The following is a 288358-nucleotide window of genomic DNA, read 5'->3' on the forward strand; positions in this document are numbered from 1 at the left end:
CTTTCTGCATAATCTTTTAAAATCATTATGTACATGCTTTATTCTTGTCAGTCATCCTCAACCTTATTCTCTAGATGCAATTATACTGCAGCTACAGAATTTCCAGCCAGCAAAGGATTTTTAGCCAGAACATATTCAAGGTATACCAAGTGAGGGTTGGCTTGGCTGAAGCTATTCTTTCCCCACTACTGCTATAATTTCCAAGACAATTCTCTGTAGATTTAAAAAAAATGGCTACAAGATTAGACACATCCAAACTCTTAGAATGTAGCATTTCAGTGTATTTAATAAGATGATGAGAGAAATCTTGCACAAGTATAATGAGTTAATAATTTCCCATGCCAAAAATGGAGAACCACTAGATTTTCCTTTTGTTAAATTTTCCTAATAATTATTCTGCAAAATCCTATGCCAACCCATATGCATACTGCAGTTGAATAAAAACCTTCCTACCTGATCAAGCCAGAGAGGTCTATCTGGTCAAGCATCCCGTTTCTCCTAAAAGTCAGCTAGCTCAGTGTTTCTCAACCTCAACAACTTTAAGATGTATGAACTTCAATTTCCAGAATTCCCAAGTCTGCTCTGAGCTAGATAATTCCAGAAAAGTCAACTCCTATTGTTACCCAGCAACTGGTATACATAAAGGAAATTGCTTGAAATTGCTTGTTTTCATTGTCAGGGCTAGGAGCTGATTTCCTATAAGAACACAAGACTGAGTGCAGATACCACAATAGAGTCCCAAAACAACAGAGGGAGCACTAGTCATTCAACTGGTTAATTCCTCTTTTGTAATTACCCTTCTCTGTTAAGAAATTTCACTAGGGAAAGCTGCCCTCAATCTAATCCCAGTGTACTCCAAGTTGGAAAGCTTTGTTAATTACATCTGTTTCTGGAAAGGATCTTCCAGTTATAAAAAACTGACAAGAAATCTAATACATTGTGTTATATGAAAAATACATAGCTGGCTTATGGCCTCAGAACTATTTCACAAATCCCCATTCAGTTCTCATTTCAGGCGGCTTCTGCAGAAAACAATTTCTTAAGTAATTTCAGTGAAGATTGAGCTATAATGCGCTGGCTGGTACTGCAAAATTCTCTTTTGCTAAAAGTCTGGAACCAATGTCCTGGAACACTAGGGAGTGCGGTGGGAAGGATGTCTGCTGTTGGAAATGTTTATAACATTTCTTCTGTAGGGATTGTTCTGACTAAGTAAGCATGCTGATTTTAAATAGCTAGAGGAGATGTTTTCTAGACTTCCCCAGCACCAGCACTGCTGACATTATAAACTGCTCCTGTCAGAGTTAAGGAAATCTCAGAAGATGATATGGAGGTTGAAAAGACACAACAGGAACTACCCAAAAAGTGCCCTGTTATATTGTAGACAAAGGATTTTAAGCTAAGCATGTTTTTTTTCTTTACAGTATCATTGATCTGCTCTTGAACTATCTGGTCACACATCAAAGAATATATAAAATTTCTTCCCATGATATTAATGAATTCTTCTAAACAGTCACATTTAGCGTTTTAGAGTTTTTAGAGTCCCACTTTTTTTCTATATCCTTATAATAGTCCTTATAACAATTTTAAAATCATGGACTGATTTCCTTTATTTCTCATACCCAATCATAGCTTATTTGCCTTTGCAGTTTCAGTCCTTTTTGTCCAACTTAGATGGATTAGTCCAAATTATTTTGAATGACTTAAATGTCTTTGTAATAGTATAATACTGTATCTTAGCAAAAGTTGGGAAGACAACTGAACTATTGTGACAGGCCATGAAATTGTTATTTCTCTCTGCTGCAAGAAACTATATTGTGATCTAAGCATAAAATGACCACACATTCACTCACTTTGGCGCTGAAGCTGACAATAATATTCAGTAATTTTTATTTTCTTAACTTTTACTTATAAAAACATCAAACAAAAATATTGGAGGAAGCTTATTTTCACAAGCAGATCCATTAAGGTTTTTTTTAATCCAGGTTGTTGTGGAAATTAAATTTAAACACACAAAAAACCTAGTTTCCCTTTATCTTTATCCACATGATGAAGAAGCCCTAGAAACTTGCTGTTTGTCATACAAAGCCTAATAGAACAGACTCTCTGCTGTTCACACTATGCATATTGATTAGTTGCTGCAGCACATTTTTGTGAGACCACAGTGATGAACCCAGTACAAACACTCTGGGTAAAGCTCCATTTTCTGCATGTCCAATGTTTTTGCGGCAGATGTTTTTGCAAGCAGATAATTTTAAAAAGTTTTTTTATTTGTTGCAAAAGTCCAGAGTTTTCCAGAGAATTAGCAGACTGTTGTTAATCCCTAAATTTAAGATTTAGAGATATAAAGTCTCCCTCCCCATCCCAGTTATATTCAAATGCTTAGTTTTGATGAACTGTGAATATGAAGGGCATTTTCAAATACAGCAGAAAACCTTTCGACTGACTTGAGCTGCCAAATATTTGTATTTAAGAACTAGCATGTCTTTCAGGATGTAGATCATTACAGGTCCCTTGGTATTTGTGTTAAATACTGAAATAGATGGATAAGGTTATGTTTAAATCACGTTTTCCTTCTGTTATCACTCTAAATATCACTCACTGTCCTGTGGATGAAACATAGAAGCAGCAAGCTGAGCATATATAATAGGTTGCTTAATTAGGCAACCTCCTTAGGAAGAAGACCAAATCTTAGGACATGAAGCTTACATTGAGAACTGTGGGAAAGAATACAGGAAGTCCTTGATTCATGACCACAATTGGGAACAGAATTTCTGTTGCTTCGCAAGGTGGTTGTTAAGTAAATCACACCCAATTTTACCTTTTGTTATGGTTGTTAAGTGAACCATTGAATTATTAACTGAATCATATTGCATTATTAAATGAATTTAATTTCCCACATTGACTTTGCTTGTTGGAAGCCAGCTTGGAAGGTTGCAAATGGTGATCATATGATTTTGGAACATTGCAACTTTTTGCATTTGTATTTTAACTTTCGTAAATATATGCCACTAGCTAAGTGCATGAATTTGGATCATGGGACTATGGAGAACACTGCAAATGTTGCAGATGCAAGGACTAGTTGTTAAGTCACTGTTTTCTAACTTCGAATGGCTGCTAAATGAATAGCTCTATGTCAAGCACTACCTATATTGAGATACAGAACCAAAAGAAAGTTCGATACTTTCTTGTGCTGAAAACCATGTACTAGCTTTTCTCTATGATGCAGATTGCGCCCGATCTTTGAGAATCAGCTGTCAACCTTCATATTCAAATACTATCTACAAGTTAACTCAGTATCCAAGAGAACAGAAACAATAAGTCATAATGACAAACACAATTTGGTTTCCTTCAGACTCTCATTTTATAAAACTATTTAAAAACTTATAAAAGTGTTTTGAAAATAAAAGACATAGGTTTTTGGAGAGACAGTAAATGATAACTGGATGCTTTCAAAAAGAAAAAAATGTATGGCATTGTGATTTTAAAAAAATGTTTATATAAAGGCTTATAAAATCAGAGCTTGAAGTGAGAACAACTGAGCGCTTCTAGCCTTACAAGTTCTCGTTTGCTCAAAAATAAGAAAGCAAGCCAGACAAGTAAAGTTTCCTTCAAGTAAGCAAATAACTTCATGGACACATCCATGCAAGATTTGTTTTTGGTAATACTGTGGAAGTGCCACCTTTATGGGATTATTTCCCCCCCCCCCAATTTTCTCATCTAGTCTAAAGCCTTAGTATACTTTAATATTATCACACTCCTAAGTCCTGAGACTGCTTAGGTTTTCAGCTCAGACACGATCAGCCAAATGCTGCCATGTGTTGATGCAACGCAGAGTCTTAAATTCAACATCAGCACTCCCATAAATAGTAGATATTATCCAGTGAAAATTAGTTGCATCTAAATCTCCCTGACAATCAGTGGAGACGAATTACTTCATTAAATTTTAAGTTAGCCTCAATTGACCTAGGGCTTATAATGATCTAATGTTTATTGTATAGCAGTCACTATACAGCAATGGACAATATGTAATGCCAAATAATGAACAATCACTTTGAATAATAACTGTGCCGTATTAAATCAACATCCAAACAGAGGGGAAGAATATTTTCCATCATGAGCAGAACAACCACCAAATGAGAATTTAGAATTTGCATGGAATATGTTGGCCTCAGTTCATCATATTCTTTAAATTTATTAGAGTGATACACAGTCAGTCTTTCTCTAGGAAATGATTTTTTTTAACCACTTTGTGATAAGATCATTTACAGTTAGTTTTACAAGGGATTTAATTCTCTCTTTAACAAGGGCTGAGAAAATGTATGCACAGATTCACCAGTTGTTTTGATAGTGTAGAGTGTATGAGTGTGAATGTATGCATGCAAAACACCAGTGCCATGTAATCCAAACTTCAGTCCCCAATTCGTAGTCCAGGCTGTAATTTGTTTGCTGAATGTTTCTTATTCTCTATTTTTTAAATTTCCTTTTAGTTTGACTGCTGTTGGTTATATATTCTGCCTTTGTTTTAGCCATGATTTCAATCTGAAGTCAAGCAGGCTGGATCTGGGACCACGTCACTGTGTGGCAGGTTCACTGCCATTATGATGGTGACGTTCACCACTGAACATCTCATATAGACAAGGGAGGAAAACACTGATTCTTTGAAGCTCATTTGCCATTGCCGATGGAGAAGAGTGGTACAAAAGCTTTCTCTATGATGTCTAGATCTGCAGCTAGGAGATGAAATATGTGGTGATATTTGGCCTCAGATCTAGGGGACTTACACTTGTGCATTTTAAACTCTGAGCTCACTTTTTTATTATTTTTATTTTGTTTTATTAAGAACCCCATTGGTCTGGTAAGAAACAGTAAAAAGACCCTTTGTTTAAAGAAGCATTCTACTTTCTGTTTTACAGATTGTTTTAAATAAGTTTTTTTTTTTTAAATTCCATGTTCTTTTGTAATGGAAACACTAATATCTTGGGTTTTTTTTTTTTTTGTATAAAATTCTTTCAATGCTACCACTTCTCTATAATATGGCTCATGTAGTCCTCGGTAGGCAACCGTCCTTGTTCTTCTGTCTCTTCCCTGGGAAGTGCTTCATTTGATCGGTGAAGAAGCCTTTCTTCCCGATTCTTTATTCTCTGCTCCATCCTCTCCAGCTGCCTTTTGTACTGATAGCGCTGTTGGAAGAGGTCTTTTGCATAGTCGTACAGCTGCATGTCCAAGTCATTAAGTTCTTCAATTCTCCGTATGGTCTTGGTGTCCACCTCCACTCCACCTGCTCTTGTGCTATTATACTGCATGAATGGCCTGATAAATTTTAGATTGAAAGTTCTCTCAAACAAATACTGTGTTTTTCTCTGGAATTCTGTCAAGCCAAAAAAGGCCATGTCTCTGAGATTTTTCTTGGCACTTTCCAGCAGTATCTGTGCTCGTTTGTTTTCTGGTATGAAGGACATATTGTAGCAGCCTACCAAGCTTAGGTCAGCCAACATCCTCACTTGGCGATTGTTAGCTAAGTTATATGGGCAATCCATGAACTCCTGAAGAGTACAGCCTGACCAGTCTGTGCCTTCATAGCATGATGGCAGTTCTTCAGGGGTTGGTGTCCGGCCATCACACATATGTAAGGATGTTTTCCAGGTAGCTCCTCGTTGGACATGCCTCCATTCACTGAGATAACGGGACACAGGATCCCTTAGCAGAGTGATGTAATAAAATTTCCTGTAAGAGAGAAAAAATGCATGTAAGAATTACAGATTGTACACATAACTATTTTTATTTTTATTTTATTATTTATGTATTTATTTATTAAATTTATTGGCAGCCCATCTTATCACAGGGTAACTTATCCAGTGGCAGTTAATAATATTACTTGTTTCTTATTAATTTTTAAGGTTTACATTATCTGAATCATATACATTTCTTTTCCACTAGGCTCCGTAGTACTAGTTTCAAGGAGTGTCAGTATAATTCAATATAACTCAACTGATCTGTGATCATTCAACAGTTCTTTTGGCATTAAGAATCAACTGACATTTCATATTATTATACAATTAAATGTACATGGCAATAAGAAAGAAAGACAGGAAACAGAAAGATACAGAGGGAGAAACATACAATACTCTATTGTGGTGGTACTTCTCATCAAAAATCACTTGTCATGACAAGGAACACAGGATAAGCAACAGTGGGCTTCTAGCCAATAAATGACAGAATAATCATGATCAGAATTGCAGCCAAATCATTCAGTATAATAAAAATACAGATTTATGTACCTTAGGAGATAACTTAGACTGAGAACTAGAAGATTTTTATGGCACAGTACAAGAAGCCATTTCTTTAGTAAAGACTATGAATATCCCAACGGTTATGGGATAACTCAATGCAAGTATAACAAACCCCAAGGTAATAATAATGTTGGGGAAGAAAGACCCTCCCCAAATAAAAAAACATATATCAGTGTAACATGTTCCTTAAAAAGGCCAAAACTTTGTCTAATTAATCTACTTAATCAGGCAAATGGAAAAAAAAACTGATGAATTATCAACATAAATTGCATCAAAACATTTAAAGAACTAAATAATATTGTGACCTCAAGGGGAATGAATTTAAATTAAGAATGATCAAATGCTATGTTTAGTCACTTCTCTTTTATGACATCAAACATGGATGGTATCCTTCCAGGGTGAGAACAACCTTTGAAATGTGGCATTTAAGGAGAATATTGAAAATTCTTTGGAGTCATAAAAGGTAAAAAAACAACTTGAAATCCTAGAGAAACCTCATAAAGACCAATAAACAAAGAAAAATGTGATATTTGGTACATTTATTTAGTATTACACATATCCCCGGGGAAAGGATGTTCCAGAGAATGGGAATCCCTGCAGAGGAGACCTTCCATCTAACTGATTTTCCATGGAATTCGAATTGCAAATTCCCTCAAGATATTTGAACTGGATGGGTAAACTCAATTTGGCAAGGCAGGACCCGATACGGGGGTGAAATGTTTCACCTTACAGATTTTTAATCGCATCCTATTTGAAATGAGCTCAGAAGCCTATTGGTAATTACTGCAGGGAACCCAAAGTCTGTGTTATCCTGTATTGCCAGGATTGGTGTGCCAGTCATCTGGCTGCTGCATTTTGAGCTAATGGCCTGAATCCAATGTTTTATGTCTGGCATCATTATATATCGCTGCATTGTTTGTCTTGTATCATTGACTGAAATTTTCCAACTTTCTTTGCTCTCTGCCTGCTCTAATAGGTTTCCTTTCTGTGACATGCAATAATGGTGATGTAACTTTAAATGATTATGTTCAGGAGCTCATAATGAAAGCTCTCACAGCTGCTTACCCAAGGGTATTCCATATTCATGCTCCAATGGATCCACACATAAACTTGATTTCTTATTTATACTTAAGGAGAATAACAACCAGGATTTTGTTTAAAAAGCCTACCTTTATAAACATCTAAGAAGATCAAACAAACGACTAACTCCTATATAAGTCACAATTACTACTCTGTGCATAATTACTTTGAAGGAAACAAAGCAAAACAAAACAAAATAGGGGAACTATGTAATTGGACAGAAATATTATCATACTATTTGTGTAGATATTGACCCAATACCAATGATGTTATGAAATGATAACACATCAGGGCCTAGATCTACACAGGTTTGGAAAGTAAATATTTTGTTGAGAAGGATATCAAACTTTTAGGATTTCTGAAAAGTTTTATTAACTTGTATTCTTTCCTTGCATTTTTACAGATAAATGGCATGGAGTAGGAGGGAAAAATTAGAGAGAATTTGCCCAATCCAAAAATAAAAAGTAACATTTTGTTGTTTTCTCCCTACTTTTCTAAATAGTTTCCTCCCACTTCTATTTCTCTCCTATTTTTTGCAATGATCAGGAATTATAGTTAACAGGATGCTACAGATCTGCTGATCACATTTTTTCCCCTTGCTGTTTTTATACTTGTGATTCTTAAACTTGAATTTCATACTATTTTATGAATACATACAATGTATATAATTTCCTTCTGTTAGTGTATGATAATGACATTTAAACTTCAGCAAAAATTAATAATATATAAAACTGTCAAGTTGTATTGCATTATCACAAACTTTTCATTATGGAGATTTCATAGTCCACTTTGTCATATGAGATCAAATTATGTTTACATCCAGGATAACCAGTTTTAAAAACTAAACTTATTTGATTTAATTAATCTATATGAGCAGTTTGACTAATAAATATATAAAATTAAAAATAACAATGATTCATTTTTCCCAAGCAGGATACTGCTATGATTTAAATTATCAATGCTATGAAACACCAAACAGGGAGGGATAAAATATCAGTGGAATACATAAAGATTATAAATGATGTGAAATGTTTCATTGAGGAAGAGAGACAAACATTGATTCTGATCACTTAAAAGTTCTGACAAGTGGATATTTTTTTCAAACCAGAGGAATTCTCAACCTCAAACTTGTTTTTCAATCTCTCTTCTCAGAAGCCAATGTAAAAAAAATACTTAAAATATTAAAATATTCTATGCTATATACTAGATCTAATATATCCTGAAGTGTGCCAAGTCTGGGATGCACAATAATAATGCAAAATCCAAATATTCTGCCATTGTTATTGACATTGATACAAATACTGAAATTCTATATATTAGAATTTAATTTAATTACTTTGTTTCTGTTTTCTATATTGTGTTAAATCTTGTTTCTTAAATCCATCATCAATTCATTTCTAACCATGGGATTCAATCAGATCTGATTGGCAAGGATCTATGGTTTAGATGATGTAATGTTTGCCTACCAGTGTTATTTGTACAGACACTTGGGTGTATCTAACATTAAATATTTAGCAAGTTGTGCTAAAAATGTACAGAAGAAAAAAATGTTTTAGAATAGTAAGAGCCACTCAGAGCCATTTTCAGCAAGAAATTATGGCACTATTTTTATTTATTGGAAACACCTCCATTGAAACCATCAATAGGAGAATTCCTTGAAGTGCAAGTGGCAGTTTCAACTACTACTTTTTTATGTGGACGGATGGAAGAGAAAATTTAAACTCCTCTCCCCATCTTCCATAATCCTGAAGGTGCTCAGGGTTATTAAGTCTACTATTCACATAACAAGAAACCATCAAAATATAGGTGAAGCTTGACTTATGATCACGAGCATTCAAAGTTACAATGACACTGAGTGAATGGGACTTACAATGGGCCCTGGAGTTCTGGCTGTTCCAACATCCTTGCGGCCATGTAATTGTGATTTGGTGCTTGCAGTTATGTTTCAGTGAGCTGTGGTCACCTGATTGCAATTTATGATGTTCCCTGCCAACTTCCAACAAGTGAAGTGAACAGAGAAGCTAGCAGGAAGTCAGCAGCTGGAGCATGTGAGGTCCTTGCTTAAAAACCTGCTGAGGTCTTATTTAGTTATGGCAAGTGGGACTGCCGGAATTGCCATTGCTAAATGATGGGCTCACATGATGTTTATGACCATGTTGCTTAGAATTGGAATTCCTGGTCCCAACTGCTGTAGCAACCCAGGGGCTACCTGTAAATACAATAGTCTTAAGGTAATTAATATCATGTCTACTTTTACTAATTAGTGAGCAGATTGAGCACAGTAATGCCTGCATTCTTTCAAAAGAAAGTGTCTGTGGATATTCTCAGTCATCCAGGTCATGGCTGTCCCAAAGATGCTCCCTTAAGAAGACAACTGGACCTTCTCATTTCTCTTTGAAGACATTTAACTTTTCATACAACAAACTTCTTCAGCTCTGACTTACTTTCAGAAAAAAGCATTTGCATGTATAATGCTGAGGCAAGGGGAGGCAGGTTTCCTACTTGATATAACTTGCATGGATATACTTACACAAACACACACAAAAATGGGATTGACAAGGCCCTTGGCTCCTATGCGCACAGCACTGAAGCCTCCAACTGCTAAATTTCCACTGTTAACTTCCATATCACTATCAATTTCATTCCAGAAAAATGCCCTTTCTCTATGAGGTTATTCATAAAGAATAATGTGACTAACCCACATTTTGAAGTAGCTTAATGAAAGAATAGAGTTTGAAATTAAAGTCCTTTAGAATTAATGGGCTGATTCATTAATGAAATTAAAGTATATTGAGATGTAAATCGAAGGTAGGAGATTATGAAAGTGGGATAAAGAGAGGAAGAAAAACGAAGAGAAGTATTAATGAAATAATTCAAAACATTTTCTCTCAGCTAGGGATGTATGTATATATGTATATGTGTTTGTTTGTTTGTGTGTGTGTGTGTGTGTGTGTGTGTGTGTATGTATGTATGTATGTATACACACACACACATAAGACCAGAATAAATCAAATACATAATAAAACAAAACAGTTTATTGCTCTATTGTTCTCTAGATTTCTGCATTTGTTCTTTTATTCAAATTCCAGGAAATTTGGAATTGGAGTTGCTTATCTGGTTTTGTGCCAATCAGGAAAGAAATTCTCTACTCCTCCCTACGAGAGAAAAGGAACAGAAAGGAAAAATGGGAATTGCCTACCTGAGAGAAAGGGAAAAATCTTTCAATCCTGATTTTGATGACCGCCTTCCTTTATCTAATTTGACAGGTTGGGTTTGATTGACAGGTTAAATTGATGCTTTCTTTTAATTCTTTCATATATTTTTCTCTTGGGACAGGATTTCTTTGCATCCACTTTAGTACATCTCACCATAGTCATTAAAGAGAAGACTCTCGCCAGAGGCCAGTGGAGTCTTTTCAATTACAACTTCCATCTTCACAATTGAGTATGCTGTGTGAAGATGATGGGACTGTACTCCCAACATTCTCTGCATGTTTTGTAACAGTGAATTTGTAAGGCATTATATTCTCCAAATAACCTCATTTATCTGAAATAATGACAGTGAATTTAAGATAATCCACCAGAAGGAAAAAAAATGTGAACTAAAACAAAGATTCTTTTTAAAATGGACATATTTTAGCAGACTGCTATATTTATATATCAGGTGTGAGACTCCATTTAAATTGGTAGGCTGTCTGATATTTTTTCTTGCTAGATTAATTTCCTGTTACCATTCTTTATTAAATGATACTATGCCTAAAGTAGGATAAACTTGAAGAAATAATCAATCACAATGCACAATAATTTCCTTGCTTACAAGAAGAAATTCCTTTCCATGTTTCTTATTGCAGGACAAAAATCAACACAGGGAAACTTGCTCTGAGGTATATTCAGAATTTTGCAAAAAGTCTAGGCCAGGATTAGTGCTGCTGCTTATATTGTTAATCAGACACCATGAATTCCACAAATAAATATTGTAGTGTAAACAATTGCTCTGTAGATTGTGATATACACAGAATTTATTTAGTTATCTATAAATGTATTTATTTAATTTATATCCCACATTTACTATTTTGACTTCTATCAGGCATATATTATAAAATTCTACTAATACAGGTAGACCTTGATTTACAACCATTTGTTCAGTGACTGTTAGAAGTTACAACAAGGCTGAGTGAATATGGTTGCAACTGTTCTCCAAAGTTCCAACTGTCTCAATATCCCTGGATCATGTAATCATGATATGGGAACTTGGTGACTGGCTCACCCAACCTGTTGCAGCGCTCTATGATCATATGATTATTTGTGATCTTCCTTGCTGGCTTCCCCAGAAAAATAATGGGGAAGCCAGCAGGAAAGGTTGCAAATTGCTGAGGTAAGACTGTTCCACTCGCTCTCTCTCTCTCACACACACACCCTTGTCTCTTCTGTGCTTGCACTGAATTGGCTGCTCACATACTCCTGTACCTTGCACACCTCCATGCACTCCATACACCCTCCCAGACCTCTCATATCCTCTCACACTCCCGTGCACCCTTGGATCCATTCCGTGCCTTCCCCATGCACCCTCAGATATCCTCTCCAACTCTCCCCATGCCTCCCTCACATCCTATCACACCGCTTTGTGCCCTTCCCACCTAGGAGCAGCTACGTACTTGCCTGCTGGGTTGCATGCAAACTGCCTGGAACTTATAACTTCTTGCTAACTTTCTCACTGTCCTGTTTCACAATCACACATGCCTCAAATATGTGTTATTAGGAGCAGAACGGAAATGGAAACATTGGACCAGGTGCTTCTTTCAGTTTCACATATTGTACTAGAACATAATGCAATTTGTTTGCTTTTGGCTTAGTGTAATATGTGAACTCAGACATTATTGGTTGTAGATCATGGCTTACAGCTACATATTATTGAACCGAGCCAATTACAGCAAATCCTGATTAAGCCTAACAGTGTTTTAATACACATTAAACTCAGCTTAGTGATTCATCACAATGCCAAAAAAGTTCAATCAGAAAGAATGTGAGCATATTGCAACACAAAGGCTGCTATTTTGTAAACTATGATTTATAGTATAGCATTACAGGTAAAGCTAGCCAATTAGATGTGATAAGATGAGATAAACCATGGTTTATTGAAATATGGATACCAAGAAAGTGTAATGATTCTTATTAGGCAGAAAGCAGGTTTCTAGCTTCTCAAATTGTAGCATAGAAACCCTGCTGCATTTACATTGAGGTGAGTTGGTTGTGACACAAGTCACAGGTCGTGAAATGTATGAAATTCAATGCAGTTTCTCTGAAACTCCAAACGCCAGAGGCCTTCTGGTCTAAGTAAATTCCAGAGAGTCTCCCCTAAGCCATCTGGGATTTAAAAGCTCAGGTTAATGCTCATTTGACTTTATTGCGAGAGATCTTACAGTTATGTGGCTGCCAAGCAGCCTCTTCATGCTATCCCTTGGATGATTTCCAAATCTTTCTGGAAATGCCTTGTCTGGTTTCCTGGCTTGTCAATAACATATTTTCCTGCCATTGCTTAAAAAAACATGTATTGATTGATGCCTTCTTTATCAGAGGATGAAGTGAACAACTGAATGTCTAGTTCCAAGTTTCTACATTTGGAAAGATTTCCAGTGCTGAGCAAGATCCAGTGACTTGCCATGAGTCTTAGCGATTGAAATGCCATTCTTCTGCTAAGCTGTGGCAAAATCCACTTCCAGCCAAGTGTTCTGAATCCAAAATTTAGTAAAAGCTTTTCTCTTGCAGACTCTTTTCTCATCCATATTTTGATGGCTGTTGCAAATCCAGCAAAAGCTGCATTGTTAAGATATTTTCAAGTTTTCTGTTTTCATTTTTTTTAAAATCTGCATGCGTACTTAAATAAAAAGTGCTTTTGTAACTCTTATAATGATAGCTTATTGTAGTTAATCCAACCGGACCAGTACTATACCTGAAAAGAACTGGGATTTTGTTCCCCAAATAACTTATCTTTAAAATGGAAGGGTTAATTTAATTAATATTTTTGTATGCTTATATATTCCAAGATCATAGAGCCATATGTCATATTAAATCATACATGATGGCTAGGAAGAAACAAGAAATAACCAATTCCCAATAGATGGAAGATGGTGAGAAGACAAATTGCCATGAAGAAAATAACTAAAATGCCAGCTGATACCCTTAATTACCCTTATAACTTTATGCCAAAAAAAAAAGTCTGACCTGACACACATTACATATTAACAGGTATTACTTCATCAAGGAGATATTTTAGGTACATTCCATAGAGCAATGATGATCAGTAAAGATTATTTTGATAGAATACCCTGCCAAGAATATATATCTTGAAAAAAAAGTTATATTTGGAACTGTTTGCCACTGTTTTGTAAATGAGAAGAATTCTAAGTTCATTCAGGTCTCACATTATGTTATAAATACTCTAAATAAACAAAGGAGGTAATAATTCTCCACACATACACAAATACACTTGATAAATGTTAAATTTTCTAGAAGTCTCTTTTATCTTTTGAAATTAAAACATCCATTTTCCATTTTTTTCTCCACTCTCTCATCAACCACCTTTCCTATTTCAATATTACATACTTACCCACATACATAAATAAACAATTGGTAATAAATAAATGTGCTTCCTCTGAGAAGGTGCTCATTAAAATCTTGGTTTCTTGATTTTGCTATGCACAAAGTTAACAATCAAAGCCTTTTAACTACTGTCAGTAAAAATAACACATACATTTCCCTATATTTATATTTTTCTTGGATATTTACACAAAGCACAGGTTGGCATAGATTTTGAACCATATCCAGTTTCTTTAGGTCATGACAAAAAAATGCATTCAGCCTGCCTCCTATGCCTTTTTAACATTACCAGAAGTCACTGACTCCTGCATATTTAGTGACTAGTGCTTTAGTTGCTGCATTTTTCTGAAAGTCCATTTAAAAAAAGATAATAGGTGGTACACTTGGCAACATTAAAAATGATTTCTTATTATATGAAATGCCGAGAAGTTTCATGAATGGACTCTTCTAACGCAGATCATATCCTACCGAATACTGGCTGAAACTGTCATCGGCCACATTCTGATTCAGCAGATAACATTGGTCTAGTTGCACCTATAGCACCAGCTCAAAATATTAAAGTGGACAATAAGGACAGTATTTTTTATTTTAGAATAGTTTTATTAAAATTTGTTTTAGCAAAATAAAAACCATAAAAGAGAACAACTCTATACAGAATCTGGTTAACTAAAGTTCAACACTAAAATGGCAGCAAGATAAGGGTCAACGGAATTCAGGAGGGATTGGACTTGAACTGCTTGTGAAAATGCAATGACTCTGAGCTAATGATGCACTTAACCCTGTCCCCAGCTCTGCCTGCTCTTCTACAATTATAAACAAGTAGCTTCCAATCTTCTTGGTTGTATATATATTTATATTAATTAATATTTCTGATGATGAAGAATTGGAAATTTTGGCTGTGATCCAAAGAATAAATAAATAACACTGGTGAAAATAAGTTGCTTTCTTGGTCTTGTGGCTAAGACCAAGTGTAAATAAGCCAATCTACCAAAAGCTGAGAAGGAAGAATATTATTTCTTTTGGGACTAAAACGTGACTTTAGGTAACAGATATCAACTCCAACCCACCCACCCCAAAGTTTGGAAAGCATTATGATAGTTACTGAGAAAGAGTGCTCAATTTTCGATAAGGTATTCTACAGATAATGATGTAATCAGACCAAAGCTGCATGTCAGATCACTGACAATGTCAGCATTGAAAGATTTCCTTATTTGAAAGATACATTTGGAAAATGTGAGAAAAATGAACCGAGGAAAATGATACATTTTTTTCCATGTGACAAGTGTGAATTAAGGACTTAAAAAATAGCAAAGGGAATGTTTGGAGGTATCAGTGAATTTAAGTAGACCAGAAGAGATGATTTTAAATCAAATGTATATGATTCAGAACATGAGAACATATAAAGGAATACAGTAGCAATGACACTTAAAATCCAGATAACTTTGTTTCACTATAATCCGCATATAGACAACAAAAAAGTGCCTTCTTGGTGGTGATCTCCACTCTATGGAACATTATTCCCCTCCCTCAGGTATGGTGGCCCCATCCTGTTGCTTTTTTAAAAAGCTCTAAAAATGTGTTTTTGTTAATGGGCCTGGGAAATGTGAATGGAGATGGAATCAACCATGTAGTTAATTTGACCATGTAGTTAAGTTGCTGCTGTTATAGGGAGATGGTTTAATGGTTTTATGTTGCGATTTTTAATGTATAAACCACCCAGAGTCACCCATATGTGAGTTGGATGACTATGTAAATTTGTTTAATACACAAAGACACAAATTAATCCAAAAAAGATAAGATCTATTTGTTCTATAGGCATTCAAGGTTTCTGACCATAATTAAAGTATCAGTCAACTTTATTTATAGTCATAGACCAGATTTCTGTGTAAAAATAAAACAAATAAAGCTAATATATTAAAAGGAAAAATATGTAATAAATTATCTTCCAATAAATGTACTGTTTGATTGTTGGTTGCGAAATTAGTATACAGTGATTTGATGGCATATGTGGATACAAAGCCAGACTTTCTCCAACTTGGTCTTTTACATGCCCCATCTATGTGCTCTTTGCTACATGCATCTTGCATTTTGCTGAAGGTCATTGTCTTCTCTTTGTTTCCCCCTTTCCCAGCAGTATCCATTTCTCAAGGGAGCTGATAATTTGAGCATGATTATTTACACCTCTAGTGAGAAATCCAGATTGTTTGGTTTCTTTGATTATTGATAATATTCTTAACAACATTCTCCAACATCTAGTTCAAAAACATAGATACTGTGACAAATTGAGTAGCAAACTGCAAGAGATGTTTTGTTGTAAATTCAAGAAGGATGTAATATTAACAATGGTTGATCAGAATGCAAAAGTTGAAAAAATAGAATTTGGAATCATGGGAAGATTTAGCTTGATAAAGACAGTATAGAAGGTACTAGATTAACAGAGGTTTGCAAACAGAATTCTTTATTTCCAACACTTGTTTTAAGCAAGATCACTGTAGACTTTCCACATTAAAATCAATGTGGACAGAACTGGAATCAAATAGTGACCACAACAGGGATATAAGAAATTGTATTACAGACAACAGAACAGTTGACACATTAGTGGTACCAAATATAGATGATAAATTTGAATAATTATAAAGAATAGTTCTGTCAGTTAATGATGATTTAGAGAACATAGAATATAAGATCAATGTAAACAATAGACTCAGTGTGCTTAGATTATGCAATAGAGTACAAAGGAGCAATTGAAAGATATGAGAATTCATGAAAACTGAAATAGAAAAATATTTCCAAAATTTCAAAGAAGAAAGATCCAAGTAGCTTTCATAACAACCCATCATGATAGCTAGGAAAGATGAAAGATGAAAGCCTCGGGCAAAAATATAGATGAATGTGACTGAATACTGACTTTCAGTGTTAAGTATGAAAGGACAAGGAAAGATAGCTCAATCAATAATGTCAAAAAAGAGAAAAAATAATAAGTAAAAAAAATGAGACAGTTTAAAAGAAGATTAGAGAACGTGCAGGAAAATTTACAGCTAAGGTAGGATTACTCAAACGTAATCACGGACAAGATCTGACAGAAGCAAATGAGGTTAAAAGAAATTGGAAAGGCTATACTGAAACTCTGTAAAAAGGGGATTATAGAATGACAGGAACATTTGTTGGAAGAGTTTGGGAACTGAGTCCATTAGAAAGTGAGATACGACAAGCAATAGACCAACTGTCAAATACTCAACCACTTAAAGTTGCAAGAAAAAAACAGCTAGTGCTAAGTGCTAGGTATTCACAAATGCAAAGGAAAACTGTGACTTTGAGATTGGTACATTTATCTATTCCACAGAAGAGAGTTGCAAGTGAGCATGAACTACTAAGTGTTCATTAGTATACTAATGCTGCTCTAATTTCTCATGCAAACAAAGTTTTGCTTAAAATCTTATGAAGAAGGAGAGTCATATATGGAGAAAGAAATGCCAAATAAACAGAAAAGGCAGGATGTGAGATTAGATAGCTAAAATGACGGAAAGAGCAAAAGAGAACAAATAGGAAATTGACGTGTGTTTTATTGATACAAGAAAACCTTTGACAATGTAGATCATTCCAAAATGTAGAAATGAGTAAGAGCTATGTCAAAATTATCAGCAATACTTTGCTTATCTGATTCAAGCAAATGATGTTCCAGGAAAAAACAATGATTATGCTCACTAGATTAAGAGAAGTAGTAGGAGCAGAAAATGGATGGATGGGATCAAAGAAGTTGAATCCTACTGGTTTGTATATATGTTACCAGGAGACAAGCTTGCTTCAATAATACCTGGTCCATTTAAATGATAAAAATTTCACTATAGAAATAAACTGAGGCTTCCCAGTTCCTCACAACTGTTAAAAGTCTTCCAGTTTTAAACAATTCAATTTTCTGTTACATCCAAATCATTTCTTTATATTTTAGATTAATGAATAAATCAGAACCAGAAACACAAGAAATCTTGTGCCACAATAATTAGTATATAATGTACCATGTAAATATTATGCTATAGATGGCTATATCTACTCTGTGGATATAGCCATCTATAGAACTCTCTATGGAGTTCTAAACTCCTATCAGATTATACTGCTTCCACATTTAATAATTTGGTTCCAACACAAGTAAATACTGAATTAGGCAATGCTATAGATTGGATCTTCCCCTTGAACTATGCAGTAATGAGAAAAGAGTGGCTTATGAAAGAGGCACATGAGGTAGTAAGTATAATAGCCTTCTTCGATCTGAAGCCTTCCAAAGACACATAGCTCTTATTACCCTGACCACAGGCTGAATCTAATAGAAGCTACTGCCTAAAATACAGTATCCCACAGAAGAATTTTCAGAAAGGATAAGACTCTACTCAGTTAAGACCATGATAGGTGACCTTGGGTGAAACACCGATTAGATTCATACATCTCATTCAACCATAATGTAGTTTGTTTGCTTTTGTTTTTTTATGTTCATCAGGATAATGTACTGTTTATAAACTAACTTCTGGGACTTGGCATAACAGTGGCATATTGTGAGATCTACAACAGTTGTAATATATTCAGTTAGCTATGAATAAACAAACCATGGCTTAGCATGATTTAATATGAGAGTCAGGCCACTTTCTTTTAATCTTACCTTTCAGGGTATTGAGAGAACAAGGTGGAGAAAAATCTATGAAGGTGCCATGCAAGTTGCCCAAAATTCAAAGTATGAAAGGAAAAAAAATCAGAGAAAGAAATCAGTAATAAGGACAGTTTATACGTACTGTAGACAGACTTGGGCCATCTCTTGTTTTGCATGCCTTTTTAAAAGATCCTAGGTAACTATCTCAAAGTTTTATTTTCCTATCTTTTAAACCAAGTATTAATGAATGACTCCTCCTCTAGGGCAAGTATAAGTATAAGCCAGATGTAGATATTACAGAACACTTATTATTTACTTATTAGATTCCTGCAGAAATCCTAGTTGTCATAGTATCACTTTCTGTCAAATTAAAATATTCCATTCTGTAATAAAACAAAGAGGGAGTGGTGTGGATAAATTTGCCAGATGGTGCTGTAAATCAGATCTTTCCTCTAAGGCTAGGAAATATTCCTGAATGATTTATTATAAAGCAACAATAATCTGAAATACGCAGTAATGCACAACAGTTAAGACAGCTGTTGCAGTGGTTTAAGAAGGGACGACTGATTACCACAAGTGGACAATTTGTCTAAATAACATTGCTAAGGAATCTGCATGCAGACTAACTAAAATTGATAAAAAATAAACTGCATAGTTTAGTGAATTAAGATCCACATGAACTTTCTTTAAGTGGTTGATTGAACACACTAAGGCTTGGCAGAAACAGTATTATAACTCTCGAGAAGTGGTACTTATCTTTTGGTAAAAGCAAGATGCAGACAGTGTAACTAAAATGGATAAAAGCTAATCTGTAGAGTTTAGTGAATTAAGATCCACATGACCTTTTTAAAAAAGTGGCTGATATAAAACACACCAAGACTTGGTAGAAAAAGTATTGTAACTCTCAAGAAGTGGTACTTATCTTTTGTTAAAAGCAAGATGCAGACAGAGTACAGTTCACAGAGATACACTTTGCACTCTAGAAACCTGTCACTATGAATGATAACAATAGGAACAACCAATAGTCATATAATCTAAGCAAAAAGTACAGATGTGTTTTTTCAGTCAGCCAGTCAAAATAAAGGGACATATCTACAGAATGTTCAAAACAATGCTGGAACCATGCCTTAAAAATGTCATGGAAAAATATGGGACTCTTTCAGAAGGCAAATAGATATAAATAAATTGCGAACTGATCCTAGGAAAGGTACTGATTAGTAGAATAACAAAGACCGCTGCTTTCTGAATGTATACTTAGCACAGAGAGTATACTATAGTTTCCTCCTCCCCCTCCTTCCTCCTGTTCCTCTTCCTCCTCTTCCACAGAATAAAACTTCATTTGTTTGAAAATACCAATATATATTTTGTCTGGAAATTAAAGCTTACTTCTAGTTTTGAACAGAATATGTAATACCCAATTGCTTTATGCCAACTGGTATTTTGCAATCAAGGCATTTAAATAAATCAATGGTCAGATATATAAATTAGATAATATATATTGTCCAATTAAAGAATCATCACATCAAACTCTTCTGAAACATAGTGGCAAAATTGAGTAGCTAAAAGGTTGAAGTATAGAAGTAATTCATTCACATATTTGCCCTTTTAATTTTACATAGCTTTCAAATCACCTGTATGGAATATACTGTATATAATTTACTTGGATGCCAATTCTTTCTTCTGTAGACATTTTAAAGTGATACATGCAATTCCTTAACAGTTATTGTCCAAACAGAAAAGAGAATGATGTTTTTTGTTTAGTTGCATAAAAATATTTCATTAGGTTTGTTTCCTTGCCTTACTTGCAATTCATGTACTTATATAATTATTGAACAGATGCAGACCAGCTGGCTGATGCTGGTACAAACTTGCTGGAAAAGGGAAGGTTGAATGAATTGTGAAAAGGGAATGTGTAGTGAATTGTGAAGATGTTCCAGACACTGATATTCCTATCAATAACTAGATTACTTCCTTGTCTCACAAGTTCTAGAACAGGGCTGTCAAACTCCCAGCCTGGGGGCCAGATGCATCACTGCTGGCCACGCCCACACCCGGTTTAACTAAGGGGAAAAAGTCCTGATACATCACGTGATGCATATATATATAATCATACCATGCAAAATCTGCCCTGCAATATACGTAGGACAAACGAACAGGAGAATAAATGCACGCATCGCGGAACGCAAGAACGCAGTAAGAAAAAAGAAAAGAAAAAAACTTCCTCCCTTTTCCAGTACCTTAAAGCTACAGGACATGAAATTAATTTTGAAGGAACCAGGTTAATCTCCAAAACAGAACACTTCAACAAGAGAATAATTATGGAAGCTATCGAAATAGAGAAATACCCCCACAACATAAATAAACGTGATGATACCTCCCGCCTACCAGACATCTGGAAACCAGCCCTAGTCAACAAACGAGCCCCACTGACCACCCAGGCCATTAGAACACGAAACAACAACTGACACACAGCCAGCACCAATCCACCAATCATGATACAACCACACAACCAATCATTCCACTTACTGAAACAAAGCCAGCACTCCACACCCCCACCAAGATTTATAGAAAGACGGCAGCTCCGATCACACTTTAAGCCGAAAACACCAGCCTGAGGATGGTGAGTGAGACCTCGCCGAAACATTGCCAAGACAATCTCAATCTTAAATGGGACCTGAATACAACAAGACCAGCATACCTACACCAGTGAAAATCTACAAACAAACACACACACACATTATATAAATTAGATCATAGGTATTAAGCCCAAAATCTTATCATGGCTTCAGATAACATATTATTAATCACAGTCAGAAACAAAATTAAAATTTTGCATACAAATGCTTTAATACATTGTCTGGACAGGAATTGGACTGGTCTGACTACAACTTTATTATTAACTCTATCCAGAAATATCTCACTGGATTCAACAGAATGCACTCTGGAATAGGCTTTATAATTTTATTGTCTAAGTGTTTCTGGGACTTCACAAGGTCAATGTATTTAAGAATAGAATGATTAATAAAGATGTGGGAACTAAAATTCCCAGGTTTCACAAGTAATATTCCAGAGTCCATCTTTTGTTTTAAAGAAAGAGTGGAAAATAGATTACTTCAAAGAGAACAGGAAACCTTATTTTTTGTTTTACTACTTAAAACCCAATTGCTACTAATAAAGAATGAAATTGTAGAAGTAATCATAGAATCAATGATTTCATCCTGTTAAGAATCAATTACTTCTAGTATGTCTTCATGTAATGGCTGCCGGAATTTCCCATTCAGCTTAGAGAACTACAGGTTTGTAGAATGAGACTGCATTATGAATCGATCATATAACAATTAAGAGAAATAACTATGGGAATCTGAAAAGATAAATAATTTTGCAGCAACTTAATAGCAACAGAACGGAGCTAGTGACTGAGTTTTAATAAGTCATTTGTCATAAATTTATCCCATAGTAGCATGAAACATGTTCATGTAGATTCATCAGGGGAAAAAGGGCTAAATTGAGATTTGAATGATGATATTATCTTGTGTCAGTGGTAGCTACATGATACCTCAAAAGATAATTGAAAATACTGTCACTCAAGCAAACATCCGCTAGATGGCACTTTCGTTACTCTGATAATCGATGTGAAATTGCACTGTGGGAACATGCTCCAGTGCTTTTTCAAGAGTCAAAAGATTGCAGCATTTCATAGTAGCACAATGCATTTCTTTCAGTTCTCATGGGGCTGGTATGTGTCTTACATGGTAAGGTCACAAGCCGAAGTGAAAATAATTGGCTTGGGTGGGGGGCGGGAGAGAAGGTATAATCTGTTTCTATTTCCTGAACACGTTTCAGCTGTAGGAGAGTAAATGCCAGGGAGCTTGTGACAAGTACTGATGAGCAGAACCAACTGGTGTCAAGGCACGTCTGGATATCAACTGTGTGCTATGCCAGCAACACTGGGCATTCATGAAGCTAAAACAAGTAAATTTTCCCCAGGGGGACTTCTTGGCATGTTAAACTACCATAAGACCTGCCATTGGTATTCACATTATGTTAACACTTAAAGTTTTGTGCTACATTGCTATTGCTTGCTATCACAGGCTATGCAGAATTCCTCTGGAATGAGTGTGCAACAATAGCATTTAAATATGTTGAAAGAAAGCATATGATAGCGGGATTATAAGTGCAGAGTTTCAGCAGCAACAGCAGGGGCAGCAACAACTACCTCAGGTCTTTGGAGGCTTTTATACTTTAGGCTCCTGTGAGTATTAGCTATAAAAATACCTTCCCACTTTTTGTAAGTCAATTCCTTGCAGCTGCTAAATCTAGGTAGTGCCCCATTCCTGACAGTAGCTTTGTCTGCAATGCCAATACAATCATGCAGTTCATTCAGAACAACTTATATTTTGGGCAAACAGAAGACATTGTTCCTGGATATGACAGAAAAATCATCCTGTTTCTTCCAAGGAGTCCAGTAGGCTTTAACATTCAGGAACCAAGAATTCAGTGGCTTTCATTTTCAATTTAATTGTTGGATGTGGGTCTACGACAACTTGCCATGGCCAACTAGCCATGGGACAAGACTGCAGGATACACTAATATGGAAGAAATAGTGAAATAGAATAATTTAAGAAAGGATGTCAAAGGAGGGACAAAATGAAATATGAATGACTAAAATTAAAACATTTAAAAAAAATATTTTAAATAATTAAGTTGAAGTGTTAAATTGTCCTGCAGTGAGTGGCCATGTAGCCTGCCTCTTAAAATATATTTTGTCAACTCAATTAACGTCCCAGAGTGTAGCAGTATTGTAAATATACAGGATTTTCACTGAAAAATCTTTTTAGTACATGAATTGTTGCACTTTCAAACATGATATAAAGACCAATGATATGACCTGAAAAACATTTGATATAACAATGAGAGATTTGTGGTCACTGGGGCCACTGCCTACCATTGCTGGTTGCCATATTGCCTGGGGCTTCATTCAACTCACCCATATGGCAACTGTCTCTATGATTGTCTTTGTGCCCACCAGAGTATTAGGGGAGTATTATGACTCCCTTGGTCTATGATAACCAATGGAATAGAGAAAGAGGTCTTGAATCAGATGTCAGCAAAGTTGCATTAAATCTTTCAATAATTTTTTTTGACCTAAGATTGTAACTGTATGCAATGAAATTTCATTTTAATGTATACCAATTAGTGTGCACTCAGTGACAATAAAGTTAGTCTAAGTCTAATTGATCCTTCATACAATTTACTGTCCCAAGAAATAGCCATGAAAAGAAAAGAAAATTTGCTCTTAATGCCTCTTCTCAGACCTTTCTGAGAAGAAATTCATATGAATGACAAATTTTGATTTAACGTATAACACATGTCTTTTTCTATGAGTAAAGTTTAAGCCACTCACATGGAGCCAAATGTTTTGGAGTAAAAATAACCCATTTTTAAGGTTTCAAATTAAAGAAATATTTTTCTGGTCCTGATGATATACTACAACCATGAGTTGTTCCTCAGAGGTCTTACATTTTGCCAAGTTACTACATTGTTGTTATTATTTTGTAACATAATTTTGAAGTCAAAATACCCAGAAAGTTAAGAATGGAAATATTCAGATATTCCATTTATTGATTCCTACAATTCTACCTCAGGTCTAAACATTAATAGCGTGTGCAACAGAATTTGTTGAGAGACAGCTGGCTGGTTACAACTTTTTGGGGGGGGGGACTGAAAGAGTTCATACTGAAGGGAAGAACAAAATCCACAGGTTTTGGAGGAGGGAACAACTGCACTGCAGCTAACCCTGGGCCTCATATGGACAGGGAAATGTTCGAATGACATTGGGTCATTCTCTTCCTTCCCTTTGTCACTGGGAGCTTGGAGTTGTTGGTTCTCTATGCTTATTTAATTGTGCTATGTATTTTTCATTGACATTACTATGGCACCTCGGCAAAATAATCAATTTGTTCCAGAAAAAGCAGCCAAACTAGAGGCTTGGGAGATTGCTAGGCAGGAGAATAATGGCTTGGAAAATTGTATAGGGGTCAAAGCCTAATGTGTTTCCTCGATTTGATTAAATTAAAGGATATGTGCTTTCCCTACTGATTAAATTAGTTGCTCACATGGAACGGCAGATACACACAATGCCTCCCTGACTGCCAGAACATTGCCTAGCCAGCTAACCCATGAGTGTATCTGCACATCTGCCAATTTAGAACTGGAGTGGAAAAATTGCGCCTAACTATTCCACAACCCACAAGCCAGCCATCATTTGTGGTGCTTTGTGCTTTCTCTACTGCTATCCTCTTGCCTTTCCTAGCATGACTTTGTATTATTCTGTAAATTATCCATAATTTGATCAATTAGTTCAGAATCTCCCCCTGGATTCCTTTTATCCCTCTAGAAAATAGTATTTGCTTTGGTCTATTTTGAATTGTTTCAATGAAATTCATACATACATACATACATACATACCTTTGCATCTCATCTCAATTCATCTTCTAAACTGCCCCCAAAACAGAGATTTCTGAGCATTGCATAAATGAACGCTTCGAAAGAAACAGCTACAACGCAAGTGTCATACAAATGTTTTTATATTTACTCAAATCTTGAGTAATGGATCCTTTGGATTAAATCATATTTATTAGTGCTCAATTCCTTCGGCAGCAAAGATGCCATGTAAGGAATATAGTGATTATACATTGGGATTGGAGCTCTCTATGCTAATACTTATTTTGTTTGCTTGTTTTGACTCTGAGAAACTAAGCTCTGAAAAGAGGCAACATCCCTCATATTATTCAGTTGCAGACAAGTGCAGAGGCCAACATAAAAATATACAAGAGACAGAACTGAAAAGCACCAAGAATCTCCCCATTAGTTCCACCGTAAGCACAATCAGTCAAGGCAGTTAGGGCCTCAGATGAATAAATAAAAAGCAGAACTGAAATGAACAGGCTAGATACACTGAAGGGACATCTTATGATAATATGAATGTCATGAGTTAATTGCTGCAATAGCACAGCCTAAAAAAAATAGATTTAAAAATAAAACAACTAGAAACTGCAATTATAAGTTAATTTAAAAAATTACCAAAAACATTTGTGAAATTATTAAATCAGCCCATATGTGGAATCTTGGGAGGCCAGCTTTTTCCAAATACAGAAGAGCAACATACAAACTTTTTGTTACCTGTTTGATCTGAAACTTTTAAAAATGTCAATGACTTCATTATTAACCTCTCTTAAGTAACAATTAAACTCCAGGGGCACCAAATGTTGCTTAGAAAAGCCGAAAACAAAAGAAAGAAAAAGGAAAAAAAAATCAATTAAAGTAAGGTGAGGAAGAGTTTACCCTATCTATATTATGGAAAAGTGTGCCAATGGTACAACAGAAACTATTCAAAACATGAGTCCATTTTCGCAGAACTGGTTTGGCAGTTAGAAGCAGCATTCCTTTATCTGGGGTCCTCCAGATACTGTGGATTTCAACTTCCATTGTTCCCAGCCAACTGACTCAAGGACATCAAGTTAAAGAAGGCTGATGTAAACCATTTAAGTTATACAAAACTTACATTTCTTGCTTGATCAGCTCTAGATCAAATGACTAGTTATGCTTCTGCTCAGTAATCTGCAATTTGCTTTAGGCTCTGACAAACAAAATGACAGAGCTGAAATAATTCAAAGATATATTCATTAATTTCGGAGGGCAAAGGAGGCTTTAATTGAATTTTAAGGGCTTAGACACATGTTATGTCAAATGCACTGCTGACTGCTTTAAGGTCTCATATTTAATTATTTCTATATGAATTCCTTCCAAATTCCCAGCTTTTATCAGCATTACAACATGCAGTAATTTGAGATTTTAGCCTCTACTCATTTACCACAGTCCTGACCAAGAGGAAGTGCCGGCAGCCCTCAATGATGATGTTCATTGCCAGGTTAAACATTTTTTCCCCAGGCATTTTTACAATTAGTTTGGATTTAAATGCTTGTATTCTACTGAGGAGTGAGTGAGTGTGTGTGTGTGTGTGTGTGTGTGTGTGTGTGTGTAAAATATATTATACATAAAATGCCTAGTTATTTCACACCCAAAAAGTGTAACAAAGCACCACAAAAGCAAATGGAATATCAGTAAAAACATAAGGATGAATAAAATAGTAATAATACCCACTGGTATCCAATGCCAATGGTGGCATATTAAACATTAAATACTCTGTGGGGTAAGGTAGATTCCACAGTTTTCTTAATAGGTAACAGGTTGGAAGCAAGTGAATCCCTTGGGAGAAGAAGGGAAGGTGATGCAAAATATCACTTCCAGCCTCTTTGACATTTGAAGACAACAGTCCTAAGCCAAGCCATAAAGGATTTCAGAGGTTAAAACCATCATTTTCAATTCTTCCTAGAAATTGTCTTGAAGTCACTGCAATGCTCACAAAACTTGTTATATAATTCTTACCTGTAGGTAGGTGCGGCATCACATTTTGTACCAATAGTTTACAAGGGAAACCTACAGAAAGCTCATTATAGTAGTAGTCTAGTTTTAATCATCTCCGAGGCTTCCTACTCCAGGCAGAGCAAAAACTGACACAGCAGCCGAAGTTGAAAGTGGTTCCTCTATCATCTTGCCTTTTACAAATCTAGCCATAGTTTTAAGTTCAAAGGAACTCTCAAAATGAAATCCTACTTCTTGAAAAGCATAATCCTGTCTTGAATCAAACCTAGAGCTGGCCAGGAACCAGGTATGTTTGTGTCTATTTTTAAAATAAATAAATGTTTGTTTGTTACAGTTCATGCAAACTTATTCTGATTCAATGAAATATCCAAGCTAAACTTGATTAGGTCATGGTGAAATACCCAATGTGTGTCAATACTCTCTGTGGAACAATAAACAATTACTAAGTAAAGTTTCTTCTAATGCATGCACTGGGATTCTTAAACAGGCATCCCTTCCACCTTATACCACTTCTATTTTAATTTTTTTAGACAAAGCCTAGTTGTGTCTTGTCCCTGTAGCTGACTGATATTCAGCAAATATCTAATTATTGCTGGGTATCATATTTCATGATTCCTTGAAATAATCTCTTCCTTGCATTGCATAAAGGTACTTCCAATTAAATACTTGGTACCCTAATATGTTAGTACAATAATCTTGTTGGAGATTGCAAAAATCAATTTGTATCACACTAGTGACTAATGATGGCACTTGTGATCATGTTGGACATGATCTGATGCAAACACAGCTGAATTTAAGAAGGTTTCATGTAGAGTATTTTCTCCCACACATTTGCCTTTCGTGACTCTGAAGAATGATGTGAAGTTTTGTAAATCCCCCTTTTTGCCTTTTTCATACTGATTGCTCTGAACTGTTCTGTGAGGGTATTTTTTCGTGACCCGTCAAAACCGCGGAGGACAAAATCGCGCTCGACGAAAGCGCGCATTTGACGTCATCACAGCGTGACGAAAAAAATTAAAAATTAAATAAAAATAAAATTAAAGCAAGCCGATTCACATAAAGGTAAGGGTTAGGTTTAGGTTTAGGGTTAGGGTTAGGTTAAGGGTTTGGGTTAAGGTTTAGAGCGTTAGGGTTACATTTAGCGTTAGGTTAAGGGTTAGCATTAGGTTAAGGGTTAGCGTTAGGTTTAGCGTTAGGTTAAGGGTTAGGTTTAGGTTTGGGGGGGTTAGGGTAAGGTTTTTGCTTTATTTTTACATTTTTCGATCACAGCGCGATGTTTTCGTCGCGCTGTGATGACATCAAATGCGCGCTTTTGTCGAGCGTGATTTTGTCCTCCGCGATTTTGTGGTGGAACCTATTTTTTTTTGTAAACATGAAAATTTGAATTTTATTTTTTTCTCTTATGTTTCATGTATTTGACAATTAACAAATCATAAATGCTCACAGAATATAGGTTGCATATATCAGCCCTTGAATCGTGAATTTTATTCATCTCATCCTTACCCATCAGAAAATTTTAAGAAATAAAATCAGGCACTGGGCAGGTGTGAAGAATGAAAAACATAATCAGGTTATTATACTTTTTATATTTTATTATATTATATAGGACCAGAGATAACCCCCTTCAAAGAGGTATTAAAAGGGAAGGAATGTGGAAGACTTATGTGTAAAATTGGTTAATAAATTGATGTGCTTGCATTGCATAGTAATGCCCTAGCTTGTTTTGCATGGCTATTCATAAGGATGCTATTTGTTCATTTTGACATACATTTTCTCTGAATGACAGAAGAAACTGACAAATAGAGTCAAAAATAACTTCTGTAAGAAAGGAAAGTCTTTGTGTTTAACAGGTTCTGCTAGCATTTATCATTCTGTTATAGTGTAATATGAACATAGTGTTTTATTGATCGTTTGAACTTTTATCTTGCTCTTTCTTTGAAGAAGTAGAATACCCTACACAGAACCTGTCTATCCTGCCCTACAACCCCATAACCTGGTAAGGTAGCTTAGGCTGAGAGATGAAAGTTTTTGGTTTTAATTTCCCCTGTGTGGATTTTGCTTGGATCTAAATTGTTGCTAACAATCCAGTAACAGCAAGTATACAGATACTGACACCAACGTTCGCCACAATATGAGAAACAGTAACTTGGAGGCAATTTAAATAGAGAAAGGTTTTGAGAGAAGAGATTAAAAATTGCTTCTTCGCTTTTCCAATCAAATTTGGGAGCTCCCAAAGGCAGCTTTAGATAAAAACAACATTTAAGAAATCAATCACGGAACAACTTCCCCCTCCCCCTCCCCAGTCTATTTTGGCCTTTGAAACTTCAATTATTTCTGTGTTGTTCCAAGGATTGGTATGTAACAAAACTTGGAAATTTGGGCTACTGGATTCAGCATTAGTCATTGCTGCACCCTTTGCAATGAATTATTATTTGCCTCTAAATGTGTTTATGGATCAATATTGTTTATTGAAAATATATTTTAATTGTACCATATTTTAACTCTTTAGTCAAGGTGTATCCTGGGAAATTTATTTAATTTAGAAACTGTTGTGTTTTTGTTAACGTAATCTCCTATTCTCTTAATCTTGTCTAGACTTGATATTGGCCTGTGACTTGACTGTGAAAGACAGTTCTTGACATTCCTGATGCTCATAACATGTTCTGACTGGCCTTATAGTTTTTTGCATACTCATCCATACTCCTTTGCTCAAAATGTCTCTGCCATATTCATCCAACTGAAATTATTCATATAAAAGCTTGATGTCTATTGTAATTACAACTTCTGTCTCCTTCAGATACCACAAAGGATTGTCATTTAGAAAGAACAGGTAATTTCCCTCTCATCCATATTCTGGAAGAAACAGACAACGGTTCATTATGGAACTATTAGCCTGTTTTAGATTAGGTAAAGATGACAAATTGAGTTTCTGTACTTCAGCAATAATCGAAAGACAGTTGCCCCCTAGTCCGAACACATTTACTCCAAGACAAGCATGGAGTACAATGTCTGTTTTTATCAATGGACTAACATGCTGTCACAAGGAGAATTTTCAATGTTATTGTAAAAACATGATAAAAACTTTTGTTTTCCTTCCAAATGAAGTCAACAAGAGATTCATTCTCAACTGCAGCACAGATGATTCCAGAAGATAATATTTTCTTGAAATGAACCACTGGAATGGCATTATTTATTTTGTTTGAGAAAAAGATATCCAAGAACTCTAAGCCAGGAGGAAAAAAAGTTTAAATTAAAAAGAAACTAATTTGAAAACCTTTTTTTCTTTTTTACTGTGTGATTCTATTTTTACCCGGTAGTTGACAAGGACAAACACATCTGATTTTCCAGGTAGAATTTTGCAAACTCTGAGAAATGCACAACCTGGAAAGTTCATGGTTAAGCAGACAACTATTTAAATTCCTTTATGTAAGGAGGGATGGGCAACCTTCAACCTCTTCCCAGCACCCCAATTACAGTTAGTCAGGAAATTCTCAAAGTAGAATGTATGGTCCTCTCAGTACAATTTAATTTGAAACTAAATTAGTCTACAAAATGTTAAACCTCTCAAACTTAGATTAGGGACAAGGTGCCATAAAAACCAGTTCTTTAGATAAATGGAGAGTTGAGCCAAGATCTGGTATTATATCTAGCACATCAGAAATGGGTTACTACCGGTTCGGCCCGGTTCGGCTGAACAGGTAGCAACTTGGCGGCCTGGGTCGCTGGAGCTGGCAGTGACCCGGGCCTGGCATGCTCCCAGTTCTCTTGGTGGCAGCATAGGTGCCGCTATCTTGTTTTTGGCTTCTGTTCATATGCAGAAGCATTTTTAGTACTGTGCATGTGCTTGCAGCGCGCATCAAGCATATGCACGGCGCATCCCTGAGTTAACCGGCAGTAGCAGCAACCGGAATCCACCCCTGAAGTACATTACAGTGACTTTCACAACATACAGAACAATCAATTTCCTATCTTCTAGTCAAACTGATATGTTAGAACATAAGAGCCTAAAACCCAGAAAGATTTTTTTCAGAGTTTGGCCTTCACAGGGTGAAAGTTTAATTGACCAGTTCTCACTTGAAAATAATAATTTATCATGTCCCGTTTATCACTATAGAAATATTTCTGAATTTACAGTCATAGACGCATATACGTTGAACTGTAATGACAAGACAGTGCTTGGAATATTCACAAAATATTCAAGATGTGAACTTATTCAACATCAATATACTTTAAAAAATGTTTCCACTTTTTTTTAAAAAAAGAAGCATACATAAATGGGGAGTTGCACAGATCAGGGACTGCTGTATTTTCCATGAATGCTGTATTTGGCAAAATCATATTATTTTCTCATTTTAATCTCACAGAATCTAATTACAGCTAGTATTTACTGTGCATATAGGAACAGTGATACAATAGGCATGTCTCTCTCTGTGTTAAGATTTATCACTGCAGTACCTTGCACATGATTTTTTTATAACACCCCCCCCCCCAACACCACACACAAACACACTCACTTTTCTTGTTTGGTTAGTATAAATATCTCTTGTAGAAAATTCTACTCAGGAATAAAATTTATGCTGTTTTTCTTTTTCTTCCAAAACAATCTTTTAAATGCTAAACTTTCCTGAGGTTGTTAATTCATTGCTGTTGTAAGGTTGGATAACAGAAGGAATGACGACAAATGGCTTCCTTCTCATCATGCTTGGCATGATTTCTTTATCACTTCATTTTTCTTTTAAAAGGCACTTTATGAGCACATTGTCCCAAGTTGAACTATTATACTTCAGTGTGTTTCAGCAATTGTATCCTCCAGAAAAGTAGCACAGCTGCTTCCAAGGCTTACTAGCTGTGTGCATGGACCAACTACTCTTCTGCTGACAGTGAAGAAGCAATGCTGTGTGCACTCATGCAATATGATTCTGCCAAGGAATGCTTTAATGCCTGAAGGAAAGGCTTATGTCACAAGGCTTTCCAACAGTGGTAGGATTCATATTTTTTTACTACTGATTCTGTGGGCGTGGCTTGGTGGGTATGGTGTGGCTTGGTGGGTGTGGCAGGGAAAGGATACTGCAAAATCCCCATTTCCTCCTGATCAGCTGGGACTCGGAAGGCAGAGAATAGATGTGGGCGGGGCCAGTCAGAGGTGGTATTTATGGATTCTCTGAACTACTCAAAATTTCCACTACCGGTTCCCCAGAAATAGGCAGAACCTGCTGAATACCTCCTCTGCTTTCCAAGCTAGTCTTCCAAAAGCTTTGCTCAGTCTCTTTTGAGCATCATTTAGATGGCAAATAACAGTGAGAATAATTCTTTATTTCCTATTCTATCAAAAAATCATGCTTCCCTATTTCATTACCTTTTTCACTTTTTCTACAGCAGTATTAATATTCTACAGCAATATTAATTCAAAAAGACCCCCCCCCCTCCATCATTATGCCTTCAAAAAGCATTAATTTCTGAATTGGGATGTGGGATTTTTTTTTAATGCAACATATACAGTATGCATATAAACTCACACTGATATTAAGAGGAATTTCTTATTCTCCGCCACCTTGTATTTTAATAATGACCACCTTCTCCTGATATTGGTAGCACAGTTGATAAGTCTCCCTGATAGGGTATGTAGCACAAACCTCTAAGACCAATAACTTCTAATTCTTCTTTATTGCCTCTCAGTTATTATAATAACAATTTTGAGTGACTAACTAATCTAGAACATTAAGCTCTTGATTGAAGTATTTATTTATTTTATTTATTTAGTTTGTCACTTATTTAGTTTGTACAAGATAACAGGAATAAGAATACACATGAATAAGAACACAGGAAATGGGTACAAATTAATGGGGACAGTAGGATAGGGACGTTAGACACGCTGGTGTGCTCATGCACACTCCTACTGACCTCTTAGGAATGAGGTGAGGTCAACAGTAGATAATTTAAGGTTAAAGTTATGTGGTTTTGAGATGTAACAATAGAGTCAGGTAGTGTATTCCAGGCATTGACCACCTGTTGCTGTAGTCGTATTTTCTGCAATCGAGTTTGGAGCAGTTTACCTTGAGTTTGTTTCTATTGTCTGCTCGTGTATTATTGTGGTTGAAGCTGAAGAAGTCATTGACTACTTAAATCTAATTCTGAAATCAAACTATCTAGATTTTCATAGTAATTGGATTGGGAGGAAATTCAGGCTTGTTTGATCTTGAGGTGTGTAGAGACTATCCTATTGGAAAATAGTTATTTATAACTGATGCTCCAGGGATTCTCAGCTGAGTGGGTACTTGCAGATGTATCTAAAATAAGTTATTCTAAATCACATGATGTCACTTGCTCCATTTTCTTGCGTTTCAACTCTACCCCTTCCACAACCTCCTTCAGGGATCATTATACTGAGCATAGTAGAATACTGAAGGGAATAGCGCTAGCAATGGTACAAGAAAGGAAGTGGGCTTTTCAAACTCAAAATATGAAAAAGGCATAGAGTTGTTCCTGTCCTTATTTAGCAAGAGAAGCTGAATATTGCTCAGTACTCTTTGTCTGAACTCTCATCTGTCATCATAGAATTTCCTGGAATCTTGCCTGGATCATGGGGGTAGAACCTAAATTCTCTAAAATGAGGACTGCTACTTTTATATCACTAAATAATTCATCACTCCTCAGTGAGGCACACATTGCTTTCTTTGTATATCTGAGCTTCCAAAGAGTTGTATGAACATCTCTTCTTTTTCAGCTGGAATCCCTTAGGAATATAAAACTAACAAGGGCATCATGAGATGAAGAGGTGGCTTTATGACTATGATAAATTATTATCGTAATGGAGCAGAAGATTGCATAGTATCAGTAATAAAGTATGTAGGGTTCACCTCTAGAAGTTGAGTAGATGAAGTGAAAATGATATGCTTCTTACAGCTTTTAGCACATTAAATCTAGGTAGATATTGAGACACAATTTTCTCGCTGTAAAATAACAAGAAAGATCTTAATTCACAACAGTGAAAGTACCAAGTTGCACCCACAATTTACAGTATGTCTGAGAAAACTGTTGTGAATGCAGGATAATGTTCTTCTGGAGCACTTGTTTATATTAGAGTCAGATTGGCATTGACTGAAAGTAAGTATTAACTGTTAATTGCACTGTGCAACAGCAAGAAATTAAAAAAACAAAAACACCACTCAAATCCAAAACTACAAAACTCTACACTAACAAGATAGAACTAAAACTAATTAGTAAAGCACACTAAAGAAACGTGTACACAACTGACAAGCCTGTATTTTATTCAGTGGCAGACAAATCAAAGTCTCTGCAAAGCTGGTAGGAATTATGAGATATCAACAGAAGAGAATGATAGGTTTACAAGTACCAGTCAGTTTTAGACTTAGGTAAGCAAAAGACATCAAATCCATCCAATTTTATTTTTGTGCTACACATTTCCAGTCAGAAAATATATTTTCAACCACAGGACTTCTGAAATCCTGTTTGAAAATGAAATGGCTTTGTGACATGGCTTGTCCACAGAAGTCTCACTGCATAATCAGAAATACACTTTACCTGAAGGAATTGGCAGAGGGATAAATAAGTACAGGGCAGTCAATTCGGCTCAGATAAAAAAAAAACCTGTGATTCTTTTTATCTATTATTATTACTCTTGCTGCTTCCTATGATGGTCTGATGAACTGATGGACAAGCAAGTTGCCAATATACTGTAGTAAATTCTCTAAGGTTGATTAGCTGAGCCAGCATGTCTTTGTGCCTGTGAATGCTCTAACAACTCACTTAACAAAGTTGTTAGCAACAAAATGCTCACAGTCCAAATTCTGTGTGGGGAAGGACACCTACCTATTTATTTAGGATAGAAACCGCATACCATCCCTATGGAAGAAGCATCAGATGAGTTGCTTAAACCAATCAGAAGTCTCAGAAGATGCAGGTTCAAATGACTAAGGTAAATTCTGGAATCTGACAGAATAATAATTGGAAAAGAGACTTGATGAAAAGATCACTTGCTAAGGAGCCAAGTGGGAACATGTTTACAGGATTAAGCTTTCATATCACCTTTAAAGGTAGCAAAGACAAGAATATTTCATGTTCCAGTTAAGAGTGTTGAGTTTAAACTGCCCCCTCCATCTGCGTAACTTTACTCTTTCTTTCTTTCTTTCTTTCTTTCTTTCTTTCTTTCTTTCTTTCTTTCTTTCTTTCTTTCCTTCCTTCCTTCCTTCCTTCCTTCCTTCCTTCCTTCCTTCCTTCCTTCCTTCCTTCCTTCCTTCTTTCTTTCTTTCTTTCTTTCTTTCTTTCTTTCTTTCTTTCTTTCTTTCTAAGGGAGGGTTTCCTTCAAACCACTGTTAACTCCTGATAAGTGCCTGGACTAGTTCATGCAATTTTCTTGACAAGATTTAAGAAGTAGTTTCCTAATTCCTGCTTCCTAGGGGTGGGAGGGAATGATTGGTCCAAGGTGACCTGGCTGGCTGTGTGCTTAAGGGGGGATTAAAATTCACAGCCTCCTAGTTTCTAATCAAGTGCCTTAACCACTATAGCAATCTGGCTCTGTTTAGCTGAAATAGAGATATTTTAATAAACAAGCCAGGAAAATAATCCTTGAAATTAGTTCTTTTGTTACCTCTTTATTTTTATTTCTTCACATAACCAGCATCATTTACTACACACTTCTGCTAATGAAGGACAACTACTAAAACTACCACAAAGTAACTTCACATGTTGAACCTTCAAGGAGGCCTTGAGAATCTTTTCCAATACTTTGAGTCAAGAAGCCCAGAAAAATATTCCTTCAGTTTTGGGAAATGGTGGCAGGTGTATGGTGCCAAGTCGAGATTATATGGCAGATGGAGTAAAACAGTGAGATCCAACTTTGTAATTGATTCGTGGATGGCTCATAAATGTTGTCAAATTGCAGCAAATTTTCCTTCTTTTGCTACTGAACTCTATTAAATCATTGTTTCAAGTTCTGTGCACTGTAAAGTAGTGCTCTGAATTGGTACTGATCCAATGTTCAAGGTAATCAATAATACCAATAATAATACCTGAAAAACCTATAAGTGTAACCCTGAAGCCAGGGTTAAGATTTTTTTAACTGATGAAGCTTTGTGATGACATTCTGTGAACTGGTTCTTTGTTTCCGGGTCATATCAATGAGCCCATGTTTCACCAGATGTTATAATGTTATGAGAAAATCCCACACCTTCATTCTCATAGTGTGACAAATTCTTGAAGCTTTTGTTCCTGAAGATTTCAACTCTCTGCTTCCACCATGAGAGGAGCTCATCTTTCACAAGTCTTCCAATACAGAGGAAGGTCAATATCAAGCTTGATAGCAATTTCTTTTGAATGATCTACTGTTTGCCCTTATTCATCAAACTTTCTCTGTTGCTGTCACCAGTCATCTACTTTGTTCTTGATCACACAATCAATTCTTCCTAGTTACCTATCTTTATTTTTTTGGTCCAGTGACATACAGTACTCCTATCCACCACCATAAATAACCTGTATTTGGTGATGAATTTAAATTTCTATTAAAGGGAATACTTCATCAATAAAAAATTTAATCACAGTGCATTGCTTAAAGCCCACTGACAAGCATTCACTACAGGTTTCCCTTTCATGAAGGATAATAACAAAACTTTTTCTCATAGCAATTTCTCATCAAGTGAAAATGAAGTGAAAGAACATATTTAAGGAACATGTACTGTAAGAATTTCTGATGTCATGGTACCATCTGTTGACAGTATATAACGCTGGAATCACTACTTTTCATTCAAATCTCATAACTGGAGAATAAGAGAAAAAAGAAATGGAATGAGACAACTATTTTCCATATATTAATTTCACCTAATCAGCCAGTTTGTGTCTTCACTTAAAAGTAGTTTACTAAGAAGTTTACTGGCTCATAACAAGCATGTAATTGATTAGTATGAATGTTATCATTTCCATGACCCTTTTATGCTACATATTAGTCCCTAGCCTTCTTAATCTCACAAATGTAGGGAAACATGACATGTGTACACAACAGGAAAATCCACTTGGAGAAAATGATCCTTAAGAAATCTGCAAGTCAAAACAAGTCAAAATCATCACTATGAACCAGTCCTGGAAAACTATTGGCAAGCAATCTGCAACATAAATGTTATATGACAGTAGTGGGTCTCACCTAATAGTATTTTGTGCTGAGTACAGTTTCTAAAAACTCTTTAAAGGCAGATCTGTGTAAAATACACCTTAGTAGCACAGATTATCATCACCAAATGCAGGCATTTCTAGCTAAAAAGCTCAAGCAACAAAAAATGGAAAACACTTTTGCCCAAAATTCTGATATGCCAATGCTAAAACTATCATAGCCAGAGCCCCAACCCATATTAAAATTACCTCATTACAGTATTGCCATGATAACATCTGAAAACATCTAAGTCCAATTTAAACATCTGGCTGAATATGTAACTATCCATAATAATAATGACTTAGTTCATTCAAAACTCTAGAGTTATCCCAGCAGGAAATATACATTATAATAATAAGCTGATCGAAATGGTGGTGACTTCTCTAAATTGCTATGCTTATTCTCTAGATAAGTTTTAAGAAGTTAAATCCTTCAAAATATTGTTGCAAGCCATAGCACTTGACATGGTGACCTGGAACTAAAAGGATCTTGAACTCTGAACTGCTAAACACCAATGACATAGAACTGCCTCAGGCTCTCAAACATAAAGCAAGACTAGAGTTGTGCAAAGACAGAAGAATGTGTGCATCTCTCTTATTTCTGACATGCTACTTAGCTGAGTTGTGGAAAGGGAGGTGAAATGGTGCATGGTGAATACATTCAGCCTAGTTTAATTTACAGCCTTAACCAAAGTCACTCCAAGACTTCACTCACATTCTGTTAATAATTTATATTTCCCAGCAAACTACAATTAGTAGGGGAGCAAGCTAATGAGAAGTCCAAATGATGCGGGAAAATGTACATACCAAAGAATCTGCTAGAATAGATGGATGTATTATTAATATGGTTGGTCACACAATCAGCCAGATATTTAGACTGGATTTGTCATTTTTATCCACCTATTGAGTCTTTTCCAAGGACCTGGGCTAGATAGACAGTTGTTGTTGTTTGATGGTGACCAAAGTATTGTTGGATGTGTTAAAGGTATTGTTTGATGGCATTACAACTAGTCCTTGACTTATGATCATTCGCTTAACAAAGGTTTGAAATAACAACTGCCTCAAAAAGGGAGTTTTATAAACCATTTTTGACTGTAATGGCTTGTGTTAAAATCCCTTTTCATGCTTCTCTGACTGTGTTAATGATCAACTGTTACTCCATCCCATCCCATGACCTAAGAGCAATCCATCTATTTATGCTCCCTCAGGCTCCTCGTGCCCTTTGGAAACCTAAACATGAAAGAAAAGATCGTACAACAGCCTTTTCTTTAAAGAGATCAGTAGGATAAATAGCTTCCAAATCTGGAATCAGTTGAATGAACTTAAAAACTAAATAGGAAATGGGAATGCACTTTGGTTAACACAGTGGATCCCATTTGATTACTTTTGTTACCAGGAGGATATGGCTCATCCTTTCAATGGTCTGCTTCAGTTTACTAACCTTTCTGGCATTCCCTCTCCAGTATATTTAGGGCTGTCTCACCTTCATAACGTTTTGGATGCTAATAGGTCACACAAATGAGAATTTGACAACAATATTTATCCATGCATAACAGCACAGAGATATAAATCAAGCATGTGAGGTAGTACATCTCTTAATTAAATCTGAAGCTTCCACTAGCCCTTCTTAAAAGCTGTTTATCTATTGTATTACATTTATACTGATTTCCATTAAAAAGTTATACTATCTACTGAAACCTAAAGGGGAAAGTAGCATCAATTTATATATTATGTTTGTAATTTCAAAGCCATCACTGACAATGATGCTCAGAAACAATTTGGAAGAAGCTTGAAAACCTTTTATGGATGATCCATTGGTATAATTAATAATAAATCTCTTTCAGGTTGGACACATTTGCTATGAAATCTTTTGATTCTCATACAACTAATCTTCCTGTACATGAAGGTGAAACAGAACCAATTGGTCCAACATTAATACTTGGAGTAATTATAGGAAGACACCCATGTTAATCTAAGGAAGGTGGAAGAAATTTAGTAGTACTTTTTCAGGCTACCAAATATTATTTAAAAGGAACAGAAGAAAACAGAATGCTTACATGAGAATCAAACTCTGCAACAAACCCAGATGTTTATTTCCATTTTCATCAATAAAACCAATGCAGACCCCAACAACTACACACACAAGATTAGAGACATTTTCACAAACTCTTCTATCTTCTCCTATAATATGTATCATCACCTGTCAGCAATCCCCCAATCGACTTTATGTAGACCAAACAGACAAGTTTGATATCAGAATTCAAAATAAACACAATTAGAGCATTTCAATCTTCCATGTCGTTACTTTAAAGATCTTGGAAAAAAGAAATTTTGCCAACATGATTGATTGAGAAATTGAGTGGCATGGTGGTCTAGTGATGAAGATGTTTGTCTCCTACTCAGAAGGTTCAGAGTGCAATCCTAAGTAGCGGCAGATGTTTCTCTCTCAGGACATAAAGAGAAAATATCTGCTGTGAACTCCACATAGGTATCAGGAAGGGCATCCAGCCAGTAAACTTTCAACTTCATTCAGACATCCCGAGCCAGAGTTCGATCCTGACGACCTCAAGGTTGACTCAGCCTTACCTCCTTCCATGAAACAAAAACCCAAATTATTGGCGCAATATGCTGAAACTTTAAACTGCTCAGAGAGTGCTGTAAAGCACTATGGAGTGGTATATAAATCTAAGAAATATCTCTATTAATACTTCTAACCTCTCTCACATATAACCTGCAACTGCACAACTGTCTTATCTTGTTCTCCTTTCCAAACTCATTTCAATTTAAATCTTACATCAGTTTAGCCACTCTTAGTTTTGCTGATAAAGTGAGCTGTAATTCATACAAGCCTATGCCTTTTTATTGGTATTTAAAGTGCAACCAGGCTCCTTCTGACATTTGTAAGATGTGGGTTGGGTAATACTATTACAGATGGTGAAGGGATTATAGAAGTGCTAGTATACAACAGTACCTGAGGAAGATTGAGTGATATTTGCCATTTATTTGGCATTAAGAGATGGGTACGTGCTATAAGCTCATGGTCTAACATAATGATTTGTTTCTCCTTTCTAAATTATCCTATAGTAGAATCTGCTAGGATGTCTGAATCACACAGAAAAAAATAGTGCTAATTTCTAAATCTATCTCAAACTATAGTTTTAAATTGGAGGTGGGAACAAATCATAGTCTGCTTGGTTTGATATTACTAAGGAACTCCAGAAAAAATGTATAAGTTTGAGGAAAGAGAGGGCACATTTCTGATCCTTTAATTAATATTTTGAAATATTCTCTAAGCTGAGCCTGTGATGGTAATTATAACTTAACTCTAAATATCTTACAATGGTGTTATGTTTTTAGCTCTTTAAAAAAATCATTTCTGTATTTAGAGATCTTAGAAAGAGATTGGTCCACTATTTGGAATAATACCATGGTAAAACAATACCACTATCATACTTCCACCGTCTCCAACCATAAAAAGTTGGGGGAAGTGGGCCCTATCCAAGAAGATGGCTTTTGTAGTGGCAGAAAAATAGCCATATCTTAAAACTAACATAACTGAGCCTCTAACCTGACATATGTAATGGAAACATGCAACTTGTCAGGATAAACCTATATTGCTATCTGTAAGTACATATTGGCCTATAGCAGGGGTGAAATACTGCCGGATTTCTTTGGACTGGTACGCCTGAATCATTAGTAAAAAAATGCTACTGGTTCAGATGAACGGGTATTTCCGACGATCAGCTGTGACGCACGCTCTCTATTAGTTAGAAAGCAGGATTTCCTGCTTTCTAGCTAAACTAAATCGCGTGGCACAGAGGATTCCCCCTCCCCCCCCCCGTTGCTGTTCTACTTACATGTCAGGCGTGCTTGGTAGCAGCTCCACCCACCCATCCGGACATCATCACATCCAGGTCCTGCACATGCGTGGAGGTGACGCGTGTGCTCACATTTGGGAACCGGTAGCGAAGGTAAGTAGATTTCACCCCTAGCTTATAGGCTTATTTTCAAACCATACATGAGTGAAGCAAAAAAACCTGAAAGTTACAGCAAGATACAAAGGCACTGATGCCAAAGTTAAAATGCTCCAGGCTGCGGAATCTCTACTTAAAGCGCCCTCTAGCTGAATAAACATAAAAGTTAAGCAGGCAGCCTGTGCTTCAATAAGGCTGCCATTTCTACGTCTTTCCTATTGAAGTTTGCCCTAGTTGCAGAATGAAAAAAAATGAATCAAACTCACGCTTAAGACACCCCATAAAACAATCTAAGAAACAATAGGCCACATTTGGAAATCGACTTCTGTACAGAGAAGGTTTTCCTGATTCTCACAGAGTATGACCCCAGACATCTTTGTGTATCACAGAAATAAACGAGTACAGTTTATTATCTCACATTTAAAAAAAAGGCTTATAACCACGGGCATTCCTTTAGGGGATATTACTGGCGGGGAAGAGTCAACATTTTTAGATATCTTTTAAGGAGCCAGGGAAGGATTAGGGCAAAATAAATATACTGTGCTTGGTAGAAGCTTAAGATTTCCTGTCTCAAAAATCTATAGCCCTCCCATCCCAAGCCTGGTTAATTTTTCCTGTTTGAAAAAAAATCTCACCAACATTGTGCTCCCCCCCAAGCTGAAAGATGAGTTTTGAAAATGTGAATTAAAAAATAGACAAAAGAGAAATAGTCCTGATGAATTATCCCTTGAAATGGTACACATCCATACTAAAAAAAAATGTGTTGAAAATAGAAAATAATCCAGTAAGGCCACAAAGAAGTAGTAAATGTATTGTTTAATGAGTCTGAAAATGTTCATTTCAGCTGGATAATACTAATTTAATTGCCCCACTCCCATTTTTCCTGTAATGAAAAGGTAAAATTGGATTGTATTATGCAAAACTGAAAAAGAATATGCAAAGCTATTTTTTTTAAAAAGGTCTTATTTCAACAATTAAAATGCATGAATGACATTAAATACATAAAAAATGTTTTTGAGTTGTAATGAAGAATAAGCTATTTCTGCAAATATTGAGCAGAAATTAATATTGTGATGATCTTTGTGCTCGAATTCACTGTGGAGAATCTAGCATTTCTCTGGCAAATGGTGGTATCAACTAACCAACAATCAACATTCATTACAATTGATAGTGGAAGCTGATTAGGGAGATCATTGCTATAACTAACTGGAGGTTTTTTTAAAGTCAGAATTAGGGCTGCTGTGTGCACGCTGCTGCATCTTTGGAATATCAGTCTATTATGTGCAAAGCACATACCAACTTTAACTTCCAAAGAGGGTCCTCAGTTCCCTACTGATCTAGGGGAAAAATCCCTAATATTCTCTCTCCTTACAACAACACTGTAATTTCTTGGTGATAATTTCTTATAAAGTCAATTACATGCCTACTGCTAATTAATTAGTACAGTGACATTTTCACAAAATAATGAACAATTGGGATTGTTTAAAAACAACACTGTCTCACATCACCAAGTCTATTTTGACAACGTTTAACGAAGTTGTAGATTAGAATCAGAGCTAACCTTGGTAGCATGCAAATATGTCTCTAAATTCAAAATGGCAATGTTTTCAGAGATAGAGAATTACCATACTGGCATAGAACTTTGTTTGTATGCCCCCCCCCGCCTCTAAGCTGACTTCAAATGTTTAGACTCAGGAAACTTCCAAAAGGAGGATCTCAGAGGAAACAGGCCCTTCCTTCCTTCTTTCTCCCCTCCCCCTCAACAAAAAATGAACACAGTGGGAAAAAATAAAAGACAGTTACATACTGAAGATGAGATATTCCCTTATAAATCCTATAAATGAAGATCACATGGCAAGAAAATGACTTTTACCTTCTGTTTTTTTTCTTTCCATTGAAAATACTCCTGTAGAAGTTCTATTGTGTAGAAAGTGCCCATTAATTTGGATTAATATACCCAGAGTTTGCCCTGATGGCCTAAGTACTCCAGTTAACACTATCATTATGTGTCTAATAGCCAGCAACTGTTTCTTGTTTCTTCTGCCTCAACATTTTTTATTAAGTTCACCAACTAGATCTGACCAACACTAGCAGAAATAGAGGGAAATGCATTTCCTTTATATAAATTTCCTGAGTATCCTCAAGCATTTCAATAAAACCCACTTTTCCTCCTGCCTCCAGTAACCCCCAACTTGCAGGTTGGGCTGTTCTCTCCCCAATCACATAATAAAGACTATTCTTCTGCTTTTGCTTGGACTCTATTTCACTCTACCATGATGCTTATGACATGTGAAGTAGATAGATGCACACAGATTGCACATAGGAATCTGGTGTTTTATTTGTCTTTACTCTTACGACTATGGCTTGATAGATAGGAAATAAGAATTCTGATGAAAAATGAGTATTAGTACTGGAATGAGTCAAAAAGATTTTGCACGTAAATAGCTAAACTGAATTTCTGCTTTATTTCTTGGCAGTGGCCAAGCTCTACGCTGAGAGCCAAAACTGAATCTTGAGCAACATTGAAAGGTTCATCTAAAAGGCAAACTTTCAGAAAAAGATCAGTTTCCACTTGAGCATATGCTATTTGGAGTCAGCTTCATTGAGCCACGTCATAATTCACAATACTCAACTGCCCTGCAGGACATCAAGATGAAAACACTCTAAACTGTCAAAGGAAAATAAGATAGCTTGCTAAATGTAAGCAATATTTTCTTTACTCATTATAAAAGGATGTGGGGAAGAAAATAATAAAGACAATTGCTAAAAGAATGATATGAGACAAAATGTTTACAACATCTGAACAATGAAGTTTAATAATAATTTTTCAATATATTATTTTCTGTTGCGGCTTTCAAATACAGGTTTGCTTTATTCAAACAGTAGAATAATGAATAATTCAAGGCAGCTGCAGTCAAGAGTTAGCACACAGCCAATAGTATCTATGCGGTGATAAATCTACAAGCTGTCCAGCTTCAAAGTTCCTAAATTTTATTAATCATCATGCTTCTTGCATGTCTCTAATTTCACAGGCAACATTTAGTATACAGCACAGAGCAATTCTTGTTTGCTCAAATCTGTTCTGCCAACCCTCAAAGGGCACCCTGACCCTGTATAACATGGCATCATGGAAAAAGTATACGTTTTGTTCTCTCGGAGGTAGCATATGAAGCTGTCAATCACAGAGGCAGAGCGGCAGAAAAATATGCCTGTGGGAAATATGCCTAGTTATAACACAGATGAACAAAGAGGCAAATGTATTGTATTGATTTCCTTGGGCAAAATATATAGTATTGATTTTCTGAAAACCAAATTCCATGCTTTGTACGGAATCAAAAAATATATGGCTCATGTGAAGAAAGTGCAATTGGAGTTTAAGAAGGACCGAAAACAAGCCAGTCTTAAGCATATTAGCTTCTTTTTCTATACATTAATGCAAATACATCAGGAGCATATTCCTCAATAATGTATCCAACATCATGACCAGATAAAATAAATCATTTATGAAAATTTCTTGAAAAGAAGTGGATTTGCATATCATGCTTTACTATTACTAGGTCAGTGTTTCTCAACCTTGGCAACTTGAAGATGTCCGGACTTCAACTCCCAGAATTCCCCAGCCAGCATTCGCTGGCTGGGGAATTCTGGGAGTTGAAGTCCGGACATCTTCAAGTTGCTAAGGTTGAGAAACACTGTACTAGGTGTTTCAATTACTTTCTTTTAGTGAAGTCTGTAGGGCTATTTGTGTTTTCAAGCTGCAAAAAAAAAAAAAAAAAAAGTAGAAATCATACTGTTCAAAATACAAAGTACTGTTCTCATGTCCTCATAACTCTGCATTATAACAATGTCAAAATTGAACATATTAACATGAAAATAAACTCTTCTTTATGACACGACTTTTAAAACTGCTAATATTGTTAATTACATTCTGGGACTGATTTTATATGATACAAATATATTATTTTTTGTTTGGCTGATATTTTTTATAACCTATGCTTTTCATACCAACTAATACTAACAGTGCTAGTCTTTCTTTAGCTCCTAGTACCAATATAGAGCCCTGCTCTTTTTATAGCCACCTACCAATGCCATTCAACTGTCCTGTGTAGCAATAGTACACTGAAGGAATGTTGGTTGTCATCCAAAAGAAATGTATCCATTTATTTTTAAGAACTAGGAAGAATAATTATATGGGATATACTCGCTGGGGGCAGGATATTTATTAGAGCGTTCACTTCCCTCCCCCTATCATAAATCAATGTAATCTTTTTCTCATTTTTAAAAAAATATAGTCCATTGACTCAAATGATCCAGTTAATAAGAATATATCCAAAGAGTTAATTTGTTTAATATGGAATTAATTATTGGGACTGTATGTTTTAATTAAATGTAATATATTAATACAGCTGATACAGTATAGGTGATACACAGGTGCAGTATAGGTAGTACCTTGCTCAACAGTAGTAACTGTGAAAGGGATCTTGGAGTCCTAGTGGACAACCATTTAAATATGAGCCAGCAGCTGCCAAAAAAGCCAACACAGTTCTAGGCTACATAAATGGAGGGATAGAATCAAGATCACGTGAAGTGTTAATACCACTTTATAATGCCTTGGTAAGGCCACACTTGGAACACTGCATTCGGTTTTGGTCACCACAATGTAGAAAAGATGTGGAGACTCTAGAAAGAGTGCAGAGAAGAGCAACAAAGATGATTAGGGGACTGGAGAGTAAAACATATGAGGAATGGTTGCAGGAACTGGGTATGTCTAGTTTAATAGAAAGAAGGACTAGGGGAGACACGATAGCAGTGTTCCAATATGTCAGGGGTTGCCACAAAGAATAGCAATAGCAATAGCAGTTAGACTTATATACCGCTTCATAGGGCTTTCAGCCCGCTCTAAGCGGTTTACAGTGTCAGCATATTGCCCCCACAGTCTGGGTCCTCATTTCACCCACCTCGGAAGGATGGAAGGCTGAGTCAACCTTGAGCCGGTGAGATTTGAACCGCCGAACTGCAGATAGCAGTTCAGCTGAAGTGGCCTTCAGTACTGCACTCTAACTACTGCGCCACCTCGGCTCTAGAGAAGAAGAGGGAGTCAAACTATTTTCCAAAGCACCTGAGGGTAGAACAAGAAGCAATGGGTGGAAACTAATCAAGGAGAGAAGCAACTTAGTACTGAGGATAAATTTCCTGACAATTAGAACAATTAATCAGTGGAACAGCTTGCCTCCAGAAGTTGTGAATGCCCCAACACTGGAAGTCTTTAAGAAGATGTTGGATAGCCATCTGAAACGGTATAGGGTTTCCGGCAAGGCAGGGGTTGGACTAGAAGACCTCCAAGGTCCCTTCCAACTCTGCTACTGTATTGTATTGATACTTTCAAATATCAACCATGTTGGTACACGCTGTACTTTTGAGGATAATGTACCTTCTTTCAACACCAAATCCTTGTACATTTTTTTCTGCTATTGAACAGCTCTTGAAGAAATGCAAATATATGTCTAGCAGGAAGTGCAGAATTTATATCATTTTTTGCTTTGAAAAAACCACAAGAAAAGAAACCTATATTCATTTAATTTGTCTAGTGTTTCTGTGAGGCTCTTCTGCAGCTTCTAAGTTGAACTACAATTCACGGCATTCCTAGCTAAGAATTAATAGAGATGCAATCCAAGACATCTGGAGGATAACACATTGGGGAAGTCATTCAACAAGCTTGCCAGCAGCCGAAACCCAGCTCTACTGAATCCCCCCCAAAAAGATTCTGATTTATTTACATGGCTGAATGTTCTATTGCTTTTGAGACGGAAAGGAATCCCAAGAGACTGATAATATATTTTTGGTGTTTCACAGCCCTCTTCCTTGATGTATGCTATGGTGGGTTGCCAAGGATTACTGAGAGAAGCAGTGCGATAAAGAGCCTGGGAGAAGAAGCAGAGGGCACCTAACTTTAAGTACTTTTCTAACCAAAGCTAGATTTCCCCCCCAGAGATCTATCCTATTTTCTGGATAAATAGGAAGGTTTTCAAAATAGCAGCAGTTCCAATGCACCTGGAAAGTTGCATTAAAAGCAACAACAGGACTGGCTTGCAGGTTTCCTTTTTCTTTGCCTCAAAACCAAAAATATACGCAAACCAACCAACCAATAAAAAAAAACCTTTAAACATTCAAAAAAAGACATATACTTGCCTGCTTTTTTCCCCTTCCTGTCATAAGTGCTCCACATGTTACATTTAAGCAACTCCCTTTTACCATATACGCATGTATGTGTCTCACACAAATAAAGCATCTAAATCAGTAACGAAGGGTGGGGAAGGGAAGAAGCAACTCATCCGATTTACTCTGATTCACTCCACCAGTTAAAGCAGTGTTTCTCAACCTTGGCAACTTGAAGATGACTGGACTTCAACTCCCAGAATTCCCCAGCCAGCGGATGCTGGCTGGGGAATTCTAGGAGTTTAAGTCCAGTCATCTTCAAGTTGCCAAGGTTGAGAAACACTGAGTTAAAGGACGCCCTCTTGCCCTTTTGGGACCACTCCAACTATCCTTCAAACTGCAAAGAACCAACAATATCTTGCATATAAAAGACTCTGCCCAACATGAGCAACAGTTGTTCTTTAGAAGATTATTCATTTAATTGCTTCATAATCTCCCAAGAAATTGGATTCAGCTGTTCTACAATCTACAAGGGGAAAATAATGAATGGTGCTGAGTTGGGGAAATGAAATGGAGACCATTAAACCATTATGGAATTTGTCAAAACAATAACAATAACCACCCACGTTTCCCAATCTCTGAACTGGAGCTTCAAAATTTAGTCCGATATCCTTTTAACTCTCTTCTTTTCCTTAATTTATAAACAGAGCTGACTTTATCCAAAAGATCTGGTTTTAATTTTTTAATGTAGGCAGTAGAGAAAGAAGAAATAAAGTTACAATTAAAACTTAAAATACCTTAAAAGGGCCTAAAGACTATGACTTAAAATGTACCACCATCTTTTTAGGGATTAGCCTGGAAAATAGAAGGGTAGTATCCACATTTATTAGGGAAGCAGATTTTCTTCCTGATATTTTCAAAATTGAGAAATGAATTTTTTTTCTATATCCCAGCAACATGAAGCATGTCCAGTACTTGACCATCCTAGATTTGAAAATCTGCTGCCGACTTTAATTTGAGTATTACTTGTGATACTTAATTAGCTAATAGAATTATGAGATAAAGGTCTATTTTTGATTGTAGATGATCTATGAACCAACTGCTCAATCAATAGCAATAGCAACAGCACTTAAGACTTATATACTGCTTTACAGTACTCTCTAAGTGGTTTACAGAGTCAGCATATTTGGGTTATCATTTTACCCACCTTGAATGGCTGTGTCAACCTTGAGCCTGGTGAGATTCACACTGCCAAATTGCAGTCAGCAGCAGTCAGCAGAAATAGCCTGTAGTACTGCACTCTAACCACTGTGCCACTGCAGCTGTCATCCTAACCTCATCCTAAAATGTCTAAGTATGTCTCTACTGCTCCTGTGGATGGCAAGGAACTTCCACTGTTAAGACTTTGCTCTTTTGAAATTGATAAAACTCCATAAATTTGCCCTACCTAATGAGTTGACATAAGTTGGTCTTCTGATAAATAACTGGTCAATTTCAACTCTAAATCTCTACTAGGCCTAATCCAATAAGCAGTAATTGTATCTATTCACCACCCTTCATTGACCTCTATAATCAACTCAAGCTACCTTTGTCTGGGACAATATAGAGGCCAGAAAAGTTGCAGAGATGAAACTAAGGATTACATTTGTAGAAAGAATCTGCCAGGGACAATTTCAGAGGGTTTTTATACTGAAACACAAAGGATTGGTACTCAGAAAGGCTGTTTTTCTGGAAAGACTAAACAACAAACCCGGGTAGTCCTCAACTTACAACAGTTCATTTAGGAACCATTCAAAGTTACAACAGACTGAAAAAAAAGACATAACCATTTTCACACGTATGACGGTTACAGAATCCCCAAGGTCTTGCGATCAAAATTCAGAAGCTTGACAACTGACTCATATTTATGGCAGCTGCTGTGTCCCAGGGTCATTTTATTACCCTTTATGATCTTCTGACAAGCAAAGTCAATGGGGAAGCCAGATGCACTTAACAACCGTGCTTCTAACTTAACAATTACAATGCTTCACTTAACAACAGTGGCAAGAAAGGTTGTAAAACAGGGGAAAACCCACTTAACAAATGTTTCACTGACCAACTGAAATTTTGGGCTCAATTGTGGACATAATGAATACCTGTATATGACTTGAATATCTCATGCTTCCCTTTCTCTCTCCACCTCCATACCATTAAAAAAAATAGTTTTGGTTTATCTCCAAGTGTGACCTTATAATGCCTTGGTAAGGCCACACTTGGAATACCGCATTCAGTTTTGGTAACCATGATGTAGAAAAGATGTGGAGACTCTAGAAAGAGTGCAGAGAAGAGCAACAAAGATGATTAGGGGACTGGAGAGTAAAACATATGAGGAATGGTTGCAGGAACTGGGTATGTCTAGTTTAATGAAAAGAAAGACTAAGGGAGACATGATAGCAGTGTTCCAATATGTCAGGGGTTGCCACAAAGAATAGCAATAGCAATTAGACTTATATACCGCTTCATAGGGCTTTCAGCCCTCTCTAAGCGGTTTACAGTGTCAGCATATTGCCCCCACAGTCTGGGTCCTCATTTCACCCACCTTGGAAGGATGGAAGGCTGAGTCAACCTTGAGCCGGTGAGATTTGAACCGCCGAACTGCAGATAGCAGTTCAGTTGAAGTGGCCTTCAGTACTGCACTCTAACCACTGCGCCACCTCGGCTCTAGAGAAGAAGAGGGAGTCAAACTATTTTCCAAAGCACCTGAGGGTAGAACAAGACGCAATGGGTGGAAACTAATCAAGGAGAAAAGCAACTTAGAACTGAGGAGAAATTTCCTGACAGTTAGAACAATTAATCAGTGGAACAGCTTGCCTCCAGAAGTTGTGAATGCCCCAACACTGGAAGTCTTTAAGAAGATGTTGGATAGCCATTTGTCTGGAACGGTATAGGATTTCCTGCCTAGGCAGGGGGTTGGACTAGAAGACCTTCAAGGTCCCTTCCAACTCTGCTATTGTATTATTGTATTGTTGTATTATTGTATTATCTTGTTTATTGTACGATTCTGGAATATTCAAAAGTTCATGCTCTTTTCTGATCTTGAGTTGGTCTTGCTATAATATGGATTTTGTCAAGAAAAATGCACTGAAACTAAATGCTGCAGAGGTCACTCTAGTGACAGGGAAAGTTTTTGAATAGCACAAGCTATCTTCCACTGCCCACTTAGCCTTTAAATGCCCTTATTCTCTACAATAACTTTCACATATTATAAAGAATTGGGATGCTTCACAAATAAAATTATAAACATTTTAAAAGGAGCCTCCCTCCTATAGGCCGATACTGATTTAGCTCTAAACTATAGTACAAAGAATATAGAATTAATGAACCTTGATGACTGATTGTATGGCATCTGGATGTTCTGACACTAAACTGTTACAACCTATTCAGAGGAAGAAATCTTATCTATTCTGACAATTACAATAATTACCGCTATTACTACAGTACTTTGTTATAGTAATAACCAGGTTCTTAGTTAAAAGAAGAAAGAAAGAAAATTGTCAATTAACTCAAGTTGCAGCTTCAATATATTTGCAAAGTTCCAAACTGAGAAAGCTAATGTAGGTCCAGTCAGATCTTTTGGGATGACCAAACTGGCTGTTGATTCCAATTCACAGAAACTGTTTATTCAGTAGTTCTTCAAAGTACAAAAAATAGGTTACATTCCCTGCCCCGTCATCATATTATTCTTTTCTCCCAGAAAACTATGGAAGGTGTGTGTTTGTGTCATAAATACTAGTTGAAACTTTGAAGAGATATGACTACATTTCCTCTGAATTTCTCTCACAACCCACAAACCACTAGCTTTTTTCAGTTTATTTGTAACATTGCAAAATTATTTAGAAGTGGTGCAAAAAAGCAATGACTGCAGAAAGTCAGCTCTTGAGATTTGAGTAATGAACAATGGCAAATATAGAAGAAGGAAATCCATTTTGGTGATAATAAGATGATTACTCCGCTGACAAACCAACCATACCTAAAGAAAATGATTGTGGACAACCGATATTGCTTTACATTATTATACCATCCAACAGAAACCACTTGGATGAAAGAAGCCAGACAAAGTTTTGTGAAATCTTCAAAATAAGGCAAAATTATTTTAGGCAACTAAGATTTAAAAATCTTTTAACAGCAATTCATAGACCAACATCAGCTGCAATCATAGTTGCCCACGTTAACTGACAAAAGGGAAAGTATTACATTTACTTTGAAAGAAAAATAAAATAATTGGCTCCAGATATTTAAAAAAGCCTATTTACATTATATAATCCTATCTGTATATTACCTGTATAACTGTCTTATTCAACTTTATTCTGCCTTGGAAATTCTGTGGGCCATTCTGATGTTCCAGAAGTGACTGAACCTTGAAATAGGACTTTCCATTAAGTATGGAAGCTCCAAAAGTGATGTGACTTTAAAACAAGCTACTTCAGGATCAGAAGATCCCGTTACATTGATGGAACATTCACTGGATATGTTGCAGTATAGCTCTCATTGGTTAGTAATATCTAGAAAAGAGAAACTAAGGTTGCACTGAATACATAATGAAAATATAAACACCTTTAGTGTTAGGACCAGAGAGAGGGGGGTAAGGAAGGAAGGGAGAGGGGAGAGAGAGGGGGGGGGGAATGGAGGGAGGGAGGGATGGAGGGAGTGGGAATAATTTGCTGTAATTTGTTCTATAAGAGACACTTATGCATCCTTTCTGTAACAATAGAGTGCACTTGTTGTATTTTTAATTCTATGTAAATTCCGATAAATCTGTACAATGGATCCGGAAAAGTTGCAGGAAAGTACAATCAGATGATTATATGAAAACCTTGGGCTCTGTAACTCACCAGCAGGATCTCCTTTGACACATGCTAGCTTGTGCTGTACCTCATTTTAATTTTTTAAGGATTCTTTTATGGGAATGATTGGGAAGCTAATATGAAGAACCTTGCACACAATGCAAAATATTTTATACTTGGTCTTTTCCCCCAAGCCTGTTTAAGCAATCTTTGCAAGTATGTGGATAGTCAAGTTCTGTCATTCAGAGAAGGAGCTAGTAAGCAGTGTTATAGGATACAGTTGGGTGACATGGACCCTTGATTAATGAGGACATTTAATACTTCCGCTACAACAATGAATGAGACATTAGATACTTGTGAAGTGACTTTAAAGGTTGCCGGAACCTTTTCTATGGAAGATATGGGAGTTTGAAGATTATACTCACACCTACACCATGACTCAGAGGATAGGCAACAGCACAAAAATACTTTCATCCAAAAGATTTGGCCTTGGATTTATGTAGGCTAACTGAAATACCAACTGAAATTTGTTTACTATTATGGAAAAGAGGAAACTTAATCTAGCTCCCAGTTAAGTAGCACCTATTTGAAATCAAGAGGGTATGAGACATTAAAATTACTTAATTGGAAAAAAATGGTTGTCTGATATAAAGCAGGAGTTCAGTGGCAAAGGTTGATTTTTAGACTTTTGCACCTACATTCTTCAGCCATAATCAAAAACAGAACCTCAGCTTATTTTTCAAAGGGAGCCATTCCCATAAGATTATTTCTTTATGCATCTAGCAGAGTATATTATTTGCATGTTTTAAAGGACTCTATAAAGCATTAAAAAGGGAGCTTCCCAGGTATATTGAAATGAACAGAGCAACTCTTAGTGATGATTTAAAGCGGCTACCTTTCCACAAGGCTCAGCACTGTAATTTTTGATATTTTTCTCTGGCTGCCAATATGAACATCAGCATGCACAGTCGCTGGCAGTTCCAGCAAAAGTTCTTGTGGGAATACTCTAATTTTGAAGCAGCTATGTCAACTTTCATGAGGATATAGTTTGTTTAATGCTTCAAGGAAATTTGCTTGAGCAAAACACTTGAGCAAACTATCACGTTTCCATGTTTTAACTGGCCCTAATGTTTATAACAAAACTGAGACCACAGGCAATCAGGAAACTGTTAATGATCAAATAAACAAAGGCAGCAGCTTTGAAGTTAAATACTGAACAGGCTTGACATACTTTGGGATAGTAAATAGCGACATGTCATTTTAAAAAACCCAATATTTTGCATATATCTATCCAGAAGAAATGTATATTTGGAATAATGACTGCAATATCAATAGTAAACCTCCTTCAAATCAAGCTTGCTTTCTCATGAATTCATAGGCATCTATTTGTGTGTCTTGGCTGCAATATATAACTGGCTGATTACTGCTATTACTTTTTAAAAATATATCTAATAAACCCCTGGAAAGTTATATTTTATGATGTAAAGACTTTGCATCAAAATAACCTACAATATCATTTATTCTCTGGGAACTGGGAAACTAACAATGCATAAAATTCTACAAGAAACTTTGACACTATATATTTGGCACTATATACTGAACCCTGCAAGGTTATGCTAACCTATTACCAGAGTCTCTAATTGAACAGTGAGATATAACTTTAAAATATTGAACTGTTCTGGCCTTGTCTTGGGAAAGCTAAGAAACAACAACTAGTGCTCCTCAGGCACAAGCTGCCATTGACTTATACGCAAATAAATCTAACTTGTTTTGAGTAAAGTTGGTATTACAGCACACAGAAATGCTAAATCACTTGATTGGAAAAAAAGAAGACAAATTTAAAAAATGGAGAGACTCATCAAGTGAATTTTCAAAGTGGGTAAAGACGTAAGAGGATTTGAACAAAAACAGTTCCATTAAAAGATCATCTTTATTTCTTGAAGCCCTTCGGTCTGGAGGCCATTGGGTCACCGTTTGCTATTTGACCTCTTGGTGTCGGTGGCTTCTCTTGAAGTTATGGTATGTGAAAAGCAGCATTTTTTAAAAAGAAGTCTGTTAACTTCTATATTCTTCAAAGCTATGTTCCAATGAGACATATTTGGAATATTTGTCCACAGTTCTAGTCCACTGCCTAAAGAGGGAATTAACTCAAAGCTGGGGGGGGGGGGAAGAAAAAGAGCAAAAAATAAAATGGCAGAGAGCAAACAATTACGGCTGTAATCCAACTGTGCTTACGGGAAAGGAGAGAGAGGAAAGCCTGCTCTGATAAAGGGAAAAAATTTACAAATGTTTACAAATGTTAGTGGCTGCTTTTCCAAACATGCTAAGCCCTTTATTTTCCCTACAGTGGCTCATAGCTTTCTAACCATTCCCATAAGCTGGCTTTTAGATGGAATGCAAGTACAGTGGTTTATATCATCTTGTATTATCTTGCTATCAGCTTTTCTCTTAGAAATATGGATGCTACTAACTATACCTTTCTTTGAGATTTTATATCATTCTTCTGGTTCTTGTTGATGCTATTTTTAATGCATCCAATTTAGCAGTGGTGGGTTTCAATTTTTTTTTGAACCTACTCTGTGGGTGTGGCCTCCTTTGTGGGAGTGACTTGCCAGCCATGTGACCTGGTGGGAGTGGCTTGCCGGCCATGTGTTCTCTCTCTCTTTCCTTTTGTCTCTTTCATCTCTCTCTCTCTCTCTCTCTCTTTCCTTCCTTCCTTCCTTCCTTCCTTCCTTCCTTCCTTCCTTCCTTCTTTTTCTTTCTCTCTATATATCTATATAAGAGAAATGCACCCTCTTTCATCCCCCACTATGCTAACATTTTAGATAGCCAGATTCTGCTATTCCTCAATCAAATTTATCTATCGGTGCACATTTGCATTAGATGATTAAACTAGACAAATTTTCTCTTTTGGCATTTGGCTACTTAGGGAGAACTGTATCCAAAAACTCTTGGTCTGAACCAAGTATATAAAAATGATCAAGGAAAACGTCTGGTAAAAAATGTTGGATTGCAAACAGATCACAACCTTAAAAGAAAAGATTATAAGTTAAGGTTTTCAGAAACATTGCATTGCTCTTTGAGAAACAGGTTTCTTGGGCCAGGACTATCAAGAAACAATCAAACCCAATTGCTTTCAATAAAGTATAGTTCTGTGAATCTGCAGTTATTTCTTTGAGTGACAGCATAACAGAGGAAAATAGTTTATGATGAGGTACTGCTTGATTCTGTGATAACATAAAGAACTAATATAAAAAATAATAATAAAGGCCTTTGCTATTCTTTCTGGAAATGTGAAAAGAGGTACAAACTGGTTTGGGAGACAGTTTATTTCAAGTATATTGCAAGGCCTGCTTGTGCCCTGGCTTTTTTAATGATTCAATCCTATATGCAGGATGGCATTTACAAGCTCTAAGTTTTAATCACTGTGGCTTCTTCCATCAGTTAGAGAAATGGGGATTAGGAATAGCAGCTGGAATAACAATTGGACATGGGTTACGTATAGGAAAATACTGGGATATGGTTGACTGATTGAATGTCTTTATGGCGGGAGTCTGCCATTTCCTTTCCTTTCCTTTCCTTTCCCCTTCCTTATTTTTATAAATAACTCAGGGTGGCAAATCTATCTAGTAATTCATCCTTCTATTTTTCCCATAACATCCCTATAAACTTGGTCTGTGAGAGAGTGACTGGTCCCAAATGACTAAGGTCGGACTAGAACTCATGGTTTCTTGATTTCTAGATTGGTGCCTTAACCACTATACCAAACTGGCTCTCTTGTCTGAGTTGCAAATAAGGACACCCACCAATGGAAAAGATAGTTGGTTTCCTGAAGTTCTAATTGGTGGTTAACACACTAATTCAAGACACAAATCATTTCTCTAGTGCAGTGTTTCTCAGCCTGGTCTTCAACTAGCGGGTTGACTGGGGAGTTGAAGTCCACATATCTTAAAAGTTGTCAAGTTTGAGAAACACTGCTCTAGTGGATGGCAAGGGATGGAATGACAAGCCCAGTTGCGGTTCCATTGCCAGCTGTGAAACAAAACAAGAATGAAAACAACTGCTCTCTTTATGCCTGTACAATGTAGACCTTACATAAATATAGGTTCTGTGTCCATCTCAAATTTATCCCATTATTTAAAGGGCATTTTGAACTGCATTTTGCTGGTCTTGTACAACATTAAACAAGGTAAGAAGCTTCTGTGACATTTCAGATAGTTTGAAAAGAAAGATCTTTGTCATACACCACCTTAAATTTATGAATAGATATCAGCTACATGGAAGTATGCCAATTACCCCCAAAAGGGACATGAGAATTGGCAACCAGAATTATTGAAACATGAATGAATTCTTAGTGCACATTCATTACCTGTAACACATCAGTTCCAATAATCTGGGTCTTCTACAGCTTTTTCAAAGGCAACTACTAAATATTTTGCAAGCTTTGGAACTAGAATAATTGATATTATATGTACTGTTTTCACTAGTGGAAGCACATCTTTCTTAAACTTTTTAGAAGTGCTAAAGGAAGTACCCAGTCCATTGTCCAAGTGTGGCTTCTTCCTAATCAGGTGCAAGATGTTCCAAAATCAAGCAATGAAAAGATACAATGCATTTTATTTTCCTTCTTTCCATTCTTTACATATTTTCTCTTAATAAAATGTTAAATATATACGATTTTCTAATGAAGATAATTTGTAAGTTCCTTTCCTTCCTAGCAGACTACATTCTCATGTTTCGCTAGCTGCCTCAAAGCTACAGAACTGAGGAGGCTAAAATGATTTCATTAAAAAATAAAATCTAGTGAAAGGTTCATGTTTACATGTGCCTGTGTGTCCTTACAAGAACCCATCCATCAGTGATCCTTATTCACTTTTTTGCATGCTGGAGGAACGTACTTTATGTTTACAGGTTGATTTTGAAAGTTCTGTTTCAAATCCTCCAACCAATGAGAAGGGAAAGGTCCAAGAATCTCTTTCTTCCCCCATTCTCTTGCGAAAGGATAGAGAATCTAATTTTCATTGATGCATTTTGAGTTTGCAGAGGAAATGGCTCCTTCATCTCTCTTGTCTTTTTAATATGGTGTATATATAGTAATGTTGTGTTTCCCATAACAACCACTCTTGAGTTGGGATGAAAAGAAGGTCCCTCCCTGTCATGCCTAAGGAAGCACAGGAAGGCCTCCATGTTTCTAGTCCAGCAGCTTAACCAGTATACCAGATAAGGAACTTCTGGATAAACAAGAAGTTTGTAAAGTGTCTTACAAGACACTTTAGAAAACACCACCTTAATCAGAAATGTTTAAATGTGTTGAATTAAGACTGAAATGATCCAGGGATCTAGGCACCTGTGGTAATCAGTGTTAAATGAACAGATTGTTATGATCTCAGGATGTCAAGACCCAAGTACAAAAGTGGAGATTAAATCCAGATGTTGCAATGAATATTTTATAATTTTTTGCTACTATTGCTAGTAACGAAGGCCTGATTCTTTTGGTTATGGTTGGGCTAATGAAAGATAGCTCAGCACTTCTGTTGGAATGCCAATTTGGGAGAAGCTTCTTTCGGCTTTGGACGGGTATTTCTGACCAAACTTTTGTCAGTATTTTTAATGACTACAAATCTCAGCATATCCATTAGCCTGGCTGACACTTCCAACAATGCTTAGTTTTTAAAAAACTAAGAGAAAAGATAGAGAAAATGTCCAGGATAAATAGAGATTTTGGTTTTTAATATTAGCCAGTATCCTAAATGAACTTAATCTGCTGAAATCCCATGGGTGTGAAGCACAATGAAAAAAATGAAGTTTTATAAGTGAATTATAATCAGATAATACAGAAAAGAGGGAATGAGATTTTTTTCTCTCTAATATTAACACCATACTACAAAAGACAATTTTCGTTGTTCTGTATAGGCAATCCTAAAGTGGATAATTTTACAGTATTTAAAAAAAGGCCATAATTTTTATTATTTTGCAGATTAATTAATCATTTATGGTTCTTTGTAAAACTATAGTGAACATAATGCAAATGCAAAACATAATAAATCACTGTATCACTAAATAATGGCAGTACAGATAGATATATAATGCCACATGTTACATATTAATGTATTATAATTAATTCTCTGTATAACAAATGCAGGCTTGGCTTTGAACCAGAGCGGCTACCTAGAGGGATTCTCTGCATGGCATCCCATTTAAATATCATAGAAGCAGATATTTAGCAACTTTTATGCTTTCATAATGTTTGCATTGAGAAGGGAAGGTGTGGAGGTGAGGGGTGCTCAGCAGAAGAGAAAAACTTAAATGGTTCAAAAATGGAGTTTATTTAACTACAGCTACAAGAATCACTCTACATTTTAATGGGAACTGAAAAAAAATGGGTGCTTACTAAAAGAAGCCAAGCTAAAGACTCTATTAGAGTTTGCAATTGTATTTAGAATTTCTGATTTTAGCTTTCCATAACAATCTGTATGCCAGAAATAGTAAGGGTAAGTTCTATCTTATCTGTTCTCCTATCTTTACTACCGTGTTTTCCTGAAAATAAGACAGGGTCTTATTTTCTTTTGACCCCCAAAATAAGGGGAGGTCTTATTATTTTTGAGGTGCAGGAGGCAGTGAGCATGGTCACCTCATGGCTGCTGCTGTGTTGCCATATTTTCCGGAAGGGCTTATTTTTGGGGGAGGGCTTATTTTAGCACATGCGCTCAAGAGCCTGATTGAGCTTATTATCTGGGGAGGCCTTATTTTCAGGGAAACAGGGTACATATAGGAGAACATGATAAGAAAATTCATCTTATATTAATAGTGTTATGTAAATTACATCAAGAATTCTCCAATACATGACTATTCTCTCTGTTATTGGATTATTTCACATAATAAAGTTTTGATATGGTCTGCAAAATATGGTCCCACCATAAAACTCTCCTGGTGGGAAGAAATTTTGAGGTAAGCCAAAAACCCACACACATTTTCAAACTGGGCATCTATTACTAATGGTGATTGATATTAACAAATAACATCAATGTTTGCATGTTTGCATCTGAAATTGTACCTTGAAAATAACCCTATCAATTTGCCAGCAATATCTGACTGAATGGTATCTGAGCCATTCTTTCCATGAATAACATTGAATGGATATTAATGCATCAATGTAGCCCCAGGGATGGGTAAAAAAAAAAGATTCCATATGACACCACATTTTTAAATACTGAAGGAATGACATACATAAAAAGATCAGGATCTTCTCCCTATTATTTTCAGAGCGCAGGACTTGGAATAATGAACATAGTGTTGAGAAAAATTTCTTCACAATTAAAATAGATAGAAAATGGAACTGATTACCTAAAAAAGAAGAGAAGTTGTCTTCATGGGATAAGTTAGCAGTAGCAATAGCAATAGCAGTTAGACTTATATACCGCTTTATAGGGCTTTCAGTCCTCTCTAAGCGGTTTACAGAGTTAGCATATCGCCCCCACAGTCTGGGTCCTCATTTCACCCACCTCGGAAGGATGGAAGGCTGAGTCAACCTTGAGCCGGTGAGATTAGAACCGCTGAACTGCTGATAACAGTCAGCTGAAGTGGCCTGCAGTACTACACCCTAACCACTGCGCCACCTCGGCTCTTCAAGCAAAGTTGAAGAGACTGTTAGATTCCAGCACTGAAGAGTTGATTGGGCATGATAGTCTAAATAACCTCTTCTAACTGTATAACTTTATGTAAAACACTAGGGGTTTTAAGGAGGTTTCCACCATAGATTGTTATCACCAAAGATTGAACTCATCATTTATTTTAAATTTGTTTATTGTTTTCATTCAGGTTTATTCCAAGTGGACGTGATTATCACTTATATGATAAGTCTGCTTGAAAAGAGACACAAATGAATGCTCTGGATTGCAAATTGTGTATTCACAGCTAAACTGTGTTTGGTGACAGTAAAGAGGAATGGTTATGCTTTTTCTGGCACCAGTTAAAGTCCTCAAGTGTTAAAGTTGCCAAGTTTGAAGACCTCAACCCTTCATTTTTCTTCAACTTTTTATTTCATACCAGAGATATAGGCCTTTAATAAAAAAATATCAAGCAGAGGAGCCTTTCCTTCTCTTTGACATAAACATGATGGGAAAATCTTCAGTAACCTATAGTCTTCACATCTAATGCTAAGAAACAGAAATAAAGTCAGCAAAAACAGAACCCAACCTAGAGTTTTGCTTTGATGATCCCATGGGTGCATGTTTAAAGGATTGAATTGCAAACAGGGAGATTGAGGATTGAGTTTCCACTTTAGTAAAAGTACTGAATCATAGGATGATTATCATCTCCATAGCTAAGAGAACTTCCTCAGTAAATACTGAGGGCAATCCGGGTATTGGAAAAATCTGATCCTCCATCAAGGAGAATTAAGATTAGTTGGAGATTAAAGTAACACGGCAGTTGGACCAATAGTTTGAATTGGCATGAAACAGGTTCCTTTATTCTTTTATAGTTAACTGAGGAATGTGCATACACACAAAAGGATTCCAACAGAAATGCAAGCATTGCATGAAATAACTTTACAAAATTGACATTGAAATCTTCTTCAGTAGGTCTGACACAGCAAAATTTACCTCAAGGAAAAGCTAACATTAAAAAGATAATCTTCTGTGTCACTAGAGCCATATCTCCTCTTCCACGTCTTTGCTCTGAAAACTAGATTTGCTATAGACACTTCCTGCTATTGCGCTGATCAAAAGGGACCAATTTCCCATCAGAGAATTGATAAGCAGCCTCAGTCTTAATAATAATCCTGTCCTGTAATTTGATTCATGGTCCCAGAACACAGATTAATCCACTAAGCCTCTCCGTTCTTAGAAATGAGGGAAGAGCATGTTCTTTGTTGTATGGCTTCTCCAATGATATTTTGCAAAATTAAAATAACCAGGAGTGCTATGTGTTGGCTTGGTCAAATTGGGCGCTTTAGTGAAACTAGAAGCAGGAGTTATGTTAACTATTCTCCCAATGTTGGCTTATACAAAATTGCAGTGAAAGAATGGAAAATGGTGTTAGAAGAAAGTATGTTTATGACTGAATTGGGACAGCCAATTCAAAAATAAAATAGCTAGGATTAGAAAGGAGGGTAAGGGCACTTTTAATCCTGCAAAAGGTTTGAGCAAATTGCACTTTATGTTTTTAAAACTCTATGCAAGAAGGTACAGTTGGGTGGAATGGAAATGGAGTATGGAACTTTAGCCTTCTACAACAACTTTCCTGTTTACAAAAGGTTATTCAGCTACTATTTGTGTATAATTTTGCCCTGAATAGTGCTAAGCATAGTACTGCATATTTCCCTTGCTTTATTATTGTTTTCAGTCTGATAGCAAAGTATTTTACTACTGCTCCCCAAATGTTGAACATTTGGTGAAATTCCCATGGATGGAATGAGCTGTATTATGTCCTTATCTTAGCTCTGGCATTGGCTAAAGAGTATTTTCATTTTCAGGGTACAAATAATCTAAGAATTGCAACTTCCCTGGTTTCCCATTCTTTAACTAAATTCCAAGAGAAGATTTTAAGAGAGGCAAACCAAAGCCTCTTTCACAAGCAGAAAAACATATTGGGAAATTGTAGATGTAGCAGTACAATTGTAGATGTAGGAGTGAGTGAATCATGTGACTGTAGGGAGAAAGGTGCTCCAACTCTCCCATAGGTAAATCTGCTTATTTTTAGGGAAAGTGGATTGTCTATTTTTAGGGGGAAGTGGAGTGTCTGTTTTTAGGGGGAAGTGGAATGTCTGTTTTTAGGGGGAAGTGGAGTGTCTGTTTTTAGGGGGAAGTGGAGAGTCTGACTGAGCGAATCATGAGACTGCTTGATTTGAGTGTAAGTGGGGAGTTTTGTTAGCTGTGTCCATAGGATAAGAAACAGGCTAGACAGTGTTCGTTAGCCTTGGAAGGCAACCCATGTAGGAGAAGGAAAACTCCAATCTCAAACCTCCACACCCATACCCATCTATGGGAAAAGCTTCAGGAGTCAACCTCGAGGCAAAATCTGGAGCATTTTCACACATACTATATCTTATTTTGGAACACTATTTCCAATATGTTGAGGTTTTGCTAGCATCAGTTGGACACCAAGCTGAGTAAGAAAGAGAACTGAAGTTCCCTAGCAGAGCAGACTATCGCATACACTGCATTAGATATCCCCTTAAAAGCCATATTACTTAACCTGACTGGGCTTTAGAAAGGTGATTAAAAGCTGGCCAAAGGTGACTATAGAGGCCTTTGGTACAGAAACATTATGAAATGTCTCCCTTTGCAATGTAGCATTTTCTTTGAACTGAGTTGCTTGTTGTCCATGGCACAGAATTGTGAACGGTTTGTTCCTTGCTTGATTTCAATGTATGCTTAAAATCTTATTTTATAGAATAAGGTACGCAAATCACTTGCCTGCAATTGGATCAGTATAAGGTAAAGGTTCCCCTTGCACTTATGTGATAGTTTTCCCAACTCTAGGGGCGGTGCTCATCTCCATTTTAAAGCTGAAGAACCAGCACTGTCTGAAGACGTCTCTGTGGTCATGTGGCCGGCATGACTAAACGCCAAAGGTGCACAGAATGCTGTTACCTTTCCACCAAAGGTGGTCCCTATTTTTCTATTTGCATTTTTACATGCTTTCGAACTGTTAGGTTGGCAGAAGCTAAGACAACTAACGGGAGCGCACTCTGTTACGCGGCACTAGGGATTCGAACCGCTGAACTGCCGACCTTTCTGATCAACAAGCTCAGTGTCTTAGCCACTGAGCCCCCACTAAGTCAAGTGAGTGAGTGACAACCGTCCTGTTATTGTCACAAGGATGGCAATGTCATTTTTTCTTCATTTACTGAATTAAAAAACTAAAGTAGTCAAAAAGAGAATGAAAAAAGTGAGGTATTTAGTGATCTCTGAATGTGCTTTTTCTTTTAAAGTTGTTTCATTGTCAGGCTGGGTAGCATCAGCTGTGTATGTGTGGAATCTATGGTGGTAATGAAATGTTGACAGGAAGAAAAGGAAGCTTATAGAACATCAAGAACCCACCACTCAACTCTCAGCTACAGATATTCCCCACTATTGCAAAGAAAGGAGTGCATCAGTGACTGTGAGCAAAGGCAATGTGTTACCCTAAAGCGAAAGGTAGATTTGCTGCACTCCAGAGTATTAAGACTCTGCAACCATGCAATGCCGATATAATAATACGATATTGTTGGCTCATGGACTTCACAAAGAATAAAATAATAAGGAAGACTAATTTCACAATTGGAATATAACCCTTCTGACTCCATCCTGAAGGAAAAATCATTGCAACCCAGTTATATTCAACCAGTGTCACTCCCTGCTCCATGTTCTTTAGCTGAAGTCGGGATCTCTTACCTGTCACAATATTGCAAAGCCTTTAGAGTGAAAAAACATCAACAAACGGAAACGGTTATGGATCACTTTGAATTGCTTGACAGCTAAATCAGGCTGGAACACATTTAGGGAACTGGCAAACTTAGCCAAGGTATTTCTTATTGAAAAATTGATACAATAAGCCATAAGCAATAAGAACGACATTTTCTCCAATAGGCTTCATCCCTCTACCATCCATCTCAAGGGGAGGGGGTAGTAATCATGCTTTCACAATAATATATTATTAAGTCTCCCGAAATGTATAAAGCAGACTAAAAAAAAAAAAAGAGGAGGGGAAGGTCCATATCTTAATATTTTTCTCCCATTAATTATTTTCCTCATAAATATTTCAGAAAACTTTATGGTTTCCATTTCTTCCTAATACTGTTTGGAGAGGGTTTTCATTCTAATTACTGGTCTGAACTTTTTCTTCTTCCATTAGTTAGCTGAACCATCATCTATCTCACAGGAATTGCCTTATCTAAGGCATAGGCTCCTTCTCAATCTGAATACTCCAAACAAAACTCCCAATAAATAAAAAGTAATTGCCATTTGTAGCTTTCACCTCTTCTTCCCAGAGACATGCGTATACATATGCATCTATGAATGAAAGACTGAAGATTTGACTATCACAATGGAACAAAGCTTTCACAAGTGAGTTTGGGGCTAGAGTCACTAATTGCTTATGGTAACCTGAAGCTTGCTGTGTGGATAATACATTTGGCATTAAATAATTAGTTTTGTTGGTGCTTGTCTGTTTGCTTAGCAGAAGCCTGGCTGAGGCTGGGATCTGCAGAGTGCTAGGCTGAGATAAGCGGTTGTTGCTAGGATGAAGAAAGGACTGATACATGGTGACAAAGCCGGAGACAATAAAGCTAGGGACAGGCATCTCGTATTCGCACGGCATGTAAAAGAGAATGAAGGCCAAGCAACCATCTTAAACCAAAGACCTGCAGGAGCAATTTTATACTAGAAGTCTTCGAGGGGTGTCAAAGGAATGCATTTGGACAAACTGGAGGACCCTCCTGTGACCTGGGTGCATTGTGCATTTATGACCGTGCCTGAATTTCATGACTGTAATAGTACAGTTGATCCTTGACTTGCAACCATGATAGAGGTTAGAATTTCAGTCATAAGTTACTGCAGTCATAAATTAAGGCACTTTATGACGTAAAAATGTCATAAAGTGACTCATCATGTTTGTATAGTGAATCGCGTGATCATGAAGCAAATCATGGGGTTGTTAAGAGAATCCAGCATATTCAATCGATGTTTTTTTGCCAGAAACTAGCAAAATAATGTGAGAAATTTGCAAAAAGGTCACAAATTAAGAGTCACCTGACTGTGGGATGATGCAACTGGTCATAGATGTGACCATGAAGGGGGGGAGGGGCAGTTGTAGCTTCAAAAACAGGTTGCATACAGCTTTTTAAAATTCTGTCATAACTTTGAACAGTTGTTAAGAGAGTGGCTATAAGTCAACGACTATCTGGAGTAAGTATGAATCCAATTTAAAATTAGCCCAAGATTAAGGACTCAAAGCTGGACCTTTTCAGGCCTACCACATCATTCTGGTTCACCTTCTTAAAAAAAAACAACTTGGTAGCAAGAGGTGGTAGACGTATTGCAAGCAGAATATGGAAAATCAAGAAAACTTCTGTTTTATGCAGGAAGCTCATGAGTGCATTATGTAAATTTTGTTTTGTCAACACCAAAGGAGAGGATGCATTTTGCGTGTTTCCCTTCAGCTTGCATTAAAACAATGGCCCTTGTAAAAATTAAAATCATATATAATGATAAAAGTTGAATAATATGGTTTATTCATCCATGCAAATTTATATACATCTTTATTAGAGACACCACTATTAGAAGCTCATAAAGGTTGGTCTGCATCTGTTGAAAAATCCTGGAGAAACCAGGACCAATTTTTATTTGCCACCTGCCATCTGATCTAGAAGAAGTCAGCAGAGAGGAAGATGTGTGAAAAGTAGATGGCAACTACTGCGTTAGGAGAATAATAAGACACTAATGAAGTAGTATAAGTAAGACATATATTAATTAACAAGATGTGTTCAGGACAAAACAGATGGCACCTTTTCTATCTCCCATAAAGGAGCCAAAAGGAATATAATTGTAGTAATTGGCACTTGCACTTTAGGGAGGTATTTTGTTTTGTATCCCCTCATGTCTAATGAATAATCTGCAAAGTTTATATTTTAGAATGCTACAGGCACAAAAGTGAAAGAAATGTGACATAGCGAAAAGAACAAGTTTAGAATTCTTAATGACTTAAAAGAGTAACCCGTTAGCATTTTCCAATGAAAAAAAACTAATAAAGCTAAACTTGATTAGCCCAAAAGTTACATATAAACAAATTGTTTCAAAGCAATGAGAATAATAATAATTAAAACAGGGTTTTGATTACTCTTTGGTTTCTATTTCTCCAAGGAAGATTCATAAACTGGTTTTTCTTAACAGTTAGTAGATGGGAAAAAATATATTTTTTGGCATGAAGTTTCCTTGTCTGTCCTTTGCTTATATATCATAGTTATAATTAAACAATACACTTGTTTTAATATTCATCTCACTTAATACATGCAGAACTCCTATAAACCAAGATTTGTAGCTATTTAATATATCCTACTTAAGATGCAAGCTGCTTATTATTAAGTGCAATTTATGATGATACTAATGTCATGAGTGAACTCAGCCACGTTTGACAGGGAAATAAAAGTTAAAAACAGAGACAAAATCCTAGAAAGATTGAATTCATGGTTTCCTGATTCGTTCTCTGTCACTTTAAGGATAAACAGGTTCATCTAAAACTGGAACATCACTTAAAATAAAATGGGCAAGGACTAATTAAATAGGTCTGGCTTCTCTATGACACCACCTACAAAGTAAAGACCCAAATATTATTTGCTCTTTTCTTAGTAGACTGAACAGCAATTATATGCATTAATGAAAGCAAAAATCAAGTTGTTATGTAACCATAGTGACTCAAGACAGTGAAACCTTTTGTAGGATTGAAAACCATACTTCATCCTTGGAATCAATAGAAGGTGATACTTTGAAAAATAGATGGGGTTTCAGTAAAGTGCAACTATTACCCCCAATGTAACTCCAAAATCAGAAGATATTCTTGAGTTACTCTAAAAACAGCCCCTCACTGTTCATCCAGACTCCACTTGCCTTCCAGAGATTATGATATATCATATTTGGGGAAGGGAGAACAATTGCTTCATTTTAGAGCCATAAGGTCTTTGCATGTGCTTTCTAAAGTCCAGTCAACCTTTCTCTATATACAGGATCTTGCATTTGTCAGATTTATAGCTACTTGATATAATACTGAGAAGGTCACAATATATTTGGATTGTTGCTTTCCATGGTAATTTTACAATGTGATTGTATTTTCAATATACTGTGATTATAGGCTGCATTGACATTAATTTGTTTGGCACATAAAGAGCTGCACCATTTTCTCTGACATATTTGCTATAATCATAATCAGTTACATGTTTTGGTATTCTGTATCTAGCAGTATCTTTAGAATGTTTTTGCTAAAGACATAGGTTGATTGATCTATTTACAATGTCTGTCTGAAGACTGAAAATTGTAGGAATCAAGCTAATATTGTATGTTGTTTAGAATAGGACTTTGGATTTTTAAAGATCGACTTCTAGATTTGTAGTTCTACTCCTGTGAGGACACGTTAACATTCATTCATCTATTCCAGCTCCTTTGTAATTCAGTTCTGAAAGGAGTCTAACAAGTTCAGACAGAGACCAAGCACTAGCATTTTAGGAAACTGAGAGAGAAGCCAGAAAATGATTTATATGAAGCAACTTAATCTGTCTACTTGTACACTTTGTTCTGAATGAATCTTTAAGGTGCCACAAGGCTCTTTGTTGTTTCTTTTGCTATAAGAGAGTAAGAAGTCCACACCTTTAGGCACTAAATTTCATATGATACTTTCCAATTCTATTCTAAGTAAGGAGTTGTTTCTCATTCTGATTTTTTAAATAAATAACACAATAGTCTTATCTGATCTTTGGATATGGAAATCCTGTCTTTTTTTATCCAGTTGTTTGTTATTGGTTTTGTACTAGCTATTTCTGGTATCTTAATTCTGTTCCAACATTTTCCTACCTCAGTGATGAAAATAAGAGCTATTTATTCCCTTCCTTGATCATATCTCTATTCCTATTTATCTTCAGAACCTTCTGATGTATATCCTGAGCAACTCTTTGATTTACAAGATTCTGATCAGAGACAGTTTCTCTATATAAATCAGGTCTCACTTCCCCTAAAAGGACCTATTAAGGTCCTGGAAGAAGTGTAACATATTAACTAATGATGGAAGCAAAATCTGAAATGGTTAATTTACATTATAAACTTCTTTGGGGTGAAACATTGCATCCCAGTTTGAGACAAACCCAAATTCCTTCCAACTGAGTGCTGAGCTTTTTGGTATGCATGTACTTATGTGTGGGCATGTCCGAGCATGGGTAGCACTCATAGCATTGCTGCCAGCCATCAATACTTCTTCCTCCTTTCCCAAGAACTCATCTCAAACTCATTTGAGGAAAAAACAGTGCTGAGGAAAGCCAGATGTCTGCCTCACTATACCTCTTCCAGGCATCTAAAATGCTGCAATAGCATAACATTTTGCTGGATTTCTTCTTTTGAGATGCTCCCACTCTAATATTCTAAGTGCTAGGAATAAGGAAAGAGAAACTTCAATCCTTTGCCAAATTAAATTGGCTCCCTGAAGCTTTTCATCCCATGCTGGTTTTCTCTAATTTTCAGTTCAGAATCAGTCTTCTGTCATAATTTTACATTTCAGATTAAAGTTTTTTTTCTTGCTCAAACTGACAGGATTTTATTTTAATAACAACGTGTATATAATCTATACTATTTTGCAGTATCTCTTCAGGGAATCTAGGCCAGGGGAGGAGCTTCAGTATATAACCACAAGCAATGCCCCATCAAGAGATTATGGGTTATGGCACCTTCTCTCTAGTCCATCACTTCTCTTCCAGCTTTGCCTTTAAGCAGATCTCAATTATCATTTTCCTGCTCCCCACATTTCAAAATCAAATTTGACTTAAATAGTTCCAAATGCCTAAAGACTTTTGTCAATTTCTATAGCTTTGATTTGCAAGATCATACCAGCCTGGCTTTTCAATCAGATTTTCAAATCTTTTGAAGGACCACAGGCCACTTAAATAAAATGAGAAAGAGGTAACTAGAACTTTCTGTGCAATTCCTCAGTATTAATTCCACCAAATATTAAATAGTGCAAATCTTATTAACAGTGTCAGGGTAGACTCAAAAAGCTTCACTCTTCTTTGATATAACATCCTTATTTGTTCATGATTCCCATTAGCCAAAGATGTTGACCAAAAAGGATAGAACATTACTGAGGAAGGAGTAGACAGGGGGGGTGGGGGGTGTAACTGCAATAAAATTAACACAAGTTGGCATAATGCTGCTTCAGAACCAAAATGGAGTTCATTCTTTTTGCTGACAATGAATAGTGCGTTAAGTTGCTAGCAAGGAAATGGCCATAGAAGATTACATGAGAATTTCTTGTTGTGATACTAGCTAGTTTGAGACAAGGAGTCTTAGGAATTCAAGGGAGATTGCCAAACTTCCTTCCTTGTTGCAATTTCTACTGAATATTCAGAAAAACTTTTGGTTATTTCCATAATTATACGGAGTGCTGCAGACAATGAAATAGAAGCAAACCAGCTTACCCTACATTAATATGCAGATGGCTATTAATACTGTACCATATTTCCATATTACTAAAGATGGAATAACTTAATGGCTTTCTGGGCTTTCTGCAAAACTGGTCATTAGTGAGAAAAAGCTTTTGCATTGAAAAGAAAAGCTTTCCATTAATAGAGTTACAATAGAGAACCAACAATTATGAGTTGGTCATATGTTTACTAATGAACACAAAGCTTTGAGCAGAGAGGAGATCTTTATCCCTGTCATAGCATAACTAAAAGACTAGGATGGGACACATTTGCACATAATAAAATGTATAGAAGTAAAATCCAAACCAACCATTTCTTTGTTGGAACAAAATTAAGGTCAAAAGTGAATAATATTTTAGTGCAACATGATAGCAGCCACTTCTTTTTCTCTTTGTTTGCTTCTTTAAAAGCTTAATATTGAAAGGCTTATATCAGAAGACTTTATTGCGGCCTTTGCCAATCTGGCAATCTTCAGATGTTACGACTAAAGTAAAGGTAAAGGTTCCCCTCGCACTTATGTGCTAGTTGTTCCCGACTCTAGGGGGTGGTGGTACTCATCTCTATTACAAAACCGAAGAGCCAGCAGTGTCCATGGTCATGTGGCTGGCATAACTAAACACCAAGGTAACACGGAATGTGGTTACCTTCCCACCAAAGATGGTTCCTATTTTTCTACTTGCATTTTTACGTGCTTTCAAACTGCTAGATTGGCAGAAGCTGGGACAAGTAACAGGAGCTCACTCCATTATGCAGCACTAGGGATTCGAACTGCTGACCTTTCTGATCGACAAGCTCAGCGTTTTAGCTACTGAACCACTGTGTTCCTGTTACAACTACAACTCCCTAAACTCAGTTTCTATGATAACAATGCCAGGGGTTGCAGTATTAATATATCCAAAGGGCACCAGGTAGGGGAAAGCTGTTTTCTTCCAAAGGATACTTAATACCTCCAACCCTGTAAAAAGAGGAATCTCAATCTCCTTTGAGTTTCAAAAGGAGAAGACTAAGCAGTAGCAATAAGACCACTCAGGGAAACTCTCCTAAATAATCCTGGTTTCAACAAAAGATGCTGAAGTGACTTAGCATTATTACCTATTCCTTCTGATTCTTTCAGTCACAGCAATTAGCTACACGGGTTTTGTTATAGGGATGTGCAGCTCAAGCTGGATAATAGTGAGAAGTAATATGTTAACATGTCTAAAATAAGGCAGTAAAATAATGAGCTTAGCCATTAAGAAGTGGTGGCGTTCTCCTTCCTTTTGCCTTTTTTTACAATAAATTGTTTGAGCAGATCCGGCTAGGAAGCAAGACATTCCACAGAGGAAGCAAAACAGAAGCAAACATTCACTCAGAAATTGTTTTGAATTCAAAGAGCAGCATAAGAAACTGCAGACTTAGGTCTTAAATACTGAAGTGCTTTGATGACATGCAGAATGGAAGTAAGTAAAGAGGCTGCCAATTGGTTTTCTGTGCCTAGTACTTTATTTTTATTCAGTCCATCCATCCCCGAGGACAGGTGCATATACTAAACTAACTAAAGATGACAAATTGTTAGAAATCAAGCAACCACTGCTCTATGGCCCCATAGGAGTTGTAGTCTTTTCATCCCCTTTTTGCTTTGGTCTGAACATAAATGAGTATTACATCTCCCACCAGGCTTTTCCTTCTCATCATACATATAGAACAAAAACAAAGGGGGAAAGACACTGAGCTTTCTAACCTCCTCATTAGACATTTGCAGGGATGGGAACAATCCGGGTTGTTTGACTTTAGGTTTCTCCCATCTACAAGGTCATTGTTTTCCCCAATGTCTCAGCACCTAATAACATCAAGCTGTTGTCTGTGTTGCCCAAGAATGCCTATAGTAAATTTCTTTATTCCATTCTAGATCAAACTATTGCTTGTCATTATTTCTAAAGTGGCACCAAGTGCTTTATGCTCTGTAGCAGGTCTACAGACCATAGTTTGACCATACTTCCAATCTCAGAATAGTAAACAATGATTTATAGTAATCTGGAAGTATCACAGAGTACTACATGTACATGCTACATCTCACCTTCACATTTGTATACTGCTTTAAGCACTAACGACACACAATTTAACAGACCATTAAGAAAAAGAGGGATCTATGAAATCTGAATATGTGTAAAATCCACAAATGATGTAAATTATGTCATATAACTCCATTTATTTATTTCAATACCAAACATAATTAATTCAAATGTCACTTGAAGGAAAAAATTATGTGAGTTGTGCAAACTATTTGAGATACTTATTTGGGGGTAGCATCCAAGATAAAAATCTGGTCTACTGTACTTTAAGCCTTCTAGACTAAGGTGTTATATATTATATATGTATTATATGTCATGGGTAGATTTAGACCACTAAATCTAATTTAGAAATAAGAAAGATAATAATTTACTTGGTCTTCAGGTTATTTTAAAAATATACAGATAAAGAAATACACATTCAGATTTTTTTACAAGAGAAAATAACTGAAGCCACCTGACCCTCTTTTTTCCATTGTAGTATTAATGAAGAATAATCCTTGTTAAACAAACATTGTTTGAAGGTTAGCCTAACTTATACTATTCTGCATCTTATGCCAAAACATAGCTATAGCCAACAATTTTTTAACATAACTCTCACTTAAAACAGACAATAAAAAAGCAATAAAAATAAAATGGAAACATATTGCCAACAATTAAATAATAAGGTCATGCAGAAACTGTAAAGTGCTAAATAATATGGGAAATATATATTTACTGCAATGAAAATTAATATGAAGAAAAGATTGTAAGCTTAACAGTATACTTCTAAAAATACTGGAAGAAACCATGGTGAAGTATTTTTAAATAAACCCCTCCCCCTTGAAATAATAAAAGAAAACCTGTCAGTTACAGGGAGCACAAAAAAAGGCCAAATGACAGGTCCATTTGTATCTTATGCAATATGAAAAATGTAATTGCACACACATAATTTCTGTAGGCCTTCTTTCCCATACAATACAATGTTTTCAGGAGCACCTCTCCAGACAGAAGAATACAGCTTATTACACATGCAAATATATGTGTGAATTTGCTGAAAGAGGGTGGGAAGATTTGCAGTTGAGCAGGTTAATGATAAAAGCTCTAGCATTATTTTTTTGTTCAACCAAGCAATGCAGCTGAATATCCTGGAAAGCTTGAAGGACAGCAAGGAACAGGAGAGATTAAAAAGAACAAAGGCATTTGGGCTTCTTAAAATATTTCTACCAGCCTGATAGCAGCAGTGGCAGCAAAGGCCACTGGCAAAGGGTGGGAGTCTGGAATCTATGTCTCCTTCATCCTACCCTGCTCCCAGCTGATACTATGAAACGTTCAGGAAAAGAGATACTGGGCAGCTAGAAAACTATAGCAGGAAGAAGGGAGAACTGGATAGCCAGACTGAAAGATATCCTGCTGGGATGGAGAGATAGAAAAAGAACAACACTTGTGCAAAACAGATTTTTTTTTTTAAAAAAAGCGGAGGCTGAAAATCTTGCACCCCTTCATTTTCTTTCTTTTTGATTTCTCAAGAAACAGCTAAGTACTTTGAAAAGACTCTTCATCATGAACCTTGGTGCAGATGGCTTCTGATCCCATTCGGAGGCCCTGTTGTTTTTAATACAGCTGTCACTTAGACTCCCTTTGCTGATTTAACAGGAAAAAAAAGGGGAATGCTAATCTATTTCTGCCTAAGGGAGCACACTGCCACTGACAGCCACCCACTGGGGATGTGGGACTGTTTCAGATATCCTGCTGGCTCTGAGAGAGGCCAGGCCCTTTAAACTGCTTTCACGCCACATTTACACCCTGCCTAGCAGAAGCGGGGGAAGAAGAATCTAGGGCTGTCTGACTGAGGCCCAGAGCTACCAGAAATAGGAAGAGCTCCTATTTTTACCCTGCCTCCTCTCTCTGTGACAAGAGAAAAGAACAGCAAGGTTCACTCAATGCAAATGTGGCTGGCGAGGAAAGTGAATAACCTTCAACTGTTCCTTGGTGATCTCAAAAAGATAATAGGCCCATATTTGAATGCTGAACAGACTTGGCTTCAGTTAGAGACTCTGTAAGCCTCCCTTAGAAGCTAAGTGATTACAGCATCTTGAGCAGCATCATTATATCAGCTCTTTCCTTGCATTTTCTTCTCGTTGTTTCATTCTGAGCCATATCATAGCTCACAAATGATGAGTCTTTAGCTTTTGTTTTAATGCTTTATATTACCTGAACATTCTATCATTCATTGAAGGGCTGACATCACCTAGGTACAGGTTTTAGTTGTGAATATAAGCCCCATATCATTTGGGGTATATAACTGGGTTTTATGCTGCAATATTTTATGACAGCACACATTTTAGAAGTGCTGGGGGAATAATCTCTCTCTCTTTCTGAAAGAGCTGGATACAACCCTCTGCAGTAAAAATGGCCCCCAGCTGAGACAGCTGTAAATAATCCTTGAAGGTTTAGGCTAAACACAGGGGAAGCAAATGGTCCGCATTCAGTTTCCTTTTGTCAAAGCCTGGAAACAAAAATTTGGTCCCCTGGAAGAGTCAGTATCTTTTAAGAATAAGGGATAAAGAGAAGAAGAATGAAAATAAGTTTTGGAATTTGTATAACTTTTCTTCAGATTTTATTCATATTGTCTTGCTTTGTAGATAATATTTAATTAGTATTTTAAAACTAGGCTTTGTTGAATTCAGTGGCATAGATCAGTGGTTCCCAAACTTGGCAACTTTAAGACTTGTGGACTTCAACTCCCAGAATTCTCCAGCCAGCAGAGGTCTGCTGGCTGGAGAATTCTGGGAGTTGGAAGTCCACAAGTCTTAAAGTTGCCAAGTTTGGGAACCACTGGCATAGATAAACCATAGATAAACCATAGATAAACCAGCATGGTTTGTTGAACAAGTGACATGACCTGGTTTATACATTGTGCTAAGCTCAAAGTAGACATACTTTCAATATGGCTTAGTGGCTTAGCATGATATGAAAATTAAACTATGATTCTGACAAACTTGAGAAATTTGTGACAAGAAAAATAATACAAACAAAACTCCTAGGTATAACTAAAATCAATGTGGTTAGTTTCTTCTCAATTTAAGCCAATTGCTAGACATGAGAACATCACCACACATCCCTTAAGAGTTCTATATGGGTCCTTAATTAAAATCAATAAAACTTACTAAAAATAATGGTAGAATTTACGAAATACTAACCAGAGAAAGAAAAATGGGTCCCTTTGGAGGAAAAAGTGTCATAATGATATTATCATAGCCCAGGAACTAGTATGCTCAGAAAGCAATTACAGACCCACACTGGCTGAGACTTCTGGGCTCTGCAATCCCAAAGTATTTAGGTAGTGTTAGATTGGGAAGCTGTTAGAAGCTGTTAAGAACATACCTATTTCTAAAGGATGAAAGAACTTATGCAGATAAAATATGTTTATCTAATGACTATGCACAGAGTTTGAGCCAGACATAAACCTGAAAGAGAACAGAGCAGTTTCTTTAGACATTTTAATTAACAGTGAGAGAGAGAAAAGCACTGAGCATTTTGTCAGGTGTTTTGAAGGGAACTGAAAGTTAGTTTAAGTGTGGCAGAAGCAACAGTAACTTCGGCATGAGAAAAGTGCTACAGTTTAAATGCGCATAATTACCATCCGTTCCGCTACTAGGCACGTACAATGGAAGTAAAGGAGTGAGTGACAGTTGCCTGGAATTAAGAGACAGAGAAAAGAAAAGCCAACTGGTTCCAGCTCCCTCCCCTTCCATAATCAAAAGTCACTAAGTATAGGAAGAGGAATGCATTGTGCAACCCTCAGACCATCGTCACAGTGAATTTACTACCTGACAATCAAAAAATAAAAGCACTAGAACTATAGACTGTAGTCCCTCCTCCCTACTGCCACAAAGGGGGGGTTGAGGAATGGGGAAAAAAATCCTAGCTTCAGATTCTCTAACAAGTTAATTCAACTGGGAGACTTTTCTAGGTTTCTGTTAACCCAACCCTGGAAAGAAGCAGTGTTTTAATAAGTGTGTTCCCAAAAGTGGACTTGTAAAAGTCAGGACAATGATCAGATGACACCAAAGCTCTAAGACCATACTAATGCACTACTGGAAAGTAATCTTAAGTGAGAGACAGAACAGTTTCTGCATGCACTGGTGAACAAGTTGCATCCATGTACTGTTTGTCAAGAACTGCAGGTCTTTGGAAAGTGCACATAAGGAAACACTTTAAAGACAGCACTACAAATTTCATCTTGCACTGCGTGGATTTTGATATCATTGGTTTGTCTCTCGAATAAGCCATGAGCTGGATACATATGTCTAAGCTATAAATGATGAATGTCTCTGTTAAGAGAAGATGCTATGCCAACCACTTTATAACTTACAGTAATGTACCAACCTAAACCATTTTATATGTATATTTCAATTTACTGCCTTTATTATGTTACCCAATATTTATCTTTCCACACCAAGTCTAAAAATTTTAATAAGGATAAGGGAGCATCACTGGCCAGTTTTGCTAAATTGTTATTAAGATGTTTCTTCATTGATCATTAGATTTCATTAAAGTTCCTTCCTACTTAGTAGTAACAGGCTAAGTCATTGTTTATCATGTTTTGGGCTTCAAGTCAAGACTGCTTGTCTGCCAATACTCCACGCAGATTGTGAGCTACCAAAAGACTTGGTTTTTTCTATTTTAAAAAAAAATCTCAGTTTTAGTGGGTGAATTGTGTTTTTTGTGTCTAGACCTGTTCGGAGAGGAAAAACTGGGTTCCTTCATATGCTAAGCTATATTTTTTGGCAATGTAACTGTGCAAAAAAAAAAAAGAGTCAAAGATTTTGATTGAATTACTCCAGGCACAGAATGTTGGTCCATACATGTTCAGGTAAGTGTCTTCTCAACTATATTAGTAAAAAGTTAATTTTCCAAAAAGATCTGCTAGGAATACACCTACCGGTAGTTTGGTAGTGAAATGTCAGCAAGAAAACAACCAAGCTCAAAACACACAAGGATCCCTTAAGGTTTTTTTTTTTAAGCCCCCCCCCCCAAAAAAAACCAGACATAGCTTTTATTTTGAAGCTAACTATTTATTTTAATATTTGCAATGGTATATGAAATATATTATATAGTTATTATATAACAACAACAACAACAATAATACCTGTGATTTGATACTCTTCAGGAATAATTAACTGGACCCAGATGGCATTGGACAATTTGGACAGAAAAACAAGGAAGCTTATGACAATGAATCATGATTTGCACCCTAAAAGTGATGTTGACCGATTATATCTACCAAGAGCAGAGGGTGATCAAGGACTCCTACAAGTAAAACAGACTGCGGAAGAAGAAAAACACAGCTTGAATGATTACAACCAGAAAAGTGAAGAACCAATGATTAAGGAAGTAAATAAAGGAGGCCTTTTAAAGACAACTAAGTCAAAAGCTGAATATAAGAAAGAAGTAATTGAGAAGCAAGCTGAAAATTGGAAAAACAAAGCTATGCATAGCCAATACTTGAAAAGTATTGAAGGCAAAGCTGACCAAAAGCTAACTTGGAACTGGTTAAGATCAGGAGTATTGAAAAAAGAAACAGAAGGCTTTATTTTGGCAGCTCAAGAACAAGCTTTAGCCACAAACTGCATACAGGCAAAAATTCAACATGTTACCACCAACAGCAAATGTTGCCTCTGTAATGAGAAAGATGAGACAGTCGACCACTTGATCAGTGGGTACAGCAAAATTTCACAAACTGACTACTTACAACGCCATGACCGTGTTGCTAAGATCATTCACTGGAAATTATGCCAAAAGTTTGGATTTGAGTACAGCAAAAACCACTGGGAACATCAGGTTCAGGAGGTTTTAGAGAATGAGAAAGTCAAGATCTTGTGGGACTTCAGAATTCAGATTGATAGGCACTTGGCCCTAGTTGAAAAGAAAAAAGTATGGTTCATTGACATTACAATACCTGGAGATGCACGAATGGAAGATAAACAGCAAGAAAAAAATCACAAAGTACCGGGATTTGCAAATTGAAGTTGAGCGACTGTGGAAAAAGAAACCATGTGTTGTCCCGATTGTAATTGGAGCCCTTGGAGCAATACCTAAAGGGATACCTTGCTATTTGGAAATTTTAAATTTATCAGACTTGAACATTCTGATTCTACAAAAAACCACCCTACTTGGAACAGCTTATATCCTCCGACATTACCTTAACAGTTCCTAGGTCCTTGGTTAGGACTCAAGCTGTTGGGCTACCAAACAGCCCCAAAGGCTGTGAATCTCACCAAAGATTAACCACATAATAATATAAGGCTGCTCAAGAACAAGCATTACAAACTAATGCCATGAAAGTGAAGATACAAAAATCCACTGACAACCCAAACTGCTGACTTTGCAATAACAAAGTCGAAACTGTTTCACATTTAATATATGAATGCAGCAAAATTGCACAAACTGATTACAAAGCTAGACATGACCAAGTTGCTAAATTAATCCACTGGTCATTATGTTAAAAATATGATTTACCTGTATCCAGAAAGTCATGGGAACATAAAGTGGAAAAAAATATCGAAAATGAGAAGGTGAAGATCTTGTGGGACTTTTGAATACCAACGGATTGTCATTTGGAGCACAACACACCAGATATCACGGTTGTAGAGGGCCGAAGTGTACAGTTTATTGATATCGCTGTTCCTGGAGATGCCAGAGTCGAAGAAAAAGAAGTAGAAAAAATAATGAAATATCGCGACCTGGCCATAGAAACTACACGGCTATGAATGAAGCATGTAACAGTGATACCCATTGTCATCAGGGCACTTGGCATCATGTCCAAGAATTTTACAAGATACATCAACAAATTGCAGCTTCCTGCAATAACACCAGCAGAACTGCAAAAAACTGTGCTACCCGGAACATCTTATATTTTAAGAAGGTACTTGGTTGATACCTAGGACGCTGGCAGAAAACCATATCAACCATTAGCACCAGTCACTGGTATTTGTAATGCATTTTTGACTGCTCAGTTGGCTGAGATTCATGTTTAATGAATAAAGTATATATACTATATATAAAATAGATAATAAATATATAATATAATGAATATTACTACCAAAGTAATTTTCCACTACTTCATACATTTCCCTTGGCAGGGGAGAGATTTTAACAACTTCTAAGTGCTTTTCATATCCCTAGCCATAGAGCTCTGGAAGACTTGCCAGCTTCAAGGGAATGCAACATGTGCAGTAAAATTCAGTCAAGTAAATAATGGGCCGCTACTTTTATTTAAATCTGGAATTATTATTATTTTGCTTATGGTCCAAGTCTATGTAAGACATACTTGGCATTCACTGTTTTGTCAGGCAGGCATTTCATTTCATTGCCATTTATTTGAATTTTTTGTTATTGCCAGCGGACTTTCTTTTTGAAGATTTAACATTTCTAATTATCAATGTAACAATGCCTACCAAAAGCTTTTCCTACTGACTCTTAAATGATACAAACATGCACTTTGGTAAGAACTTTAATTCTTCAACTTGGCATCCTCAAGATATGTTGGACATTCGTACATGTTGGCAATGAATTCTGGAAGTTTTTGTTCCAACACAACTGGAAGCTGCAAGAATTGGAAAGACTAGGATTGAGAACTGCTGCAGAAGTGGCATTGGCACTGAATGTGCCTGTTAAGTTATAATAAAGAGAATAATGCTTCAACTTTAAATCAGCTTTATAGAAGGCCCATGTTACTGTTTGTCCTGTTTATTATTTATCTCTACTCATTATTCTTTCAACAGACAGTTGAGCAGATAAGGAATTTTGAGACTATGTAATGAACATACTTTCATAAGAGAAAGTTAAGAAGAAAGAAAGAAAGAAAGAAAGAAAGAAAGAAAGAAAGAAAGAGAGAATATGGAGTTTTTTGAACCACAACAGAGTTATTTAATACATTACAAAACAATGTGGTTAGAATATTCTTTATGGTATGTAAGCTGGAATGAAAAACACAACAGTGGCTAAGGAACTGGAAAATATCAATTTATATTCTAGTACTAAAAAAGGAGTGCTAAAGAATGCTTAGACGACTGAACAATTGCACATATTATATTCTAGTAAAATAATATCCAAGACACTGTGATCTTCAACTATCACTTGAACAAGAGCTGTCACGTACAAGATGAAATCAGAAAAGGTGGGGACAAACCAGGATTATCAATTGATGGATAGTGGAAAAGGTAAAGGAATTCAAAAAAAATATCATTTCTTACATCAGTTATTCAAGGCTTTAGTCTGTGTTGACCACAACAAATTGTCTTTATCTCATCTGACTAAGAAACAATTTAGAATGAAATATGTAATGAAATCTGAATTAAATGGTTCAAAACTGGAAAAGCAGTACACTATATATTTAGCATATATGCAGGATATATTGTGATCAGGAGAAAGAGGAATTAAAATTTTCTGGGTTAAATACCATAAGCATGCTGGTATCTTTTTGATTGCTGGAAACAAGGAAGGTTTAAGGAACCTCTTTTCTGAAGATGAAAGCCGGGGGTACAACAAATTGTGTGATATTTTCTTAAAAAAGATTGAGATTAAGGCAGTGGGCAATATCAAATCAGTATTTGGTATAGGAAAACTGATAGCTGGCTTTATCTTTCCAGACATAAACTGGAGGAGAGAGATTATAATGATAAAATTTGCAACCCCCAATGTCAACATGTTGAGCTAGGCCAGGGCAGGTTAGGAAACAGAGTTAGTAAATCCACAGAACTTAATGGAATTCTACTCTATCAATATAGATTGTAGTAACAGCATCTTAAAAGCCTCACAGCATTTTCCCTCCTTCCCTCTGATACCAAATAAAATTCAGGTAGAATCAGCTTGCCTTCATTTATGAGAATCAGTTTAATTTTTCTTTTTTCTTTTTACTAGCGTTCTCTCTTTCTGTGCTGGATTTAAATCATATTCTCCTAACTTCCCTCACATACCTACCCTAAGGCAATCTATGGGATTATCTGCACCCAAACAAAATCTGCTACTGCCAAGATAATGTTGTGGTCTGTTTGTCCATTTCCAGCCTCTGATTTAGCCCAGCAGCAAAATCTATCTGTAGTAAAAAATAAATAAATAAATAAACTGAATTAGATACTGCTTCTTGTAAGAAATTGAAAGATGGGTGCAGGGAAGAGAAAGAAAACTAGGAAAGTAGATTGAAATGACAGTTTGTGGGGATTGCTGTTGTAGAAGCAACTACAAATTAATGTTTAAATCTTAAGTGTTTCTATTGAGGATGAAGAATCAGACAAGAGAGGATTCTCAAAACAAAGGGGGTCGGTTTGAAGCAAGATCATTTCATTAAAATGACTTGAATTACATTAATCACATTACCTATTTTGTTATGAAAGGGTGGGAAATTACTGATCCTATAGCATCTTTGTTACGGAAATCAAAAGATCTCTATCTAATACTCTAAAATAGCAACTGTAGTTCAGCAACAGTTGTTGCTGAATTATAATTTCTAGCAGCCCAAAGTATGGTGGATTGGTATTGGGAGTTGTTATTCAGTTCTGTTTAGAGGTTGCTTTAGAGCAGTGTTTTTCAACCTTTTTTGTGCAAAGGCACACTTTTTTCATCAAAAAGATCATGAGGCACACCACCATTAGAAAATGTTAAAAAAAATTAACTCTGTGCCTATATTGACTATATATAAAGTAATTTTCCCACGGCACACCTTACACTATGTCACGGCACACTAGTGTGCCGCGGCACAGTGGTTGAAAAACACTGCTTTAGAGAACTGTTACTTTCCTAGTTGCTAATCCTATGGTAGTAGGCTAATTAAGAGGATATCCCATGCTAAAATGCTGAATACTCCTGGCTTCCCATCAAGTTCTGTTTCCACAATTATTAATTTCAAGGCTTCTTGAAAGAAGTCAAAAGAGTTGAAGCAAGTTGAAGCAAATCAATGAAAAGTTTTCCACTCAATGAAGCTTTTTGTGATTGAGTTTTGCATGTCCCACATTCCAAAGAGTGGCCATAACAAGACTTAACTGTGTTAAAACTTACTGACTTCAAAAACAGGACTTTATACGTTCCAAGGTACTTAATCTTTTCAAGTTTGCAAATGTTGCTTTTGACTGCAATTCTTTAGTTTGGGGTGATCAGCAGCTTTGGCACCTATGTATCACTACTGATATTTTCAGTTCTGCCATCCTATAACATTTAAATTCTTTTGAATAATCATATTTCTTTCTTCCAAATTTAGGGAACTGAATTTTCTCTTTATTTTTATGTGTGAAGTGTAATGTATTGGGCAGAGAGGAAGAAATGTTCATTTCCAGTGAGGTTAGCCACTGAGAATCCGAAGCAGACAGGTATTAAGGATTCCCTTGCTATTGTGGAACCAAATCACTCTAACTTTGCCACTTATTAGTTTTGAAGAGTTTTGAATCTGTATAGAAAAAAAAGGGGTTGATTCAGGCAGGCAGATTTACAGAAAAAGATTCCAGAAACATAAGGAATTATTTAAAGCAAACCAGATGTGGGTTTCCTTTTCTTGCCATTATGCTGTAGGAGCTTCTTGATTAGAGTGTTTTCTGGACCACAGATGTGTGGCCCAGGAAGAGTCATAAATCAAGAATCATATTTTCAATTGAAATCCAATTGTAAAATAATTTGGGGTGCTATTTTTAAGACATGGTGACGGCTGCGAGGATTGTACTTGCCAAACACTGGGGGGAAAAAGATATTCCGATTGTTAAAGAATGGATTTTGAAATTGACTGAATTAGCAGAGATAGTGAAATCAACAGCTTTGATTAGAGATAATGAACTAAACAGCTTTATGAGAGACTGGGAAACAGTTTGTGGACTTTCTATGTGCTAAATAAAGGATAACAGAGTTAGAAGGGACCTTGGAGGTCTTCTAAATCCTTGCTTATGCAGAAAACCCTATGCCACTTCAGACAAATTGATATACAATATCTTCTTTAAAACGTCCAGTGTTGGAGCATTCACAACATCTGGAGGCAAATTGTTCCATTGATTAATTGTTCTAACTGTTAGGGAATTTCTCCTCAGTTCTAAGTTGCTTCTCTCCTTGATTAGTTTCCACCTATTGCTTCTTGTTCTGCCTTCAGATGCTTTAGAGAATAGTTTGATTCCCTCTTCTTTGTGGCAGCCCCTGAGATATTGGAACACTGATATCACCCCTAGTCCTTCTTTTCATTAAACTAGACATACCCAGTTCCTGCAACCGTTCTTCATATGTTTTAGCCTCCAGTCTCCTAATCATCTTTGTTGCTCTTCTCTGCAGTCTTTTTTGTTGCTCTTCTCTGCATCTTTTTTACATCATGGCAACCAAAACTGTATGCAGTATTCCAAGTGTGGCCTTACCAAGGCATTATAAAGTGGTATTAATACTTCATGTGATCTTGATTCTATCCCTTTGTTTATGCAGCCTAGAACTGTGTTGGCTTTTTGGCAGCTGCTCCACATGCCTGGCTCATATTTAAATGGCTGTCCACTAGGACTCCAACATCCCTCTCACAGTTACTACTATTGAGCAAGGTACCACATATACTGTACCTGTGCATTTCATTTTTCTTGCCTAAATGTAGAACCTTATAATAATGGTTAACAGTGGGATTTGAAGATTAGTGAAATGTTTAGCTCAACCTGATGACTGCATTTTTATCTATCTATCTGTCTGTCTGTCTGTCTATCCATACATTTAGTATACATACATACATACATACATACATACATACATACATACATACACACATACATACATACTGTATGTGTGTGTGTGTGTGTGTGTGTGTGTGTGTGTGTGTGTGTGTGTGTGTATATATATATATATATATATATATATATATATATATATATATATATATATATATATATATATATATATATATATATATATATATATACTTAAAGTCACAACCCCTGGTATGCCCAAGTGTGGGAGGAAGGTCACACTTCCACTCTCTGTCATTAGGCTCGTCACAAGAGTCCATCCAGACAGAAACCCAATATTTTTACTGTTGCCTTTGTTATATTTGTGTTTTTATTTGTGCTGATAAGAAAGTCTTCCTTTATTTATTTATCAGCACAAATAAAAACACACACACACACACACACACACACACACACACACACACACACATATATATATATATATATATATATATATATATATATATATATATATATATATATATATATCTCATATCTCATATCTCATATCTCATATCTCATATCTCATATCTCATATCTCATATATCATATATCATATATCATATATCATATATCAACTGATTGTATTCTGCAACAAATAGGACCATTGGCGGTATAGAAGGTGATATATAGACCTGAAGAGGTGTAACAGAATCTGTTTAATTAGACTGCAAACCAACATGATGATAATAGACTGTCTATGTTGGTAGCACTAACTGATTGTTTTGGAGACAAAGAGAGAGAGAGTGGTTTTGCCAGCATCAGAGGAAGGAAACAGTAATTATTGTCTGTGTCACTTTGATTGACAGGCTTGTCCCCTTGAGAAGAATCTAAAATACTGCTTTCTTACTAAGTTATGAGCAAAATAAATTGGCTTTCTGAAAATACTGTTTCAGAACACCAATCAGACTGGAACTGATCAACCTGCTAACAGTAGTGACATCTCACACATCTGATGTCTGAAAAATAGCTCAGATTAGCTGCAAAGGCAAAAGAAAGAATTTAAGAAGAATTATTTGAGGAACAGACAACAATGAAACTAATACAAATATATTCTTGTTGCTACTTGTCAATGAGTTAAAACCTATGATGTTTTATGTTGTCTTATGAAAAACATTTCATAAGGGTGGAAAAGGAAGTTATTATGCCCATTCAAATGATATTGCATCTCAAGTCCCAAAACCCCCAGCATAGCCCATGGAGTCATCAGGACTCGTCCATCCTTGCTATATGCAACTGAAGTATGGTAGCAAGTCTTGATTTCAAAAAGCAGCAATACTTCGTTAAAGTGATAGAAAAGGCATCAAAACTCAAAACAAGACTATATTTGAGGATCCTACTAAAATATGATTTGCTAGCTAAACTGTAGGAAAATTTTAGGGAACTAAATCAAGACCTATCAAGTAAGCCAATCAATTTGATATCTGAACTTGGCCAAAGCAAAGGAAGCAGAAACAGTAAGGAGTCAACAGACCATCATTGTCAATACAGGGTTAAATATTCAATCCACTTTTTAGATGTATTCTTTGTAAAGCAAGAATATTTACATTCTGAACAAGCAAAGATGCCTATTAGTTAGGAACTGTTTGCCTTCCACAAATGATAACACTCTGTTTGGAAATGAAATGGCAAAGTTGCAGATTTATGTAGAGGCCAGACAATTTAAGGCAGCTTGGGTTTTTTATTCATTTCTTTAAATGGTATATAAACTGGAAGTTATAAGAAAATTGGCAGACCATTGATATTCTTGAACTCTTAGCATCGGAGCATCTTAAAGGACTTGTATATTTCCAGTGTCTCTGTGATATGAAAAGATGGCATATTGAAATCAGTATGCCATAACTCATTAGCAGCTTCAAAAACAGAAGGCAAAGCAGGTGACAAACCTAATTAATATACATCTTGATTAAGTGCTTGTTTTCAAAAAATGGACAGAATATGCTTTAAGAAGGTGCACTGTAATGATACAGGAAGGTTACAGAATGTAGAATATGCTTCAAAGCCAACATAATGGCAAATTAGAGATATTAATAGACAGAAGATTGAAATAAAATGCATATGCCAGAACTATGATCTGGTGAGGAGGGTTTTCAAAGTTATATTAGTTGGAGCACTATTTTCAATTTTAAAATAATCACAAAATGATCCCTTCCCAAAATAGGGTTGTTTTGGCTCTTAATCTAGGCCAGATATCTAGCATTTTATGGTAAAGTTTCTCATAATTTGTTAGATACCATCCTATCAATCCCACCTCTGGTGACAGTGTAGACAAATGCTTATCATTCTCACCTTTTCTTAGCAATAATGCATAACTTTTCAATGAACATACAAGTCATATCTTTGATCCCATATTTTTATCTTATCCATTGTCTTTTCTTTCTTTTATTCTCCACAATCTTACCTAACATATTTGTTCTAGCACATTATGTGTCCTCATCAAGTGTCCAAAAGTACCTTGTTTTCTGCTTTGCTGTTCATCACCTCAAAAGACTAAACTAGTCTTTATTTTATCCAGAACTGACTGATAAATTCTTAATATTTTGTGGTACTAAGAGCCATGGTGGCGCAGTGGCTAGAATGCAGTATTGCAGGCTAATTCTGCTAACTGCCAGCAGTTTGATTCTCACTGGATCAAGGTTGATTCAGCCATCCAATATCTTGAAATATTAATAGTATTTCCATAGTAAAATAGTAAAACACTATGAAGCAGTATATAAGTCTAAATACTATTGCTATTGCTGTTGTTACTTTTAGCAACTATTTCCAAATCCATATATCATTTGTCTTCTGTTCTTTCTCAATGTCCAACTTTCACAACTTGTTTGATTTATCACTGCAGTGTTCTATTGCTATAACTATTCTGATTTCTGCTATCATAGAAATATCCTTAGTTTTCAAGAATTTTTCTAAGCTGATAAACACTTTCTTCTCCAGAACATCCCCCATCTTTACTTCTTCAGAACACTCTCCTTAATTTCCTCCTGCCTTGGGCAGAGGATTTGTACTAGAAGACTCCAAGGTTTCCTCCAGCCCTATGAATCTATGATAATCTAGTTTTGAGTTCATGAAACTGAAACGATCTACATTGCTTCTGAACATGTTTGAAAGCAGGTTTTTTTTTTACAATGCAGCCCATAGAACTAATCTCAGCCATTAACCTCTATGCACTTTACTCCTTTGAATCAGAATAGAAGTGTGCATGTATCATCATCTCCACCACCACTGGCAGGGACCTTGTGGTCAATTAAACCGGCCCATTGCTTTCCTGTGCTTAATTAGGAGAGGCTGTTCAGTCTGGCAGTAGCAGTGGTTTCTTTTTAGTGAATGGGCCTAATAAGCTCTGGAGACCAGTTTTCCAATTTTCCTCTTCCTGCTCCTTGCAAATACCCTTTGCTATCTTCACAAAGATTTGGGCAGTAATTTTGCAAAGTTAGTGCTTACCAAGGGCTGCATGAATACCAAAAAAAACAGAGCTCCAATGCTTGCATATCAGTGCAAAAGAACACTGAAAAATGGTTTGTTTACCATGGCATGGCTTAGCTAATGAAGTCAAACTGTAAGACAGAAAAAAGTAAAAAAAAAAAAAAAAACAAGCACAAGCCAGGATAACTTTAAATTAGCTATACTGTAGCTTGATGAGTAGCAAGAGAATGTGAGCACAAGATACATAAAATAGAAAAAAGTAATTTGTTGTCTTTAAAAGAAAAGAAGAGAAAGAATATGCCTTTGGTTTCCAAATTGAATTTTAATGTTTCTTGCACTATGATTTTGATCAGTGTTTGTGAAAACTAGATAAAAAGATTATTTGCAAAAAAGTGAAATAAAGGAACTTGTAATCATTTTAGTTGCACTCTTTTGGCATTCTGCGTCTCTAAAAGTGAGTGAAAGCCAACTTCACATTCCACTCTTCCCAATGAATTGGAGAGAGGTAGGGATTATCCCAATTGGGCCATTCAATCTGATAGCCTATTAAACTGGTGCCTGGGAAACCTTGTTTTATTTTACAAGTCTGTTCTGCTGGGAGTTTGGGATTTCTAGTCATGTGGCTTCCAGCACTTGCCTTTCTTCTTCCCAGAGACTTCAGACATTAGAGTAACTTTTCATACTTCCCTTGTGATTAGCACTTAAAGACTTCCACATTCTTTCAACCAACTTGGCTAAGGCTTATTTTCTTTCCACTGTTCTTTCTCCGTATCAGCTACTGTACTTTTCACAAAATAGCATTTTCTCTTGATGTGGTTTTGTTAAAGCAATATGTATCCCACAGATTCTGTGTACAGGTTTCTGGTATCTATTTGCCAAAGATGTAGAAAGTCTTCCGCACAGGAAAGCAGTAGCCAAGCAAGGAATAATTTTTAGTCCCAATTCTAAGATTAAAACTTCTGAAACCTAAAAGCAAGGCAATGCCACTATTTGCAAAGTGCTGCAAGGTAGGTATCATAACCTTGGCTTACATACATGGCCCATGCAGGATTAATTGAAAAAGAAATGTCATTTATCGCTCTTTCATGGTTTCATATTCTTAGTAGCAACCTGAGAATGAGCCACTACAAAGGGCACCCATGGTATTTGCTGCCAACTCTTAAGCAGTTCAAGCAACTCATGCAAGATTTAACCCTTCATTAAGCGTATATTAAGGAAATAAGCTGCCTACAGAAAGGGCAATTGCTGACATGAGAGAGGGGGTGGGAGGAAAGGAGGGAGAGAGAGAGAAAACACACAAGGGAAAATAAGAGATAAGTATGTTAATATAGAAGAGAAGGGTTTGAAGGATAGTGCTCATAATTTAGGATCCATGGATATAAATGCATGAGATTCTAAAGGAGCATATATCCTCCTTTTTATTGGAAATGGAAGAATGAAGGTGGGTGTTGACAAACTGTCAGACTGCAATTTAGAGATTCATGATATACAGGCAAAGAAAGCTTTAGTTGTCCCTTCTCTTGCACAAAAGAGGTAAAATATAGAATCTCTCCAAGGCAATTCAGCAGCTATAAGACAGCTGTTACTCTGGAGATGTAAAAAATATTTGAGGTCTAATTGGTTGCTTAATGCAGGATGTGTATTGTACATATTATCCAGCTAGATTGTCCAAACTTTGTTTCAATATTTTCAGCAAAGAGCTCCTAATTAACCAGGACTATCCAGCCAAAGTCTTCTAATTATTAGCATGTTTCTTCCAACATTTAGCCAAAATCTGTTTCTCTGAAAAACATTTGTGAAAGATTGATACTAGTATTTTCTTTTTATATCTCTGAGGCATTCCGCCACGTCCAATTATTCAGAATGTGCTACAATTGAAGGGTCAAAAGTACCTGATGGCCCAGGACTGAATAATTCAAAGCAGTTGTTCCTTATTCTTTCATCTCCTGGCTTGTCGGTCTAGCAGCCTCCTAGATTTTACACGATTCTACTGCCAAGTATAAGCAGAACAGGAATCTTTCCTCTCATTAGCACTGCGACTTAGGCCTTGAAACACAAAACAAGGCAAACTGTGCCTTTTTATTTGGACCAACTAGTGTTTAAAATGTAATACACAGCTTTATAATTTGGGCTTTTCCAATGCTGCGGATGAAAATTATTTCCAGGTAGGAATATAAAAAACACATGTGGAGCTTCATGAGTAAGGGCAATGATCACAGGCATGTCTGTGCTAGTTGTTACGTGAACACGTGTTTCTTGTTCTACGGGGCCAACATGTCTAGCAAGATTTTTATCTATCTTGGACCCTATCACTTAAGGAATTCCTATATTATTATTTCTAGATTTCTAAGAGAACATGCATTCTAACAAAAAATTAGCTGGCTTTTCCTTCAGCAGCTGGAACTAATCAAATCTTGAATTTGATCAGATTACACTTCTTTAGAAATATGTATGGAAAATTCAAGGGGAAAGTTAACTATGTCTATAACTAAAAACATTTCAATCGGAGGCTACCTTTTGTGGGAATTGTAAATATGAAAATTGCATGGAATAGGCTCTAGATTTATTCAATACTTTGCCAACTACCCTTTTCCATTTATTTTACCAAGACAAGTGATGATTAAAATACATATGCTGTGCACCATTAAGAATTCAAACAAGATACATCGTATATTGTGGTCTCTCATCAATCTTCAGATGCTTTGATTGGGAAATGGTGGGAAAGCATGGATGTTAGAATTATGATCTCAAGATAAACATAACTAACTGGTGATTTATAGTATCTTGCAGAACCAAACAGAATTAGAACTAGTAATAAGCAATAAACCATTAATAATGTAATCCTGTTTTACAGGTAGTTTCAATTTATGACCCCAATTGGGAGTGGAATTTTAGCCAAAAATCAGAATAGTCATTAAATGGGCCACCACATGAACTGACTTGATTTCACAATGCTCATAAAGTGACTCACTATGGTGGTTAAGCAAACCTGTGGTTAAGTAAATCCAGCATACCCAATGAGCATTTTTGCCACTTTCTGCTGTAAAGTGGCAAAAAGCATTGCAAATCTAGGTCATCCATGTGAGGCAGTTGCCAAGTGCCCAAAATGTGGGGGAGGTGGTTATATTTTATGATGGTTGGATATGCTTTATAAGTCACAAAACATCCTTTGTAATGTCACTGTAACTTCAAAGAATTGTTGAACAACTGATTATTGAAGGAGATTAGGACTCGTGGTCTCCCAGTTTCTAGTTTGGTGCCTTAACCACTAGACCAAACAGACCCTATACTCAAATTATTCCAATTTTATGGGTTCACACAACAAACAATCATAATCAACTATACTGACTGAGTTAATCCAGCATGATAAACTAAAATCTGGGTAGCTAGTTGATGATTAATGGATCATTCAAGCATAGTTATCATCAGTGTTCCTGTTTAAATTGCAGAAGCAGAAACCCTAATCCCGTGATGGCGAACCTGTGGCATGTGTGCCAGAGGTGGCACTCTCTGCGGGCATGCATGCTGTTGTCCCAGGTCACACCTCCATGGTGCTTCTTTTGTGAGCTTCTGTTTCTCTGCAGATGATGAAACAGAAGCTCATGAAAGACAAATATCTTACCTCTTGCCGCGCTGCAGTTGTTGGGATGCCTTGCCTCCCACCGGCCAGCTGGTCTTCGAGTCTCTGCTGCGCATGTATGTGCATATCCACATGAGCGCACCTGTACACCTTTCAGTTTGGGCATGTGTGCACATGCAGTTTGGGCACTCAGTGTCTAAAAGGTTTGCCATCACTGCCCTAATACATTAGGAACAAAACACTGGAATTGTATCGTAGTTCTGTCCTACAGTAGCTGCTAACAGTTGTACTATGAGATTATAATGTAGCTGTAGCCTGTCTTCTCTGCTCAGTTATAGCATACAACAGGAGAATTATTTCCAAAATATAATACATTTTACATTTACCATCTCTACTACATTTTTAAATTGGCGCCAGACTATGACAGTAACCCTATTAGACATCTAACTTATAAATCAAGTTAGCTTTTTATTTGGAATAACCTATAATTCATATAATTTTATATGAATAAATGAGTATGGAATTCTCTAAAAGCAATAAAATCCAGGAGTATCTCTGTGTGGGGTGGATGGGGAATTGCAGTTGTCATCTTGGCTTTCATAATGGATGGATGCCCTGACAAAATATTAATTTCTATAATATTACAAACAAGCCCTCCCCCCCAGATCTCAGGAATGGTATTTATTATAAAAAATATTAGAAAAATGTATAAAACAGTGTTTTTCAAACTTGGCAACTTTAACTGACGTTGCTCTAGTTACTGTTTCAATAAAACCTTGGCTAAAACAAATCACATACATATCCTATTTAGTTATTAATTTTTGTAGTATGACTGTAAATCCACATTCAGTTAAGTCAGCCACTTAAGAATTACTACTGTCAGATGTAACATCCAGGACAAACTGCAAAGATGTGAAAATGATTAAATATCTGTCATGAATCATGGTGCAAAATTTTTCTACTTCTGCCCAACGCAAATATGCAAGTTATGTGAACTGTGTTGTGATGAGGTTCTCATAACATGTCTCATAACCCAACTCCCAGAATACTCAAATTGCCAGAGATTATTTTTGATTTTAAGGCTGAGAATCAGAAGTACATGTTAACTGAGCTCTGGTCAGTTTAGAAGCACATACAGTAATGTTAATACAGTAAATTAACTCTACACAGTGATCAGACGGAATAGCAATTTGGGATCCTTCTGCAGAAATTTCCTAAAGAAGCTATTCAGCCATCCTGCTTCATATGTACCAATTGTAGACCAGATCACAAAACTGATTACATAGGAAGACTAGAACTATACTTTATTGAAATGGGCTACAGTAATCTTGCAGGTATTCTCCTTCCTCTTATGCCTAGTGAATCAGGTATATCAGAGCTAACTGGAATCTTTTCTGAATACTACTTCCTTTCCCAGTGCTTAAGGTATATTTCTGCCCTTCATGTTTCAGAATATTTACTTAAAGACATCCCCACGATAATCTGTAACATGTGAGAACACTGTGTCCCAAAGGTGCTTTTTTCAAGAGACAACTGGACTTTCTTGCCATCGGGTTCACTTCTCATTGGGTTCTCTTCTCATCTAAGAAGCTTTTTCAGCTCTGACTGTATGAGGTGTGGGGGAATAGAAGGATTTATATTCCTTGCAGATAGCTGGTCATTTGTATTCTTTTAGAGAGTCATTGAGGCCACTTAGAGGTTTCACTGTGTCCTCAGGTGCAAATGAGTAGTGCAAATGGGTGTGGAGCCTTCTTGGAACTGCTGAAAGGACTGCTTCAAAGACTCTCTAAAAGAATGCAAATGACCAGCTGTCTGCAAGGAATATAAATCATTATATTCTTCCCCATCCAGTCAGAGTGAAGAATATGGATATCTTGGATAAGCACCTTCGGGGCAACCATGACCCGGATGACTGAGAATCTCCATAGACATTTAGTTATGTAAGAATACTGTTATCCATCTTAAAAAGGGGGACATTCAAGGATTGTGCTTATTATCATTTTTAAGAGATCTGTTTTGACTCACAGTTCTAGACAGTAATTATTCTTTAATCTTTCAATGTCTTCAAAATTTGCATCCCAGATCTCAGTTCCAAAAAATCAGCAAAATTTATATGCTAAAAAATGTATACATACATGTTTACTGTAAAATAAAATTGGCAAAACATTTATTTTGTAAAAAAATGAATTTAAAAATTCATTTTTTTCTTATGTGGGTGAACGAAGAAACACTTTATTTCAGAAAATATTTATGAATGAACACATTTGAGTCTGAAATCAGCTAATTTATCCATTCTACTTCTGAATATCTCCATCCATGATTAACACTGCAGGAAAATCAAAAGTGTAATTGAAAACACAGTGACTTCTTAAAATAGAATAAATTAATGTAAGGCCTTGTGCTTAAAAAAGACAATATGATCCTATGTTGTATTGTCACATGAGACCCTATACCCAATCCTAGAACTTAAAAAAAATCAGTATGAAATATGTCTCATTTTTAACATCTGCCTTGAAAAATCAGACTAATTTTAAACTGAAATGTTAAGTTGCTTTGAACTTAAAACAGATGAGAAAAATAGACAAATGAATTAAAATTCACAGCAGATGTACCAAAATTTGATGTAAATACATCTTATCTGTGTCTAACAGAGCAATACTCAAAACTCAAAATAAACCTACCTCCTATCACTCCTTATATTTTATTTTATTTTTATCTCACCCTTAAAATATTTCTTATTTTTCTTAATTGCAGTTTAATTAAATTAAATTAGAATTTAAAAAATTCTATCTTCATGGTCATTCTTCATGGATTTTCCTGTTGTCCTGATAAATACACATTTAAATTCCATGTAACAGGCTTAACACATTAAATTCTAATGATTTTTACTAGTACAAAATAAGCTTATTCTTTTACAGTGGTAGTGGTAGCTTCATGTACATCTGAAATGTAAATGCAAATGCAAATGCAAGACAGATTCTAGTTGCTGAGAAAGATGAGGCATGAAGAAATAGTGAGTAACAGTTTCCATCATGATCTGTTAACCCCACAAATGAATTACTACTAAAACTGAAAAATGGGTGAGAAATCTAACAGATTTAATTAATATCAGCTTCTCTATATATCTTTCATATACCAACAAACTATATTGTTAACAGAGAATTTGAACTAGTAGACACTTGCTACAAAAAGATTATCAGACCTCCCTGTAATTTCTTTCACTATTAATAGAACAATTCCATAGCTTGAGGCTTGGCATTGTCAATAACTGCCCAGAATGAAAGCACTAATTCCATTTCCACCAATCACCCCAAAATTCCATTTATTCTTTAGAGCAGGGGTGTCAAACTTACATCATCACATCATCATGTGATATAGCGGGACTTTTTCCTCCTTCGCTAAACTGGGGGTGGGGGTTGCCAGCATGTGACGCATCCAGCCCGTGGGCCGTGAGTTTGACACCACTGCTTTAGAGGTTTAGACACAGCAAGGGAGATCCACATTACAGGTAGTCCTCATCCTAGGACCACAATTGAGCCCAAAATTTCTGTTACTAAGTGAGACATTTGTTAAGTGAATTTTGTCCTGTTTTATGACCTTTCTTGCCACAGTTATTAAGTGAATCGCTGCAATTAGTAACACATTACTAAGTTAAGTGAATCTGGCTTCCCCATTGTCTGCTTGTCAGAAGGTTGCAACATGACTCCCAGAAGCTACTGCTGCAATCGTCATAAGTATGAGTTAGTTGCCATGGACCTGAATCTTGATTATGTGACCATGGGGATGCCGCAACAATTGTTAAGTGTGAAAAATGGTCATAAGTCACTTTTTTCAGTGCTGATGTACATCTGAATGGTCACTAAATGAACTGTTGTGTCGAGGACTATCTGTAGTCTGTTTTTACAACTTCCTTTATCAAATTATCAATTTAGGGATCATATACCGTAGTGCAATGTTGCACAATGTGTGTACCAGATGAAGGATGAGGAAAGCTGATACCGCACTGATTATTTGTTTAGTATTTTCAATTTTTCCAAAGAAACGATGAAGAATTGATGGTTTGGTTGACAGCCACCCAAACTATTTGACATAAGATTCAGAATATTGTAAGAGGAGGAATGCTGATGTGATTTTTCTGAACCAAACAACATTTAAAACAATGACTATAAGGTCTAGAGCAGGAGTGTCAAACTCAAGGCCCACGGACTGGATCTGGTCCACAGGGTGCTTAAATCTGGCCCGTGGGGCCAGCCTGGAAATATCAAAGGACTGGCCCGCAATGCTTCTGCCAGCCAAAATGTGCTGTGTGCGGCCCCCCATGGCCCATGTTTGGTCTCCCCAGTCTTGCCAGGCCTCGATGCAGCCTGTTTTTGGCCAGCAGAGTGCTGCAGGAGGCCATGGAGGGCAAAAATGAGGCATGGAGAGCCTGTGCATGGCCACCTCATACTCGGTTTTGGCCGGCAGGCTGCTGCAGGAAGCGTCCATCCTGTCTCTCCCTGCCGTCCCCCCTGCTGGCCCACAGAGGAGAACTACAAAGTTCATTCGGCCCTCGAAAAAATCCAGTCTGACACCCCTGGTCTAGAGTGACATGTGAACACAGGCTCTTTCATAATTAGAATCTGACTTATATCTTATATAAAACATAGTTTCTGTGCAGTCTGCCACTTCTGGTCAATTAAAAAACACTTTTGAAATACCAAAATCGCTAAACTATTTTGAAATAATGTGACCACATTTGTTACACTTCTTGGCCTATTCTTAATACTACTTTCCAAAAATATTGTTAAGGTTTCTAAAGTAAACATTTAAATATTGATTTAAAAAACCCCACAGACTGCATGTTTAAAGAGCAAGAGATTAAAATTCTTTGAAGAATGGGTGAAACTCTATGAAGAATTATTAAAGAAAATGTTGGGTCACATAAAAACATCCTGTTCAGGAATCATTCCTAATAACAAGTTAATTTACTTTGGCTCAGACTATTCCTTAGAAACCCACCTGAAAACACAATGCAAATAGAGGCTGGGACCATAAGACATGCCAGCATTGAATCAATGTTTGATTTGTTTTTGTTTTCAAAGGTTTGTTTTTGGTACAGTCTTATGACATGAATTATTCTGACACTGGAGATCACCACCAAGGCTAATTTATTCCTTTTCTGAAGCTGGAAGGAGAAACATAGTATTTTTCAGCATTTTTACAAGTGCCAAAACAATCACTCTAAGGAACAGAAAAGCCAATTGTGGGCACAATGTATTTTTGACAGCCAGTCTTTCATATAAATAATAATAATGGTATTTCTTTGCCTGCTTTTTTTTAATACAGTATAAAAATGTGATACAGGAATCATATGTATCAGAAAGGTGACATTACCTATAATTAGGGTCACAGTATAAATTAATACATCTTTCTCTCATCTTGATTATCGCAACAATTTATGATGTAGATTAAATTGGATTTTACAAAAGCAAGTTGCTGGAATTTTAAATAGGATGTTTTTGGGGAGAGTAAGGAAAAGAAATGCAATAGCACTCAACATGAAAAAAACATTGTGATATAAGCTGGTGGGAGTTATGGCTCAACAGCTAAAAATGCTGAGCTAGGCAGCCTGGGTTTGAGAGACCTGAGCACCAGGCAATGGGGTGAGCTCCTGTTCCTGCCCCAGCTCCTGCCTACCTAGCAGCTTGATAGCATACAAATACGAGTAGATAAATTGGTACCACTTCAGTGGAAAGGTAACAGCATTCCATGTGTCTAGTAATGCTAGCCACATGACCACAGAACTGTCTTCGGACAATGCTGCCTTCCTCCAAGAAATGGAGATGAGCACCGTGCCCTAGAGTCAGACATGATTGGTCAGGAGAAATCTTTACTTTTACATTTTACAAGCTCATGGTTTGGTTTGTTGGCTAAAGCCTCAATCACATTTTTTTAAAAAAACAACTTATTACTTATGCTATTTTCCCTCCATGAAAACTCTAAAAACAGTACCACATTTTATTGAAGTTCTGGGCCATGGGCTGCATTTAAGACTTTGTTATCCATGAAAGCTCCCAAACAACGCTTGCGAACCACACACCCTGCTTCTGCTGTCCTCTTTTTTGGAGAGAGTTGTGTCTAGCTATGCCTCTGCTTATATATAGTGAGCCTCGCTCTTGGTTTGCCCACATAAAACCTCTCTGGTATGTGAATTGCAACGAACAGTTGTAAGTCAGGGACTACTTGTGGTCAAGTACTCTCCAACTTACAACTGTTTGTTTAATGATGGTTCAAACCTACAATAGTTTTGGGAAAAATGACTTACAACCTGTATTCACATTTATGACCATTGTATTACCCCTGCAGTCACATGGTCACAATTTGGATACCTGGCCACCAGTTCACATATAAGACTTGGTTGCAGCAACTTGAAGTCATGTTTTCATGATTTATGACCCTTTCTTTTTTTCTGATTTCCAGCAAAAAATGCTCATCGAAGGAGCTGGATTTACTTAGGGACCCTAGGATTTGCTTAATGGCCCTATGATTCACTTAATAATTTCCACAAAAATTGTTGTAAAATTGGGTCCAACTCAACTTACAACAGAAATCCCTGTCCCAACTGTGATCAAGGACTCCTGGTCAACTGCTCACCAGTGCAATCCAGGGTAGTTGACTAAAGCGCAGACCTCACTTCATGGCATAAAATTCACCTATCTGAGAAATCACCTGTTTCATCCTTTTTGCCTGTTGTCAGCTACCATATCAGTGGTGGGATTCAGCCAGTCCGCACCCACCCGGTAGAACCGGTTGTTAACTTTCTAAACAGTTTGGGGAACCGGTTGTTGGAAGAAATCTTATTTTGTGTTTTTTTACTTTACAGGGCTAATCCTGTAAGGAAGGCTGGAAGGAAGCATTCTGGTGTTGTTTCTAGACTAATCTTTATTGCCTTGCTTACAGAAACTGCCTCTTCTGGTTAACCCTTATTACATTGTAACAGCTAAGGTGAAGCGCCCATTGACCTGAGTGACATTGAGTTGGCCACGCCAACACGGTTACATGACAACCGAGTCACAACTACCCAGCTGGTCATTAGGGCAGAGAACCGGTTGTTAAATTATTTGAATCCCACCACTGTACCATATGTATATCAGACTAAGAAAGACACAAAAGAAAGTTATTGTACTAGTTATAGTTTAGAATCATGTGAGTCTCACGATTTTATTGACCTTAGCTCATACTTCTCATCTTGTCATTTTGGCAAAGATCTGGTTTATCTCTATCCAAGCCATTGCTTTTATTCTCTACATCACACCATAAAATGTGACAGAGTGGATGCCTTTTGTGTCCCATCCATGAAGCAATGCCATCGGATATGACCTTTGCACCTTTGGTATACTATCTTCTAGAGATTTGGGCTGTGTCCCACCCTTTAAGTTCTGAAAACCTGTTTTGTCCTTCAAACTGTGGATAGGTAGGAATGCTTGTTGATTAGATATTCCTATGCTGCAAACCTGTATGCACCAAGAGTCAGTGTTTGCAGCTTTAAAAAGCCACATTATGCCTCTATATTTCTTTCTTTCTATAGGTATTGAACACTGCTACACAAGGTTAAACTTTGTATACATACAAAGTTAAAACATCAAAATGCACATATGTGCAGGTATAGCAATCAACTTTAAAATGATAAAATATATTACTGGACTTGTTTTTTAAAAAAAACCTCAAGGAAAATAGGTAGTTTGGGGAGAGAAAAATAATAAAAAAAATGTTTTAACTGAGTTTTAAATAAACCACTTTTCAAAGCAAATGGTTTAACGATCACACCATTATAAAATTATTGGTAAACATTATTCTATAAAATGCTGGATACATGGTAAGCAGTTAAAGGGGGGGGGGTCTTCCTTGCTTTGCAAAGTAGTCAATCACCTGTTGGGATTAGCATATATTGAAATAAAGCATACCAAACAAAATCGACCAAGAGCTTTTGAAGAATAGCTTAACATCACAACAGAAAAATGAGTACATAGGTTACAGATGCAATGGAAAGTAAATGAATAGAATGCTCATTAACCATGCCTGTTCTTCAAAAATAACTACAGACCAGTTTGGGTGATGGAGAAATCATCCAATGTGGATAAGACTTATGCCTTGGTTAGATTTCTGATCTAATTTACTATTTACATATACGTCACATTAATAGATAGCAAGCTGGAAGAAATTAATGACCACATTGTGTCTATAGAGAATCTCAGTCATCCAGGTCATAATTACTCCAAAGTTGCTTTTCCAAGAGGCAACTGAACTTTCTGTTTTTTCTTTGAAGATGTTTTGCTTATCATGCAAGAAGCTATACTTTAACATCCAGTTGCCTCTTGAAAAAGTACATTTGGGATAACCACATCATGCTTCATTGTGATCATTGCTTTTGATTGGATCTCTTGCTAAACTGATACTCTTTCAACCTTTCTAAAGATGCCTTCATTATCCCAAACAAATTAGCAGGATACTTTGGGTACACTACAACTTAAAAAGTGATCCACCCCAGAAAAATATTAACAACTTTGGAAAACAGTATCTGTAGTGCTAGATCCTAGGACCGTGATGGCTAACCAGGTGGCACGCAGAGCCATATTTGCCAGCACAAGAGTCGTCAGCGCCGGTGCGCATACACATGCTGGCCAGCTAATTTTCGGCCTTCCAGAGGGCCAGGGGACGCTGTTTTTTACCTCCCAGCCTTCAGGAAAGCCTCCGGGAGCTTGGGGAGGGCAAAAAACGGGCCCAACAGGCTAACTGGAAGTTCAGAAATGATATGTTTCTGGATTCCAGAGGGCCTCCCGGGGACCAGAGGAGGCCATTTTCGACCTCCCATAAGCTTCAGGAAAGCCTCCAGAGCCTGAGGAGGGCAAAAACATTCCCCCTCCGGGATCAGGGCAGGGATCTCGCATTCATGTACAGGTGGGCATGGTGCACTGAATTATGGGTGTGGGCATGCATACGGGCGCAATAGCACGTGCACCCACAATTTTGGCACACCTTTACAAAAAGGTTCACCATCACTGTCCTAGGGAAATATCCTTGATTGGGTTTAGGCTAAATCTGTTTGTCATAGTATCCAATGAAACCAATTAGTCATTTACCTTTTTTGCATTAATTTCAAAAGCATTTAAGTTTGATGGACATGGTTTGGATTTACTGCTTTTACTTTAATAAAAAACACATAAAACAGTTTTGATCCTTTCTTAACATATTTATGGATACCATGATTGATTATTTACGTTGTCAAAACAAAAATAAACTCATTATGCACTGGCTTGCCAATGTCATTCATAGGAGCTACCTGCAAGCAATGGAAAAATATATCTGTCATGAAGGAAGCCAACAACTGAATAAAATTTTAAACAATAAGGCTACAGGTGATAAGGACAGATATTATAGAAAAATACTAATCTTGGAATCGCTGCATCATTTGTTATCTGTTATCTGGAGGAAGAATATGGCTCTGGGTAGAGCAGATACACTATCAGTGCTTCTAGTTTTTTGTGTGAAATGCCATGCACAACAATAAAGTTGGTAATGCATGTATTTAAATGAAGAACAGAAAATACATTTTATTTTTACCCCATTATTTCTTTTGCAATCCAAATCTGCAAGAGAAACCAACATGCAAAGATACAAATGAACGTTTTTCTTCTATCAACAAAATGAAGTCATACTCTAGGCAGAGGCATGCAATAGTTTTCAGTAATTCAAAATTGGATTTCTATCATCAGCAATGGAGCCACGTTCCACGGTACTATTTGTTGTTATGAAAAACCAAATGTAGTACTTCATAGAAATTTGGGTTTCTTTGGGAAAAAGGGGGTGGGGTGGGTATACTGTAAAGTGACCAGATTTTAAGATGGGTGAAGCAGGACACCATTGACGGGGGGAAGGGGGGCGGGCTCAGAGCACCTGAGCTTAAAAAAAAAGAGGGCTGTAAAACCATGAAGCGTTACCCCTGTCGCCGCCTCCTCCTCCTCCACCGTGCTTTTGAGGAGCATGGGGCCTTTTTTTCCTGCTCCCGCCCCCTCCGCTGCCTTTCTACTGGCTCCCGTGGCCTCGTGGCTCCGCAAAAGCACGGCGGAGGAGGAGGCGGCGGCAGGGGTAGCGCTTCATGGTGCTTTTACAGCCCTCTCTGAACAGTTTACAGGATGGAAAGGTGAGGGAGGCGAAGGAAGGAAGGAAGGAGAGAAGGAGGGAAGGAGGAAGGGAAGGAGAAAGGGAGGAGAAGGAAGGAAGAAAGGAAGGAAAGAAGGGAGGGAAGGAAAGAGGGATGGGAGGCAAAAGGGAGGAAGGGAAGAGGAGGTAGGGAGGGAGGAAGAACCCAGCTTTCCCAAGAACGGTCTGCTCCAGGACGGGGAGGGCGAACCAAGAAGTTTAGATGGGACTTCGCTGGTGGTTGCAAAGCATCCTTCCCCTGATTACCTTCCCGCAATGCCTCCCAACCCTTTCAAAAGCCACCCCCATTGCCAGCTTCTCCCAACCAGATCGCCGCCTGCCTCCCCTCGGCTCATCCGGACCAGGTTGCTGATGGTGGCCGAGAGAACAGGCAAAAAAAAAAACACCTTCCGACGGCTGAGCTGCTTGGCCCAGGACTAAGCCTCCTTCTTGCTGCGCTGCCGCCGCTGGAAACTCCCCTCCTGCCCGGCTGTCGCAAAAACGTCGCACATTGGCGTGCACACGCACAGGAGGGGAGGGAGCCTCGCCCTCGTCAGGTGCTGCGAGTGAGCTGAGCGGAGGGAAACCACTGCCCTCTAAAGGCCACATCCGGAACAACACTTCAGAGAAATAAAAACTTTTTTTTAACGGCTTCCTTTTTAAAATTGATTATTCGGCATCTTTTCTTTCTTTTGGAAAATCGGGACTTTTTGAACATGCCGCGGGACACGAGACAAATTTTGAAAAATCGGGACTGTCCTGCCAAAAGTGGGACGTCTGGTCACCTTAGTATACTTGTAAGCAGCTCAAATCAACTACTTTGCAAAGGATATGGGAACTTTTTCAAAGGTCATTATCATTCAGCAGCATCCCCAAAATTCAAGGCTGCAGCCACAATTACATAACTGACCACTTTTTAAACACATGAAAACTATGGGCAAATGCCTTCTTGACTCTCTCCCCACTACAGATGTCATTGCTGTCATGAAATATTTGTCTAAAGGGCACTGAATATTTGGCTGTTTTCAGTGCTGATAAAAATTGAATGATTTACAAAAATTGTCTTCTTCTGCATTTTCAGTTTAGTTTATTTTAAACCATAGGACAATGAAAGCCTGGTTTGGATTGGGATTACTATGCACCTAGTTCTCTCCTACAAACAGATAATTAAAAAAAAAACCACTTCACTTGGCCAAAAAAAAAAAAAAAAATTCCTAGCATGACGTGCCTATATGAGTTTTGGCCTATCACTGAAAATAGTGAGGCAACATTTGGGTAGTTATATAGAATGTAGGATTACACTATAAATGACACAATATGAGTCTCCATGCCAAGTATTGATATCACAGTGAGAGAACCTTATTTATAACTGTATGAAAACCAACAGGTAATATAACGTGAATTATTAATGATAAGAATTCTGCTTCTTTCCATACAGACACTGATAAATTCTTATCTGAATGGGATTTAATACTATTGACTGCTAAAAATCCATCCATTCCCACAATCTTAACTAAAGCAAGATCCGACATTGTTTTTTTCCAAACCACATTTGGATAGCTGCCTTACAGTAAACACAGGGATGCAGTCACCTCTCAAAAAGGAAGAAATACACAGAACTTGAATGGCCCCAAGAATAGCTGTGGAATTAACTGCTCCTCATAACATATGGTAATGCCAAATAATGTCCCTTTGGTGTGTGTGTGTGTGTTCCTTATGACCACAATTGAGCCTGAGATTTGTTGCTGAATGAGATAGTTAAGTGAGTTCTGCCCCATTATATGACTTTTCTTCCTACAGTTGTTAAGTGAATCATTGCATGTGTGAAGTTAGTAACACAGTTATAAAGTGAATCTGGCTTCCCCGCCCAGAGCCAGAATCTGGCTTGAGCCGCCCAGAGTCCCTAGGGAGTGGGCGGCATACAAATTTTATTAAAGTTACAAAGTTTATTAAAGTTCCCTTCTAACTATGCATGAGTGCAAAAGGTGATCACATGATCCTGGAACACTATTTATTGTCATTTATTGTCATAAATATGAACCAGTTCCCAAGCAACCTCCACCTCCGTTTGTGGGATTTGGAACCAAAAATATTCCTTCAGTTGACCTTGGCAAAAATGACCTACAGACTTGAAACTTGGTAGTGGAAAAGGAGTCAACAAGACTTGGTTAGTCATCTTTTTACTTGCAGCAAGTGGTGAAAATTCCTTCTGAATTCCTTCCAAGCAGCTGGCTTGTCAGATTAATTCTAAATTAATGTCAAAGGCAAACCAGAAGTACTGAGGGAAAAAATCAAATATTTCTGTCAGTCTTCCATAGTTACATGTTCTAAATAGCCCTCAACCCTGTTGAAATAGATCCTCCTTAATTAAATAAAAAAAATCAGTATGACCTTGCCTATGTTTTGTTATTGACTAGGTAACATCAGCAGGACACTGAAGATGTTACCTTGTTGGGTAATGAAACATCTGCTAGCAAACCATCAAGCTCAGACAGCACCAGGAGTTCAACTATAGTTCAACTATGAGCTACACATATTCTAAAAGAATCAGTGTCTTACATATATTACTGTGCTGATCAATCCTATTCATATTTGAATGACCAAGGTAAGTTTTAAAAAACATGTATTTAAATAATTCACATCTTGTCATGTCTACTGATGCTTATGCCAGGGCTTATTATTTCCTTTTTTCAATAGGGATAAAAAACACATTTTTGTCAATTTTCCAAAGAAATATTGCTAATGTATAATGCAAACTAAAAGTACTCAGTAGATTCCTAAAACCTTTACAAACTATTATCTTTAAAATATTTTCTGTCAATCAGATTTTTTTGAATTCTTCTACAGAAAACCGCCATTCTGGGCCCAACACTTGGAAACCTAGGCTCTGCCTGTCACAAGTCAGGACAAAGGGTGAGTGATGGTGAGTACCACCTTCTTAAAAAATCTTGGTCCAGCTGGCCTGGCTGGTAGCACTTTGTAAGGGCCCCTTTCCAGGGTTACAGGAGAAGACGGTCAATGGTTTTGAAGGCGGAAGAGGGCTCTACACCCCAATGGCAGATAAAGCGCCAGGGCCATCTTCTAGGAGAAGGGAAACTCTGATTATAAACCTCCACTGTCTTGTGGCTATATCCACTACTGGAAAATGCTTCAGGAGTCAACCTCAAGGCAAAATCCAGAGCTGAAGTCCCAGAAGCAATTTGTGACTGTGCACAACCATGTTCCGGTAGCTCCTGCGACACAGCTGGGACCAATCGTATCAGCTCTGCCGTTCCATTGGACTATTTCAGCGATGTGGAGAAGTGCGGATCTGCTGCTTTGGTCTTTCCTCCATATTAATCTACCCAGGCCTTGTGCTGGAGAGGACACTCCAGCGTTGACCTCTTTCCAGAGCACAATACCATTGTCTTTTGAGACTGAAAGATGCCAATGCACAGAAATGGTTTTACAATCTCAGACATCATTTTGCATAAAACCTATTAGTTTGGCTTTGGTAATTGTTTTGGCCAAGGTGGCGCAGTGGTTAAAAGCAGCACTGCAGGCTACTGCTAGATCAGCAGGTCAGCGGTTCAAATCTCACCGGCTCAGGGTTGACTCAGCCTTCCATCCTTCCGAGGTGGGTAAAATGAGGACCCAGATTGTTGGGGGCAATATGCTGACTCTCTGTAAACCGCTTAGAGAGGCCTGAAAGGCCTATGAAGCGGTATATAAGTCTACTGCTATTGCTATGAAGCTGTCCTTAGACTTAGGCTACATAAAAATATATATCGATGATTAGCAATTTAGTTCCATTCTGTAGAAGAGGTAATAAATCTTACGAAATTCACAATATATGGCATAACATTTGGGTTGTGTTATGATTCAAAAATGATTATGATGCTGAACATATAAGTATGTTCCAGCAGGGCAGAATCTAGGGCAATGGTAGTTGCTTGATTTCTAACAACTCAGATGTTTCCACTAGTGTGCCACTTAAAAGGATTCGCTGAGAGAAAAACTCTATTTGGCATGTTGAAAAAAACAGCCCAAACATTCTATTGAAATTCTTTGCTCATGAATCCAGATCTATTAACAACTGTGTTATGGGTAGTAAAGAAAGGAAAGTCAGTCACTCTTCTTTTTTAAAATATGTAATTATGCAGTAATCCATAAGCAAGCAGGTTCCTTTCTCACTCATATCTTTAATGTCTATATTGCTTGTTCATGCTGCTATGAGCCTCCTTGAAAGTACTTCTTCTTAATATAGTAAACACTGAGTTGATCAAATTGGCAAATTTGTTTGGGTTATTAGCATCTGGCAATCAGTATTAGGGAAGGGAAGATATAATCTGTGAGGGTGATAAAATGTGTTACAAGAAATTGTGAATGGAAAAATGCAATGGATAGTGCCTTCATTCTATGGGAAATGATCACAAGGACAAAAAGGATGAACGTTTATAACCAGAAGGTTGAATGATCATATGAGGAATCATGAGTCACTTCGGTGAAAGTGAAGGATGTAGGATACTTATGAGAAACCTATCCGCTGAACTGAGACAGACTAATGAGGGCAACATCAGTTATGAATAAATGAATTGATTATTCAAAAATTATATCATTTATCATGTTCAGTAATCAATTTTGAAGGGAGAATATCATCTATTAAAAATGCACAGGTAGCAGGAGGAAATAACTCAATCTTTCTTGGTTTTTAACAGTTATAATATGTCTTCGGGTATCTTTTTCCATTAAAAAACATTAAGTACTGTACAAAAATTAAAGCAATCCTGCTTGCTGTTTTGAATTTACTAGCGGATGCAACTGGCCATGTGAAATCTATGCTACAAGAAATCAGGGGTGCTGGTGTTGGGGAGTATTTTCTGTTAGCTTACCCTCTTTAAAAGTCTCTTCTGAAAGCTGCACCACATCACCATAGCTATGAAACAAGCTGGAGGAGAAAGAGAAAGGACAAGTGGTGCTGCAATATATTGTGGAGGGTAACGTACAGACACGGTACATTGTACAGTGCACAATGAGAAGATCTCTCATCAAAGATTAAAATATGAATGAAAGAAAAGTGTGTTTGTGCATGGATACAGATAATGGCACACCAGAAAAAGAAAATAGGGACAGCCTTATGTCTATCGCTTGAGAATAGCAGCAAAAATCTAGCAGACTCATCCCATTTGGCATTCATACTATGTCAAGAGTGATTCTTCTAGATTTCTGAGAAATCCATTGGATGTGTTGAAATGCTATAGGTCAAATTACTATCTAAATTCTGGGAAATTTCAACAAAATCTTACGATCAGATTACATTATCTGGGCAGCTGAATTCTTGCAGCCAACTGAACATGAATTTTGCATGCACTGTGAACAAAAATGTCTTTTTGCTCTTTTGCAAAGTCCCGTTCTAGTAAGATTTTCATTGCTGCCAAGTAACCCTGTAAAGATTATTGTGTTTCATACATATTGGCAGCCAATTGTTCAGATTTAAACCATCAAATAATTAGAAACAACTGAAAATTAATATCTCAGTATCATCCTTGCAATTATCTTCATTCTTGATATTTTTTTAAAAATTTTTTTTGCAGTTGTAATGAGATTATGAGGCTGTTGAAACCAGCCTTTTTATAAAAGGGTGACAAATGGCACTGAAAATGAACACAATGTGCAAATTAATGTTTGTTAACACATTTCTGATCAAAGTTCACAGTTAAAATTAGGAGCTGCATCTTACAATTCCCTGCCCCCCCCAATGATTCTTGTGATTTCTACAATGAGTGATAGTACATCTTTAGCATAGTATTTCTGTGGGAGACAGATTGCATTTCCCTATTTAATCTCTTAATTAACAATTCTTACAGCGAAATGTGATTCCTTAAAAATCATGTTTGCCTTCAGATGTCACCAGTGAAGACGAAAACAACTGTCTCCCCACATTTCTGCAGCAATTTATTTTTTGACATCAAAATGTGACCATTTCACTGTTTGTTCAGTTGCTTCTGAGTCATTGTGACCCAGTAGACAACATTTCACTAAGATTGTCAATCAGAAACTGCTTTCTTGAGTCCTTGTAAGCTCATCCTTATTTCATGATTGAAAATAATCTAGCCACCTTCTCATCTGTTGGCCTCTTTTTCACCTAGCTTCAGTTTTTCCAAGCGTTAGTGTCTTTTCAGGACTCTTCCTTTTACATTAAATGTGTCAAATATTTATTCTTTCACTTTGTTGTGAATGCTTCTAGTGAGTAGTTTGCTCTTACTTCATCTAGTAGTGAATGATTTTTCTCAGATATTTTCAAGCACCACGATTCAAAGGCACCTTTATATTTCTTCAGCCTTTCTAATGTTCCTTAACTTAAATACGCATATGTATGTTATGCCTGGGAAAACCATAACCTTCCTAATATGTAACTTTGTTGGCAGTATGATGTCTCTGCACTTTCAAAGTAACAGGTATCTCTTTATTTCACAGCTCCATCCCTGTGAATTTATGACCTAGGAATTTAACTCTGTTAATATTTCAACTTCTTCTCCACTTTGTGCTGCTGTTGTCTACTGATATAATAATCATTTATATACATTATGTATTGTACACTGCCCAGAGTCCCTTTCTGTGAAAGACAGATGGTTAAGAAATATGAAATATAAATAAAATGTATGTATGTATGTATCTTAATATTGGCATTAAACAGGTTTTTATTATCTCTTCTTTCACCTTCAAGAAATGAGTCCCAGGTTTTCCTCATTCAAGCAACCAAAATAGTATCAGCAGCAGAATATCTGAGGTTATTTATATTCATCCCAGCAATTTAAATTTTCATTGTATCTGGACCAATTCTTTATGTTCTAAAAAAAAAAATCCAAATGGTGCCCACTGGAAATACATAGTGAATCACTGGGACCACAATGAAGAATTTATGTAATGAGAGACGTATAGAAATAATTAAAATACTTTAGAGAAACATAAACCTATCTTAGTTGAATTATAACAATTCATTTGGATATAACCATAGGAAACATGGTAGAAATCCTGGCAGGGAGAGATGTGTCTTCTCAAATCTTCATTTATTTATCATAGGGCAGCAAGTTCCAAATCTAATAATGAATCCTAGTCTGAATTGATGGGCAAAATGTCAGAGCTGTTAGAAACCTTTTACAGGTTTAGTTCCCATTCTTTGACTACACATGAGGAAAAATGGGTATTGCCATAGGTTCCCCAGGTTAAAGAAGAAGAAATCAATGTGGGAAAGAAAACAATTTTAGGCCACTTTGTGAAACTTTTCACTGAAACTTTAGAAGTAGTTCGTTTCTATGCACCCTTCCAGAATGGAAACAGAATCCCATGAGGTTGTTCAGTTAGAGGAAGGAATTTCAAGAAAAGAGTACTTTTGCTTTGTCTTTACAGACAAGAAAGTAACATTTTTGTTTTATTTTAATTTTTAGGCTGCAGCAAGCTGGTGTTTTTATATTTCACTGGAACTTAATAAAGTATATTTCAGGAAAATGATGATTTCTGTGCAAGGTATAATTTGCCTATAAACCAGAATCTAGAAACATGGTGTTGTGAGCAAAGTCTAGTGGTCTGGATTCAAAATAAATAGCAAATCATTGTTGCTATATTCTTGGAAAGGAGGGTTCTCAATCTTTGTATGTTACAACTACAAGGAAGAAGCTTGTAAGCTAAAATCTGTTTTCATAACAAAATATTGTTAGCCATTGCACAGTACAAATCCAACCCATACTGAGATGTAATTGTTTCCAAGAGAATATGCAGTGGTAATAGACATCTTTCCAAACAAACAAACCAAAAAATTAAAAACCATTTTAGTTTCAACAGTTTTAATAAAGACTGTTACACTTAACAGAGCATTCAATTTATATCAATTTATAATTTATTGATTTTTTCCCCTAAATTATATATTGGTAAAGGTACTTAATATATGATTGTTCTATACATTTGTTCTACATTATGAATGAACTGCAAAGGCAACTAGAAAAGCTCAGTGAAATTATTGTCAGTGAAAGTTTGAATCACCTGTATTTTATTGTAGTGTACTACAGCACAGGAGTTCCTAACCTGTGGGCCGTGGACAATTAGTGGACTGTGAAGGGTTTGCAACCAGACCATGAAAATGGCCAGTGAGACTACATGCATCGCTACATGCATTCTCACTTGCACAAGCAGCAGGGGGTGTATGCGCTCCATTTGCAGGCATGTGTGCACACCACTCGCACAAATGGAGCTGCGCACTCATGTGCATGCTTGCTGACCTCTTGGCATGGCACCATCTCCTCTCTCCTTCCCTCCCCACCTGTCTGCAAAACCGGAAATGTTGGGGAACTCTACTGTAGCACTACTTAAAGCATTTTTCCAATTTCATATTAAAATATGGAACTAAGGAGACTTCCCATAATTTCATAGATAAATTCACTTTTTATAAATGGCACAGAAGGAATAAAACCCTGCATGAACATTGTAAAAAGCTATTCAGAATAAAAAGGGACTGAGACAAAGATGCATATTGTTCTCATATCTTCTTAATGTATACAGTGAATGTATTATAAAAATAACAAGATTAGAAAAGATGACAGCTGTAATCAAAATAAGGGGCTGGAGTATTAAAAGTTGAGATATGCAATTGACACTACTTTCTTAGCTGAAAGTAACAATGAGCTAAAAGAATTCATATGCAGAATAAAAATGGAAAGTGAAAGTACAGATTAATATTAAACGTTAAGAAGACAAAGTTAATGTAATTCTGTTTTCTTAATGAAAGTTTATAGTGAAGAAGGGGAAACTACTGTTTTTTTGCCTTGGGGTCAGTCATAGATAAAGATGGATAATGTGCTCAAGAAGTAAACAGATTAATCTTAGCGAGGAAGATAATGAAAGATCAAAATATTTCTATAGAACTGTTAAAAGAATGTTTTTTTCAGTGATAATATACAGTTGTGAATTTGAACAATAAGAAACAGATACAGGACGGAGATATATAGCACTAAATTACAAAGACTACTAAGAGTACCATGGTTTATGAGAAGAACCAACCGGTTGATCCTCTACAATGTTCTTGGGTCAACAATAAGGAAGTAGAAAATTACACATTTTGGGTGTGTTTAGGATGAACAAAAAAGATTATTCTTGACAAAATTGAGGAAGTAGAGGAAGGAGGATTGGTGGAATGAAAGAGATTATAGAATTGCTTTTGCTTGCCCTAAAATAAGGTAAAGTGGTGAGCAATTTTTTCATTAAACCAGCCAGAATTTAGCTTGACTCAATGGTACCTTATGAAGTAATGTATTAAGTAAAAAAGCTGATAAAAATATAAACATTTACTTTCTGCTGGTATTCCAATTACTTTGGAATATAACATGAATTGGGTAGAAGCACTTAAAATCTCTGTAGAAAGAAAAATCTCCTACATCTGCAAGTATAAGTCAGTTTTAAGTGAGATTTCAGAAAATGACACCTACAGGATTTCATGAAATACATTTTTGCATTTCATATACTGTATTCACTATATATGTTGTGGGCTCTGATACATTTGACCAATATCTCATGACATACTGATATTTAGCAGATCAATAAATGGACAAAAGATCAGTCCATTTCATGTAAAGATTTCACTAAGTGAATCATTCAAAAAATTTATCCCGCTATTGAAGAAGTACATCATTACTACAGCCGAGGTGGCGCAGTGGTTAAATGCATCACTGCAGGCTACTTCAGCTGACTGCAGTTCTGCAGTTCGGTTGTTCAAATCTCACCGGCTCAGGGTTGACTCAGCCTTCCATCCTTCCGAGGTGGGTAAAATGAGGACCCGGATTGTTGTTGGGGGCAATATGCTGACTCTGTAAACCGCTTAGAGAGGGCCGAAAGCCCTATGAAGCGGTATATAAGTCTAATTGCTAATTACGCTAAATGATTTTGCGTCACAGAAGGGTGACTCTGTTTATAGCATAAAACTGATTTAGGAAAGGACCTTAATGGCCCTAAGAACTCTTTATCTCTGTCTTTTATCATTTTATATATGTATCAAAAAGCTAAACAGCTAAGCGAATCCAAACCAGCTCAGTGCAAGGAATTCTAAATTATCTATTAGGAATGGGATTAGGCTTCCTCAAAAGAGACATATGTATATATTAAGAATCCTTCTGGCTATGAATATCTGCCTGGAATCACAGATTGTGACAACAGCTAGGCATATCTTATAATCAACTTTTTCTAAGATTTCCCAAAATTGTTGATAATGTCTATAATAGACTACTGAAATACTTCACAAAGAGCTAAAGTCTAGTCTGCGGAAAATAGATTGACTTATAATGTAACATGGACTATAATATACTAATATAAAAAAATATTTCACTAGAGTTCACCCACTAACAGACCTGTCTCCAACTGTTGCTGGATTATCTAGCAAATATTAGGAGTTGCTTTTCTCAGTAATTGCTTCTGGGTTCTGAAATGCAATCCCTCTGAAAATAAGAAAATTGTTAACATTGTTGGCCCATATTCCACTTTATAGCAATAAAATGAAAAGAAAAGCAGGAGAGAGGAAGGAATTAAATTAGTACAAATCTCATGGAATCAAATAAGCAATCTGATTTATTTAGTCAACAGGAGTCAAGCATAGGCATAATCCAGAGACTGTACACAGGGTCAAGACACAGTCAAAAAGTCAAAAAGACTTCTTCAGGAATGCAGATATATAACAAAACATGGTCTAAGGAACAGAATCAAATCTTCAAGTTGTCAACAGCAGGGATGTTCCAAGGTGTAAGCTTATTTATTTAGTTGTCTGTTATTAAATTCAAGTAACCTATCCAGTGGTTCGAGGCAACTTTTATCTAGCTTCTATGTCCAAAACAATATCATCATGAACAAAATGACATTCAAGTGGTCTACGCCATATGGAACATATTCAACATCGCACTATACTGCTGATTACATAAAAATAATTCTAAATTAAACAGTTTAGTTTTATTTAGAAATCAATAATTATTTCCAGTCTGAAAATTCAGCTTTGAAATTCTGTTAGAATATCAAGTGATTTTAAATTTAGTAGGTTCTTGATACCCTTAAATAGAGTTCAAATTCTAAAGGGAAAAGCAACAGCAATGTTGCATTTCATTAGGACACATAATACTGAGAAACAATAGAGTCCCTTGTGGCATTGCATTTTGATTTAATGTTTTTCCACTCCAGTGACAATTCATCCCCCACTGCCTTACAAATGATGACTTGTGGGTCTTAACCTTACAAGAACAATACATGTGACCCATTAGCTACCCTACTTAAAAGCTTTTGTTAACCTGTAGTAAGAGCTGGAGCCATGGTTTAAATATAGACAGTCCACATCACAGTAGCAGATGGTCTTATAAAACATGCTCCCTCCAATCCTTTTTATTCCCATTCTGCAAATCATCAATGTTCTTTACCTAGCATTACCTAGTATTACTAGACTTAGGCTTATATTTTTGCAGATGTTCTAGTAACAAATGACACAATGGCTTTAAGAACACTTGCAGGATGAGTGGATGATTTGGTTTGAATTAAATTATTATCAAACAACAGACAATATTATTTCAAGTAAACAGAAAATGAATAGAATCAAGAGATCTTGTCTTCGCAACCATATACTTCTGTTTGGAACTGATTCCTGCATAAAAAATTCCTTTTGGGAAGTCTTTCAGAAAATAACACATGCCCTGATCATCTCATGATTGGACTACTGCATTGGGGACTACTTGGGGCTGCCCTTGAAGACCACCCTGAAGCTACAACTTGAATTGGACTCCAAAATTAAATACCTTCTGAGGGAGTAGTTTATCTCAAATGAAAAGGCAGAAAAGATGTCAAGATTTAATGAAAAGACAAAGGGTAGATTTCTTTTGTGATTGCTTTAACTAGCTTGTCTATTACTAGCAGAATTACTTTTATTTTATTGGAATTATTTTTTATTTTATTTTTTATTACTAAATTTATTTGCTGCCCATCTTATGGCTTGAGTTTTCTCTGAGCAGCTTACAGTGTGATAAAATATAGAATTATGCATTATGTAGCAAATAGTGACTCCATCAGTGGAGTCACCGAAGCAGCAGGCATGAGCTTAAATGGACTCCAGAGGATGGTAGAGGACAAGAAGGCCTGGAGGAACATTGTCCATGAGGTCATGATGGGACAGACACAACTTCGCAACTAGCAACAACAGCAAATGATGATGCATTATGTAGCAAATGGTTCTGAGGTTGGTAAAATGAGGGCCCAGATTGTTAGGGCAATATGACTATAAAATACTTAGAGAAGGTTGTAAAGCACTGTGAAGCGGTATATAAGTCTAAATGCTATTACTATTATGTGATTATTTCCTTTTTCATTTAATAAAGTATTCCTATTTAGATTAAAATTACGGAAGTATGCACATTAGCTTTTTATTTAGCCTACATATGTAGTTTTTAAAAAGTCAGGTGGTACACTGACTTAATTTTGTACTAATTTTCTTTTATGTATTCTTTCATCTATGACAGTCAATATTATGGTTCAAGATAAATGTTTTATGGAAAAATAAAGCCATAAGGTATCACAAAATGGGCATTTAAATAAAAAAAAGGGTTTACAGTTGCTTTATTAGGTTAACAGATCAGATGCTGAGCAACAAGAACTTGTCAAAGTACTGGAAAACATTAACTGAACATTTAGAAGAATTAACACAGATTCTAGGAATTTCAGCTGCAGTACAATAAGTTCAACCCTAATCAAACACAGAAATCAACCAGAAGTAGTAGTGGATGCAACAGTTGAAAAACTGACAGATATACAGGAAAGGAACTTGTTGATTTAATTCAGCTGAAGAGATAGTACAGTTCTGAAGAAAGCAGAATGATGATCACTGAATGTGCCTCAAGCAGCATTAAAGTTTTGCCCATTTGTCTGATTCAATGGAAAATAAAAGCTTCCCTGAATGTATCCATATCCTCTAGGATGCTACTGTTTCAATTTTGTAAGAAATATTTTAAGGACATATTTTACTGAAATCTCTTTTCTTGACTTTCCTCTCCATTTTTCCTTATATTTCCAAAAAATAAGCTCATTCACCAGACATTTTCTACATCTCTGGTGTTATTTAAATCCTCATAACATAATACGAAAACATTGTAAGTGACAATTGTAAAGTAGCTGATAGCAACAGATTCAAACAAATTCTATAAATTCTATTCTAAATAGCCCTGGAATACCCTGAATGCAGGAATAATAAATAGCATCAATGAAAATATTTGTGTTCAGAGACAAGGAAAAAAGCTTGTAGATAGATGATGAATGGTTCATATTACACTTCTATAGACTTCTGCTAATCACTGTATCCTTCACAACAATTGGCTAAGAGATGTTACATTGTTGACGACCAAGAATACATTAGGAATTTTGACATGTAAGCTTGACCAGTCACTTTTTTTCAACTGCAAAGGGAATGCTCAAAATTCAATTCTACCAACAGAATGATAGCACCTCTACTTTTCCATCACAATTTAAACATCTGGTGCTAGCCAAGGTTCTATATGAAAGCTTTTATCTCTAGCCTTTTCCTCTTTTGACTGCCATCTCTGCTTGCACATGAACACATCTGCTTGTACATAAACTTACAATATTAATATAAGAAAACAGGATTAAAAAATATTCAGGGAAGAGGAGGAGAAAGAATAACAAGAAGGAGAAGGAGGAGAAGGAGAAAGGAAAGGGAAAGAAGATTAAGATGATACCTGGAATTTTCTGTTATGTGTAATAGCTACTTTGGGAATAGCCTAGAATGTTCAAGGAGTGGATAACAAGCTAATTTCTCTAGCCTAGTATGAATTAAACAAATCCTTGTCCAGGGAATATCTCATATAGGAATGCATTTTCAACTATGATGGCTGATAGACATTCTGGCATTCTCAACACCTAACTAACACTCTAACAGCTTCACCAAACTTCATATAGCCCTCTGTTATAATTTCAAAATATAGCAGTATAATCTAGTAAATACATCCTGTCTTTTCTAAAGTTGAATATTTGCAGCAGTCGTCAGACCTGAAAAATGTGTAGAAACTCTTATTATACTCGCTGGAGCTAATACCCTAAATGGTGCAAAAATAAAAGACAGAAAGGCAAAGCTAGGAGAGCAAAAATGAGAATACAGGGCTAGAGATTTTAGTAAATTATTCATCAGATCTTTGCTTCTTTGAGAATTATTATATCAATTCATGTAGAGAAAATAGACCATAGAAGTCTATTAAAATAAGTCTGCAAGGTAACCTACCTTTTCTTAACTGACAAATTATATCCAGGGGAAATAGTGTATGAATTAAGGGAAGATAATTGATAATTCAGGAAAGAATTCCTGGAACTTTCTACACACATATGAACCCTTCTTACGTTCAGATTTGTGCCCAACACATGAGTATCCCAAAAGTGACTAATAAATTGTATTATTACACAGTTGCTTTAATATGCAGACAACAAGCAATATATGCAAACAATTTAGTGAACATAAGTATAAAAACCATAATATTTGCTAAATCACTGTGGCATAATAAAACAGTTTTAAAAAGACATACACAACATTTAGAAATCTGAACTGGAACATTAGTACATCATTATTATTAGTGTTCATGGAAAGAGGAGAAATATCAGATTAATAGGGCCTCCTACATTTTGGGCATTGATACACATATCATTATTTTATTTTTATGGCTGTACCTGTGGGGTCTCTTTCCAGAGAGCACTTCTAGCATCTATCTAAGTCAAGGGTGTCAAACTGGCAGCCTATGGACCAGATGCATCACATGCAGGCCACACCCACCCCAGTTCTGCGAAGGGGAAAAATGTGAAATATCATGTGATGGCAACATTATGCCACGAATTTGACACCTATGATCTAAGTCATATAGGAACTTAAATATGCACACTTATTAATGAAAGGGACTTAACATCAAAGTTGTATCTGTTTTTTTAAGTTATAGTTGTATATCATTGTTTGTTAATTGCACAAATTAGCTTTATTTAGTCGGGAATGCATATTTACAAATTTGTTTTTTTGCACAGACCCTTTGACCCTTGCATAAAATATGCCAAATAATATGTGTACTGTGTTGTATGCATGTAAGAATATGTCTATAGATTTCCATACAGATTAATTCTGATACAGATTTTCATAACTAGTAAGAGCATTCTAAAAGTGTTAATTGTTCTTTGATAGTAACAGTATACAGTATAAAGATAGTTTCTATCCTTGGGCTGTGAGACTTTTAAACACAACCACAATCACTCTATGCACACACTAGTTTTTTTTCTTTTTCTTTTGTTTTTCGTTTCTGTTATAATTTTGCACCAGTGAGGTTAAAACCAATTTCGTTGCATTTAAGTACAATGACAATAGATATTATATGTATACATTACTTGTAAAATAGCAAGAACAGACTTACCTAAATTTATCCATCAAGAGACAAGTTGGGAAAAGTTGCATCCGAACAACATATATAAAAAGAGAGAGAAAAATAAAAATGAAAATTAGTAACCAATAGTCATTCTGATGACAAACTAAAAATAGTAATGACAATATTGGCAACTTGACTTAGTGTTAGCAGGGAATACTGAACAATGGCATGGAATTTAATTATGAAATAATTAAAAGGTATATTAGAAGGTATGAACTAGTGTCATCTAAGTTTCTGTAGATGTATAGATCTCATCAATTATTTATTTATTTATTTATTTAGCAAACAAATTTATATGGCCGTCCAATTCACACACAGGTTACTCCACAACCTGTGATTATTGGGGATCCATGAGTTATACTCAAAAGTACATGATGCTAATGGGAGAACCAGAAATGATTTTTGGAAGATTTGTGCAACATTCTGAATGAGATTCAAAGGGGCAAACATATTTTGCTAGTGACATGAATGGATAGGACAGAAATAATATATGTTACTACAAATAATCACATTTTAAATTTTTTGTTAGTTTAACGTCCTGTCTTTCACTGAATTTACTAAAGATGTTATGCAAAGCACTCATTTCCATTTTATTTGACAACAGGAACCCTGTGAAGTAAAATGAGAGAGAGGGATGTGTGTCAAAACAACTCAGGTGACTTATATGGGTAAAGAAATATCTAAACATGGCTTTCCCTGAGCCAGTTAAACAACCTAAGCAGAACACAACACTGTTTTGCACACACAAGGATAGGCAGCATTGCTTTAAACCAGTAATGGGAAAATATCACCAGTTTCTTGATATGCAGAAATATCTCTGTTAATTTCAGCCAGTTTTCCAAGTCTGATGCTGGAATGCTAAAGCCTGTATTTGATACAGGAGCCTCCATTCAGTGGCATCTGTAACAAGGTCCCAATGATTTTAAAACAACACATATGTTATTACACAACTGCTGCAATTATGTAATGACCTCATGATGTCTGAGGTAAATACATTAGGCATGTAATTTGTGTGATAATGCCATCGTTGTAGAAGAGTGTGTAGGAATGCAAAGAAGAATGCAGGAATAGTTAGGACAAAATGACAGACAATTCAGTCCTGGGAAATGAGAAAGTGTGAGAAAAGAAACTCAAAATAATCCTGCCTTGAATTGTTCGGTATAAGAGGGGGCAGAATAAAACTTTAATAGGCTTTCAAGAATCTGTAATTATACCTTACAGCAGTAAAGTAGCATTTCTGTAATCCTTGCTCTGTTGGTTTCATGACCTAGCCTACCTCAAAGAGCTGATAATCATGCACTTTGATGACTAAGTGGCAAAATTGCCAATTAGAGGAAGACAACTTCCAGGAAAAATTCCAGCTGCAATGAGATGCCTTCCATGGCCATCCTTTGATTGGTAGTTCCGTCACTCAATCATTATATGTACATACTGTGATTTGCCACCCTCCCCACTAGTGCCTACTTTGTGAATTTGATGTTCTCAGGTCACCAATAGCAATCATTTTACTTTCTTGTAAATGGGAAGAATGAACCAACTTTCATAGTGTTGGTTTGTGTGTGACAAAAGAAAATGATTTTGAAAGCACCAATAATATTCACATCACATTTTCTGAAAAACATTTTAATTTGGTTAATTCTGATTTTTATTCAATGCAGTGCAGTGCTCCTCAGTTTTCTCCAGGAAAACATCTGTATAGAAAACAAATCATGTAATCTGGATTATAAAAGAGAGTGAGTCAGTCTTTCTAATTGTAAGAACTTAAAAAATAAATAGTTGAGATACACCAAATTGCCACCAGGAAACTATGATTGTATTAGTCTAATTGTACATATTTTCATATAATTGTTCTTGGGGACATTTCAAGTTCACAACATAGAAAAGGTTTCAAGTAATTATTAGCTGCTTTAGGGAAGAATAACATGGCAATGCTTAAAGGAATAGTATATAATTATAGATTTAACCTACCAAGTATGGTAATTCTAGACCTTTTCTTTGCAATCTCGGAAGGAATTAGTGTCTATATGTCAAATATTAAGAGAGGCTTCATTTATGAAATCTATTAATCTTTATCTAAGGTGACAACAACATGGAATATCTAGGAAAAGTAATAGACAGTTTGCCTTAATGTTTTGCTTTTGTTGTTCAGATATTTAAATATAGAGAGCTCTTTACAAAGTCAAAGATCTATATATAAAACCCAAAATTTCTACTACCATTTCAGTCCTAAAAAAAAGGAATGGTGTTATGCTTTAAAAAAAAAATTGTATTAATTAATAGGCATACATTCATTTTTTTTTTGCTTGCCTGCTTGAAAGCTAGGTGAATATATTTCTCATGATGTGTTATCAAGCGGAATGTTTCCCTATGGAGCCATGTGATAAATAGCAGAATTAATGCCACATAGTATTAATGGTTTACTCATTGCCCTAAACTACGTTTGTTTTAACTATGGTTCCTTGAATAATCCATATGCTTGATTTACAATAAATATTTATAATCCAAAGTGTTTGAATCTGCCCAGACAAAAAACAAACCACAGTTAGATTTATTTAGATACATGAATTCTATCAAAATAAATCAGAAAGACAGCCTGGCCGTGATGATTTAGAAAATAAGGATGGGGATCTGGAGCTTTGCAAACATTGAAAAATTCCAACCAGAATGATCAATAATGAAAGATGTGGGAGTTGCAGATCAACAATCTTTGAACAGAAAAACCCATGAACTTAAGGAAGATCCATTTGTTTGGCAAAAGCCAAAGGTAAGGAGGAGTCTTTTTCTGTTCAGGAGAAAAAGAGAAACAAATCAATGAAGATGAAGAAGATAACATTAATGAAAGAAATACTAAGCTACAAAAAGCTAGTCTACTCTTTATACATTTGGAAAAGTATATATTTTGTAGAAAAGTGGATGCCTGGATGAGGAGATAAGGCATTGCAATCAGAGTGTGCACTATAAAGGAGCCTCATCGGGAGATTATTTTACTATTAAAATTACACATGGAATCTCAGCCTATAAACTCATTTGTACAGAATTGAGAAAAAACTAACCAGAACAGAATGACATATTATGTGTTAGTCGTAAGACAGGTGTACAGAACACAGTGATTTAAAAGCAGAAAGCAGCACCGGTGCTTAGCACTCCTCAGAGGCCAGTAGTCAATTAGCCTCAGTCAGCTTTGGCAATGCAGACAACTGTCTTAAAAGATCAATTAGGCAGTTCAAGGTCAGAGGAGACAGTTGACCTTCTACTGCCAGTCTCAACAAGACTTTGGTCCTTCCTTTCACTCACCACAAAACAATTCTTCTCTTCCTTTCATTCCCCTCATTTGGCAAAGGAATTTCTCAAGGGTTTCAATATTATTCAGAACAAGCACCAATGTGTGACCTAATCAACACACTGAGCCTTGACAAAGGAGAGCCCTGCTCAACTAACCTGTTTCTGAATGGACTGGAACGCTACCCTCCATTCTCAACACTCCCAAACTATGCCTGAGCTTTGTTTTAATCTGCAGTGGAAACACAATACTTTCCCACAACTCAGTGGAATTAGTGTTACATACATTTGAGGGGTGCGGGGTCTCAGTCACTGACATAGAAGTAAACGTTATGAGTCAGTCTGTAGCAATGTTTCTCAGTCTCAGCAATGGATAATGGTGGGTGTTGTCCACACATCTGAAACTTGCTGAGGTTGACAAACACTGCTCTGTAGGATTTTAAGGAGGAATTTAGGGTAGGGAGGAAAGGAGGCAGATCTGTGTAATGAATAAAAATAAACAAAGAAGTAAATGAAGGAGGAAACTGATTCAGAACAGGAACCAATTTTCTGCCATATGCTAAAGAGGACAGCTTGAAAATGACAAAATAATTAAGCAGTCTTAATTGCAGATTTTCTTCATTCCAATATCCCAAGAGAGGTGGGCAAGCATTTTTAAAACTTGCAGAATATGGAAGATTTCCCACCCATTAAAAAAGGGAGAGAAAGTTTTACATTTCTGTTCTTTGTTTATTTTGCTGTAAAATGCCGAGCACAAAAGCCCTGTGGGTATCTGGGCAGCTAAGGATTGATGCTGGGACAAGGAAAGCAAAAAGGAAAAATGGTCTATAAAGGCAACACTTTTCCATAACAAGGACAAGGCTGCTATGTTTTAGAAGTATTAGTTCTGGCTTTAGTCACAAGCATAAAGGAATTTGGCAAGCCTCATACAGCTCCCTCATAGCCTCAAAACCACAGACGATTCCAGCACAATTGGCTGGCTCAGCTCAGACAAATACTGGAAGATGTTTCATCACAGCATTTTTCAGCTGTTGACCTACTGTCTTGGAATTCAGCAACAGCTAACATCTTTGATTTTAACATTATTTTAAATTAATTAGTGCCTATAATGAGTCTTTCTCTTATTCTGCACAATCAGGCAGAATACAGGCTCAATAAAGGCTATGCTCAAGAGAAAGAATTTTAGTTTTTGAAACTTTATTTTCAGCAACTTGATTTACCTTTCTCCTTCAATATTTGGGCACCTTTTCAAATTAGGGCAGCAGAGAAAGTCTGCAGTTAGTCTGCAATCTCCTATAGACTCCAATACACATTCTCTCCAGTCTAAGAAACCTAAGTAAACCTTCCCAAACCTGTTGCCATCCAGATGTACTGAATTCCAACAAACAAACTTCTTTGACTAGAAGCATGCACGCACAACCCCTGCCCTCCCCTCTACCTTTGGTGTGCGATGGTCCCTTTTTCGCCCTCCCCAGGCTCCAGAGGCTTTCTAGGAGCTGGGGAAGGTGAAATGGCCTTTCCCCGCCTCCCAGAGGCTTCCAGCACCTTCCACTAACACCCGCAGCACCTGCCGCTCCCCACCGTCTTCAGAAGCATCCGCTACTCTTGGTGGGGCAGCCATGCTTGCGCAGTCCTGGTTGGGGGTGCAATGCCCCCAATGCCCAGTGCCTTCCACTGGCGCAGAAACAGGTTCCCTGGGAAGAGGGTGAGAGAAAGATCGGACTGGCGGGGGGCATGTTTCCCCTATTTGCCATGAGAGCAGTGCTGGGATGAGGTGCCACACTGGCTGTTTTCATTCTGAAGGAGGTAAAACTTCCCTGAAATCTCTCTCATGGACTTGAGGAGGAAAAAAGTCCCCCTTTCCCTCCTTCTCAAATCGGGCGTGTGTGGCAAGAGAGAGAGAGCATGGGAGAGCAGCGCCTGTCAAAAAGTCACTGAGCACGCCAGCTAGCTGGAGAGACCAATCCGCCACTGAACCCTAATCACAGCCCTGGCCTAGCAGGTGGGCAGGCGAGCAGGTGCTCCCTCTCTCCCTGGCTCCCTTGGACTGTATGCGTTCCTTCGCTCAAGCGCTGCGGTGACCCACGCTGGCCGTGGCAGTGAGAAGCTGAGCTTGGAAAGCTAATTGGAAGTGGTGCGCACTTTCCCTCCCTCCCTCCCTCTCTCTCGCCACGCATGCTGTGATTTGAGAAGGTGGAAAGTGGGGCTTTCTTTCCCCTTAAGTCTATGGAGGCAGCAGCACTGGACTGAGGTGTGGCGAGAGAGAGGGAGGGAGGGCGCACGCCACCTCCAATTAGCTCTCCAAACTCAGCTTCTTGCTGCCGCAGCCAGCATTTCACGCCCAGCTGGTGCATGAGTCACCACGGTGCTTGAGCAAAGAAAAGCATATAGTCCAAGGGAGCCAGAGAGAGAGGGAGTGCCGGGGCTACAATTAGTGTTCAGTGGCGGATTGGTCTCTTCGGCTAGCTAGCACGCTCAGCGACTTGTTAAGAGGCGCCGCTCTCCCATGCTCTCTCTCTACTATGGCAAACAGGGGAAACCCCCCTTTGGCCCAATCTCTCTCTCATACACACACCGGAGAACCTGTTTCCCCACCGCACACCCTTTCTGTGCCTTTCCCCCATGGAGGAGGATGTTCTGCCTCCTAGCTCGGGAGCCAGCTGAAGGGCATGCTGAGCAGGTGCAATAGCAATGGGGAGAAGATTAGCATGCTCCCATCCATGTCACCACCTCCACCGGCTCAGGGCAGCGGATTCAGTTGCATCCCATATGAACTGAGGCTACGGGTAGCCCCCATATGTTACAGAGGGGGACCAGCCTTCGCCCACACAACAAAGCATCCCCCATCACTAAGGGCGAAGGGGAGTGCTCCAACAAGCAAATGATGCGCTGGCAAACTGCCCGTCTTTGTTCAAGTCAGCTCGCCTCCTCTATTCCCACATGGGCTCTCTGGTCTTTGCCAAGACCAGCTTCGTTCCTGCCCTCCTGCAGCATCTGTCCACACCCAGAAGCAGCTGGGGATTGCTCTCACCCTCGGGAAACAATTCTGCCTCTCCCCTCCTCAAACCCAGCAATGAAGCCCACTCCTCCCACCAGATCCACCCAAGGAAGGAGAGAGAGAGCCGGGCTCAGCTGATCTGTTCTTCCCGAGCTAGAAGAAGTAGTTAAGGGCAGAGACCGCAATGCTCCCCAGTGCAAGAAAATAAAGCTCCTTTTCTCAGGCAGTATGTGGTGGAATTTAAGGCTAACTCAGAAGGGGTGGCGGCTTGGTGCTTGCTGCTTTTTCTGGTACTGGGAGAGGGACCTCGGCCGATTCGGGCTCTCTCTCTCCTTCCTTGGGTGAATTTCTAGGGTCTTCCTTGCTGGGCTTGAGGGGGGGGGAAGAGGTGGAGCTGTTGCCTGAGGGAGAGAGTAATCCCCGGCCACCTCTGGGTTAGGAGGAGCCACCTTGGGCATCCCTCTCTCAAGTCTCTCCTTGCGCCGGAAGAATCCTTCTCCGGGCAGGGGCAAAGAAGAGTCACCACCCTCCTTCCCCTGTGGCTCCTCTCCAGTGCTCTATCTTCTCTTTTCCCTTCGCCTCTCCACACTTCTTTACCTGTTTCAGAGAGCTCTGGCTACGCTTCCCTTTAACCTGGCTGCCTTCCTTGCCAGTGTCGCTCCTGAGTGGACTCTTCCATCCTCGGCTGTTGCGAAGCACAACCCAACGTGCAAACTGGAAGTAGGTTCCCAAATTTCAGGTTTGTTCATTGGATTGTTTTTTGTCCTCCGGAGACTTCAGGGAAGCCTCCGGAAGGCGAAAAATGGCCGAAAATGAAAGCCAAAGTCAGCTGGGCAGCACTCACATGCACGCTGGAGCTGACAGGGCAATGCCTCGTGTGCCCTGACAAATGGCTCCATGTGCCACCTGTGGCACGAGCCATACATTCGCCATCATGGCCCTATGACTTAAAATAGAACTAGATTCCTTTGCTGTTTCTTTTAGGCTTTACAAGACATGCTGGGCCCAGGTTGGAGAACTTCAAAGGGAAATACATCTGTGTGAACTTGATTTTCAGTTTCTCTAATCATAACCCACTTAGCTATTTATTTAGGCCAACAGTAACTTTTTTTCTAAACCTGGTATTTTTCCACATTTTTCATAGACATAATATTTAAAATGTGTGTTTGAAAAGGGTTGAAAAATTCTAGAGCTTTCATACAACTAAGCACATACTTCAGGGTACAAGTACATTGGATGGCAAACACTATTTAGAATATTTTACTTTAAAGAATAAACCAGCCTTGACCTTGAGCTTGCTACTGGGAATAATGCTTGGATATATTTGCCTTTATGACTGAAAACACTTGAAAATAAAAGAATTTGGCATCCTTATAAAAGATTGAAAAAAAACAAAATATACTTGCTGAATAATCTGCATTTCTTAAGAAAAAGAATGTAATGAGGCTCAAGACTAAGTCTCCACAAACCAATCTTACTCAGCTTTTTAAAATTCTTATTCACTCTTTTTTAAATTTAATCCCTCCAAACTTTGTTTTCTTGGGATATCTACGGTTCAATATTGTAGGATTTTGAACAGTTAATGGTTTAAAGTAAATAGGAAGATGCAAGTGCTTAGTTGCTAGGACATACAGATCAAAGCTTATGTTGATGCCTAGGAATTTGAAATATTTATTCAATTTGATTATTATGTACTGACAGACTCAAGGCAGCTAGAAATACTAAGGCGTACATTTATGTTAGTTGCAAAGATTAGTTGGGTAGAAGGTCAAAAGTGATAGATGAATGAAACAAGGCACACATAGTAACTTTTTGGATGGAGTCTCAAAGGAACACACTGGCTCTCTTGTTCAAATTATGTAAGCTTGCCAGTTTAATGAGATAGTTAGGGTTATTTCTCTAGCTTCAATTAACTTCTTCTTTTGACAAGTATTAAAGCATCTACTGTTGATTATCTAAAAAAGCCTTCCCTAATTTGATATCTTCCAGCTATTTTTGGATTTGTAATTTCCAGAGTGTCTAGACTGGGAAGACACATAGCTGTGAACTTCCATTTTTATTAACAGCCATGCAACAGGTGATCTATGTCTTGCTAGGTTGCTACTTTAGGAGAAGGAATGGCAGAACCTGGGGATGCAGTCAAAAGAGAAATTAACTTACCTAGCCACAAAATAAGTGTAACTCCTCTTGAATTCCACTGACCCTTATCTAGGCCAAAACAGTGCTAATTGTTGACTAGATTCTGGTACTTAGGCATGAATACTACTTAATCAATTTAATTGGAACTTCATGTGTGGTCCTGGTCTTTCCCACCTGACACATAATTACATTTAAAAACTGACTCTTAAAAAATCTAGCTATACAATAAAAAGATGCAATTATATCAATAAACCTTTAATCACTCTGAATAGTCAGCATTGTGTATTTCCGCCATCCTTCCCCTTTTCTAAACATATTTTGTAAGTAATTGTGTGTGTAAAGAGGAAGAGTCTAACAGTTTGCCAGATTATACAGATTCAATAGAAAAATTAAATAAGGAAGTATGTGGTCAGGCAAACATGGGATAGTAAAAATATGAGTTTTTGGAAAACTCAGTTCTCAACCCAGAAAGCAATTATATTCCCTTTAACCAGCAGGTGCTGCTCTGGCAATAGGAACAGACGCAAACAGTAAAGGCTGTAATAAAACAACTGAGTTGCTTGAACATAATAAACTGAAAAATGTGTCCAAGCGATATAAGGGCCAAATGAAACTGGCAGCCCTATGCTTTGGAATACAAATAGAATACAATACAAATCACCAAGAAACTTTCCTTCCCAACCATCTCAATGGTCTCCCTGTCAAAGAAAATCACAAGATCACTCATTAAACAGACACGTTCTACTCTGCTCAACTTGGACAAGTTACAATAGAAGGCCAACACAAAAACCAACCAAAACACCACAAATCAGGAACACTGTTCCCCACAATTTCAGCTGTGATCTATCTCAGATCAACACAATCCCTTTGTTACAGTATATGGCAGACAGACTTCAAAATGTTTTCTGCCGATGTGCAACAGATCAGCATGAAGTCTCCTCCTTTTACAGAATATTTAGGGAAATGGAGGAGCCCCAGAACCCTGGGAGCAGGGGGGGGGAGAGTTGGCATAAATACAGAGAAATACTGTGAGGCTACAACAAGGGAATTCAACCACAGGCCTTTGCTGAGGTATTAACAGTTCCCTATAAAAGATATAGGGTAGGCCTTAGTGAAATTAACAGTTTTCTATTGCCCAATTCATCTAATACAAAATCAAGCAAATGTTATTATGTTCTTATCACTGAGGAGGAGTCAATGTTTTCTCACTCTTTCATTCTTCTTCTGCAGAATCTACCAGACTGAAATAGCACTGTTTTTAGTAATGTAGGTAAAATACCTTTAAACATGCAGCTTTCTTTTGAATCAAAAAGTCCTTAGCTCATTGTTTGATAAATTGCACTACATTTAATGAGTGAAATACTTTAACAGTAGATGAATCTGAAATTTAGTTTGAATTATTCAAATTATTTATATAAAATCCCAATAATTTAACATGAAATCCACAAGAACGTTATCTTAATGGGCTTACTAGATGAGCTAACTAAAGAAACAATGGGACAATCATTAACATCATTGGCCAAAGTTTATGTAGGGGTGTTTTTAATGTCTGGGTAGCATAGAGGTTAGTGAGCGAATTTAACAGTTAGCATAAATTTTCCCCAGAAGTGAGCGGGACAGAAAAAGGAACAGGAAAAGAACGAAGGAGAGAACAGAACTATTTTCTGAGACTGCTTTAAGTTAGAGACAAAAGGTGGAAGTCTCAAAGTTGATGGAGGTCTCAAGGTTCAATTAAATGATTTTTTAAAAAGATTAACATTAGAATATTGCTAAATTTAAAGATGTTGGTAAGGGAGATCTTTCTATTCAATATACAGTATAACTACAGTGGTACTGAGTTTAGGGAATAATAGGATTAATTCCTAATCTGAAAAAACATAGCCAATTTCAAGGTCTCTCTTTTCAAAAGGGAATTTGAAAAAATAATGTTTTATTGGTTACAGAAATACTGCCCTGTTGCCTATTTCAGAATTATGGTAATATCTAATGATATTTCTAATGCAGAAAGGATATTAAAATACATATATAGTCTGTGGATTGTTCTGTAAAAAGGAGTAGGCTGGACAAGATTCCTGTTTGCAGAAAAGAAGCAAAAGGACAGGACAGAAGGATCAATCTTTACCAGGGAATCCAAGACAAACACAAAGAGACTACACTTATGTCATAATGAAATATTCTGTACCACACTGGCAGCTTTTGAGAGATAATTTAGTAGAAATAGAAATATATTTTGCTTGATGGCAGCTTCTGAGAAACAACATAGGGGAAAATGATCTTGTTAATCTAATACATGTAAATGTATCAATTGTGTCCTCTACTTAATAGAAGGCTCTTCACTTCAGTCGGGGCTTTTATGAGCAGAGTTGATTTCTGAAAATTATCCCCTTTTTCTACAGTTTTAAAAAGATAATTCCTAACCTTATGAAAATTTTGGACAGATAATATCAGCAAAAATTGTTCTCCCTTACTGGACTCACCAAAGCTTTCATGGCAATCCTGAAGGCATTCAAAACACAGATGCATTATGAGCTATTTCAATTGCTAGATTGTCTTCAAAAGATAACTTCAGTTTTTGCATATTATAACCCTGCATTATGCAGCTAGACAGCCACAGGCATATCAGTAGCAACATCTAGTAATATAAAACATATGGTAGCATGTTATGATGCCAGGTATTTTTATGCCACACTCCTATTTTATTAGTTGTTTCCTACAAAAGATTGGAAATTATCAAGCAATGGTATCATGACAATGCAGAAGCATCCTTCCATTGAGAAGTGTCTCCATAACAAAGGGTCAAAGCTCCACCATTCTCTCCTTTTCCTTCTATTCCTTCACATAAGACTGTTCCATTGTTTCCTCATGCAGGATTTGAAAAAAAAATTAATTAAAACATCCACAATTACTTTTTTTAAAAAAATAATTTCATTTTAAAGCCTAAGGATATGTAATTTGTGATTAACACATTCTGCTTGACTTTCTGTTATCCTATCCAGTGTGATTTCGGTAGAGGATTATGCCCATCCCCATGCCTCTTTAAAATGATTGGCTTACAAAGAGGTTCTGAGTTCATCATCCCTTTACTGGAGGGCATGGAAGTACAAAAGCTAATGAGAGAACCTGTCACTGCAGGGGGCATTTATTTATTTAGTTTCCAGTCATCAAAGGAGGAAGTGACAGACAGTGAAGACACTACGGTCATCATGTCAGCTTAATCTAGGAAACAAGATAAGACTCTGCTCCCTCAACATCCTTTCAAAGGATGGCTCAGAACTATTTTAAAGGATTAAGAGTGAGGGAAAAAACAAATGTTCTCCTAGCCAAAGGAAACAAATGCATACCATGTCTGTCTTTTCTGGCCCCTGGGCTGATAGTCTCATGCATATTTTACATTTTTCCACACAGTAATTCAGGAGCAGTCTAATCTATTCTAATTTAGCTGACTTTAAATACCTGAAACTCCTTATTGAAAGTCTGATTTAATCAATTGCTACCTTTACCTGGACTGTTAAGAATGTCTTTCTTCCCTCTGAGGCCATCTAATGATCATTCAAATGTCTGCACATGAAAATGAAATATATTAGTTCATTTCTCCTGACTTGCCCAATTCCCAATTCCATACAGCAAAATAAGTCATGTTGTTGTTAACCGAAGTGTGTAACAACTGATTACTTCAGAGAAACATTCACTTGAAGCAGACTATTTACCACCCAATAACTTTTTAGTCACATTTGTACATCTTAGAATTTTTCAATCGATAGTAAACACTCCATCAAGATTTCACAAATTCATCCTTTTACTGTAGTTTTTCACTATTTATAAAGGGGTACTATTCATTCAATTTTATCTGCCATATACCACTATCACTAATGTTTTTGATATATAAATTTTCAGATCTATACTCCTCATTGCTTCATATAATCTATTAGCTTTTTTTGTTGGAAAGTCATTCTGCTTCTCAACCAGCAACATGGCATCATCTGGTTACAACACTACTTGTGCATTTGCACTAACCCTAACCCCAATCCCAACCAACACACCTCTATTACTGTCACAAACATTCTTTATCCATTTAATAATATGTTGATCAAGGAGAAATCACATACTCTTGTTTTGCTGAAACATTTGCTAAGCATTCTATTTATTATCACAATGTTTTTCTCTATCATCTGAAGTTAGCACATTCAGCAGTCAATCTTCAACTACAGGTTACTGAAAAATATTTCATAATTCAGACCTATTCATAATTGAAGCCTATTGGAATATTTTTTCTTTTTTAAAAAAAGTGTAAAATTTACTTTCAATGAAAAAAAAAAAAACACCAACTGGAAATGGACAATCCATACAGCAAAGCATCCAGGAAATGTGGCATGTCACTTTTTTTAAAGACCTGTTCTTCTCTTTTATCAACATACTTTTATTTATTATTGTTCAAATTGTTGGCATCATTATGTTGGCTAAAATGGATTTTATGCAATAAATCTAAAACAGTATTAATGGAACTAGTACTTTACTAAAGATGTTGCAGTGGATCAGTATTGGTCTACAGACACAGTGAAATAATTTCTTTGACAATTGCTTATTTTCGTGGAAATATAAATTCTGGAATTAGAAGCAAATTGTTGGGATTTGATTTCTATAGGAGATGTCCTATGCACCTGAAGTTAACCTACTGTCTTCAGTTAAGGGAAAAGTGAAGTGTTATGACCAATGTTAAAAAGAAGCTGTTTATACATGAAACATGGAGGTGTTATCTTAGTGTAACTCACTAAAATCCCTTAGCCATTTCACTGAAAATTATGGAAAGCATTTTTTTTTTAATTTTTAGAATAAGCAAGCTTTTGGCAACCTACAAATTCCAAAAAAGCCCAATTTATACTATAGGATTAAGCAAACATACCAGAGTTCAAAATTCTCAGATAAAATGTGTAGATTAACAGTAAAAAAAAAAACCAAAACACCCTCCTGTTTTATGCTGCATGAACATTTATATTCACACTAAACTTTAAAATGTGGTTTATAAACTTTAATATTAATATCATAGCATATTATATAAAACCACAAATAAATCACGGTACATCTTAAGAGTAATGTAGTATGAACCTAACTAATGCAAGACAGATGGCATAATGTGCAGCATTACTTGTCTATTAATGCAAAGGCAAAATTGTCTTGTTCCAATGGGTCTCTCTCAAAGAAGGTAGATAGATAGTGTTCTACCATACCAGAAAGAAGCCAGTTACGAATACCATATCCCTGAATACCACATCTCTAGTCATTTAAAAATAGAGTTGTTCTTAAATCCCTTAGCTGTAAACAGAGTTTATATCTGTAATTAAAAAGAGATGATACAGCAGTCTGGCAGGATAAAAGACACATGTAAAATCCTAGCTGAATTAATTCCACAGAAAGATAAGAAAGATCAACAGTATTTTAAAGCAAATTCTGGCAGCAAGGGGAAAGTTCTAAGTGTTGTCTGAAGCATCCATATTTAAAATGAAAGAAGAGGGGGGAAAAAAGCCTTCTCCTCAGCATGTTGTAGTTCAGCAGCAGAAATAATTCCCATTAGCAATAACTGACCTAACACTGTCCAGCTGATGGTGTGGAAGAAACAACCCACAGATGCTTTTGTCTCCAGAGACCTTTTGGTCCAAGGCTCTTTGAACATCCCAACAAATGTAATTGGCTGAAATGCTTTGTCCTGATGTATTTTCAATTTATAGTAAGGAAGATTGTGGGTGGGTGGCCGGGAATACTTTCAGGCAAACAGTATTGCATACATATAATAAAGTGGCAGAAGCCCATTCTTTCCACAGCATTCATGTGAGCTCTTGCTGCCCACTTGCAGCTTCTGTAATTTCATCATTTTAAAGCTGAATGACAGCTTTTACAAATAAAATAAGGCACAAACATGTGCTATACGAGCAAGAACCCAATCCAACTTTAATTCCAGAATTAAAACAAACAAAAATGAGAAGGGACCCGGATCTTTGTATCAAATGAAGCCTGCCCTGACATGGCCTTGTCTGTTAACTTGTTGTGTGAACCCAAAAAAAACAGCTAATGCATTTTGGGAAAATAACCCGGATTTACCATAATATGATTATTTTGGAGCAGCTTAATTTGGATAAAGCAATTTTAAAAATGTTTTTCAAGCTTAGCATTAGATTTGATTAATTTGAGAACGTTTCTTGGCAGTTTACACAACTTAAGCATATATTGGATTTGTGGGGAGAAAGCTGTTGCAGCTGGAAAAATTGTGATTTCAAAACCAATAATTTATCTTGATAAAGAGCTGAATAATGAAGATTAAAGTGACCTCAATTCAGATTATATTTGGAACAATGAACTTGAATGTGTTGTTCTTGTCAACCAATGGGAGGTTAGTCTAAAAAATGTGAAACTAATGTTTGATCCTGAGCCACTCTCCAGAACAAAGGCTTTGAGAACCGGATTTCTCCCCATGAACGCTAACTAGAACCTTCCTCAGCAGGAAGTGAAAAGAACTACTGCAACACTTCCAAATCCTGAGGTGATCCAGAAGGATACCATGTTGATAGTACTGAGGGATGCCAAGAGTTCAAGGGGGGAGGCAGCATCCCAGTCTCTTCACTAACCATCAAGTATGACCAGTGCGATCTCCATACTGCAATCTGACTGAAAACTTTGAAAATAATTAGCTTCATCTTAGAACTTCTGAAGCTGCAATATGCGACAAACTTGGGAGGTTAGAGAGAGGTTGGAAACTATCCAGGATAGTTGAAGCCAGCAATGGCATCTTGAGAAGTGAGTGGACATTCTTAAGTGCATCTATGCACATTCTCTAAGGACTATTGTCTTCCTGAAAGATGACTTTACTGCTTGGATCCAGCCACCTGCTACCTTCCAAGAGGCCTTATCCTACCAGTAGGAAAATGTATTAAAAATGCAGATGGACACATTCACAATTCTAAGGACCCTATCCAGTTTCCAGGCCAATCATGTCAGACTAGAGTTCATCCAACTCTTTGGAACTGACTCTTTAGAGTCCAACTCTACAGTCCAATTACTGTAAGTCCCATAATGTTATCTGAGAAATCCATGAAAAATTCTCATTATGTCCCTAGGGGTGATATTTGATTGAGTGCCTTAATAAGGAGGCAAGTCATCTTAAAAATGCTACTGGAAGCAGTCTGTAAAAGCAATAAGAGTAGCAAAATACTTCTGTTTTGACACTCTTATTGCCACAGTCTAGTCTCTAACAAAGGCCCTTACCAGTGTCAAATTGTATTTGCTTTTCATTTTTCTTCAGTATTTTTATTCTGCTATTTCATCTCCCAGAAAGCATGCAAACAAACAAACAAACTGGTTTTCAGAATTGGTAGAAAAAGGCTATCCAGGCACAATCCAGTCTAAAGTCATTGCCACCCTCTCATTCTATATGTTACTAAGCTCTCAGACAAACTTTGCACCAAATAGACTGGATAAATAAGATCTACCTTTCTGTAGTAGGGAATGGGCATGAAGAACTTCTAATCAAAGAGTCATCGTGCCATGACAAACAACAAACAAAATCATTCTCAAATTCCAGATCATGTCACCACTATCCTGAGATTAAATAAAACAGATCTAGCAGGTGGTCCATACTGTGCGTTAAACTCTTGATTTGGAATTTTGGAATTTGGAATAGAACTGTAGTTGCCACTCCAGACTCAGGGAACAAGATGGCAACCTGAAGAAACTGTCAGGCTAAGAACTGAATCAAGTTGTACAGATACGTATGTGTAATGGAACTTGTGGATGATCTTGGGGAAGAAGAGAAGAGGTGCTGCCAAGGAAACAATCAGACAACAGAGGTAAGAACCTTCAGTGTTTAATGGTTAGAGAAAGAAATATAGGAAGATCCCTCCTTAATTGTTCAGATGGTTGAAATTGGTGGCAGGATATTTGTACTCTCAGATTTGCAAAAATTTGTTAATACAGCCTTACAATAAAGTTGAATTAGTTACTCTAGTTGTGTTTCCTATCTGGTTTACTTGGGAGGGCTGACACTATGCCATTACACAGCAGGAAAGCTGGTACAGAAATAGCAGTCCCATCTGTTCCTGAAAGCCCATCCTCACAAATAGGGTTTCACATCTGTTTGTCTGGTGGGCAACATGGGTGGGGGAGCTTTCTGTGTCCCATTCTCTGAAATGACTAATAGCTCTTGGTCTTCTTCCATGTAGTATCATTTCAAACTGCTATACGATTGTCTTTCTCAGAACTAAACATGCAAATCATGAACATGTGCATTTAGGTGTAAACATGCTACCTTCTCTTCCTGCAAGGAAACAGAAATGCAGTCTGTACATGAGAGACATTCAGCATGGTGTATAGTAGTGGGGTACGGTGTTGGACAGGAGTGGCGAGACTTCTACTTTATCTAAGTCATGGAAGTTATCAAAAAGGATGACTGTAAGAATCAAAATAAGGAGCATAAATGGCTCTGTACATAGGCTTTAATGGGACAGGTAAACAAATCCTTAATGCTAGCCTATAAATCAAAGGAAGCCCTAGAGAGATTCCAGTTATGTGGGACAATTAGCACAATTTGAAAGGCAAGGAACTGCTAGCACACACGACTTGTTTTGGGCTATAAGATGGAAATATTTCAGGAACAAATTTTTCCCATGCCAAAAAGTATAGATGCTTTTGTAGGTAAACTAATTAGGCAGTGATACGGCAGCCAAATGGGCATTTTACATATCTTAATTTCAATGATAGTAATTGCCTTTAGTTTATTAATCAATGATATCCTTACAAAACAAGAATGAAACACACAGACACACAGACACACAGATGGAACATTGCTTTTATTTTTGCAAAGCTCCCGGCTTCAACTCCTCTAGAACAAAATGGATTCTTCAGCAGAAGATTCAGAGTAATGCTGATGCACATATAAAAATACAATTACTTGTCTACAGAGAGCCACTGCACCAAAATTTCTCTATTACAAAGCACATTTAGAAGCATTTTTGAAGTAAAGCTTCAATGCAGCAGTCCAATGAAGAACTAAAATGCATCGGGAAACACACTGCTGTCTTTTACAGAGCTTCTCAGATTTGCCCCTGACTTGACAGAGACTTGTGCCCCTGGTGGCATGTCATGTTTCAGGTCAGTAGTTTTGAGGCTGAAGCTGGTTAATTATTTAATAGGGAAGTGCTGTTCAACATGAAAACTGTAACCGCTGTGTGGATTCTTTTCTTTTTTTCCTTCCTTCCTTCCTTCCTTCCTTCCTTCCTTCCTTCCTTCCTTCCTTCCCTCCTTCCTTCCTTCCAGCCTTCCTTCCTTCTTTCTTTATGAAAACACTTGTTCTGACAACTAGTCCTTTAGCTTAGAAAAGCTTCAATCTAACCTTCCACTATCAACAAACTATATCACTACAAGTTCCCAGATAAGATGTTTGTAGAAAGAGGTTTCAAAGCAACTATTTCCAGGTATTGTAGAAACTGGACTATTTCTAAAAGGGCAGTGGGTGGGGTGAAAATCAACTTGGGTGCTGTCTTCAGGATTTCCTATGAAATACTGCTTTACTGTTTTATAAAAACAGAGGAAGTAAAGGAAAAAATAATAATATAAGGTAGTTGTTACACTCTTTAGACTTTATTGCACATGTTTAAATGTTGATATTTCACCCCATTTTATAAGATTGGAACCTCCAGAAATGAATTAGGAGCAACATAATCTTTTCATAAGTTCTGAGTGAGAAATTTCCAAAAGATTGTGCACATTTCTTTTTAGGAATGATGGCAATGGTAAGAATAATGTTTGAAATACCGTTCAGTATGCAATATTTGAATATCTTTCAAGGTAATGCTGTGTATGTCTTTGTCTGTCACATGCCGCCTTCTCTTACACACACAAATCCCAAAAGGCGAGGGAGAAAAAAGAATACCCAGGGAGCTTCATTAACACTTTCCAAAGCTGAAACCCTAGGCTCAGGACCACAGGCTTCATATAGCCTTGTGTAAAGATCAAGAGGGAGGGGGAATAGAGCAAATGGATCACCTTTTGTAATACAATTGGCAAATACAATTGGCACCCAATCTTGACTGAGGGCACAGCAGAGGACAAAAAATTAAATTCCTTTATTGCCAGACAAAGCCCCAAGTGTTGAATTGTCTCCCGGGCTTACATTATAAAAGAAATGAGAGGAAAGAAAAAAGAGCTTCTAGCCAGGTCTATAATACAGTACGCAATTTGGTTCTTTTGAAAGAAAAAGTTTAATGAAGCAGGGATAAGGACAGAAGATCACTACAGTATATTCTGGTCTCTGAAAGAGGACTCCTGTACATACTTAATTAGATGGGAGTCCCTATCAGCATAAATAGGGCTCCTAATGAATAGATATTATTGGGATTAGACACTTCTAATTTTATGACTCGCAGCTTCACCTCTCATAAATCCTCTCCAACAGAACTTTGTTAGAGTTAATGGCATTTCTGGCACATTTGCTACTGGCAGCAGTAAAATCCTTTTTTCTTAGCCATGAGTGGGATTAAACTTTACAATTTTAAAGGGAAGAATGAGTTAAATTCACAAACGAATACTTCCTCAATTGATTTGGAGAATGGATATCCTTTAGATATTGTCTGAAAAGAGTAAAGGAAAGAAAGAAAGAAAAAGTATTTGGGGCGAGGAGTTTAATATCATTGTAGGAATCAATTTTCCACAGATTGCAAGACAGTATGATTCTCCACATTGTACAGTGCTCATAATGTAGCTTAACTGTTAATATGATGGTCATTAGTTAATTACTTGAGAAATAGTTAAAGCAGATGTAGGACAGTATTTACTATGCTTTAAATAGGATTGTATTAAAGGCAAGCAGATGATTTAACCTGCAGCTTACTATATCATAGTTTGGCATTTATGAAATATGAGAAAAGAAAAAGAAAAGTTCAATGTGGTGCCGTGTTTGATGATGTTTCACTATTTTCTGCATGAGAACATTTTAGCCAAAAGTTATAATGTAGCATTTACTTCACAAACACTGGTTTAAATTCTAACATTTTCCCTCCATCCCATAAAAGCAAATTGCAAAAGTAGAAGCACTCCCCCCACCCCAGTTGTTTGGATAAATGTTTCCAAAGGAAGGCAGGAATGCTAAGAAATTTGTTATTTGCTTTTAAAAGAGAAAATGTTACTCTGACAATGTTAAAGAGTTGTATATAAATACACCTGCAGTAATAGTAACTTACAAGACTGTTTCAATCAGGTGGCTGTGATGACTAGAAAAACGTCTAAATGTGTAATGATGTCAGGAAATTGTGTCATTTAAGAGTTATAATAAAGACTTCAAAATCGATGGTTTGACAGGAAACAAATCCTCTCAAACCTGGAGTCTTTTCAATGTGGATGGAGGGTTAGATCTGGAGTGTCAAACCAGCGCCCCGCGGGCTGGATGTGTCATGTGCAGGCCACGCCCACCCGTTCTGTGAATGAGAAAAATGTCGCAAAATGTCAATGTAACACTGCGAGTTTGACACTCATGGTCTAGATAAGGGCTGTCACACTCCCGGCCCACAAGCCAGAGGTGTGACATGCTGGCCACACCCACACCCGGTTTAGTGAAGGGGGGAAAGTCCCGATATGTCATGTGACAATGTCATGATGCTGTGAGTTTGACACCCCTGATCTAGATACTTGAAAGATATCTAGGGTGGGGAAAGCTATATTAAGGTTCAGTGAAGATTCCCTTCTGTGGAGGTAGCGCATTTCATAGCTACTAAGAAAACAGGACTATTTGTACACTTGTGAACTCTGAGCTGAAAATATTTTAACTGGATATTCTTGTGAAAAGTATCATAGCATAGAGATAGGAAAGACAGAGATCCATTCTATGATACTTGGCTTAAAGGTGTGTAGATTTCGTAACTCTCAAGAATTCCCATTTAAAAAACACTGCAGTAGCTGAAGTGTGTGTGTTAGCATCAATTTTACATGCAAAACCTTAATGCAAAGGCTGCACACATGCAAACAGTAGTAAAAGATCAAAGCTTATGCTACACTCCCTTTAAAAGGTTCCACTCATCTAAGAGAAAACGGAAGGCTGCAATTTGGGATGCAGAGGAAATCAAACCATCTTCTGAAACATCTCCAGAACAATAAAATACGATATACCTTCATTTCAGAATATATATATATTCTTCGATTCTGTACTAGCAATAGAGAACTGTAGTTCTAACCTTTGCATGAATTGAGGTATTTATCTCATTTTTTCCAGCCTGCCCTTATCAGCCCTTTTTCTCTTGACCATATTAATTCCTGGTTGTTCAAAGAGAAGCTCTTTTTCTCCTGCAATCCAATAAAGCACTTAAGCACAAGTTAAACACATTTCTTACTCTGTTGTAGGTAATTAATGGCAGTTGACTTTGACTGGATCAGCCGTCTGCACTCAGCTAACCTTGTTGCTATGTGACACCAATAGACTAAATGATCAGCTCCCACTGAGGTGGGTCTATAATAAGATTCTTATTGCTAATGACTTCTATAGTACTTTTAAAAGGGGCCAAGTGCTTTTGAAGTAAGGCATTATTATTTCTAGTTTAGTTATCAAGACTGAAGGTTAAAAGACTTGTCCTAGCATAGATCAGTGCAGCAAAAAAAAATCATAGTTCTGCTAAGGAAAGCTTTATAAATAAATTATGCAAATTGCACTGAGCTCAATTATTTAGCTTAATTTATCTAATGCCAGCATCAGAAGAGACGTGTTCCCATTTCCATATAGAACATTACAATGGGCCCTCTTTCTATGTTGTTATGCACACCATATAATTTATTTTTATTATACCTCTATTTTTTCTTAGGAGTCCATGGGGAAATCTTCTTTCATTTTATTCCCACTGCAAATATCTTGGTCTTGGTCAGAGAGTGACTGATTCAAAGATACCCACTGAATTTCTTTGTGAGAGTGGAGCTGAACTTGGATCTTCCCAATTCTTAAGCCCAATGCCATAAAACATTACACCATCCAGGCTCTAAGACATTGAAAATGGCATCACCATATTGAATGCTACAGAATCATAACGGATAAGCATCAATCCAACTACAATGGATCCAAGAATCTCACACTAAGCATTTGTACTTCTCTAGGTCTCCATCACCTCTGTAAAATTATTTTTTCTATATCAGAAACACTGTCCATGGGCTAGAAGGAGAAAATTTTATACTGAGGAATATTAACTAAGCATCTATCATGATAATAGCAGGACTATTAAAACAGAGTAAAATACAAATTAATTGGAAATTTTATCTGTCTTCTTTTATATAAAGACAAAGCCTATTTTTGTAACAGGTGGATATTTGTCCTGAACTTTAGCTTAACCACCAGAAATAATGGCGATAAAGCAACAATAGAAAATCCATTAGCTTGTAGTCGTAGAGCACTGTTTCTTAATTTCAGCAACTTGAAGATATACTATATGGATATCAATGCCTAGAATTCCCCAGGTGATATCTTCAAATTGCTGGTTGCAAAACACTGTTCTAGAGCATCAAAAGTCTATTAACAATTGACTGATCAGCCTGTCAGATGCAAGTCAGATTCTGAAATCTTTCTGTCAGTAAATTGTTACAAGTTAATAAATAACATGATGGAAATTCAATTTAAAGTAAGGGGAGAAATGTCTAATTATTTTTTTTTAGAATGCCACTGATATTCTGAGCTCATGGCATTTGCAAAAGACAAATCTTGTCAGATCAGGATGCTTGAGATAAAAAGGTCCATCCTTTCCTGTGATAGATATTTAGACCAAGAACTTTGGTCAAAGTTTATAGAAGTATAGTATAGTATAGTATAGTATAGTATAGTATAGTATAGTATAGTAGAGCAGAGCAGAGCAGAGCAGAGCAGAGCAGAGCAGAGCAGAGCAGAGCATGTGTGTATCCTTGTGTTCATTTGTGACTACCTGGGCAAGTTTGCACTGAAAAACTAGCAGATGCCAGACATTAGTGTGGAGATAAACAAGATAAATAAATAATCTATTTACCAGTATGTGAGTGCTTACTCTCTGACTACAGTAGGCAGCATTGTATGCATGAACTTCATTTCCCTATAAGTCAGAAATGATAATGCTGAGGTTCAAGAATTTCAGATTTGGGGGGCAGCATAGAGTGTTCTCTGATCCTGCAGGGTTTTTTTTAACCATTTTAAGGCATAAAATTCATGATAACATTAGGTGTACATTCTAAGACAGGGGTGTCAAACTCACATCCCAGCGGTGTCACATGATGTATCAGGACTTCCCCCCTTCACTAAACTCGGAGGGGGAGGGGCTGGCACGTGATGCATCCGATCCATGGGCCATGAGTTTGACACCCTTGTTGTAAAACAAGCTTATAATACTTCAAAAACAGGAAACCTTGGCTTGGCCCCTGCATACTACTTGACCACATTTATTTGTTATTCCCCACACTTGCTGCAGTTTTCAAATCCATGCCATGATTAAATGTGGTGCTCAGACACTAAAACATCTATCCTTGTCTTAAGCTCTTGAGGAGATTTTCTTGCTCAATGCCTCAGACATAAAGAAATGCTCCCTGGATGACTCTTTCAACTCTGTAGCTTATTTTACATATTTTCTTACTTTATCTGGTTTTGCCTCAGGATCTTAAATGATTAGTGAACCCATCTCAGAATCATATCACTAGTACCACCTTAGGCTTTAAGGTAGCAGATGCCATCACAACCCAACAAGAACAGTAGTTTCATAATGGATTGATATCTCCCTACTTGCTGGTAGTCTATTAGGATAGACGACTTCGAAAAATGCCAATTAAAATCTCTCTCTCTCTCTCTCCCTCCCTCCCTCCCTCCACAAACACACACCCTCCATAACTCTTGACTTCCTTGAAAGTAGCCTTTCTGTAATAACAAATCAGACCTGTGAAGCAGGAATGTCAACATGTAAAGCATTTCCATGACTACTATCAACTTGAGAAGGGAGGAGAATTCCATGCATACTTTTGGCCAGAGTCAACTCTCATATCCTTGCAGCTGGCATGTGAATGAGCATGTCCATAACCTGGCATAACATCTTGTTGGCGAATGTGATTTATGACTTCAGGCAGAGGGGAGGGGACACAGGAGTAAAGTTCAGATGCCATTAAGTGAAATTCAATTTCGGCTCCACAGGAGATCATGCCAAGATGTTCATCCTAATAAATGATTGGGGTTTTTTTGAACTTTGTCTCGAGGCTCGTAAATTAATTAGGTCATCCCTTGGAAACTTCACAGAGAGCCAAAACTGACTTTTAAAAATCTATCAAGATTTCCGGGTTTCCTGAATCCGGGCTCTCCGAGCACTCCCCCAATATTTGGGGTGCTTGGAGGGAAAATCAGGCAACAGGAGGCTGAAGAAAGAGACTGATTGCAGCTGGAGGTATGCCACAATGCCAAGCAAGGATGCCTTTCCCTGCAGCAGAAGCAAGAAAGGACGAGTACTGGTGGAAATTAGCCCCTAAGGCAGCTGAAATAGTTCCCTTACCCTAGTCTCCAGATACAGGGAAGGGTCTCAAGCAAGCTAGCAAGGGTGGACTGAAGCCAGGCTCCCAAAGCCCCAGATAGAATCCCTGAAGAGTGCAATAGAGCAACAGAGGGAGGATTTTTACTGGACCACCCTTGCTGATCAGGGGCCATCATGCCGCCCAAAAGAGAGGGGGGGACATCTGATCCTGTTGAGGAGAAGAGACACAGACTGGAACACAGCCCCCCTCCTCCACCCAATAGAAGGAGAAGGAGCCCAAAACTGCAACCAGTGCCCCTCCCACACAGCAGGCAGGCTGCCCAGGGCAGACAAACCCCTCCCTCTCTCCGAACTAGAGGTGAGGAAGATGGCCAGCCATATCAGGTGCAAGCATACAGAGGCTGACAGGAGGTTGGAGGAGTAGGGCTGAATGACCCATCTCAATTCAGGGGAAAGTTTGACAGGGACTCAGACCAGCTTGCTCTATTCCTCGATTCAGCTGATATCCACCTAGAATGCTATGGGCATTCTACCCATTCTCCAGGGCCATGGTGAATACCATCACAGAGGGGCTAGAGGGAGAAGCAAGGGAATGGTTAGCAGCCCTCCACAATTGGAGAGCCCCCCAACTGCAAGACATAGATGACTTCCTGCAACTGTAGAGGCCAGATTTGAGGAGGTGGAGGAGGACCCATATGCAGAAGAGAAACTCAGCAACCTAAAGCAGAGGGGCCGCCCATCAAAGAACACATCCATGAATTTAGGAGGGTCATAGGAAGGCTATCCCCTTTACCAGAGCGGCTGCTGGTACATTTTTTCAGAACAAGCCTGGACAAGCAAATTGCCCAGGTAACCGCAAACTGTGACATCCCAAATCGACTCTCGAGTGCTTCCGAGTAGTAACAAAAGTCAACAACGGGATGTGCACCAACAACATGGGAAAGCAACTGGACACAAAAGAGAGAGATCAACCTGACCTGAAATCACCCAGCCAATGAGACCATGGGAGGAGATCACAATGGACTTTATAGAATGGTTGCCAAAAAGTGGGGGAAACATGGTGATTTGTACTGTAATAGACCTGTTCTCCAAACAGGCACACTTCATACCCTGTAGGGACTACCCTCGGCTCACAAGCTGGCTAAACTGTTCATGAAGCATATCTACCGACTGCATGGAGTACCTCGAATATGAAACAAAGTCCAGATGTCTCTCATCATGAACCCCACTCAATTCACTGTCTATTTAACTAGTTGTGCTGGGGAAAGACCTGGCTTAAACCCCATGAAAGCATATCTTCTTATAATATTGGCCCAACCCTTGAGAAAACTACATGTTTTCAAAGCCCTTGAAGCCTTAAACAAAGGAAGATTACTGTATTGAAATACAATCTGAGCTGGAAAAGAACTTTTAGAGAGGAATCGGCTCACATCTACAATGTTTCCATATCTTATGCACTAAGATAGCATTGTATTTTAGGCTTTTTATATGTGAAATTAAATTTCAGACTTTTACAAATAGTCACGAATAAAGAATGTTAAAGTGATTTATAAAACTTACAAATAACAACAACTTGATGCTATTAAAATCCTCGTTGGAAACTATTAATTACCTGACTTTACAGTAGTGTTCCATTCCATTTTTCAAAGTTTTTACAAAAAGCTGTGTGTTTGAGATGGTTAAGTATTTTTTTGAATTAACTCTTGTTTCCAATTAATATAATTTAAATGTATCTTGTCTCCCCATTCCCATGTTGTACTTTCGGTATCTTTTCCATCATCCTAAACAGATGGCACCATTGTTTTCTTAGGATTGTTTTTACCATAATTTCCCATTTACGTTTACTACTTTAGAAAGTGACAATTTTGTTTTGACCTTTGCCTGAAGACCCTCCTCCTAACCAAATAATAATCATGTGGATATAAGCCGAGCCAATGCAGACATGCGATATAATGCACATCTCTCAACAGTGCTTATGTTCTCAAGGGCAAATGCAAAATCTCTCTACTGAAAAAGGTATGTATGTATATGAGTACCTATATGTTTGTGTATGCCTGTGTATATGTATGATATGAGCAAGAAAGGCTAGACTCATCTAGGCTAGTACACTTGAGTTATACTATATGTTCATTGTGCCACGTTATTTCAATTCAAATGGCAAGTTATTTCAGCCTCAATTTGTTATTTATGAAATCAAATTTATTTGCCGCTGCTAGCCACTGAAACTGTGCAAAGTCATCAACAATAAGAGAGCGTTGACATTCATAAAGCTGAGCTAAATACTTTCATTTTAAAAACAGATGCTGTCTTTTGAAAAAAAATAAATCATTCTGGAAGATAAGCTGCATTTCCAAACTTCAAATTCAACTTTTGAAACCCTGTGACCATTACTGAGAGGCAGCTGCTCTCTGGAGAGAGCAGGCTTTTTCCTCCCTTATTTTTATATGGTGAAAACATATCCCCATTAGATACGTAATATTTACATTATTGTTCTTTTATTTTAAGATGCTCTAACTTTATGCTTCCGTAATGTGCATGGCGGTTTCCTTTTTAGATCATATTGGTCAATTCTTGGTAACCCATTTTGAATTGCTGCCTATAGATAAATCAATATATTAATGCTTTAAATAACAGGGACAGTGTAATCTTTTTATGTTAAAGAAAAAAACATCAAAACAAACAAGTTATAGGAAAACTAGGCATGTTAATGCTAATAACAAATAGACACTAACACTTGGCAAGACTTCAGGTTTCCCCATAAATCCTTTAGCTTAGAAATCCTACATGACCTAGTAGCCAGAAAAGCTTTATCAAGTGCTGAGTTGTACCACATGGGGATTATACCCTATATCTGCTGCAGAAAGCACACTTGGCTCCTTGTACAGTGATGACAGCATGTCAGTGCAGGCACACTTCAAACATCAAAAAGGGTTGGTTCACAGGAGAACCAGTTTTTGTTCTCTCTGTATTTCCGATGTGGTTGAAACAGTGTCCTGGTATATTTGCTTGCCATGTCTCTGTCATCCCAACTTATATTCTTCTCACAGAGGGGGAAAGTGGTGAAAACAGCTGGCTGTGACATAGGCTTCCACCAAGAGGCCTTCTAAATCTTCTGAATACAGTATACCCTTTAGGAGGATGGGAATTTTACATTTGCATTTTAAATATGTAATTGTGGATATAAAAGGATTAAAGCTTCCCAGCCTTGTATAAAATCCTTCCGTTTTATGACTTTAATTAAAAAATCAACTGTGAGAATATTTCTCTAGATAAAAATGGTGTGTGCATGCATGCCTTGAAGTCAGTCTTGACTCCTGACAACTGCACAAACAAGTCCATGCAGCTTTCTTGGCAACATTTTTCAGAAGTGGCTTGCCAGGTCTGTCCTCCCCGGATTGAGAGAGTGACTGGTTTTGTGCCTAAGGCAGGACTAGAATTCCTGTTCTCAGTTTTTAACCCAGAAATTTTAATTGTCACATCAATCAAATAACAAGGGCCTCCCTTCTGCCTTGGGTCTGAATTTAGGAAGCTTTTGCTAAAAAAATATTATATTTCATGCAGCAAAGCTTAGGAAGTTTGATTACATTTTTTTCAGAGAATGAATTTGGAAAGACTTTTAGATCTTTCTTACTTCCACCATATTTCTTTGTTCTTCCTCACAGGGATCCCGATTTATTTTTACACAGAGTCAATCCATCATTTCAAGAAAATTACTGTGTTACACCTTCTGTCTCTTTTAATAATACAAAGTCCATGTTTCACACCTAGTTTTTAAGGATTAAGTCAGGGTCTGCTACTGACCACATAATTACAATAAGCTAACCCTAAATATATTAGGTGTCATTGTGCAAAGGCAGCCACTAGTTTCATCACCCTATATCTGATAGAATGAAAAAGTATAAAGGACACAGCTGGCTTCAAAGTCAGTCCTTTGATTTTTTGTTGTTGTTGGTTGCGAAGTCATGTCCGACCCATCGCAACCCCACGGATAACGTACTTCCAGGCCTCTGACTTTTACAGGATTCCAATTTCAAGTATACCTAGTACAGATCACCGAGATATAGGATTAAGATCAGAATGAGATCCTGTCTTTCAGGACTTCAATGGAGATTAAACAACTCTTTGTCAACATTCAAGGCTTGTTCTCTTTGGCCTTTTTTTTTGCATTGCCACACAATAAAATTCTGTACCAGTATTGGTTAAGGAACAAGGATGACTGCCCTCCCTGGAACACTTTTTAGCATATATTAACATTTCAGGAATAAGACTTATATGACATCTGACACATCGTATCTATTAAGTCCCATTTATATACTTAATTAAAATTAATGCAACCATCTGTCCATACAGTATGTGCATAATTTTAATTGCACATTTCCGCTTTTCTCTGTAATACGCAAACAAACCTATGCTTCTTCTCACATCTAGCTTGATTATGGCATATTCTGGAGAAGGAATGAATTGGCCAGTAATAAGATTGTTTCCTGAAACTGTTCTCTTCTTTCTTAAAATGAGCAGTTAAAGGCATGCTAAAAACTGGTCAGAAATAATTAGCCACTGAAATCCACGGCCTCTGTCAACTAATTGTCAAAATCACCCCAGTGAAATTAAGACTGAGTGGATCCTTGTTTCAATTGGAATTTTTTAAAGAAATGCATTAAAAATATGCAAGCTGGGTAAGATTTGCAAATTCTCTTGGGTACAACCCAGGGAGAGTTGAGATTATTTAAACCCCATCAAAATCAATGGTCTTGAATGCACAATTAAACATTTAAATCCCATTGATTCAATGAGTCTTAACTTTGTTTTGATTATACACCCTGGATGCAATCCAAGGAGATATTTAATGTGACGACAAGTCATAGGGATGGGGAGGAGGAAAGGATAAGGATAAGGTTTTCATAATCTTCCCATATTGCAACTGACTTCTCAGTTGTACAAAGCATTCAAAGCATCTTTGAAAAACTTAAATAGCATTTCATTCACTCTTCTGGCAGAAAAGAAGGAAAAGCAAGAGTTTGACAATTCAGCTCACATCTTGTATTTGCAAATATTCTAGCATGCTCAATTATTGGGAAGATGAAAAAGAGAAAGACAAATGGTCAGTGAAGAGTTCAAGTGCATATAAATTTCAAAAGGTGAAAAATGCAGATATTTTGTTCTCCTAGCACCAAGGTCAGCTCCAGATTGATATGGACTCCCCTCTATTTCACCTTCTCCTCTCATACGTGGTAAGCTTATTACTGTTATTCTTTTCACCTACAACTGCACTTCTTTTCTTTTCCCTCCTGAATCTAAAGTCCTTTCTCCTTCAACCAATGATTTTATCTGAAATGGTGATGGGTAAAATCGGCATGAGATTAGTACCAGGAAAATGCAAGCCACTTGACACTGTTATGAACTATAATGCCCTCATACAGCTCTATAGCATTGTAGGTTACTGAAATGGCAAGTAACTTGCAACTTCTTGGTACAGACAGAGAGATTCTGCACACTGATAAAGGCACAGGCAAGGTCAATAATGTTTGTTTTCAGAACACAAGGTTTCTGTAGTTGGCATCCCAGTGTTAACTGCTGAACTATATATCTCTGTGTGAGTGGCCTTGCAGGTGCATAAGAGATAATAATAGACTTTGGTTTAGTCTTTTCGACAGATAGTTATATAGTGCACCTAAAGCATTTCAGGAGGGACTATGCATTTGTAAATCTAACTCCCTCCTTCCCTTGTGTGTGTATGTGTAAGTACACACACTTTTAGTCAGTTTTTACTTTTGGTGACTGCCTGGACTAGTCCTTGCAATTTTCTTGGCAAGATTTTTTGAAAGTGGTTTGCCATTGTCTCTTTCCTAGGGCTGAAAGAAAATGACTGGCCTAAGGTCACCTGAGTCCCCTTCGGGGGAAAAGGGCGGCATATAAATAAAATCAACATCAACACCTAGCTGATTTAGTGCTTAAAATGAGATTATAAACCATGTTTTCTCAGTTTATACACCAACACCAAATTGGCTTTCTAAAGTTCCCCTACTCTTGAAATATTCTTGGACTTAATTACTATGATTAATTGGGAAAACATGCATAGCTATTGTCTATTGTTTACAGAACGCTGGCAATGACTTTGAATATCAGATATTGTTCCATCTTTCTACTATGGAATTTTACCATTGTTGTCTATTGTTCCACTCATTTGCAATCTGAAGCACATATTTTTGGATCTTGTTTTGATGTTAAATAAATCAGCATAGTCTTCCAAGGACAACCTCATCAAATCTGAAAACACTGCTACAAGGCAGCCAAATTTATCATTAAAAATAGAAAAAAGACCAAGAAAGAAAGAATAGAAAGACAGATGAATAGAAAAGAAACCAAATAAAATACCTTGACCAAACAGGAAATTGGAGTGTATGACCTCTGAGGTACTTCCCATTTGTATGATTTTGTGAAAATACCTTGTATATATAATTTGTTACTTTTAATCAGGAATGCATATTTGGACAAATACACATAAACACAATAATTGGAATGTACACATGCAGCAAATGTTACAATGTTGGGGTGATGTCTGGTCTACGTTACTGCCTCAAATCATTTTATAAAACAGATCTTAACTCAATTTAAACAGAACTACAACTGGATATATAGTTATTCCTAATAACTGCACCTGTAATAATTACTATTTTCACCATTAGTCTTCTAACTAACCACAACTGTTTTTTCAGATCAGACCCAACTATATAAATTATAGTAACATCGTTCAAATATGATCTTGTTTCCAAGAGTGGCAGATCTAAGCAGATAATTCCTCTTTACTTTTGTCTGACAAGTAGTTTCTCGCAGATAGTTGGATAGTTTTATGTTTTCCAAAGAAATAGCAACTGATTGTTATATGGAGATGGCCTATTTTAATGCAAGACTGTTGAATCTGGCAAGAAAAAAAATCAATCAAGAAATAATATCTCACAAGCATTCTAACATACATTTACATTTCAATATGGGAAAAAAACTTTTTTACCATTTGACTGATGAACTGGAAAAATAGATGGGTTAAACACTGCTTGCTATGAATTCTAAGATGGAGAGTGAAAAGTATTTCCATTGCCAACACAGATAAAGCTAAATTAGTGGATAGTGAATGTAGTGGATCTGGCTATTTGAGAGACCGCCTTCTGCCGATTACCTCCCTGCGTCCCATCAGATCGCATAGAGTTGGCCTCCTCCGTATCCCATCCGCCAGTCAGTGCCGACTGGCGACTACTCGGAGGAGAGCCTTCTCTGTTGCGGCTCCGACACTATGGAACAATCTCCCCGTGGAGATTCGTACCCTCACCACCGTCCAGGCCTTCCGCAAAGCCCTCAAGAACTGGCTAGCCCGTCAGGCCTGGGGATAATCTGATTTTGCCCCCCCCGAATGCTGAGTGAATGTTGAGTTTTATCATCTAATTTTTACTTTGTGCACATTTCTTTTTTGTTATTGTCCCACACTTCCTTTCCCTTTGTGATTGTAAGCCGCCCTGAGTCCCCTCAGGGAAAAGGGCGGCCTATAAATAAACAAATTCAAAATTCAAATTCAAATAAATTGTGATGAAACAAGAGTAAAAGCATCTTATCTCCTTTCAGCCTTATCAAAGAAGGAAGGGGTATCCTGAGTTATCTCAAGCTCAACCACTTGCTGTCATGTAAGTCAGGGAGATTTTTCTAATTGTATGAGATGATTCTTAACAAGAATTTGTAGGTGTGTATGTGTATGCACACATATGCATATATTTCTTTCGTGGTTCATTCTTTCTTGTTCTCCCTTCTTTCCAGAACTTGTCTTGCCATCACGCAACAGCTCTTTGTGCCAAAGAACAATGGATCAATAATGACAAGCTGGTCATGGTGGGAAATGCAGCCAATTTAATTTAACAGAAGGGATTCACATCATGGCACACTGTTGTCCATTAACAGAACAAACACCATTCTCCACATTGCCATCACCACCACACCCTGCACTTGGCAATTGAAGCAAATCTTCCATGAAAATACATTTCCTATAATGTCCTGGTCATGGTTGGAGGGAGCTGCAGCACATTTCCATAAAGCTACCATGTGGAAAATTGCCTTGCTGTTCAAATGGAATAATGTGAAAGAATTTCCTTTTTCTAGCTGAGAGACTCAATCGTTTAAAAGAGACAGTCTAGAATATTATCAAGACACTTGCCAGCAACAAGGCAGAGACCTCAAAATTAAGACTGCAAATCAAACAGTTTTAAATAAAACACAAAAAAACAAACTGCACATCACCATCCACTGGAAATAATCATGTATATACAGCAAGGTACTAATCAAAGCTATTATTGGCACTACAAGGTATGCACATCCCAAAGGCAGGTTGTGAATGCTGGCAAATTACCTCCTGAATAAGTCCCAATACAGTTCAGTTTTTCGTGATCAGATTTTCACCTATTGACTTTTAAGACCTTTCATAGGTTCTATTAATATATTATCTATATAGAAGAATTTTCCAATTCTTGGAAAATAATTATCTCCAGAAATTGGAGCCTTCCAATTATATTCAACTGCAAATCCTATGTTGTCTTGGCATTCTGGGACTGGAAAGCCAATCATTTTTGGAGTGCCAAACTAGCTGAGGCCCCTTGCCATTTACAGAAGGAGATGACACAAACAAGTTTTAAGAATAAGAGTAGTCAATACTGGGTCAAATACTGGGTCAAAGCAATGTATTTACAAGCTTTGTTAATCATCATAACTCACTGGCTTTAATATAATTGCTTTATGATGATGTAAAGTCTTCCAGATTGAGCAATAAGAGGAACTCATTTTGACAACTACATCAAAAGTCATCAAGGAAGAAGGTATTATGTTTTAAGTAGCTCAAAAACTTCATCAACTGTCAATGACAATAATAAAGATCTTAAAATTTATTGTTTTTGAATATTTGGAAGTAAGGAATAGAAAATAATTTTATCTGCTTAGGTGAGACAGTCATAGTAGTAATGATGGCTATGGTTCATACTTTGGTGTTCAAAAAGATTTAATGTAATTAAACAGTAATTAGATTAATAATCAATTAATATACCCAATAACAGATGGTGAATAATGCTGTTAATTACTTGCTGAAAGCTACTTATGAATATGAACTCAGAATTTGAATCTTACTTCTTTTAGCCATCATATCGAGTCACATTCCCAAAACCCCAGAATTTGCATTGTTTTTCTATATTCAGGCACATTTGGAATCAGCAAGGTAAGTCACTTGGCAAAAGAAGGAATGCAGTTGATGGAATAATTTATTGACTTGAATTTTGCAAGCAATGTTTATTTCCACTACCCTCTTCTGGAAAATAAAGCTGACATTCTAAACTGATTGTGTAATGGATAGACCTATTTTTCAAAAAAAAAAAAGTCTTGGGAAATTTGAGGTTGAAACTGGGTTCCTGAGCAATGATAGTTAAAAAATTAAAAAGTTGTGTGCCAAAGAGATTTTTCAAACCCAAAGCCCATTGCCTGCAATAATAATAAGTCTCAGAACAACTTCTTTGTATGTGCTTATATAACTCGTATAACATCCAAAGTAAAGTCATGGGATGTAACTCATTTTATTTTGCTGTAATCAGACTCTGCTTTGGGTATTCTGTCCAGTTCAGCACAAATTTTCAAGAACGATTCACGCAAGTAGAAAAGAAAACTAATCAGAATTTATATCCTCGAAGAGAGATTTAAAAAGCTGGGAGTGTTTCCCTTGAGAAGATAGAACATCGCAATCCTGAAAAACCTGAAAAGATATTACACAGAAAGAGGTCAAGGCTTGTTCTTCATTGTTCCAAAATGGACACAAAATAATGAATTCAAGTTATAGGATGGCAGTTTCAGACCAAATGTCAGAAAAGCAATTATAACACAAAAAGCAAATTTGACTGTGAAAACCAATGCCCAAAGAAGTAATGCTCACCATTTCCAGGTTGAATTAAAAAGAGATTGGAAAGCCATATACTAGAAATGGATTCCTGAATTTAGAAGGATTAAGTGGACTAAATGTCACTTTCCAATTCTAAAGAATTGTTCAGGATCTCAAGAGATTCAAAAGCACTAAAAGTGAACCATGCTTACATTCTGTAAGAAGTAGTAAGATTGCCAAAGCAGCTGAGGCCTATAGTTTTCTTGAAATATTTTGTTTTGTTAACCTGGGACAATTTAATTAACAGAGAGAATTTCTCTAATAAAGAAGAACAGTATTTGATTTCAGATTTGTCCTGTTCAATTTCCTAAAGGAAAGATATCAAGTTATTTACTAATTTCATTTCCCATTACTGGCATTTTTCAATGCTGAAGTCAGAAAGAGAAACCTCATTTTAGATAAACAGAACATTGGATAAAGTGCTAGATTAAGACACAAAGACATAAGCCAAAGACTAAACTTTTCACCAGTGACCGAAGTTGGAAGGCCACAACACTGGCAGATATCCTTTTTTTTAAACATCCATTTTTTTAAATGGCTTTATCTAATTAAATTCAAAATGCTCATAAGTGATCAACCAATCAAGTATGTGAACCTAATTGCAATTTTGATAACATATTTTTCAAATAAAACATTCAGGTGCCTGTAGCTCCACAAACATGCCTTTCTGAGAACAGAAAGTCAACACTTGAAAACATTATTGTGCATAAAAACAGAACATATTTTTTGCAATTACAGTTTTGTAGAAGATGAAAGAACTTTGAAGTAGGCCTATTAATGGAAAAATAGACCCCAGCATGACTTCTGCATGTTTATATGCATTATTTTTCTCTTGCACAGGAATTAATTCTATGATTATATATCATAACCTCTACATAGAAATAATCTTCCTTAGATACATCCACATTCATATTAATTTCCTGACTCATAAAGTACATCTCAATTTCCACCAAAACCAAGAGGAATATCTCTGAAAATAGTATCAGGAAACACAGAACACAACAATATATCACACAGTCATGTTTCTGTGAATGTTTGAAATGTAACAATACATTTCAAACAAATAGTGCAAACCAACCAACCAACCAACCAACCAACCAACCAACCAACCAACCAACCAACCAACCAACCAACCAAATGTTTAAAGATTCAATTTGTGTTGAGATATTTGGATCAATAGAATACTTCTTCACGTCCATCCTAAATAATACATAAATTTATGGGAGTACCAAGCACTTCAAAGAAGACATGGTCAAATCAATCTGTTTTGGCTCATTGGGTCACTTTGCCATGTTATGTTTTCACGAATACTGATTCTTACTATTTACAGCCAACCATACGTGGTCCAAATCCAGTCTATTGGTTTCTCCTACTGAGACTGGAAATAGTAAGAAGTCCTCTACTCTAGAACTGGTGGACTTGTACAGAACTTTTCATGGCAGCATGAGAGAAGCCAAGACAGCCTCCGCAGTTCTAAAGTAAATGGTGTGTGTGTGTGTGTGTGTGTGTGTGTGTGTGTGTGTGTGTGTGTTAAGGTGCAATGTAAAAGTGAGGATAGCTCCTGAAAAACCTGTCAGATGTTCAGATCAGAGAGAAACAGAACAAAGCTCTATCAGCCCAGATGGTCTCAGCATGAGCCAAATACTTTAAATCTCTGGCCACATTTATTACTTTTCAAGCACAAACGGGGAAAGATCCCTTTCAGAAAAGCTTTTAAAGTTTAGATTTTTCTGTTTCGGCGTCCAATGTAGTCATTAATGACCACGTTATCTTTTGAATACAGAAACTGTTTTTCCATTTTCATTTGATTCAAAAAATAACATACAATATGAATGTTTGAAATGTAACAATATAATTTTACGTTTAAAAATAAAACACCTTCCTAATCAAGTTTCTACCTTATCTACTTCAAAACATAAAGGATTCTTTAACATCGCTTAAAAAAAAAAATCCTTAGATTAGCTTCAGGCATTCTATGTTAAGTTACTGCACTCTTAACCAGGATGGAAGACAAGTGAAAAGCAGAAAGATAGATTATTTATGTGTATGATCTCAAGTGCACAATCATACTGTACAGTTTTAACTGTTTCTTGCACAATCTTTTCAGTATATAATCTATTCAGTTTAGTTTCCTAATGATTGCTGAGCACAAAAACTTACTTTCGTCATCTGTGTATCTCGTATTTCCTACAACTGTTTACCTGCCTCTCAGATTTATGACCTTGCTGTTGCTGTGATTAAAACAATAACAGTTTGTTTTTCTTTCTCCTTGCAACTGATTATTTTTCCCCTTTCTGTTCAACAGAGGAAATGAGCTGTTAAACTCCCCAAAACACTCTATGCTGTAGTCAGTGGTTGGTTACAGGTGCCCTAGAAGCTAAAGCTGGACTTAAGAAACCCTTTTAACCCAATGCCTTCACAATGTGGGAAATGAGCCATAGATCTTTCTTCGCCCCCAAATCAATCTCATGCATTACCTTTGATATATAAGCCTTCCTTTCTGAAATGCCAAAAGCATAATACGAAGCCCTTTTAACCTTTCTTGACCTGCATGGGTCTTCTATTAAGCCCAGAGGAAAACTACAAGATGTGTATACATTGGTTAATGGTAAAGCTTGGTTTTAGCCAGCTACTGTTCAGAACAAGTATTATTTACAACAGGATCGTGCAGCTCTTTGGATTCAAAAGCAAAATCGAAGTGCAGAAGGCAAATGATTAAACCAGACACACCTTCTCTTAGGGACTGATCAGCTTTAAGGAACTATACGCAAAATCGCATCCCCAGCACCCTGAAAGCACCCTTTTGGTTTTGAAACTGCATGCTTTTAAATGAATGAATGAATGAATGAATGAATGAATGAGTTTGTGTGTGTGATTTTGTAAAAAGAAAGCCAAGTAATAATAAAAAAAATCAAGCCACATTCTTGCTGCATTCGAAATATATTGAGCTTCATGCAATATTATAAAATACCTCCAAGTAAATAGCATAGGCCTTAGATATTCTCTAGACAGACTGCTCTCCAAAGAACAGAGGCACCAAAATTGAAGAAATGCAACAGTATAGGAATATATACAGGAATCTTTAATATTCACAGCAATATTAGACGTAGTACTAAGTGAGAAAGAGAGGTGATTCACAAATGTTATAAAAACTGGCTTCAGTTTCAATATTAGATGAACAGACTCTGTAGACAAACAGCAAATCTTATAGTGCTTTTCTCAGCTCCTGAAATCAGCATTGTCCATAGAATGAGATGCTGGTTCCTGAAATTTCAAAGGCCACAGTTTTCCTATGTGCTAAACACATTTATCACATATTTATCCTATGTGATAAAGATATTGATCATATATTCATACTTTAAGTTTCTTCAACCCTTAACCGAGGTTCCAAAATAGTAGAGGATGGGCTGGCAGTGGAAGTGCTAATGAAGGGACAGAGGAATTGCCATAAACCAGTTCTGATTAGGAACAGAAATTTATAAATCAAACCCCTAAAAATAAATCACACAGAAGACCAAGACAGAGAGCAGGACATGGATTAATGTTTTAAAGTTATAAGAAGGCAGATTCCAATTTGGCAGTGAAACCAATTACATGGAATGGTGGTGGACTGGGTGTGTTTAAGCAGAGGCTAGACAGCCATCTGTCATGGATGTTTTAATCTGGAATTCCTTCACATAGCAGGAGGTTGGACTCAAGGACCTAAATAGCTTTTTCCAATTCTGAGATTTATGAAAAATCTTCCATCAGAAACATATTTTTGAAAGAAATGGTTTTCAAAATAATGTGAAAAATGTCCATTTTACTAAACCAACTTTTTAATTATTTTACATTTTTTTTAAAAAAAAATCAAATGAAGGAACTTGGTTCTTTTTTGGCAGTACAACGCTTTTCAAAAAATTGGGAGTGCAAAGTTTGCGGCAATATTTGCCAAAACAGAATCAAGTCCTTGTTATGATTCTAATCACAGCAAAGATGAGTCACCCATGATTTGCTCTAAGCAACATTATCTTAGAGCGCAGGCAGACAAATCTTGGAATTTGTCTGAAGCAATTAAATAGCGCAGATGCAAACAACTAGAGTCCATATGGGTTTTTTTTCTCTTTCCAGTTCTAATAACCAGTGATATTTTGACTGTGCTTATATAATTTGCCTTAAATGTTGTGATTTAAAATTCTTGGAATTTCTCATTAATTGTTCAGACAATCCTGCTAACAGCTGCTAAGAAAAATAACTCAAAATGTATTAATTGCCTCCAGAGTGTGCAAGGTCAGGGAACATCTGGCACAAAGGATGTAACAAAATGCCCACATTCTCAAGGGCCTTCTTCCCATTCTCCTAACTTCCCTTAAACTTGAATATGTTTCCTTTCCCATCTTCAAAACAAAACAAAAACACAGATTTCCAACTCTATATGTACTCCTTTTTATTTTAAGGAGGAACAACTTGAGACATTCTAAATGTTTCCTACGCATGTGCCTGAAATAACTTGTTGAGATATTTAGCAACTGTTATTAATATATCATTTAAGCAGAGCTTGAAAACACCCACTCAAAGGTGGAAGTGGAAATGCTGAAGAATACAAAAATGCATAACTGTAATATTAACCACAGCTAAAAAATACCAGACACTGTATTCTACATTCACTGATAGCAAAACCCATGAACAAACATTCTCCATTTTTTCCTGGCTTTTATACATTTCTATTTTTTTTTAAGAGCCCTGAAACATTTTAAAGACCTAATTCATATATTGCGGTATGCATATTGTAATTGATTAGGGCTGGTCTCATACATGCTTGTATGTCACAATAAATGTGTTTCTTTGGATTGCTGGACTTTTATTGCTACCAAGGTCTCCCTCCCCCTTGATTACTTTCCATTAATCATTTCAATGGGGATAATACATAACAGTTTCTGGTGCAGGCATGGACAGATATGGAACTATTAATAAAAGGTAAAGGTAAAAGTTCCCCTCGCATATACGTACTAGTCATTCCCGACTCTAGGGGGCGGTGCTCATCTCCGTTTCAAAGCTGAAGAGCCAGCACTGTCCGAAGACATCTCCATGGTCATGTGGCCGGCATGACTAAATGCTGAAGGCTCATGGAACGCTGTTACCTTCCCACCAAAGGTGGTCCCTATTTTTTCTACTTGCATTTTTATATGCTTTCGAATTGCTAAGTTGGCAGAAACTGGAACAAGTAACAGGAGCTCACTCTTTATGTGGTGCTAGGGATTTGAACCGCTGAACTATACACCTTTCTGATTGACAAGCTCAGCGTCTTAGCCACTAACCCTTCAAGGATCTATTAACAGATTTATTTAAATCAACAATTCCCAATCACTGAACAATAGTTGTAATAAAATTACTCTTCATCTCCAACTTAAATGACACTCATGAAGTAAAAACCACTTGGAGTTACTGGAAACTGCCTTCCATACAGAAGGATTGGGAACTTCTTTGAGTTCTGGCATTTAAAAGAAAGTTCTGCTTTCCAAATTCTTTAATTTTAAGTGCCTCCTTTTTTGAAACAGAGACCAGATGGTAGATCTTGGGATTTTAATGAGAAGGAGGAGGGTAAGAAGAAATAATGAAAACATATTACAAATCTTGCTCAAGGCTTGAAGTTTCTAGGTCTGTAGAGACACATCAAGGAGTTGCAGATATCACCACCGTGATGCAGGCTCTCATATATACATTCCAACTTACTGCACTGCGCCAATGATTAGAATTATGACCTTTCCATAGTAATTTGCAATGAGTTTTAAATAGGAGAGAGGGAAAGTAAAGCTACACAGAGATCAAGACATAATGCAATAAAATGTTAGAAAAAACTATGCAAATGTACACAAGGAAATTCAATGACACAATTGTTGGACTCTGTTCTATTAAGCAATTTGATTATAAAATAGCCTCAAGCCTTACCATACTTTTTATGCTAATGAATGTTTTAAAAAGGAGGTATTGTTTTAGACAACTGCTATTTAAACCCAAATGCTATTTTATTTTATTGCGTGCTGCCTTGATTGCATATATAGTAGAGAATAAGAGACCAGGACAAACATTGCACATTCTGGTATTCATAAAAAATCAGTACCAGTTTAAAATGGTTCAAAATAATGTGCCGAATCAATTTAAGATTTGGGTAACATCATAGCTGCGCTATATCCTGGCTGAATTCTGATGCTACAATTGCTTCCATTGCCTAAAAACCTTTTAATTTATGTCATGAATTTCATGGCAGTGATTCCTATCCAAGCACTTGCAATTACACTGACCATCACCCTGATCAAATTGCACCTCAGTTACCTAAACAACAACCAAATGAAATTAACAAAAATCTGATCAACTTCACTGTAACTACATTCCATCTGTACATCAGCAACCAATTATTTTATTGCTCAGAGGCTGAAGGACGGAAACCTAAATCACCAGAAACATATATTAGAAAACAGAGGGGGAAAAAACCCAGGTATTATCTTTTCACACAAAATCAAATGTAATCACCTTAAATATATTTTATGTGCACAGGACAGGAGGACCGTAGCTCCCAACACTGCAAATTTCCAAGATTTAATATTCATCATCTCTAGATTACAATCTTGCATCCCTGAATGTAGACAATATCCAAATAGATTATGTAGTCCAGCTTAGTACCCTGAAACTTTGAATGTTTACTTTCTAATGCAGGGATAGAAAACTTCAGCACTGTTGTTGAACACCCCTGGGTTTTTTTTCCTAAAGGGTTAGGGGTACAAGGGTCTTGTAACTTGACAGCTTTAAGACTTGCGTGCTTCAAATGCCAGAGTTTCTGAGCCAACATTTTGGTTGCTAAGCAAGGGCGTTGTTAAGTGAGTTCCACCATATTTTACAAGTTGGCCACGTCCACCCAGTCACATGGAGGCAAGCCACTCCCACTGGTCACATGGCCAGCAAGCCACTCCCACAAAGCAGGCCACACCTACAGAAGAGCTTCTAAAAATTTTTGAAACCCACCACTGCTTATGACCGTTGCAGCATCCCCATGGTCAAGTGATTTACATTTGGCCGCTTGACAACTAGCTTCATATTTATGACAGTTGCATCGTGCTGAAGCCATGTGATGACCTTTTGTGATCTTCTGACAAGCAAAGTCAATGGGAAATCCAGATTCACCTAACAGTGGTGTTACTAATTTAACAATTACAGTGATTCACTTAACAACAGTGGCAAGAAAGGTCATAAAATGGGGCAAAACTCACTTAACAAATGTCTAATTTAGCAACAAAAATTTTGGGCTGAACTATGGTCGTAAGTCGAGGACAACCTATATTTCAAAAATTCTTTCTTGCTGTCTATTTCCTTGCTATTTTAAATGTTCTCTAGAAATAGACCAAAGTAGGAGTAAAACAATTTCCACCCCGGCTGCTCATTTTTTGAGCAGTTTCATGATTATTCCTCATATAGCTTATTGAAGACAATGCAATATTGTAAGCTGTAATAAATGTAGAAACCCAAAATCTTGGCAATTGATGTAAGATTGCAACCAAGTCTTTAAAAGCTCAAAGGAAGCTATATTCTGTAGGCTTGAATTGGTTGATTGATTGTGATCTGAGTGGAAATAGTTATGCTTAAATATTATCTGCCAAATCGGGATACTATTTGTCCATATTCTTACAATATATTTAAAAGTCTATAAATACAAATAAATGCTGCTATTTTCTCATTAAAAATAAAAAAAATTAAAAATAACAAAGTAAAGGTTTTTTGTTGACAGCAGTCATTCTTCATGTTGATATTACAGCTATCTAATCTCCATCTTATATAAAATAAGCTAGGAAAGGGTAAGGGTGAGATAGCAAGACTGCTAAACCGACAAGTTTCTTAATAAGGTAGCTTCTTAGTGCGATGTATTTGTATCCTATGAGTGGTGGCTACATCAGCTGTCTGTCAGGGTTCCAAATAGCATTGGGGATTGTGACTTCCCCCTCCCATTTTCCTACAATAGAAAATGTATAGATAATGCATAGCAGACTAGAAAGTGTGGCAGGCTAAAGACCCAAAAGAAATGATTGACTGCAGGCCTGATACTGTCCTTGTGGCTTTGAATGACTTTGAATACCAGTGTTTCTCAACCATGGTAACTTGAAGATGTCCAGACTTCAACTCCCAGAATTCCCCAGCCAGCATTCGCTGGCTGGGAAATTCTGGGAGTTGAAGTCCAGACATCTTCAAGTTGCCAAGGTTGAGAAACACTGACTTATACTTTGATTATTTAAATAGACTTTTTAAATCAAAAGTCTTTGATTTAAATAGACTTTTTAATTGTTGAACTTATTAATAATCAAAGACTGCATCTTTGATATCTGAAGGACATCTCTGCTCAGCAGCAAACTAACATGGTGACCTTAACCTCATCTTTCCAAATTGTCATTTACAATGGGTACCCATGGTATTCAATAATAAATGTAAATTACTTGGAGCACTGTCTTGAGAAAACATCACAAAAGCATTCTTTGCTGTAATGAAATATTGTCTGGCTTAACATTATTTTGACATGGTGTAATCATAATTAGTTTATTTAATAATAATTACTGTATTTTTTGGAGTATAAGACACACCCTTTTCCTTCAAAAAAGAGGCTGAAAATCTGGGTGCGTCTTATATACTGAATACAGCATTTTTGGCCTCCTGAAACCTCACCCCCTTCACCAAAATAGTCTTGCTGGAAAGGGCAGAAATGAGCAGAAAACGGGCTGTTTTGTGCTCAATTTTTCCCCTTCCCCAGCCCCCAGGAGCAGTCTCTAAGCCTCCTAAAGGCTATGCATGCTCTTTTTTAGACAAAAAGCAGGCCCGTTTTCACAAAAAATGACCTGTTTGGAGAGGTCTGCAGATTGGAAAATCTTTTTTTTTTAATTTGCCTCTTCAAAATCTTGGTGCGTCTTATATTCCAGTGCGGATTATACTCCAAAAAATATGGTAATTGAGTCCACATAAAACATTAATTCAAAACCATCCAAACTGTTTCATAGGTGAGGATAATGTAGAAATCCAGCCACTAATTTGCTCTTTAAAAAAACTGTTCTCCATCTCCTTGGGTTCCTTGACGCAGACCCCAAGCCCTGATTCATAGCCTGTTTAGCACTGAATCAGAAACTCGAGTAATTTGACTATCAAAAGTATTTTTCACTAGAATCCTAGAAAGAAACTTTCACTCTAGAAAACACGCTGCAGTGGCTTCACATCTGCCATTCATGGCTTGAACACCCAATCAGAATTCACTACTTTATGACTGTCTTTGACAAAATGGTCAGAAACCATAGCTATTATGTAGCAGAACACATCAGTTCCTAACAGGCTCTGGAGCAACAATGAAGCTGAGCTGCAGAGTCTGTTATATCACTCTTTCATCTTTCAAGCAGAACCTTCTTTTTGAGCTTTGGAAAAATTCTAAATGGCCTAGGCTCACTGTAGCTAACAGAGTCTCCCTTCTTATTACAGCTTATTGCAGTTTTTAAAGCAATCAAGCTCCCTATATTGGTTTCTTCCACTACCGGCACTCACTGGATATACTGTAGAAGACTAGTCTTCAATTTTCAGGATTGCCAGCCAGTTGTTAACTCTGTTAGCTAAAAAAAAATTGGGGGCTGAAACCTAATAATCTGTAATGCACCAAGCTGGGGGAAAAACTGCTCTGTAATATGACCAATTGAAGAAGTAATGTGGGCCAACATTTTAGTAGGTGCTTTATGAGTGTGGACAAGCTCCTCTTGCCCAATTTATTTCATAAGCGCTTTAAAACATTTCTGGATAGGATTCTTCTGCTTTTTCTTGTCACCATAAGTGTAGCATACTGGGACATTTTACAGATCCTTCTAACTGCCTTTCAGTGATAAAAGGTAAGATAACAGGTCTAGAAAGTTAATGAAACATATAGTGCAGTGACAATATGTAAGATACTACATATATATGTTACTAAATAGTATGTCTATTTTCCTTGAAATTTGAAGATAAGACTAGTATAAATTTTAAAAAAGCAATATGAAATTACTATTAGGCGTAGGCAAAGAACACTCAATCTTTTGTTGCTACTTAGTAATTAGAAGAGTGACCCACTAAGGCCGTGATGGCGAACCTATGGCACATGTAGCACAGATGGCCCTCGGAGCCCTCTCTGTGGATACACGAGCCGTTGCCCCAGCTCAGCTCTGCTGTGCATACGCGGACGCCTCCTGCCAGCCAGCTGCTTTCTGGGTCTCTTCCGTGCATGTTTGGGGTGCATGTGAGAGACACACACATATGCAGGGGCTGATTGTGCCCACATGCACAGGGGCACACACGGGGGTCATCACGTGCGCATATGCGGGGGTCGTGTGCAGGGGGGGGCATGTATGCATTGCATTATGTGTGTGTGCACGTGCTTTCGGCATTCTGTGCAGAAAAGGTTCCCCATCACTGCACTAAGGGATCCTGAATAAATACTTTATTTCAAATAAATGTGTAGAAAGTTAGGAGTCCATTGAACAAGCCACCATACGTGTTACTTATCACCAAGATAGTTAAATACATGTGTTTTTCAATGCACTGTTTACTTCACAGATCAAATTTCCTGGATAGTAAAAGCAAACATTTCTAGTATTAGTTGCAGATAACTATGGTAATTTTGCTCAAGGAGAAATGATATTTAATTTAATTTAGGGTAAAACAGACGTACAAAAATGATATGTGCTTTTTCAAACCAGAAATTTTGGTCTCATGACGATGTCTCCTTGAATGGTGCCGAAACGTTTGCAACCAACTTGGCAAGCTCAGAGATCAAACCAACATCCTAGGTTTTGCCACCATTATTCAACCCTCACCAAGAGTGTGTTTTTGGACTATAGATCTTATAATTTGGTGTAGCTTTGCCGACTTGGAATTATGGAAGTGAGGGTCATTAGTAGAACTCTCTGGGCCCAAGATGTGAAAATTCAGGTGTCAAGCCCCTCAGGCTGCTCCAACTGAGGGCAGGCAGTCCAAATAGGTTGCAGCAGCTGAAGGAAAATGAGCTAGAAAAAAGAAGTCAAGGCTCAACATATATTGGTTACAAACTGATCAATCATCAGCAGACTGCAGCTAGAAAAACTGGTTTTTATACCTCTTTGCTGCCATCTATTGGTGGTTTAGATTTTGCAGGTATGCTTACTCTGAACCTAGCTCTTTTATGAACAAGGAAGAGAAAGAGAACCCTGAAGAGAACAGAGAAGCAAGTAGCAATTGCTAAGTGAGTTGCCAGAGCCTGCAAGGACTTGCTTCTGGTGTAGGAGTCTAATGCTAAGGCAGATTTGGAAGCAATAAGACACTTCCCTCGTCCTTCTCTTCTTTCCTTCATGCTGCTCTTCTGTCACAGCTCCTCTTGGGACCTTGCTGGGGCTACCAAACCTGGGTTGCCACATCTGGATAGCCACACGTTATGGCAGAAAAGAGATAAGGGAACTCAAAATTTTTATAGCTAAGAAATAGGCAATAAGAAAGCCCCCCAGGGAAGCATCTGGGCCTGCAGGCCACAAACTGTCTATGTTTCCTACATTTTCATAATGTGATTGTAGACCCAATACTACTGGAGGAGGCCAGGCTTAGGAAATATGCTTCCCAGCAACCACTTAAAAAAAAAAAGCTGGTGAAATTTATCAGGAGGAAGAAGAACAGATGTGGGCAGGGCACAAAGGAAGAGAAATACAATGGAGAACCAGTAAAATCCGTTTAGAATTCAAGTCTTTGCTGAACTGCTTTAAATCAAGGAGATAATGCAGTTATTTTTAATTTTATGGTGAAGATATAAAAAGATATTTCTTGCACATTTGCAGCAAGCTTGTCCTAATCACTGAATGGCATAAAACACTAGCTAGGTGCAGCTTCTACAGACAATAAAACAAGTGGATGGCAGCTGTGCAGCTTGGTTTGGCACAAGACAGTGAAAGTCCTTATTGACTCTTAGAAAAGGATTATTATAGAAGGCTGAATGCCATGAAATTTAAAGGACTGAAAAATGAAAATAGGAGCATAGGCAGCGCAGGGCACATTGGATAAAGAATGGCTCAATACCTGCATTGCAATGGATGTAGCAGATGAACAAATAGAACTAGGGAAAGGAGACAGGCTTGGCAGGTCAACTGTTATAATGGTAAACTGCTTTTACCAAGCAAAAGAAATATTTCCATTGGTCTTTATACGGATTGCTATCATTTGACTTCACTTTCTGACACATTCTGAGATCTTACGGACTTTTATGGCTGTAATTTGGGACAGTCCTGTTCAATTTGCACGAGCATTGAGAGAGAACAGGCTTATAGTTAATTGTGATCTACTCTGGAGATACTAAACGTCCATGCTCAAGTGACCATTTCAGATTTCCATAATCAGAATAAATTCTAGTGGAGCAGTAACAAGGTTTTCAGCCTATATACAGCAACACTAAGGTTTATCCCAGTGGTGGGTTCCGGATCCCATTCCAAACGGTACGGTTGGAACAGGCCCAGTGGTGTCCACATGTATGTGCAGTGCACACATGCGTTGTACTATCCTGTGACACCTCTATGAGTCTCTGTGACGCTCCAGCTACTCAGCGGAGCATCACGCAGGCACTGTATGTGCTGTGCATGTGTGCGGAAGCGCCAAAGACTTTAAATGACAGGTAAGGAGCTTGGGCGGGCGAGCTGTCCGGAGCACTGTACCAGAATGGTACCCAGTGCTCATGGCAGGTTCCAGTATGCCCGTACCGGGGCATACCGCCTGCAACCCACCACTGGTTTACTCTATTTCAGGATGCTGTGTTTGGAATCTCTTTGCTCTTAAGTATCCTTAGATTCTTAAAAAAGACATAATTTACATACACACTCACACACACACTCATGAAGTTCAAGTTAGCATTCAATTCATACAAATATATGGCTGCAGTTGATGTTTTTGATACAACTGCAGTACTAAGTGGAAAGGAGCCAGTAACTCAGAGCTTCTGGTTTTAGTTTTCAAAGAATATTGTATACATATCAAGACATAGCTGCAGAAGGAAACCAGTGAGATTTATTGTTTTTGCCTGTGGCTGGTAGCCTATGGGTTGCTGAATGATTCCATCTTGTCTCCATGGCTCATCAACTTCTATAGGAATTTTGATACATGAAGTCATCCAAAAATGTGGGTATTAATATGCAGTTAATCTCCCTTCTTTCTAATCTGATACTAGGGTTAGGTATGAAGAATTAGAAAGGACACAATAAGCTGCAACAAAATCAAAATAAAACAGAAATAGCCAGCTAAGCAGTGTGACTGGACTTTGGGTGCTATCTATCAGAGTGAAGTGCTTCCTGAATGAACATTGATGTTCATTCATACTAGTGGTCCCATTTGGACTTTCATGATCAGTTTAGCTACCCTCCAGATTAGACGACTCCGGTATTCTGGTTATGAAACTTGCTTGGAAACTACAATCTGTAAAATTCTATTGAGAGGTATCTAACCGTTATATCTTGTTTTAACGTTGTAAATTGAGTTGAATTTATTTAGAAAAAAGCAGGATATACATTTAACATAGATAAACTATTTTACCAATAAGGTACACTATATATTATGGGCAGGAATGTTATCTGGAATCCAGGCAAGTGTTACATTATTGTTTTGGAAAGGAATTTATATTACAGTGACATGTTGGGGGAAATAAAGGGAAAAAAACAGTTTCAAAGCAAAAATACATGTTTACTAAAATATCATTTTCACTTAATATATAATTCAGTTAAATTATCTATTCACCTACTGGAACAGAAAAATTGACACTCAAAAAGTTTACTGTTTGGGTTTTCCACAGCTCAATTACCATGACCAAGATTAAAAGATCTTTATGCATGAAAAATGCAAAGATACTAAACAAATCCAATTGCTTATTTTATTTATTTTTCAGTGCTGCAAAGCCTACAGTAGAGATCTGTGGCTTTTCTAGCTGGAGGCCAAGCAAACAATTCCATCCACTCTGCCCGTCAGACTGAATTTATAAGACCTGCATCTGTGCCTGCAGTTCTGTTTCATAAGCACAACCAGAGGAGGTACAAGGGGAAAGGCAACATTCCTGCTAAAGGACTGGTGGTTTTTGAATACTGAATAAAATTCATACTCAATCTGGTTTCAACCCACTTCTTATTACAATCTTGATCAAGCAACCCAGTTCTCTTTCTCCCTGTACTATGAGTTTGGAACCTATATTTCTTAGGAGTCAATTCCATTATTATACAATTGTATCACAGCGGCCAGTTATTTCGCTGGATTTGGCATTGGTTACTAGTCAGGCCCCACCCAGGGGCCTAGGACGTCATAACGTATTTTCGTAATATGCGTGCAGATCCAAGCAGTGCGGTTTTTTGCATTTGACTGATGGTGATTTTGTCAATTTCTAACTGTTTTAAATGTAATTCCAGTGCTTTTGGAACAGCACCCAGTGTGCCAATTATCACTGGAATTACCACTGCTGGTTTGTGCCATAGTCGTTGAATTTATATTTTTAAGTCCTGGTATTTTGCGATTTTTTCATGTTCCTTCTCAGCGACCCTGGTATCACCTGGTATTGCGATGTCTATGATTGTGACAACCAGTGTGATGTCTGGTGTATTATGCGCCAGTATTTTGTCCGTTTGTATACGGAAATCCCACAAGATCTTGACCATCTGATTTTCGGTGACTTTTTCAAGCTGATGTTCACACCAGTTTGTTGCTGTTGTAATATTATAATTTTTGCACAAATTCCAATGGATCATTTGTGCTACTGAATTGTGCCACAATTTATAATCAGATTATCATCATCATCATCATCTCCAAGTGAACATTTTAAATTTAAAAACATACAGCATTAAAAAAAGACTGCAATATAATTTAGGAATAACTTTCAATCGACTTTACAGATCCATCCAACTCTACAGTATCTTTTAAGACTGTGCTCTTTAGGACATGGCCCATTTTGGTTTGAGATATACTTATCCCATGGATGCTTTCTCAAATCAGAAAAGTGGCAAAAATAAATTGCACACATGCCCTGGGCTTATCAAGAGGCAACTGTTTTTTGTGAACCAAATAATCTGCTTAGCTGCAGTGATTTTGCACTCCACACACACTTTCTAAAAGTAAAGTATTATGCAGGTCTTTCAAAAGGACAGGAAAGAAGGAAAAAACACTTGTCATTCTCCACTGGTGGTGTGAGAAATCCTTAACTGTTATATTTTATCTATTTATGTCAGATGAATGAATGCCCTAAGGTTGTGGGAATTTGAGAAGCATTTTCTTGCTTCCCCCCCCCCCCCCATACATACTATAGAATAAAGTTCTGTAATAGCCACAGTTCATATTGTTATTCTTTCTATCCTTCTTATAACATTCAATAGGGAAGATGTGGATAGAAAAATTTGATCCATTGAAAAGAATCTCTTTGCCTGTTCTGAACACACACCCACTGCACTGAAAGTTCTGAAAAAACAACAACAGCCTGTCTGTTGTCTTGATTCCCTTTCCAAGTTCCAAAAGACAAATTCCATGGAACTCAAGAGCCACAACCTGATTCTGGCAAAAATAAGAGATGAAAGAGTATCAGTTTTTCTCTTTGAGCAACAAAGAGATCAAGGTCGTGCAGCTCAACAACTGAATCATAAAGCAGAAACATCTAGGTAGCCATGCAGTCCCCAAGAGTCTTGGATGTGATTTGAGAGATTCAAATGTTTCTGCTGAATTGTGATTTTAGTCTGACAGCAGTAGAAGGAAGATATATGGAGATAATAATATAAACCATACTTAGCTAACTTAATTGTACTTTAAATTAAAATTAAATACATTGGGTTTTTTTTAATGGTGCCACCTACTTTGGTAGTTTGTTACAGAAATACTGGCCTATGAACAGAAGAAGATTAGATTGTTGTCATTACTCATAATTTACAATCAAAATCCAAAACTGAATACAGTGCAGTTATTTATTTCATTAAATTTAGACATTGCATGATTTGTTAAAGTGCTTCAAATTCCTTATCTGCAGCCTCTAAAGAGAAAGAGGGCAGCTATAGCATTGATTAATGATCAGCTTTCATCAAGGTTTTCTACATAAACTTGTACTAAATAGCCTTAGATCAGTGTTTCCCAACCTTGGCAACTTGAAGATATCTTCAATTCCCAGAATTTCCTAGCCAGTGAATGCTGGGAGTTGAAGTCCGGACACCTTCAAGTTGCCAAGGTTGGGAAACACTGCCTTAAGATTCTAATAAGAGCCAAGGTGGCGCAGTGGTTAAATGCAGCACTGCAGGCTACTGCTAGATCAGCAGGTCAGCGGTTCAAATCTCACCGGCTCAGGGTTGACTCAGCCTTCCATCCTTCCGAGGTGGGTAAAATGAGGACCCAGATTGTTGGGGGCAATATGCTGACTCTCTGTAAACCGCTTAGAGAGGCCTGAAAGGCCTATGAAGCGGTATATAAGTCCACTGCTATTGCTATTGCTATTGCTATATCCTTGCCTCTTTGTAAAAGGCTTTGCAACCAAATGAGCAAGTTTTGGGACAGTTGCTTTCAAAGCAAGCCATAACAGCATAAAAATATTTCGTATTTAGGCCATTTTTCAAATGTTCATAAAAGCACAATAAATTCCTGTTAGTTGTGCACGAAATTCAACAACTTTCAGCTACGAATAGAAACCAACCATTACTATAAATGTTGTTTTAGTCAGTATTTTTCCTCTTTCTGTTTATAATTCATTTAAATATAACCAATGACAAATGCCGAAAACATGGAATTAGGAAACAAAATGTTTTACAACCCAGAATGTGAATCGAAACAACAGCCTAGTTATTGAATTTTCTTGTGGACCTCATAAAAGTCCATTCTCTTCTCTTCTATGTTTAAACTCATACCTCCAACCCTTCATAGGAAAACACCAAACAAGGTCATTCCTCAGCATGGAGCTGGATAAAAAAGAAAATAGAAGGGAGGAAAATTTAAATAAGTGAATTGTATCTGAAGTGGTGGAGCTGAGTATCTGTGGTGGGTGGCAGAGCAAACTTCATCCAAGCTTCTGTGGATTAATAGAGATTTGAGCCACTGCCTTAGTTTTCAGAACAGTTTCTGATTGAGACAGAGTCGCAGAACAGTTTAGCTTGTCCTAATTTCATCACAATTGTTTATGAACTGACATAAATATGGTCACATAAATGCTCACAGACCTATATATGGTTCTGATCAATGACCACAATAAATATGTTTTTAGATAAGACAAATAACTGCTTTTCTATAGAAATGTAATGATTAGTGACTGAAGACTAAATTCACTTTCTCTGCATCATCCCCACATTACAAGATTTGTTGAATAGTCTCTATTTTATTATGTATTCATGAGGTACATTAAGAAAGCAGCAAAGGCAATTCTATCCTACTGATACGAAGTCCAGCAGCTTTTTGAAACTCACTGTATGTTGTTTAATATAACAAAAGATTTATCAAAATTACTTCAAAACCAGCTATTGCGTAAATTATTTAATTTAAATTACAAGAGTACATCTTGATTTGGACATCATGAAAAATGAGCATGCCATCTTCAAACAAATTTATTGCAGGATTTATCTTTTGACCTTCAGACTGGAAACATTCTTTTTCTTCTTAATACTCTATGCTATACAATGAAAAAACAAAACAAAATAAAATGGGAAAAAGCAGCCATCCTTGCTTGGATGCCTTATTTGTTTAGGAAAAAAGTAGCAGATCAAATCAAATTACTGCTTATGCTAATGAATATAAAGAAAATTTGTGCTTTCACATCGGTTTTAACTCCTGGCAACTAGCTTGCCATTTTCTTGGCAACATTTTTGGAACTGGCTTGCCTTCTTCCTGCAACTGAGAAAAAGAGTAAGTGGCCCAAGGTTACCCAGCTGCCTTCACACTTAAGGCAGGACTAAACTGATGGTCTATTGCTTTCTAACCTAGTGCCTTGACCACTACTCCAAACTGGGTCACTGGTGAAGAAATGAATGAATTATCAAGCTGAATTTATAATAAAAAGGTAAATAAATCTACATTTCACTTTTCAAATACAGGTACTCCTCCCCTTTTAATTTATGCCGGCTGGCGGCTCCCCGGGGGAGGGCCTTCTCTGTTGCTGCGCCAGCCCTGTGGAACGATCTACCTGCAGAGATCCGGACCCTTACCACGCTCCCGGCCTTCCGTAAAGCCATCAAGACCTGGCTGTTCCGGCAGGCCTGGGGCTGTTGATTGATATCCAGCCCCGCTTAGATGGAATGGGTGATGTGAATTTTAATATTGTATTTTTTTATTTCTATTTTTTAAATTTTAAATGTTTCTTTGTCTTGTTGTGAGCCACCCAGAGGTTCAAAGGAGTGGGCGGCATACAAATTCTATTAAACTTGGAAACTTATTTAGTGACCGTTCAAAGTTACAACAGCACAGAAAAAAGTGACTTGCAACTGTTTTTCAGACTTATGACCGTTGCAACATCCTCATGGCCATGTGATCAAAAATCAGGTACTTGGCAGTTGAGTCATATTTATGAGAGTTGCAGCATCCGGGGGTCCCAGGATCACCTTCCATGACCTTCTGACAAGCGAAGTTAATGGGGCAGCCAGATTCATTTAACAACCATGTTACTAACTTAACAACTGCAACGATTCACTTAACAACTATGGCAAGAAAGGTCATAAAATGGGAAAAATCACTTAACAAATGTCTCATGTAGCCACAGAAATTTTGGGTCAATTGTGGTCATAACTCGAGGGCTACCTGTACTTTAAAACATTTAAAGACAAATAAGTAGACTTTAGGTACATTTTGCATAATGTACAGTATTTAGTGGTCTTTCATTTTATTGAATGATGGCTTTTTTTTAGGAACAAACCAAGATCAATGAAGAGATAAATAATTACTTTGAAATGCATTTGACCTACTAGTCAATAAAGCTCTGAATATTTTTCTTAAAGATTTGGTTCTTACTTATAGAAACATAAGGATGTGGCTCAATCTTTATTTTCTTTACAGGAATGAAACAGATTCAGGGCTCATGCCTTTCCCCTTTCGTCTGCAGATTTGGCATCCCCCCAAAAATATGCTCTTAGGAGCCTAGGAATGGTTTGAGAATGATGTGGAATTTGCAGAGGACTGCAAATAGAGAGAGAGTTATTACAGAACATTCTCCACCACTTATGAGAATTGAAAAGCAATTTAAAATTAAGCCTTAGTATTTAGAATAATATGTTGTCTATTAAGAGAAAAGTCGGATTTTTCTACGTATGCTGAAGAGCAATTTGATCAGTTGGCTACTGTAGTTTTTTTTAACTCAAAGATTATTGTTCTTTGTAGCGGTCGGGGGGGAGATGTCGGGATATTATTGTAAGTAAAATTTGATTTAATTATTTACTTCCCCTTTAATTGGGATGAAAAAGTCGAGCACAAAACACTGAATGAAACAATCTAATGAACAAAGTGAGCTACATCGTATGCTTAGTCAGTCTATAGATACTGACAAAATGCTGCCCAAGCCTAATTTAGTTTTGTGGCTGGATATTGATCCACCAGGAAAATGTATGATTGTGAGGCTAGCCTATATTTTGTTGGAGGGAAACGTTTTTTGAACTTTATGTCTCGACCTGTACAAACACCTGCCACTTTCCCACCTTAAAAATTTTCACCCCGAGATCTCATTTGGTTTTTGAGTGGTATATTCCAGAGTAAAATTGAAAAGCTAGGTGGGCAGAATAAACATTAAACTTGGGTTGATGAAAATCTAATGAAAATACAGTTCAATAATTAAAATATAGCTCACCTGAGAGCTTCCTACATATTTAATCATTTTATTTTTTCATCATATTGAAATGTAGAGTTGAGTAAAGTCTGAGAAGCCTCAAGAATGTACATGAGGAGGAGTCGATGATGTTTTGGGGCCTCTGCATAGCTGGTCTAACTGATAAGAAAAACCTGGGTGAGAGAGATCTGTAGGCTGTAGGCTTGTCGCCTATGTATTATGCATAATCCACATAATGACATAGCTCTCTTCCCCCTTCTGTGCCTGAGCTGCAAAGCCTACTTGCCTCTTGGGTCTGAGGCAGTGTGGCAGCCTGAAGCCTCATGGGCTATAAGCCCTGAGGCTGTAGCCGCAGCTTTGAAAATTGAGCCAGTCGAAACTGTAGTGCTCTGGGGGGAGTACTCACAAGTCCAAATGGTCATAAAGGTGCAATAAATGATATAACTATTCATTTTAGGAAGAGAACAGTAGGGTCACAACTGTCCAGGAGTGGACTGAGTCGAAAGCTGGGTGGCTAGCAGCGGAGGTGGAGCTTAACAACTTTCAAGAATTAGATTCATCCAATCAGGAGCAGCCAAGGTCAACCCATGTCTGGATGCTATCTCCACCTCATTGGAGAAAAACAAAATCCAAGCTAGCGGCACTCCACTGCCCTCATTCATACCCCAAAATTTAAAATAAAACTCACCCTTACTTTTTCTGTCAGTCCGAGACACAATGACAGAGTAACCAACTGTTTAGTTAGTTGAATTAGGAAACCAGAGGATTCTAGAAGTTGGCTTGCCGTTGCCCTGACAAGGGGCACTAAACATGTTTGTTCTGAGACAGCGATTCATTTCAGCAGACAGGCACAGCATTAGACAGGATAAAACTATTCATTCGTGCTTCCTATGCAGCAACCCAATTTGTATCTGCCACTTTCCTCTGGAGAAACCCACTTAAAAGGAGCTTTAAAAGCCAGGGGAGAGGAAGGAAGAAGGGTAAGATTAATCCTGTCTTTTCTGATTTAAAGTATGTGAACAGAAGGAATAGCTGACCGATTATGATTACAGTTTAATGTTTTTGCTGAAGACCATCCATTGCTTCCATTAGGAAAAGCGAGAGAGGCCAGGAACTGATGAGCCAGCAATCTCCACTAGCTTGTCTCAGCAATGCAACATTGATCTCTTTCTCCCCAGCCCAAGGTTTGCAATGCTGTCACTAATCTCCTAGCAGCAATCGTTACTAAAGAGAGGAAAGGGCCACACATCTATAATGCACACAAACACACACACACACACAGATAGATTCTGTGTATTGACAAGATTTGACAGCGTAAGGGAAATTGCCAGAGATAGATGGGAGGCAACAAAAGGACTTGGAGGCAAAACAAAATGTGACCAAATGTCATTTGGGTGCTATTTCCACAGCCTTATGAGGCTATTTAACCAATCAAAGCATCAGAGCAGATTCTGAGAAAACACCCACAATAACCCGACCTATATACTATTTTAAGGCAAAAGTGGTCAGGCTTAAAACATTTATACGTTGCATATAGATTTTCAGGAATGCAGTTTGAAATTATATCAGTTTCATTTTTTAACATGTGCTCAAAACATCTACTGTTTAGCTTTATTTACTTTCTGCCTTTGTTATTTTTACAAATAATTCAAGGTGATAAACATATTCAATACATCTTCCTCCTCCTATTTTTCCCAAAACAACAACCCTGTGAGGTGGCTGAGAGTGTGTGACTGGTCCAAAGTCATTCAATTGGCTTTCATGGCTAAGGTAGGATTTGAACTCAAGTCTTCCATTCTCCAGTTGGTGTCTTAACCACTAGATCACTAGAGCCGAGGTGGCGCAGTGGTTAAATGCAGGACTGCAGGCTACTTCAGCTGACTGCAGTTCTGCAGTTCGGCTGTTCAAATCTCACTGGCTCAGGGTTGACTCAGCCTTCCATCCTTCCGAGGTGGGTGAAATGAGGACCCAGACTATGGGGGGCGATATGCTGACTCTGTAAACCGCTTAGAGAGGGCTGAAAGCTCTATGAAGCGGTATATAAGTCAAACCGCTATTGCTATCAAACTGGCTCCCTTTTGTTTGTTTGAAGGCTTTGCATAGAGAGAATATCCAAGTCATTCTGGTGCTGAATACAATACTAAAATGTTTCAAACTGTTGGACTTAATTCTATTCTGGAAATTGCTTAACTTTATAAAAAAAACCCACAATATTAATGTTTTGGTGAGTATTATAAATTTTATCTCTCTTCAATATAAAAAATAAGTTGAAAACTTCTGTGACAGCAAAAAGTCTATTATTTCAATGTATATATTTATATTTCTTTATTGCTTTTTTATATAGCTATGAAAAGACTTTGCAAATAGGATTCTTTTTTTTTTTACAAATACCAAGATGCAATGAATGAAATGTACTATTGTAAATTATACTAAGGCATAATCTAAGTATCACTACTGTGATTCTGCATTAGCTGGAGTTGTGCAATAAGATGCGATGTTAACATGAAATTACTAATTGTAAATTACCATTTTCTTCTTAAAGATGAAAGGCATTTGCCAAAAATTGCTTCTCCAAATGAGGTTTTCAGCTGTTAAGTTGATCTTAGCATGAACACAAAAGAGGACAGAATGGAGTAAATTTAGACATTTTAGATATCATCTATATAAAATCAACAACTATTCAGACAGAAATTCAATAGCCATGATTAAACAGAACATATGGAGACATAACTGTTTAAAATATATGGTTAAAGATAACTGTCTCAGCTACTCACCTCCAAGGAGCATACTGAGAAAGTGCTTTTCCTCTCTTTTCAATTGTTGAGGTCTTCTTGTATTGCTACTCTGATCAAAATTCTTTAAGTTTATTGGTTAGCACTTGGTACAGATCAACAGTCCCAAAGGTAATACTTACTAAGCATCGGCAGTATAGAATGCTTTAAGATGCATGGCTAGGAAGCAAATCACTTTTCAATTAAGATCAAGACAAGAGCCACACAATCCTTTCTAGGGAAAAGAAACATTCACACAGCTTAACTTAATCAGAAAGCATCTAGGGAAAAGAGGGTTGAACATTTCTAGAGACTATGATATAACGAAGCAAGGGTTTTACAAGCAATGGGATATATTTTAAAACATAAGCCAACACCTCAATCAAAACACCTCAAATTTGTAATTGAATAATGCTTTATTAGGCCCACTCAACCAAGCACAAAAGAGTTTTATAAGCTTTTTGAACACCCCCTCCCTGCCCCAACACCATTTATCAGGGAAATTGCATCCATCCCTGATTAATCCATTCCTGCAACTATCTTTGAACAGCATACTGCATGCCTGAAACATCTGGTTTAACTTTTCTTCTGTCCTCATTCTTATTGCTTGATGAAGAATTCTTGGAAACACTTGAGTTGGTCCTAACTCAACTATGGAATTTTTTTGCAGACCTTCTTAGCTACAACTCTTTTTGAAGCACAATAAGGAGGCACTTAAGCATACAACAGACATATTCCGAACTACAGTTCTGTGTTCCATGGAATGATTACTCATGCTTGTATAAATAATGCTTTCAAATATTTCTAGCATTTCATACATGTAATAATTGCTAACTGACAGCCAATTGTAACAAGCTATAATTTCTTTCACATTATAGATATTCCAGACAAGTACCTGTAAGAAATCTTTATTCCGACAATAGGCTAATTTTACTTTATTAGCAAAACTGTATTTCCTTTTTAATATTTTTCTCAAAATGCTGTTTACTTTCAGCAGTATTTAACCTTTGTAATCTAATGTTGTTCAGAAATCAGATGTTGATTAATATATCTCCAAAGTAATGCATGCACAAGATATACTAATAGTAAAATCTACCACACAAAGGAAAATATATAACGTGTTCCTGAATCAAGAGACTATGAGCAAATAAATGAAAGCCAAAGAGATGGGTGCATAGGCCGTGCTTTCATCTGTGCTCCCAAGGTAGATATCGAATCAGGGAACACAGAACTTTTGAAATTATCCACTAACTTTGGAGATGGTGACAATGAGAGAACTTTAGATTCTAGACAAGTTCAAAGAACCAGAATCAGAGAGGTTGCACCCCAAGGTTCTGAAGGAGCTGGCAGATGTGGTCTCAGAACCACTGAACCATATCTTTCAAAGATCTTGGAACACCAGGTTACTGAGGACTGAAAAAAAGCTGATGTGGTTCCCATCTTCAAAAAAGGGGAAAAAATGGATTCGGGAAACTACAGACCAGCCTGACAACAATACTTGGGAAGATCCTGGAAAAGATAATTAATAAATGGATCTGTGGTCACCTAGACGCAAGCAAAGCTACTACTAGAAGCCAACATCAAAAACAGATCATGCCAAATAAATTTTACTGCAGTCTTTGATAAAGTGACTAAACAGTGGACCAGTGAAATGCTATGGACATAATATACTTGGGCTTTAGTAAGGCTTGTGACAAAGTACACTACCACCTACTTTTTAGTAAAATAGAATAATGTGTGTTAAACAGCATCACCATCAGATGGATTTGTAAGTGGCTAACAAACTGCATTCAACTGCAGTGTCTTCAATGAAACTACATCTACATGGAGGGAGCATGCAGTGGGATACCCCAAGGTTCTGTCTTAGGCCCAATACTCCTCAATAATTTCATAAATGAAGGGATAAAAGTGGAACTCATCATATTTGCAAATGACACCAAATTGGGAGGAAGATTAGAAGAAAGACTCAAGATACAGAAGGACCTTGACAGACTTGAGAACTGAGCCCAAGTCAACAAAATGCAATTTAGTGATGAGAAAAGTAAGGTACCACATATAGTAAGAAAAAAACAAATTTATAGGTGTACAATAAAGGGTACTTGGCTCAATAGTAGCACCTGTGACAGGGATCTATAAGTCCTAATGAACAAGTTTGAGTTAACAGTGTGCTGCACCTGCCATAAATGCCAATGCAGTCCTAAGCAGCATTAACAGAAGAAGAGTATCAAGAACACGTGAAGCATTAGTACCACTATATATTTAAAAAAAAGATGTCGAGGCTCTAGAAAAAGTGCAGAGAAGAGCAATAAAGATGATTAGGGGTTTTGAGGCTAAAACATATAACAAACAATTGCTGGAACTGTCTATATATCTAGTCTAATGAAAAGAACTAAGGATGATATGACAGCAGTCTTCCAAAATTTCTGGGGCTGTCACAAAGAAGAGAAGACCACTATTCTCCAAATCTCCTGAGGGCAAGATAAAGAAGGAACAGATAGAAACCTAAGGTTTCTAAGGAAATTAATGAAACCAAGGAAAAATTATCTGAGAGAGTGAGAACAATTAATCGGACAAACAGCTTGCCTTCAAAAGTTATGGGTGTTCCAACACTGGAGTTTTTAAAAAAGATTTGTCCCTTGACAAAGAATGGTACAGGGTCTCCTGCTTGGGTAGATGACTGAACTAGAAGACCTCCAATGTCCCTTCCAACTCTAATTATATAATTTGTATTCTGTATGTTATGCTGAATCAAAGACATGGCTAATACACGCCATCAACCTCCAAGAATTTGTCTCATTTAGCATCTCAAAGAACAATACTTTCTATATGCCATGGAACAAGTGCTGCTGGGAAGCACATTCATACTTATTTATCTACCACAACCTTCCCACTTGTAGTAAGGCAGTAGTACAATCTAGTGGACTCCTCTTTTTAAGATTTTTCTCACTGAATTCTCCAATGCAACACAGGCAAAGAAAAGTCACACTGGCAATGTTTGAAAATAAAAATTGACAAATAAAAACTGAGATGTGGGTGGGGAAGTATGGTACAAACTAGATATGGGTTGACAGAAAATGGTTTATGGCATATAAAGATTATATACCTATGTGCCCACAAACATGAAGAGTTGTTGCATAAGCTGAGAAAGGTTGGTGTCACAGGTAACACTTAAATAAGAAATCTTATTTTTAAAAGGTTAAATTAATGAAAACAAATAATGGAATACACAAATGACATTTTTGTGTATAGCAAATTTGGATCACCCCCCCCCCATTTATGGAAAAATTCCAGTGGCTATGCTTATCCAATGGAGGCAGAATCAGGACTTAAAGTTGCCAGAGCTTATAGGACTGTGGAGAAGAAGGAGTCTTCATACACATGGAGAAAGGAACAATGTAAAAGATCCTGTGGGGCCCAGAGTATCCGGTTTGCCTAGATAATGGTGAGAGCCACATGAAACCAGAGATTAAGCAATACTCTTTTAGCCACATTCTTTGCCCAGCTGTACAGCATTGAAAACATCTCACATCTGACATATTTGTATTGTGGCCACATGGCAATGCTCCACAAAAGAATTGTCTAAAAAAACAATTTATTTCTTTCTCATGCTCCAATTTCTTCACTGAAAATTAAACAAGGAAAAAAAGCTGTTCCTGGAGAATTAAAATAACCAGATATTGCATTGACAAATCAATTATTATAGTTCCCACAGGGACAGTGGGGAAAAATAGCATTATTCAGCTAGTTAAATACTTTAAATATCCCACTGATTTCAGTAAGAAAAGCATATTTTTAAAATTATTCCCACTGAAGAAGGGAGAATTTTTGGAACAACTATGCCAAATTCATGAATAAATATATTTAGTTTCAGAACCAAATTAATTTGTGGTAACAAGTAACCTTCTTTCCAATATTTTATAAGGTCAGTTTTCCTTTTTTTAAAAGAGAGTTTTGGAAGTATTCAGAGGAAATGTTACTTCCTTGCCAGCTTGAGTATCATCATATTCAAAAATATTATCAGGACTGAAAACAAAGACAGTTGGTTTGATTCCATTAAACAATGACTCCCACCCTCAATAGTCACTCGAAAACAGGAGGAGAATCCATAATCCAATCCAAGCACTCCTTTGTTATTCATGACTTTAAAAGATTGTTATCACATCTGATACACTACAGTAGCTTCAGTTTCAAATCTACATATCTAAAAAAAGCAGATACAGATCTAACTACTCAACAATTACAAGAATAACATAAATAGTATGTAAAAAAGGAGTGATTTCCAAATCCAATTTTGATATAAAGACTTTATTGTCTCTGTTAAACAAAGAGGTATACTCCAATTGTGGCCCCTTGACCTAAGAAATATCAAGATATTTTACAGTTTCTTAATTCTGATACTCTTCAAGATGTCAATTGCTGTAACTTTTTTGACAATCAATCATGGCTGAGGAGTTATGGGAATTGTAATTTGTGCAACTGGAGAATACAGGGTTGAGAAAAATGAGTTTATCATAAATGAATTTACACTGGATTTTATGACCAAGCAAGAAACACTTTTCAATGAATTAAATAAACAAAGTAGTAAAAAATCAAGGGAGGTTCAAAAAGTAGTAAGTACATTACAGTTACAGATTTTTTTTTAAAAGGAAAGGAAATGGGAGACTGTAGTTTAACAGAAAAGAGCACATTTAGGTTGACCACCGTTCCTATGACCTTAACCAGTGGTCATGCTAATGTTGGGATCAAATATCAACTGGAAAGTTAACAATTTTTTATTCAGTGGAATTAGCATCTGCTTAGAGATACTCTTAAATTAAATCCCCACTTAGCCTTAACATTTTCTGCAATCTTGGATAATTACTTGCTCTTTGTTTGACTCTCAGCCTATCATACTACCACCACATATGGTTCCATAAACCTCCAGCAATGGTTTTAATTCTGTCCCTCAGTAGTCCTCAAAAGCTATCAACCTTGACAGCACTTCTTCCAACTGACCAACGCAAAACCCAAAAAACTGGCATCCAACTGGTACAGTGTTCTTCAATGTTATTGCTACATTCTCTGCCAATTTTCTACTTAAACGATGGTGTAACATCTCAGCAGATGTAATACCTTTAGGAAAAAGAGTTAGAAAGCTTCAAAAAGGGGCTGAGAATTTCACGCAGCCTGCAGATTACCTGTTTTTACTTTACGAAAAATATTCTTTCTGACAAGGTCATTCCCCTCCTTACACCAACCCCAAATGGGTCTAAATACACTCAACAGCTGTATTAGTAGTTATTTATAGTTATATTAGTAGAATAGTAGTTGTAGTAGTCTTTTTATTTTTAAGACAATCAAAATGTTTCTTCCACTTTTACAGAAAGTGAGAAATTCCAAAGAAAGGTCAGCAGTTGAATTCTGTGACAGAATTGCATGAGTATGCATATAAAGCCCTAAATTAAGGAAGCCTACAGAGGAAGCAAAATTATTTTTCAATGCATACTTACACAATGCTAAAAAAAAAACTAGAACTGGAAAGAAACAAATGTTTTAATGGGAAGCCCCAATAAGTTTCACTGTTACTTGGAGACTGATGTGTACAGATGGTAGTGGAATACAGGAATTATTTATTTCTGCTTCTGTTCTGTGCAATCCTAGGAACTTGGGGTCATTTATGGAGTGCTTTTTCAACACATAACTAAGGAAAGTCATAATTTAAAAAAATAATTAAAAATGTGAATTAAATGATTGAATTTTATTCATCAATGAAACCAATTTTTAAAAAAGATTATTCTAGCTTTCAAGCTTCATATTCAAAAATAAGAACAATACTTAAAATGGTCTGAAACATATAAGTGAATCATAGAACCTGTAAATCCAGAAAGACGAAATTCAGCCTCCAAACCTTCTTAAAGTTCACAGGAACCACCTGACAACACTGTAACATTACTAGAAGTGGGATTAAAAATGTCAGGTCATTCCCCTCCTTACACCAACCCCAAATGGGTCTAAACTTTGACTGAAATTTGGTCATTTTGTCATAGACTTTCAGAAATGTAATCTTGGGGTGTTGCAGAGGCAAATGGAATGCTGGGGTTACATGTGATCTGAAGGCCACTAGCCCTACTTAATATTAAACTTGTGGCCTGCCCCAATTACAACATTAATAACAATTGGTGTGTTGTCCATAGTAAACATGCAATTTACTTCATTATGTTAATGAGAAATTAAATAATTCTACTTCCTAATTGTGGACTGCTGAGATTTAAATTTACTGGATCAATCTGACTTCTCTTAGAATGCTGAAGTCTATCAATTAAACTATGTGTACACAGGAGCTGAAAAAGGGAAGCATGGGATTTAGAATAAAGTTAGGATTTTCATTCTATCCCCAAGATTTGTTGGAGGGGAAGACCAGATCTGGATCTTTTCTCTGTTATATATAATTTTAATGACAAAAACAAATATATGGATTTGCAGCAGAAGATGACTTTAAAGGCTGCAAGAAAAGGAGTTTGGAGTTGTAACTTGCTGTTTCCGCATCCAGTATAAATATTTGTTGCTCAGAATGCTTTATATCTAAGCAGAGGATGAGCCTAGACTTGTATATATGAGCTGTATATGTAAGATTTTGAGTGGGGGGGGGAGCCTAGTTCTTGACGTGATCCATCTGGAGCTTCTAAATGGAGAGAAAATAAATTTGCAGCAAGAAAGGAGAAAATGATAACAAGCTGTGAAAATGCACATATACAACATTCAAACAAAATGTGCCATAGTCTAGAACTCTTTTGTACCTTCTGACTCAATGAACAAAACACTGTTTGCCAGAAGAACTTGATTAAGATTTATTTAACAATATTTAAGCTTTTAGCCAGAGGAATTCATTTATACTTAGATCCTTGTGGGCAATTCTCTCAGACAACTTGGTCATTTGATAGATGTATTTTTACTAGTAGTATTAATGTTATTATTTGATATTATTGTGCACATAGGAGAGATGTTCCCAGTGGTTTTGCCAGCAATAAGAACTTCCGTGAAAGGCTCAGCAGGTAGATTTATGTGACAGATTCTTGTTAATGACAGCACAAAACCAAGATTAAGCAAAGCTGTGACAAAAACTCATGAATTAAAAAAGGTAAATGTAGGGAGAAGGAAGCTAAGAAACTGAGGAAATGTGGGGGGGAAGTACCGAAGGAGAAAACTGAGATAATCTATTTTCAGCAGCAAAATGTGGCAATCCACACCAATTGGCTGCTCCAAGGAGCTTAAGAAGATGCATGCTCAGTCAATCTTTTCCAAGCCAAAATGGATGCTCTTCATGTCTCCCTCCATGCAGAAAAATAGCTGGCGGGGGGGGGGGGGAGGGTGTTAATATGATGTTTCCCAAGAGAACCACTACCCTAATCACTACAATAAACACACTCTGCTGCAAATCAGCAATACAAAGAGAAAACCTAATTGTAGCTATTCCACACAATGCTTGGTTCGGATCTCAATAAGTTACTTTCTTATGTGGAAAAAAGGAACAAATCAAATTCAGAACTAGGTCATTTGGTACATATGAGTTTCAGTAAATTCTGCCACACAATAACCCATTGGGGCGTGCAAATGGTACCCCAAGAGCTGGAAAGTCCATATCTCCTCTCCCTATTTGTCTTTATGCTAGATACCTTCTAGCTAGTTATTGGGGCGTCAGCTACACAAATGTCTTAGAAAAAGTGAGCTATATTTGAGGTCTAGGAAGCTTATTTAAGTTCTTTAAGGACGCCATGGGTCTTAAAAGGTTCATACTTCCCTGTCTTTTCTTCTGTAAAGGAAAAATATAAAACTCCTGAAAGGAGGAAGCAAGGCTACCAAATGTGCTGAGCCCCATTTTTAACTGTGCCTGAAGTATAGTTTGCTTAGGGCAGAGCACAGCAGAAAGGAGATGACCTCGAAGAACCTCTGGAAGCATGTTCTCATGCAGGCATAAGGCACACTTTGGCTCTAAATTAGCAGAAACTATTGAAATATGGTATGGCAAGGTGAGAATCTTCAATGCATACAAGGATGAAGTCACTTGAAGGAGTTGTTTCCTTTCTCTCAATATAAGAATGCGATCCCTTCTCATGTTCACATTTCTCGCCACCTTTTTCATGGCTTAAAGGACATATTGCTTTGGGCTTTTCAAGCCTAATGCTAGATGGATGTTGGTTGTCGGCATGACATTTCTTGGAAAACCTAATGGCCTATGTAACTTTCATACCTATACTCCGCATCAAATAGGGATCAATATGCCAATGGAATGCACCTTGATTCTAATTTTATTAAGAACAATGCAAAACAAAGGTAGGATACCAGCAGTCTTAAAGCAGAGTACCAGATTTCAGCGTCTTCATTATTTAGGAGCATGTCTCTGGACCACATATTGGGCCCACAGAAATTCAACATGATAGATGGTTCCAGCCCAGTATGCTCTATGCTCTGCAGCCAGAAAAAAAGGCAAGTGACCCTTCCCATACACATACCAATCTGCAATGACAGCCAATATGGGAGGCGGGGGTTAGTTTGCATTTCTAGTAAATGAGCATTCTGTGACTTGTCATGATCATTACTGCAGCTACTTTGTAAGAGTACAACAACACCAATTGTGCTTTGAGTAATCTCACTCTCAGCAAGTCGCGGTGTTCTTCTTTTAAAAAAAAATGCAGAGTAAAGAAATGATAATTCTTAGCATACTGTAACAACTACAATTGTCTAACAATATTCCTCCTCTCCAAAACAAAACACTTAAAAATAAACAATTAGGTAAGCGTGATACCTCTGTAACAGGCACAAACAAAGAGGACAATCAATTCAAGTGTCTCTGTGAAAAAGGTACTGCTATTATCAAGACCAACCTGGAGTAGGAAAACTGTAAAAGCCGTTGCATTCTGGATGCAGAAAGTGTACAGAAGCTCCCAGAACGTAGAATAAGGATGCACTTAGCAATGCTAAAATGGCACTACTTCCAAGTTTAATAATCTTTTAGCTGATGATTTGTATGCATTTATGAGCACTAGTGAATGACCTTCAAGAATACCTGTAAGACACTGAGAAGATGCATTAAAGAAATACAAGTCCTTTCTTTTCAGAAATACAGATTTTCCACATTACTGAATAGCAAATTAAGAAAAAGAAAAGACTGATATCTCAATTCAAAAAGGTAACAGCAGCAGCTGTACTTGAGAAGATTCAAGTATTGATGTCCCTTTAAGCAGTCATATATGGGATCCTGTGCTACTAAACCTGCTGCATCCTATCCTTTTTTTCCAATATGTTTGGTTAAGGACTACAAGCAAAGAGTTCTTTAAGTGAAATGCATCCGGACCAATATTTCTGCTGCTCTTTGAAATAACATTGTCAACAGCAACAGAATTCTGTTGACCAGATGAAAGCTCCAGGAATCCCAAAATACTGCACATACTTCAATGGCAGAAGCTGTTTCAATAAAAGATTATCACCCAATGAATTTTCCTGCTCCCAGCAGGCTCTATAATGTGTGCCAGACATGAAAACATAGGTTGTTCCATTACCCTAGATACATTATTCAAAGAGGCAAAATGAAGTGATACAGCCACCACTGTAGTGGAAATAATGCAAGAATGAATCCCTTACAAAGGAAATCTACTTCATCAGTGGTTTTACATAAACAGCTCTTGCTTATGAAGCCAGGTTTCATTACAGGCAGGAGAAATGTTATCTTTTTGTGGACAAGCTAAAATGAACTACCGTATAATAGGCCTATGTGACACAGCAATATTACAAAGTCAGTCAACAATTATTGTTTATTCTTAATATACAAAACACTATCCAGTTCAGAATTAATGAATGGCAAGGAGCATGCTTATTCATTGAGGATGGCTTGGAGCAATAAGATTACTAACTTCCATAATGCCATTGATGGTTTAATACAGTACTTTTTTTCAATCAAAGTAGGACATCATGAGAAAGGTTAAAAGGATAAGCCAAACTCAGAATCCGATTGTGTACATGGGAAATTGTAAATCTGGCAATACTTTAATTTAGGACTGCAATCTTAGGCATGCTTACTTAATTATTATTAAACCTCTAGAAAATGATCTTAGTAAATAGCATTAGATCCCAGAGAAAAGAAAAACCGAGAGTCGTTATAAAAACAAGATATTTAATCAGTTCTATTGTAAACTTCATTGTAGATTCAACATAGCTCCAAAGTCCTTAAGTCTACACAGGCAAAGCAAACAATTTGTGGGCACTATTATCACCAAACCTACTGCAAAACCTGCAACTTGGCTTTTCGCTTTCCAAGCATTTCATTGTTCCAAGAAAGGAAAGCCATGTAAGAACAGGATTTAAGTATACATTTAAATAAGGGAAGCATGCAACAATATTTGCCCATAAATCTAATTTCTCTACTGATGATTTGCAAACTAAAGTTGTTTGTTTAGAGGTTTTTTTGGAGGGGGGAGTTTAACATAAAAGTTCCAAGAGCATGAAACAATAATTCATTTACAATGTTTCATCAAGTAAAAATGTATTCAGAGGATGGGGGAGAGGACCATTGTATGCCAGTATTCACATATATTTGTCTTTGCAGACAGAGAACACTTTTGGATAAGTTTCTTGATATGATATCCCTGAGTCAGTTTACATAAAAGCAGATTATAGGGCGATTAGAACAATTAATCAAAATTTGACCAAGGTGCATTGAAAAGATAGCAACAACAGAAGAATCAATACATATAATTAATAACTCTACGCAGCATCCCATGCTAAACAAGTCTAACAAATGGGGAAATGGGGGGATAAATGAGCTGTGCAGCAGAGATAAGACAAATATGCTTTGTTCTGGCCTCCCAAGACTGCCTACTCACTGGAAGGATTACAGAGGATATCACCAATGGGCACAAAACATAAACATAAAACCTGTATGGCACTAGAGGAGCAGTGTTTGAGACCAAGGCTCTAAAAAGTAGCAGGAATTAATGACTTACAGTAGGATGCCAATCAAACAATAAATCTTTAAACATGACTCTAAGATAGCAAGGAAAGTAAGAAAATAGAAGCACTTCAGATGATTTAAAGAATAAAACCCAACATGGAAGAGAAAAATCACAAGGCAGGCTAAAAGATACTACATACATATATACATGCATGCATGCATGCATGCATGCATGCATACATCCTTTAAATTAGGCGACCGTAGATGGAAGCAATTTGTGCATGAATTGGGGATGACTAGAATGTATCAGGGTGGAATGCTTTCAAAAGATTGACTTTAGCTGGATTTTTTAATCTATACTCGAAAACCTTGGCAAACCAGGTAAAAGGAAACCATAATGAGAAGATGAAAGGTGTTTTGGGAATTAATGTGGGCACGAGAAAAAGATATGTCTCTGGGAATAAAGGATGCTTAAGAAGATTAATGCCATCTAAAAGGAAAATGGGGTGGGGGATAGAGACATGGGGAAAATTCAGCAGGCAAGTAGGGTAAATGCACGAACAATCAACAGGACAACCTAAGAGAAAAGTTACTTGCTAAAAAGCACAGGTATAAAATAACTATGTACAAACAAGATTTCTATGCATTTCTGTGAATTAGGCATGGCATTCATTAACTCTACAGGAGTGGATAATAATAGAAAAGGGCTATTACAATCAGCAAACATGTACAAAGACAGCAGCCAATGTTACAAAAAATAAGTAAAACAAAAGTCTATAAAATATATAAAGGAATCTTAGTGTTTCTTCCATATGCACTATAATGCAGAAAAATAAGGATAGCTCTGACAATGAGAAGTGTTAACACTGCCAATGGTTAACAATGGAAAGATTTATTGTTGACAAAGGCCCAGGTTTAGAGAAATAAGATTCACGTACATATGCATGAAACTCCAAATCAAATGAAGGGAATGTGTTAAAATGTGTGAAATGAGGTAGACAAGGGATAGCATTTCACATCTGAAGTAAAAAAAACACCTCCAGACACCCATTTCTCTGAAAGCTCTTAAATGGGACCCTGAACTTCTGCCCCTTATTCTGGGTGAATGGAGACTGACTGTAATGGACATACATTCCACACATTCTCAGGAGCCCTCTCTGCCACAGGAAGATTGAAGAGGTACACACTAACGCTCTGAATGAAAAGGAGTTAAAATCTCAGGGAAATCCTACAAAGTATATGAGGGAAACCAGTTCTAGAGTGTATAAAGCAGGAAAGGAGAGTTCCAGCAGAAGGTAGTGGAAAAGAAAGACGGCTATGGGATCAATGAGCACAATATAGAGACAGGCAGGCCACGTATATGGGATTGATATAATTCTTTCTGCCTTCATTCCTTTCAAAGGCTTAGCAGCTGCATGAGACACAGAAAATTCCATAGGTGCAATCTCTCGCGCTCTCTCCCTCCCTCCCTCCCTCCACAAGCACATGAAGAGGAATGAGGGGCCTGCCTAATATGTGTCTCTCACACACACAAATGGCCAAGAAGAGAAAAAAGGGGCACCAACTGCACAGAACACAAAGTCTCAGGACTAAGTTGCATACTGAAAACAGAGGGAAAAGGAGAGAGAGGGAAGGAGAGAGAGAATGGATGGAAAGGGGAGCTAGGTAAGTAGCAAAACAGTTCAACAATTGATTCTGAGCTTGATGACAAAAGCAGCCAGCAGTGAGAGTGAGTCACAACAGTGCAGTAAATGTGAATCAAATTTGGCTGAAGAGTCAGGGGCCAGCTGGCCCATGGAGAACGGTATCTTTCCGTCAGCCATCAGCCTGCTGAGCAAAGTAGTTGGCGTAAGTCAGCTATGGAAACTGCCAAGCTTGGAGATATTCAACAATAAGCTCCTAGCACTGGGTGATTTGTGAAGTACAGGTAGTGGTTAGAGTGTCAGATTAGCAAAGAGAACTCCGGGCATCCATACATAACACCCAGGCTTAGAGAAGCTGAAGCTCACTGGCTGACCTTGAGCTTTACTGCCTCCTCCAGCCTACCTAACAAGGTTGTAGTGAGGAAACATAGAGGTGGGGAGAACTATAAATAATAGATGAAGGTGGAGGGGGGAAAAAGAGACCACTGTGCGAAGGAGCCTCCCCCTCCCGTCTCACCTGGGAGGTTTGACCGCGGCGCTCTCTCGCTTGTCCAAGACGCCGGGCACGCAGTTGGTGAGCTCGGTCCAGTCGGCGTGCAGCCCGCAGCTCCAGCCCGTGGAGAAGCGCGAGAAGAGCCAGGTCTCCCGGCGGTTGGGCCGGTAGCAGGTGCATTTCTTCTGCCCGGGCCGGCAGTCGCAGGGGACCTCGAGGCGCACGTTTTGCACCAGGTGGCGGCCGAAGGTGGTGCCGCCCGTCTTCTGGATGTGCAGGAAGACGATCACGTCGTCCCCCTTCATGTCGAAGGCCAGCTGGCGCTCCAACTCCCGCACGGGGAAGTAGTACTTCTTGACGTAGTGCGGGTCCGGAGTGGGGAAGAGGTCCAGCTCATCCTGGTACGAGCGGCCGCTCGGCGAGCCCAGACTCAGCCCCGGCCCCACATATTGGTACAGGATGAGCATGAAGCACACCGACCCCGCCACGATCAGCAGGAACTTGCTGTTCCTTTCAACCATGGTCCTTCCAGCGCGCTTCATATGCCACCATCTCCCGGCAATGGGGAGGCAGCGGCGGCGGCGGCGGCGGCTGTTCCTGGAGGTGTTGGCGGCGCCCAAATACGCTCCTCTTGTTTCGGCTTTGCTTCGAGCACCAGTACCGACAACCAAATCGGCGCCTCCCTTTGCAAGAAGCGGGGATTCCCTTCCCCTCTCCTTTCCCCCCCTTCTCCTTCAGTCAGATCGGCAGAAGGGGAGGCGAAGACGAAGGAGGGGGGCGGCGTACAGCGCGGTTCCCAATGACCCCCTCCCCCGGTTCCGCCTCCCTCGCAGCCCCGTCCCGCCTCTGCCTACGGGACTTTGCTTCCCCTTTCACTCCAGCTCCGATCTAGCCAGGCGATCGGCTCACACGATCCGCAAGCCCTCGGTCTAGCGCTGGCTGGTTGGCTCGCTCGCCGCCGCACGCTACTTCCAGTCCTTCCTGCCTGGTTTCCTATTGCCAAGCCCCACCATGATCTGAGCCCAGCATGCACAGCGCCGCCTCCACTCACTTCTCGAGCTGCTCCAAGCGCGCACTGGAGAAGGGAGAGCAGTCGCGGCGGCGGCGGCGGCAGCAGCAGCAGCAAATACAGGCACGCCGCAAAGACAGCAGTTCTGGAGGCTCCGAAGTTGCAAGCGCCCGCCCGTAGAAATTTTGGGTGTGCGCGCGCTGCTGCTGCTGCTGCTGCTGCTTCGGTAGCTGCGATGTTTTGGGGACTTCTCCACTTCCTCCTTTACATAACCGAAGCCTACCAATGGGGAAGCGCAGTTATCGATCTTCACGTTCAAGAGCAATGATATCCATGGATTTCAGAACTGGCGGTCAGATCTCCCACTCTCTTCTTCGCCCCCTCCGCTTCGGATCCAGGAGAAAGGAAGGACCGCCTGTTCTTCAGTCTCGAAATCTATTTTGCTCGCTTTTCTAATTAAAGGAAGACCCACCCGGGGATCCAGGTTCTACAGTATTATCTTCTCTGGTTATCCACCTCCTCAAGAGCTTTGGAACAATTGCACGATTCTTCAACAGGTGCTACTTTCCCCTGGCGTTAAACTGAGCGATGAATCAAAACTGATCCGAAAGTCAGTTATCGCAATCATCTTCATCCGAAAATTTATATACCATTCTTTATTACAAACCCTGGAATTGGTTGACAATCCGATGCTACAATAATGTAATACAAAACTTTTAGTTCCTAAAAATAGAAAAAGCAACATTTAGATATTCAGTTTTACTTTACAAGTAAGAATGTTATCTTGAACAAGACAAGTAACCAAGGATGTTTTAATACTGTTAAGGATTGTGAAAAGATTTTTCTTTTGAAGGCTGTTTGGGAATGATCCACAAAGTCACTTTCCTCTAATAATTATAATCAGCTTTTTTATTTCTTTGTTTATGAATGGCATGATTCGATCCAGAGATCTTTCACATACTTAACAAATGGTCTTGTGCAGATCTCATCAAAATGAGTGATCAAATGGGAAAATTCAGAGCTCAATTACCCTTTGGACAGAATCCCATCACAATAATTGAATTTACTTTGTAATATAGATGCAGTTGATTGCTGAATCTGACCCCTATTGAATTGTTTCAGAGGTGATATTCAGCCAGGTCTGACAGGTTCTGGAGAACCAGTAGCGGAAATTTTGAAAATGGGGTGGGAATGGGGATTTTGCAGTATCCATCCCCTGCCACGCCCCCAAAGCCACACCCAAAGAACTGGTAGTAAAAATCTTTGAAGCCCACCAGTGAATTGTTTGAAGATTCATACTAGAATGCCTAGTCCAAAATTATTTTGTGTGAGATGAAAAGGGAAATCTTTTTCAAACCGTGTGCAAAAGCTGTAAATTACCCTGTATTGAGTATTGAGTATTCAGGATTTTCTTTTAGAGCATCAGACTTTTCCTTAGAGGGCATAAATAAGGCTACTAGGGTATCCATCTTTCTCTTCAATGGCTTGCTGCCTTTTCAGCCATTATCACCTTAGACAACTTCCTCATTCCAACTAATAGTAGGGCCACTTTTGGCCTTTATCACTAAAAAAGATCTTGTAATACTGCCTTCAGCTTAGTTAAAGAATAAATATTTTCATTGCTTTAGGCATTGTCTTTAAGGAAAGTAAAAGCAGAAAAAGAATGTGATGAGAAACAATTTTCCTCCCCCTTTGTCTCCCAGGTCTCTGCCTCATCCCATCAATCACAGTAATCTCTTCATTGTGATGTCACAAAGAGTTGCTCTTCTGATGTCACAAAGGCAGGATTATGAGAATGAAAAATGAATAGGGAATGCACCCAGAGGTATGTTTTGCAAGACAAGCAGCCATTTAACTTTAATAAACAAATAAATAAAAATGTGGAACAACTAGAATCTCATAGTAAAATAAAGTATGAGAAAAACTAAAATTGCTGGCAGGCAAATCTAATCATCCAACATCATCAAAAGGAAATTATATTGGTGCAAGATTATTCTGAAAGTTGAATGTGATGAACTTGGCAATGAAAATTATAGTACACTAGAAAGAGAGGGAGGGATGAACTCAAAATATATTATCAATTTTCACAATCGATAGCTATGGTGGAAAATGCAAGAAAGCACAACTCCAAATGTAGTTATTCTATGCCCCCTCCCCCCAAGAAGCATGAAGTCCCTGATCTAAAGAATGTACCTCAGAATATAAATAATGAAATTGCCATATTTTTCACCAGGAATTGAGTGGAATGTATGGTACTTTTCTTAATATGCTACACATCATTGGAGTCAGTGTATCTTACATGCAGGTGAATGTCAGTGCACAAGTTTGTAGACCACTTTGTATAAAAATAGACTTTTGTATTATTGCTGTTATAGTTTGGAGAAGAAAAGCCTGTTTGGGAATTTCAACAACATCCCTATTTTTTTTTTTTAAAAAAAAGCTTCCCTCTACAAGAGGGCTGCTGCTAAATTTGGAATTACTGTAGTTTGCAGTCCTGGAAAAATGGATGAGATTCCCCAATAGTTTTGCATCCTGTAATGCCAGTGGAAAGCCCTCCAAACTGTCATACAGAATAAATGGCATTTGTCATCCTTCCCAGAGAAGGCCATCTTGGCTAGGGATGCTGGGAATTCTCAGGCAGAAGGTTTAGGAATGTTATAAGAGGAAAAGAGCCATGGAGGCCAAACCATTTTTATGCCTATTACTAATACTGGAGAGAGCCAATTGTTTCTAATGCTATTTTCCTATCATGGTTTTATAGATGGCATCATCTGTAGCATTCTATCATATAAAAAGACTTGATTACAACACATTCTGGCAAATGCATATCAGATACAGGCAGGGGAAGGGGGAAACGTCATGCCTCACTCTCATTTATGAACTCCCCACAGTCTCCTATATTAGAGTCTCCTTGACAAAAATAGGGATAAAAGTTCAATGTAACAATCCGGCAGAAAAGAGAGTCAGAGTTTACATGTCAGTCAAAAACTCTAATAAAAAATTACCTACCTATCTATCTACCAAAGCTTCCTCTTTCTTCCCTCTCCCCTCCACCCAGTATTGGGTTTTCATTTTTTTTACTACTGGTTTGCTCGTGTGCAGGTGGGCGGAGCCTCCCGCCGCCACCACTACTGGTTGACCCCATCCAGGCCAAACCAGGAGCAACCACCTCTGCCACCTTTCTCTGGCTAAAAATTGCTTTCTGTTTATATAATGGCTTGAAAGAAAATACAATAACGATGTCGAAAATAAATCCTTTCTATTCGTACCTAGGCAACTGGTAGGTTTCCTATTCAACTTTCCTAATCATTAAATATAAAGCATGATTGTATGACCTGAGACTCCAGGGTTATATGTATCCCCCACCCCACTCCAAGCCTTGGGTACACGTCCCCAAACCTCTGTAAACTGTTGCTGGACTGTGGTGTTTAATATGATGGGAGAACACAATGCTAGTAAAATGAGATAGAATCATTTTAAATGAAGTTAATTTAATGAAACTGACATTACAATACAATAATACAATACAATAGCAGAGTTGGAAGGGACCTTGGAGGTCTTCTAGTCCAACCCCTGCTTAGGCAGGAAACCCTATACCGTTTCAGACAAATGACTATCCAACATCTTCTTAAAGACTTCGAGTGTTGGGGCATTCACAACTTCTGGAGGCAAGCTGTTCCACTGATTAATTGTTCTTAACTGTCAGGAAATTTCTCCTCAGTTCTAAGTTTCTTCTCTCCTTGATTAGTTTCTACCCATTGCTTCTTGTTCTACACTCAGGTGCCTTGGAAAATAGTTTGACACCCTCTTCTTTGTGGCAACCCCTGAAATATTGGAAGACTGTTATCATGTCTCCCCTAGTCCTTCTTTTCATTAAACTAGACATACCCAGTTCCTGTAACCATTCTTCATATGTTTTAGTCTCCAGTCCCCTAATCATCTTTGTTGCTCCTCTCTGCACTCTTTCTAGAGGCTCCACATCTTTTCTACATCGTGGCGACCAAAACTGAATGCAGTATTCCAAGTGTAGCCTTACCAAGGCATTATAAAGTGGCATTAACACTTCACATGATATTGATTCTATCCCTCTGTTTATGCAGCCTAGAACTGTGTTGGCTTTTTTGGCAGCTGCTACACACTGCATTGATTTGTTGTAATTCCACATCTACAAGTGACACTCTTGGCCCAGGAAAGGTCCTTGTGTATAGGCATGGTGAATTAGGCAACTCATCCCTTCTCAAATCAGCAAACATAAATCTTTCACAGTACCCAAATAATCACACAAAGAATGTCATATTTAATGTCATTTTCTTAAATAAACACAGTTGGTTTTATCCCCACTTTGTGTACCATATTTGAGAGCAATTCTATCTTCATAATGAAAGAAGAAACAGTGGAGAAATGAAGCTTTATTTAAGTTTGGAAGTTGATTTGGGAAGTGCTGGCATTTATGCACTATTTTATGTAAGCAGTTGAAATAAATGTGAGACTATAAAGAGCCACAAAGGAGCTTGTGGTATTGATGTTTTGCCTTTGGTTGTAAAAGTACATAACTGGCAGAACAACCCATTGAGCGTTAATTGTAAGAAAGGGTATTTACTATAAAATGAGTTAACAATAAATAAGAAACATGAAACCAATATGAAAGTGGTTTATTTGCAGTATATTGATGACTAATCAAAAGGATGGAGGAACCAACAAAAACTGGTTCGTTATGTGGAATAAAAATGTGTCAATACAATTTGTTGTAAGTCTTGTATTACTACATTAAGGATTTTTGCAGTGTAAGGGAAAATGCATTACTCTAGCTAATTAACTGCTTATTTATTGATTAATTGATTATATATTAATAATCATTTATATTGCTGCCCATCTCAAATTTTTGATTCTATGTAATGAAGTTTGTTTCCTGACAACTAGCACAATTGAATTCTACTGCAGTCCGCTGTAGAAGGATCTGTGACATCTAGTATTAAATCAGTGATACAGTAAATATACCATACTCCCAAAGTGAATGAACAAAATTGCATCAGTAATCCAATGACATCAAATGCAAAATAATGTTGCATTGGGAAAAAAAGGAGAGACGGCCCACATGGAAAATACAGAATGCTAGGAAAATCTCTGGAGAATTCCCACGTTTATCATATTAGTGACATCTACTTTCATATATATTTTCTGGATCTTATATTAGTTATACACTATCAATGTCTTTAGTGTTCAGTATAAGGATCACATGGACATAAAGACAATTCTACAAAAGTTCCATATAAATCGGCCCACTCCATCTACTTAAACAGAAGTTTAGTTTATCCTCTTCAAAGGTTAAATGGCACCCCAAAGTCTTTTCCAACAGTAGTCAGGGATCATTTGATATCAGTAGTTTTTGCTCATTTTTTTTGACTTCACATTTCCTAGACCAGTTTCTTGATCTAGGTTTTCAATCTGTATTACATGTTATTCTATCCTAAGGCATTTCATCTACTAACATTGGACTTAGTATTTACCTTGTAATAAATATAAAAAACCATAACCTTCTTTGAACCTTCTTTACAAGAATATCATCACTGTAACCTTCTTTACAAGAATATCATCCTTGATATGTTCTAGTGTTAAAACTAGATAACTGTGTTATTTCAGCAAGATTACCTGAGTAACTAGTCTGAAGCAATGCTTTGATACTAAGTAGCTGTTAAACAGGATTATATTAAATGTTAATATCTGATCATTATATTGAGGGCAGTTTAAGGTCTACGGCTATGCATTGAAAAGATACACTTTTCATTGTTTTAACCCTCATTTGAAACAGTTTGTTCTTTAATGAGGTATTTAATGTTGTCCTAAAGTTCTAAGAAAAAATAATGCTGGAAGACTTGAGTATGTTATAAACTGCAGGAATGGGCAAAGATTAGAATAGATGGCTAATGTTTACATGAGATTTTTTCCAAGTGATACCCCAAAAGTAAAAAAAAGCTTTTTTGACAGAAAATTGGTTGTGTTGTGGAAAAAATAAAATTGGGTAGAAATAAATAGGAGAAGAATTTCTTCCTGGCCCTTCAGCATTCCTACATTCTTCCACTTCCTTTTAATGAGAATTTGATATGATCCAAAGGGGTGCCAGTCCATTAAATATCTAAAAGGATATTTTGGACAAATAAACAATCGCAGCTCTTCATCTACCTGAATTCTTCTGGCCCATCTCTTGGTCTAATTCTATCTTCCTAAGATATTCTATAGTACATATACTGCTTTGTCTTCTGGTTTGTTTCCTTTAGCTGGTTTGAGATGTATCTGTTATTATTTATATATCAGCCAGTTACATCTTCTCAACAGTTTCTCAATATAGTAAGGTGTAAAATGTTAAACTATTATTTCTTCCATTGTGGGAAGATGTTTGGCTACTACAGTATTTCTTCTATTACAGCAGAGAACGCATTTGGACTTATGTAATGGTAGTATTGGTATTAAAAGGATAAAGTGGAAAAATATTGTGTGTCTGGAACATAGGAGATGAACAGTTGAAGATGGTAATTGTGTTGAACTTGGACTCTGGGGCATGAGGCTTCACACACTTCATCTTGGAAGCCATTCATCTAAGCTATCCAATAAAGTAAGGATAAATTACTAGAAAACATCTAAGTGCTGCAAATCATTCAAGATGAAAGCTTTGTAGTTATTAGCAAGAAGCTGAGCCACATGTGAACTTAAACTTAATCTGGATGAAACCCATAGCTGGAGGATATTAAGTGTGTGGCTGGAAAAAATGAATAATATTTGAATCCCCTTCTTAGTCTCTCAAATTCCTAACCACTCATGGTTATTATTATTATTAAATTTGTTGACAAATACTGTTTAATACATTTACCTTCTGAATCACTCTACACATTGATTTGATTCATCTGAAGCTATAGAAGGCAACAGTATGTTAAATGCTCAAAGCTTTTGGTTTGATTTGAAAAGTTGTTGTCAAAATACATGCTATTCTGTTGACAATAATCAGCAAAGAAAAGTTATGGCCAGTGCAAAGAAAAGGCAATAAATCTTCTGGAGATGTTATTTTATTTGGGCTTGGAACAGCTGTAAGGACAGACTATATGGCTATGAGGGCAACGTTTCTGAGAAGCCTCACAGCATATTTATCCTTCTAGAACAAAACTGTACAATAGTAGAGTTCTGAAAGTGGCAAATATAGTTCTTAGAGCAGGATTTGTTACATTTTTCAAAACTGTGGCACCAAACTATATATAAATGTGGTACAGGGTATGACAGTTCATTTTATAAAAGAAACACTGAAAATATGTAGTATTCTTTCTTTGTCCCTACATTTTATACACTTATTATATTTTTATTTAGTGTTTTATTTAAGGTGACCAGATTTTCAGATTGGTAAAGAGGGACACCTTTGACCGGGGGTGGGGGAGCTTGATTAAAAATGTTATACGGAGCAACAAAAATTTTCATACAACTCAAAAATAGTATTGTAATTTTTTTTATTTCAACATAACTACAATTTACAAATATAAATTGTAACTGTTGCCAAACATCAAAATTTTGATCATGTGACCATGAGGATGCTGCAATGGTCGCTAAGTGTGAAAAATAGTCATCAGTCACTTTTTTCAATGCCATTGTAACTTTGGTCACTAAGCCCATTATACCACCTTTCTTGCCACAGTTCTTAAGTGAATAACTGCAGCTGATAAGTTAGTAACATAAGTGAATCTGGTTTCCCCATTTGAGTTTGTCAAAAGGTGATTATATGACTCCAGGACACTGAAACCATCATAAATACAAATCTGTTGCCGAACATCAAAATTTTGATCGCGTGAGGATGCTGCAATGGTCGCTAAGTGTGAAAATGGTCATCAGTCACTTTTTTCAATGCCATTGTAACTTTGGTCACTATGCCACCTTTCTTGCCACAGTTCTTAAGTGAATAACTGCAGCTGGTATTTTGCATTTTGGATAGAATCTTTTTTTAAATAGTCTAAGACAATTTAAAAAAAGAATCCACACAGAATAAAACTATTTAAAAAATCCTATACACAATAAATAAAATATTATTTTAAAATGCATTAAAAAATTAAAAGAAAAAACCCAGCTCACTTACCAGCAGGCACAAGTGAGTACTCCAAGTCAATCCAGAATGATGTAGATGTTAATACAAAGAACTGAGCAACTTAAAATGGTGAAATTAGTCAGGGAAATATTTTTCAAAGAAACTTTGCCACCATTTTTCCCACACGTGCCGACCTCCAACCTCCGTGGCCCTCCCCTCCAGAAAATCCAGGAAGGAACACTCACTACCTCTCTAGCCAAGTATTTCCTGGAGCTCTATGGTACTTGGTCATTTTTTCTTATAAAATGAGGTAAAAGGGGCGGGGGGGATCCGTTTTTTTGCTTTAAAGTTTTAATATCTTCAATGAAAGTACTGAGACAGAGAGAGGGATTAGACAGGGTGTCTTTTGTCTTGCCTCAGTTAGGATTTCTTAAGCAAATCCACTGGGCTTTCAACATGAAGCCAGAAAAATCGGGACTTTTTTAAAACACCCCGGGACACGGGACAAATTGTTAGAAAGCGTGACTGTCCCGCTGAAATTGGGACGTCTGGTCACCTTAATTTTATTGCTTTTTAAAAAATGACAGAAATGAAAAAAAAAACAAAGATAAAAATGTATGCATTGTCAAAGAAAATTAAAAACCACAATAGTGTGCTTTTAAGAGTGGAAAAAATGCAACAAAAAATAAAAAGGTATAAAGTATCATTTTAGCTGTAAATAGCTACAAGTCTATATATAGTTATTTAATGCATTATCCAAGCACATTTATATTTCTAATACATTTATACAACATATTTTAACCTACTGTATTTTCTATAAATGAGTCCCATGTTTTATCTTATTTGTCCATACGAACTCTACATCTATAGCAGTGGTGGGTTTCAAATTTTTTAGAACCTCTTCTGTAGGTATGGCGTGTTTTGTGGGACTGGTTTGCTGGCCATGTGACCAGGTGGGAGTGGCTTGCCGGTCATGTGATTGGGTGGGCATGGCCAACTTGTAAAATGTGGTGAAACTCACTTAACAACGCTCTTGCTTAGCAACCAAATTGTTGGCTAAGAAACTCTGGCATTTGAAGCACGCAAGTCTTAAAGCTGTCAAGTTACAAGACCCTTGCACCCCTAACCCTTTAGAAAAAAACCCCAGGGGTGTTCAAACTTGACAGCTTTAAGACTTGTGGACTTCAACTCCAGAATTCCTCCTACAGTCATGTTGGCTCAGGAACTCTGCACTGAAGTGTGCAAGTCTTAAAGCTGTCAAGTTACAAGACCCTTGCACCCCTAACCCTTTAGGAAAAAAACCCCAATGTTGTTCAAACTGGACAGCTTTAAGACTTGTGGACTCCTAGAATTCCTCCTCTCACTCTTCATCTTGATGATGTGAAGACGGGCCAGGGGGCAGGGAGCTGGAACTGGTTCTAAACGGCACTGTAGATTTGTGAAACCTCTTCTATGGAAGAGGTTAGATCTGGCAGGAACCCACCCCTGATTTGTAGGCATCCTACTCTCAAGTGGCAAATGAATCCACAGCCTAAATTGTGCTATACATTCATCTTTCCAATGGTTCAGCATCAGTCTTTTGGCTTTGGTAAGGAGAATCCATTTACACTGCACACTTATTATAAATCTTAATAAGATATATGAGTCTGCACTTCTTGGCATATTTAATCCAAATCTGAAGTATAAAATTCATTAAATTGAGCCTATTTTTATACTTGGTATTGGCCTCACAATTTTAAGATATGCTGAAGGAAGTTTTGACATCTTCAAGTTAGAGAACATAGTTCAGGGAAGATAGTTTAAGAAAGACTGCCTTGATTAGTTCCATTTACCGTATATACTCGAGTATAGGCCGACCCGAATATAAGCCGAGGCACCTAATTTTACCACAAAAAACTGGAAAAGTTATTGACTCGAGTATAAGCCTAGGGTGGGAAATGCAGCAGCTACCGATAAATTTCAAAAATAAAAATAGATACCAATAATGCCATTGCCCATTGAATAACATATACAGCCTGCCTGTGCCCATTAAATATACAGTAGCCATTGTAAAAATTTGCTCTGCATAACAAATTATTATCACACAATACCGGTGTATTCAATGAAATACTTCACTCACCTCATGATGCTGATGTCCCGCTGTGATGATGATGTCCCGCCTCCTATGACACACGGCACAGTGATTCCTATCATTGGATCACTGTACCAGAGGAGGTGGGACATCGCTATGTGGCTGCTTGCCATAACAAGGAGGAGGTGGGACATCGTTGCAGAGCGGCAGGAGGGGGAGGAAGGGGAATCGTAAGATAGCCCTGCATTACATTAGAACGTGAGGAGGGGGGATGGTGTGGTGCACGCTGTGTGGCAAACTGACACAGAGGGAGGGGAAACTCAGGGGCGCTGGGCCATTCACGAGCGTCACCCAGCGGCATGGCCCTACCCCTTTTTCTCCTCCATTTCGGGCAAATTTTTCACTGACTCGAGTATAAGCCGAGGCGGCTTTTTTCAGCTCAAAAAGTGGGCTGAAAAACTAGGCTTATACTTGAGTATATACAGTAATTGTAATAAAATATAAATGAAATAAAAAACAGGTATCATTTTGGGGGGCTATTACTAGAAATGTTTGGTTCCCCAGCATGCTTTTCCAAAGCCCAAAAAGATCATGGATACTATGAACTGGATTGTAAACAAAAGCAAAAATGTTAAAAGCAGAAGCAAAAGCATTAAAGGAAAATTCTCATTGGAGCATAATGGTCCCTAGGTCAAATGTTACAATTTAAAAAGAAAGGCCAAAGTTTAAAATGTTCTGAGTTGGAGGAAAGGGAAAGTCTCAACCTTGCCCTACAGGTCATTGCTCTCTGGCAGGTAATTTTAGCAGGAACCGGTGATCCTGACCAGGACCCAAAAATAAATGCAGAGCTTGAGTTTATACGGCCATTCCCATTTCTAGGTTACGACTCAACAGAAGTCTCACAGACGCTGTTCAGCAGGGTCTTTACTGCAGACAAGTAGAAATAACACAAAACAGTTAATTGCCTGCTGCCCGTGTAAAAGTGCAAGTGCCTCTTCATACCCATGGTGGTCCAATCTGTAGCCTTTTCTTCCCATTCTTCCCATAAATTAATAACCACTTTGCACAGCACTTGGTGGCCTTGGAACGGTGCAGTTGCCGAGTGTTTCCCAGCAATTCTTTTCTTTCTGCTAATAGTGCTGAAAGTGAATGAGAGAGGATAAAAGGAACAGAGAGTACTGTAAATGGATATGTAGTACTGTAATGCGTATTACACACACAATGTCCAGCTCTTGAGCAACAACTAGAACAGCTCTTAGGGGAAAACAGTAGTTTACCCTGGCATGCTATAGTTCCTCTTTCATAAAGCGTATGGCAAACTTCATTAAATATGTAGAAGTTCTCAACTGAGGTTATTTTAATATAGATCGATTAAAAAAAAGAAATTAAAAGGAACAATAGAAAACAGTTACAGAGTAGAGAGCCACTGCATGCCTAATGTATTAGAATAATATATAAGTTTCTTATGTGTGAAAAGTATCAGTTGCTTATATTTCTGAATAAACACAGGATTAATTAGGTTACTACTAGCAAATAGCTTCAAATCAGGTTAATTTTGTAGCACTAAGATCCATTGTTTTGCAAAGGCAGGCATTAAGTTTACCAAGACCCTCAGAGATTTTGTGTTTGCAGTGTGTTTGTGTGTGTACTGAATTGCAATTTTAGTATTTGGCCATTGTAATGGCCTGTTACAAGGCTTCTTAGATGTATTGTTGTAATTTTTCTTTCAACAACTAAGCAATGTAAAGTATTTTAGCATTTGGCTGGCTATCAATTGCTTTAATTTAGGAATTAAATAGAGTCTGCATGAAAGGAGTTGCAGAAGGCAAATCTACTTCATTATATTATTATTTTTTTTGCTTGGTAGGTTGACCTGAAGAAACTCCTTCCTCCCTTTCATTAGGCAGAGCTTCGTGTCTGAGAAACAAGAGATCAACCTGTGAGTCTTACTCTTGGGATTCCAAAGTATGTGTAGTGCTGGCTTGCAGAGCATGAGGGCAGCACTGTCAGCAATAATTTTGATATGTTTATAAACCAGCTGATATTATAAAATTATGGGATTTTCCACACTCATTCTATAGATGTTATTGTGTCAAGCATTTTAAAGACACCCTTTTATAAAGCATGAAATCAGATCTTGAGTATTAAGAAACATGAAACAGGAACAACAACAAAACCGTCTTATTTACAACATTCAAATAGCTCCTAACCAATGTTTAATTAAATTAAAAGAATTCTTTGGGATGTTCTAATCCACTTCAGTAAGCAGGGGCGTGGAGAAATAAATTGCCAATAGGAAAAGATTTATGCTATATCAGTTTTATTTGCTCTTTGGTGTGTGTTTGTGTGTGTGTGTGTGTGTGTGTGTGTGTGAGTGTGAGTGTGTGTGTGTGTGTGTGTGTGTATGTGACCTGTGATATAATCCCACACCTCTAGATGGCACTAAATCAGTGTTTCTCAACCTTGGCGACTTTAAGTCCTGCGGACTTCAACTCCCAGAATCCCCCAGCCATCTGGCTGGGGGATTCTGAGAGTTGAAGTCCGCAGGACTTAAAGTCGCCAAGGTTGAGAAACACTGCACTAAATTGTGTAAGCTATGAGATTCAGTTGCAAGCTAGAAAGTGGGGATATTGTTGTACAAAATGAGGCAATTGATACAGCTCACCAGTAGAAACCTTGTGATTTCCAGTTAAATGGCTGGAATGAAATATCTGCTGAAATGCTGGAAGAAATATTTGGTATGTAAACAGGAAGACCCAATTTAAGTGAGACTAAACTCCTGGTGACTGCAGCATTTGGACACATGCAATGCATGCTATTTTCTTGGTAACAATATAGAAGTAGTTTGTCATTACATTATTTTGAATATTTGCCAACTTCTGCACTTAATATATGGCTCTGGAATTTTCTGGAATATTTGTCTTATTCAGCCATCAATCAGGTCTGAACACAATTAGGTTTTTCAGAATTATTCCGAGTGGTTAGATGTTGCCACCTGCTGTGCCAATTCTGTGTCTAGAATTGTGCTTTTGGGGAAGGGGAGGAGGGATTTATGTACATAAAATATCATTGCAAAGCGTCATCATTCTCTACTTCTGCATTACCTAACATCATGGCCATCCTCTAGGCTGGTGTGGTAATCCCCTCTTTCAGCTACTATAGTCACTGTTTTGTTCTTAACCTTAGCCAGGTCTTTTATTGTCAGACCTTCTGGTTCAGGAATTCAGTTGTGGCTGCTTTCTCAAGAAATCAAGTCATGGCTAATCTTTATTGCAAGCAGATTAATGGCTAAGTAAGACAACTGAGCAGCACTGATTGACAGAGAAGCACTCTTAATATATATATTGATTCAAACTACTCTTCCCCTTTTCTTGCACAGCTCTCTAGCCAATTCAAATCTGGTTTTCCTCTTCTTAGCTTCCCTCCTCCCCTTAGAAGGCTACAGTGTTTCTGCATTCTTTCCCACAATAGTAGAAAATGCATTGTCTTCAGCTTCTCCTTTCCCACGGACCCAACACCATCACTTTCTACAGTCTATCTGCCCTCATCAACTAATCAGGGTTTCCCCTCTGGCCTCGTGGAACTAACCCTGTATTTACAAGCCCAAGCCCAACTCCTTTGCCACATAAACTAATGTCTCTGGAGCAAGGGCAGAATGATATCCTTGAGAACTTTCCCTGTTCGCCTGGGTCTCTGAGCTGGGCAACTCCTCCCAAATGGGAGCCGCAGCTCCTGTGTTGTATTGGATCAGAACCATTATTTGCATATAATACCTGTGTTGTATTGCTCTCCATTAGGTTGCTGGGTACGATTAAAATCCTGGCATTGAGGACCCGGATTGTTGTTGGGGGCAATATGCTGACTCTGTAAACCGCTTAGAGAGGGCTGAAAGCCCTATGAAGCGGTATATAAGTCTAACTGCTATTGCTATTGCTATTGACCTACAAATGCGTTGATATCTGGATTATATGACAACTTATTTCAAAAGAGTAGAACTTGATCAGTATCAAATTGTAAACTCAGTTCAAGGGGAGATGCTGCATGATCCCTTTTCCATGTCTGATAAGAGGAAAGCAAGAGAGAAGTATCTTTTGAAGGGAGGGGGTGACAACATTAATCATGGAACCAGCTTTTCACTGCTGTTGCAGTTGGTGCCTTTGTTCCTGAGCTTCAGAAAGAGCTTGAAGAAAGACATTTGAGGTTTGGCATATGCTCATAAGTGCTCTATTTAGATGTATTTGTGTGCGTGTGTGTGTGTTGTCTGTGTGTTCATATTAACTTTAGATTTTTATTTGACATTGAGTGTACATGGCTCTATAGATTTTGTTGTTATATTGATCTATTGTTAACTTTTACTGTGCTTGTCATTTTAAGTGTATACAATCATAGGTCCTTTTGAAATAGGGCAGTTAGAAATATGGTAAGCAAACAAAGGAACAAACAAACAAAAACATTCTCCAAGGCTGTGTATAGAATTAGCACAATATTACTCAGATGCTTCAGAGTTTCCTCTTTCAGAAGTCTGATGCTATGGATACCCACCTCATGTGTTTGTGGGGGGGGGACCTGGGAATTGTGGCTGGAAGTGATGGTACAGGATGCATGACATTAGTCATTGCTTCCTAGGAGCAATCAGTATCAATAGAGCCTTTCCAGTGGATGAAATGTTCTTGTCTGCCCCAGCAATAATAAGAAGCCAAAATGTGCTCCATCTCAAACTTTCCCTCTCCCCCCACAGGGAGGGGAGGGAATGGTGGGACAGAAAGGAGTAAGGAACGGTCTCTAGCTGGTCACTCCAAGAGCAGTAGAGAAAGACGAAATATGGGATGGATTTTTTTTTAAATGGGGCAGGAAGTTGCAAATCGTAGGCCACAGGATCACAATAGGAAAAGTCCCAAGAAGTCTGGATCTTTGCACAGCCAAATAGAAGGAACATAGTTTGTGACAGTCCAAAGTCGTGTGATCTCTTCAAATTCAATTGAGTATGTGGTCTGTCTAATAGCTGCTGCTGGACTTGAAAGGCAACCTCAATTCTGGGTCATGTTGAAAATACCATTGTTCCATTTGGCCAAAGAGAGCTTGCGTGAATGGCAAACTCAGGGAAGGAAAAAACCGTGGATCACAGCACAACAGCTCCAAGGCCATATCAGGTCCATGCGTCTGCACAGTGAAAGAGGAGTAGAGATCAGGATAGGAAGGATCAGCTGGAAAGTGAGCTGATCATAAACAAAGTTAGTACTTTTCTTTCTTGGGAAGATGATTACAGCCTAATTCTCATGTCTTTCTAATCACCAAGAAGTCCCATTTAATGTATGTATCTATGTCCTGAGTAAATCCTGAATCTCGTTCTTCTGCTCTTTGGTAATAGATTGTTTGAATACTTTCTGAAAACCACTTCATTCATTGTATATTGATAATTATCGGTATAGTAAATAGATGTAAAATACTTCCTCTTAATGAAAGAAGAGGCTTCTAGCCTCATAAATCAGGAGAAAATGAAAGTTTTGCTATACTAAATTGCTTGTATATAGGAGCTCCATTTGAAAGTAGGACTTTTTCTGGAATTGTTGGGCTATAACCCCAATCTTCTCTCTAATCAAGTTAAGTATTCTTTATTAGAGTGTTGCATCAAAATGGCACCTGAGATACAAACAATAAAAATGAATGAACATGACATTACCTAAAGTTAAGCCATAACACATAGTTCAAATCAAATCTTTATGATGTTCCAGGCCAGCATAAGGAAGGTTGGCTTCAGTCATTAGAAAAGCATAAAGAATACATCAAGAGTAAAAATAAAAATATAAACAAATTATATAAAGCTAGAAAATATAAAAGATGTATGGATTAAAAATTAAATACCAATAAAGGAGAATGTTTGTAGATCAGGGTTGACATGAGGAGTCCTTGCTCCTCTCTGAACTTGTTTGTTTTCTTGCAGATATTTCATTTCCCAAACATCATCAGTGCTGGTAAACAACCAAACTCAGAGAGCACCAAGGATCCTTAAAAATTAAATATATGTTTAGAAACAAGAATCTAAAAGAAGGGGAAGAACATTAGAGGAATATAGAGGAGTATCAATGATTAATATATGGAAGGTTATATCAAGGTAAAAAAAAAGCACATGGAGCTCATTAAATCTAGTATTTAGCACATATCTACATCTTGGGAATTTTGAGCACTGATGCTCAGAACCTGGCAACACTGTATGTCATCCCAGGGTTGGTATTAGAAAGCAATAGAATTGTCCTGTATTTATGTAGTACATGGTTCACACTTGTACTAATGGAGCCAGGCTCTAAGATGCAGGCGGATAAAGTCTCACTGGGCACTGCACCTGCAGATTCAGCAACCACTGAATTAAATGCTGATACCCGCTCAGGTTTCTCTTGGCATCACTCATCCCTCTTTAGCCAACCCAGTTGCTAAGAAGCAGGGAAGATGCACACTCCCAGCTTGTGAATCCCGCACCTATAAAAATAAGTGCCTTGTGAATAAGCAACCATGCGGCGTTGTCACCACACTGGTGGGCTGCTCATGTGTCCTTGCCTAATCAAAAGGAAAACACCAGACAGAATTCCTTGGGATGAGCTAAAGCCTCGAATGATCATCGAAGAGCTCTTTTATTAGAAAAAGTTAGTTACAGCGTCATCAAAAAGGAGCGTATCAAAAGGCATATATAATCACACATGGCACAAGTAAACTAATGAAAAGTTCACAGCATTCTACAAATAAACCAATAGAAAATCACATCATGGCAAAGGGTGGGCAAAGGGGGAACAGAAGATTACAAGCTGCATGGCATTGGGAGGGGGAGAGAGGGAATAGAAAGTTATAGCACAGCATAGGGGGGAGAAAGGGCATGTGTGGGAGTAGCTGGCTCACATAGTTCTTGTTACATGAGGCTGCATAGTGAGTTATGACCGTTAGGCCAGAAAGATGTTTCTGGTGCGATGTTTTTGCATCCCTGTGTATGTGTGTTTCAGACAGCAGAAGCTGCCCTGCACGCAAACACCCAGAATGAATTCCAACACAACCAGACCATGATCATGCAAACAAGCCTAGCGCCACATCATTGGCAGCTGCTGAGCAAGAAAAGCTTCAGCTATGGATGCTGACAAGAAGAGAAAGCAAACTGGAAGCCGCTCTGTACTTTGTATATTCTTACATTTTCAACCTTGGCACATTCCTGACCAAGTCTCTGGGCTCCTCCTTGGCACTTTTCAAGATATGGAGTGTTTTGTGATTACAGATTGACTGATCCAGCTTAATGTCTTTCCAGCCTCCAGTAAGCTGTCATGCACACATGCCCACTCTATCTTCTGCTTCCTGCTGTGCTTCTGCCACCTTTCCCACCTGCTGTTTCTCCTGCTAAGCTTTCCTGATACCTTCACAAGCCTTGCTTCAAATGCACTGCTCCAACCACCCATGTCAACACTGTCTTCATGTCTCCCCTCATTTCCCCATCTTGCTACATTTTTTACCAAACCCCTTTCACATTATTTTCTACCCCAGCAACTCTACAAGTCTTGTTTCCAAGTGCCCTCATGATATTATATAACATATTAGGGTCTATAGGTTACATAACATATAACATAACATATTAGGGTCTATAGGTTACATAAAATTATTCAGGATAATCTGAGCTGAAGTAATCTTTGAATATCAGAGTCAAATCATATCACAAAAAAACATGTCCTATCATGTCAACCTCTCCTGCTTTGTTTGGAAAGCTAGAGTGTTATATACATTCCCTTTAAAATTGTGGAAGGAGAGCATTGAAATGGCCTCTGGTAAATGTCCAGCAATATTTAGAATAAGTAAGAGTCATAGATAGTCTATGAGAGAATGTCTCTGGAGAACTCTCAAGAACCAATAAATCCTTGTAACATGACTGAGGTCATTCTGAATTTCTGTATCATTAAGTCCACTGCTTAATGACCTTCTTAGCTTTTTCAATACAAGAATGCAACAGAAGTTCATGGGAAAGGCCAGAACAGCAATTTCCTTGTGATGTTTTCCTACTAAGTAGATCTATACCTATCAGATGTTATTTGAGGAAGCAGCTCAGTTGGAGGTGGAATCAAATTGGGGTTTAGCCAAGTGAATTTTACTGCTTGTCAGAGTTTAGCTACTGTTCTTAAAAATGTAACCTCAAGACTCAGTTCTAGGTGTCCAGAGTAACCAATTTAAAAATCTGACTGCATTTATTTTTAAAATATAAGGAACTAAAGCTGGAAAAATGGTCCACACAAAAGCTACGTAACTGTTTTGCAGGGAATGGCAGCTGAAATAAAATATTCTCTTTGTGTGTGATAAAGTCTTAAAATTACTACAGTAGTCCTTTAAGTCAGAGGCAAAGTTAGCTAGAGCTACTTTCTTTTAGAGGGCTAGAAAATGATTCCTGGATATTTAAAACACTTAACTTGTTTTACAACCCAATTGTCTATTACCACCTGTGAAGTTCAGAGCTGTTGGAGAAGACTGTCACTGCGGGGTTTTCTTGTGATTTATAACCAGTTGCTTTTCCTTGTTGTGATAGGCAAGGGGCTTAAGAGCTCTCTTGAGACAAGCTTGAATTAGAACCAACTTGATCAAATACTTTTAATCAGAGATTGAAGATTCTTGTACCTTAAATTAACTGTTGCAAGGAGGCAAGTCTGATACCCATTCCTCATATTGGGCTTGCTGTGCATGGTCTGTGTTTATCAGACAGAGGAAGAATGTCCATCTCTTATTCTTTTGTAGTCAAGGGGGTTTCATTTCTTTCTTGTGTTTTTTATTTTTCATATATTTATGTATTTATAATAAATCCAATTTACAGGTGACTCCAGGCTGAGGCGGGTTGCTCCTGATTCAGCCCAGTTCGGCAGAACTGGTAGTGGAATTGTGGCCTGGATCGCAGAAGCGACAGTGATCCAGACTCACCATGCCCCCCGAACCGGTTCCCCAATTTCTTATGTGGTTATCAGCATGTTTCTGTGCATGCACAGAACAATATTTAGTCAACTATTCATGCACCAGCAACATGTGGCTGGCAAAGTGCGCACGCAGCAAACTGGTACCGACTGGTATAGGAACCCACCCCTGACTCCAGGCAGTATACAACATTAAAAATCCACAACACAATCACCCTTCTTCCGATCCCTCCTACCCCCCTTCACAATGGCAGGAACAACACAATCAAATTAACCACTTGATTGATTCCATCTCTATTCATGGTCCCCATATTCAGGGCTTTTTGGAAAAGCAGTAAGGTAGGCAGGTAATCATATGAGAAGAGGCGAGAAGGCATTGAAACACTATCAATGACCAAAGGTGATAATTCTCCAATAGTCAAAGAGCCCTAATGAGAGCCACTTCATCTTGTCAGGGATCAGTTTTAGGCTGTTGCTTCCCATCCATTTCTCAACAGCCTCCAGGCACTGAGAAAGGATGGTTGCAGCACAGTGGTGGGTTGAAATTTTTTTAGAACCTCTTATGTAGGTGTGGCCTGCTTTGTGGGAGTGGCTTGCCAGCCATGTGACCAGACTGGGTGGGAGTTGCTTGCCAGCCATGTGACTGGGTGGAAGTGGATTGCCAGCCATGTGACTGGGTGGGCATGGCCAACTTGTAAAATGTAGTGAAACTCACTTAACAATGCTCTTGCTTAGCAACCAAAATGTTGGCTCAGAAACTCTGGCATTTGAAGGATGGAAGTCTTAAAGCTGTCAAGTTACAAGACCCTTGCACCCCTAACCCTTTAGAAAAAAAAACCAAGGAGTGTTCAAACTTGACAGCTTTAAGACTTGTGGATTTCAACTCCCAGAATTCCTCCTCTCGCTCTTCATCTTGATGATGTGCGGACAGGCAGGGGGAGGGAGCTGGAACCAGTTCTAAATGACACTGTAGATTTGTGGAACCTCTTCTATAGGTTAGAACTGGTAGGAGCCCACCCCTGTTGCAGCATCACTTAATCTCTCACAAACAGAGATGTACAACTGAAAGATTTCATCTTGATCTTATGCAGAAGGTGAGAGGTAGGGGAAACTCTATGTTTTCAGCATTTTCATTAGCAGTTTTTATCACAGACAGTTTGCACCCATGGTTTATGTTAGCCTAGTTGCATGTGGCCTTTGTTCACAAAATGGTTATATTTAGTCTCAAGGTTCTCTTCTTGCAAGTTCCAGCTGTCATAGTTAATGACTTTAACAGTCTTACTACTATAATATAATACATAGAAGAAGTACAGATACTTTTACTGTAAATTGTCACCAACAAATTCTTTGAGACTTAGTCAAAATACTGGAGATGTGTGGTTATTACTTGGAATTACATAATACTGCAATGGCAAGATTTTTGGCTTCCTCTCAAAGATTTATAAGAACCAATTACTTGACCAGTAGGATGAGAGTCTCACCTTAGAGGGTTGACTCCATAGGTCTGATTTCTTGCAATCTGTGCATATAATAACAGGAATTGCAGTGATGTCTTCACAGTCCCACGGTAGGAGTTCATGAACTGACAGTCTTTATTTTATGGTGTTGTAGGAAGATTGGAGAAGAGGGATTCTTCTGGTTCTAGTATATATGGACATCTTTCTCAAACTCCATTCTTTTAGACCCAGTTTAGACAAGAATGGCGAACCCGGCTTTAAAATTCTTTACTCAAGAAGCTTTAAAACTTCAGCTATTAAAATTGGCCATTTCTATTTCTTTGAAAGTTTAACTGTTAATTTTTCTGGCCTTATTCCTTTTGTGCCACAATGTATATCTAAACATTACCAAATATAGTTATTTTTTTAGGTCACTTACCTCAATGCCATAGCATGGTATTATTGGAACTATATAGCTACTTGAGAACTCATAAGTACTGATGGTGAAGGTACATGCTTCAACTAGAATTAGCAAAGGAGATCCTCAGAGCACTGGTGGGATTCAGCCAGTTCGCACCATTTTGGGAGAACCGGTTGTTAACTTTCTGACCAGTTTGGTGAGCTGGTTGTTAGAAGAAATTATTAGGGCAGAGAATCAGTTGTTAAATTATTTGAATTTCACCAATGTCTCAGAGAGAGATAACGTATGTTAAAGAACAAATAAAATGGCAGGGTGTATGCCTCACCCAAAGCTGAAAGGAGTATAAGTAGAAAAATCCAGGAGAAAGCATTGCAGAGAAATCTTATGGCAGCAGATGTTCCCAGCAGATGTAAATGGTAGCAACTCAGACAAAAGAAAAAAAACCCTGAACAATGCTTGGTGGGCCTCCACTTCAGATTCTGTAGCCATACAAAAGCTTCAGCGGGAGAAATTTACAACTGTCCATTTGGTGGGATGTGAAGCACAATGTGCTTCTAAATACAGTGTTTACTTGGTTTTTTTTCCTTTCCTTTGTAGAAAATGGAAGGCATTCAGATGGAAAGGAGACATGTTGTCCTTTGTACACTACTGACAGGAGAACATGCCTGTGGAAGAAGAAAAATAAAATTGAAAGCTCAAGGGCAAAGGCATCGTTTCTTGTTTTGGAAATGGGAACTATGATAGGAAAAATGCTGAACATCCATTTCTAAAAAGGAGACAACATAAACCTTTGGAAGGATTTAACATTTCTTGTAGCTCATGCTTCAAACTTTGCTTTCTATATGATGCATTGTGAGGCATTTGAGTAAGTAAGTAAGTAAGTAAATCTTTATTACGGTCAAAGACCAGCAATACACATTAGTTTTTACAATAAGTTAAAAAGTATGACATTAAGATATAATTAAAAAGTATTGATGTTAAAAGTGGAAAATAACATACACGTTCTCAGGGTTCACCGACAAAACCGTGAAGCCCTTATCCGCGTTGACATAAGTGCGGAGGGCAAATCCGCGCCGTTCGAAGTGCTAAGGAAAAAGGCGACCCTAGCGTGACGATATAATCTCCGCCTTCCGAAGCACTCAGCACCCTAACTCTAACCCTAAATCTAACCCTAAACCTAACTCTAAACCTAACACTAAACCTAACCCTAACCTAACCCTAACCCTAAACCTAAACCTAACCCTAAACCTAACCCTAAACCTAACCCTAACCCTAACCCTAACCCTAAACCTAACCCTAAACCTAACCCTAAACCTAACCCTAAACCAAACACCTAAACCTAATCCTAACCCTTACCTTAATTTAAATCAGCTTTCTGTTGCCACGCTGTTTTAAAGCGCCCTTCTGTCGCCGCGCTGTTATTGCCGCGGTGATGACGTCGCGGTGATGATGTCGCAGCTTTAGCTGGTTTTGTCGCCGCTATTTTGACGAGCGCGGTTTTGTCGGGCCACGCGTTCTCAGATTGTTCAGATCACTCCCTGGTTTACCTGGGTGCAACACTGTTAAGTATAGGAGTAAATACAATGGTCCAAAGATAGATAGAGATATGTCCAGATAATTGGTACCAGATTACAATTATACTTCTGTAGCCAATTTTTTTCTTATGAACATTGCAGCCACACAGAACTTTGCCACTGCATACATGGTAACCGGGTCAGTGTCCTGAAGGAGAAAGCTTAGATAGAAATTGTCTGCCCTCGCTGGCAATCTCTCTAATAAGGGGAGAATATGTGCAGACCTACAAGCTCTGTATAGCTCGCAGTGTAATAGAACATGTGAATTATCTTCCACTTCTCCTTTACCACATATACCCGTTCTGCAATAGGTGTTCTCTTATACCTGCCCTGGAGGAGTGCTGAAGGAAGAATGCTCTGAAGAAAGCTAGTCTTTGTTTTGGGAAGATCAGGTCATTTAGATATCTTGCCGATTCCCACACACCCTGTGTGAGGCATTTGAAATTCTAATTTGTGTAGTGTCTTATATTGAAACAAAGGCAACAGTAAAAATATTGGGTTTCTGTCTGGATGGACTCTTGTGACGAGCCTAATAACAGAGAGTGGAAGTGTGACCTTCCTCCCACACTTGGGCATACCAGGGGTTGTGACTTTAAGTATATACCTCCCACCCTGGCTGGCTGATAAAAGGAGTCGTTCTCTGTAGCTCAAATGGTTAACTCCCTGCCTGGGAGGCAATAGAGCACAGGTTCGAATCCCAGTAAGGATATGGCTAGCTGATGAGAGCTAAATAGCTTGAAATAGATCTATACTAGTCTTCCTTTATTTATTTATCAGCACAAATAAAAAAACAAAAACACAAATATAACAAAGGCAACAGTAAAAATATTGGGTTTCTGTCTGGATGGACTCTTGTGACGAGCCTAATGACAGAGAGTGGAAGTGTGACCTTCCTCCCACACTTGGGCATACCAGGGGTTGTGACTTTAAGTATATACCTCCCACCCTGGCTGGCTGATAAAAGGAGTCGTTCTCTGTAGCTCAAATGGTTAACTCCCTGCCTGGGAGGCAATAGAGCACAGGTTCGAATCCCAGTAAGGATATGGTTAGCTGATGAGAGCTAAATAGCTTGAAATAGATCTATACTAGTCTTCCTTTATTTATTTATCAGCACAAATAAAAAAAAACAAACACAAATATAACAAAGGCAACAGTAAAAATATTGGGTTTCTGTCTGGATGGACTCTTGTGACGAGCCTAATGACAGAGAGTGGAAGTGTGACCTTCCTCCCACACTTGGGCATACCAGGGGTTGTGACTTTAAGTATATACCTCCCACCCTGGCTGGCTGATAAAAGGAGTCGTTCTCTGTAGCTCAAATGGTTAACTCCCTGCCTGGGAGGCAATAGAGCACAGGTTCGAATCCCAGTAAGGATATGGCTAGCTGATGAGAGCTAAATAGCTTGAAATAGATCTATACTAGTCTTCCTTTATTTATTTATCAGCACAAATAAAAAAAAACAAACACAAATATAACAAAGGCAACAGTAAAAATATTGGGTTTCTGTCTGGATGGACTCTTGTGACGAGCCTAATGACAGAGAGTGGAAGTGTGACCTTCCTCCCACACTTGGGCATACCAGGGGTTGTGACTTTAAGTATATACCTCCCACCCTGGCTGGCTGATAAAAGGAGTCGTTCTCTGTAGCTCAAATGGTTAACTCCCTGCCTGGGAGGCAATAGAGCACAGGTTCGAATCCCAGTAAGGATATGGCTAGCTGATGAGAGCTAAATAGCTTGAAATAGATCTATACTAGTCTTCCTTTATTTATTTATCAGCACAAATAAAAAAAAACAAACACAAATATAACAAAGGCAACAGTAAAAATATTGGGTTTCTGTCTGGATGGACTCTTGTGACGAGCCTAATGACAGAGAGTGGAAGTGTGACCTTCCTCCCACACTTGGGCATACCAGGGGTTGTGACTTTAAGTATATACCTCCCACCCTGGCTGGCTGATAAAAGGAGTCGTTCTCTGTAGCTCAAATGGTTAACTCCCTGCCTGGGAGGCAATAGAGCACAGGTTCGAATCCCAGTAAGGATATGGCTAGCTGATGAGAGCTAAATAGCTTGAAATAGATCTATACTAGTCTTCCTTTATTTATTTATCAGCACAAATAAAAAAAAAACACAAATATAACAAAGGCAACAGTAAAAATATTGGGTTTCTGTCTGGATGGACTCTTGTGACGAGCCTAATGACAGAGAGTGGAAGTGTGACCTTCCTCCCACACTTGGGCATACCAGGGGTTGTGACTTTAAGTATATACCTCCCACCCTGGCTGGCTGATAAAAGGAGTCGTTCTCTGTAGCTCAAATGGTTAACTCCCTGCCTGGGAGGCAATAGAGCACAGGTTCGAATCCCAGTAAGGATATGGCTAGCTGATGAGAGCTAAATAGCTTGAAATAGATCTATACTAGTCTTCCTTTATTTATTTATCAGCACAAATAAAAAAAAAACACAAATATAACAAAGGCAACAGTAAAAATATTGGGTTTCTGTCTGGATGGACTCTTGTGACGAGCCTAATGACAGAGAGTGGAAGTGTGACCTTCCTCCCACACTTGGGCATACCAGGGGTTGTGACTTTAAGTATATACCTCCCACCCTGGCTGGCTGATAAAAGGAGTCATTCTCTGTAGCTCAAATGGTTAACTCCCTGCCTGGGAGGCAATAGAGCACAGGTTCGAATCCCAGTAAGGATATGGCTAGCTGATGAGAGCTAAATAGCTTGAAATAGATCTATACTAGTCTTCCTTTATTTATTTATCAGCACAAATAAAAAAACAAAAACACAAATATAACAAAGGCAACAGTAAAAATATTGGGTTTCTGTCTGGATGGACTCTTGTGACGAGCCTAATGACAGAGAGTGGAAGTGTGACCTTCCTCCCACACTTGGGCATACCAGGGGTTGTGACTTTAAGTATATACCTCCCACCCTGGCTGGCTGATAAAAGGAGTCGTTCTCTGTAGCTCAAATGGTTAACTCCCTGCCTGGGAGGCAATAGAGCACAGGTTCGAATCCCAGTAAGGATATGGCTAGCTGATGAGAGCTAAATAGCTTGAAATAGATCTATACTAGTCTTCCTTTATTTATTTATCAGCACAAATAAAAAAAAACCACACACACACACACACACACACACACACACACACACACACACACACACACACACACACACACACACACACACACATATATATATATATATATATATATATATATATATATATATGCCCCAATTATGGGAGGAAGCTAACTGCTTCCATCATCTGTCAATCGGCTCGTCACAAGAGTCCATCATGACAGAAACCCAATATTTTTACTGTTGCCTTTGTTATATTTGTGTTTTTTTATTTTATTTGTGCTGATAAATAAATAAAGGGAGACTAGTATAGATCTATTTCAAGCTATTTAGCTCTCATCAGCTAGCCATACCCTTACTGGGATTTGAACCTGGGCTATATGGCAGATTGGTTGCTACCATAAAATCCATAAAATGGGCTTAAAAGAGGAGATAAAAGAGGATACAGGTGAGAACCAGTCTGGTTTTGATTTGGATTTAAAAATGATGTTACAAGAATGCTATGGAAAAATGATGTAATACTGAATCTACAAATGAAACTGGTTGATGTCTTAATATCTAAAAGGGACACACAAATAATACATCAGAACAGTGACTGGACAACTTTCTTATCCTGGAATTACAAAAGAGATGTAATATAGTCATGAAGGATTTCCTGAGAAAAAACAAAAAGGAGATGAAATGAAACCAGCAGTTGGGACACTGTTTACCGGGAATAAACATCAAGATTTTTAAAACCAAAAAGAATAAACATAAAGTTGGCTTATGTGATCAAGGCTAATAAGTATATTTTTTCTAGTTACTCTTAATGGATATTTCTTCACCAGGTGTAAATGACAAGGCTTTAAATGTTTGTTTGTAGATAGAATATGGAAAGGAGGATTTTAAAAAAAATATTTTCAGAGAAACTAATCTTATGGTGTTGAAAATAAAGGAAAGGATTACAAAGTGGGCTTATTTCATTAAGGTTTAAATATAGAATGAAATAAGATTAAACTTAATTCACATAGGAGTTGAATTTGTGAAAGAGTTTCTAAGAGAAGACAAAGAGAAAATAATAAGAAATTAACTTCTGGGATACTATTTGAAGGGATTAAAGATAAAGATTCTTAATATGTTGTTTCTGGTAGCTCTTAATGGAGTTTTTTTTTTTACTAAGTCTGAATGATGAGCCTTTAAAGCCTCATCATTCAGACCTTTGTTTTATAAATAAGAGACCTTTGTTAATAAATAAGAGATAAGATATGAGAAGAAGAGATTTTTCATTGTAATTTTGGAGAAAATGATATGTTACTGTGCTAAAGTAAGGAAAGGAGTATGTAACTGATCTATTTGATTACTCTTTTTTATGTATGCATGTATGTATGTATGTATGTATGTTATTTCTGGTAAGGAGCTTTTTCTGATTAGAACTAAATGACAAAGCTTTATAATTTGTTTACAGATTCTTATCATGATTTGGAAAGAAAACATCCTTTGCAGAAGTATGAGAAGCTGATAAGTTATTGAAATTGTTTCCACTTGCCTTGATGAAGGGGGAAATAATTTCTTTATATTTCTTTTTTATTTTTCTCAGCAGTTTTAATTTTTATTTTTTCCTTAGTTTGTATTAGTTTTTATCTTTGTATTTTTAAACTTTAATACAATGTATTATATAAAAAGATGTACTAAAGCACACCTGATTTCTTCTTGCTTCAAAATAATATATGGATATTTCCAATTCATGGAATAGATGAAGTATTGGTATGAGAGCCAAGAATGGGTGCTAGTGCAGGCATCAGAGAGGAATTACACCTACATTCTACAATGTAATCACTCATTGTATTTGATCTTAATGCTGATTAAACATGGACATTGTAGTTGACAGATTTTTCTATGGTGGTGGTGGGAGTGGGTTGATCACTGACTCAGCGCCAAACTGGCGCGTATGCATAATGAACTTGTCTACAGTTCTGTACTTTATGCTTATATTTTATGCTTTATATTTATGCTTATTCGAATCTTGATATTGGTATACATGCTGATTTGTTTTTCCTCTGTCCTCATTGTACTTCCCAGAGCGAGCTCAAGGAACATAATTCTTTCCTCTTAGGCATACTAATTCAGTGACAGTATTAAATGGGGACTTTTGGCAAAATAAACTAGGTTCTGAAAAGAAAAGCTCAGTAAAAGTGTTAAGATGACATACTGTAAAGATACATTATTTATAAGCCTGATTATCTTGCTATCAGATAGGCCTCTACAAAAATATCAAAAGCAGTTTACATGATTAAATAGCATAATTCTTCTTAAGACAGCTTGTGGTTTTAACAAGTAGATTAATAACTCATGTGATCGATCAGTTTGACAAGAATCCTGTAAATTAAAAAAGTTTTAAGATATGGTCTGCCCTTGAAGATGGCCCAGAAACTTCAGTTACTATCAAATACTGTAGCAATAGCAGTAAATAGATCAGGTTGTTAGGAACCTATTACTCTAATATCATTTTTACATTAACTTTCCTAGCTCCCAAATTCTAGTCCAAATTCAAACGTTTGAGTATTAATCTATAACACATCATTTTCTGGTGCCACTTGAAGGTAATTTTTGGAGGCTTTCTCTTGGTGCTCTCTTACATTGAGATACAATGACCGTCTCTCTTAGAATAAGTTTTTCTCAAAGGTAGCCGACTCAACTATTTTCTGATCTTTCAGATGCCATACAAAGATTGGGTCATTCTCTTTTTTAATAAATTAATCTCTCTCTCTCTCTCTCTCTCTCTCTCTCTCTCTCTCTCTCTCTCTCTCTCTCTCTCTCTCTCTCTCTCTCTCTCTTCCCCCCCTCTTTCCCTCTCTCTGTCTGTGTGTGTGTGTTTTATTCATTAGGAAATGAATAATTTCCCTTCTTTTTGCCCTGATTGAGAGAATGAGGGGGGGAAATGATGTGGGCAGCAATACCACTGAAAGCAATTGAATCGGATAGCTTTTATTGTCATTTTCCTGTACACATAATGGCACACATTAAAATGAAATTCTGATGCACTGCTCTCAAAAGAAAAAAATGTCACTCACCAAGCAATGTCAACATCCTAAGGATAATGTACTAATAACAATAATCTAATAACAGCTGCAGCATTCAAAAATGCCAAATTATACAAGGTGACACTAAGACACACACACACACACACACACGTATGTATAAAACTTGCTGCATTCATTCCCTACCCTCAGGTGGGATTGGTGGGGTAGGGTAAACATGTATGTAGGAGTGAGACCATTCTACAATACATAACTGTGTTTAAGAAAAAAAATTAAAACAACAATTCTTGACTGACATTCAATTTGATTTTCTCCAGCTTGATTCCCTCCAGTTGAATTCAACTTCAATTTCCATAATCCCCAACCATAAGGTAACAAAGTAGACATTAGTGGCTTGCATAAGCATACCTTCTTATGTTTGGCAGGGCAAAAAAATGTTTTGACTGACCTAAACAGGTCAGAGCAAACCAATGAGCTCTCTAAATAAAAAGAGACCATTTGATTTGCAAACCTGAACAGACCAATGGCTCTATAGGAAACAAGACACATTAAAATGGCACAGTCTCATTGCAAACCTAGACACATTGTCAAATTTTATTTATTAAGTTATGCTTTTTAATTTTAAAACTAGATGTGTCAGATGTCAAATGCATGCAGCTTGCATCTTCCTCAATTTTCTGTCAAAGTGAATCAGCAAAAAGGCCTTTTCGAGGCTTTTTCTTTGCCTACAGATGATTCTTTAAAGTTCTTTTTCATTCAGCCAGCGTTGGAAATGATTCCACAAAGAGGATACCTTCAAACAGAGGGCTGTCCTTTGACAATTCTTTACATCAAGGACCGTCTTCGATAAAATTGTACACCTGTCATCCGGCTTTAACATTTCCTTAAGTAGTATTTGCTCCACTTAGTGTCTATCCTGGGATAAACTGAGCCTGTTATTCGTTCATTCTTAGCTGTTTCCCAGTTTCAATAAACTGCTCAGAGATCAAACAACATATATGAGCCCACAGCAATTTTGTTCAGGCTAGACAAGTTTCAGTTGCTGCTGGAAAAAAAAATGCTTGGGAGGGCACCCTCCTTCTTGCAGAGATAACAGAGTTACTATAGTTATATCTAAGACATCACTACAAATTCTAAGGCCAGAGAACTATCACGTAGACCAGGCCATCAAGATGTCAACTCTGCAGAAAAACCATGACATTTCCTTGGACGTAATCATGATTATCTTTGTAAACCCTTTGTGAAGCAATTATCTAGTGTCAGCCTAAGACATTTAACTGCCTAAAGTGAAGCTTAAATGGCATTGTGCACACACTCAACATTTCAAACATGTCTACTAGCACCAATCAGGCACTTATTCCTGCTTATAGGTAACCTCTCTTCTACTGTTACCTGGAAAAGGTTGCTCCAGTCTACAATACCACAGTAAAGTAACCAGGTTCTGTTATTCAGCACAGTGAGAATAGAAAAAGAGACAACAGAATTGCTGTACCAAGATACTTTTCTGTAACTGAGCCCTGGGAATTATGTATATCAAAAGCTAATTTGTTTCCAGACATACAGAACAAAAGTTCGTGTCTTCTATCAGTGAAACAAATATAGTGAATTCTCCATCAACATTTGGGAATCTAGATCATGCATTTGACAAGTGCAATGTATTAGAGAAGATATTTAAAGAAACTGACCAAAAACTATTCTGCAGAAAGAGGTATTTATACATGTCACTTCAGAATCCATTAATATAAAACACATGCTTGAACTAAGAATGAATCATTTACCCTGGACACTGAGTAAATGTTTATCCTTCATTTTCTGCTTCATCTAAAAGCATGACAATTTGCTTGTACAACTAAGAGAAACAATGAAATGATCAGGAGCAGGCAAGTTTTTTGATTAATGACCATCATCACATTATGTCATGGCATGAATCTCAATATTAAAAATTAATGAAAATGTAAAAATAAACATTTTGTAAGATCATCAACATTATCTGACAACATGGAGATTTGCAGGACTTGGTGGCTTATTTCCTTTTTTAAAAACAGTATTGGCTTCTTTTTAACTCTTGACTTACTACTTCCATAGCATTTAGCAAAATTACTGTCAGGGTTCCAAGAAACACAACCAACAAAAGAAAACTCTGAGGCTTGAGTTTCCTTAAAGTTCCATTTTATTAGAGATGTCATGTTGGCACAACTGGGAAAAACCGAATCTGAAAGCTTCCAGGTTTTCCAACCCAGTTGAAAGTTCAAAACCCTGCCCCAACACCCACAAGTCTATCACATGGTCCAATCCTTCATTGCCATGAAGAAAGATTTCTCCCATCCACATCCATCCAGGTGCAGGGTCAAAGTGACCTTGACTTTCTGCGAAAGAATGTTATTATGGCTACACATCATCCCTACTCTGTATAATCACCGCTCCCATTTTCCCAAAGTAGAAAGTGTGGCAGGCCTGAAATCCAAAAAGTAAAAAAATGGCTTCCAGGTCTGACACTTACATTAAATTTATCGGATGCTGCACCTGGAGTTTGGTCAAATCAAACTAAGGGTTAAACGTAACTGTAACATTAAAAATGATCTTTCACAGCAAAATGAAGAAAAAAGTAAGCCCATGAAATTATATCCAAGCATCTATAAAAAGACTATAGCACTTTTCATTGTTATTAATTTCATGTTCCATAATATTTTTGAGAGTTAAAATTTGATGAGGATATGTAGCACAACTGGAGGTCCAAAATCGAAGCTGGAAAAAAACCCACTATTAGGTAGACTTACTTATGACTGAAGCGATGCCCCCTCAGGTCTATAGGTGTATATGCTTTCTATTTTCTCATGGAATATTTGAATTGGTTAAGCTGTGACATTACTTCCTTCTGGTGGGATATGAACTCTAAGCGGGTTATCAATTTACAAGGGGAATAAATGTTCTTTCTCAATATATTTTGGAAAATTTCTCATTAACTCAATGCAACATGTTAGCGAAGCTATTATCTCTCTGCCAGGCAGTGCAGATGGATGGAGTGTGTATAAAACAAGCTTATATGGATCAATAATAGTGGAGAGAGATGCAATAGTCTAGAGGATCCTTAAGCGGGAGAAGGACAAGATAATGGAAAGAATGTTAGGCCACATCCTAAGTAACCTCTATGTGAACTTAAATGCTATATTAGTTATGCATTTATAGCATGCTGTATATTTATGCTAAGTGCATGCAAGATGTTTCAGCTTACACTATTGTCCCAGCAGGGAAAGTAAGAAAGCATAATAAAATAATTTGTGTAGTTTCGCCACAAATAAATAAGCATCTTTAAGGTTGAAATTATGGATTATGATGAGAAGTAAACTAGAGATGTGTAATGGAATGACTGACAGATTCTGGAGAACTAGAGCTGGAAAAAGAGACATCTCAGACAAAAGGGGGAAGGAAGAATAAGAAAGTGAGCAAATCCACTTTAATTATGCTAAGGATGAATTGAGTGAGAGAATTGCTTTGATAAGACCTCTTTCCACAAATCAGAATGGTTCCAGTTTCATGAATGGTTAGTCTTGCAGGGCTTGACATAATGTTTGGAATCGGGTGGTGGTAATTAAGAAGGGAATAACCCACCAGCAAAATTTAGTGATTAGGTTTACCCAACATAAATTTATCTCTGTACAAAGCAACCTATACAGGACAAGTTAGCAAGAAAACATAGAGAGAAGAAATGAAGATGTTCCATATCCAAATATTATGTACTGTATATATAACAATAAATGTCTAGCAACTAGATGGCAACAATAAATTTGGGTTTTCTGTATGCCTGGGGCTACCTAGTGGTTATCTAGATTTTGGCATCCTTAACAGAAAGGATCATAACATACACAGGTAGTTGTAGGCCAGCTGCCAGCAGAGTGTATACCCAGAGCGGCCACTGCTGGAAGACTTGATTTGGAAGCCGCCAAAAAAGCCAAGCTGGAATGGTGGTGGTGGTGGCAGCAGCACGGAGGTGCCCTGGCTCTCCAGGGAGAGCTGAGCCAGGGCATCGTGAAGCTGGGAGGCGCGTGAGTGACAGCGGAACAGCCGCTCGCGCAACCCCCCTCTCCAGCCATGCAGAGCGCCATTCACTGGATTTTCGAAGGCGCCAAGCTGCAGGACCCAGGCGGTGGTGAGCAGGCGCTCACGCAGCTTGGCGATACCCCTAGGTCAGTGAATGGCACTGGAAAGGGGGTTTGCAACAGCGCAACACAGCCATTCGCCCCTGAGACTGTGCCTGGCTCTTTGGGAGCCTGCTCACAAGAGAGCAGCCCACCGGCAACCACAAAACAATAAACCCTCCCCTCATAATAAGGCCCAAGCCATATTTTGTGGGCAAAAAGAAAATCAGACCCTGTCTTATTTTCGGGAAACACGGTATTTTTCACACTTATGGCAATTGCAGCATCCCATGGTCACATAATTAAAAGTCACAGAATTGGCAACTGACTCATATTTATGATGGCTGCAGTATCCTGGGATCATGTGATCACCTTTTGTGACCTTTTGACAAAGGAAAGTCTATGGGAAACCCAGATTAATTTAACAACTGCAATGATTCACTTGACAACTGTGGCAAGGAAGGTTGTAAAAAGGGGCAAAAATCACTTAACAAATGTCTCTTCTAGCAGCATAAATCTGCAGGTCAATTGTGGTCGTAAGTCAAGGACTACCTGTACTTTGCAAGCAAAATTCACTAGTTCAGCTAAATTCTTGGAAATCCCATTAAAATAAATCTAAAATGAAAAAGGAAACCATAATAACATTTTGGTTGATTACCAAAAATGAAATAGGTTTGAATTTGGTTAGTCTTTGGAAGTTTATCAGGAAATACCAGATCTGAGGTTAGATTGGGAAATTAGAAAAAGAAAGAAGGAAAGAAGGGAAAATATCAAGAGAAGGCAATAGCAAATCACTTTTTGATAGCTGTCAAAAACCTACATAAGTAGACCTTCAGCTTCAGCATGTCATCAGCATGCAGTTTTTTCTGGTTTTGTTGAGAGCATGAGATCCATAAATGAGTTTGACTAATAAATACATATGACCAACGGAAAGTATCAAGAAATGTAGAGATAACCATGATGAAGGTTATCTGTTATCAGCAGGAACAGATAAAGAAGGAAAAAATGACAATTTGAGGAAGAAATTCAAAACAATCCTGCCTTGACTCTGTTTGGTAGGGGAGCAGAGGCATATTCAGTTACATCCTACAAAAATAGGGTACCATTCCTTTGATCATTGTCTGTTTCCTGACCTTGCCTACCTTCAAGGGTTGACAGAAAGAGATCTTTCAGTTGCAGCAGCCTTTCCATGGGGGTATAACTGATGCAACTGTTTCAGAGGCAGAACAATTTTTTTTCTGTGTCCAAGAATTTGAACTGGTCAGGTTTTAACTCTGTTTTATTTGTTGCCTTAAATCTTTTATGATGATTATACAGTTTAACATTTTATTGTATTTTGTGTTATTTTGAATTATAATTATGCACCATTGTGCTATTTGTCAGAATAACAATAAATTAAAATGTATTGATACAAGATAAATAAAATTAGTGCTTCCTAATGATCTACAAATAAAGGACAAGAACATTGAGTGGCCTTAATTTTTCTTAGTTTTCTATGATAGTAAATTGATTAAAAGACAAACAGCTTCAATGGATTTATACATAATGCATCTTACATGATGCCTTGCCTTTGAGCTCATGGGGTCAGAAATAATTACATAAAAGCTGTTGGGAATTGGATAAGGTGCAATTAGTAAATTCTAGATTTTTCTAGAAAGTTTCAGTAAAGTTTCTTATGGTGTATAGTGTCAGGGTTCCAAATAGCATCCAAAATTAAATCAGAGTCTGAGGCAAAGAATTCCTCAAAGTTCCAATTTCTTAAGAGACCCATGTTGGCACATCTGGGAAAACCCTAATCGGAAAGCTTCCCAGTTTTCCCTCCCAGTTGAAAGTTTAAGATCTTGTCCCCACACCCACAAGTCCATGCGACTGTTGTTTACTTTTATTATTTGTATTTTGTTTTTTATGTTCCCCTTTTTCCCCCTTGAATTGTTCGCCGCCCTGAGTCCTCCCGGAGAAGGGCGGCATACAAATAATAAAATTCTATTCTATTCTATTCTATTCCATGGTTCAATCTTCCACTGCCATGCTGGCAGTTCCACCCATCCAGTTCCGGTCAGGTGCAGACGTGCAAAGACAAAGGATGATCTTGGCTTTCTAGAAAGAATTTTGTTATGGCTACATATCATCTAGCTCTGTACAACCCCCCCTCCCATTTTCCCACCATATAAAATGCATAGTAGAATTATAGGAAGTATAACAGGCCTAAGATCGAAAAGAAAAGATGCAGGCCTGACATATAGCATTTTTAGATGACTTAGTTGGACCAGTGTTCGCTGCAATAGTGATTCTTACTCTTTTTGAAGGAATAAATCCAGAAAACAATATAATATGACTTAATTCTTCTTCTTGAGTTCTCTAGCCCCTCATGTTTCTAAATATCTACAATACCGGGAAAAAGTCCATAGATCTGAGTTAAAAGGTCCATTATGTGGAACACAAAGATTTAGAGGCAGTTTCGGGGTGGATAAAGGTGAAGAAAATGATGCCTAATCCAGATAGAAATGCTAGATACTTTTTGTACAACATAATAAACTATCCAAGCATATTTTACAGAATCTGTTAACTGGTTAAATAATGGTTCACTTAACTACAAGCAAGCAAATGCAGTCAAATTTTGGCGACATTGAAATTTGGTAAAATTATGAATCCAAAGTGTGATGGATTTTTTCTGTCATTCAGAGACCAAATACACAGCTTGGAAGATGAACACAATTTAACATGTAATGGGCTAATCTATTTTAAGTGCATTGATAACCATCTGAGTTCCATAAACTGTATTTAAGCTATTATTATGTATGCGTTTTACTGCTGTTCTTTAATGTACTTAGAAAGCCTGTTTTGAAATGAGGTTAACAAATAATTTTAAATAAATAAATGGTATCGAGGTCTTGAGATCATTGCAGGGTAGTGTAGCTCTGTTTATGGCCTCCCATGGGCACTTGGCTGGACAGCGCAAGGAACAGGATGTTGAATTAGATAGCAAGGATCTGGTCCAGCAGAGTTCTTATTATGTTCCATAACAAAGGAGGCTAGAATATCTTTAGGGCTCTTGTAATCCAAACACTGGTTGCATCAAAGGTGAGATATCTGCAATTTGATAGTTCTCTCTAAGCTGCCTTGGAACAAAAGTTGCTCGCCCTAAGCCTTCCATCTGGCAGACAGAGTTCTTTCTTTTTCTCAGTAGCACAACACACACCAAACAGAATAATTTTCTTGTCTTTGAACAAAGCTTGAAAAGGGAGCCCAAAAGTGTTTCTGAAAGCAGGAGAGCAAAAGATAATTGACTGTGGCAATTATTAGCTGTGAAAAGGGTTAGCAGTTAGAAGATCTGAATGGACTCCATTGATTAGCCCAGAGACAAAGACTGGAATGCAGCCTCAGTAAGTCTAAAGAAGGCCCCTAGCCTAGTCCATAGTTTCAAAGTACTGAAACAGGCAGGGAGAGTGCTCAGGGCTCTTCAGGCTGAAGCCTCACATGACTTTTTTTTAGAAAATGGAAAAGCTACATCGAGAAGTTAGCGTTTGAACATACTCTTTAATGAAAGTAGCAAAAACTGCCTGGGATTAAATAGATTCAATATGAATCAAGAAAGGAGGGAAGACATTCTGGTGAAATTCTACTTTAATTATTCTTCTGCACCACAGAATGACAGAGCACATTTGGAGAGATTATCTAAGCAGACAAAAATGGAAAACGTGTCTCTTGATTGCATCCGTTTTGTATCTTGCGCTCTGTTTCCTGGGACTCTTGCCAATATCCTCTTCTCTTCCCTTTCTTCTGTTTAACGGATAAATCAACAAAGAAAAATCCATCTAAATTTGAGAGTCCATTACTACCACTACTTACTCTCAGTGGAGTGGAAAGCCTAAATGCATTGCTATGCTGCAGTCCACAGGATAGTGCCATTTGAGAAATCCTCTTTGCTGGCTTTATAGCCTTTTGTGTGAACTCTGAAAAGAAGAAGAAACCCACTGCAACACTCCAAGTGAATCATCTGTTAAAATTGCCTTAAAGGATACACAACTATGATCTTCTAATAAATTGAACTGTTTTATTCCATTAACTAATTGGATGAAGATTATTTTTCAGCACACACACACACACACACACACACACACACACACACACACACACAACTGTGCAAAGGTTTTAGGCAGGGATGAAAAAATGCTGTAAACAAAGAATGCTTTCAGAAATATAAATAATGATTGTTTATTTTTGTCAATTTTCAAAATGCAAAGTGAGCGAACAAAAGAAAAATCTAAATCAAATCAATATTTGGTGTGTCCACCCTGTGCCTTCAAACCAGCATCAATTCTCATAGGTACACTTGCACAAAGTCAGGGATTTTGCAGGATTATAGTCAGGTGTATGATCAACCAATTATACCAAACAGGTACTAATAAGCATCAATGTCACCCATAGGTTGAAACCCAGTCATGAACTGAAACAGAAACAGCTGTGTAGGAGGCTTAAAACTGGGTGAGGAACAGCCAAACTCTGCTATTTCTCTCCTAGACAGATTTCAAAGCAGACTTGGGTTTCAAGATGTGCTGTTCAAGCTCTTTTGAAGAAACAAAAAGAAACAGGCAACGTTGTGGATCGTAGACGCAGTGGTCGGCCAAGGAAACTTAGTGCAGCAGATGAAAGACACATCAAGCTTATTACCCTTCGAAATCGAAAGATGTCCAGCAGTGTCATTAGGTCAGAACTGGTAAAAACCAGTGGGACCCAGGTACACCCATCTACTGTCCGGAGAAGTCTGGCCAGAAGTGGTCTTCATGGAAGATTTGCAGCCAAAAAGCCATACCTCCGAAGTGGGAACAAGGCCAAGTGACTAAAGTATGCACAAAAACATAGGAACTGGGGTGCAGAAAAATGGCAGCAGGTGTTCTGGACTGTTGAATCAAAATTTGAAATATTTGGCTGTAGCAGAAGGCAGTTTGTTCATCGAAGGGCTGGAGAGCGGTACAATAATGAGTGTCTGCAGACAACAGTGAAGCATGGTGGACGTTCCTTGAACGTTTTGGGCTGCATTTCTGCAAATGGAGTTGGAGATTTGGTCAGGATTAATGGTGTTCTCAATGCTGAGAAATACAGGCAGATACTTATCCATCATGCAATACCATCAGGGAGGCATATGATTGGCCCCAAATTTATTCTGCAGCAGGACATCGGCCGAAGCATACAGCCAAAGTCATTAAGAACTATCTTCAGCGTAAAGAAGAACAAGAAGTACTGGAAGTGACGGCATGCCCCCCACAGAGCCCTGATCTCAACATCATCGAGTGTGTCTAGGATTACATGAAGAGACAGAAGAATGTATGTATGTGAGAAAGCCTACATCCACAGAAGATTTGTGGTTAGTTCTCCAACCTACCAGCCGAGTTCCTTCAAAAACTGTGTGCAAGTGTACCTAGGAGAATTGCTGCTGTTTTGAAGGCAAAAAATGGTCACACCAAATATTGATTTGATTTAGATTTTACTTTTGTTCGCTCACTTTGCATTTTGAAAATTGACAAAAATAAACAATCATTGTTTATATTTCTGAAAGCATTCTTTGTTTACAGCATTTTTTCACACCTGCCTAAAACTTTTGTGCATACACACACACACACACACACACACACACATATTCATATACATATACATACATACACACACATATATATATATATGTAAAAGAGGCTCTTATAGCTTTCCTGGTCAATCATATAAAATTGTTAGTGGCTTTGTGAGACTTTGCAACTGCCAAAATAGCTAATAAAACTTACATTAACAAGGACATTTATAACTTATAAAACTCATAAAGTTATTCTGATACTCAATGGGAAAGTAATATGCTTTTAAAGATTCTGCCAAATTCAAGATACACATCAGAAGCAAAATCAGCTTTGAGAAGTGAGAAATGCATTTGGAATGATCCCTATAATGATGTAAGCTACATGCTGACTTCAGAGAACCTTTGAGAAGTCCCATACCAGTTTGGATGGACTTCATTCTAGCACCCCTTATTTTCATTTCCATGAAAGATCTCCTTTTGTTGAGGCGTATGCCCTTTCTTTTTCCTGCTAAGATAGTGAAATTGCTTCTGACATCTTGTTGGCATTTGGTTTTAGCTTAATTAGTTTAGTTTTAGTACAGGAGACTGTGTAATTTAACCCTCTGTGCAAGGATCAAGGATTCTATACCATGTGAAGCCCTGCTCATCATCATTTCTACAATGTAATGTTCCTCTCTTTTCTTTGGGAAAACAAATAGCAATACTGAATCCCAGCACGCTAATATACTCGTTGTCTGGTTTAATTCCATCCTAGGATTCACATTGTGTTGCTTCTCTGCTTTTACTTGGTCAACTTGTTTTGCGTATACTGCAAGTCAGAGCTGTCAAACTCGCGGCATCACAGTGGTGTCACGTGATTTATCGGGACATTTACCCCCTTTGCTAAACCAGGCGGGCCATGGCTGTCATGTGACGCATGTAGTCCGTGGGCATGAGTTTGACATGAGTTTGACTCTTCTGTAAGTTGTCATCACGACTGTTTCTTTATAGAATATATTTAGCATTCCTCTGTTAGGAGGCATTCTTAAATTCCTTTCCAACAATGTTTTATTCTTTTTTTTTTTCTGCTGCATTATTTTATTTTGGAATGCACAGAATTATCTTCTCTTGCTTAATGCCTTGTGCCTTTTGGCTTTGTTCAATCTCCTTTTTTATTTATACCAGTGTTTCTCAACCTTGGCAACTTGAAGATGTCCGGACTTTAACTCCCAGAATTCCCCAGCCAGCGAATGCGAATGCTGGCTGGGGAATTCTGAGAGTTGAAGTCCGGACATCTTCAAGTTGCCAAGGTTGAGAAACACTGATTTATACTGTTCGCAGTATGTAAAGTCTCAGGCTTTCTCCCAAATTTATTGTGCTCTCTGGCCACATATCTTTGCTATTTTGGAACACTTTATATTTCTCTTTCAGAAGGCAAATGAAAACATATTTTGAAAAATCATCTAAAAATATTTTTGTCATTTTTTCCACAGTTGATAATTTTAGGTGGCATTTATTTTAATAGGACATTTGATTCAAATTGCAAGACTAAGCATACAAATAGAGTTAAATTGTTCTTTGTGTACTTTGAAATGTCTTCAATATTTCTGTGGCCTTTTAGGGGCTTTGTAAATCATAGATTTGTCTGGAAAATGATCCAGATTGTTTTAAAAAAAATGTAGAGAGTTTTAATATTTGTATAGGTTTTGTTATAAATTACTTTTGAATTGATTCCGCAACTATTTTTGTAGCAATATTGAATTTTCATTTGCAAGATTCATTTGTTACAAATCTCTGGCTTGTGACTTTCTTTTGTTTTGTGCCAGTCTGCCAGCTGAATGACTCATCCCTGTGGAATTAGCTTTTCTCCCTCTCTCTTTCTGGGCATTCATTTTTGAGGCAAATTGGTCCTGCTAGGGAAACAGTCTTCCTTTAAAAGAAAAAAAAAGTCTCTGAAGCTTTGAGTCTGCGTTTGAAATCTTTTTTCTGCTTTCCTTTCTGAAATTGAACTTCAGCAACAATAGTACATTTTAAATTTGGAAGAAAGTTACAGTTCCTTAGCTACTCTATGTATTTTTCCATCTTGATCTACCTTAGAGAGACCGTCTTCTGCCGATTACCTCCCTCTATCCCATCAGATCGCACAGATTGGGCCTCCTCCGAATTCCATCCGCCAGTCAGTGCCGACTGGCGACCACGTGGAGGAGAGCCTTCTCAGTAGCAGCTCCGACCCTTTGGAACGATCTCCCCATGGAGATTCGTACCCTCACCACCGTCCAGACCTTCCGCACAGCCCTTAAGATCTGGCTATCCCGTCAGGCCTGGGGATAACATCCTAATCTGCCCCACCCGAATGCTGAATGAATGTTGTGTTTTACTGTTTTATTTTTATTTTATTCACATATTTTATGTTTTGTCTTGCACCCCTTCCCACGAATTGTAAGCCGCCCTGAGTCCCCTCAGGGAAAAGGGCGGCCTATAAATGACAAATAAAACTTTAAAAAAAAAACTTAGAAGAAGCCCATATATATTGATAAGTCATGCAGCTCATGGTGAGTTATTGTATCTTATCTAATTTGCATTTCTTGCAGACCTACTAGCACGCCCCAAAACTCCTTTTTTTTAAACAAAAAACAACAACCCCTTTTATACTTTTTATACTTTTAAATCTCTCTTGCAAGTGGGTCTATAACCAGAGATGTATTTTATGCCACAGAGCATGCATGCATACATTAATAAAAATAACATAATTATTCACAGAATTGCTGAAGGCTGTTGCTTACAGTATTTAAAAAAAACAGATTAAAAATTACATTTTGATAACTTAAAAACCCGATTTAAATATTTTCTAAATAAAATTATGAAGGATCATATGCAACATGGCACAGGAAGAATATCTTATTGGGAAAAAAGAGAGAAATTGATGGTTCTGGGATTTTCTTGTTCAACTAGCTAGAAGCAGGTAGCAGGGCCACCACTCACCTTATAAGGGTCCTTTTGTGCAAAACATTTTTTGTTGCCTCAAGCAAAAGAAGAAGAGTCAACACAGCTCGCATTTGTTAAGCTGAGTGTACTGGAACTAGAACGCTCTAGGGGAAACTAGAAAATGTTATAGTTTCAGATTGTGCACTCTGAATTGATGTACAGCAGTCATTTTGGAAAAAATGAGATCTGATATAAGTGAGCACATCTGATTTGTGTTAGAAATGAAATATGGATTTTTAAAACTTGGCAAACAGAGACACCTGTGCCATGGCATCTTTCTACCTGTTTGTGGCAGCTCTGCATTGTCACAGGAGCTGAAAGAAAGGAATTCCTATAGAAACTCTGATCACATTGAGAAGGTTCAGTAAGGTAGTGCATGCAGGAGCAGATAATCTAATGCTTCGTCATCAAAAGGGCCATCAAAAAGAGGCATGTTGCGACTTCTGCCCAGCTCTCCAAAACATCCTGTCCTTAAAAAACAGAGGAAGAGGAGCAAGTTATTTTTTTTTTGAATACACACGAAGAAATCCTACTAGTTTGAAAACTAAGTGTGAAAGGCATAATTATAACTTGGAAACTTTTAGGCCTAGCAAGTTCAGATAAGATTAACTTTATGAGGTGTAGCTGTATAAAACTATCAGGTTCTCAGCTTGCCACCATTTGAATCTTTATTGATCTGCTCCAAGCTTTTCCAGTTTTTGATACTGTAGGTTATTCCATTTCTGATTGCACACAAATAAATCCCCTGCTGCATGAACGCTAAAACTCTGGTGTTAGAGAGATAAGGCAAACTCCACTTTATTTACTGTTCCATGCCTTAAGCATTGCATATACAGCTTCTTTTTTCGGAGTCCTATACTACAGTCATTTCCCAACAATGACCTTGTATCACACCCAAAGTCCGCTAGTCCCTGTTGCTGTCATTCTGTGGATGACACTGCCTTGCTTTCCATCATCTTCCTCAAAGGACAGAGGAATTTGTACTTAGAAATTAATTCTGCATCTTTCAGGCCTTTAGTCAAAGGTTCATGTACAACAGAGTTAGGACTGGAAGATGCAGATTAAATAATGTGTTAAGATGTGTTATTGGTAGATAGTAGATGTGATCGCTGGTGGGGAAATATGTTATTTATGGGTTAATAATTGCTTTATTTCAATTCTTTTCTGGAATCTATCAGGATCATGGGTCTAGAACTGTAGAACCATGTGACAGTATATGAAATGTTAAAATAAATAATTACATACCATACTACTGTTTATACTAGGGGTGTCAAACATGCATCATCATGAAGGCATCACGTGACGTATCACGCCTTTTCCCCCATTCGCTAAACTGAGCATGGCTAGCATGTGATGCATCTGGCCTACGGATTGCGAGTTTGACAGCCCTGCTTTATATAATGTCTTATAGTTCTGCCCAATATATTAAACATATTAAAAATTTGTATTATTGTATTTCTATCCATACTCAAATTACTCTTTTTTAAATTTCTAAAAATGTCTAAGCACTGTATATAAGCCCGTGTTTTTTGACTTAGCACCAGCAGTGGGTTCCTGCCAGTTTTAACCTCTTCTATAGAAGAGGTTCCACAAATCTACGGTGCCATTTAGAACCGGTTCCAGCTCCCTCCCACCACCCGTCCACACCACGCTTGCCCTGCCCGCTGCTCACTGATTGGCTGGCTCACCAATTGCCCTGCCCGCCTCTAAGAGTCCTATCTAAACTTTAAACTCTTAAAGCTGTCAACTTTGAACACCCCTGGGTTTTTTTTCCTAAAAGGTTAGGGGTGCAAGGGTCTTGTAACTTGACAGCTTTAAGACTTGCGTGCTTCAAATGCCAGAGTTTCTTAGCCAACAATTTGAGTTGCTAAATAAGAGCATTGTTAAGTTTCACCACATTTTACAAGCTGGCCACACCCACCCAGTCACATGACTCCTAAGCCACTCCCACTCGGTCACATGGCTGGGAAACCACTCCCACCCAGTCACATGTCCAGCAAGCTGCTCCCACAAAACAGGCTACACCTACAGAAGAGGTTCTAGATTTTTTTGAAATCCACCACAGCTTAGCACCCTGAAGATATGTGAACTAGATATGTCAACTCTTAGAATTCGCCAATCAGCATGCTGGGTGAGGAATTCTGAGAGTTGAAGGCCACATATCTTCAGGCTACCAAGACTGAGCAACAGTGGTCTAAATTATTAGAAGTCCTGCCTATGCCTGGTGGACCTGCCTACGTTAGATCCATTTTAAATTCTCCATTTTGGCTTTTGGCTTTTACAGTATAAAAGTATCATGAATGAGACATGTGGGATGGCCATTTCAGAAATCGTATTTAAAACCATATTGAAAATCTCCTGTTCTGAAATGCTTGTGATTAATTTTTATAAGTCATGACTCTGTTTTTGCTGGTCTCTGAATTTCTTTTATTGATCTCATTAATCTGACTTTTTGAATGTTACTTTCAGAGTTATTATATTATACCACTGAATTTTAATTTTGAGACTTATTTATTTACAGTTCTGAATGGATGCATTTGAAAAGTCAGCTTATAAACTTAAAAAAATAATACTCTGTTTTACTAAAGTGAATATGCTAAATTTCTGTGTAACAGGCTTAAGTTAGGAATATACTAACAAAGTGCTTGTCATGATGATGGATAGATGCATTTGAGGGGAGGGATGTCCATTACAGTTTTTAATTTAAAAAACACTGCTTTGCTCCAAGTAATGCATTTGATATTATACATAATTCAGCCCTAAAAATAATACAACATTTTAAAAAACAAATACACAAGCCATAGATATTAACGAGAGCTGCCAACTATGGACATGATTGAAAAACATTTATTAAAGTAACAATAGAGTCCAACTAAGCTCCAATCTTCTCTTAAAACCATTCTTGAACAATGTATTGGAGAACAAGCCTAAATTCCAAACCTATCTCAGAAATGGATTTTCTGGACAGGGAAAAGGGTTTGGGAAAATTATTAATTTCAGGCTCCATTTCCTTTTCATAAAACAAGGATAACAGTGATGGTGCAACTGTAACAAACAGACATATAGGAGAGTGGTAAAGAATGAGCATATAGCATTCAAGCCTAAGCTACATTCCACCAAAGTACAGGGAGTACTCAACTTACAACAGTCCATTTTGTGACCGTTACAACAGCACTCCAAAAAGTGACATGTTCATTTTTCACACTTAAAAGCATTGCAGCATCCCCATGGTCACATGGTCAAAATTCAGATACTTGGCAACTGATTTGCAGTGTCCGGGGTCATGTGATTGATCCCCTTTTGCAGCCTTCTGGCAAGCAAAGTTAATGGGGAAGCCAAATTCATTTAACAACTGTGCTAGTAATTTAACAACTGCAGTGATTCACTTAACCACTGTGGCAAGAAAGGTCGTAATATGGGGCAAAATCCACTGAACAACTGTCTCACTTAACAACATACATTTTAGGCTCTATTGTGGTTATACGTTGGGGGACTACCTGTAATTGTGAAGATGAATTCTATAACAAGTATAAGCATATTTAATATGATTTTCCAAGAGCATCCTTAGTGTTCATTGCACTATGAAAATATTCTGGACCATTGGAAGAAAATGTTAATCTCATTGGGCTTGAAGATAAAATTGGTTTAATACATTTCACTAGTGAAATAGATACCAGAAGAGAATTGCACTGTTTGCCAGTCATTAAAATTCTCCATATCCTGCTCTGGCTTAGTTTTTGTTCTACAGAGCAAAGCTATAGAATTCAGGGAGTGTCTCTGGTAATGGAACTGACCCTTTCTTGCAAAATACTGCCTTTAAACCAACTTCATGATGCCTCAGGTACATTCTTTTTAAATACTGTTTGTACCCCTTTCCTTCTTTTCTTACTTGTTAGAAAATTCTAGGAAGAGTGTCTTTTGGTGGCATGAACCATCGAAATCATTTGGTAGATGTATTCTCTAAGCATAAACAATGCATCGTATCACAGGCCAAAGTTAAAATGTCTTCATTCTCTCTGGTATCTGTATTATGCCCTTTTATTATTGCTTCCAGCCTTCTGGATTTGGCCTCTGAGGGCATTTAATTTGAAGATTTTGTGTAAAACTAAAATTGGATCTGGATCCTTCTGAACAGAGAATGGTTCAGCTGTTTTCTGGCTCTATTCTAATTAAATTGGGACAATGCGGGTTTCTTCTCCACAACACCGGAACTTTCAGACCTTCCATTTTTTCACTGGCTGGAACAATTGCTTCTACAGTACTTCTTTCTCAGCTCCTAGACTCAAGCAAACCATTTTATCTAGAAGCTGTTGCTCAATAAAAATAATAAAAAACCAGGAAATCTAACACATTGCATATCCATGGTAGTTGATCCTTTACAGAAGAGGAAACAAGAAACATACAGAACATTTGTCAATTTCTTCTCTTTCCCTACATTATTGTGTTTTCAATATGTAAATTGTCAAAATTGGCTGAATTTTAAGTAGAATTTCTGGAGTCTGTCTGCATTATTTAGTGCTTATCTCCCCTTCTTTGGCCTCTATCACTAACAACCATGCTTAGAGATCCTGGAGAAAGTTCTTGCTTAGAAAATTGCTGATACTGTGCCAATCATTTTCAGATACTTTTATGTGTACCATAGTAATGGTAGCAATGTGGTGAGGCTATTTTTATTTCTGTTTCTCCTGCCTGCCTGCCTTTCTTCCTCAATATGTTCCTTGAATAGCTTCCTGTTATATCAATATGGGTAATTTAAATTATTATTTCCATGCCATATAAGAAAATACATTTTTATTTTTTACAGAATCTGAGACAGCACATGGCACAAATCCATATATGTATTAGGCAATCTCAGCTATCATTAAAAATACTCCATGAAATTACATGTTTATCAGGGCAAAATAAATGTTCTGGCTGGGGTATTTTAGTTTTTATCATAATAATCTCTCATTTTAATTTGTGCTGGAAAATGTAGAAAGTGCAGCTGCCATTTTAAGGAGCTTTAAAATATTCTGTGGCATTACTTAAAATGGAGAGTCTGGAGAGTGAGGGGGTTTGGAAGCCTGAGCAAACGTCATCACCTTTAATTGTTTCCGTTTGTCTACTGTGTTATGAATCTTCATTCATTGTCCTTTCAAGGCACAGATTGGCCTTACACCTGCTCCCTTGCTGCTCTCCCAATAAGAGCTGCCTCAGCTTCACACCTGCCAACTTTGCTTTAACAGACTTAGCATCTTTTTTGCATATCGGCAGTTTTCTATAAAGTTAATTAAAAATAAGTGTGCATATTTTCAGCCCAGCATCACTTCTTTCTGACAATGTTATAATTCAGTACTTGGGAAAATTAAAATGATATCTCTGTGTGTTGTGGATGCCTTGGTTACATATGTACATAATCAGACACATATCCACTTTTCTGAATTTCATTCTGCTAAGTTTGTTTCCATTAAGATTCTTATCAGAATGTATTGTTTATGCAGGTTTTTTTAAAGGCATTACAAGGTATAAATGCTTTTTTACTGTTTGACATTAATTTTAAAGACCGTGGTTAAATTAAGGGAAACTTTTACAGAAAGCCAAATAATTAATAATCAAGTACAGTATTTTATCAGAGAAGATTTAATAAATGATGGAGTCTGGATATAGTAAAAATAGAATATAAAAAAATTAACATTTTATGTTTTAATTTAATTTGTGAGGTTAGTCTTTATTTGGTTTCTTCACATAAAACCTAGGTTCATCTAGGAAGAGATCAGGAAAAAATAATTCAGGCAGCATTTTAATCAAAATTTATTTGTGTTTTGCTAGGAATTAGTTGTAATCATGCTCAGGCATCATATTGCTGATATTTCCTTTGCAGAGAGCTAATATCATTGCTGGCTAAGTTAAGAAGGCTGGGTTAAAGCCAAGAACCAGGATCATGGCAAATTGAATCAATAATAAAACAATAATATGTGCATGTACACCAGATACCTGTCTTTCAAATTTGTGCTCAGCTGCAGAGTAGATTTTGAAATGTAATAACATTTTGAAACTCAGCCAGTATTGAAGAAAACTCATGCTTCAGAAACAGATTTTGTCCACTAGTGATTTACAAAGTCTGGGAATGAACATTCAAGTCTCAGCTGAAATGAGCGCAATGGTATGAACTTAAGTGAAAAGCAGAATTATTTATTTGTCAGTGCACAACATATGTACAATGAGATTGGTTGAGCTCCCTCAGTGCACCCCTTTCCCAACATAATATAACTCACAGTGAAGTCAGAAAATCCCTAACCAGCCCATGAGGTTTTGTGTTGTGCTCACCACCGTCTGTAATGTTTTTCTACCCGTGGCTGTCAAACCAGCATGCAATACCATGATGCAATAAGTGAGGATGCTTTCTATTCTGGACCAGTAAAAGGAGATCATCAGTTGTTGCAGCATTTATTGTTTCTAAATCTTGAAAGTCCAACATCTGGGGCATTTTTAAAAATATATTTTTATTATTTTTATTATTTTATTATTTAAAACAATGCAATACCGCAAAGTCGAAGTGACCATACATTCAACTTATATACAGCTAGTTTCAACCATTAACACTTAGCCTACTTAATACATTGTCTATCCTTCTGTCAAATCACAATATATGTATTTTGTTCCAGTCCTGTCACCTTGCCTTATACCAATCATAAAATCTGTTCCAGACTTCAAAATATTCTGATTCCCCTTTATTTTTAAGTTCAAGAGTGAGCCTATCTGCTTCCGCACAGGCCAACACTTTTCTGATTATATCTAGCTCTGATGGTGTATTTTATTTTTTCCAATATTGTGCATAAGTTATGCGCGCCACAGTTAGTATATGTATAATTAAATGAAGTGTATCTTTCTTAAACCCCCTCCATTATTATACCTAGGAGAAAAATTTCTAGTTTAAACATAATTTGGTCTCCCACCATTTGTTCTAACCATGATTGAATCATTTTCCAATATTTTTTTGCCTCATTGCACGTCTATCACATATGATAGAAAGTGCCTGGTATTTTTTTACACTTCCAGTAATTTGGGGCCAGATTTCTAAACATTTTGGAAAGCCGTGCTGGGGAGGAGATGCCATCTGTAGAACATCTTATAAAAATTTTCTTTATACGCCATAGCCATTGTTAGTTTTTGATTCAGTATCCAAAGTTTTTCCCACTTAGCCAATTCCACATTATAACCGAATATTTTTGCCCAGGCGACCATAGTTTCTTTGACATGTTCCTCCTCTAGCTTATATTCCAACAAGAATCTATACAACACTTTGATCAGCCTGTTTTCTGTCTGTATCAAAAGTTTATCTAATATTGTGTAATCTTTAGCAATACCTTCCTTCTTCCTATCCTGTGCAAACCTTGATTGCATCTGTAAATAAGACCACCATTGTACTTGTATCCCTTGTGATGTCAATTCTGATCTAGTTTTGATCTCCCCCTGTCTGTTCAATAACTCTTTATATGTAACTATATTTTCCATATTAATTAAATTTGGGTGTATGTATGCTTCCATTGTAGATAGCCAAATGGGTATTTTAGTATAGTGGTCGTGTTTAATTTTGTTCCATATTAGTAACAGGGACTGTCTGATGTAATGTCTACTGAAATATTTGTGTACAGATCCTTTTTCATACCAAAGGAAGGCATGCCATCCTATTTGGAGGTCATGTGATCTTCCAATTTAAGTAATCTTTTATTTCTCAACATTATCCATTCTCTTAGCCACGTTATAGTGGCTGCAGTATAATAAAGTTCCCAATCTGGTACGCAAAAACCTGCTTTTGCCTTAGTGTCTTGCATAGCATCTGGGACATTTTTAAAGTCTGAAATGAAGGACAAGACAATGTTTTTTTTCAATTCTATATGCAGAAATGAAATAGATATTTTCCCCAATTTATTTATTCTATGTATCACATAGATCAGTGTTTCTCAACCTTGGCGACTTTAAGTCCTGTGGACTTAAAGTCGCCAAGGTTGAAAAACACTGACATAGATTGACCCATTTTACAACCATCATGAGTTGCAGCTGTGATGGCCAGGCTCCATTGTGGTTGTAACTCAAGAACAACCTATAAAGAAATGTGCAGCTTTATGGTCACAGAAACATAGTATGGCATTTGTTGAACATCCATTTCTTATTAGTGCAGGTTATGTCAAACTGTTTCCAAAATACAGGAAACCTTAAAGGAAGTTTGCAGTGTAGGATATAATTTTCTGAAACAGACGACAACATGCTTTCTGAAGACTAATTTTTAGATGTTATTTTCTTTATGACCCATTGTGATTCTAAATAAAAAATCATTGAGAGAAGTTTTATATTATTCTTAATTCAAATTATGCAACTATCTTTCTCTTTATCCAGAAACAGGCAAGTCACAATCAGCCCAACCCCATTTTCGTAGTCCTCCAAAAAGATTATTTTTGCGCCAAGGTGGCGCAGTGGTTAAATGCAGCACTGCAAGCTACTGCTAGATCAGCAGTTCAGCGGTTCAAATCCCACCGGCTCAGGGTTGACTCAGCCTTCCATCCTTCCGAGGTGGTTAAATGAGGACCCAGATTGTTGGGGGCAATATGCTGACTCTCTGTAAACCGCTTAGAGAGGGCTGAAAGCCCTATGAAGCGGTATATAAGTCTACTGCTATTACTGCTATTCTTGTGGAATTCAGCAGAAAATTACCAAATTTTCATGGCATTACTATCTGACATTTTAAACAAAAGACATGAAGCTGAAGGGGCAGAAATCAACAATTTGGACAATGGACAGATGTCTCCAATTCAAGTTGGGAAAAGAAACGGTCAGAATTTAAATTCTATAACAGATTATCTCTGTCTGTCTGTCTGTCTATCTGTCTGCCTGCCTGCCTGCCTGCCTGTATCATCTATCCATGCATCCGTCCATGCATCCGTCCATCCGTATGTCTGTTGATCTATCCATCTATCCATCTATCCATCTATCCATCTATCCATCTATCCATCTATCCATCTATCCATCTATCCATCTATCCATCTATCCATCTATCCATCTATCCATCTATCCATCTATCCATCTATCCATCTATCCATCTATCCATCTATCCATCTATCCATCTATCCATCCATCCATCCATCCATCCATCCATCCATCCATCCATCCATCCATCCATCCATCCATCCATCCATCCATCCATCCATCTATCTATCTATCTATCTATCTATCTATCTATCTATCTATCTATCTATCTACGTGTCTTAATTTTTGTGTTCTGTATTCTGTAATACAATAGGCAAATCTTCCTTCTGTGTGCATCTGTGTGTATTCAATCTTGTCTGTGAAACAGATCCTTAAATATGGACTTGAAAATAATAACAAGCTTTATTATCCAGCAAAATACATTTTAGTACATTTTCTTCTTCTTCAAAAAGACTTTTTAAACCCCCAAATAAAAAATTCAGCACCTCCATTGGCAATGACATGTGCTTGCCATGTTCCTAGACACTTAAAAAAGTAATAAAAGTACAGTTTCCCACCAACTAGAGAAAAAATGCCCATTATTGTTCCTCAAGGAAGTAAATAGTCTGACTCTGAGTGTCATAGACATCTTAATTCACATATCAAAACATGCAATGACCCTGGTTAAGGTCAATCAAAATATTTGTACGGATGTGGTAGAAAAGAATCCAACTGTTATTGAATTAGATGCTTAATCATATTATTGTGTTACTATTAATTTTATTCCTTCATTAGGTGAGACTATATTGACATAGCTCAACCTTTAAAACAGAAAACCAAAGCATCGGGGCAGATACTGGCTTGTGTGTCAAGGAGATAATCTACATTATTACAAAGATAGATGAGGCTACTGGTATTTCAGGAACTGGAAGGGACTGACAATGATATATAGAGGAGCTTGCTATAGCCATTCTGTGCCAAAATTATTTGCTACTTGAATTCCTAGTGACAGTTAAATACCCACTGGAAATCCTCCAGAGATAAAAGGGTCTCTTGTGAAGGACCAGATATGTGACAGGCAAATAGCTCCATTTCTTGTGAAATACAGTTTCACACCAATCATTTTAATATAGTAGGTTGCAAGCATTGCATCTGGCAGCAAGGACCTCATCAGCAAAAAATAGCCATTTGGCTTAGGATAACTGCCTATTCTATAAATACAAAGGAATGACACAGGTCCCCTTGCTTTACCCTAATGGATTCAGTAAGCAATACCTGCTTTTTCTATCTGAGTTGGGACTTCTATGTCCTTTTGATTGCTTGGTTCAAACACAGTGCTGCAAACTAAGCTCAGTCAGGCTGGGTTTTCCAGAAGGAAAGTATGTGCAACAGACTATAATAATAATAAAAATGGAACCATTTTCTATATTGCCAGAACTTCGTTCTTAGCCTGGAGGGAATAAATCCTACCAGAGACCCTTGAGACCTGTTCTCTCTTGTTCCAGAGTACAGGACATGAAATAATAGACAGAAGTTATAGGAAGGCAGATTCTGATTGAATGTTAGATAAACCTCAGTGAGATCAGCTTGACAGTGGAGCCAATTACCCAGAGAAGTGTTGGCAGCCATCTGTAGGGGATATTTTAATTTGGATTTCTGCACTGAACAAAGGGTTGGGCTTCATGGTCTGACTAGCCTGGGCCATGACTCTATGTTTATTTGATTTTGAACCATTTACAGTAATCTCACTTTTCAGATGAAAAGATTCCCAATAAAAACAAACAGTCCCTGTTCGTGAACTAACAAGTTGGTTCTTACCTAAAGGGAATCAAAAGACCATTAATACAAAAGGAAGGGGGGGAAAAAGTTGAGTCTCAATCCTGCAGTGCAAAGTTCTTTAAACTGAGATCTTTCAGAGTGGGGAGAAGCCAAATAATGCTGATCTTGTAACCAAATGGCATAGCCTTACCGACCATCTGTCTGCTTTTTTCATGGAAAACCTTAGCCACGGTAGTCAACATTATGCAGAGAACAAGTTTTAAAAATACTAATCTGTTTTACATCTGTTTTTTTTTTAAATAATAATTTGTTGAATATTATACATAGCCGAAAACTACCCACTAGATATCCTTAAACTACTCCCTGCTTTAGTTGTGCAAATTTTATTACCCTATTTTTAACAGATTGTAATTAGGAAACCAGGTTATGAACACATATTTTGCACCTCAATCTCTTGTGTACAACTATCTGGCATCATTACTTGAAAAACATTGATTAAAGTATCAGCCTGATTGGTGTGTAGCTAAGCTGATTGGTGCAGGTTGGTTAGAATCGATTTCGGATTGATTTTTTTTCTTTCTGCCTGATCTTGATTTGTTGTTTTGGTGGTTTTAGTTCCTGATTGGCCCTTTGTTTGTGAAGGCTTCCAATTGGCCATTTTTGGAATGTTGATTCCTGATTGGTTCTTAGTTCATTTCTAGGTTCTGGTTAATTAGTCTGAACAGCTGAGTCCTGATTTAATCCTTATTCAGGCAAGTTTCAGATTTGTCCATGTTTGGGAGTTGATTCCTTATTGATTCTGCTTTTGGGCAATAGCAATAGCAATAGCAGTTAGACTTATATACCGCTTCATAGGGCTTTCAGCCCTCTCTAAGTGGTTTACAGAGTCAGCATATTGCCCCCAACAACAATCCGGGTCCTCATTTTACCCGCCTCGGAAGGATGGAAGGCTGAGTCAACCTTGAGCCGGTGAGATTTGAACAGCCGAACTGCAGAACTGCAGTCAGCTGAAGTAGCCTGCAGTGCTGCTTTTAACCACTGGGCCACCTTGGCTCACTGGGCAAGATGTTGATGTGGTACAGGGCAAGCAATTGGATTTTCTTAACCTTCAGAGTTTGTTCTTTCCTGTTGAAATTGTTGGGATGTGGATCTCACAGCCTCTCATAGATAATATTTTGTGTTCTTGGCAGCACTATATCAAAGACAATGTTGCACAATAATACTCAATTCACGCCAGGGGTTGGATTCAGCCAGTTTGGAGCGGTTTGCGCAAACCAGTAGTTCCAATGATCAGTTGGGCCATCCCACCTGCCCCTGCACTAGTCTTTTCTATATTTCTTTTGTTTGAAGCCCACCAGAGCGAATTGCCACACTTCAGCTGTTTTACTTACTGGGACTGCAGTAGAAGGTAAGTTTTCAAATGCACCGCACACGCACGTAACACACTTTTGGCACACATGTGTCTGTGAAGCATGCACTCAGGGAATTGGTTGTTACATCAGTTGAATCCCACCACTGTCAGTAGCATAGGCATAATACACTAATATATAGAAACTATTCTTTCTGATGAACTCAATATACCAGCCGTTCAAGAAGCATGGGTCTGAACAACATGTTGTTAGACTTCCAGGCTTGAGGTGTGCTCACCCATCACTTACATTTAGATATACTGCACGGTAATTATCATCTTTGCAGATATCAGCAGTAGAGAGAATATAAAAAACTGATAAATACTTCAAATCTCTAAACAAAACAAAGGCAAAATAATTTTGGTCTAGTCAAATGATGTTTCTTCTGAGAATTTCTGAACTGATAATCAGAATAACGGACAAAAGATAGGGTATCTCCCACCCCATGCTACAATTTAAAAACTGGAAAAAGCAATGTCTTCACAATAAATCTTGATAATAAATTGTGTGGACATCCTGTAATAACTGAAAAATGTCTATTGCATAATAAAAGATGCTTCAGAAAAATTCTTAAGTAGGACAAATCACCATGTGAAAGAAAACATTTATTTCTATGCATAGCTAATTCACTGGGTTGAATCTGTTTACTAGCACTGCAGGACTGCAAATGGGATACTTTTAATGTGTGGCTATTAATTGGATTTAGATAAGTAGATTTAGAGATGATCATTGGACTTTGTAAGGGAAATGCATTAGACAGTATTTTTGATCTTCTTTCAAAGTTTTTGAAAATAAAAATTTACCGCTTATTTTACCTTAATAGCAGTTTTAGGATTGCTCTGTTTATAGGCCTGTACAAATTATGTAATGTGGCAAATTGTTTGTTTGGTTCATCTAGTATAGACAAGATCAGTTTGGTTTATTTTTCCCTCTGGGTGTTTTTTTTAAAGATTTGTGGTTGCTAATCAATAATTTAATCAACTTTCCTTCCACCTAGCTATCATTTATGTACCAAGCATGCAATGGGACAAACTGTTTTCAAGATCTAGGCTAGTTATTTTCAGCTGAAAATGTATGTCAAAGTTCAAAGGCTTCTATATCCAGTTGACATTAAGGATATAAATATATCCTTCTCCTGAGGATATACTTCATTATTACATACTGGCAGCATTTGTCGTTGTGTGATTATACTGAATCATGCATAAATCCAGTTGGACTCATTGGTCAAAATGTCATGGGTCATATAATATAGCAATATGGTTTGGCTATTATTTGAGAGAATGTAGCTTAAGCTACAAAAATAAGATTATTTTTTTTGGATATTGTCCAAATATTTTCACCATTTCTTACTACATAAAAACTAATGGTGAGGTAGTATTCTTAAGAAGTGATTGAAAATGGAAATCGTGTATATTCTCTCAATTAAGGAAAATTGAGGAGCATACATCTCCTATCTATTTTCCTTAAAAGAGGAGGAAATATTATTGTTAGCATATAAGGAATTCTACAGTGGGAGATCACAGGACCTGAAGGAACTTGACATCTAAATCTTGTTTTTAGCATCTAAATCTTGTATCCAGAATTATTATAGCTATTTACGTGACTTTTCTCCCTTGAGATAAATTAATATGGACAGATAAGGATTTCTTTTATTCAGGTCAAAGAGAAAACTACCTACTTTCAGTAGCAAGACTGCCCATGGATGTCCTAGAGTTTTTCCTAGAGAGAGAGAGTACATATATCTCAAATAATCATTTGCAAATATAAATGAATTTACTTAATGAGATTCTGTCTTGACTTTGCTTCCTTAGACCTCTGTCCTCTAAGGAAAAAAGAAATCTAATGGACAAATAGAATATGGAAAATTTTCCAGCAGAAACACACTGAATTCTCTTTGGAAACAACTGGGAGACATAATTACCTTATTGACAATCCAATCCTTACGCTGAAGTTATTGGATTGGGAAATGGATTGTAGAGAGAGCTGGGCCTCTTTTAACATTCTTTTAGCCATGCTCCTTACCATTCTGACATTTCAAACATTTATTGCATAAAGTTGGGCTATCTCATCTGGGACTAATGGCAACAGAGTTCCATAGATCATATGTTCATAAGAAGAGAGTATGAGGGAACAGAATTGTTTTTAAAAAGTGAATAAACAGATAATTTATCAATAAATTGAAACAGATAATTCTAGTATCATTGATTAGACACTTTAGTATTCAGCGGTGAATGTAGAATATTCCTGGGGAAAAATTGATATCCCATAATATATAAAGATTTCACAAGACAACCAAATTTCTGTATGCCAATTACAGTGAAAGGAGACTCCACTGTTTTGATTCTGCTAATGTATACTTTTGGGGGACGGGTGGGTGTTAAACATTAAAACAGGACATTTGATCGCCAAATAGGAACCATTTGGAAATCCCTTTGTAAGTTTACATTTTCAACAATAGGCATATCAGTTTTGAATTAGGCACTGTAATCTCGGTAAAGTTGAAGCACCATTGATAGCCTAAAGTACTTTAAGCTACCTATCAAATTGGTCTCTTATTTAAAGAAACAACCTGTCAGGGACAATTCAAAACCCAGTGTCAGCAGTAGCAACTCTAAAATAGAAAGAAAGTTGGAATTATTATTTAGGTTGGATTCTGTAAAACTCCTTCATAATAGCTTCAAAAAACTGATCCTTATAAACTTGGATAAATGATGGCATTGATGAGTTGTCATGTGTGTTTATAAATGTGGACACAAACATTTTATAAAGAATTAGGGCTTTCCCAGGTGGACAGTTCAGAAACTTTAATCATGCATCTTAGTAAATCTAGTGATTTAGCATGTTTGTTCCACAATAAGGATAAATCTCAGCAGAACATCCTCAAGCATTTCTCATAAATCATTGCCAGAGAAAACTCAATTATTCTTCAGAAAGAAATATATTTAGGTGGTGTAGGAGAAAAAAGATTTGCCTTTCCACAGACATTTAACAGTCTCCCCCTCCTTCTTTTTGTTAAATGCCATCTTCATAAATGGTCCCAGATTATACTTTCAGATAGTGCTTTCTGGATAATTGTCCACTTGACAGTCTAGTGCCTTAATGACAGGCCATTGTGAAGAGCTTTAGATTTATGCTTTTCCTGGACCTGTGCATATGATCCCGAGACAATGACTTGGAGCTTGTTCAGCAGTTTTATACAACCAATTCTTTGATTTCAAATGATACTTCAAACATTAAGTATGAGTGCTACTGATCTATATCGGAATATTTCATTAAGGTAGTAAGATTGGTCTGGCAAGAAGGTCCAGCTTATCTGCTATCCCATGCTGCAATGGATTTTCAGGTATAACTCAAGAAGTAAGGACTTCCTAGGATATAGTAAAATGGCAACATCAGTGTTAATGTCTCACCTTCACATGAAGTACAATGTGATCAGAGTGACATAGTAGAAGGTTGAAGTGATAGAATGCCATGGAATTATACAAGCATCAAATGAAGTTATGTTTATAAAAATACAATCTAGAAAACTGAAGAACCAGAGAAAAACACTTGTCTTGGTTTTCTATTGTTATAATATTTTTAAGATACATTTTTGCATTCTTTAGGTGATTCCGAGATTCTTTTCACAAAAGCCAAATTTCTGCTAGTAACTTCCTCCTACTCTGAGGCATGAAACCTAGAATAACTTCAAGTTCTAAAATAACGAATCTCCCCAAACATCCAAACCTGGGAGGAAAAAAAAATCAGAATATCTTGCTTCTGTTGATTTGTGCAACCCTTCATATTTTGTATCAACATCCCAAATGATGTGATCCTGCCCTTCTCAGATGGTAAGTGATCCCCAAGTGTACTTAAATTGGCCACTTGTGATATAGAAGGAAGTATTTGAAATGGCACTCCAGTCCCACTCTCAGTAATACAAAGTGATTGCATCCATTGTGCTGCATATTTTTACCAAGTCTCTGAAGATATGTAGAAATAAGGCTGAAGCATCTGAAAATAAAATAGCCAATCTTGAGTCAAAGCAAATAGAAGAACGGCAACTGGAGCTCAAATTTGGCTGAATTGTTTCTATTAGGGGTAAGGATTGCTTTAGCATAACTGGTACATTTTATGACACTTATAAATATTTCTCCTATTAAAGGTATTATAATAAATATTTGTACACAGTCTATTTAAAAGAAAATGAGATACCGCTTTCTATTTACTTTATTTTCTCCTTTCATTCTTTCTAGTTTTTTATTCTTATTTATCTTTTCTCAAAACAATACCCCTAATGGAAAAATAAATATTTTACCATTTAGGTTTTAATGGAAAAAAAGGTTTTATTAATTTAACATGGATATTGAAATGAGATAGGGAGAAAAATAGAAAAACCATCCAGCCCAAGCCGTAGGGGATGTTTTTTCATTTATTGTACCATGACTGCCTTTTCTGGGCACAGTCTATATTAATACTCCCAAAGAGAGCTATTATAACAAAATAATACATGCCCAATCATAAAAAGAAAAATCTAGACAATTATGAAATTATAAAACATCATAGCCCCCTGGTTTTATTGATCTATTCCACATCCTAATTCACTTTCCTATAACAGCTTCAGCAAGTGTGCATGATATGTAAATTATTAACATAAAGCATTTTAAGAAAAAATTTGAATAGCTAGCTAGCTAGCTATGAAAATAGCATTCGCCCATCCTTTTCCTTCTTCTTTTTTTCTGCTAGCTTCAAGATTTGCAGGTTAAGCAGAGTCTGATTAATTTTCCAGAGGGTGTTGGGAAAAACTGTGGAGATAATTTAGAGACTCAATATGTAGATAACAAATCTACAAAATTCCAGCTGCAGCAACAAGATTGTGCTCTAAACCATTTCGTTCATTTTGTTCATAGCTTGATTGTATTCCCACTATGCTGATTTAAAGGCCCATTAGAAAGTTGATAGTGTTATGTATGCATCTGCTAAGACAGCTCTGCTGGCTGGAGAATTCTGGGAGTTGAAGTCCACAAGTCTTAAAGTTGCCAAGTTTGGGAACCACTGTGCTAAGAAGAAGTCTGATGACAAGCTGGGCAACTAAAGAGCACCCTTAGGTTACATGGCAACTCTTCCAGATTTTATTAGAAGAAAATCCTCAGACTTAGTAGAAGAAAGTTCATTGCCCTGTGAAGTTATGATGATGTACAAAACACTTGTGTTTTTCAGAATACAATCAAGCTGAAGGACCAAGATAAGCAAGAGAAATGATTTTTTTAAAAAATAAATCACAGTTAACACAATTTAGAAAAAATAATTATTATACAATATGGAATCTAAACATGCTTCATGTAGTGATATATTGCTTCAGTCTTTGGGATGTTCATGGAAATTTTTATAACTTACATCTTTCGTATTAAATTCCAGGGATTGCAAGGAGAGTGAAATGTTTTCTGTATGTGGCCCAAAAAACACCTGTGAATTCACATTCTGGATATCTCAACCCAAAGATCTGGAAACTGTAAATAGTTTTCTTTTACAGTTATATTTAACATACTGTATGCAAATAAATAAGGATAATCTGATGCTAGGTTTTAGACAACTATATATCTCCTAAGTCACAGATGGATCTTTGTTTGTATCCCACTGCTCACTAAAAATAGATGACACTTTGTGGAGGTGTATATTGAAAAACAGAATTAAGTTTCATAAAAAGCCTGGGTTTTACTAGATATTGTTATGATGTTTCTGACACAACTGTTCCCATAATATTTACAACATGTCTCAAAATAGCAGGTTCCAAGGTCGTTACTGTTCGTGAATGTTTAATTTAATTAATTTTCACCTGAGATATGCAAATGATGGGAATGATTAGCTTGGTGCATGAAAACCAAATCTCCCCAAATCTCTTGCTCCCCCATTTATTTACTCATCCTTTGCAATACACTCATCAATCCTGGAGTGCAGAATGCTTTTTAAATTCTTTTAAGTCAAGATAGCTGACATTTTCAAGGAAGAAGGAAAGTTTTGTTGTTACTTTATGTGGCAGCCCAGCAATGTGAACTCATGATTCACATGTCACATCACATGTCACTGTCAGAAAGCAGTTAGTTCCAGATTTCAAACCAGATAAAGTTGCTTCTTGTAGTCAAAGGCAGCCAAAAGGAAAACCTCAGCCTTTTGATTTTACTGTTAAAGCCTTATGTACCCAAAAGATTTTTAAACGGTGTGTGTCCCTACAGATTATTCTAAACTTTGGGGGCGGGGTGGGGTGGGGGAGGCAGTGTTCCTTCCCTACAGCTTCTTGCTATATGTCTATGTGATTGGAACAATTGCTTATGGTTGCATAAACATTGTTTGGTGCACATCCAATTATGGTTTAGAATTTGGAATGGCTGGATTGTATTTTTTCATTCAAGGGAATAAACCCTTTAGTTAAAATATAATAGTTAGTAGGGGCATATGTGTTCTTTTTTAAGTGACGGGCCTCAAAAAAGCCAAGATGGTGGTTGCAACTGTGATCATGACTCTGTCTTAATTTATTTTCTTTTTTTAGTAAAGTCTCCCTTCTCCCTCCTTTCGGATGCCTGATAGCAATTTTTTTATATTAGTAATTTGGGTCTCCTGCATGCCTCCATTTCCTGGAACATTGATATCAGTGGATAAAAATCTATTAAAATGGCATTGATTGAGAGATAATGCAGTGTGAAGAAAAAGGGTAGGGAGTCAGTCAGTCAATCAATCAAAATGTTAATAACAGCTGTCCTGAACAAAAGCATTTAAGGGCAAGATCATTGAGTGGGTAACTAGAGATTTCCCAGATAATACTGTAAATACAATTAATTGATACAATTTAGATTATAATTATGGAGAAACTCAGCAAGTGCAACAAAAGAATTCCAGTTTCTTAAAAAGCCATTTACAGAGTTCTAGTTTTGTTTATCTCATGTAAAAGCAAATGTCTGATCACATTCTAGACAAATATTTATGTATATATGTGTATATATTTTTTTCAGGACTACCAATTTAGCTATATTATTTATAAATTTTTCATTTAATTTTTTGTTGAATTCTAACCTTTATTTCATAACAAAGCACGATTAAATAAAACATTTAAAACAAACACATAATATATAGCATTTGTTTTTCTCCTTTGCGAAAGAAGTTTCCTTCTTTCATTTTCTTTTTCTTCTCCCTTCATCTCCTCCCTTCCTTCCCCCTCTCTCAAACACACACACACACACACACAGAAAACAAGTTCGATTGGATATCTTTTCCAACGGCTTGAAAGGAGCTCATCTGCCCAAACGAGCACCCTCTACTATGAGGCAGGAGAACTGCGGGCCTCACCTAGTCTGAATTTTTAGGCGTTTTATGATAGCTCAGCACAAGAAACACGTTTCACACATAGCGATCATAAAACTCCTAAAAAGTCAGACTAAGTGAGGCACGCAGTTCTCCTGACTCTTAGTAGAGGGAGCTTTTTTAGAGGCTTTTCTAAACAGTTAAGCAGAGTCATCCATGGTGAGGCAGCAACTAGCTCAGCTTTTTTCTTTTACATTTTTTTTCTTTTCATAATGAGAGCGGTGAGGCTGTGCCTCAGGTGCCTCACCTGACTGCACGTCACTGATACACGCACACACACACACACGCACACACACACACATATATACACATACACATACACACACATATACATACATACACATACATACATACATACATACATACATATTTGCAATAGCTACAATTTGGTTGTAGCATTTGGTTCTAAGTCTAAAGAGTCATGGGATTCACTTTCTATGGACAATCTTTATTGAATTAGATCTTAAGGTATATAATGCATAATGTTTCATGTTGTCTGAAATTCTGTTCAGGTAAACTTTTTAATGAAAAATAAGTGATCTCTATACTATGTGTAAACACTTGCAGTGAAGACGTCACTGTAGGAATTAAGGATGCTGTTGGCAATAGTCCATGAGTTAAACAGTGTGCAACATGTACCATGTTTTAAAGTACCTTAGAGGAACATTTGGGCATAATTTATTTGGATGTAATTTCCAAGAGTAAAAACTGGGACACATTAATTTGTATACTTATCCATATTTATTAATCTTAATCCATAACACAAACAATTTCACAATTCCTGATGCACCTCTATATTATAAAAATAACAATTGACATGATCAGATTTTAAACTGTAATTATGTACAGGATGTAGTAATTCTATGCAAAAATTAAAATTGTGCAGGGAATGGTTTTCCATGTGACACTCTATAGAAATGAGAGCATTGATGTTTTGAAGAAGTAGAATAGAAAGAATGGACACTTTTTAACTTTGGTGCTGGAGAAATTTCCTGAGAATATCCATGTAGCCAAAGAAATAAACAAAACATTACACTTGCTTTGTACGTTATAAAATTCAGCACAACTCTGATTACCATGACATCAAGATAAGCAATGATTTAAGAGTTGCTCACTTTGTTTGGGTCATAATGGGAAAAAGAATCTATGCTACAGATCAATGATTTTGAAACAATGAGTAAATGTTACTACCAATCACTCAACTGTTTTCTTTTTCTGCTGTTCTCCATTTCTGGTGTTCGTTATTTCTTTACACTTGTCAGTTCATTAAATAACTCTGTAGAGAATGCTACAGGACCTTGTTTAGCTGTATGAGGATGTCTGCAGTTCATTAAACATCCTTCCATTCCCCCGAGATAAGGAATACAATAGTGATGTGGACCTAATTTGGGAACTGTTTATGGTGTGGTTTTTCCTCTTTAAGGACCTGCAGCCCCTGAAACAGTCACCCTTTCTGTTGAAAAACATCTCTTTCAGGGGTCTGTTTCATAGCAATGTCAATCCCACTGGCTTTTCTTTTCCTATGGCTTCTATTATGTCATTGAATAGGGAGAACTGATTGTGCAGTAACAATCGCTGGATTTCACCCAGTAGGTGAAAGAAAACAAAAATTGCTACGGGAACTAAGTAAGAGGTGAAGAAGACCTGAAAAGAAGTTTAATTTATGGTTGTACAAAATTTATCAATATTGCCATTCTGGAAAACTCTGAAATGTTATACGTATTTTTCTCCTTGTCAGATAATGACAAACTTCCCACTCCAGGAACATAGTTTGGCATTTTTCCAGAAGGAAATCCAACAAGCCCAAAGCAGTTTGTGGGGTTGGGGACATAAAATTCTGGACAAAAGGATTGGACCATTCCTGGAACACTTCAAATTGCTTAGAGTTTGACTGACTTTTTTTCTGGAACTTGTCAAACTACTCCCTCTGATAAAGTATAATTTAGAGCAGCGGTCTCCAACCTTGGCAACTTTAAGACTTGTGGACTTCAACTCCCAGCAAAGCTGGCTGAGGAACTCTGGGAGTTCCACAGGTCTTAAAGTTGCCAAGGTTGGAGACCACTGATTTAGAGCATAGTTTTCAAATGATGTGCCATGGAATCCCAGTGTGCTTTAAGGGATTCTGTGACTAAGGAAGTCAGATCAAGAAGAAAGACTACTGTGCTAAACCACATGAATATGACCTATTTTATATCACCAGAGCTTTGCTTGCTTGATCAGGGAATCCAGGAATTTATTAAAAAAAATAAATTTCAGCACCTGAAAAGGCTTGGAAATCCCTGACCTAGAAGATATTCAGTATCATTGGGAGAAAGATGGAACATTCCATTATTCCCAGAACATTCCATTCCTGAATTTAAATTCTGCAAAGTTCTCTTTAGCATCCTGTCCACTACAAGGATCACAAAAACCTAGCAGGTTGTACTTGTGTTGAGAAGTTGCTGACTTTCCAATTAAAACAAAACAAATTATTTCAATCAATAAGGTACAAATATTAAAAACTTTGATAGCAAAGGTCTTGATATCAGGGGCAATCCTGCCAAAAGCCATTTACACTACATTTTGGAAAATGTGATCTGCAGTCCACGCTTAAGTTAAACAATTTTCAGAGAGTGTCTCTTGGTTTGGCACCAAAGTTAGATTGGTATTGCCACTCAAAAGCCAATCCCTTTTTTAGTAACTTGAATTTTGCCCAGGGCTTCACATATTTATCAGTGCACTTTAATAGACGTTTCAGCTAGCAGAAGTTAAATTCCACTCTTTTTATTTACCTTCAGTCCTTCATAGGATTTGAAGGAAGAAATTACCATTGGTATCACTTTAATAGATGTTATAGTGGAACATCAGTTGATTGAGATATAATCAGAGTTGCCCGTTTCACATTTTAGATCTCCTGTGGCAACCACTGTAGATGCATTAGTATTAGAATATTTGTATGAGAGCAATAGAACTTTAGATCATGCAGAAGTGCAGTTCATTAACTGAACACTGTGATTGTGCATTACAGCAGGGTAAAGAAATTGTCTTCTGATTTTGCCCTTACTTTTTCACGTTCCCTTCACAAACTTATTTGCTATATTGCTGCATTGAATAAGGCCAATGGTGACTGCTACTGCAAGCAACAGAAAATACTGACTTGTATTGCTAGCAGTGTGCTGTTGGATTGTCTTTCTTACTTACTAAAATAGATTTCTCCAAGTACTTTTTATTGACTGAACATTTGCATTTAGAAGACATCTCTTTTTATTAGAAGGTTGCTTTGATGAACTGCACAGCAGAGTCCCCCCCCCCCCTCTGTTAGGGACTACAATATAAAAATCTACATATTACAAAACAAAACAAATGTTAACATTTTACTCAATTCAATGTATTCCTAGCAATAGCAGCTAACTTTTAATATCATTTTGCCTAGAAGGGCATCCCAGATGGGCTCCCAGATAAATTTATTCAGCTGATATTAATTTCTAAATTAACTATTTACCACAGTTTCAATAGTAAATATCAAATTCTAGATGTAGTTGATTGCCAGGAACAGTGAATACAAGTGCAAATTACTCTTTCTACTAAATATGTCCATAAGCATACATTTTCCATAGTTGGTTCCACAAGGAGCTTCTCCTGATTATGCCTAAATGAGATGAATGGAAGTGTCAGAAAAACATGACTAATATAATTCCCATTCAGTCTAGTGGGGGTAGCATAGGAATTGTTCTTAGTGGTGTCTTATAATAATGATTTTCTATGAGCCAGTTAGCAATAAAAGGAGAAATATAATAATATAGATACATGGCTATATATATGGGTTATTTAATTATAGAATCTGTGCTTTCTTTCTTTGCTTCCACTCACATTTGACATGCCTGCCTCCAAATACATTTCCTAAAAACACTTTGACTAGAAAGTCTGGAAGTTAATTCTTAAAAGCAATTTTATGTAATGAAGTAGCTTTCAGTAATTCCAGATACTTTATACATTCCTCTACACTGTGGCTTTACACTGTATTTCAGATCAAAGAAAGCAAATAGATGACTAATAAGCAACAGACCTCCCTAAGTATCAAGTTGGGAATTTATAACAGCATAGGTCTTCTCTTTCATTCCCATTTTCCACTTTATTAGGAGGTAATCTCAAATTCAATGAACTAAAGGAAACCATTATCAGTTATCTTTCTACCTAGTTAAGGCAGCAAATGGTGCCTTGAACAAGTCAAGGTATATAGGACCCAAAGGATGCTATATATAAGTCAAGGTATATAGGATCCAAAGCAGTGGTGGGATTCAGCCAGTTCACACCTATTCGGGAGAATCGGTTGGTAACTTTCTAAGCAGTTTGGAGAAACGGTTGTTGGAATAAATCTCCTTTTGTTTTTTCCCCACTTTACAGGGCTAATCCTGTAAGGAAGGAAGGAAGGAAACATTCAAGTGTTGTTTCTAGCCTAATCTTTATTGCCCTGCTTACAGAAACTGCCTCTTTGGTTAACCCTTATTATATTGTAAGAGCTAAGGCGAAGCACCCATTGACCTGAGTGACATTGAGTTAGCCACACCCACCCAATCACAGACCACAAAGCCACGCCTACCCAGCTGGTCATTAGGACAGAGGACTGGTTGTTAAATTATTTGAATCCCACCACTGATCCAAAGTATCTTTTCTCCTAGGTAGTAAAAGCACAACAACAATGATACAATTTTTTTTAGCATGTACACATAAATTAAAACAGGCTTGCAAATTGCTGTAGATAAAAGTATCTACACCTTATTTCCCTACTATCTCTTGAATATAAGTTCTTTCTTTCAGGCTGGGATTGCTCTGAATGACAGACATGTACATCATTTTAAATGTTTGTGTCCAATTCTGATTTATTTATTTATTCAGTTTGCAGGGCCACCCATTTTACTTAAGTACTCTGGGCAGCTTATAACAGTTTAAAAAGAGCAGTCCAATAAAAAAGTTTACAGCTAATATAAAAACATATAAAACAGAAACCACTTAGAAAACAAAAATAACTATGGTCAGTGGACAAAGTCCATCCTTTCATCCAGCTCAACAAAACCAATGTAAAAGCTTCCCACCATGGCCGGACTCCGAGGCATAGTGGCAGAGCCATGTCATCAGGGCATTTCTAAAGTCTGGTAGGGCTGAGGTCAATCTAGGTTTCATGGGGATGATGTTCCAAAGAAGTGGAGGTGGTGGGTGGGGAGGCCGGAGCTCACAGCAGAATAGGCTGTCTTCCGAGATCCTGCCAGATGACACTCTTTCATAGATGGAACCTATATCTCTGAAGAAATATCTGTAGCAATCAGGCAGACAACCCCATGTGTGTGAAACCCTTGATAACTGAAGCCAAAATACCCCCTTTTGCTTCTTTTCCTTTTAGACTCCAAAGCATGCTGTTCGTAGAAGACCTTATTTCTTTGCAATTCATGGACCATAACATTTTAAAATGGAAACAAATGAAGTCATTGATTTAGAGGAAATCTTATTATTTTCTAAGTGGTTGGATGTGAGAAAATAGTAATAAAAGCAAGACTTCTATTAATAGATTAATATATTATACAAGGGCATTCTTTAACTTTGGGAAGTTGGCTATATAACAGATTTGCAAGATTGAGTGGCATTTATTCTCCTATCTGTCAACACTTGAAACTTATTACAATCTAGTGCCAAGTTTTAAATGAATTAAACAGTTTATGGGAATATTAAAATGGCATTAATTTAACTAAAATGTTTCTGGTTTGTGAGTGGCATACAAATTTTAATAATAATACACTACTGCTGCTGCTGCTGCTGCTGCTACTACTACTACTACTACTACTACTACTACTACTACTACTACTACCACCACCACCACCACCACCACCACCACCACCACCACCACCACCACCAAAATTTGATGTGTATAAAGGCCAAAACCAACTAAAGAATTGGTAGCTGTGATTTCATATTGTTGTATATATAAGAAGTCAGCAAAACTTACTTGCTAAAATAAAGCCATGGAATAAACCTGAATTATCTTTTCAGTTTTTGTTCAATAATTTCTTTCTTTATTCCTATTTCCAGAAATGACCATAGGTCAACTACTAATATAGGGCTTAATTTTATCTAGGGCAAGTCTTATATACCCAGGTCTGAGAGCTTATGAGAACCAAGTACCCAAAGGTGCTACGTAGGCGATAAAACTTTTCAAAAGTGCATATATACTGACCTGAAAGTCTCTATTAGAATACATTCTGTAGCTTTAGGTAGTGCTATAAATTTGAAAGCTAATTCAGAAGCCTCAAATGAACATCCCAGGATTATCTGGTTTTCTATGGCAAGAATTCTCAGCAGTAATGCTGTTGATCTATCTTGATTGTCTGTGAAATCTTCCACTAGCCATTAAATGCAATGGTTCAAGGACAATAATGTGTATTCTTGACTGAATAAGCACAGATCTTAAGTTGGTTGATTTCCCTGCTGCTTGTTTTACTGAAACTTCCCAAAGAAACATTTCCAGTGAGTATGCAAAGGTCACAACATACAATACCCTGATAGGCCAAAGTAATCAAGCCATAATACAAGATCACAGGATCCTTCTTCAGCCACAAAACAATACATGAGTATATTGATGTTGAACAACCTAAAATTAAATATTGACAAGAAAATGTTGGTCAATAGGAGGCTGTTTCAGTGTCTTCTAAATAGGATTTTACCTGAAAAAGCCAATCCTCAGATTGTGTTTTCTCCTTAGCACCCTCATCTGTTTTTCAATCTTTAAGGAGCTAATTAACTAAAAGTAGTTTGTACAATTACAGTGGAATCAATAAGTTGCAACCATTCTTGGTCCAGCGGGAATAACATTAGTCTTATTGCACCCAACCCATTAAAATGGCATTGAAAAGATTTTCATTTGGGCAAAAAAATGGATGAATCAAGGAGAGAGGACTGATCAAGGAGAGAAGAGGATAGAAGAACCTGGAACTAAGAAGAAATTTCCTGAATATTAGAACAATTAATCAGTTATATAGTATAGAATTGGCAGAATGGGAAAAAATTTGAGAAATAAACTACAAATTAACGATGGCAATGGCTTATAGAGAGAACAGGTACAAGATGTTCTACAGATGGCATCTTCCACCAGCGAGAATTGCAAAAATAGCAATAGCAATAGCAGTTAGACTGATATACCGCTTCATAGGGCTTTCAGCCCTCTCTAAGCGGTTTACAGAGTCAGCATATCGCCCCCAACAACAATCCGGGTCCTCATTTTACCCAACTCGGAAGGATGGAAGGCTGAGTCAACCCTGAGCCAGTGAGATTTGAACAGCTGAATTGCAGAACTGCAGTCAGCTGAAGTAGCCTGAAGTGCTGCATTTAACCACTGTGCCACCTCGGCTCTCTCAAAAATGTTCCCGGAGTGTTCACCTATCTGCTGGAAATGCAACAAACAACATGGAACATACCAGCATATGTGGTGGATGTACACAGCTGCAAAAAAGTATTGGAAAAAAAATAAAAGATTGGCTAGAGGAGATTACTACACATCAAATTGTATTAAAACCCAAATTATGTTTGTTAGGGATTATAAAAGGAAATTATGAAAAAATATTAGATACTTAATTTTACACATCGTTACGGCAGCAAGAATTATATTCACATAAAACTGGAAAAATAATTATATACCAAGAGAAGAAAATGTAATTAAAAAATACAAAAACCAGAAAAGGATTAAAAGACTAAAATATGAGATAGACTATAGCAAATAAATATTACACAAAAATGATGTAAATGTAATAAAAACTGTTACACATAGAATATATAGAATATTTCATATAGAATGAAAAAAATGTATGAAATAATGTAAATGCACAAATATATAAAGTCATAGTTAAAAAAGATTTATTAGTATAGATGAAACAGACACAAAAGATAGGTAAAAAATGTAATGTGTTGCAAAGATGTGAAGTTTGTACAAACAAAATAAAATTTATTAATTTTTTTTTTAGAAAGAACAATTAATCAGTTGAATGATTTGCCTCCAGAAGTTGTGGGTGATCCAACTCTGGAGGTTTTTAAAGAAAGATTGGACAACCATTTGTCTGAAATGATACAAGGTTTCCTGCTTGAGCAGGGAGTTGGACTAGAAGACCTCCAAGGTCCTTTCCATCTTTGTTATTCTGTTATTTCATTTTGCCTCTAATAACAAAAGAAATTTTTGGACCAAAAGAATTTTAGATATTTGTGTGCATATGCGTGTGTATCTGTATGTGTGTATCAATCACCTTGCAGCTATTTTCTTTGATATCTCTCTCTCCCTCTCTCAATAAAATAAAATAAAATAAATCCAATATTTCAATATGAGGATAAAGAAATGTGTACAAAAAATAAGTATATCTAACTGATAATATTTTTTTTCTAAATTGTTGCACATTTTCCAGTTGAAGGTTAAACTTAAGACAGGGAATTAAAGGAATATTAACTTAGTAGTTCATTAATTTTACATGTTTCTTTTCCACCCGCCTTTTGGATAATCATATGTTTTCAGAATCTATTCTGCTTTAAGAGATACATGTTTTGACCACAGCTAAGTAGAGTTTCCTTTGTTATTTGATAAAAGAAAAAAAGGCAATCTGGAATAAACAGTAAATAACCCCAATTATTTCTGAATTCCCAAGTGCTTTAATTAGTGCAAAATCTGAAAGGATATTATTCCATATACCGGTATGTATATAAAACTTATACTGTCTTTTATTTGTTCTCTAAGAAAAGCATAAAGTACTACTTTTAAACATTGGGGATTTAAACTTTAAAAGAGACTAATGGAACACCTATCTGAATGTGAAATTGTCTGAATTTTAAGATCAGGCATGATAGACCTTGATAAATACAACCTCAGTTCTGGGATCTTTTTGTTGGGCTAATGGGAGGCAGCCTATTTCATATTACTCAAAGCTATTGGAAGGCTTGAAAGCTGCATCTAGGCTCTACCTTTTCCATTTTGAGGAAAAGCATCACAATCTAGACTTTTGTTTTAGGGGAGGCATTTTTAGACTGATGTAATTTACTAATAATTTCAATGATTTTATGAAACATTAAATGATTATATCTCTATTATTATTATTGTTAATGTTACCACTCTTAAGGGACCTATGGAGAACAAATCAAGCTACAATAGTAAAAATCATAAGGAGAAAAGTACATGGAAAGACTTGTGAGTTGGACACAGAAAGAAGTTAGGGAAGTATATTCAAATCAAAAAGCAAATCCAAGTTAATTATATAGTCCAGAGGTGGTTTCTGCCAGTTTGGCCCAGATCATGCGAACCGGTAGAGGTGGCGGCGGGAGGCTCTGCCCACCTGCCTGGATGCTTCTGCGCATGTGCAGAAGCAGTGCGAGTGCGCGAACTGGTAGTAAAAAAATGGAAACTCACCACTGATATAGGCATCTGATTACATTGCCAAACAGCACTTGTCACACTTGAGAGGAATAAATGATAGAAGACTGGGAGACAGGGGAAACAAACACTTTTTCTCTATCAGGTATCAGAAATTCTTCATGAACACGAAAAGCTTGAAAAGATCTTCTGTCATGCTTTTGAGGGACAGGTAGCTATTTAATTTGTAGTCCTTTGCTTGTTATCAAAATGACTGGTGCATGAGTTCTACCATAAAATACAATGTAGAAAATTAATAACCATTCAACAATGATTATCTTTACTTATTGAAGCATCAATCAAAGAAAAACATTTAGGGGAATAAAGAAACTAATGTAACAACTTTAGGCTGATCAAGTACTGAGAAACTGCATTTCATAAAATAGTCAAGTTGAAAGAAAATGGAGTTGACATTGAACTAAATTTAATTTTAATTTAACTAAATATAAGTACAGTTTATGATACTTTCATTTATATTTAATAATTGCCCAAGGAACGTTTAGATTTTGGCAGCCACATTTGAATGGGCTGAGTGGGGGGGTTCTCCTAAGGCTTTGTGAAGAAATGCATTTTCCTCTGAAGTTCAAGTTGTATACTCCCTGAAACAATCAATTAAAAAGAACTGAAAAAAGAAGTTTTCACCAAGGTACAACTTGCCCTATATCTCACTATAAGTTGTTTCTTTGCTAATAATAGCCATTATTTCAATCCCACTTTCTTTACCATGATCCCATAATTAAACATCATGTTTGTCTCCCACTCTGTCTGCTGAGACACAATAAATAAAGGAAGCTATGACTAATTGCCTACTAATTACCTTATCATCTTTTTCTATTCATTTACATCACAGGATCTGAATGGTTAGCAACCAGTGCTCACTTTGGGCTTCTAATCATATCTATGAAATTTACTAAAATTGTTCTTTTGTTTGTGTGGCACACCATGCTAGTGAGCTCAGAGGACAACTTTTCATTTATGCTGGATCTCTGCCTGGCATCATTTTATCAGAACTGGCTCTTTATGGTTAAGCAAGACCTTTTGGTGCCAAAATCCAAGCAATAAGTATTTAAAAATTTATTCACCATTACATATCCACTAGCTATGAATTATATCATTGGGGTTATATTTAGATGCAAACTGCACACTTGGGTAGTTGGAGTAAAGGTAGTATTTTATGATCACAATTGGAACTGGAACGTCTGCTGCTAAGTGATGCAGTCATTAAGCGAGGCACATCTAATTTTATGACCTTTTTGCCAGGGTCATTAAATAAAACACAGTCATTAAGCAAATCTCATCTCCCCCATTAAGTCTGTTTATCAGAACCCCCATTGGAAGGTCACAAATGTCAATCACATGATTCTGGGATGTTGCAACCATTGTGAATACATGCTGTCTGATGAATGTCCAAATTCTGATCACATGACTATGGGGCATTGAAATGCTTGCAAGTGTGAAGACCAGTCCTAAATCACTTGCATCAGAACTGTTCTAATGTCAAATGATCATTAAACAAATAATCTTAAGTCAAGGACCACTGCAGTTTATTCTAAAGCTTTGGGAGTTCTGCTAACTTCTTGTGGAAGCAAAATGGAACATTTTATGAGTTTCACCAGCTGATATAAGATGGTATATTTCAAGACAATTAGCTTGCAGAGCCTCAGGTGGTGTTTTCAGCCATTGAGTCCAAAGCCCAAAGCAGAACAATTTTAATTACTTGAATATGAGTAATAAGCCTCTAGATAGTCATTGCCCAGACTTGTTGGGTGGTTTGGTCACAATGTCCTGAAGAAACAGATGGTTCACTTGGGCCTAATACAGTTGTTATCTTTGTCTCTCCCTGTAACCTTCTCTGAATTATCAGCTCTGCAGATAAAAATAGCAGTATGTTGATGCTACAAGTAGATCCTTAAGGAAGGTTACAAGGACAAACTGCTTAGAATATCTTTCCAATTTCCCACCCTAAATGTTAGTCTAAAATTTGATGTTGTGAACCACTATTAAGATTATTCTGGGCAAATATTAACATCCATATCAAATAGGTTCACCATGTCATTTTTTTGAATATTTTTTTGAATGGGGTGTGGATGAAGATTTAAAATGCCTATTTTTTTCCTGATCATATTATTGGTAGATGAAATTCAGCTGTTCTTTGGCAAAGTTGCCTTATTGGAGTCTTATTTATTAAAATAAATAATTTTAAATTAATAATTATTTAAATAATTACATACATTATTTAATAATCTTCCCATCCTCTTTAGTGGAAAGCCACAATTCATGGTAATTGATCAACAGCTGTCCTGATAATCTCTTTAGTTGCATATCAAGTCATAGTACAGCCATATGCTCAATTCTTACTCTGCTTGGGTTATTGGATCTTTGCATATTAATCTTTTGTGATGCATATATTTGTGCTGTAGGCTGATTCAATAATACTAAATTACAGAAGTCTATTAAAGCAAGAATGCTTTTTATGAACCTGGTATCTATAGTACTGGTCATGTTTATTGCATGAATTTGTGGAAATTTTTAAGACTCCAATTCAAAACAAATTCTACATGCATTTCATTTTTTTCACTTCTTAAAAACTCCAGGTGCAAAATATCCATTTATACATGTTATAGATGCTATTATTTTGTGTAATATTCCTTAAATCTATATTGTTCATTACAATGCTGCTTTCATGAATTAGTTTGGCTTTGTTCTAGAAATGATAGTTTTTATAATTAAGATACTGACCCTGTCTATTTTATACTTTATACTTAAGATACTGATACTGTCTATTAGAATCGGCCTACAACTCAAATACATCCATCACACAAGTTACTGTATTTAAAAGATTATAAAGAGGAGAATGATGAAAACTGCAATAAATCAGAATAGGTTAAATAATAATTTTAAAACTGTAGGTCATATCTAGATTGTTTTGAGAGCAGCTCTAAAATATTGTTGAATTGTCATCATACAGTCATGCTAACCTTTGAGTCTGCTGATTGGATAATGATAGCCATAGTCCAATTGGCTGATGGTTCTTGGTCAAGCTGCCATGTTTGTGCTTTGCCCCCTAATTGAGCTATTTATATATGTTGTCTGACTTTAACCTGTTCCATTTTAAAGGGTTATAAAAGTCTTTTGAATGTCTGCCAGAAAAATATAAATGAACAAACAATTTGACCTAGTTTTAGTCAACTTACTCTTATCTGTTGTTGGTTTCTTGCTGATTTATTTTTTTCCTGATAGCAGATGTTGCCTAGTAATTAAGTCAATAATTATTTTCTGTGAATGATATCTACATATGTTATATTCATTAGACAAAATTACCAAAGTGTTATAAATCATTTTGATTGGGTTTCCATTCCTCCCCATGGTATTTTACACCATTGAGGAAGAAATTTAGCCTTCGCTCTTTCCCTTCATACTGAATATTCATATGCTTTACACTTTCTACAATGGTTTTAATGGTTTGCAAGGTATCTTTCTTTCTTTCATTTGATTAATTTGATTTCATTTGATTTTAAACTTTGTATGGTTTTTTTTACTTCAAAGACATACATAACCACTTTTGAGCCTCCATGAATATTTGCAAACTTTGGGTCATGGAACAAGTCTGGTATAGATGAATATAGATGTGATTGTGTAACTGATGGGTCCCAGTAGAAAAACAGACACTTGGGAGGAGGAAGTGGGGAAATCTCTTTTTGCAGTTATATATATTTTTAAAGAAGTTCTATAGTTTTAACATTTTAGACAGTGTAATTCTTTCTGGATTTTTCTCTTAGCCAGCCTATCTCATAGCCTTAATGGAGTGGAGAATATCAGGAAAAAGAAAATAAAAATGCCCATTACCAATGGATTTGCAAAGAAATAATACATGCATAACTGTGAAATTAAAGTACAGTTGCAACTACTCATTTTGAAAGATTTAGTTTGCCTCTTAATAAATACTCAAGCCTAATAATATAAATACTAATTGGGGCCTCAGATTGTGCAGAAATTAATTCTTGGTTATATAATTAGTGACTATGATGCATGATACATTCTTGGATGCTACGTATTTTAATATTTCTATTATTCTAATTATCTCTATTTTTAATTTTGTTCACCATGCAGAATCACTTTTTGAGATGGGTAGCCATACAAATAGAATAAATAAATGAGTTTTGGTTTTGCAATCATGTATGAAAAAGTAAGCTGGAGAGCTAGCAATCCTGCTTTGGAATAGCTAGGAAATTAACAACTGGATGTGTCAATTTTCTAAAAAATATGGGATGAGAAAATCACACATCTTTATGTATCTGATGAACTTGACTTGTCTATAGAAAAGCTTTGTAAAGACCATTGAAAAACCTTGCCCTGGGCAATCGTCTCTCTTATCTGCTTAGAAGGATATCATCAGTATAGTTCCAATCATAGCAGTAGAGCAAATGACTAGGAAAATGGTATTTTAATAACCTTTTTTAAAGAAGCTGATATTTCATTCCATGTCTGACCTGTGCTTTTTATATGAAAAAGCAACTCACATACACACAGAAGCAATAGCATTATTCACCAACTAGTAATAAAAAGAGAGTAGAGTTTACCAAGAAAATTAAACCCTAAAATCTCTGGGGGATTTCAACTGAATTTGGTACTGCCTTCCAATATCTTCTTTGTTTATCAAAAGATAGTTGAAATAATCCTTTTTCCTATTATTAACTTCAAAGTTTTCTCTCACATTTTTTTTAGTGTTGGCAATACCCAGGGTTAACATAAAAGAGCAAAATTGCAAAAGATACATTTAAAATAAGAATTCTTAATAATCTAAATTATATGCCTGAAATTTGAGGGTGAAGATTTATGCAAATAGCTGTCAAACAAATGTCTGAATGCAATACTGTAAATGAAAGAAAAATCATGGTAAACCAAAATAATCTCCACATTTAGATTTTTAATTGTACAAGAGTTTTTGTCTATATCTTGTTGAAATAGGGACATCTGAAGAATTGGAATTTTGATGTAAAATTGCTTGATCTCCATGTTGTATAATGTATGCATATATTGCAACATATGGTTTGATATAGCTGTTCTCTAAGTTGCATGAGGCAGATATCTATTCAAAAATGTAACAAAATTCCTTTTGAAAATAAATGTGGACACTTAAATAAAATGATATACATTTGATGGAGTACTAGTGGACAACTACTTAAATATAAGCCAACAGCGTGCAGCAGCTGCCAAAAAAGCCAACACAGTTCTAGGCTGCATAAACAGAGGGATAGAATCAAGATCACGTGAAGTGTTAATACCACTTTATAATGCCTTGGTAAAGCCACACTTGGAATACTGCATTCAGTTTTGGTCGCCACGATGTAAAAAAGATGTGGAGACTCTAGAAAGAGTGCAGAGAGGAGCAACAAAGATGATTAGGGGACTGGAGACTAAAACATATGAAGAACGGTTACAGGAACTGGGTATGTCTAGTTTAAGAGAAAGAAGGACTAGGGGAGACATGATAGCAGTCTTCCAATATCTCAGGGGTTGCCACAAAGAAGAGGGAGTCAAACTATTTTCCAAGGCACCTGAGGGTAGAACAAGAAGCAATGGGTGGAAACTAATCAAGGAGAGAAGCAACTTAGAACTGAGGATAAATTTCCTGACAGTTAGAACAATTAATCAGTGGAACAGCTTGCCTCCAGAAGATGTGAATGCCCCAACACTGGAAGTCTTTAAGAAGATGTTGGATAGCCATTTGTCTGAAACGGTATAGGGTTTCCTGCCTAGGCAGGGGGTTAGACTAGAAGACCTCTAAGGTCCCTTCCAACTCTGCTATTGTATTGTATTGATGCTTCTGTTAGAAAATGTTCAAAAACTTATTTATAGAATCAGTTGTTCCTAGCAAATCAATCAGATGTCATCAGAGGTGTTATTCTACCAGTTCGGACAAGTTCGGCCAAACCGATAGCAGGAATCGCAGATAGCCCCAGCTCTATGGCATTCCATTTAGGCCCTTTTTTAGCCAAAAGCACATATGCAGAATGCTGAGTGCATGCATAGAGGTGGTGCATGCGCTCACATTTGCGAATCAGTAGGGAAGGTAAGTGAATACCACGCCTGGATGTCATGGTAATAGACAAGGACCAAAAGACAGTGGTGATGATAGATTTAAGTGATAATAACATCAGGAAAAAGGAACATGAGAAATTGAAAGTACTAGGGCCTGAAAGAGGAACTGGAGGGAATGTGGAAACTAAAAGCCAAAGTGGTGCCAATAGTGGTAGGAACCGTTGCCCTTTGACTCCTAAACTGGGACAGTGGTTCCAACAGATCACAGGAACAACACCAGAGCTCTCTTTCCAAAAGAGCTAAGTTCCTGTGCAGAATCTTCACACTCTCAGATTTCTGGTAGGAGACTTGAGATTGAGGTAGACACATACTTGGAGGGCTTAAGATAAGAAAAAGCAGTATGAACTTTCTTTCCGGGGTGCCAAGTTATAAGTTCCATGTCTGTATTTAGCTTTTACAGACGTTTTGAGATATCTCATTATAGTTTTTTACCCATCTCATTTAGTTTGGTCTGTAGAAAGGGCTAAACTGGATCAGATACAGCGGATCTGTGATTAGATTCTTATATAGATTATTTTTTATTAACCTACATTGGAGTTTTGAAAAGTAGAACAGTTCTTTAAAAGTATATGCTTAACTCTTTGCTCTCTTGCCTTCCCCAGAAGCTGTTAACTCCCAGTGCAGAAAACACTAGTGACACCATGAACCTTTTTATCACTTGCATTTAAACAAGGTACAAATATGCCCTGTGACCTCTTTTCTCTGTCCATTACATTGTTTTCATTTTGTCCCCAGCCCATGATGCTTAAGGCATCCTTGGTGATGAAAATAATTGTTTTCCCCTGAAGAAAATAGCATGCAATGAGAGCTGCAAAATGTGTTACACTTCATTTGGCCATCACCCCTTCCCTCTGGTCACTGGTCAGGCTCATTTATTATTTTCCTAAAGAGCTAGACACAGTGGTGCATATGAGGCAAGGAAAACTACTTCATTGGGCTTCATTGGAAAGTATCAAAGAGGAACTTTCTGCCACAGTACTGGCTAAAATCTCCCAGACTAGACAGTTTGTCAAAAGCTGCATGATTTCCTGCCACATGGTACCCCGTCTAGTGACCTTTGGCATGTTCTGAAAGATTTCCTGGATCAATGGCTCTCATAAATACTGCCAATTGAACCTGGAGGTACTGGCAGCGGTGGGGATGGGGACGTGGATGCGCCTTCTGTGCAATGGGAAAGTTGTTTTCTAAAGGTAAAACAGGTAAAATCTTTTTGCTTTTTCAGGGCAAACTGGGCCAATTCTTGGACCTAAATAATTTTGTCAAAAAGCAAATTTCTCTAGCTTTATTTTAAAATTAACTAAATATTTAATGTCAAAAAGGATAGACAACTCATACTCCCATTATACATATTCTGTGAGCAGTGATAAGATTAAAGTAATTTAACAACTGGTTCTCCCTAATGACCGGCATGGCTGGGTAGGCATGGCTGGGAGAAGTCATGTGACTGAGTGGGAATGGTCAACTCGCCATCATTATGGCAAGGTGGGGCGGCGCAGGTGGATGAAATAGTGGTGGCGATAGCCAGAGCCTTAGTGTGGGAGTAAAGCACCCTGTACTTGTCTTTGAACAGCAACAGCATTTCACTTTCATCGCAGTACATTTGCGCTCAAGGCAGCCCTTGCCTCCTGCTGCTTTGGGCTCAGAGCTGTAAGGCGCATCTGGGAAGCACTGTGGCAGAGAGAAGCAGCTGGTCTGCTTCTCCACTGCCTCATTTCTTGCTAGGCCTCCCTTCCTGACAGTCAGGTTGTTTAAATAGATTTTTGCGGCAGGAAATGGTGGGTGACTACATCCGGCCTTTGTTGGTGCAGCTTGGCATAACTCGGTCACTCGGGGAGATGTGCGACATGCTCTCCGCCCTGAGACATTGCCTGCCATGTTTTTTGCAGCTGCCTCATGGCCTGCCCAATGACCTCACTTGTGCCGGTGTGCAACTGTGCAAAAAGCTAACACCGGATCAGCTGAACCGGTACAAACCAACTGAATCCCACTACTGTCTGTCACTGTCTACATCTCTGAACTTCTTGCTGATGAGAAAGTGGTGAAAATCATTCTTCCTTTAGGAAAGAGGCCTAAGAGTGTTCTAATCAGAGGAAAACAAAGCAGATAAAAACAAAGTGAAAACAATGATGTGATTGTCTTGGCACTTCTAGTCTTAAACATTTCAGTATACAGTAAGAGAAACAATGCAAAGAACCAATGTTTCTAGAATTGTATCTTCAACTTAAACTGCATTAGAATATCAGAAAGTTACAGTTCTGGAAGAATGTATATTATGAGGCTCAGAAGAATTTAATCACATATACTGGGGATGAACAAAACAAACTTGCTGTAAAATTCAGGGAACCAGAAATTTTGAATTTAGTTGAAAATGAGCAATTGTAATCCAGATAAAATAAAATATGTGATCACTGAAAAGAAATGTCCATATTAACTCTAAACCAGAAATGCATCTGTATGCCTGGAAGAGCTTAATCTGTTTAAGGTATCTTATTGCATTTTCTATGCATTGTACCCCTACTCCTTAGCATTGCTCACTGGTCATGGTTTCCATGGTTGGACTGTGATTGCAAATTATCTTTTTATTTGTTGTAGTAACCAGCAATTTGTAATGCCATCTGCTACAATTGAGTTCCTGCAGTGAGGGTCACCACAGGTCATGCTGACCTTCCAACCTGATCTAGTACAGTGCCCACAGCATCAGCAATTTTTCTTAAAATAGCTACTGCAGGAATAAAAGATCAGTCAAGCCAACAATGCACCCAGATAATTATTCTGTATAAAATTTAATTTTGAACAATCCATAATCCTCTTATTTTCCAGATGAAAAGGAGTAGCTTATGACTTTTACTAGACCCTAACAATGTGGAATCTTAAAAGATTTTAATTCTTAGAATGATTTCAAAAGATATTTTTAAAAATTATGTTACCTTTGTAATTTTTAACTCACAATTGGCACAAGCAACAGCTGCTCAAAATCTATCTACTACTGTTCAATCAGTTTGCCAACAAAGTAGGTCTAGTTTACCAAAGCCTAAACCATAATAAAGCTGTTAGACTTTAAGCTGCCAAAAGAGTTTATTTTGGGGTGTTCAAAGAAGGAACATTATTAAAACTGCATTATCTTTAATAACAATACATAATAAAAGATGTGGGCTACAGTAGGACATACTGGGTTATATAGATTTTCCAAAGTCGTCTGAAATTCCTTGTATGTTTACTAAAATGTATTAACAAACATCTTTTTAATCCGGTTGACGTGATTTTCAAATGCAGAGCAATTCAAACCACAAGTCTTTTGCTTTCTCTCTTTACAAGATTTTTGTCTTGTTCCCCCCTAAAACACATATGGGCAATTTACAGACCAATATGCAGCCCTTAACTGTTTTCATTTCAGCTGTTCTTCCTATAGCTAATTTTGAATTGGCAGCAACAGTCATCTTCTGCTGTTATTGGAGGGAGGGAAGATTTGTCTTTAGCAATTCTTAGCTGTTCCTGACTCTTATCTGCCTCCAGATATATGACCATATGTCAATGGGAATATGGTTTCTGAGTAGGCCCTTGGAGACAAAAAGGTTGGCTATTCTTGTAATATTAATTTCTCTTTTTATTAGTATATTTTAGATTGCATAAACATTTCCAGTAGGCAACTTACATGTGCTATTTTTATTCTGCCCCTGTTTGTTCCAGCTTTGTTTCCAGATTCCGTCTGAGTTTCTTCAATGCTTTCTCTTATTCGGTACCTGACTAAATGAATTATATTGCTGAGACTCATAACTCCTTGGTGATGTGTGCTTTCCTTATTTTTCTTCCCAATCCCCTTGGTGCTTACAAATAGCTACAAGAGATTTTCAAGAGCCAGTGAAATGAAAGTCACCCTCCCCCATTCAGTAGCCTGTTCCATTCTATCAGTATTCACAACTTTATCCCCCATTTCAAGGTCCTAAAGTTTTTGGAGATGGGAATCAGGACTTGGAATCTCCTGAGGAAAACGCCAGTCACAGAAAAGGAACTTAAAGTTCTAGGTGCAAGAGAAGGAAGGAAATATTTTTCTCCAATGTTGTTTGTCATTTTGCTATCACTGGTCAGGAAGTCTATTTATAAACATATTTCAGCATTGCTTTCATATCCTGAAGTTTTTTATTCAGGAAAATAAGACTGGGCAGATCAATGGAAAGTATTAATAAGTAAATTCTCTTTGCCACCTAATCTCCTATTGCTAGGTTGCTCTTTCTAAGATTTCATGTAGAAATTTCAAGGTGGTTTCCCACTCATGTAAATCATTTTCAAGAATATTCATGAATAAGGTGCTGATAATTTTGTAGCTCTTCAATGTTTCCAAATTTACTGTTATGAAGAACACTGATGCAGCAATGGAGGAGACCATATATTTAAAGACTGGGCATTTGTACAGATTTTCATGCCAATCAAGGAAAGTTGACTGAAGACAATTAAGACTGGTATAGTTAATTTCTAGATTTATAATGCAACATTCCTTTAAGAAATCAAAAGGAAAAGATCTAGTATATCCTATAAATGCTTAGGGGAAAGGAGCTGAAGGTGGATAGAATTTCTAAAACAGACACTAACAACACAATTGGATACAAGTTCATGCAGGGAAAAAGGAAAGCAGAAAAAAAACCAGTATGGCTACACAAAGAAAGATCTAGAAACAAAAGGATATACAGAATAAGGGATTGGTCATCAAGAAAGTGTATTTATAGATGACCTAGAATTGAAGAAGATATCAAAGAAGCTAATGCTCAGAATGACCTGAGTGGCAGAATACATGAAGGACAACCAAAAAGCACTTTTGACTATGTTGAAAATAAAAGGAAGGAAAAAAAATATACAAATGGTGCAGTCTTAACTAATGACAAAATAAACATGTAGCAATCTAACTCATATTTAGCTTAGTCTTTACCAAGTATAGTATAGGCTTCAGTAGGCAACTTTGAAGATCAGGATAAAAGGTTAAAATTTAATCCTGATACTGATAGAAATATAGTCAGGGCATACCTCTTTATTTTGAATGAAGTTAAAGATCTGCAAATGCAACTCAGGTAACTTAATTATCTTACCTTAAATTACTTTAAATACCGGTACGGTGCAATGGGGCTTGGCATCCACCACATGAACGCGTGCAGCATGCGCGCACACACGAGCAACACACGCATGCATCCTTACCTCTTGCGACGCCTCCATGAGCCTCTGCGACGCTCCAGCTGCTCTGCAGAGAGTTGTGCAGGCACCATGCACTCTGTGCACTCTGTGCGTGGAAGCACCAAAGAGCTTAAATACAGGTAAGGAGCTTGGGCGGGCGGGTGGGCCCTTTGGAGCATTGTAAGGGAACGGTATCCGGTACTCTGGGCAGGCACCGGTATACCGGTACTGGGGCGTACCACCTACAACCCACCACTGCTGTAAAGGATTTAACGATATCATTGGAGGTCACTTGTTAGGCATCTTACAGTTGCTAAAAATATGGATGAATTGTTTAGAACACAGGTGTCAAACCTGATTGTGTCACGGGCTGGATCGTGATGTATAGCAACTTTTTTTTCCTTTGTGGAGCTGGGGTAGATGTGGGCCAGTAGTAGGTTATGACCGGTACAACTTGGTTTGGGCATACAGGTGCCTGCTGGGAGCACCAGGTATATTTCAGTACCCTGCTCCAGAGGGCATGCCCGCCCGCACTCCTTACCGGTATTTGAACTCTTCGGCGTTTCCATGCATGGAGTGTACAGCACCTGTGCGACACTCTGCTGAGCAGATGGAGTGTCATGGAGGCATCGTGGAGCATCACAGGAGGTAAGGACGCATGCACGTGTGTGTGTTTGCTGCGCACATTCATGTGGTGGAAGCCGGGCCCCGTTGCATCGTACCGGTTGCACCGGGATCTGGAACCCACCACTGGTGTGGGCGTATCCAGTGAGTGGGCCACAAGTTTGACAGGCCTGGTTGAGAACAAGTCTTGAATGAGTAAGATTATTTATTGATCATAAAGATAATAGCAGAGAAGCAAATAAGTTGTAGACTATTGGAAATCTTTTTCTGTGTTCAGCTTCCTATTTGTTCAATAAAGGGTATTTTTCTTTTTACTTGAGAATGGGTTTCTGCTGGTATTATTTCTGCTTTATGTTTCAGATGTTTTGTCTGAATCAGATGGAACAGATTGGTGGCATATTCTTATTTTATTGTATAAAATGTGGTATTCACAATTTTACAGACTAGTTTTAATACATGACTTTAATTAATTTTTTATTATTTTTGCTCTGCCCCTGCACTCTATGTTGAATGTGATTTCAGATGAATAGATATTCACTGGTACAAATGTGCATACATGCATATAAATATGGCATATACATGCATTTATTGGTGGGGAATTGTTCGGTATTGTTTTCATCTGGAGTTATCAACTATAGATTGTTAAACTGGAGAAGCTGGGCACTGGATTTTATTTTAATTTCTCTATCTACTGTGCTTTAAAATCCAAAGTCTTCATGTCAGAGAAATGCGGTATCTCCTGAAGCTTTTGCTTTTTTTGTTCAATTTTAAATATCCTTCTTTCTTTCTTAGTTTCAACATTTCATTAAGCACCACCCTTTTTCTAAAATCCTCTAAAGTTCTACAGTCCAGCTGAAGTTTTTATAGTTGCCTACAAACTGAAATTAAGCTCACATTTTTAAAATGAAAAATCGGTAGAGTGAGCAGGACAGATAAGTGTTTCTCTTTTTTCTTTCTGAATAATACTCACACAGAGACAAGCTGAAATATCCTGAAATATTTTTATCTTTGAAAATGGGACGTGTGATAGAGATTAATGACTCTATGGTGAAACTAAAAATACAGCATGCAAAGAACTTGTGACTCTTGATACTTTTAACAATAAAATCTCTCATTCAGAAAAATAGCATTGTTGCTACAACAGCTTCCATGGTTGTGTTTTATAGTTTTTATCCTAAAACAATTTTTTACCCCTGTACTCTCTTGGTTTCTTCAGAATGTTCCTGTGAACAAAGCTTGTCCTTCATCTGTTTATAGTGTGGAAAACATGGAAACTTTTAAATCTGAATTAGCGATTTAGTTTGTGGGAAAACACCCCAGAGAAGAACTACATGAAAGATATTTTCAGAGGGACCTTAGCTTAGATTTTAAAATGGGCAGACATGGCAGGATAAACTCCCTTGGCATCATGCCTGCTTGAAATAGCAGTTTGTTAAATCACAGGCAGCTGAGGATAATTTATACTGCTGTTTCTGCTTCAATAATTCCCCCATCTAGAAAACAAAATGGCTGTCATTGAACTACCTATTGATCCAGCTTTGGTTAAGGTGTGTCTTTAATATGATATTTTGGATTCGCTTTTGTGCCATGTTTTCCTAAAGTCATGTATTTTGTTAAGATCTATTAATAGAGGTAAATGAAATCCTAAGAGAGAGACAGCAGTGGTGTTCAGTCCATCAGAAATTCAAAGTGTATCTGGATATGCCCTAATTTCTTTCAAATATTGGCAAAAGCTATTGTTCAAAATCATGAAAAAAGTTCCAATGGCAAATACCTCTCTGGATTTAAATGATTCATCTTCTTGCCCCGTAAATCAGTTTGCCACCTACATTTTTGTCTATTCTAGAAAAAAGTCATTTACTTCCATTCTGTTAGATATTAAAATTTTATGAAGGATTATATCAATGCAGTACTTACATGAAGTTACTAACTATCAGTCCTATTGCTATATAGAAAAAGGCAGTATTTTTTTTAAAAAAGGATTTAGAATGCTGATATTTTATTAATCAGATAAAATTAGGCATGAAAAGAAGAAAATGAGATAAAACAATGTCTTAGGGAATATTTTTTACAAAAAAATAGGAAAATGAAAATAATAGCCACATGCTCTTGTACCATCCCCTAGAACAGTGGTTCCCAAACTTGGCAACTTTAAGACTTGTCACAAGTCTTAAAGTTGCCAAGTTTGGGAACCACTGCCCTAGATATAAGTTTGGAAAAAATCTATGTATAACATAAAATACATTGAAATGTGTCTGTTAAAACCTGACATTTTAGTTGCTGCTCTTTAACAGTATTGCTGTCTTATTGCTGAAGGTAATGGAACATAGGAAGAAGAAAGAACAACAAATACCGGTAATTTAGTTTTACCACTTTGTAACAATATAAAACAGTTCATGGATAAAGTCTTTCAAGTTTGACTTGTTCTGATTATTCTGTTAATATTCAAAATAAAATATTTCTTTTCTAAGTATTTTGCTTAATTCTGCTATGTTGTCAGCATGTTCTAAGCAATATGATTGGAATGTTGACCTTTATTTTGCATTGGGGCAATAAAGAAATAATTCCTAACTTGGTTATGCTGGGATAGTTGGTTTGCTGAAATTTTTATATGTATGCAATCCGGTGCATTCTCTTATGCTTTCATGGTGTTGAGCTCAGAAACTGAAAATTAACTGGTTTGATTGCTATTAATATAAGGTGACCAGACATCCCGATTTTGGCGGGACAGTCACAATTTCTAACAATTTGTCCCATGTCCCGGGGTGTTTTTAAAAAATCCCGATTTTCTGGCTTCATGTTGAAAGCCCAATGGATTTGCTTAAGAAATCCTAACCGAGTCAAGACAAAAGACACTCTTTCTAACATCTCTCTCTGTCTCAGTACTTTCATTGAAGATATTAAAATGTTAAAGCAAGAAAACGGACCCCCCCCCGCCCTTTTACCTCCTTTTATAAGAAAAAATGATCCAGTACGATAGAGCTCCAGGAAATACTTTGGCTAGAGAAGTAGCGAATGTTCCTTCCTGGACTTCCCAGATGGCAGGGGCACGGAGGCTGGAGGTCGGCTTGTGTGGGAAAAAATGGTAGCTCCTCATTTTTCTTTGAAAAATATTTCCCTGGGACTAATTTCACCATTTTAATTTGCTCAGTTCTTTGTATTAACATCTACATCATTCTGGATTGACTTGGAGTGCCTGCCTGCTGGTAAGTGAGCTGGTTTTTTTTCTTTTATTTTTTTAATGTATTTTAAAATAATATTTTATTTATTGTGCATAGGATTTTTTTAAATAGTTTTATTCTGTTTAGGTTCTTTTTTAAAATTGTCTTAGACTATTTAAAAAAAGATTCTATCCAAAATAAATTGAAGTGAAACCATTTTTAAAAATTCTATGCACAATACTTTGAAATATATTGTGCATGGAATTTTTAAAAATAGTTTTACTTCAATTTATTCTGTGTGGAATAGTTTAAAATGTTTTACTTCAATTTGTTCTGTGTGGATTCTTTTTTTAAATTGTCTTAGACTATTTAAAAAATGATTTTATCCAACATACAAAATACCAGCTGCAGTTATTCACTTAAGAACTGTGGCAAGAAAGGTGGTATAGTGACCAAAGTTACAATGGCATTGAAAGAAATGACTGATGACCGTTTTTCACACTTAGTGACCATTTTCACACTTAGCGACCAATGCAGCATCCTCATGGTCACACGATCAAAATTTTGATGTTTGGCAACAGATTCGTATTTATGATGGTTTCAGTGTCTTGGGGTCATGTAATCACCTTTTGTGACCTTTTGACAAAGTCAAATGGGATAACCAGATTTACTTATGTTACTAACTTATCAGCTGCAGTTATTCACTTAAGAACTGTGGCAAGAAAGGTGGTATAGTGACCAAAGTTACAATGGCATTGAAAAAAGTGACTGATGACCATTTTTCACACTTAGCGATCATTTTCACACTTAGCGACCGTTGCAGCATCCTCATGGTCACGTGATCAAAATTTTGATGTTTGGCAACAGTTACAATTTATATTTGTAAATTGTAGTTATGTTGAAATAAAAAAAAAATTACAATACTATTTTTGCGTTGTATAAAATTTTTTGTTGCTCCGTATAAAATTTTTAATCAAGCCCCCCCCCCCCAGTCAAAGGTGTCCCTCTTTACCAATCTGAAAATCTGGACACCTTATATTAATATCTAGCTAATATTAGCTTTTACAGCATTTATTGAGCTGTTAGTATATTTACTTATATGCTGGTATTGGTAGTTGAGCCTCACAAATGGTAGCAGAGATGATAGTGATTTGTTTTGCTTTGATATTGTTAATAAATACTGTTCATACAGTTATTTAGTGTCAACCTATTCTTTTTTTTTTCTATTGCTGGACAGCCAGCTCATGTAATATTGAGAATCATGTATAGAATAATACGGTAATAGAAATGCAGTTGTGTCTCCCCTTCCTTGGTTGGAATGGAATGTTCCAGATGTGATGTGCTAAAATTTGCTAATTGTAGAACATTGAAGAGACAATTAGCCTTTTGTCATTCTTGGTGAATCAATGAAGTCAAAGCCTATCTTCTATTATTTTGTGCTGTGGGATTTAAAAAAAAAGTTTTTACAATTATATTTTTCACTAATGTGTCTGCAAGCTGGTGGGTTGATAACAGCCAGCATGGATTGCCACTGAGCAATTCTAACTTTGCAGTTAAAAAAAATTGCAAAGGAGTCAGTGAACACTCAAATTACATAGTTTTGTTCTGATATGATATGGAACATTTAAATATTATTCCTTTGATATGCAGTCAACTTGGAACTTTCTGATTTAATATTTCAGCCTAATCTGTTTTATTCTAAGCTTGAAATAAAATGTCATAATGTCATAATGCCACTACCATTTATCTATGCTTCATTCTCTTATACCTCATAATGGTATATTGTGAGGATGTTTGCTCATCGATTTTTATTTATTTTTTGCTTTTGTTTGATGTGTCCAATTCTTGAAGACTGCCTGGACAAATCCTTGCAGTTTTGTTGGCAAGGTTTTCAAAAATGGTTTGCCATTCCCTCTTTTCTAGGGCTCAGAGAAAATGAATAGGCCAAGGTTAACTAAGGGCTGGCTTCATGGTTAAGGTGGGACTAGAATTCACGGTCTCCAGCTTGATGCCTTGACCACATCAAAGTGGCTCACCTGTAGCTGCTGTAATATACTATAAAACTGTTAATGTCCTAACCATGCTATGATATCACAGTGATGCCAATTTTCCAAGTGCAAATAGGGGACATCTTCTAGCTTTTGTGAATGTATCTATTGCTTATTGAATTTTGTGCTGTAAGAAAAGACTAAGTGTGCAGCTTCTTTTTACCTACTTTGCATTAAAGGACCATAGAATTAATTTCAACACATCAGTTGAAAAATATCACAATATCATGTCTTATTTCATTCTTGTAGAAAAATTAGACAATATAAAAACTTCAGATGATGAACTGGATATATTGTTTTCTTTCCTAACAATTCTATTAATCTTACATTTCTCAGAGTTTAATTTTTGCTCAGTATTTGAAAAACAAATTAAGCTGCAATGTTGTAGTTGGTCTGACAAGTCATCTCATTTTAGTTGCAAAAACCAATGATTCCTGAATGCTTAAGACAATACTTTCCAGAGATTGCTTTTGAATTGCAATGATGTCATCTAAACTTCAATGTATTTCTAATAAATAATGCATTAGAAAATTCAGGCCTTTCAAAGGTACAATAAAGAAAGCAATCTTTAGTTGCTACGTATCAGCAGCAGCCTTGGTTTAGACTTGTAAAATCCCTCCTGTTTCGTTTTTACTTATTTTTGTATCATAGAAATACTGTGGGGAAAAAATGTTGTAAGGTGCCAAAATACTGAACTTAATTTAATCTTCAAGTTCAGAGATAAATGGTTGTATAACTAGACACATGTCATGGTAACTTACCAAGAATGAGATAGAAAGGCTTCTTTCAGACACCAAATTCTGTGCGTGAAGATTCCTTAATTCCATAGAACAAAACACTAATGCAAATAATGTTTCCTTTTTGAAGGGAATCTGAAATCAATTCATGATTTGAGCACACAAGGTATAAAAACATTTTATACAGATGCAATCTGAAACGGATGTTTTGTTGGTCCTTCTGCTTGAATCAGAAAAGCACCTGAGTCGTTATACTTCTATATTTTGACAACTACTGAAAGAACTATCTTGTGCAAGCTGGGGGCAATTCCCCTTAAGCTGCCACTTTTTCATTGCTTAGATGTATTATTTATTTCAATAAATATTATTTCTAAATTTGGGCTACACATTTGTTTATATTAACAAATCAATATCACCTATATTTCCGGATAGAAGATAATCAGTTTTGTAATTATATTCTAAACTTCATCAGATATTCTAAGCAAGTTTTAAATCAACCGCGGCATTTCACAGTTAAATCTTTTAGTGTAACTGATGCAATTCTCTTGTATATTCTTGAGCAAGCTTGAGCACCCAATCTGATATTTTCCAGTTATGTTAAACTTTAACTCCCAGATATAGCACTATAAATCTCTAACTGTGGTAATTTACAAATTCCAGATATATCACTATAAATTATAATCTCTGGTGGCTTTACCCATGCTGTCTTTTAACTCTGGAAGATATAAACTCAAAACATCTGAAAAATATTGCTTTGCATACAAATGTTCCAGATGTATTCCAACTACGATCCCAGAATTCTCAGTCAGTATGCTAGCAACTATTGAAAGTGGATGAATCCCAAGGATGAAACTTTAGGAGATTCTAGAACTGAAGATACCTTGTAAGGAAAATACAAAAGGAAGACCCCACTAAATTATAAAGAAAGATGCTCAAAAGGACTTATACAACCTGGAAAGTACAGCATTTCAAATATTTACTGCCAATTGTCATATTGAGGGCTTAGTCTAAAGGCCTGCTTCTCTAGACATTACATTTGCAGCAAAGGCGTGCTTGCCATTTTCTAATGGCATTATACACAGCAACAGATTAAAAGGTTAAAACAATTCTGTTGTCAAAAAAAATCAATAATGCAATTGCAACCTTTAAATACATAGGTATTTTAAATGCATACTGCATACAGCTTGCTGTTTAAGGCTATTTTAAAATTCCTTGGAGCTCTCTGTTTACATTAGTATTATTACTGTTGGTATTATTTCATTCAGTTAGGAACCATGAGAAAAAAATGGAAATCAAATGAGTTTTAATGAGTAATTTTCTTGGTTTTACCTTAATTGGAAACTTAATCTGGACTTTAAAAAAATGCTTATTTTCCATAAAGCAGACTGCAGAATTTGTCTTCTTGTCTTCTAGTGCTTCCAGTTTCTTGAAGTAGCTTCCCTTGTGATCCTTTAGCTCAGTATCTCTCACTAGTGGACCTGGCTATCCACTGAGATATTTTTGCTTTATTTTTCCAGGTCCTTGTATTGACATGGCTCCATTATTGCCTTAATCACAATTCTTTCATATCCTTTTTTAAAAAAGTAAAGAGCAGAGACTTGAATAAAACAAATGCACCCGGTCAGGCAGGAAAGGTATGTAGCAGATTTCCACAGTTCAAGAATTCCAATTGGCGGGTTCTAAGAAGAAAGCCTTTTCTGCCATTGCTCCCACCCTGTGGAATATCATCACCCTGGAGGTGAGATAATGCCCATTCTCTTGATCGTCTGCAAAGGAGTGAAATTCTGGCTTGATGGCTTACTGTGGGGAGCTCAAAAGAGTACACAGCTGTTGGGCTGGTTGCTGCTCTGAGAGTCCCCCCTTTGCCCTTTAAAACTATAAGGTAAAGATAAAGGCTCCCCTTGCACGTATGTGCTATCATTCCTAACTCTAGGGGGCAGTGCTCATCTCCATTTCAAAGCCAAAAAGCCAGCGCTATCCGAAGACATCTCTGTGGTCATGTGGCCAGCATGACTAAATACCAAAGGCACATGGAATGCTGTTACCTTCCCACCAAAGTTGGTCCCTATTTTTCTACTTGCATTTTTGAATACTTTCGAACTGCTAGGCTGGCAGAAGCTGGGACAAGTAAGAGGAGCTCACTCCATTACATGGCGCTAGATATTTGAATTACCTACCTTTCTGATCGATAAGCTCAGCTTCTTAGCCACTGAGCCACCATGCTCCTTTTTAAAACTGTAACATATTTTAATCATCCTTGCCTCCTTTTAAATTCTAATTTTTCTAGATTTTTATTTATTGTACACTTTCCTGAGTCCCCTCGTCGAGGGAGATGGGCATTTCAAAAAGTTGAAAAATAAATGTAAAAAGTGCTGTTGCAAAATGTAATTTCTAGGGAGAACTTGATGTTTGTGCACGTCCTATGTGCATACTGCATTTGAAGGTACTCTTGGATTGCTGTCATTACTTTCTACAACTAAGAACGGTTAATTAAGCCACTCCAGCTCCTTTTTTTGGTCATTGATGTATTCTCTCATAATATCTCCAAAACTTTTGCTGGCCTAAGAAATGAGTAATACAAGCTGATCTAGAATTAACCTTTCAAAAATTGACATGATGATCACATTTCCTGCTCTTGGGGTTTGAGGCACTTTATTCCCTATTCGTGCAGATTTTTCAGTCCTGTCATTTTTGCACTGTGGCCTCCAAATAAATGTTCAGTAACTCAGTGACATTTACATAATTGCCCTTGGAGAGTGAAGTTCCTGCTTTCTTCCTTAGCAGAGTGCAAGCTCCATTGATGACTGACAGTTTCTTTTCTGTTTTCTGATCATCTTGTGAGCAGTTTTATCTGCTTCAGTTTCTTTATCACAGCTGGTAGCTGTACCAAATCTTAAATCCAATTGTATTATCTAGATAAACTGGCCAGATGACAAAGTGTGAAGCTTGACCAAGCTTTTTATGCATTGGTATCTCTTTGAAATAGAGAAATTAGAAGCATTTCCATGAAAAGAAAGACATAGAATCTGCTTCAACTGGTGCTGGAAGTAGGAAGAGGAAACTTCTTGAATTTATCTATTGCCTATGTAATTATCACATCTAGCAGTGGAAAAGAATGTTCTATTTTTGTGTATAATTTGATTTGCTTAATGTTTATCCTCCTTTTCCCAAATAGTATTCATGGAATTCATAAAATTTTGCATTTTATGAAGAACAATTCATTTTATTTTAATTAGATGGCACCTGATAATGAGATGGAATAGACACATAGGATTTAGTTACAGTTCCATCCATTCAATCAATTCAAACATTAGATATGCTGGTTCAGAAAGTTTAAGTCATTCACCCCCCCAAATCAAACATTAGTTGCTTGTTTACCCATATATTTAATGGGTGAATTGAGATAAGATGCTTTCCTTTACAATATTATGCGTCATACAAAATCTTGCACAGTAAGTACTTCATAAGCATTGTGATAGATAGAGAGTTTAGTTTAGTTTACTTTATTGCAATTGCACCTTGTACAATGAAATTAAATGTAATTTTTAGTGTTCAATGACAGTTCAGGTTGTGGTTGTTAAGGAATCATGTGCAGTCATTAAGCACAACATCAGGTGGTGGCTGGTTTCCTCATTGACTTGACTTATTGGAAGCTGGCAGTGAAGAACACAAGCGGTGATGATGTGACTGTGGGAAGCTGTGACCATTGTAACTGTGTGCCAGTTGCCAAGTGCCCCAATTATGATCCTGTGACTGTGGGGACACTGTGACAGCCACAACTTCAAGGACCAGTCATAAGTCTTCTTGTTGAGCACAGTTGTAAGTTTGAATGGTTGCTGAACAAGAAGTCATTAAGTGAAGGCTACCTGTATAGTCAAAAGCCCTTCCCTGTCTTTCATGGCTGACAAAGCATAATGATACCCCTGACGACAACAATTGGACCAACCACTTGGTGGGTTCCGTAATGCCCTGGGGTCTCCGGCCTGCTGGCAAAACCATGTCTTCATGCTTTTTGAAAGAATGTCGGTGTGTGTGTGTGTGTGTGTGTGTGTACCTTATTATTTCTGCAAGGTTGATGATCCACATCTATCTTCACTTCCTCTCAGCTTAAAAAGAGAGCCTGAATGACATCGTTTTTTCTTCCTGTCCCTCAGTTTTCTCCTCCTCCTCCTTCCTGCAGTAATCTATGGCTCCCCCATAGGGGCCTAGCTGCCTCCTCCAGTATTTTATGAGAATGAGAACACAAAATTGTCTGTAATAGTCTTTTCACATTTCAATCCAATTTGTAACAAGGCTTGCCGACTATAGATGCCCCTTGCCCCACAGGGTTCAATCAAGGGGAAAAAAATCCAATCCACACTATACACTGAAAAAAAAAGGAGTGCCCAGAAGAAGCATCTATGTGTGTAGCCATCTTGTCTCCTAGGTGTCAGAACTTTCAGACAGACAGACAGACAGACCGACAGACAAACAGACAGATATATGAAAGACATACTATGATATAGGGTCATAGGTAGTAGGTAGGTGGGTGGGCAGATGGATAGACAGACAGATAGACAAACAGACAGACAGACAGATAATCCACTCACTGAAGCCAACTAGCCACAGCCAACTCTCTGTGGGACAACTATGGCCAACTCACCACAGGACAAGAGTTATACTAATATTGAAGGAATAATATAATAGAATAATTAAATAATGGATGCCAAAGGAGGGACAAAATAAAATGTGAATGACAAAAATTAAAATATTTTAAAAATTATTTTAAATAATTAAATTTAATTGTTGAATTGTCCCATGGTGAGTTGGCTGTGGTGAGTTGTACATCTATTTTTTTTATGAGTTGACCCATTCTGGTTTGGCATAATGGTTAATATGCAGTAGGCTAGAAATCAGTATAATATAATTTTTAGTTTGAGCTTAGGCAGAAAGCCACCTTGGTCAGTCAGTTTTTCTTATCTCTAGGAAATAGGCAATGACAATCCCCTTCCAAAATCTTGCCAAGAAAACTTTGACGACTTGTTCAGACATATACAAACAAGCTAATCATTTAAAACGTAGTGTAAAGTGTACCAATGCTTATGTGTGGTTGTGATATTCTGGGAAAAGATGAAGAGTTTTTTTCTCCTCATTTTTGTGTGTGTATGAAAATTTGCAAATAAAGAGAAGTTGCCAGAAGTAGTCCTACTGCATAATTATTGAAGGATTTATTTCCTCAACTGTAGTCGAGTTTCACAATTTCCATGGTAATTTTCCCTGAGAAATTATTTAACATACTCTAATATATGAACAAATCCTTAAATAAGTAAGAGCTATGCTGTGTGGGAAACATTATTAACAAAGAGAACAGTACTTTTCCAATTTATATGTCTTGCCCGGAGCAGTTATAAGCAAAAGGAAGAATCTGGGGTTTTCATAGCAGATAAGTGGGAGGCATAGATATACCAGAGGATTTTCTGCAGCTGTTCCCGTCCCCCATTGTAGAATTCCTTGGGGAATTCTGCCTTAGTTTCCATCTCCCACATATTTCCTGTCAATTTTCCCTTATGGTGTCATATTTTCTCTGATGATACAGAAATCAAAGTAACAGGGCAACAGGTTTCTTTTATTTCTCTGTTCCTATGTAGGTTTGTGAAAAGTTTGCACCAAGGATGTACTGATAATACTTCACAGAACTGAACTGAAGAAACTTCTTGGATGAAAAGGGAAATGTCTTCAAGGAAAAACAAAATCCAGTTGCCTTTTGAAAAAAAGCATCTGCGGGACAACCATGACTCTCTATACGCTTAGTATTTCGTAGGGAAAAAGGTTCAATGTACCTATACTGCAATGTAAAGATTTTTTAAAAAAAAGGACATGAAGCTTTGTACCACTGATTAGAAACCAAAAGGGTGTCCACTGGGAGATTAAAGGTTGAGTGAATGAAGTGCTGGGTCAGCTGGCAATACCGAATGGATGCAGAGAGCATTTGCAATGAGTTGGGAGTGGGAAGAAGATGACATCCATTTTGATACCTGGGAATTGGTGGGTGTCCTGGGCAATGGGCCAAGTTCAAACTGCCTTATATTTCAGAAGAACTTGCTTAGCTCAAGGATCTTCCTTCAGAGTGCTGCATGAGCTTGAAGCAGTTTCAAGCCTCTACTTTCTAATGCTGTACTCTATTGGGAAACTGAAGTGATTTATTTCCAGTTGGCTGCAATAGAATTGAAACTGCAGCAAAGCAATTTTTGAGGCAGAAGTCACACTGGGACTGGATTTTGCCACTGAAGGAAACTCTTACTGCTTTTCTTAATCTTAGCTTCTGAGCTTTGGATCATGCAAGGTAAATTCTAGTTTACAAGCTCTGCGGTTTCCCTTCAGTTGCTTAGAAAACAAGACAAGAGGTGAAATTAGCAAGCCTCTCTTCCTATTCTTCAGAAAAAGAACAGCCAGAATACTTAAGCATTAGGCTTCTGTTTTGTTCCCCTTCTTTTCTTTCTTTCCCTTGTGAAGTGGGAATGGGGGATTTTCACTTCTGCAGACATGCAACCATTCACAAGGCACTGATATTCACCTTTTCCTCTTCAACATTTTATAGGTGACTTTGGAATTGTTTCTGAGGATTTAGGGAAGATATCCTGAAGATAACCAGAATTAAGATTGTCGCTTAACTGCCTATGTGGTATAGTAGATCGTTTTAGAGAAAATTCTGTTCAATAGGAGTCATTAAGTTGTGGAGTAAAAATAGATTTCCAATTAAGAATTAAAGTGAATTGAGAACACTGTGAAATTGTGAAATATAGATGAATTGGTGGTGATATATGTCTGCTTTGCAAAGATTGTTTCACAGATAACCTCAGTCTTACTGATTCTCTATTCATACAGAAGTTCCATTTTTGTGAATATGATAAGGTGACCAGATTTTCAGATTGGTAAAGAGGGACACCATTGACCGGGGGGGGGGGGGGCGCGGGGGGGGGCGCTTGATTAAAAATTTTATATTTTGTCAAACATGACCCCAGGACACTGAAACCATCATAAATACGAATCTGTTGCCAAACATCAAAATTTTGATCACGTGACCATGAGGATGCTGCAACGGTCGCTAAGTGTGAAAATGGTCGCTAAGTGTGAAAATGGTGATCGGACACTTTTTTCAATGCCATTGTAACTTTGGTCACTAAATGAACTGTTTGAGACTTGCATTATAATGCCTTATGCCAGCTTACATTTTCAAGAGAGAGAAGCTAAACTCCTTGTTAGAATTGAAATAGAAATGAATAGAGTAGAGTAAAATAGAATAGAATAGTTTATTAGCCAAGTGTGATTGGATACACAAGGAATTTGTCTTTGGTGAATATGCTCTCAGTGTACATAAAGAAAAATAAAATAGTAAGATAGTGGGATCCTTGCTGCACCAAGCCTTCACTAATCCTCTCACTTTCATCAAAAACAGTAAAAATCACTCATGCTTTTTTATTTCTATTTATTATTTTGCTATGGCCACATATGAATATATATGCACATTCCAAACAGATTTTCTTACTAAACAGCCACCATTCTCATCCATAGGCCACTAAATGCCTCACCAACCTTTTCTGTATTCTTTCATTTCCTTCCATCCATTTTATTTATTTAATACAGAGTAGATTAGGCTGTCAGCCTTAGTCATTCTTCTAACATGACAACAATTCTTACCAACAAGGACGGTATTGGCACATTTTAGCTAATGCAACCTAAACATAACCAAAGCCTATTTCACTTCAAGTATGCTAACTTTATTCTATGCCTTCCCACGCATTACATGGCTTGAACGTTCGCGGATCACCACCAAATTGCACAGGTGGTTGTTCTACCAGATGGACATCCTTACTTTTTCTCGAAAACGGGAGAGAGGCTGCCTTTCCTAGTCTAGCCCCGTAACAACAACCCTACGAGGTAGGCTGGGTTTTTTAAAAAAGCGAGTGTCGGGGAATTCTGCAACTGCATCACCTCTTCGCTGCTCTCACTTCCCAGGGAGCTCCCTTTCCTCTCACCAAGCAGCCCGTTCTCGGAACAAAACGGAGAGGCTCAGAGGCGGATACGCCTGGCAGTCGATGGGGACGGAGCTGAGAGGGGCGTGCGCTGGGAAAGGGAGCTTGCGCGGTCCGCCTCTGAGCCTCTCCGCGCAGTCACCCCCTTCCCCGTCACGCCCCCCTCCCCAAAAACAAACCACCAGCGCTCCTCCCGCTCCCCCACTCCCCAGGCCTGCAGCGCCTTTTCTTCCCGTTCGGCTCCGAGCCACCGTCACGGACCTCTTTTGGCTCCGCTCTAGGCACGGGCCGCCGTGCCGCCGTCCATCATTCCCCCTCCTCCCAGAGCACCACCGGAAACATGCCAACCTCAATACGGATGCAAAGGCATCACATCGCCGCTACCCATGTTCACGAGGCGCCGGGCATTGCAGGGCGCAGAGGAACCCAGCAGACAGAGGGGAGACTTGGGGAGGGGGGAAGGAAGAGATCCCGTCCAGGGTGAAAAGAGGGAAAAGCGGAGAGCCTACCCTGGATGGGATCTTTTCCTCCCTCTCCCCCCCCCCGGTCTCCCGTCTATCTGCTGGATTCCTCTGCGCCCTGCGATGCCTGTCTGGGTTGGCTTCCTTGGACACTCAGCTGCCACCCCCACCCCCACCTTCCCTCCGACCAACTGTCAGTTTATTCTTTCTGCACGTGAAAGCGCTTTAGTCAGTGGAGTGTGCGCTGGGAGGAATCTCTCTTCTCCTCCCTGCACAGACCCCACGGTGCCTGCATCAGAGCTCGGGCGGGATTCAGGTGAAGGAAAGGACTTTTCTTTTGCCGGCATCAGAGCTCGGGCAAAAAAAAGCAAGTATTTTAATCAGTGGACTATGCGCAGGAACAAATATATCCCCTCCTCCCTGCACGCATCCACTGAATAAAGTGCTTCCTCTGGCCCGCCTGATCTCTGCTGCGGGTGAAAGGGAGCTGGGAGGACAGGAGATTCCTCCCTCCACGTGAAAGCGCTTTAGTCAGTGGAGTTCGTGCTGGGAGGAATCTTTCTTCTCCTCCCTGCACGGACCCCACGGACCCCAATTCCACTTATGGCCTCAGGTCTATTTACCAGTTAGAGGGTCTGGAATTGATCGTTGCCAGTTGGGGGGCGCAGAGGAAGCCAGCAGACAGAGGGGAGACTTGGGGAGGAGGGAAGGAAGAGATCCCGTCCAGGGTGAAAAGAGGGAAAAGCGGAGAGCCTACCCTGGATGGGATCTTTTCCTCCCTCTCCCCCACCCCCCGGTCTCCCGTCTGTCTGCTGGATTCCTCTGCGCGCTGCGATGCCCGTCTGGGTTGGCTTCCTTGGACACTCAGCCTCCACCCCCACCCCCAACTTCCCTCCGACCAACTGTCAGTTTATTCTTTCTGCATGTGAAAGCGCTTTAGTCAGTGGAGTGTGCGCTGGGAGGAATCTCTCTTCTCCTCCCTGCACGGACCCCACGGTGCCTGCATCAGAGCTCGGGCGGGATTCAGGTGAAGGAAAGGACTTTTCTTTTGCCAGCATCAGAGCTCGGGCAAAAAAAAGCAAGTATTTTAATCAGTGGACTATGCGCAGGAACGAATATATCCCCTCCTCCCTGCACGCATCCACTGAATAAAGTGCTTCCTCTGGCCCGCCTGATCTCTGCTGCGGGCGAAAGGGAGCTGGGAGGACAGGAGATTCCTCCCTCCACGTGAAAGCGCTTTAGTCAGTGGAGTTCGTGCTGGGAGGAATCTCTCTTCTCCTCCCTGCACGGACCCCACGGACCCCAATTCCACTTATGGCCTCAGGTCTATTTACCAGTTAGAGGGTCTGGAATTGATCGTTGCCAGTTGGGGGGCGCAGAGGAACCCAGCAGAGAGACGGGAGACCGGGGGAGGGGGGAAGGAAGAGATCCCATCCAGGGTAAAAAGAGGGAAAAGCGGAGAGCCTACCCTGGATGGGATCTCTTCCTCCCCCACCCCCCGGTCTCCCGTCTGTCTGCTGAGTTCCTCTGTGCCCTGCGATGCCTGGCGCCTCGTGAACATGGGTGGTGGCGATGTGATGCCTTTGCAGGTGCCTCAGTTGATCGTGGGCGGATCTCAATTGATGACGAACTCAATAATGGTGGCACATAAAGCTTTTTTCCCCCCTCGGAAACTGAAGCTCGTTTAAAGAAAAAGGGAAGGGCGGGCAGCTTCACATGAGTGAGTAACTCCGGCGGTGGGATTTGGGAGGCTTTGGGTGGGCAGCGGCGCTTCCCTTGCAAACGGGGATCAGCGCACTCGCCGCCTCCCCCTCCCCTGGGAGGAGCTCTGCAGCGGGACAGACGAATGGAGGGGGAGATCACCCCTTCCTTTTCCGAGCCCCCAAACCCCGTCATCCCTGGCCTGCACCCCTGCGCCCAGGCTCCTTTGGGTTTGGGGCTAATCCGAATGGGTGGAGCAGGGGATCCCCAGGGCGGAGGCCTCCCGGTGCAACAGTCTTCCGCAGCTCCGGAGCTAACCTTCGCCTTCCCACCCAGGATTGCAAGGCTGGAGGCCTCGGCAGCAGCCACCCCCACCCCCAGCCGGCCAACCCTCGCCCGTACCATGAGTTTACCGGCCAGGTATCCATTGAGCTGGAGGGCAGGCACCGTGGCTTCCTCGCGGCTAGTCTCCCTGCTTTCCCTGGGCTCGGCTCCATTTCCTCCCCACCCATTTTCACTCCCTCGACTGAGCCCTCGCCCCGCCCAAACCTACCTGCCAGCGGACCCTTGCTACGAACCTCCGCAAGGAGAACCGATACACGTGGCTGCCTCTTTTCCCTTCCGCGGCCACTTCCAGCCTGCCTTCTCACATGCTGCTCAAGCGCTTCCCGCCCGTCCTTTGCTTTGGGGATCCTTCGCTTGCTCTCTTCGGCGCGCTTTGCATTTTTAGCCCTCACTTCTCATCTCTGCCTCCCCGGCTCAGCTGCGCCCTCGCTCCCCCCACCCGCCAACAATCATCCCAGAGACTGCAAGCAGAGACTAAAGGAAGACCGCATTTCAGTTAGCGCACCTCGGAGTCACCAATGCCGGCTTCCCCGCTGTGACTGGCGGGAACGGCAATGAAAGCTCGGGCTTCACTCCTCCGTCTGGGGCTGCGGCTAACAGGGATGGCCAAGCGCTTTCCTCAAAAACCCCGCCTTCCACACACACCCGGCTTCCAAAATCCGGGGAGTTGCGGGGAGGGACGATCTTCTTCCCCTCTCTCAGGTTGCCCGGTTCCCCCCCCCAGTTCCTCTCATGAGTAACTCGCAAGGGAAGGCCTTCCCTTCCCTTGCTAAAGGCCACCGCCGCCCACCCGAAGCGGCGAAGCCTCCCGATTCCCACCGGCACCGGAGTTACTCACCAGGGCAGTGCAGCAAAAACAAACAGCGAAGGCGAAATGAAATGGAGACTTGTGAGAGTCACGACTCGCGCGGCGTGCTTAAGCGGACTCCAGCCAATCAGTGAGCTGGCTGGGATGGAAAATTTTAAGCACCCTCGTGCGTGCTTAAAGTTTTCCATCCTAGCCAGCTCACCGATTGGCTGGAGTCCAGGCCAATTAAATCAATGAGCGGCAGGCTGGGCTGGCTTAAATTTGTAGGTAGCATAGAACAGAACGATGAGCCAGCCCAGCAGCTGATGGGCGGGAGCTGCGAGCGCCAAAAAAAGCGTGCCTTTTAAAAAAGCGGGCGGGACGCGGGAAAATGTATCAAAAAGCGGGGGTGTCCCGCCAAAAGCGGGATGTCTGGTCACCTTAGAATATGAGAGCAATGGCCTAATAATCCATTTTGTTCCAGAGAAAGGAGCAGAGCTCAAGGAGTGAGACTAATAAATGGAAGATTACCCATGAGTAGGGTCCAGATTGTTTGCATTTCCTCCATTTAGTTAAAATCATCTTCCTAAAATATTTGTGGCAAATAACCAACTAATCATAATTCAGACTTGTTTGAACTAATCATAATTCAGACTTGTTTGGAAAAATGATTCAGTCCATCTTTTACAAAGTGGAGCAACTAGTCACAATAATAAGGATACATTAGTGGCATCTTGCATTTTGCAAACTGAAGTCTACACATCTTAGTTTTTGTACTATCTAGTCAACTAGCCTTAACTCTTAAAAGACTTTTTCATTTTTCTTTTCATTCATCTGGGAAAGGCCATTGATATCTTTGATACCAGCAAATAAAAATTATAAATAAAACAAACACATTTATCAAAAATATACCCAAGGCTATAAAGTAATTTAATAATTTGTTTTAATGTTATAATTAATGGAATTCTTTGCCTGAGAATTCAATATGTTCATGGGCTTTAGCTCAGCTGTAAAAATTCACATGGGTTCACATGATATCAAAAACTCTTTCTTGTAATAATTTCGGAGTAATGTTTGCTACATTCGGATTTCTAAACCACTGTCCTTAGCAAGAATCTTTCATGGAAGCTGTCTTTTGGAAAGACTTGTTTGCAAAAAAATTAAAAGCAAATTCTTGAGACAAATCCATTCTCTATTGCATTTAGTTCTACAACTCCCTGTTTGTATTCCTAAATACTAATTTTGCACCTGGCTGTTATTGGGGTTTTATGCATAAATTAATGTTGTGGCTACTGCTGCAATGTCTCAATTACCCATTTGTAAATGGAACTGACAGTGACCTTGTTTACAGAGCTATTAGGATAATAAAGTTGGCACAGCATTTCGTGTGGGGGAGGGAATAATAAGTATGCAAATAACTGAATCTGTAGCTATCCCTCAAAGCTTCATCCAGAGGGGTAATTTATAGAATGGAAGAATGATTTGTACAAGGAGAGGGAAACATGGCTTGTTGATATGTCTGAATTTTGGGGGGGCTTTTGTTACTACCCGTTGGAGCATTTGAAGGAAAGGGGAGTTATATATATAATTTTGTGATGATTCTGCTCCTGATTATTTGGGCACTATGGAAGAAATTTTGGGGATGCTATTGTTTAGTTCCTTGGGAATTGTCCTGGCTACAGTATATTCCATGTTGTTCAACATCTCTGTGACATTGCTATGATGAATTAGCCATGTGATTAGGAATAGTTAATATCAATAAGATGGTGAAACTCTGTGAACTCAGGAATTAATTTCAATCAAGCATGCTCTGCTGAGAACTTAGGAAAGGCCAGTGAGATTTTGTTTAACAGGATTTTGTTTATAAATTAATGTGCTGCTTATTAGTGATTGTACAGCCAACTAGCAGAAAATGGATGCTACTTCTTACAGTCTATAAAAGCAATTGATGATGAAAGCATGGCATGTGGGTTAGAGTAGTTTCAGATTTAGAGTACGATGTAGTATGACATTATATGTGCAATACTATGAGCAAAATCCCCCAGCCTCATGGATACATGCCACTGTGGCAGCTTTTCAAACATTAACCTGAAAGGACACATCTACAGTAGAATTCTGTGTTAATATAAGAGCTGTTAATTAGATATATAAACTGTGATGCACCTAACTTTGTAAGAGTTGCAAAGCTATTTGAATGTTACACAAATAATTTCATTTCTTCCACTCTATTTTTACCCATTCCTGTGCTCTGCAATGAGTCTGTTGTCACAGGTGTGGCAGTTTCTGTTCTTCCAGGTCTCAGGATAGGCCCATCAGTCAATTTATTGTACTGAACCCTTCTCTAGAAAGGAAGAAAGAACAAAACGAAAAAAGATTTGGACATTTAAAAACCTTATGAAGGATTAGCATTGAGAAAATGCTGTTTGACACAAGATGCAGTGAATTCCTCTTTTTAGCTCAGTATCTTTTCATTTATCAAAAAAATATGTATAATATATTTCCCCACTCAGAATACTTGTTTTTTTTACCTGTGAGTCAAGAGATGTGTCTCTTTTTAACAGCATGAGTTTTCTTTTGAAAATAATGTTTTAAATGCTACATTTCCTAAGTTTTAGGCACTAATGGGGAAAAAAAAGATGTATACTGCAATCTTGATGGATTTTAATAGTAATGCAAAGTTTGCCAGTCAATTCAAGCTAAAAGATATATATTTTCCAGATGGTAGGTTACTATGGAAGAAATGATTGGTTTCAAAGCAGAAATAAATGCTATCATTATTTGAATATTAATGCAATCCATCCATGTGAGCAAGCTGCACTTTCTTTCTGCCAAAGAACAAAATTGCATAGAAGAGACTACTGCATTAGGCACATAATC

The 288358-nt window shown here is 37.5% G+C and overlaps 1 protein-coding gene and 1 long non-coding RNA gene across 2 annotated transcripts; one reads left to right on the forward strand and one right to left on the reverse strand.

Moving 5' to 3' along the window:
- Positions 1 to 3700: 3700 nt before the first annotated feature.
- On the reverse strand, positions 3701 to 186252 carry HS6ST1 (heparan sulfate 6-O-sulfotransferase 1). Its single transcript, XM_014056204.2, has 2 exons — positions 185225 to 186252; positions 3701 to 5724 (listed from the first exon to the last, which is right to left on the reverse strand). Exons 1-2 carry the CDS (start codon positions 185740 to 185742, stop codon positions 5016 to 5018), a joined length of 1227 nt encoding a protein of 408 aa, XP_013911679.2. The 5' UTR covers positions 185743 to 186252; the 3' UTR covers positions 3701 to 5015.
- On the forward strand, positions 31743 to 76275 carry LOC148043629 (uncharacterized). The gene is made up of 3 exons (XR_015698044.1): positions 31743 to 32030; positions 70614 to 70761; positions 76089 to 76275. It is a non-coding gene; the product is annotated as an uncharacterized LOC148043629 (long non-coding RNA).
- Positions 186253 to 288358: the final 102106 nt, after the last annotated feature.

The sequence above is a fragment of the Thamnophis sirtalis genome, unplaced genomic scaffold (genome assembly GCF_051295495.1).
Source record: "Thamnophis sirtalis isolate CommonGarterSnake01/CBP01778 unplaced genomic scaffold, rThaSir2_p1.2 scaffold_11, whole genome shotgun sequence".
Lineage (NCBI taxonomy): Eukaryota > Metazoa > Chordata > Lepidosauria > Squamata > Natricidae > Thamnophis > Thamnophis sirtalis.

Bases quoted from the DNA above. Each gene is read 5' to 3' on its own strand.
- HS6ST1 (XM_014056204.2), bottom strand. From the start codon at position 185,742: ATGAAGCGCGCTGGAAGGACCATGGTTGAAAGGAACAGCAAGTTCCTG. The intron at 5,725-185,224 runs GTGAGACGGGAG...TCTCTCTTACAG, and splicing joins GCCGCGGTCAAACCTCCCAG to GAAATTTTATTACATCACTC.